The sequence below is a fragment of the Columba livia genome, chromosome 1, assembly GCF_036013475.1.
Source record: "Columba livia isolate bColLiv1 breed racing homer chromosome 1, bColLiv1.pat.W.v2, whole genome shotgun sequence".
Classification (NCBI taxonomy): Eukaryota; Metazoa; Chordata; class Aves; order Columbiformes; family Columbidae; genus Columba; species Columba livia.
Window position 1 is genome coordinate 107,247,016 of NC_088602.1, and position 288,358 is coordinate 107,535,373.

Below are 288,358 nucleotides of genomic sequence, written 5' to 3' on the forward strand. Positions count from 1 at the left end.
TGAGAACAAGATTCAAACCAAGATACAAGATTCTTAAAGTGGTTGTCTAAAAGATGCCATTTATTTGCTGCTAGGCACTCAAATAACTGCTTTAATTTTCTAAAGCACTAAGTACCTATCAGCTGAAACTAAGCAAATAGCATCAATTTGGTTTCTAAAATGCCAGTAAGTGTTTTGCAAAGGAGATCTCTTTGGAATTGTCTGACTACAGGCTTAGAAGTTTGTCTACAAACTTACATATTTTTCATCTCAATCAGTCCATACTTTTGTAATGGAGACAATTACAGGTGTGTTGTGTAGATGTGCAGTTAAATGAGAAGACTGTACACTTTGAAAAAAAAAAGAGTTTGTAATCTTAAACTCTCAAACTCATGCATGCCGACTGTTATATTACGCTGAGTATATGAGTGTTTATATATGACGGCTATATGAGACTGATTTTGTGAGTATATATATATGACTGTTACATGAGACTGTTATATAATATATGTCTGTTTTGTGAGATTTATATGACACTGAATTAAGCAGTTACTATCTCCAATGTAATTCCAAGGACCCTAGTATACCAACAAAATCAATTATCTCTTAGAAGTGTCTTTTCTTTCCAGAGACTTCCTCAGCAATTACAGTTCTAAATAACTTTATTTTCCTCCTCAGTGATTAAAAAGTATCACTAACTGTATAAAACATACCTTTTAGCTATAATTATTTAAACATTGAACCAATCTCATTCCTGACTCACTCAGTAATTTCTGTCCCTTGAAAATACAATACCAAAATATATATGTGCCATACTCCTTCACTGTCTCCAGAGATCTGGGCAAGGACTTGGATTTCAACAGACCAATAGGGTCTTCACGCTGAGGTTAGATAGTAAGGCTTCGTGAACATCAAGTGAATATTTTTATTGTAATGCAGATAAGGATTAGAGTTAAAGTTGCTATGGAAACCCTGGATCCAATTTTTCTGAGTTTGCAAAATTTAAACGAAGGCACCTGAAAACGTGGGGGAAAGGGTATGTCCAAAGTAAAGGGAAAATCATGGGAACAAGCTATAATCAAATAGACTGGGGGCAATTATTTAAAGTGGCTAGGGAGGATGAGGGAAACCTGTGGAGAACATAAAACTCAGTATGTTTGGCCTGTGCACAAAGTATGAATGTGATGCTACAGTGCTCCCTTACTGGTCCCTTAGTGGAAGGCTGTCACACCATGACTGCCCTCCAGAGATATCTGGATCCCACCACACTACGGCCATGTAAGAAAGGGCATTACAAAAGAGCAACACAAATATATTATGGTCCCTTTCCTCTTCGGTAGAGGAAAACAGTTCGATCTGCATGAGGTGGCACCACAACATAAATGTTTCTGATGGAGCTGTACAGCTGGAGTGGCTTTTTCAGTGTCCAGCTGGATCCAGAGGCTTCATGGGCTTCATTTCCTGTTTTAGTGCTGCTACAGTTTTCTTCCTCCGTGTATTGTAAAAGGCTTGAGACAGGAGCATGTGAGGGACTGCAACCTTTCCTCCTGAAGGGTGACTTGCTTCCTTCATTCTGTTGTGCTCATTAACAAGTTCTGACAACTTAGTCTCTTTGCAGTGTCGTATTTGTGTGAAGCCAACCAGTGGATTCAAATAGAGGAAGAGAGAAGGTACACATGGGAGGGTGCATACTCACTGGATAGCGAGTACAATCTCAGAAACTTCTTTTCCTTAAGCATCTGCAGGTTAATGTCAGTCAGACAAACTTGGGTCTCCTTTTCCCTTCTCTGACAGTTCAAAGAAAGGGACCCCAGGCTGCTTCATACTGGTGCCTGCAGCTTTGCACCACATGCTCATCCTGCTCAGACAGGGGTGAGAGAAGAGCCATGGGCAGGTGAGTGGTGTTCACAAACCCTCTGCGCAGTGCTCAGCAGTGGAACCTGAAAATTAGATAAAATGACCCTGACTCAGAGATGTCTTCCAGTCTGAAATCCCAAAGAGGCAGATCTGTCCTGTGTGTTTCCATATAAAATCTGTGAGAGAAAAATGTTAGATCCTGAGCATGCCAGGATACTTATTTTGGATTGGGATCTTTCCTTTTATCCTTATAGGCAACTCTTCTTAACTCTGCTTTATCATTATGATTTCCCTCCTTTCCTCAGATAACTTTTTTGTGTGGAATATTTTTTTTTCTACTATACAAAGATTATTTTCTTTCTCCTTCCAGCTTCTGTCTGTAGCAGGTGGCAAAACATGTAATTCCTAAAAGCCCTTTCTGCACATTAAGCACAGTTTTAAAAGTCGTATCTGTTTTGATTTTAAAAAGATGTTGCTTCTAGACTGCATATGTGCAAGATCCATCCTTCTCCTTACACCTGTCCTTGGCATCTCCATCTCCACCTGCCTGGTTTGCAAGTACAAGAGAAGGCTGAAATCCCTTTCAGATGATGAGAGTAAGCCTGCATATCAGAAGAACTCTCCTTTGGAGGCAATTCATTACTTGGGTTTTGAGAGAGACAACAAAACATGGTTTATTAACCAAAAGTCTCATTTTACCCAGTCAGAGGAAAATATGGGCCAAGAAAATCACATTAACATAGTCACACACAAGCTGAGAGTTAGGTGAGATGTGACCAGAGAATCCTTTAGGTAATGTGTGACGCAGCTCTTGCAATGTCAGTGTTTCATTGAAGCTGCATCTCCTGGAGGCCTCTGGTTTACAGTACTCTCACTTTTTAAAGTAGGTTTCTAGTTCACAGATTTCTGGGGAAAAGCTTAAAGACATAACCCAATTCAATGATATAACCTCAGAAAACAAGTAAACCTCTTTACTTTTTATTCTGATTTCAAGTATACAGTGGCCTTTTGTTATATGTCCCCATGGTATAATTCCCAGTCCCAGTCAGCCCACATGTGAGTAGCCGTAAAGGAATAAATGGATGTTTGAACTGGGGAGACAAAGGTGGACAAGCAGGAATTTCACCTGCCTCCCCCTTGTGCCACTAGTTTTGTAGACCTGACAGGGGGACAGCCAGCTGAGAAGAGGCTATGTAATCCAACAGACAGTTGCCCAACACTTGAGGAAGGAGCAGCACTTGTATCATAAAAAATGCTTCGGTGCAAGGACAACATGAACAGTACTGTAGACAGTATAGTTCTTTCAAAACAATCCATATTTAATATTTATAATTGCAATACTGTTTGAATTAGATCTGGTCTAAATTTACTTTCTCCATTACTTCACCTCTTTCAGTGGAATTTTTCCATTAATGTCATAATCCAGGAGAAAAAAAAATGTTTTGTGAGGATTTATACAAGTTCCTGTAATATATGATGAATTCAGCAAAAATGAATATTTTTCTCTTTAAAAAATAGAAGATTTCAAGGGAAGTCTGTATCAAAATGCTTCAGACCTTTCCCACATGAAACTTTAAAACACAGTTCCACTCACTGAACTGCAGGATTCTCATTTATGGCCTTCACTGTGAAAATGAGAAGAACAGCTTGCCTACAATTAATCGTAAACTGTACCAAAGACAAAAAGTGTGCATGTACATGTGTATGCTTCTTTCCATACTAAAGAACTTATATGCAGAAATCGCAGAATCGCAGAATCACAGAATGTTAGGGACTGGAAGGGACAAAATTGGAGAAAGAAGGCTTTTCCCTTTGGAGTTTGCAACTTGGATAAGGAAAACCTCTTGAGCCAAACAATTCTGCATTTATTTTTTTTGTTATTCTTTGTTCTTCAGAACAAACCAAAAAAAGCCACAGGACAACAACTTGCCATCAGGACTAACAGTCAGAACCACAACAACTTTCCCCTTTCTCCTTCTTTTCATGTCCTGCCCTCACCCCTCCCCTCCATCTCCTCCCAGCACCAACAGGTCTCTCCACACACTTGCTGGCTTCTCAGCTATCCCTGTGCCATCTGCTGGGCCGCTCCCCTCGCCACCACCCCCCACCTGGTGCTGAACCTTTTGCTAGGAAATAGAAACTTTCTCCTCTTCCTCACCCTCCTCCTCTTGCTTCTCCTCCTCCTCCTCCTCCTCACCCTCCTCTTTCTCCTCCCTGGCTGTGGTCAGGTGTCCTGGTTTTGTTAAAAATAAGACCAGTTCTCTTTTAGTGAATTTACCTTTCAGCTAAGTTCTTCTAAGTACCTTCTAAATAACGGCATGTTTTTTGAAAAACTGCGCCCTGGAGCTGATAAGGGTGACCAATGGAATGCAGAAGCAGACCCGTGTTTAGATTTATTGCTATAACAACCAAGGATTCCAATAATGGGACATATTTGCAAGGAGGGGCAGACAGAACAGGTGACTGAAACTGACCATTCCATCCCATACATGTCATACATCCTATGAAAGTGGGAGACCACGAGAGTCTCGCTCTCTTCGACCAGCTGGCATCTGAAGAGGACCCTGCCTGTCATGCCTGTGATCCGAGGCCTGGTTCCAGACCCTGCATCCCTGAATCCAGTTTTGGCTTACTGTGAAGTCCAGCCCAGGACTTCTGGGTGCCTGCCCTGGAGCCGCTGGAGCCACACCACCTCCATCCACCGCGGGAAGAGGGAACCCTGTTTTACCCCGGGATATTCAAGATTGGTTTTGTATATATTGTATTATTTTCTCTATTTGTTAATAACATTAGTAAAGCCTTTAAAACTGTTCCAACTTGAAAGCTTCTCTTCCTTTTCTTCCTACCTTTCCTTAGTGGGGAGGGTGAGGGGTAAACAGAGAGCATCTGCCACGGTTTATTGTCCCCTTGCAATAAACATTGACATCAGGCTGTTACTGTTAAGAACTGCAACATCTCCTGTAGCTCTACCCAAGGTTCTGCACCTGCCACCCAAGCCACGTGCCCAAGGAAAGTTGAAATTACTATGAGTTTATGCGGGCAAAGGAACAATGATTTAAAGGCTGCAGCCTTGTTGCTGATGTCTCACAGTAGAAAATCATATCTCATTAGCTGCCCACTAATTTTAACTTCTCCTTTGTCATTACTGCTGCAAAACATAGGTCTCCTCTTGCACTGAATATCCTTGTTTATGATTACTTTTGCTCAGACACATTAGCATTCCTGTTGCAAAACTGAATTTAATTTTGTTACATTCTGCAGTATTTTGAGACCACGGCAGTCCTCTGCAGCAGTGTTTGACTTACTACCTTCTGAGAATTTAATTATCTCACTATTTACCAATGTCTTTGCTTGAGATGCCTGGAATAATCCACACGTGGAATAACTGAATATTTTTGTTTGTCCATCTCACTGATCATGGAGGGTTTAATCAGGCCATGCATCACCTCCAGTAATGACAGTTACACAGAGGGGAATGGTCATGAGAGAGCTGGGTGGCAACAGTGCCACAGTGATCTGGACAGAGACCCATCTACTGCCTTGTGCTGGGGCTGTGAAATCTCTAGGGAGAAAGAAAAATTGGGGAAATTGGTAGGTGGTGTGCTCTGTTGCAGGTCAAATTGCCCTTCTCCTTATCCACATTATCATAGCTTATCAGCCCTTTGATACAGCTATCACATTTATCAATAAAATATCGATAAGGAATACGACATGAGTAAGTGTTAACCTAACCTTTGATTAAATGTTCAACATGAATCATAGGAATGATATTTTATTTGGATTATTTACAAGAGGGGATATTGCAAGACATGGCCTTGATATTTTCTGGTTTTCTCATTTTCTGATAGATTTTGCATACAGTATACACATTCTTTCATAGTCAATGCACCAGTGCTCAGAAATGACAAGCAAAAGCTCACATCAGGGAGGAGTTTGGGAATGGAGCTTTTGAAAGAGCAATGTATTTTTGTAATGAAACACAAAGTAGAAAAGAGAAGAGCAGGGCTTCAAGGCAAAAGAGAGCTAGTGTGTTTATGACCTAGTTACAATGTGGTACCTTTCTCTTCTGCTAAGTGCATTGATTTCTTGGTCACACTCTTGTAACGTAAATAGGACAGCTGAAGATAAACTATTCACCTTCTCAGTTACAAAATCAAGAAGAAGAAAGAAAATTCAATTCACATGTAGGCAGTCTACGGGTTCACTTGTTTGTTTGGGTTTTCCCTGCCCTCTCCAAAAGAAGCTCTTGTATGCCTCTAAGTTTAATAGGATATTTGAACACAAAATTCAGGGCAGTAATTTTCATGGATTGTAGTTTTCTTTTACACATTGAGTTCCATTTTTTAAAAAAAGCATATAAACATGGGAGCCCTAGTATTTATTACTTCTGGAAGGCAAAGGATGCTTAGCTGCTGTTGACACATTCGTATACAAAGCAGAACCTGCAGGAAGATGGCTTCTTTATGAAATTCAGCTTTATCAAAGCAGACAGCTGTCATCTTCTTACCCACAGCACACATGAGGAGGTCTGCCTCAGCCCCCTCATTCTGCACTAGGGATTATCCCAGGGTTGTTGGCTGCTGTCTGTCCTTCCCTCCCATGAAGCAGAAACAGGAGGCGCAGATGGCAAAGGCCCCTCCACCGCTTCTTAAGGCACAGCCAGCCTCTGCAGAGCAGGGGCTGTCCCCTGTCCTCGCCCCTCAAGTCGCTCCTTGCTCTTGGCTTCACTGCTCAGAGGCTTTTGTGCATCAGAGACCTGTGGGACCTGTGGGGTGCAGGGGCCCATCGGTACCTTCAGGATGGGGCTCAGCCTCCAGCCCACCCTGGGGGTCTCCACAGACAGAGCACATCAGCTGCGGTACTTTGGCTCCAGCTGATGGGAAAAGAAGTGAAGGTAGCAGTGACTATGCCAGCCCCTCAGCAGGTATCCTGGGCCCTTGTCCCCCCAAGCACAGTGCAGATTCCTGGGTCCAAGTATAGCTGAACCACTGCTGTTCTCCTCACCCCTAGCACAGAGGAAGCTGCTCGACGTAGTCCTTGCTGTCTGAAATATGGCCATAAGTGTAGGAGAGATTCAAGACTAGGCTGTCTCATGGCAATGGAATGGCATCAAAGTGGTTCATGGTAAAATAGATGGCCATGGCAATAGGTGTAGGATAAACCTCAGAGGGCAAACCTGCCTAGCTGGAACTCAGGCTTTCATAGAAGTCATTGATCCCATAGGTCCTCTGTTTCTTTCCTTTCTGGACTAAAGGAACCTGCGTTTTGGTATGAAAAAAAAAAAAAAAAGAAAAAAAGAGGTTTGTTGTTGTTGTTGTTTGTAGGAGGTTTTTTTGTTTGTTTTGGTTTTGTTCTTGTTGTTGTGGGTATTTTGATTGGTTGGTTGGTTGGTTTTGTTTGTTTCTTGTTGGTTTTTCCTGTTATTTCTCCCGCACTACCCCCTTTTCTGCCTACAGCCTTCTCTATCCCTCAGAGATCCCACTATGGTGAGACTGAACTGTTAATAAACTGTCTTCCAAAGTGTAGCCTGAAAGTGGCCAGACTATTGACAAACCAGGCTTCCCCTAGGACTGACTGTGTTGTCTGCTCGTCTTCCCCTATGAACACCAAGGACAGCATGTAGGCTCTCTCCCACTGCTTAGAATTCACAGGCACAATTCAAACACCACAACCACAATCTGCACTGGGCACCGGCTTGATAAAACAAGGGAGAGCCATGAGACAGCAGTTTCACTTCCCCCGTGCTTTGCTGCTTCTTCTGCACATGATATTTAAAGAGCATTATGGGATTCTGTGCACTTAATAACCGCTGCCTCAGAAGGATTTGGTTGCTGAATACAAATAAGTAGCCAGGTGATTAGATTGCATGCATTTTGGTATATTTTATTACATTTTTGACTACAGTTTGTTTTGTTATTTTTTTTTCCCCTAAGAAAAAGAAGAATACAAGCAGGGAAGAAATGCTCTCTCTGCCAGTAATCTTACTGCCAACCTCATATCTTGCAAACTCACAGAATAATGTTTGTCCCTCAAGATGTGTGGTTGATTTTTAAATTGCAAGGAGTTGTATTTCAGAATTGGAGTAATGTTTGAGGAAGCCTGCCACCATCATCTCCAGTTATCTCAGGCTGAAAAGTCAGATGTCTAAGCAGATACTGGCCACAGAGATGTTGGTAGTGTTGAATTTCTGCCTACAGCTGGGAGGAGAAATCTGTCACTCTTTAACCCCCAGCTCTGTTCCCTAACCTGACAGCCTCCCTTCCATCCAAACTGTTTGCTCCCTCAGCTTCTTCTCTTCTCCACCCAGTCTCCTGCTCTCACTTGTCCTCCCATGCCACCTTTTCTCCATTGGTCACATGGAGGCTTTTCTATCTTCACTGTTATCTGCTTTCCATCCTGCTGTGTTCCCAGTAGACTCTATCTCATGTCCCACTCTTTGTCTTATTCCGTCTCTCCTCTGCACTCTCCAGACCCATTGCCACTCTCCTGCCCTTGCTCATCTTTCTGACTTACCCCTACCTTTACCCACACCTGCTCTCCTGCCCCAGTTGCCCTTCTACTGCCACCCCCATGCTCTTCCTGGCCTCATTGCCTTCCACTTCTCTTCTGGCTGATCCGTGGTTTGAGGAAGACATCACCATGACAGTATAGTCACCTTGGAAGTGAGCGTACATTTCTGCTGCAGAGGATCTGCCTGCATAGCAAACATACTACATCTCAGGCGTGGGTGCTTCATATCTATCAGTACATCTGCAGGCTGAAATTAGAAATCTGAAATCTTAATTATATGCTTGGTAATGGGGCCAAACTGTTGCCATGGTAAAATAACAAGAGGAAGGATCAATGATAAGACATTGAAAAATGAGATTTCACCTGAGCATAAGGTCCCCCATGAAAAAAAGCTCAGACTCGCCCTGTACTATTGTGTCCCTTATTTTGAACAGAATAAAGGAGTTTTTGTTCCCACGTCATCAAATTAGCTTCAGCATTTGGGACTGAGGTGATCTAGAATAGGAGCATCTGCAGTGTTTTTCACTGATCTAGAGAGCTTTGTGCCCCTGTGATATGTTTTATACGCACTCCATGCTCAGCACTCCTCCTGACAGCAAGTCTGTGAAAGGCTCAGCACTGACAGCTGCCATAGGGCCTGGCAGCTCTATCCAGACCAAATTGTTCTTCATGTCTTCTGGGACTGCGACTGAAAGTAATGGCCTAAAATTACAGAAAGGACAGTTTTGGCTGCTACCTAGGAAAAACTCTACAGCATTAGGGTTGCTGAAGCAAAGCAGTCGATTGCCGGGGAATGCCAAAAAGACCTCACCATGGGAGGGCTTTAGGAAGAAGTCGAACTGACATCTTAGAACAGGTTTTGGCAGAGATCCTGCCCTGGGGTAAAGGATGCTCTGGGTGACCTCCAGAGCCCTGACAAGCCCATTTTCTGTGGTTCTGCTGGAGGATTTTCTTGTGGCCATTTCTGTGACTGCACAAAATGTCAAGAGGAGTTTCCTTCTGCTTGTCTTTGCATAGCTCTCTACCCCCATTTAAATGCATATGTATTACAATGTGACTGTGTATGTTTTCCAAAGTGTGTAGTTTTATTTGCAAAATATTTATTTAAAACTCTTAAAGCTCTCTTGATTCCATATCTAGACCTTTTATGTCTAATCAAGAAGATGGAAATTTTCTGTCATCCCTCCCACAAAGCTGGATTTTGCATGGAACCTCAGAAATGCATTAATTTCACTATAATTCTTTAAATTTTTAGTGTTCTAGTCAGCCTGTCTGCCTGATAGCTTAATTACTCCTTCATTCTTCCCGACAGGCTGCAACGGAGTGCAGCTTCTCACTATTTCCTGACCTTTCATTTTTTCTAATTCATCCCAGTTAAGCAGGGATGTTTTTCTGGAATTTTATACCACATGTAAATGGACATTTCCAGAGTTTTTTTTTATTATGTTTTTTAGTTCTGATTATATTTTACAACACACTTTTTTTTTTTTTCTTTTCCTTTTTAGGGGGTAGATATATTTTTTAGGCTTTTGCTCAAAAGATATTCCAGTGCCTTTCAGCAGAAGCACTATGGCACTCTACTCCATTGAGAGCCGGAAAGCTGAGCTTTTACTTGTGGATATACTCAATATCAAACTATGTTAGCTATAGAAAAATTGAGAGATGTTTTCCTTCACATTCTAGTCTATGCTGTTGCAGGTTGGATTCCCTCACTGGGCCATAAGGTCCTTTAGGGTCAGGCAAGTGTATTGGGTACATCACCCATGCCAGGTATATGGGAGAAAAAAGGACTATAAAGGGATGATGTATAAGGAAAGCCCTGTCTCCAACCCATCCTGCGTGTTACTAGCTGATATATGCAGAAAAAATAAACTGAGTCACCACCAGTGGCCAAGAAAACACCTCCCTTTCTGCAGCAAGGTCAGGGTTGTGAGGCTGCAGGTAAACCTGTGTCATGACAGAATATCAGCCCAAGGGCAGTGCTGCAGTAATGTCACTCTTGGGTTGCATCTTTGGACCGTAGGGTACTGAGTGTGGCATCCACAGGCTTCATCACTCTGTTTTCTTTGTCACTTTTCTGGCACTGCAAAGCTGAGTTGCAATTTCCTTGGACTGGTGTGATACACCAGACATTTTTGGTCCTGTGCTGTCCTTCTGGTGGGCTGCCAAGACTGGGACACTCACAGCATGGGGTCAGCAATGCCAAATCCTCTGGTCTGCTGCCTCACTGGTGGCCCATGTGGCATGGTACAGCCTGGCTGGGACTGGCACTTCCACCATCATGCCCAGCACATTTGCACACACACATCTGAGTGCAGGTATGCTCTTGAAGTGTCCATTTGTAAAGTCCTTTTAGTGCAGAATAAGTTGGTAGGAAGGAGCTAGAGGGTTTTCACAATGACGAACAATTTCGTACTTGTCTAATCTCCTTCCTTGATGGACTAACAGGCCAAACCAAAGTTCAAATGTTGTATTGAAGTTGTTAAAGCTTTTTGACTGTCTGGCACAGTATTTTCAGAAGATTCTTGGAAAATATGGTCAAGATAATGGTGTTTTAAAATGGATACAGGATTAGTTGAAAAATCCTCCTGTAAGAGTAGTTACAGATGGATGTTCCACTGTCAATATGGGAGGGCATTTTCAGTGGTGTGAGTCGTGAATATGAGTCTACGAAATATTTTCAGTGACAGCATGCATGATAAAATAGGTTGTATGCTTACAAAATCTGAGCATGCTACCAAGCTAGCAGGGGTTGTAAGCACTTCAAAAGACAGGCTAAGAATTCGAAATGATCTTGATAAATTGAAGGAGCTGAAATCAATAAGATGAAATTCAATAAAGACAAGTGCAAAGTGATACACTTAGCAAGGAGAAATCAAATGCACAAATACAAAATGAAAAATAACTGGTGAAGCAGCAACTCTGCCAGAAGAGGCCCCAGGGGCATTGTATACCCTGAGCTGAATATAGATTAGCAATGTGATCCTGCCTTAAAAATGGCTGATGAAATTCCCAGATTTATTAAAATAAGTTATTACACGAAGTAGTTGCTTTTATTTACTTGGTACTGGTTACATCACTGACGGACTACTGCCTCCTGCTCTGGACACCAAATTTAGCAAAAGAGCAAAACAGCCCAGAAGAAATAAACCATAAAGATTAGAGAACTGCAGATTGTAACCTATAAAATAAGATTGAAAAAGATCTTCAGTTTTTAGTGAGAACAAAGACCATTTTCAAATATATAAAAAAGTCCTTTGCAAAAACACTATCAAATGAATTGTCTTGCCCGTTGAAGAAGTCAGAAAAAGTTGCTGTTGGCTTTGCAGAAAGAGAGTATCAAATTTGATATTAATAGAAATGAAGGAACAGTATTTCAGCACTGTATTGTAGAATATCCTCATTGGAGTAGGTGGTATTTTAGGAAGGTTTCAAGACTAATTGAAGAATTGACTTCTAGTGTTGGCCTTGGTATACCTATCATACTTTACAGTAGGAAAATTCATTGAATAACGTCTTTTATTTTTTAATACTATTCAAGGCAGCACTGTAGAACTCTAACTCCATTTTCAATCCTTGCTCTAGTAGTTGTCTTGCTTTGCTGTTAATTTCAAGAAAAATCCCAGACATAAGGGGTGGACTGAAAGTGCCCTTTCTAGAATTACATTGATAAGATGCTGACATGAGGGTCAGTTGCTTTCTGAGCAAACATTGCAGTACCAGACAGAGAGTAAAGCCGTAATTTCTAACCCATGGACCTACAGTTAAAGGTGAGGATAGGAAGCAACAGATCACAAAAAGAGGTTCTGAGAAGAAAGGAGATGCTGGTACACTAAAGGGTTAATGTGGACTTACAAAGACAAGGACGCTCCTGTTAATGCATCAGGATGGGAAAATCAGATGTACAGCATTCTTCTGAATGGATGAGAGTTAGAAAGACTTCTTTTGCTTTAGATGTGAGGTGACAGCTTAGACCCTGGACAAGAATTTCAGTTGCACGGATGGACAAGAAAGGCTATATCTTTGACAAGTTGCATGGAAGAGTCTCGCATAGTCTTGATGTGAGAACTTCAGAGAGAATTCAGGTAAAATCCAGGTAACAAGGCTAAGTGACAGGCACGATAATGGAATTGTTGAAAGCAAGGGAGAAAGCAGCAATATAAAGGAGTTAGGAAAGGACCTAAGAAATTTTCTTTTAAAAAATTGAGCTTGGATCGGCAGTGGAAAGTTCAAAACTGGATTCCAGGAAGGCAAGCCAGTTCTGGGACAGAGAATCACATTTCTTGGTGGTATGCCCTAACCTCTCTAATACATAAGCCTTTCCGCCCATCTATGCAACCAAGACAATGCTCCATCTGCAGAGTTGGAGAGTGTGATGCGGAGGAACACTGTACACAGTTGCTGGAAGGAACACAAAACAATCCCCTGGAAAGCAGAGAGAAATAGTAATAGGAAAAGGAGAGGAAAGGTTCAAAGGAGCCAGATGAAACCAAGAAGGATATCACAAGATACATGACAAGTGAGGTTAGCTACAACTCAGTACTATTTCTTAGTAGGGGCAAAAAGGAGACAGTTCTCTTACAAGAAGCTGAACCCATAACTTCTAGGACCATGAACTTCTTGTCATCAAAACTGAACAAGTACATTTCAGATTTTCTTCTCAAGGCTAGAGAAGGCTTTATAAATCTTTAAGTGGCCATCTGTTACTGAATGCTACAATTTTTGCACATCTTACTCAGGTCTGTACATAGACTCTTTTCACACTTGACCAGTGCATAAACTCTGTAATGCATTTCTGGTACTTCTCGACACATAATAAATTATGTTTGCCCAGTGATGTCAGCTCCTATACTCTAGGACTACCTCACTATCCAAAATCACCACCTAGCACTGAGCACACCCCTCTTCTGTAGCTGTTGAGTGAGCTCTGGGACATGAACTACATGCAAAGCCCCAGTGCTCGAGTCTCAGCAAGGCCTCTTGCTCCTACGTGAGAAGATGTCCATGTTGTTCAGTGGTGGATACGTCTAGGTTCTGTGTAATCTTGTGTGATCAGGTGGGAACGACAAGAAGATACTCAACCATGAAGCTCCTTATCTGAGCAGGTAAAATGCTAATGAAGGCAAGAAGACTGGCTGAGACAGAACCTCCAGAGACATGACGAAATTAAGCACAGGTCATTTGGGTTACATGACTTTTTTTTTTAACTGCCTTTATTATTTTCAGAGTACTACTTAACATTTCCTGAGGGAAAGGCTAATATTTATTAGGTGAAGTATTATGAAATTATCCTAATTTTATGGCTTGAGTGATAAAGATGTACAATGAGTAACATTTATTCTCTCAGAGAGACCTGTAAAATAACTGTTATCTTTCTCCATTATTAATAGACTGCTGTTATCCCTAATCTTTTTAAGTTTATCTGATATTTTTCAGAGAAAATCTACTTTTTCTCTGTTTCTTTTGGTAACCTTGGATGCCTCTTGCTATGAATACTGAAAAATTAAGCAGTGCTATTGCAGTAAGAGGACACTTAGAGCAAGAAGATAAGCTGAGTCACAGGGAGTGCAGGGCCTTTTTCCTCTGTCGTGCCTTCCACAAGGCCTCCCAGCATCACCAGCCTTGGCTCTGCTCCACAGAGAATAGCGCAGCATAGCAACTGCCTACATGCAGATAGCAATCTTACAAGGTACAAGGTCACTCCTTTTCATACCAGGAAAGTAATTCTACTTTTAAAGTTCCCTATATGCTTTAAAAAAAAATAAAATTAATGATCTCGCCATCTATACTAAAATGCTGCTATGAATTTTATAAATTGATGTCTAAGCCATGAAATGAGATGACTACTGGAAAGGGAATCAAGAACTGCTTGTTCCAGCTTCAGAGTCTCTTTTCTAGGTGTAATTTTCTCTAATTCATTACTTATCATTCGAAGATCATAAAATATCTTTTCATGACCCTTCTGTAATGTGCTCCAATGCACTGAATTTCAAAACTGAGATTACAAGCACAGAATAAGGAGAAAGAGAGAGACGCAATTTCAGCTCTAGTGAACAGGCTTTATTTCCTCTCACTTCTTGCAGCTTTTATATGCCAGTCTAGTTCCAATGACACTGGAGATTTATATCTGCAGCCATGGCAGAAGAATTGGGCAGGCACTGAGGGAGATGAATGCTTCAGAAACAATGGATAAATAGTTCAAAAAACCTTAGCACCATTTCTTTCTCCATAGCTGTAGAGGGTTTGCATTCCCTTCATGAACAAACTGCATGGAAATATACCTAATATATATTTGAGAAATATCAGCAAATATCATCCAAGAAGTTTCAGAGTAAACTGAAAAAAAGCTTCATGTTCTCAGCCCTGGAAAAATATCACCAGAGCTTTAAACACAGTGTTAGATTACCTGCCTCTTTATGTTTTGGGCTAGAATTAATTTAAGGATCGCCCACAGCTTTCCATCAGTGCATTTCTCAGAGAAAAAATGCACTGGCCTCTCCTTTTTCTGTACTATTGTTGCATCCCTGGGAAGTAAACAAAGGCAGACTGGTTGTGTATCACAACAGCCAGGGCATGGGCTCTGTCACAGGATGCTCCTTGTCATCTGGGGACTTTCACATTTAAATGATTCAAGCTTGTTGAAGTTCGACTTGTTGCTACATTTTTCCCATTTCTCACTCCATGGACAAATTTAGGGTCCCAGGTCTAAGCAGGCTTGCACTACATTGAAAAAGGATGAAAAGCAGAAGGAGCCAAAGCCATCATGGTGGGGTCAGAGCATCCTGGAGGTAGCACAGCAGCAAATACCTTGGTACCCATCAGAAGTGACAAGGCTTGCAGCAGCAGCAGCCTCCATGGGGCAACTCTCCTTGTGGAAAGGGTAGATCCCAAGACAAGCCAGGGGGGCACATCAGCCCCCCACACCTGCAGTTTGGTTTGCACCTTGCTGGCTGCTCGAAGGGTGTTGCCTGCCATCAGCCACCCCAAAAAAGTACAGCAGTTAGGATCCCCTGAGTGCTTTTTTATTCCTGATCTCAGGTGGGAGTGAGACAGAATACGTAAAATTTGAAGGAAATGAGGTGCAATTCATTAATCACAGTGCTGGGTTACTAAGCAAATTGTCATTAACTGCCTGTGCTAGGAGAGAATTAGAATCATGACCTTTGAGTCATTTTACAGATGAGGCCAGAAAACACTCTACATTTATATTTATTCCGGAGTTTTTTAAAAAAACTTCAAGGTGCAAGGCATTTTTTTCCCTATTATTCAAATTTCCAAGACTTGTAGTAAAAATCTGTCTGGTACAATTTTATCATGGGTACAAAATTATCAAGAACATTTTCAAAAATCCTACTTTTATAGCCAGGAATCTATAAGTTCTTTAATGATATTCACTTTTAAAGTAAGTACATGACACTACAGGGCAAGCATTAATGAAATAAACATCAGTAAGATGTTAAATGCTAAGGTAACATTGACTTTGGAAAAAAATACGAGATTGAAAGATAAATTAATCACTGGAAATCAGAATGCTGTTGTGTGGGATGCTGCATGCATAAAAACATAGCTGCATACTGTTCATATACAAGGGAGATAGAGTTTGCACTGAGACATGTAGATAAATCCTATACACACATTTTGTAACAAGGATACTTTGCAGAGAGCTCTTTCTCTTACTATAATATTTGAACATCATCAAATTGCACAAACATCCACAACTGAAATAAAAAGGAGTATTTTTGACCACTCTTGTCATTCTTAAAGGAGGTTCCTCTTACTTTTTTTGACTACATGGAGTCCAGATTTAAAAAAAAATGTATATTCTCAATATTTTTTCTCTGTTCATAAATACACAATTATTGAAGAATTAAAATCCAGCCAGAATGTGTTCCTGAACCTGTTAAGCAAGAAAACAAGCACAGAAATAGAAATCAAAGATCTCGGTTGTTACCCTGGCACATTTCTAGGCTGCTCCCAGCCTCCTGTTTCCATGGCTATCAGAAGCTGCAAGTGCTGCTGTGGTGCTTTGCATCTCCTAAGAGTGTCTTCAGAGAGATAAAAACAGTCATAATCTTTCCATATTGAAAATAGGTCAAAAATGGGATCAGAACTTGCGGAGAGTGGATAACTTTAATAACTATACGCTTTCCTGGCCTTGACCTCGGGAGGGGTGAGGTAAACAGCAGAACCAGATTTTCTCGTTCAGATCCAGTGGAAAACATGGATTTAGCTTGTCAGATTTTCTTCAGTGACAAATCCAGAACTTAAACCCTTAATTTACCATTTGGCTTTAACGTCACTTTTAACCAAAATCTAGACCTAATGGATGTGCATCTATCCTCTTGTTCAGCTGTGGGGTTACAGCCTCAAAATGTGAAAGAACATTCATGGGCACAAAAGGAAGGCCCCAAAATTCCCCCAGGCAACAAACTAACTTCAACCTTTTACACTGAAAGGAAAACAACCTTTATTTCAATGAGGCAGCAGGGAGATAATACCAGGTTAATGTTCCTACTGGCAGCCATACACCCGAATTTCTGACTCTTCACTTTGGGGACTTCATCCCCAGAGTCAAATGTCAGCCAATGGCTGGCAGGGACTGCGCTGCTCTTTCCTGCTGATGAAGGCTCTGGCCACACCATGTCCTGGGCTACCTCCCTGTTTGATAAGGGCCATAGCCCCTGTGCCGAGGCTCTTCTCTCCCCATACCCCCTCTGAGCTAGGACATGGGGAGCATTTGTGCAACACAAAAACCACTTTACACAACTTGGGTGAACCGCATTTTCTCAAACAGACCGTCATGCCTAATGTGAGCTGAACAGGGAAAGGGGCTCTTCATAACTTGACATGAATGGCAAATGGTTAGCTATTGAAAGTGAGCAAACAAGGAAATGTGAGTGAAAAACAAATGAAAACAAAACACCTTTTTAGTAGTACCATTTGCTTTGGGGATTCCATGGCTTGGCAGCTTCTCTGGTAATAGGTTCCAGATGCTTTTTTAGAAATATTTCCCTACTATTTGTAAATGGTCAGAAGATAGTTGTCAGGCTTATGGAAGTGTTTATTTCTCTTAAATGAAACATCTACCCTGTGAGCATTTACCTCTGAGCTGGTTGGCTGGACCTCTTTATGGTCCATAGAGAGTGATAGGCATGCTGAAGGTCACATTCCTCTCATCCTAAGGTAGCGGTTCTGAAATCCATCATGTGGATCCTGCAGCAGAAGTTCCAATTTCTTTTTTACTGACTCTAATGGAAGATCTACACAGTGAGGCTGGATTAGTGTCTTACAATGCAGACATCTCTGTTCATACAGATAAATTCTCCATCAAGAAAAATGTTGGGTTTTTTCTGTTGTAACAAATTTGATTCTTTTATCCCATCTCTCTCTTGAAAAAACAACAACAAACCAAACAGCTTGTCAAAGTAAAGGTTAAGCTAGAAGGTAAAAACACAGGCGGATATTACTCCAGTACAAGGATTAATTTGACTTTAAGATAGCAGCATAAAATTAGTCCTTGCAGCATACCACTAGGCACAGTATTTTTCATATGCGTCTGAAATATGCTAGCGATTTTGCTGATGACTACCATAGATTTTGGCTGGATTTTCTGTTTCATAATCACAACTCCTTGACTTTTTTTATGTTCTGCCGTCGCTCAGATATTAATGCAACCCTAGTGGCAAGTGTTCAGTAGCCCAGATGAGATGCCAAAGGTTAGTAATGACTTCTGAACAAACACTGCTGAAGTGGCAGCTCATACTTGAAAAGCCACAATTTTTCCCAGCAGTTCAATATTGTATTTTAACTTTGTACACAGTTAGCCTGTGGGTGTCTTTTTCATTTGTCAACAGTACACAACAGAGCACTGCCATTTTGCACTTTGGTGGGAAAGTGTTACTTCAACCTAATTGACTCTTTGCTGCATGGAAATTATTTACCTAGGAATACTACAGTAGAGGGCCAAATTGCTTTCAATAAAAGAATCCAACCATTTGGATTTTTTTACAGGATGGAGAAATTGCATTGTGGCAGTAGTTACCTCTATTGTTAAGGCTAAAATGATGTTGTACTGAACAGACTCTTCGTAGGCTGTTACTTTCTCTGAGTTTTTGAGTTTGTAGGCCAAGACAAGAGGTCTGTTCACCAACAGAGAAGGAAAGTGAAGGTTAGTCAAATATTGGTCCATTTAGCTGTATTTGGATTATTTTACAATCAAATGGGCTGAGGAATAAAAACAGCACAAGTATTGAAATTCTTTTGAATTCTTTTTGAATTCTTTTGAGTTTATTTTGTACATTGTCTTGACCTTGAAAAGCGAAAGGGAAGGCTGAGGCTGTGATACACTTACTATAATTCATTCTGCTTTTAGAAATACATAGGAGGACAGATCAGGTACTACATGACCATAGAAAAGAAGAAACTAGGACTTAGCTCTAAACCAGGAGAAAAAGAGGAGGACTGAGAAGTTTCACAGACAAACCAGTTTAATGTAAATTCCCAGAAATATGGTGATACAAATCATCAGTCAAATTGTTTGCAAAGAACTAGGAAATAGCAAGGACATAAACAATGATCAGCATGGATTTGTGAGGAACAAATTAAGCAATGAAATTTTCTTCCATGGTAGTACCGCACGTTTTGTGGTTAGAATTGAAAAACATACAGGATTTAAATTTTGGCTTTCACTGCCCTTTTTACTCTTTCAGATGACAGTTTTGTAACCAAGCTTGGGGAACTTGGAAATGATGGAACCACAATAAGCAACAAAACTGGTTGGAAAACAATACTGTAGAAACAGTTGTTGGCAGCTCAAGTCAAACCAGAGGGTATGTGGAGATGAGATTGGCAGTGTCCTGTCTGGAGCCTGGTGCTGCATGGAATTCATGTGCAGGAAGAGGGAATAAAAACCCCTGCTTGTGGAACTCAAAGACAATAGGGAGCTCAGAGGGGCTGCTGAGCAGAAACAGAGAAGTGTTTTATGTGGGATGGTGGTGAGGCATCATAAACAGGAGTGTTGAATAGAAGGCACATAAATAAACTCTCCACTTTTTCCAACACCCATCCCATGAAGCTTCAGCAGGGGTACTACTCCCAGAAAACTCCATGCTTCAAGACAAATCTAGAAGAAAGCACACTTAGGAAAATCTGAGAAGCGTATTATAAAGCCTTTTTACTTTTGTAGTGGCTGGATGCTACTAGGAGGGGAATAAATAGTTCCCCACACTGACCCATGGGGGGCATGAGGTAGCAGTGAACTAAAATTGCAACAAAAATTTAGATTAAATAGGAAAGCTTCCCAGAAGGAAAAAGAAAGTAGAATCTATGTCATGGGATGCTTTAAAAAAACAAGTTACACAAATATTTGTCAGGAATGAGTTAACGAAGCGGAAGTTGTCTTAAAGCAAAGAACTTGTCAGATATCTTTCAGCTGCTTTCTATTTATTTCACTATTTTTTTGTTATTTCTATATGTCTCTATAGCAAAATCTACACTCCTCTGAGAGAGAAAATGAGCTGGAATATTCAAAATGAACAATAAGGAATATAATTTTAGCTCTTAATGAACCTAGTCCTCTAAAACAGTGTGGGCAAAACACTAATGTAACTCGCAGGCTGTGACAGAACCAAATGATATAGGGAATGAATTTATGATCTCAGTTTCTAAACATAATAGGCCTTATTGCATCCTCACATGTGTGCAATCTGCAACAGTTCATTGAATTTATGAAAATGGATAGCTGAGGATGTAGAGCCTGGTCTATTTGTTGTTTGTGCTCTGTAATTACATACTGCTAAATGAAAGGAGGCCAAAGAGGAGTGTTGGATCTCTGCTTCTCCACTCACTCTCTGGCTTTTCCCAAAGGCTACCAGATGGGTCTCTCACCCAAGCACAGTCTAGCCAAGAGGTCACTTAGACCTCCCTCAAAGGGCAGCGTGTGTGTGACTGTGGCCAGCTTGGCTCTCTGCCAGAGTCCTTTCCCAAGAGTCCCTCTTCAGCCTTTGCACTCTCAAGAACCTCCTCCCATCTCTCCTGAAGAAATGCCACATGTGGCTCACTGTCCCGTGATATAGAAACCCCTGTGTTGGGTCACACCACAGCTTTCAGTGTCCCAGAGACTCCAAACTAGAAGAATGTACAGAAAGGAAACAGAAACGTCACCAGAGCTGAAAGGGCTCTGACGACACCACCTAGAGCCAAGGGCTATATCAGCTCATCTGCTCAGGCTTAAGGAGCTTGCTCTACAACACATGGAGGTGAACAGTGATCAGTACCTGCCTGTCTTCTATTTAGCAGTGTGACCATGCTATCTCTCCAAGTTACCTTCCACAGAAGTATGATTAATTCTACAGGTTCATTTGTATCTTTTGAGTGGAAATGCCTGAAAACCAGTAATTTTATACGTAAGACAGGATACCTAAAACCCGTTCCTCATTTCCTATACATGATCTGAAGACACTGGTTTTTGACTTCATACCTACAATGTCGACTTAATAGTTCATACTCATCATGTGATGGATACATTTAAAAAAGTATTTTTCTCTCCCTAAACTTCTTCCATTAATTATTTTGTGTGCTAATAAAAGTTGGAAATAGTTAAACAAATGAAGGTCAAGCACTTTCTCAATCCTAATCTGAAACCTATAAGTTTTTGGAAGATATTGCAATTAATGGTCGAAAAAACGGTGTCCCTTCTAACAGTCATTTCTGACGGAGACATCAGTGAAAGTTCCTTTGTTGTTATCAGCAGCCACTCCAGCAAACAACCAGAATTGCTTTCAAGTTTTAACTGGCAAGCAACTACTTCTGAAAACTTTCTGACTTTTTTTAATGAGCAAGAGATATGCAGCTAATAATTACTGGTATTTAATGTTTTTAATGCATCACTAGCAGCAAATTAATGTTGCTGCCAAGTATTTTAAGTTTGTGTAGAAATCAAAGAATTCTGGTGTTTTGTGAAAATGATGAGGTATCAGAAATATTCTTCACAAATATGAGAAGTAGAGTTTTCACGAAAAACAGTGGAAAAAGAAATGAAGTTTCAAAGCAAGCGGGGTGGAGGACTGAGTGCAAGTTCTTGATAAACTTGCTTGAAACATCCAATGGATATTATCAGGATACCAGCTCTCTTCAGCAGAAATTCTATCCTCAAGCAACAAAAATTTTGTCATACCTGATACATATCTGTAAAACGTTTTCATTTCAACAAACCAGAGTATTTTGAAGAAAATGAATTATAGAGCATTCCAAATCTATATAAGGCTAGAACACCTACACATAACAGTTGCTAATTTATAGCACATTCTATTTTGAAAATAGTGTGGAGAATGAAAGCTGAATTTCCCCATTTTGTGTCTGGGTAAGCTTCATGACAATTATACTTCATTCTTTCAGTGCATTGCATACTCCGTTGTCCTCAATTACAATTTTCTTTCATATTTACAATTTATTTATAAGTCCATATAGTGCATGTCCTTTTCTGGCCCATAAATGCCATTATTCTAAGTTCATTTTAGTGCCATATTCTTTTTACTCACCAAATGGCAATTGTTCAAAATATTATGGGCTAACATAATTCCTGATCTAACTCCATTGACCTCTTTGCACTTAAGGAATAACACGTGGCCTCTTCTGGTTCTACCAGCTATTTGCATGATTATAGAAAATAACGAGCATAAATGCACCTGGATTTGCCCTGATGCTTATGTAATGCACACTTCCCCTGCAGCTTTTTATTGCATTAATTCCCATGGGCTCATGTCCCCGTGTTAACAATCCCAACTGTGAACTGGGAATCCTCCAGCTGCTCATCCTATGAGCTGCTGATGACAGGAGCAAATGTGTCTGTTTTTTGGGGCTAGTTGAAACCTGATGAGTTGCTTTCCTCTCATTCCATAAGGAGCAGACAGCACATTTTAATTGCTTCATACCCTTAAGAATTTGTGCTCACAGGGTGTATGAAGGTCAATGAAGAAGACACCTAGCAAAAATATAGAGCTCAGCATGTGCATGGGGGGAGTACTCTTCCTCTGCATGGAGTACTGGTCCCATGGGAAGGGCAGCAGGATGTTTTTGTGCATCTCCTCTGTTCATAATGTACTGGACCCTAATCAAAACCACACAGCACAGTGGGTCATGCCATGTATCTGCTTCATTTAAGGATGATTCTCAACCCTATGAGTGTGAACACTGCTTGCATGGCAGGTAGCTGAGTAAGTTTCTTGTTCACTGTCATTACCTTGGGTGACATTTATGACTAGGTCTTTGTCTTTTGTGGGCACAATGCTGTGCCACCCTCCAGGTGAACTGAGTCTTTCTGTAAAGCACTCAAGAATCTAAACAGTGTGGTCCAAAATGGTTTTAGTGGTTTTTGAAAGAACCTTTTTAAATTAAAACAGAACAGATTCATCAAAATGGAAGTGCTTTCTAGGACTGCTATGAATTCTAAAAAAGTTTTCCTTGTTATTTGGTGGAATTGCATATATGTATACAGCGACTATGCAAATGCTTGAAGTTAAGGGAATAGCTGTTTGAGAGTCGCAATAAATAACTGACAATTTGAAATCCTCTGCTTTATTTTGAATAAGGTAGGATTCAGATGTAAATCTGCACATATACGCATATACCTGCTTTATCATAAAAGCGTATGAGCATAGAAAACATTTTGTGCATTCTCATCAGTGTCTTTGATTGACAGAGGGATACAAGTGGAACCAACAAGGAATTGAACTGATATTTTATTGCAGTTCATCTGTAATATTGAGCAAGCTAAAATCATCACTTCTTTCAATATTAATATGGTGTCTGAGTTCACAGTCTGATACCAGGAGTGTGCTCAGAAGGAGTCCTAAAATAGGATGTTCTTTTCTTCCTTGCTTGAGATTGTAAACACTTCTTGTAAAATAAACTAGGATTGTGTAGCCTTTACTTTTGTTCTTTACTCTCTAAAGGATTTGACTTATTCCAGAAATATAAAATGCATTTGACAGTTTTTGACAAAATTTGATGGTATATAGTGTTCCTCCATAAAGAGAGGACTAAGAACTGTCCCATGTATAGCTGAAACTAAACTTCAGTCTTATACGAACCCTTGGCAAGAGGAAAGGCCAGGGTTCAGATACCGTAAGGGCTTATGGCATTCTCCCAGGTAATTTGTAACACAGGAGACAGTGACACAAGATCCAAGTGTCTTTTCAGCTGCCTTGATATCATTTTCTATACCTCTCTGCTGAGTAGTCATAAATCAGCTCCTTCAACCTGGAGCTCCTTTTCTCAGACTGAAGCAACACTTCAGCCTGCCTCTGAAATCTTGGAGCTAATGGCCTTGAAACTAACCTCTGTTTTTCAACCTGCCACTCTCTCCTGTAGACAACCTCTCTGCTGTGATGACAACATCACCTCTCCTCCTGGTGTCTGACTAAACAGCTCTCTCATTCTACCATACTCCCAGCCATTTCCTAATCTTGCTCTCTTTTTCTTTCCCAGTGAATTTCCAGCTGTTTTCCTCCATCTCAGAACAAAAAATCTCAGGGCCCTTTCTCAATCAGCTCCATTTTTGATCACTGCAATTTCCTTTTCTATAGTTTCCTTGACAATCAACTCCCTGTCCTATACAGACTTTTTCCTCCAAAACTGATTAGACTGTTTCCACCTCAGACAACCCTGTCCTGCAATTTTTAACTGTTTACCCTTGTGTCTACAACTCTTTGCCTAACTGTATGACTGAGGGAAGGCAGGAGAATTTCAAGCCTGTACAAGTAGGTGGATAAAACAGCCATCTCTATCAGGGAAGCCATTGACTAATGCTAGAATGGTATTCTGCCTGTGCTAAAGGCAGAGTCACCTTACATTCATTTATACATATCACCCTGGTAATGAATCTCAGAGTTCATAAGCTTTTGCATCCACCTGCATCTGTCGATATGGACACATGCTTAGTTTTACCCCACTGCTGCTTTTCTCAGTCAGGTGTGTCTTGATAGAGTAATTTATCCATCTGAGTGACTCAAGCAGACACAGGCCAAGAAAGAAGTTTAAATATACCTATTATGTTACAGGGTGAGTAATAGAACATAGCTTATGCTTCATTTGTCAGTCAGATTTCTGGAAATCCTGCCTGCTCCAGAAAGTTAGACGTGAATCCAGCTGCAGCAGGTGGAGTTTCAGTTTACATGCTAGTAACTGGCGTCACAAGAAGGATTTAGTAGGAGTAAATGCCATCATACAGAAGTGGCACATAAGTTCCTCTGTGTTGCTAACAAATGTTCACCTTTTGTTCAAAGATATTTCATTGAATTGCCATCAGTGAGGAACTAAACCTAACTTTCCCCCAAGGGGTAATGATTCAAAGTGCTTCATAAAACAAAATGTGAAGCCTGAAATAAAAATATTAGACAATATACTCTGTTCCTGTGAAATGCATAAAAAGGAATTACTCCTCAAAGTAATACTACCCCATCTCTGCATGAAACTCAATACTCCTGTTGATCTATTTCATCTGGAGAAGGTGTTTCCCTCTTTTAGGCTCTATTATGCAGATTTGCTGTGGAATTGAGACAGTTTTCTTCTGAGTCTCTCTTTAATACAAGCATTTTCTGTGGCCTTTTACAGCAGTCACGTGCCCTCAGGCTTGCAAGAATATCTACTGCATTTTGTAAAGGAAATTACAATTATGCTACATTTCTGGTTAAAAAAAAAATGAAAGAAAATATAAAGAAGAAAAAGTAAAAAGAAACTAGGGGCATCAGACTGAATGTGAAAAGAGGTCTGGCATGTTAAATGAAAACACTTTTTTGCAAGAAAATAAAATTAAGGGACAATACCTCCTTGAAGACCACAAGCCTTCTGTCAGCAACAGTTTAATCTTCCATAGCTTGTGACACCTGCCACCCAGGAAGCTATTATGCATATGCATGTTCCATATTTTCTGGTCTTCTTTTGTGTTTCAGCTTCATCTCCACAGAAAAGTGCTCCTGCTCTGGCAGGAGGATTGGACCAATCCCTAACATTCTGAATTCTGAATGAAAAAAAAATTCAAAGCCTGTGGCTGGTATGTAAACATGAAAAGCAAAAGCTGATGACCCAAGTAGTAAAGATTTCTTTTTATGCAAGTGTCCTTCATAATTAACAGCAGAGCATGAGATATAGATATTTTTTATGAAAAGTACTTACATAATTGGTCTTTATACTCTCTGTTTTCCAAACATATTTATGAGACACCAGCAGGTAGGAAAAAGCCCTCTCTAAAATCTGGTCTGATATATTCTCACTATGACTGATAGTAACTGTTCATAGTTTTTGTTATAGCTAGAGTGGCAGCTTAAAGTCTTGCGACTTTAGACAACTGGAGGAAGACAAGCTTTCAAATATTGTTTAAACAAAGTGTGTTAGATACAAGTTACTATGGTGTTGAGATATAAAAGTGCCTCCCGTACAGCTTAGTTTAAATGCAGCAAAACAGCCTAGCAGAGAGAAGTCAACAGGAGGAGACCCACAGCATGTGGATTTCTCCTACTAGCTCTGCTATCAGCCAACTGAGAAAATCACTGTCTCCTACCGTGCAACTGTCATAATGTCATTTAGCTATATTCTGAAACGATCTGAGGTAAATCCACACACAACTACTACGTGTAATTACAGGCCTGTCCTGTTTTTTTCAATTGGACAGTATTGAACTTCATATATAAGTGAAGGACGTACACCAAAACTGTGAACATTGCAATACAAACTGGTTTTGGATTAGTATGTTTTACCACAAACAATTCATCAGTAATTCAAGCACTCCGACAAAGTGCTGTAATTTTCTTATCCTAAAAGAAGTTTACAGTTGCCAGTATCTGAGGTGGAAAAGTGGAAGAGAAGGGATCTCTATCATCAACACTACAAGAGTAGAGCCAGCAGATTTTATGCCCAATTGGGCACATTTTCATAACAGCAAATTTTCACTGGTTACCAAGCTTCAGCTTCTCCAATTCAGTTCCCAAACCACAGCTTATTTATGGCCTGCTTGCAGTAATTCTTTTGGATTTACATAAACTTGTGACTGTTGTTATCTAGTTTTAGAGTTTCTCTGCTATTCTGTTACTTGAGGGTAATTTTAGCTACACTTTTGTACCAGACTTGTTTAGTCCTCTTAAAACATAGAGAGTTTCAGAGTAATATCTATAATTTTTCAAATCCCTTGCACTGCATATATCTTCCGTATCAACAACTACACTTAGTACACAAGTTGCTGTTAGCATCAGTGAGCTATGGGCATAGAAATTTGCTAGTCTCATGTTCTCCTCATAAGTCTAAATAATAAACATGAAGTAATATCCCCATAATCTGTAATTATTTCCAAAAGGTACCTGTTCACATGCAGCTAACGCCATGGTTTGCAGGCAGCTATCAGAATACAAAAACAAAGCAAAAAAACCATTTTGCATGTACTTTGCCTCTCTAGCCCATCATTTCCTCTGCACCTTCTTGCTACTCTTCCAACTACCCAAATGAGGAAATTCAGTGTACAGTTCGCATAGATTTTAAATTGAAAATAATTTTCTTGAGGAAGGAACAGGCTGCATTTCTTAACTTAAGCAAGGTGGAAAAACATTTGGACTGGAACACTTGATGCAATGTATCTCTAGACATTGCTGCAAAAAGTTCCATAGCTTAAGGTCAACTACTTCTAATGTCCGCACTTTGAATATTTCTCCTCTGTTGTCGATGCCATTTTTTTCCAGAAGTTACTCCATGCAATCCAACTTTGCTTCCTATCCTTACTTCAAAGAGAATCGTGGGTTTGCATAAAAATTGTATTATAGAATCACAGAGTCGCCGAATCAGAGAATGGTTGAGATTGGAAGCGACCTCTGGAGGTCATCTGGTCCAACTCCCCTGCTCAAGAAGGCCACCTACAACCAGTTGCCCAGGACCATGGCCAGAAACTCTTTGAATATCTTCAAGGATGGAGATTCCACAGCTGGGCAACCTGTGCCAGGGCTTGGTCAACCTCACAGTGAAAAAGTGTTTCCTAACTTTCAGACGGAACCTTCTGTGTTTTGGTTTGTGATCATTACCTCTTATCCTGCCACTGGGCACTGCTGAAAAGAGCCTGGCTTTCTCCTCTTTGCATCCTCCTTTCAGGTATGTATATACATTGATGAGATCCCCCCTGGGCCTTCTTTAGGCTAAACTCAGCCTTTTGTTATAGGAGAGATGCCCCAGTTCTGTCATCATCTTCACCTCGTGATTCTCTCCTGTATGTCCATGTCTCTCTTGTACTGGGAAGCCCAGAGCTGGACCCAGCTCTACAGGCGTGGCCTCACCAGTGCTGAGTAGAGGGGATGGATCACCTTGGCGTGCTGGGAATGCTTTGCCTAACAGCACAAATCATTGCTATTGACCAGAATGCTTCAAAGACATATTTGGTAGATGTTGCTGACACCTACCAAAGATCTCTTTGATCCTTCATCAGATCTGATGCTATAGTTCCTTAATCATGAGCTGTTTTCCACTTGATTGCTGTTGACTATTATTTCACAGATAGAAATCAAGTGACTTAGTATTCATTTACGAGTTTTGTAAGCAAAGTCACAAGCACATGTAAATGAGATATAGCATTGAGCTGCCTTCATACAATCCAGAAAAGGTTTGAGTAATCCAGTCAAAGAAAAAGTATGCCAACGGTGGCTCAGATTTTAAGGAGATGATAATTTTAAGAAAATGTATTTGCCTTTACAGCTCAAATGCAGGATAAGACTCCAACTGAAAAAAAAAATCATATTGAGAGGCACATTTCTTCTTCTAAGCCAAAAAATCCAATCCACTTTTTTTCTTATTAGCCAGCCAAATATTCTTCCCATTCTAAAGTATGGGAAAGCAGATTTTGCAACAATGGTGTCTGTGGCTTGCCAACTATTTAGGGTTTTTTTCTCTTTGTGCAGCTCCTAGTGCAAGACGATTCCTCATCCACTGCCATAAATCTTGCTTATCCAGCATACATATATAAGAGTTTCTTTAAACACCTCAAACTGAAAAACATTGGCTTCAGCCTACGTACTTTCCTAACACTGGGAGCATTGTTGCTAGCAAGAAGCCTTGATTTTAAAGGCAGGAGTAGCACAAACATCTGGAAGTTTACCTGACGAAGTATAAGGTCATGTAAGACATTACGCTGAACCTTTGGGCTCCCAAATGGGAAATTACAGAGTCCTAGATGTACTAGGTGACCACAAATAACTATGAGGTAAACAACCAACAAAAAGTAAAAATCAACCTGGAGGCATAACACAAATGGTGTTTCCAGTGGAAATAGGAAAATATCAAGACTGCTCTAAAAAGGTAGAGATCTCCCCTAGAAGTCTATATCAAATTGTGGCCAGTCAAGTCCAAGAAAGAGTTAAGAAATCTAACACTACAAGTATGTTCAGGGGTATGGAAAGACAGGAGAATATGTCAGAAGAAATTAATTTCTTTATGTCAGCAAACTGAAGGAGGAGAGGGCATGCAATTTCTGTTTTTTAATACATATGGAAGAAGAGAGAGGGAGCCTGCAGGAATGAAAAAAAAAAAAAAAGAAAAAAAAGAAAGAAAATAAAAGCTTTAGAATATTTTTGGAGCACTGGCACACGAACAAATTGCTGGAAAATAGAAATAAGATTCTAATGCCAAAGGTATTAGAGCAATCTTCTAGTGATAGCAAAAGAAGTACTTCAGTTTCTGAACGTAAACTCTTAAGTACACAGAAGGATCAAAGTAGCTCTCCATAACAGCAAATGATCCAGATGTCTCTTCCAGGTCTGTGTCCCCCATAGCTACACCTAAATTCCAGAACTGCCCTGGATGAGCAACCACATAAAGGCTGATATAGCTCATGAAGGTCTAGATGAGATCTGTCTGTAACAATTACACAGAATCACAGAATGTTAGGGATTGGAAGGGACCTCAAGAGATCACCTAGTCCAATTCCCCTGCCGGAGCAGGAACACCTAGATGAATGCATCCAGGTGGGTTTTGAATGTCTCCAGAGAAGGACACTCCACAACTCCCCAGGGCAGCCTGTTCCAGTGCTCTGTTGCCCTCACTGAAAAGAAGTTTCTTCTCAAATTTAAATGGAACCACTTGTGTTCCATTTTGAATACATTACCCCTTGTCCTACCATTGGTTGTCACCGAGAAGTGCCTGGTTCCATCCTGGTGACACTCACCCTTATTTGTAAACATTAATGAGATCACCCCTCAGTCTCCTCCAAGCTAAAGAGCCCCAGCTCCCTCAGCCTTTCCTCATAAGGGAGATGCTCCACTCCCTTAATCATCTTTGTTGCCCTACACTGGACCCTTTCCAGCAGTTCCCTGTCCTTCTGGAACTGAGGGGCCCAGAACTGGACACAATATTCCAGGTGGGGTCTCACCAGGGCAGAGTAGAGGCGGAGGAGAACCTCTCTTGACCTACTAACCACCCCAATTCTAATACACCCCAGGATGCCATTGGCCTTCTTGGCCACAAGGGCACAGTGCTGGCTCATGGTCATCCTGCTGTCCACCAGGACCCCCAGGTCCCTTTCCCCTGCACCACTCTCTAATAGGTCATTCCCCAACTTGTACTGGAGCCTGGGGTTGTTCTTGCCCAGATGCAAGACTCTACACTTGCCCTTGTTATATTTCCTTAAAGTTTTCCCCGCCCAACTCTCCAGCCTGTCCAGGTCTCGCTGGATGGCAGCACAGCCTTCTGGCGTGTCAGCCACTCCTCCAATTCCTCCTAAGCTGGTAGAAGTTCCATTCTTAGCATGAATAGATTTTTATTTCTGGACTGCAAGTGTTTCAACTAGCTAGATAGCTGCTAACTAAGTTCTAAGTGCCAACAGCATCTCAGCTTAACCAGAGTGAGCAAATGGGTGTCAGTACTTGCAGCCAGTAATTCCAGCCAATTCCCACCACCCTGCCTTGGAGATGAGCAGCTGCTGACAAAAAGGAATCAACAGGCACAAGCCAAAAGAAGGTTACACTTCCAAAATGCTTGAGAAGTACCACTCTGCAAAGACAGTTTGAAAGAAGATGTTAACTAACTTATTCTCACCACTTGAGTGCCTAGTGGCATAAACTCCATACCTGACACTACAAGCAAACAGCAGGGAGAAACACCAACTCATAGAGCGGAAGAATTCTTTCAGAGGTTTTCAGCACATTCATGTTTCAGCTTGCAGCTCTGATAACAGCACTGTCCCTGCCTTTGCTTAAATGAAGCTTGAGCAAGAAATGAAGAACTTGTATTCTGTGCTCAGTGCCCTCATAAGTTACAATTACATTTCCAAACACTCCATTCAGAGATATGCTGTGCCCATACATTTTCTCCTCTTATCTGGCAGTACTTTTTAAAGATAGCAATTTTTTGACTGCTGTTCTAACAGCTATGTTCTTCACATCTTGCACCATGGCTGATTTCATTGTCAAGCTACATTTAGTCTGGCATATATCTGTGTGTGGTTTAACCATAGGTTTATTGAAGCGATCATGGTCATTATCTCTTATTTTTCTTGAATGTGTATCATCTCACACAGAGCTCTACTATTATCCTTAATAGGAGCATAACTGAGCAGGGTCATTTTAAAGACTAATTCAAAATACCACATAATATTTCCTCTAATGGCACAAGACTGATTTACAGTTTTGCAGGAAAGGTATTTGCACTGTTATAGAGCACGGTTAATAGCTGAGGTCCATAAAGACTGCAATCAAGACATTCCATCATGTTTTATATCTGGCTGCCTTCTATTGATATGTTTTTCCTCTGCTATATATGTCCTTTTACATGAAATATCTCTTCATTTGTAGTGAGTTAATTCACCCTATCTATATTGTTATAGCTACTAGTGGATCTTTCACATGCTTAAGATAGGGTGGTGTAATTCTTCCAAACACCACTTTTCCTTCCTTTTTTACATAAATGTGGAATTCTTAAATACGTATCTGCTTTAACATTAAACTAAAGTAAATAAATGAGATTTGACAAGATGGAGATCACAGTCTTAAGCCATGCCATCTGGAAACAGTGGGATTTGTTTACTCTTTGGTTTCTTCCTCCAAATCCTACTGTGTTCTAGCATGTAAAGATCTGTTAAGGAGCAGTGCCATCCGTAAAACATGCTGGATACCTTTGTGTGGCCAGAAGAATTGGCTGCAGGAGTGTTTAAAAAACTACAGTCAGTTTACAAGCTCTCAGAGACCCCAGAGTTGGAATTGTCATAACTACCATTGATTCTGCACCCTTTTTATGTGACAGCAAAATCAATTGAAGAGTGGCACACTTTTTGTCTCAAAATCCAAAACTTCAGAAAATCTCGAAACTTCTTGCAGTCCTGCAATACAAAAGGACTCAGGTCTGACTTCAGTTTGTATGTTTCCTTTAAAGGAAGAAGAAGATGTGCGTAAGCAGGGAGAGCATGTGGAAGAACAAGCTGTGAGTGACAGCACACAAGGCAGGGGTCAACTCATGGCTCAGGAACTGATTACCGATGCTGCACAAACCATTTGACTTCCCAATGTACAGAAGGGATGATAATTCTTCCTGGGGTGCAGACAGCTTTTTAAAGCAGGTCTTGTCTTTCTCTTCTTGTATATACGTAGCCTAGCAACAAGGGGCCATGACTTTGGTGGGGACATCTGCATGCTCCCAGAAGGAGAAAGTATTTGCATGGAATTTGCTTTGAAATGAAATAATATCCTAAAAGCTTTTTTTCCTGTCATTCTGCTTTTTCTTAAGGTATAACAAAGCTCTGAATTTCCTTTCAGTCTTTGAAAAGCTTCTCATTTAATTATTTAATTTATATCATTTATATAATGCTTATGATCTTGGCAGTTGGATGCTTTGCACGAAAGTAAGAAATTAACATTACATAAGCCACCCACAACAGGTAACAGAAGTTAAATTGCTGTTATTGAAAAACTTGACAGTCAAATTAACTAGAATTAAAAAAATAATAATAATAAAAATCCAAAATAAAAACCACATCCATCAAAAGCTAAACAAACCTCATCAAATTTGCATTGTACTCTCCACACCACAGAACTCAGAGACTGCCTGAATCAGAGTGACGAACTGGAAACTCCTTCTGCGGAATAAATCTCTGTCCCATTCTGTTTGCTCCTAGGACCAGACTGGCTGGCAGAGAACCCTCACTGCCAGACAGCAGGGTTAACAGATATAGACCTGTCTCCCAGTTTTCTTGGCTATTTGCTTTTGAACTGCAGAAGTATTTTCCTTCTCTGGAATGTGAAATTAATGTTGCTACCAGACAGCCATTTCAAGGAAGAAGGGGGTAAGGTTCAGTGTCCCCAGAAAGAGGGACAGAAGTCACCAGGAGCTATGAGCTTGCACTAAGTGAGGATATGGTATCCCTACTCATGTGTGAGATGCACACACTCCCTTACTCAGTTTCACATGGATCACGTGGCTTTATGGTTCCTGAAACCTAGTTTTATGTAATTAGAAAAACCTCTGGGATGTAAGGGATTTTCGGCTCTTGTGCGTGCACAGGGAACAGTATGTTAATTGATTTGACTAAGCTTGTGTTCATAACTCTTCAGGAAAATAAAATCTTGTTTTGAGAAGTAATGTGATCCTACAAATTAACATTGGAATGAGAAGCAGTTCATTCCATAAACTGTTACTGAAATGTAACTGGCCCACATTGTCAAAATCAGGAACTTTAACAAGATGCAACCTGCTGCCCCTACCAAAAGCACCCCCCGCAATTAATCAGCTAGGCGGGTGGCCTGATCTTCAGAGGTGCTGAGCACCTGCAACTTGTACTGACTTTCACATCTAAACAGCAAAATCAGTGGGCGGTATGAATTATTATTTCTGAAAATCAAGGCATTTGGGTAAAAAGCTAGCAATTTCATGATCTTTATTTTTTTACATTCTGGCTGCATTATGCTTTTTTTTTTTTTTCCCATTTCAGAAATCATAACAGTTTTACCGACTTAATACAGACATAGTGTTTGTGACCTAGGAAAGCACTAAATAAATGCCAGATCTTATTAATTTCTCATTAGTTCTGCAATGAACATGTTTCTGACAGCTGCTGGCTCCAGAAGGCACCAAGAGAGTTTGGCTTCCCAGGCTGCTATGAGGGCAGAGATTCCCAACCTGCTGCCAGGTACCACTGTCAACTGGCAGAGCCGCACTTCAGCCCGAGGGCGGTGCAGCACTACCCCAAGCAAAGAGATGGCTCCAAAACATTCAAGATCCTATGCACGCTAAACCCAAATATTACAGGCAGTGATTGCAGAAGCCCACAAGTCTGGCAGTAATTTCATAAATAATTGAGTTTAGGAGTTCAATCTGCATGACAGACATGGAGCTAAAATGTAAGAATATCATGAATACAGAGATCGAACCATTTTTTGGTGAATGTTGCAGAAGTGGTTGTGTAGCCATGATGACCTAAGAGCAGAAGTAAAGCAAAGTTTGTGGGAGAAGGGAAATGTTTCATTAGACCAGTTTGTTAAAGCTGGAAAAAACAGACAAGTGATTGGACACGCAAGCCCCTCTTCAGGTCTGAAATAGAAACAGCAGCTGCAAAAGCTGAAATTAACCTATCAGGCTGTCTGAAACAAACAATCAAACAAACAAAAAATAGTAAGTACCTGTGGAGACAATAAGCTTGTCAAATAGTCTGAAAAAAAAAAAAAGTGAGAAATATATTTATCCTTCTTCAAGGATAGAGAGGTTAGTTTGGGGTGGAGGGTGTTAAATGAGAACACATCTCAAAAGAGGTTTTAATATCTTAGTATTTGTAAGAGAGATATTTTCTAGTATTTTACTCCTGTTTTGCAGGTGTCTCATTGTGTCTCTGTGTGAATAACATCAAAAATCTCAGAGATGGTGCAGCTGCATTGAAAGAATTCTCTCCCACTGAAGATGTTTCTGTCCATCACTGACTGTGTGAGTGTCGATGGCCTTGGTTGCGGGGTGACAATAAAACCCTGGCAGATGTATTGTTAACCTCCTCTCCCCCGCTTCCCCCTTTTGCCCATCCCTCTCCCTGCTTCCCACTAAGCACAGACAATCGGGAGGGAAAGAAGGACAGAGAGAAGAGAGTTGGAAAAATTTAAAATGTCTTACTAATGCTACTAATAAAAATAAAGAAAATAATACAAAATATACAAAACCAATCTTGAAAGTCTCAGCAACTGCAGAGCCGGCACACGAAGTCCTGGGTTGGACTCTGGAGCTGGATTCAGGCTGTCACTAGGCCTCAGTTCGCAGGGATGACTAGCAAGGTCCTCTCCTAATGTCAGCCATAAACAGAAGGGAAAAGAAGGGACGAGATCCTCATGATGTCCCACTTTTATATGAAGTATTCACGTGAATGGAATGTTATACACAGTTGGTCAGTTTCTTGGTCACCTGTTTCTCGTTGCCCCTCTCGCGAGATGTCCACCCATGCTTATCAATAACTTTGCATTCCATTGCTATGTTTACCAAAACATGTATCTGGTTCTCCAGGAAAATGCAGCTAATATGAACTTTTAGCTGACAGGCAAAATTCACTAAAAGAGAAACTTGGTTTTTAACAAAACCAGGACAGTGAGCTCATTCTGATGCATCACAGTTGTTTAGTCTTAGCTTTTGTGTCCAGGAGGGCATGTGGCCCAGTGAATGGGCTGCAGAAATGTCATGTAAAGACTCCAAGGATGATTGTTTTTGTGAGAAGATATTACAAATTCAATGTTTCCTGCTTAGATGCAGTTTCAGTCTTTTTGATACACACTAGCCCTGAGTATTTGTTTCTGGGGCTGGAGCTATCTGAAAGGTAGGACTTCTGGTTCTGACAAAATTTCTTTCGGTTTAGGATACCGTATGTTGTCAATGATTGTTTTTATAGGTCCCATATTAGGCTAGTAACATAGTGCTTGACAGTATTTTTGGTCCTTTTAATTCACAGGTGCCATCCAGCTGCCCAGGAGAGGACACCTATGCACTAAAGATATCTAGGAATTAAAGTGATCTCCATGAGTGATCTCTTCAGAACAAATAGGTCTCAAAAACCCTGATCTTTTGAATGGTGGCTGATTTTCTTCAGACAAGCATATTTATCTTTCACAATTGGTAAACTGCAGTTTAATACTGATCAGGTTATCTAAGGTGATTTCAGTGCAGTGATGTTCAAGAGAGTTTGATGGAGGGACACCTGCTATTGAATTTGATAAAAATCAATTAGGAGATTCATATTTCACTGTAAGTGATAAAGCTTTCACTTAATCATATAAGATAGAGCACAGGCTTAGTGATATAAAAACTTGGAATAAAATTCTATTTTTCTTTGCATTTCCCTATTTTTTTTGAGGTAGTTCATGATAAAGTCAAAATATCATATACTTATGTTTATGCTTATGCTATACCCATTGTCTGAAGAACATTGACTTAAATGAAGCTGCACAGGGTGAGGATGAGCTAGATGACTTTTTGATTTGTTTGAGCTGGAGCACAGGAGGTTGGACACAGTGGACAGGCTGAGGACATTCCCAGTGGACATGACGGTAATATAGTGGGGAGGTAGCTATGGTCAATAAGTGGTTCATAGTGGAGAATACATGTTTTCTGCACAGAGTCTTCCTTAACTTCCTTAGTCATACTGTCACTAGTTGCATGTTTGTACTACTTGTGATTTAGGATAGAATTTCTTTGTGAGACAGGAAAAAACTGAATAACAACTGGTTTGTTGTTTCTCTTCTGGCTCTTTTCCTGAAGTAGTCAATATAGTGGTCCAAGAGGGCTTTTGTCTTAGGACTTCAAATCCAACATGTTTCCTTGTCTTCTTCCTGAAGCTACCATAGAAAGAGTGGAACTGGAATTAACTTCAGGCTCGTTAAGGGAGAAGTATAAAGAAAAGAGTCAGCAAAGTCATTCTAATTCCCTGCGTACAAATATGTCATCTGATTGTTCCTCCAGGGAGACATTTGGGCTTTTGGAGCAGACAGTTCACATTAGGTTAGCAGATTTTTCTTCGACTGAAGGTGTTTGAATGCCTCTTTTGTCAGGTAGAGGCTGAGGCAGCTGTTGTTGTGTTAGTCGGTTCTTGTGTTCAGCGCCTGTCATGGTTATTTTTACAGCATTTTAGAGTCTTGCAAAACAGTTGGGAAAACTTCAGAGGCACTTCATTTTAGTCTTCTTCCCATTTTCGTTCATCATGTTGGAGTGGTTAGATAAAGGAAATTATTTTCCAGGTTTTTCTAGAACTCTAATACACAACTCCTACAGCATACTTGGAGTGGTGATTCTTAATCAAATGGTTACTGATGGTTCCACCCTCTAGGAGGCTACTATGCACCTGGAATAACCTCAGAAAGTAGAGCTAACAATTTATTATTGTTATTTATTATTTATTTATTTATATTTTTATTGTTACATTGTTATTTTATTTATTGTTATTTTATTTATTGTGATTTATTAATTATTTTTTGAGCTAACAATTTAGCACCTCTCCCTCTGCTAGCACACTGTCTCTGTTTCGAAGATACCAGCTGCCTTTTCTTTTTGGTAATCTAACTTGCTAACATAAAGAAATTAAGTTCAGAGTAATTGCTCTCTACCTACATTTATCTTTGAAGTTTGCAGCTTTCATTTCAGACCTCCACAAGGTCTTGCACTCCTGAAAGCTATCTATTTCCTCCAACCACAGCAATTGGTGCAATAAAAAAATATTACCTCTGCTTACAAACCTTGTTTTGCCCTAAGCCACCACAGCTTCTGCTTGAAGTGCGACCCCACGCTTCCAGGTTCTTAGCTGAGACAGAAGGTCAAAAGGATTATAAACAATTAAAAACATCTTAATCCTGATTAAATGGCGGTGAGTCACTGAGGAATGCCCAGGACAGATCAAAAGCTGTTGCAAGGAGTCAAGATGACAAGGGGAGGCTTTGTGGGAACACCCAGAAGGAAGTGGTTCTTCCAAGGTCCCTCACACAAGGGGCAGATGGGCACCTTAAAAATGGCCATGATTTTTTTTGGCTTTCAAAAGGTATTTTTTACCAGTAGTGATTTTGCTCTGAAAAACAAGACTTTAAAGAGACTGCCTACTAGTTGCATTATTCACTACCCTTGTCCTCACTGGGACTGGAACTTCAGGCTGGAGTGCATACATCTTCAAGCATACAGAAGATCCCGCAGTTAATAGCTAGGAACTACAAGCCAAGAACAACAGCTTCATGTAGTCATGTCCCAGGTCATGCCTGCATGTGGGAAAGTGCACAGTAAGTGTCTGAGTCAGAAAACGGCTGAGACCTGGGGAAAGAGGAAGAGAAAACTATTTACAAAGTTGGTTAACTCAAGGATAATTTTCATACGTCAGCTATGATAAGGTCTATGTGCATTTAGTAGTATCGATGTTTCTAGAATTTAAAAAGATTTTAAAGAGGTACTGATGTGTTTCTGCATCATGAAAACATCCATAACTCTCTTATTCGGGACACATCAAAACATGAGTGCTTTCACAGTACTGTTGCCCTGATATGCCATCCCACAAGCTAGACTTATCCGTTAGGCAAAAATCTTCTGAAACTCTCAAGGGTGGATTGTTTCTCAATTGCGCAATCACCTTTTTAAGTTTCCTTAGAGCACTTGATAGCTAGCTATTGCCAGACAAAAGATGTTAAGAGTAGCTAGCCTGTTGTTTTAATATGAGAAGAAATCTTCCAGACCCCAGAATCTATGATTGCCTGAAAGAAATGAGAACATAATGCCCTCAAAATGGTTAGCAAATGAAGTGAGGAAAACCATTGCTTCAAATTGAAACTTTAGTCTACAATTCTGTCATGAGTAGGTATAAAAGAACATATTTTATTCTGCCTATGGCTATCATAAAATCAAATTATTTTTGTGTTGTCCAAGCTTTGTTTCATGTAAAGTAATAAAGGAAGAAACACTGGGGTTGGGGAAGAACTGATGCATCTTTTCCAAGCTCTCAGATGAATCATAGTCACACACATCTGAGTAATCAATTTCACGAGTACATTTCCCAAACTCCCCAGCTGTAACTACAACAAAGCAGCTAGATATTGAAAATGTCTTGAAAAAAATAAAATAACTTAATTCACTCAGGTCCTTCACACCCTGTTAAGAGTAACTAAGTGCCTTTTAATCAAGGTAGCAGTAGATAACCTTCTAGTACTGCTGTGGCTCCCGCAAAGTAGACATGAGGCCACAGGGGCAAGCCACATGTTCTGTCTCCAGCCTGTTGCTTCATAGTAATTCTATAATTAATGAATGCTGTCAAAAATTACATGTTATGGTGTAATTAAAGACAGTACTATGGCATAAATACAAACATATATATGAGCGTACAGATGGGTGGATAGCATGCTTATGTACACATAAGATAGCTAACCCTCCTGGCAAAGAATACCTTAATTCTGGCACTTCCTCATTTTGCAGTGCTTGGCTTTACAACGGTTAGTGTTTTGCTTGCATTTTATTTATGTAATGCGAGGGAGACCACCAGGTTGCAGCTGGACTGTGTGCCCTGAGCAATAGGTGATGTGAGAGGACAGTGCAGAGCTGACAGCCAGGAAATTTTACTCTGCTGCTGACTCCACCACCACTTTCTGCTGTGACTTTGGGTCATGTCACTTGTCTCCCAGTGAATCCACCTCTAAAACAAGGCTGGCACAGGTTGAGTCTAGCTGAGCTTATGTCAACCAGCTGTGTCACTTTGGCCTTGGAGGGTGACACTCTCATTCAGATGTATACCTGGTGTCCTCTGTTAATTTGGGAAGAGTTGTCTAAGCCTGATAAGTGAATAATGTAGTCTGGAAATGGGAAACAGAAAATGAGGCAGTAAAATACTCAGTTTTGAATTATAAGAGGGGAAAAGCAGCAGAGAACTTAGTTTGCATTCATACATAAATAAGTCTAGAAAAAATAGAATCATAATGGTTAGACTCGATGATCCTAAGGGTCTCTTCGAACCAAAATGATTCTATGATTCTATAATTCTATAGAATCATTTCGGTTGGAAGACACCCCCAAGATCATAGATCCCCGCCGTTGACCTAACACTGTCTCTGAGAACTTCATCTATGTATCTTTTAAACCCCTTCAGAGATGGTAAAATATCTATGTTAGGCTGAATATATTGAAGTATACCACCTGTGTTTATTAGTTTCTGCTGTTTGCCAGAAGGTACCCATAGCTGCTGAGGACAGCTAATGGCTGTTACTTAACATCTTCTGCCAGACAGGGAGCCATGGGAGCCAAGCTAATGTGGGCACTAAACAGACCTGATTTTTTGTGACTGTCACTTGTGCTCTCCTGAATCACTTAACTGTGTATCTCAAATAAAACACCAAAGTCACATTAAACATATGAAGCAGAAAGCTGATTAAAGGCTTACCAGTACCAAACTGACATTTTGCTACAGCAACAAATTATTTTACACATTGCTACCTTTGGGTCAGGAGAATTTCAAATTTATGCAGTTATTAACCAATTTATTTTTTCCGTTTTCCTGTTTCTCCTGAGTATAAATTCACTATTGTAGCAACTAACACCCACCGATGTTTTCTGTTGTATTCTTCAAGAATTTTGGTACAAGAATCCTTACAGAATCTAGGTTTATTTGCAAAAAATAAATCCTTCCCTAAAAAGATGTAGCTTCTTCCTTCTCCAGTAAATAACAGGTAAAAATAAAATGTTTCTGTATGTCCAAACTTTTTGAAGTTATACTCACCAGTTAAAATCTCTTCTAAGGTGATTTTGTATGAATCTGAAATGAATATATTGACCCCATGAATTCTTTTGGAGAATGTAAGTTACATTAGGAAAGGGACCATTTCAGCCAAAAGGTACATCTAGAAATGCAGTAGCACTTGAATGAATTTCTCTCACTTTTAACTGTAGCTATATTTTCCTGCTCCCCCGAACAGATACGGAGAGGGATCATTAACTTAGTGTGCTCAGAGGAAGGAACACAGCGTGTGTTTGTGTGGGTGCATCTATGTGCCCCTCTTCACAGGCCTCTGTCCAAACTGTCTGTACCAGAACAGAACAGAGTAGACTGAAGCACGATAGGTAGCAGAATTCATCTCTTGATATTGTCTTCTATTGCTAATTATGTCAGGTAATAACTTTCATAACAAGAATATAATTGTTTTCAGAAGAGGAAAAAGAGAACCTATTCTTTCACACAGGAAGTCCTCTCATCTACTACTCTGGCAGAAAGACGTTTTGCACAATGCTTTTTTCACTCAATTTTTTTAAATGGGAGACACGTCTTTTTTTATAGAGCTCTATAAAGGATGTGTTCAAAGCCCACAAAAGCCAGGGAAAGTTAGCAACTGCTTAGGATGGTTTTGCGTCAAGATTATATTTAAAATACTGAATTCTATCTTAATTTTCTTTGCCTTTTATAAACCTTTTCTGTGACAGATACAGGGACAAAGGGACACTGTGATGGAGCCATTGTAAACTCCACATAGATCAAGAAAAGATAAAGAATAAAAAAGAAGAAGAATAGCCTACTTCGGAAAGAGAGATATCATGTTAGATACACAATGCACTATTCTCATTATCACTGTTATTCATAAGGATGACTCACACCAACAAATGATGTGTGTTTATTTGAAATCTTTTTCAATTTATTGTTCTCTACAGAATCTGAGGTGATGAGGTGACAGTATGTCTGCTTTCTTTTATACATTGATTAAAAAAGGAAAAAAATCTGCCTTATTTCTGTGAGCAACTAAGCATAAAATGCTTGCCTGTGTTTCTTATGTATTAAAGAATCCACACAAGGTCATGAGCAGTCAGCATTTATGCAAGCCCACTGACACATGGGTATTTCCAGGAAAATTGCCATTAACTTCACGGTAAAGTATAGACAAATCTTTCAGCACGCTCAATAGAAGATTAGGCACCTATTGTCAAAGAAGAGTGAACAAAACTTTGACCAAACCATACCAGACATAGACTTTACTTGGTTGTACTTTAAAAGGATATTCTGTTCAATAAACCAAAATCACTCTTACTTCTACACATTGGGAAGATCTGAGCTTGTTTGTTCCTCACTTCAGATTACAACAACTGAAGACTCATTCAGCTAATAGCATAGTATCAGAAAGGGAAAGAAATTCTACCATTTTTTCATCTGTTATTCAGAAGTGCTCTGATATATTTTGTTACTTAAATTGTAAGCAGTCATTTTATGGATGCTTCCTTGTCATAGATGAGGAATTTCCATATAGATCTGGGACCTTGCATGTGCATTCACCCTTCATTAACAGAGATTTTTACTTCAGGTGGTAGTGGAGGTCTGATTCAGGTGGAAGAGATTTTTTTTCTGTTAATTCTGCTGAAGAAGATCAAAGGTCAGGTCCCAGATTCCTACACACATGTTAGACTTACCTAGAAATTGTTCCAGATTCCTAAATATGTTTTGAACTTACCTAGAAATTACATCTCTTCTATGCATCTGACAGGTTTGATTGAATTTTTTTCCTAATGCACTGTCAATCTGGCAATCCAATCCATCTTGTAAGAAGCTGGCATTGCATCATGGTATTTCCCTGAAAATGAAAAAGAGGTAAAGCATACAAGCTGAATGACAATTAAGTTAATCAATATTAGAGGGAAATTGAAGCCCTGGTCTAGCACAGACAGCTCCATCTTCAACTCAACTGCTTTTCAGAAAGCCATTTCTTGCCTTTCTGAATGCACTATAAAGGGAACATAAACTTAGGGTTCTGGACACCATACTGAGAGCTGGACATGGAAAAGGACTATGCTAGCATGTTTGCACTACATTGGCCAAATACATGATGGGATCTAGCTCTTGAATTGATTATTTACACACAGATTTGCAAACAAGGTGGTAGAAAGAAATGTGACTGTGAAAGACCATGGAATGAAGTTTGTAGCATTTTGAATTATGTTGACCAAAAGTGTGTATATGGACACGTAACAGGGCTCCAGTGATGCAGAGTAACCTGTTATACTGAATTAAATCCTACACCTGAGCCCTAAAAAAGGATTAAAACAGACAGAATTAAAATAGGTCACTAAATCAGTGAGGTACTACGGAGTTAGTCATCGCTTAGTCCAGTCACTGGGCAGACATGACAGGAAAATGAATCTGTTCAAGTCCTAAAGGAAGGTTGAAAACTAATGGGTTGCTTTTTAATGAAAAACAATTGGTTCTTATAAAATATAACTATTACTTTTCAGGCCCAGTTTGAAAACTCTGTGTCAGGCAATGAAATTAGCTGCATCATCAGAATATCTTACTTTTGAAATAAAGTTATTCTGTACTCAAAAGCCACAGTCTGCAAGGTATTTATCATTCAGCTGTTATCTGTGGTGGCCAATCTGCTCTCTTCTTCCCATCTACCACCCTGAACACAGATGGGACCTCAGCAGAAACATTGAAATAAGACACAACACTTGGGTAGTGGCCCAGCCTCTCTGGAGTCTTTCAGAAAGTAGAACAAACCATTCAATAATTTTGCAGGACAGGGTTTAGGGTCAATCTAGTTTTTGTGCACTATTCTCCTGATACATTTTCACGTGCTTTCATATGCTCGTGCATAGATGCACACATTTTTTTCACACTCTACAATAATAAAAGTATGTTACAACTCTGTTGGAATACAAAGCTAAAATATGAAAGACAAGGTTCTTTGAAGGGTTTGAATTCCTTAACACTTTTTGATCCCTATTTTGTAGGGTTTAGGAATGGACCTCTGCAATCAAATGATAAATTCACAGCAAAACTCAGTGTTGTAAGCCAGCAGGTATCTGTAAATGCTGGAAAGCTGCAAATGCTAGCATGAATTACATTTTTATTGTGAATCCTACTCTCAGAGGGAGTCAGTTCCTGGATCTTAGGATCTTACTATTTCTTAGATAGTTTGCTGAGCTGAAAGGCAAGGCCCATATCCTTCCCCTCACCTATGGCAAATTTTGAGCCTACTCAATCTCAAAGGAGCTCTCTTTCTGGTTAGTTGGTAAAGCAGATGTATATTGATATACATCCTCAGCATATCAAGTCTCCCTGTGAGTACCTTCAAGATAGCATTAATTTAGGAAATCCCCACCTAAAGTTCTAGCATTTTCTTAAATACCAGCTATTATATATAATCTGAACACAAAACACTAAGAATTTTAAGTGATTGTGGATTTCTAGACAATGATAGTCATGCATCCATCAGCTTCTTAAACCATATTTCACATCTCAGGATAAAAACAAATGTCACATTTTTACCTTTTCAAACTGAGTTGAACAATGTAGCACAAGCTAACTGAGTAGAAGGTCATAGGTTTATCCTTTCAGTAAATCACAGCACAAAGGTACTTTTTAACTTTAGTGTAAAATTGAAGTCTATTGTGAAACTGAACTCTATCCTAGGCCTGCATTTTCATGTAAACTTTTTCTTCCACGAAGTCAGCTTGAAGTCACAGACCTCTTCAGTATCAGCAATTGCTTCACCATCATGTGAAGACACTGTTCATTCAATGAGTGATTTATCCGGGAACTAGAACAAAAAAACTGAAGGTCCGCAGTGGTTTATATTTATAAATAACTATGCTATAAATACACAAGGGTACATAACACAGCAGTTCAGAAAATTCTCTTGATGTTGAAACAGCAAGCACTTAGCCTCATAGGCATCTGGTTGTTATTTGAAGACTGTGATGAGCTACAGCCATGTTAGAATACTACCTACAATAATTTTTTACCACATCTAAATTTAGATATTCAAAGTATTTATCTGCACTAGCTATGACATGAGTAATATCTTCCCAGAAGTTTTCTGAGACAGATTTTCTTTAAGGTCTATAGGTGTGGTGCGGATTTTGAGACAAGTAGAGTCTAGCATGAGAAAACAACAGTAGAATCAGTGGTTATATATTTAAGAAGTTATCTAATGATATGTTTTCTCAAGTCAGAGGACGAAGTAGTAAGTCATTGTTAGATAGGATGCTAAGTGTGGTATATCAGTTCCCTAATTTACAGGTAATTTTGGCTGGGAAGCAGAGCACATACTATAGATTCACTGTGATTTTCTCTTCCATTCATCCACTTCTATCCTCCTTGCTCTGGGCTAGACACAACTCCTAAAATGCATCTTCTTTCCCTACAATTGGAGTTGCATTATAAATACATGCCCCCATCCATGGATATGCAAAGAAATGTGTGCACTTTCATGAAAAGCCTCTCCATGTAAACTGCTTCCTTTTCTTTGAATTGCCACTGACTGCCTCCAGCACTGATTAATTTGATTACTCATAGAAGCTTGCTGTTACATTTTCTGTGGCACTCTTTTCTCATCATTGAGAGCAAGAATTGCCCATGTATAGTAAGGAGACAATCTGGATTGTACAGCCTTGTACTTGTAAGGATGTACTAAGCCCCAGTCTGATTCCCTGCTTGAATTCCCAGAGCTGGCAACTAGAACTTAAAAGGAAAAATAAGTGAAAATAAGCATAATTTCTAGGAAAAAAAAAAAACAAACAAACCAACTATTCTGTGTAAGTTCTTTTCCTACCCTTATCAATATCAAAACAGAGCATCTTTCAGTATGTTAAAAAAAAATATTCATACCTGTCACTTGTGGTTCCATTTTCCTCTGAAGGTAGACAGTAAACATCAAATCCCACAGTACCAGCTTTTTAGTTACTTCCAAGGGCAGCAGCTTATTTTTTAAACAGTCATTCAAGTCCCTACTGTATGCATTGTTTGGAGTATCAACAAATACCAATCACAGGTCAACCACACTGAAAATGTAACATAATTAATTCTATTTAATTATTGGTGGAAAGAGTGTGACTTCTTAGCATTCAAAGTACCTGAGCCTCTTTTAAGTTTTTCAAACATAATTTAACTTTAGTCATCTGTGCTGAAACATCCTAAGCTCCATATCTACTTCAGGCTGGTTTTATGGGCATGTAGTTTTGAAATTTCAGCCAAAACCACATTCATCCATTTCTGAGAATCAGACTAGGGAAAAATGCATTGCCTAGCTTTGCCAGAAACACATTGCTTTCCTGTGCCATGGAGAAGTTTTTTTTGACAACTTCCTACAATCTTGAGGCAAACACCTCAGACTTGGCATAAAACACAGCTCACAAAAGCAGTCCAGCTGTTTCCTCAGTTGACATCCTCTTCTTCCTCCACCCCTCTGTATACAATTAGGGCTCATCTCCTTAGATACTGGACTAGTTTGATTTTATCTCTTAGTCACCTGTGTATTTTATCAGTCACTCACATCTGACATGCAAAAGGACTGCAACCCATGCTTAAGCTGAACCTGGCTTATTGGTTTCCTGAGACTGATGCCTGTTCACTATCAGCACTTGTCCGAATTAAAATCATCATCTGTATAGTGCTGCTTTCATGAGCAGGCTTTCATGTTTGTTACAACTGTGTTTAACATCACACTGCATCACTGCAGAGACTTGCTCTATCTCTGTTTTTCCCCAGGTGACCTCTGTCTATCACCACTAGAGAAGCTTTGCAGCAACATCTTGACAGCTGCTGTCATAAGTGGCCAGTTTAAATCACTCCAAATAGCTGCAATAGCCTCTGGATTTACAGAACGACGCTGCCCAGTGTGAAGGAAAGAGTGAGAGCGGGTGGGTGGGGGAAGGAGTGTGTGTAGGAGAAGATAAATAGAAGTGAAGCCTCACAGTCAAGTCATATGTTCCAGCATAACAATATCTGTTGTGGTTTTACTTAATTACAAAAACACTTTATCATACCAATTTGATTTTTAGTGGCACTCCATCTTCTGTAAGTATAGAATATGTTACCACTTTATATGTTTGCTGAACTTAATTCAAATAATGAAGCACACAGCTTTTGTTGACAAGAATAACCTAAAATAGATTCCTTCTCAATTTTAGATTTAGCATGAAAACTGAAGAAAAAATTTACATCTATATCAGGGGTGTCAAACTCAGAACTTTACATACAGAACTACTGTAACTACTCCTACATTTATACAGTCCTGAAATTACAATCAGACCTTTGAAGACAACTGCGAGGCTGATGTGGCCCCCAGTGAAAATGAGTTTGACAGCCCTGATCCGTATGTTGATGTCCGTAGACATTTGGCTCAACAAATACTTCAGGCTCTCTCCTGTTAAAGTTCAAATAGAGTTCTCATTACCTTCAAAAAGCCTAGTCCCACCAGAAACAGGTATATATCCAGTTTTGATCTCCTCATTTCCTAATGTGAATACATTAAATTGTGCACCATGATTTCTTTCTATATCTTTATCTACTCTTAAATAAGGTTTGAATATTAGTAAAAAGTGCACATATTTGTAAAGTGTTAAAAGCTTGGCTACTTGTCTTTTCAAATATGCCATAACTACACAATATAAATAAAGAAACTAAAAAAGAGAGAAGAAAAATAATTATTAGACAATATGGGGAAGACTTACTAGTTATTTGCAAACCTGAAATTTCCCCTTTGACTTGGGTTCCCATTACATGATGATGGACATACTACAAGAAAATGTATTGCACAAACCAGGATTATTAGGTGTGACATGTAGCAATTTATTAATCTTCTGCCTTTCACTACCTCAGTCTGTCTGTGTCCTTGATTGACTAATCAATATTTTTTAAAGGTTCTTTATTACCATGGCTGCAGGGAAATCACCATTACATTTGTTTGTAATATGAGGTAAAAAACAATTGCTAGTTTTCAGACACAGTATTAAAAAAAAAAAAAAAAGTAATTTCCTCCCTGTTTTTTTCAGCCTGTGTCCTTCAACAACATGCAAGTGAAGTGATCTGATCTGTTATGATGGCACACTATTACAGTCCTTACCTGCCCCTGCTCCTCTCTCCTTATCCCATGTTTTTGTGAGTCATTTCAGGCTCTGGAACTTTCAGAATCAGCGCTGACACCCAATTTCTTCATTCTGTTTCCAAGAAAAATGCAGACCTTCAGATAATCTATTTTTTAATCAATTAAAAGCACAAGAATTTTCAACAGTGGAACAGCCTCACCTGAGGGCAAAGTTTCAAACTGAAGGCATTTTCCATTCACATACTGACTTATCTTTTTACAAAGACACAATGAAAGAAAAAGAAAAGGAAAATATAAAAATTAAAAAAAAAAAAAAAAAAAGGAATAAGGAGAAGAAAGAAATATCTTGTATCTTGTTTGGCTACAATCCTCCAAAATAAAAAAAATACTTTGAGATACATGACTCATATGCATTGCATCAGAAGCTCTGCATGTTCTGTGCGCTAAAAGTGGGAATACTTGAACTATGCTCAACCTGAACAACCACTCAAACTGGAAAGAGGGGGACTGGGGCTTCTTGGAAAAACTAATAAAGAAAAAGCCCATGTTTCATCGACTATGACGAACACAATCTTGAAGGTTGTTTGATCAGCAAAAGAAGAGCCACGCTAAGGCTTTAAAATAACTGATGCTGCAACTGAGGTCAGTCTAAATCTGCTACAGCTTCACCTGAAATGCAGTCATGTTATCAGTGCACCAGAAATCTGTTGAGGAGCAAGGGATGTTTTAGAATGCTTTTGTGATGTTTCAAAAACATTTAGTCAAAACAGTTTGCCCTAAGGCTTGCCTCCTTTGGGAAACCATGGGAATGACAGTGGGGGTGAGGCATTGAAAATGTCAGTCCTTTTGCAGACCGACATTCAGCTACTGGTTTGAGAAATACTGTCCTAAAGGCTAAGACAGGTGGCAGGGCTGTACACAGGCCTGCATGGGAACCTGGCCTGTGCACTTTCTAGCTCATTTTTTGCCTCCCATTACCGGGGTGATAGCTGTGAGCAGATATGGTCACCCTGCAGGAACCTTTCAGGGCTTGACTGACTCATTGCTTTGCTCAGCATGGCTGCTGGTGCATAACATGTTGAAGCAACTCACCTCCAGGTGCTAACAAAAGCCTCCAGCAAATAAATAATTTAAAAAATGGTGCAATTGTTTCTGACAAAACTGTTGTCCATATCTGTGCTGCATTATTAGGCAACTAATGCTTTTGTGTGCAGGAGGTGTTAGAAATCAAGGGGAACCCTTTGTACATGATTTGCCACATAGCAGTGATGCTAGAGAAAAGGAGAGCAAGCTCTGTTCAAAGACTGTTGCTGTTAAAGATGATAAGTTGATCAGTTTTGTCTTCAGTGAAAAAAAGAAATGTAAAAACAACCAACCAAACAAAAAAGCCCTCTGCTGCTGAAGAGGCTTTAGCAAAGTCAAAAAGCTTACACTGTTTTGAGCCAAAGGAGAGTTTGGCAACTGTTCAAATGTCAAATAATTTGTTAAAATGCCCACTCAAAATCAAAAATCTCGTCGTTATCCATGCAATACATCTTCAAAACCTTGACAAGAAGGTTGTGTGCATTTAACTCAATGCACAGTAGCTTAGCTGTGCAGCCGTCGTTCAGCATTTTATTCTTAATGACTACTATCATGCCAAACATTCAAACAGCTCCCCAGATTGCAGTTGATTTTAAATGACTTCAGGTCACGCTCCATGTCTAGTAAGACCAAAATACACAGGGCTTCTTTGGGCTAATCTAAAGAAACATACAAGAGGAGTTAGAGAATGACAAATCTGAATCTTTCAGCAAAGATTAATCTTTCTTATAGAGAAGGTGAGAAAGGGCAATATTGCAGAAGACAGTTTGGATAAGCAGCCCCAAATCCCCATGGCATGTGTTTCTGAATGCTGTTTGAGGGTGATGTGGTGTACTCCTATTAAAATGCTTCAAAGTGTTTGCATTTTTATTGCCTACTTTGTTTTAATCTATAGCAATTTCAGCCACATTCTAATCTGTCAACTTCATAATATATTTGTGAACACTCTACTGAAGTGGCTCCAGTATGGAGCTGAAGTGCAGTCTTGTTGAGAGGCTCTTGAAATCAGCTTAATTATTAAATTCCCTTCAAACATTCTTTACATTCACAACAGTTAATGTAACCAACACTGTGAATCTAATTTTCCTTAAATGACATATAGAAAAAGGTATCTCCTTGTGCAAAAGGCACACACGTCTTTCTGCTTCAGAGCATGACACAACCTCATTTTGCTACAAAAAGCAAAATAAGGTGTGATTGTAGCATGCAGCATGTTTAGGCTTAGGCAACATACACCTTAGCAGTGGGCAGCAGATTAAGGTAAAAATCATCTTAAACACAGGAGAAAGAGCTCCTCTGTTTTTTATGAGTTGACACAGCTCCAAGTTGAGCCTAAAGGGCAGCACCAACAGCACCACATATCACTTGAGCAGGCAACTCCCCAGGCACACCAGTAAGAGAGAGCCCTTTCATGAGTCCATGTTTTTCCTCCACCAGGAGAAAACTAAGCAGCAGCAAGCAGATGAGAGGAAGAGCAGGGAGAGGAAGCTGGTCATGTCCCAATTCTCCTTCCAGTCAGCAGTGCCAGTTATTTCAGCCACACTGGTACAGGCAGTCAGCAAGGCTCCCAGGACAAAACTGCTTCACTGTCTGTACTCTGAAACTCTGTGGAGTGACTGCTGACTTTTTCTCAAAATGCAGAGCAGCACTAGCTGCTGGTTGCATCTTGGAAACATTCCCTAGATATTTTGCATGTGCCCATCACTAAAATATCTGAACGCTTACAAAATTGTGCAGAACTTGCAAAATTGCTGATGCAGGAGGGAGAAATAGCTTGGGTTTTACTTATTCTATAAGGTATTCTTATCCTAGGGGACAACAGGTGTTAGGGAGTGGCTTAAAGATAAAGGACATGAATCTATGGAGCAGTTGCACGATCAGAGTTTGTTCTAATAAGAGTTGTGTTCTAATTTTTGTTCTAATAAGAGTTGTGTTCTGATAAGTTAATGGTTTGACATGTTTTAGGAGCTTAGCATAACCAGGCCTCAATGCCTCAATAGGCCTCAGCAGAGACTGCTGATCATGAGGGCACAGCAAGGACACTGTGACCTTGACAAGTCTTGTAAACAACTCCAGGGAGGGGGGAGTTGAAAAGGCGGCAAACTCAGGCAGCCAGCTAGCCGCAGGTAGGAGGGTCAAGGCAAATGTAACCCTTGGATCTAAGCCAATCAGCAGGTGACACGTATGCATAATTACTGTAACCTGTATAAATATGTGTCCTTAATGGCAATAAAGTTGAACAATGCGTTATCGCTCACATTGAGTTGGCCTAGCTTGTTCCTCCGCAGCTCGCAAACAGGAATAACAGGATAACAGAAATTCCACCACAGTAATCTTTAATGTAGGAAAGGAGACCATAATTTGGCACTGGGAGACGTGATGACATTTTTCACACTTGAAGTCTTCAACCTATTAGAGGATGCCTTTCTAAAAGATATGCTTTAGCTTAGCTTGCTGTTACCTGACCTGGCAAAGGACTGCAAGGCTGTGTTCTGTAGCTTATGCTGTTTCAGAGTTCACACAGCTGAATGGCTGGTTATTGTGGTCCCTCTCCCCCAAAATATTTTATCTATTCTCAACATTCCAATGCATAACACACAAATTGTCTGAGCTCAAGAAAAGAAATCTGTTATTTCACTGGAATTTGCTGCGGCGAAGTTAAAAAAGCAGCAGTGCAGAAAGTTGTTATTCAGCTGGCTGTCCTAGATAAGAAACTAACACAACTGCCATCCTTTGAATATCAGCCAAAAAGTTGAAATCTTGATGAAGATTTCAATTTGACAAATTGGAGATGCCCAGAGGAGGTGACACTTATTATGGAGAACAGTTTCTGGGAGGTAAAAGGTATTCAAATGAAAATAAAGCTTGGAGGACTCAGAAACAGCCATGCCATTTGTCTCTGTATCTCAAGCTTTTGCACGCCCATGCACTTTCTATGCACATAACTGCATTTTCCAAAAGACTAGTGATTTTTGGCACTCAATTTCAAAGGCATGCCAATGCGGTTTTGTTTTTAGATATAAGTATATTTTTTGTTTTGAGGCAGAGAAGACATGGAGTGTTATGTTTCTACGTAAAACACCCATACAGCCTTAGATTTTGTCGTAAGGCCAAAAGTTTAGTAGCTGTGGAGGCTGAGCCATCTGGTAAAGAAGTCTGTCTGTCTCTAACTATGCAGTTACATGTAGCAGGGCCCCTGTTTGACCAGTGTCAATGTGGTATCTCAGTGCACCTAGTGAAAAATAGAAATAACTAAATCTTTTTCATGGCCTAACTCTTTCTTTCCTGTTACCGAGAAGAATATATATTTTGTTACAGGATTTTTAAAATTTCTGATGTGTGTGTGTGTGTGTGTGTGTGTGTGTGTGTGTGTTAAAGGGGGGATATTAAAGGAATGCCCTTTGTATTGGTCATTTCTGTGGTCAGTGACATTCTCTGTGAGAATCTGTAAGCTAGATCTATATACTCGGTAAGAATCTATAGACTAGACCAGCTCCAGGAGAAATCATATTCCATTCACACGCTTCCTTCCTTTTGGTCCACAAAATGTTTGTCAAAAACTTTAGTCAGAGAAATCAAATACCAAGAAAATTTTTGTAAAATATTTGTAGTTTGAAGGCCCTTACTTTTTAACATGCCGTCTATGTATGCATGAGTATCCAAAAAGTTTCTACTAAATGGCTTTCATTTGTGACCTGCACAGGACACAGGACCCACTGGGTTTTACTAGTTTTAGCAGAAGTTCAAAAAGATATTTCTGCTAAATCTTTGGCATGAATGTAGCTTTTGCCATTCAACTGAGATCAAAAGCTAGGAGAGATGTGACACAATAAGCTGCAAAAAGAAATTCAAATATTAGCCTGGAATATTTGCAGCACACTTACTCTACTCTCACTGGGTATCCCAGAACACGCAGTAGAAAACCTGGCTTTTTACAATATTCCCAAGATCTACATACACAGGGTTACAACATGCATCTGCTTATACATCAGTAATGGGATATTACTCTCAATTCCCTGCCAGGCTAAATCTTAGAATGAGAAAGGCTTTACTTCACCTATCTCCTCCCCAAAAATATTATAGCCATTTATTGGGAAATATATTAGGAAGAGCATTTATAGAAGCTGTGAGTTTGCCAGAGATTCCCACATCATCTTCAACAATACTCTGGTATGAAAGTTCAGGTTCCATACTTTCCTTCACATGAAGCACAATTACTTTCGCTGAGATACATAGCTGTTTAAAATTAAATATATTCTGATCATTATACCCCATACACATAAATATACAAAGTTAAATTTCATTATCAGTTATTTAATTTTGAAGCCTAAATACGTGTCAACAGTAATAAAAATATACATAACAGATCTTTTGCTGCTGAAATTCAGTACTATAGCCAAATTATGAAATTAGGAGTAAGGGAATACCACAGTAGCAGGGTCCTTTACCTGAGTTAACGTTGCCTGCTTTTCAGCAGAACTCATTAGCCTTGATGGAGCTCTCAACTAACATAGTTACACAGCAGCTGGTACCCAGGCTAATTTGTTTAGAGCTGGTTTGGGTAACCCTGCACCACACATACTCTTTCCATGTAGACTTACCACACAAGGAACATTTCAATTGAATTTACAAGGAAAAATTATATGACTTGTGCATCCAAAAGGTCAGATTATCTCATCATAAGAGTCCTTCTGACTATCTTATCTGTGACTAAAATTATCATTTATATTTCACTTGCTTTTCATGAAATACCAAAGGACTGGGAAAAAGTGCTTGTTGAGTAAATCTCTTTCATTTTAAAAAGGTTTAAAGTTCCACAAAGACAACAGGAACACTTTAACATGAGTTTGTAGTATACATTTTCTGACTTTTTGGATGATGCCGTCACTGGACTTTTTTATTTTCCGTTATCCTAAATCTTTTATAGTAAATTATGCAAAGTAGATGTAATATGTTACAACTCTTACCAGAAATAATTTAATTTTGCTTGCTGAAAATCACTGACAGAAAGGGAGAACATATAGGGATCTGTAATTCCGTGGTTTAATTTATAGTTGGGATGACATTTAGAAATATTTGAAATCTTATAAAAAACAGGAGACTAAGAATATTTGCTAGAGCTAGGCAGAACATGTTTCTCACGTTATTCTACCAGCTCTGCTCCTGTAAATCTGTGTCATGTCAGCATCAAGCCCTTCTCAAGCAGATGAACATTTGTGCTGGTTATGTATTTGGGAGAAAAAGATGCACTTGGGATGATAGCAGGTGGTCACAGTTGTGTTGCTTATACATACAAAAAGAGTAAGATTTCTGAAACCAAACGATTAGAGGCTTAATATTATTCTTCACATTTCCTGCCAGGTAAGATAGTTTTGTAAAGTTCAATCAGATAAAAGGCTGTAGGAAGGCAATGTTGTGTGTAAGAACTAACATCAGAGGCTTGGTCCCCAAGCTCGACTGAGACACTCTAAAATATACTGGCTTAAAGCTCCTCCTAATTTAGGCCCACCTATACTGATTCCTAAGGTTTTTCCTGGATGAAAATAAAAACTGCCTGAACATGGTTTTGGACAACTTGGGTGGCCCTTCTTGAACAGGGATTTGGACCAGATTAGCTCCAGAGATCCCTTCCAGTCTCAACTGTTCTGTACTGTCGGCAAGTTTGCTGATGACAGGAAGCTGGGAGGAGTGGCTGACACACCAGAAGGCTGTGCTGCCATCCAGTGAGACCTGGACAGGCTGGAGAGTTGGGCAGGGAAAAATTTAATGAAATATAACAAGGGCAAGTGTAGAGTCTTGCATCTGGACAAGAACAACCCCAGGTTCCAGTATAAGTTGAGGAATGACCTAATAGAGAGCAGTGCAGGGGAAAGGGACCTGGGGGTCCTGGTGGACAGCAGGATGACCATGAGCCAGCACTGTGCCCTTGTGGCCAGGGAGGCCAATGGCATCCTGGCGTGGATTAGAAGGGAGGTGGTTCAAGAGAGGTAGAGAGAGGTTCTCCTTCCCCTCTACTCTGCCCTGGTGAGACCACATCTGGAATATTGTGTCCAGTTCTGGGCCCCTCAGTTCCAGAAGGACAGGGAACTGCTGGAGAGAGTCCAGCGCAGAGCCACAAAGATGATTAAGGAGTGGAGCATCTCCCTTATGAGGAAAGGCTGAGGGAGCTGGGTCTCTTTAGCTTGGAGAAGAGGAGACTGAGAGGTGACCTTATTAATGTTTACAAATGTATAAAGGGTGAGTGTCACCAGGATGGAGCCAGGCTCTTCTCAGTGACAACCAACAGTAGGACAAGGGGCAATGGGTACAAACTGGAACACAGGAGGTTCCACTTCAATATGAGAAGAAACTTTTTCACAGTGAGGGTGACAGAGCACTGGAACAGGCTGTTCAGGGACGTTATGGAGTCTCCTTCTCTGGAGACATTCAAAACCCGCCTGGACACATTCCTGTGTAACCTCATCTAGGTGGTCCTGCTCTGGAAGGGGAATTGGACTAGATGATCTCTTGAGGTCCCTTCCAGTCCCTAACATTCTGTGATTCTGTGCTTCTGCAATTTGGTGATACCATATGACAAAAGAATATACAGCTTGGGTGGGATATACCACAGAATTACGTTGATATGTCTCAATTTATGTTGTTTTCCATGTCACGAGAGAATGAGGGAAGAATACAGAAAGATTTACATATATTTATCTCCAAAATCCTTCAGTAGCTCTCTTTTTAGTTCAAGCTTTGAGTGAAGATTCCAGAACAAAGTAGACAACAGAAAGCCTTCAAAAGTAGAGAAACCAAATATATGCAAAGTTTAGTTCAGTAAGATTACCTTTCAGTCTTCTCACTCATTAAGATCCCTTCTCAAAACTCTCCCTTTCTACAACAATAACTGAGAATTAAAAAACTGCATTCATTCCCTTTTATAGCCTATTAACAGAGCACTGAATTAAGACTTAAGAGATCTGACTTCTTTTCCAAATACTGTTCTATTGCAAGTTCTTGAAAGACTAGATTGTTTTTCTTCCCCCTGCTTCTTTCTCCACCTGTATTACAGGGGTAATAGTTCTGATTTCATTTGTATTACAGCTGGAATTTACTAATATAAAATACTGTGTGGACTCCATCCTTACATGTATGTCAAAACCAAGGCACTTTGCTGGCAGTATGTACGCACATTATGTGCAGTAGTCTTACTGCTTGTACTAATCAAGTCCTGTTCTTTACTTATTCTAATTATCCCCAGATGTGGAAACACCTGAAACACGTGTGTACACTATCGCTGTGCTCTTTTCTCTCTCTCTAGACTGGAGGCAGACTGTGAAGAGTAGTGATGAACACTGAAGACTTATCTTTCTACGAATTTGGGCTAAGAGAATGAGTCTGTCTGCTGTGGTCTGCATGAGGTGCCTTTTAGACCTCTGAAACAGAATGTTGTCCTGAGTCATTATTGTAATCTGTAACTGCAGTGTAATGGCTGCTGATGTTCTATATCATAGCTATATGTCTGCAAACAGGTCTGTATTTAGACATAATCAGGTACGAATTTGTATCCTGTAGCTCCAAGAGACATTTCTGGTCATGCAATAGAGAAGTTGCTCTGATGTTCCTCCCTGGCAATGCCATGGCCGTCTCCAGCATTGTTATCAGGCTTATTCCAGGAGCCTGGTTCACATTTCAAAGCAAAGCAGATTTTTGAAATAAACTCTCAGATCTCTGACTTTGCATCCACTTCATTGTGCTTTTTTACCATATGAGAAATTCATTTTTTCCCTTGAGTGGAGCATGTTGAACTTTCCCTCTTACAGAAGTAAGAAGAGCCCTCCTGTGAACTTGCTATGCTGTATGGGTGAATTTGACCCATGCTTCTTAAATGATAAGCCCTCTGTTCTTGAGCCATCTGGATTTGCTTTGATTCCTGATGGGTAGACAGCATTGCTGAAAGGAAGCATGTGTTAAAACAGGGCAAATGTCACCAGTCACCAGTGTGGAGCTTTAAACAGAGAGACTAAATGTAAGACACTGCAGGCTGCAAAGTTCCTCCTTTTTCTGGATAATGAAGGATTTCTATCATTTTTCAAAGACAGATCTTTTCACAATAAAACAAACTTACACCAAATGTTCCTTTTAACAATTTCATGTAACAGCCAGACATTTTTCAGCACAACAGTATGACCATCTATCTTTATTACAGCAAAAACTGTCAAGGGAAACAGAGCAGTAGCCCTTTGATCTTTTATCATGTCACTAATAAGGAAGGAGTTTAAAGCGAATTGATGTTGGCCTTTCTATGAATTGAATGTTTCTACCCCACCATTCATTCAGTAAAAACAGACTTTATTTTGATCCTAGAGAAATGTACACATTAGTTAATCAACCCAAAACATCTCCCAAAACTCAAAAACTCTGAGATTTGTGACCTTTTAGATGTGGACACAGCATCCGTAAGACAAGCACATCTTTAAACATGGTTTTCTTATGTGGCTATTTTAGAGGGGATGTGAGCCATACAAGCCCCCAGTGCGCTTTACCACCAGGACACCACAGCAAAGCCCAAAAGATGTGCAGTGTCATTTCACAGTAGTCATTGATTCAATACTGGAAAAGTTTCTTCACATCCTTTGTGAAAGAAATCTCTGTTTGCAGCTGGATATACAGAGCAGCTTACACTGCACACATAGCAATACAAGCAACGGCAAGAAGGGCTACAAAGCTACACACCTGTAACCTGCACATAGCCAGATATTGACCCCTCACATTCAGCCATGGCAGGTGACTGTTTGACATACTGGAAGGTGATTTGATGAAGGACGGCCTCCTAAGCCATATACTACAGCTGACTAATTGGATGCAAAGAGAAGCTGATATAACTTCAATGTGGGAACTTTGTGTTATTCAAACAGACACTTCTGTTCATAAATTGCACATCTGAAATTATAGACACAGTTGAAAGACAAGTTTTGGATTGTAAACAAATAACCTACTAAGTTACAGTGTCCTGGTTTGGCTTTCTCAGAATTTGTCTTTGTTCTTACATGGTGTAACATTTTTATTGATGACTCAGTATCAAAGTGTTAATGATGAAGCTTGTGGGTGTACAGATACCAGAGGAACTTCAAATAAAGGAGGGAATAGATCATGTACGAAAGGTTGGTAAAAAAAGGTGAAGGTGCAACTTATGCAATTTAAAAAGGCCTAATGTAGAAACAGGACAAGGCAGATGTCATTTTTTTAGGATAGGAAACTGCATTTTGGAAAATGATAATTCTGAAATCAACTCACAACTCACAGTGGATAATCTGTTGAATATGAACCACAATAAAATGTTATGGCCAAGAGCGGTAACACACTGGGGAAGCTCTATCACCTGCATAATTGGCACTGGAACACAGTCCATTGCTGGTATCCACATTTTGACAAGGAATCAGAGCAGAACATTGAGAAACATTAAGGAATTGGAAAACACATCCTACAATGAGTGACTCAAAGACTTGAAGTGATTAAGCTTATCAGAACAAGCACTAAGACCTGAGCTGAACACAGTCTTTAATACAATTAAAAAGGAAAATAAGTAGATAATGGAGAGGCATCTGAACCAACAGACAAAGGTTTGGAAAGATGCTACATCTGGAAGCTCAAACTCAAGCTGTTCAGGAAAAAAATGTCAGGTGCATATTTTTAACACCTTTAACTAAACTTTGGGTAGTTCTTCAAAAGGTGTGGTCTAGTTCTTGAATGAATTAACCTAGCAAAGTTCCATGTCCTTCCCGTAGAGGAGCTCACAGGTGATCACAGTGTTTCTCTCTGGCTGCAAATTGTAAGCGGTACAGGAAGAATTAAGCATGTCTAGAATAAAAAATATTCAGTTAAAAATCTGCAGAGCAGTTCATTGGAAGAGCAAAATGTCAATGAGCAGATGGAATATGATCTGTACATTACAGAGGGGTTATCTTTCCTCATTTAATTGCCAGAAGGTAACCTGAACTAGCTGGCTCATCCAGGTTTCTCTATTTTCTCTTTAAAAAAAGAGAAATGTCTCCAGAGGAGCATTCATCTCATCTATCTCTTCCCTTGATTATACTGTAAGAATAGACAACTAGATAACTACTTTTAAGCACAGAAAGTAAGAAAAAAAAGTCCCACCATAAAAACAAAGCAACAATAGGTCACTTGTGAATTATTCTTATTTTCTGTTAAATTTACTTTCACAAAACTACATTGCATGAAATAATTCATAAAGGCCAAAATAACTGAACAGGTTAAAAATAGTTTTCTTAGGCTGAGAATTTTTAAAGTGACCATTTGCCATTAATTATGTCATTCTTTTATGTTCATGTTATCAAACACTGCTGAAGCAGTGTCCACAAGACTTTGACACCACTCAAAATTTCTTTCTAAAAAAGTGTTTGAAAGATTTTGTAATTTAGTCTAAGTTCTGTCACAAGGAACAATAGCAATGTGCATTGTTATGGCAACAGCAGTCTTTGCTAACATCCTATAACTTTACTTACGTAAGTGGTTTTACACTAAGCCTATGGGTCAAGCCTTTGGGTGAGATAAAGCAGCAAAGCTCTCCTGAAATCACTGCTGTTTCATGCAAGATCATATGATGATGAATAAAATTTAAAACTAACTAATAGAGTTTCAACTGCATATTTATTTTATTTATATATATTTATACAATCATAATTTTAAACAAAAATGCTTTCTCACATCAAAATTACTTCAGATAAGTATGACACTAATTCAGTAAAAACGGTTTACTATGATATTTCCATGTGTTTTCCATGGATATCAAGTTGTGCCAGGGAAGGTTTAGATTGGATATTAGGAAAAATTTCTTCATGGGAAGTGGTGTGAATCTCTGGAATACTGCCCAGGGAAATCGTTGGGTCACCATCCCTGGAGGTGTTTAAAAGATACATAGATGAAGTTCTTAGGGATGTGGTTTAGTGCTAGAGTTAGGTTATGTTTGGACTCAACAATCTTAAAGGTCTCTTCCAACCAAAATGATTCTATGATTTTATTTTCATTTTTGATAGTGCCAAGTCAAGGCCAAACCCCAAGTCTGAAGGACTTGCAGAACACAAACAGTAATGGGCAAAGAGCCAGACTTGCAGGAGTTTTCAGCTGCAAAGTAGGGACTATTAGGAGTTATCAGCTATAATACCTGTGTCATTAATAGTCAATGAGCTATTTCAAGGAATACACGTTCTAACACAGAGCCAGATCTGCCCTTATCACTACTCATGCTGCTGTTCCCAATACCTGCCACTCCCACTGCTATGGTTTTATCCAATTAAAATTGTTTGTAAATCTCTGCTTTAAATTATTTAGACTGTATTTGTTACAAACAGATTGTGTGTGGGAACTAAATGGTTTCCTGCTTCAGGGACAAACACAGCCTTGTCCAGAAGCGGTCATAAATCAGGGATACCCCAGCTTCACTGGCATGGACACTGATGTTCAGAGCCCCAAAAGGCCACTATAGCAAATTAAGGTAGCTGAAGGTCCCCAAACCACCAAGTATTTCCATGCACCATAGGTTTCCTTCTGCAGAAAGAGTCATCGGGGAGCTGCATCTCGTGATTTTCCTTCCGACTTGTACTGGCAGAGCAGTTCAAATCAGCCATAAAGTAGCGTTTGGCACCAGATCCAATTACTCAGCTCTTTGACAAAGTTTGGATCTGAATCCCAGTTACATTACCCAGGCTCATTTCTACCTTTAAAATCATGTTCTAGTTAAATGAGCCTTTTCTACAAACCTAGGAGAGGAAGTGTAATTTAGGAGAGTGGAAAGTATTATTTTTAAGGTTGATTAATTGAGTATTCACCATGCTGAACACCACTTCCAGAGGCAAGGGGTACACTGTGTTACCAAATTATTATTTAATGACTCATAATCCCTGTGCGTGAGATGTCACTCCTGAGGAATTAGTTTTAAATGGGGTAGTAATGTCTACTCAAGATGTGTAGTCTGATGTCAAATCATCGCAATAGCTACATTTTTGCATCAGCCAACATCAAATTTCAGCAGTTTGTAGCTCAAACGCACTCATGCACACACCCATCATTGGACTGATTCATGACTGCAGAGTAAGGAAAATAATTTTTAAAAAGCCTTTGGTGTCAAGTATTCCACTTCGATAAATTAAACTTTGAACCAAAATATTTGCATTTCTGCTTTTGAATATCCAGTTCAATTTAGCTCTTGCCAATTGAGTTGGCTAGCTGCCCTTCTGTTAATTGTTATCCAATCACTACCTGTGTATCAAACATATGCAGTATCGCACGACAGAATATTGTTCATAGGTTTTACCAAAAACGTGAAAAAATGGAAGAGGTCCAGAAGCAGCAAATTTTGTATGCCAGATTTGCAGGATTCATCATTTCATCTGCCTTCAACAACACATTTTACAGACAATTTAATGCAGACTTTTATAGAAAAAAAAAAAAAAAAGAAGAAAAGTTTTTCTTCTAAGAAAACTAGACATTGAACTGTTTTGTATTTACTAAAAAATTGTAGAGCATTGATAAGACACGCAGATGGTTTTTCACTGTCCTGTTTTAGAAAAGTACCTGCAAATATATGAATAGGTGTGCTGGGTCAGATCAAAAGTCCAGCTAGACCCAGTTTCATCTTTCTGACAGATGCTAACAAAGTTGCCAATAAATGTGTTCAATTTAACTTAATGATGAGTTTAAAATAAACACTACTAAACAGAAACGGGGTGAGCTTCTGAAATAGGGCTTACTTCTGAGATCATAAATATGCTGCCTATCATTATGCTGCCATGGAGAACCAAAATAATCACAGATTAATATATAGAAATCTTAGTAATTTAGTTATCTTGATTTAAAGTGGCAGTCGATGGACAAAGGAAAAACCCACCATTTCTGAGGAAAGCATTTTTCACATCTTAAATTAACAAATTAAGTAATATTCAACACTTATGTAAAACTGACTGAATAATGCATATAGAATGGTACAAATTGTTTGGTGAACATATGAGAAGAATAAAATGTATTATCTCTAGCCACTGATAGATCCTTTTTTATATCTAGTACACAGAAATACTGATTTGTATGTGCTAATGAATTAGGATACTGAAATCTAAATCTTTGAGACCACTATGAGCTCCACAAAGTCTCTGAGATCAGTACCTTGTGATATTATTTTACTTAGTTTTAACAATCCAGAAATAGGCATCTGTTTGTTTTTTTTTTAATGGAAAGACACAGGCACTTACAGAGAGTGAGTCCAGTGTTTAAGGCAGGTGGTGTATATTGTTCATTTGAGCCATTTTTCACCTTTGCTTCCACTGGCTCTAAGGGCAATTTGGACTAGACTCCTGTTTTTTAAACTGCTGAGATTAACTAAAATAAACACCACCTCAATGTCTGATCTATGAAAGAAGTAAAACCAACAGATTTTCGGTTTCCTTTTTAACCATGGATTAAAGTTTATCTCTTCTATCTCTAATCTGAAGAATCACAGTGCTTATTATTTCCAGAGTACAAATCATCTATACTAGTTACAATTAGATTATTTAAGATAGTGTGGACAAAATATTTCCAAATGTTAACTGACAAACAAAACAGATAAACTCAGAAGAGCTGAAGGAAATGTTTCTACAGAGAGAAAAAGAAAAGGGGGTTGTTAAATAAAGATGTTCCAAGTTAATTGAAGTCGTGGAGGAAAAAAGCATAAAAGGCAAACAGTTAATCCTTTCTTGTTATTGACATTTAAAGAACAAAAGGTATTTTACATCAGTCAGCAAATGCATTTAAATATGCTAATGACAACTAATGTGTATATTTACCTGATGAACAGCAGTGTATCCTGACTATTTATGTTCAGCTAAGCGTGATCAGGAAGGTTCTTCAAAAATATATACATGGTTTTGCTAATTTCATCCCACAGTTTCTTTGAATAACATATTATACATGCTCCTTTCATGTGAATCATTTCCACAGCATGTGGTTTTCACTGTCTCCTTTTTAATCAGATTTATCATTTCTATGATAAATGTTAGTGGTTGTGTTATTGCATTATCATTCATAAAGGCAGGTGGAGGACTGCTTCATGAGCACTGATAAGCTCTGCTTTATTTCTCATGGTATATGGAGGGGTTAAAACAAGTGGCTAGCAAGGCTTGCTTTCTAGAATTTGGGTCAAACATGGGTGCATGCCACATCTAAACAACTAAAGAAGCAGAATGATCTTTCAAGATGCTGAGCTGCCTTCATTCCTGCTGACTTCAATGATTGCTGAAGAAATTGTTTTGAACAGAACTAGCAAGGCACGAGACCACAGGCACACACTGTTGTGCCATCAGATGGCTGAGATCAGACAGCTCTTTCCATTTGTTATTTCTTACAGCTGTTAATTAGACAAGCCATTTTGGATAAATTTGTGATGTGTTCATCACTCAGCATCTAATGAACTATACAGAATGTAGATTTTAAGAGGTTTGTAACAAACCGCTTTAAAGATGTATTCTCAGTTGTTCAGATTAAAGAACTAAATATAAAAAGTTAATTAGGCAAGATGATGTGCAGTGTCTTCACTCTTTCTTTCAGTATAACAAATCTGTGAGGAGTGTACTCTGAAAAAACAAATTAGGCACCAAATGTGTTAGACAGGGAGTGGAGAAAGATACCTAAAAATGAAAATCAAAGTAGGATTCGGACAAAAATCCTAACCAATGGAGTTCAGTGAAAATCTGTCCTTCCCCTGGTCAAGGATATATATTTGCAACTTTAAGATGTAAAACTTGACACTGACCTGAAAAATATTAGTCTAAACTGAGATGCATTACATGTCCATTTCAGGAGACTTCCTAAAGTGATGGTGACTCCCTTCTGAGTGGGTAGTGACCTACTGGTTGAACCACTTACGTGGTATTTGTAAAACTTAGGTCTGATTAGTCTTCAGATTAAGGACATTCAAATCCACAGATCTTGTAGAGTAATCCAAACAGAAAAACACCTTTAAAACCTTCTTTGAAGGTTTGCATTCAATAGTGCAAAATTCATTAAACTAGGAGACCAAGAGGGAGTCTAACTCATTAGCTGAATGTACCCTGAGCAGCAGGGACCAGAATCTGTACCTCTCACTCTCTGGGTACTTGTGCCCTGACACTAATAGGCAGCAAGTCTTCATTCCTGGGACATGAGTTTTGAGTGGTCAATGCCATTTTCTTTGGGGGTGGAGGGGAGATGGGTCACATCACAGGTTAGGAGGTCAGGATGCTGAGAGGGCTTAAGGATACTTACAGTTTGCAAGTCCCACCTGGGATTCCCATGGAAGTCAATGGATGAGGTGCAAGGACAGTAGCAGAGCCGCATGTTCTTCTGAGACTGAAAGTTCTCTGAAACCTAAGTTGTTTAGACCTTTATTTTTTTTTTTTTTGTGAATTATGGTGTTTATTTAGACACCTAAATTCCACCTCAGTTGTTCAGAAATGCTTTTTTTGGACCTCACCCTGTGTTCCCAAATAGTCAGCCAGGAATCAAGAGTACAAATGGTGCTGTTTGAGAGAGCAGGGATAAATCAAATGTTAGAAAAGCAAAAGGACCCCATTAAGCAATATGTGGCCTGCTTTTACTGGTTTTGCTGTACAAATTTGTTAAAACGAAATACCCAGTCCTCCATACATTGAGACCATTGCTTAGTGCATCAAATCTTTCCCATATGAATTACACCCTTAGCTCTACAGTGCAGTTCAATGTCCATCACCAACACAAAACAGAATCTCCTTTCTCTCAAAAAATGCTTGTCAGTTGGTCTGTATCTAGGTCATTCCTCTTGGGTACAGCTCTCTATCTCATCAGATTAGAAACAACCTACCAGTATACCAGAAAGAATTCAGCTGGCATTATTATTCCAAATATTCTGTATGTGTTTTGTTGTTTCCTAACTGTGTGCCAAAAGCACTCTCGGAATAAAACCAAGCCGGACCAATGAGCAGGTTTCAGAGCTGACCTCTGAATATTAGCTATGTGCCTTAAAAGCAAAGTCTCAGAAAGATTGTCCTCCCTTTAATCCTTTAGATTTGTATTGTGAAATATAGGCCTCATAACAACAAATTACTCTTATTTATAATCTTGTATGTAGTTTTAGGATCTTGAGATACCCAATATTTAAGTGGAAGAAGCTAAAGGGTCAAATTAGGCTGCAGAAATAATAATAATATCTATTATTATTAATAAGAACAACGATGATGATTATTATGAGGAATATTATTATTAATAATAATATCTATTATTATTAATAAGAACAACGATGATGATTATAATAAACAAACAGATTGTGCATAGAGTTTTCCACTCATAAATCGCAAAAGCTTAAGTATCATTAGAGTCATTTGAAGAGACGAAAGTAAGAAGAGAGATGACTTGCCTGAGGTGACCAAACAAGTTATACTGTTCAGTCACTTTTGGTGGCATCTTACAGCAGCATCTCTGATCTGGCTTTGCATAGCAGCATGCGAGGTCACTAGATGCTCTCAGTTCTGGACCTTAACATTAAGCTGGTTCTGTGGGCATGAAATCCTGGAAAGAAGCCATAGGTATCCAAGGAAATGTGTATGTAAGAGAGAAAAGGGAGACAGAAAATATATAGTGATTTTTTATTTATTTATTTAGAAAGTGTCACTATGACATGGAGGAAGAAAGGAATAAACAACTGAGAACCTAAGCATATATTTTCCAGAATGTAAATGTAGGGAAAAGGAGAAAAAAGATGGAAAAAAGCATAAAGTCCACAGGTTTCAGAAGAAATAAGTGTAAATAGAAAGTGAGAGAAAAGAAGAGCAACAAATGGAGAAATGACAGAACTTTCTTCATGAGAATCATAGAATGTCCTGAGTTGGAAGGGACCCACAAGGGTCATTGAGTCCAACTCCTGTCCCTGCATATGACAACCCCACAGTTCACACCATGTGTCTGAGGGTGTTGTCCAGTCTCTTCTTGAACACTGCCAGTCTTGGGGCTGTGACACCTCCTTGGGGAGCCTGTTCCAGTGCTCCACCACCCTCTGGGGGACCCTTTCTTTTGGGAGGAGTCAAGCTATCCACAGGCACAGAGATGAAAGGAACCTGACGAAGAATCTTTGTCAGCTGCAACTTCAGGTTGTCACCTATGAGCCACCCACCTACGGACTGCTCTGACATACTGACAAACCACATCTTGTTCAATAGTATGGGCCATAGGGTGTTCAGCAGCGCCTGGGTTCTCTGAGCCATGGGGGTGGTCACTGGGAAGCAAAGGCACCCAGTGTGACTCCCAGTCTGAAGACAGCTGGGGGGACTTCTCAGTAGGTATGTGATGCTGGAAACAGATTATTTCTTCATCATATTGGAAGAAAGTAGTAAATCAGCTAGAAGGCAACCTGTTTTCCTTCAAATATCCATACACTCTTTTGAAAATGTTAATAAAAGACAAAAAAAAGTAGTCAGGCATTTTTTTAGCTGTTTTAAGACCCTGGGGAAATGATGACTCAGCTTGTACTTTATTTGCCAGTTCTAGTACTGAGAAAGTAAGTGGCATATGGAATACAGATCTGGGAATATGCCTACAAAACTCAGCAAAGGAAACAAAAACAGACAAGGTTAAAATGTGTCTCAAGCGGGAAGAAACAGTCATTTCCAATGCAGGGCGCTTGTGGATGAGTAAAATGAAATTGATTTACCTTGGCTGACTTACCTTTTGAGTGACAAACAGGTTAAAAGTTTCACCTGTGAATCACTGGCAGAGGTCAGCAACTGGCCCAGCCCACATTACACTACTCAAGTTACCAATACACTGTATAAATATCCATTTAACTCCAAAGTGGCTGAATTTAAAATTACTAAAGCTTCCAAATGGAAAGGTTTTCCGGGATTCTTCAGAAAAACAATGAAACAAACAAAATCCAACCAAGCTGAGCTATAGTTGACAGTAAAATAGTATTTGATGAATACCAAGCATGACACTTCTGCTAATTGATAATGTCCTTTATGTGACTCCAAGAGGCTGGAAGATCACAAAGTCACTGACAGAAATTTCCACTGTGCTTTTGTCAATTTTTTTTCAGCACAAATTTCTAGGCACATACATGCATTTCACACAGTACAAGACATCTAATACTGGTTGTCTGTTTCTGTTTATTTTCCCCTCTTTATATTTCTTCTTAAATAATGTGAAATTTAAATGCCAAAATTTTCTGCAGTTCAAGAGTAAGATTGTTCTAAATATTCAAAAGTTAGATGATTTGGCTCACCCTCTTAAGCATATGTGCACATGGTATGAGCCTGATTTTACATTTAATGAGTCATTGAGAAATTAAAATTTCAGTCTGCACAAATATGATTCTGAAGCTCAGATTTCCTCAAAACACAGAATTTCATTGAAGTCAATGGGAATTTTATCAGTATAATATACATGTAGATGTTAAAATCTGAGATAAAATTTATGTTTGGAAGTATCTCTCAGATGCTTTCATGAAATTGTGTCAAGCACAGAGGATGGGTAATCTAAGTATATCTTGGAAGAGACCAAAAGAACGGCCATAAATAATTCATCCTTCACATCCTACATATTGTTTTTGAGTACTTGAGAAAGTATTTCACCATAAGTATATACTAGGGCATAAACTGAAGACTTTGCAAGTTTAATATAAAAATCAAAACAGAATAGTCCTTACTTTAATTTGAGCCATTCTTCTATTCATAATAATTCCTGTCCCTGAGAAAGTTCAAAATGACAGTCTTGTCTGATTTTGGATGCATCTGGAAGAATCTTTTCTTCAAGGTAATCATCATCCTTCCAGGTTGGATCTGTTCTAGAAAGTTCACAATAGACAAGGCAGGGAGCCTGCATTCATCCCATAAGTGAGGACCCAGATGTCTTCCTTAGCCACTGCCAGCGTTCTTAAAACACCTTCTGCTGCCTCATTGTCAGTCCTCTTCAATTGCTAGATTACTTAGCACAGAGATCCATATTTCATACATTTCTCACATATCTGTTGTCCTCTTCTGGCTTCCAGGACTGGACAGAAGAATCACATAATCCTTTAATACTAAAAATATTTATTGATGTGTACAGTCTTTGGTTGCAGGTAAGTAATCTTAAAATTACACAAGGAAGTGGAGCACAAGACCTTTTTCTCCTTTTCAGTCTACCAGAGAGGTCTGATCCAACCTTTGAGTTTGACTCAAAATAAAGTTTGACATCTGCTGAAGTTGTTTATGGCAGTTGCAGTGCACCCCAGGAAGCACAAATTCTTGTCTCAACTCACAGGTTGGTGTAGTGATCTGTAGTTTTGTGATGTTGACTGTCAAATCTACAGATCAAGAACATCTGTTCTCGCCAGCACTGTTAGGTTCTCAGCTCAAAAGAATAAAAGATACTGGCGTAGGATTTGGCTATAATTTGCTTAACTGGAAGAGATTTTTCCATATTGGTTGATGATCCCCAACTGTTTACTGTGGGCAGTAACTATTTTTTTACAGGTGTCACCAGCCAGGTCACATGGAAGATCTAAAGACCTGACATGCAAATCTGTTAAGGGCTTCTTACATCCTATGCGTCTGAGCATTCATTGCTACTTGATATTTTTCAACCAATAGTTTATTTGGCACAATCATCTTTCAAGGAAACATCAGCATAATAAGATATTCCGCTGCACATTGTGGATAGTTGTCCTCTACCTATTAGCTCTTCTTTCTTCATTTTGTTCCAGGATTGTTTCTTCAAGTTGTTTTGCTCTAATCCTTATTAGTATCAATCAAACAACAGTCAACTGCAAAACTTGCTCACAGCCCAGGAAATTATTTACAATCGCTTAGTTGCTCACCACAGCATCCTTTACATGTGTTGCTCCTCCATCCTTTTCTTGTCATGCTCACCACTCACAACTTCTCATTAGAATGCAAGTTTGTTATTTTTTATATGCCTGCACCTCATCCAGCATCACAAGGTCTCAAAATTAATGGTTCTTTGCAGCACAAGTGGAATGTAGATAAGGTAAGTTAGTGTTGTCTCAGCATCCTTGTTTGTGATGGTTTTGTATGGAGAAAGGCTGATGTACAACAGAGATTCAAGGCCACACTCCTGGGAATGACTAATCACACATGATTTTTTTCTTTTTCATCAAAGTATGCAATATAAATATAATAGAACTGCCAAGTGGCTGTGTACGCATACATGTAGCTTTTTAGGTGTCTCCATAATGAACGAGTTAAATGAATGTAATAATATGTGGTTTGCCACTGAAGACTTTCTCTGTGTGCGCCTTGCACTCTTCCCAAAGTCTGATATTCTTCTTCAGCTGAAATGGTCTTCTCAGGATGGTGTACAGAGGAATTCTGTGGATTTGCCTGAGTATAAAACAGCATGAACTGTTTTCTTGAATAGATGCACTGGATGGCACCTGAACCCTAGTTCTGGGACAACCAATACAAACTTCAAATACATACTACTTTCCCCTCCTCAGATGTCTCACAGAAGAATACTGCAGTGATTAATAAGAAAGTTACACTGACTGGAATTAGACAAGATATTTGCACTAGCCTTCAAAGAAAGAAAAACTGCTTTTCATTCACTTGCTTAAGAAGAACAATTGAAGTAAAATTAAGGTTTCCAAATAACTTCACATTCATATGAATCATTATAAACCAGCCCCATGCCAAAAATATGGGAAAAAAGGCGTTTTAAGCCCAGATGTAATAGCAGGCTCAGACACAGAAGTAGAAGACATTCACTCATCTTTTTTCCACAAAGAGTGCTCTTCTGCTACTTTAGGAGCAACATGATTTATACCATGAAGTTCATAGCTAACCAGTTCATCACTATTTTGCTTGTGAATCATTTTTCATCCAACAAAGTGAAATATTTCTACACGTAATCAATTTACTTAACTCTTCATTAGTGTTGCTTGTCTAATTATTTATAATGAAGTAAGTAACAAGGCCCCGAGGAATGCGTAAGTGATAAAGATGTAAAGCTTTGTAGATCATCTGACTGTTAAATGAAGGTACTCTCATCACTGGAATGTATAAGAAATACAACCAGTGAAAGGATGTTGTAGTTTGATCTCCGACCCATGGACTCTACACCACTACCTTGAATGTTTTCCTTCTATCATTCTAATAGCTTTGCACATTCCTGAACATGCAATGTTATACTATCTGTTACTACTTGTTGTGAAATATCCCTTTGTAGACAATGTATTTCAGTAGGCTTCTTTTGTAACAACAAATCCCCAATGCTGGAATTTTAGTTGATAAGCATCAATGCCCATTAGAAGCAAAAGTGCTCCTTGCGTTGATTTTCCAACCCAGCTACTCATTACTAAATCCTTCCGTTTGATTACAAACCTAAATAGAAATATGGATGTATTTTAATCCTGTTTCTTCTACTTCCAGTAAATTTTCTTTTTTGACTGTTTGGGATCAGTGCTAAGTAAAATCTTGGATCCACTTAATTTACTAGGAATTTTGCTCATGATCTAATGGATCCAAGACAGTATCTTTCCATCAGTGTGGATAGTGCCAAAACTACTGTAAGTAAAATCAACAAATATTATTTTACATTGGTTTTAATGCATTTTTTTCTTTATGTTATTCTTGTAATGTTTTATGGGTATGAATCCCTAGATGTTGTTATTACATCTAATAATAATCTGCATTTACTATGGTAGTATCAACACTTCTTCATTAGACCTGGTAGACAAAAATTGAATAAAGTTGATTTTTACAGGTAGAGAATTGAAAACCAATACTCTTTCAAGACAGAAAGGGAAATAACAAGAAAAGTGACGATGTCATGGCAGGAAGATTTCATTCACTTACGATATCATATGAAAAGAACAGAATGAAACCGTGGTGGCAAGTTCTCTTTAAATGGAAGCTGACCAGAATGTAACTATCTTAAGAAATGAAGATACACTATGGTAGCTTTTGTACAGATACAGGAAAGCATCTGGCTTTTTCCTAGAACACCAAAAGGCCTTCAGAAACTCCTTCATACATATGGGCTTTGCATATGCAGTCCCAGTATAATGCCTCCCAAAGTAGCCTCCCCTACCTACCTCGGTGACTGACCTCTTTTATTTCCCCTGCTGTCTACCCTCTGAAGTCCCCCAAAGGGAACCATAAGAATGGTTCCAAGAGCAATAGAAGGAAGTTCAGATTCATCATGGACTTTCTTGGTCCTCTAGCAACCCTTCTGCTCTGCACTTTCAGCAGCCTCCATTTGCCATCATGTCCGCAAGTACAGGTGGTGCGTCACAGTCACGCGTCCACTTTACACTGCTAAGTAGCACAGCATGCCTCTTTAAAAACCTCGTGCAGGAATACAGTCCTCTCACTTATATCATGGCTCCATCACACATCCACCAAACTTGAGCCTATTATCAGAGGACAATATGAAGTCAAGCACCATTCCCATGCACACTTCCATGAAATCCCTGTTACAGAACCATAATTTTGGAACCATAACAGCTACATCTGGGCAAAGATGAGCACAGGGCAAACTGAAGGACCTTGAGTTCTGACTCAAGGACAGAAAAGCTGAAGAACATTTGCAGCAAGAACAAACACCTCAGGTACAGAGAACCAGCCTTGATAGAAATGTAATGTGAAGGGTTATTGATGCAGAACATCACTTTGCCTCCCTTGAGTCACCTAAAGATTCAGAGGCTAACAGAGATGCCTCACGCAAACAAGAAAAGTCTTTGTCAAGGAAGCAGACATCCTTAGATGAAACTAAGTGGATTCTGTGGTCAATGGGAAGCAGTTCCACACTCACTTGTTCATATACTTTTAAGAAATGCAGTTTACAGACTACAAATGCCTGAAACACTGTACAGGCCTAACACCTGTGCATACTGAGGAAGGAAAGAGATTCCATGCCTTCTCTTTAGTTGCATTGGTCTTAATATACCTATGAAGTATTCAAAATATTCTCCTGAAGCTGGAAACATTCAGTAAAATGCCATGCCTCTTATCTAATCTTAACGTAATTTCTAACATGCCAAAATTCTTCAGGACCAAAAGTATCCTTAAGTTTCAGATTTGCAACAACCTCTGACTCAGAGTCTTAACACAACTACAATATGGGTAAGAATTATTCCTTTCTGGTGCTGCAGATTTCAGTTCTAAATTCCACCTCAAAACCACACACAAGTATGAAATTACCCTGAAAATTCTGCTTACATACACATCTCCTTTACAGTGCAGCTCTTCCAGATAGATTTTTTTTCCTTACTGATTTTTGAATAGCACTTCTTTGACAGCAGCCCTAGCCTTATTCAATACAAGGGTTTTGTTTGTTTGATTTTCATTATTTTCTATTCCAGAATAGTGGTAGGAAAAAATATTTTGGCATTTGAGACCCATTTCCTTTGCCTCCCAGCTTGCACATAAACATTTAAAAACAATATTCTGGCAGCAGTATTTTTTTTTTTACTAGCATCTTGGTTACTGACATATCTCATCGTTCTGTGTGTGTGATTTGTTGCAGGATAACATTCACACAAAGTTCAGTTAGGGATTTTTTTTGGTGCACTCTTAGACTGTTGCAATTGCAAACACAAAATCAATTAGGCTTGTCAGGGTTCGTGCTGAACCTAAAACAGAAGCACTGAGAGGTAAAGACAAAACTTTTCAGCTGTTCACAAAGAGGGTTTCCAGAGAAGTTAGACAAATCTGGAGTCTTACCATTGGTAAGCTTGCTCACAATCTTGTTACTGGAAAGTGTTTTAAACGTATCTCACATGACATCTACATCATCATTTCACTTTGCAAACATCTAACGCCTGCCTACCAAGGAAAAACAAACTCCCTGAGTAAAACAGGGACAGAAACACTAACCAGCCCTCCTGGTCAATGCACCCCATGAATCCTCCAGGATTTTGGAACTTCATCTAAAAGGCTAGTGAGGAGTAGTTTAAAGTAAAGCACATTCTTATTTGTAATGCAACAGCCTACAAATGTTCCTGTTTTAAGTAATTTATCATTGACTGTTATTGTCTGAAAATTGCTCAGATATTATGGTGACAACATGAAAGCATAGGCAAATTTAGCAGAGCCAAAACACCAAGTTGCAAATAGAAGCATAAATCCTCTAATTACAGAAGGAGTTGGTTCATTGAGAATATACCTTAGCCACAAGTGTATTTGATAAATATTTTAGAAGTAAGTTGATATGTCTGAGCTTGTCATCAGCTGTTGGATCAGTTATCTTCCATAAATTGTTTCTAAAGTAATGCACAGTCCAGCAAACAATGCAGCACTGCATATGGCTGCTGTTTGGAGTCCTAATCTAGCTGTGAACTATTACAAATACAGTCTCCATGGACAATGAGTAATACATTTAGCCTTTGGATTCCTCAGCTGCATATGAAGAACAGTATAGTTGTACAAATATTTACGGCCGCCTTTGGTATGTGTTAAGGACATAAAACCTGCACAGCCACCACAGCATGGAGAACATCTGCTATTATGGTAATTCAGATAATAAATTACAATATGCTTTATAGTTAAATCTATATAAAATTTGCATCTTTTAATGATAACTATAAAAAAATACTCTAATACATTTTAGAAAGCAATGTAAATGCTAAGATGTTGCAGCAAAACATTCGAGCCTCTGTCCTGGGCACCTTCCAATTTCATGCCTCAGACCTTGCTCATGCTGTACATAGGATTCTCACCTCACCAAGCCCTAGATAACGGCTGAGGATATGTCTCCTTTACTGCCCTCTTACAATGAAATATGGTGGAGTTCTTTTTTAACTGCCTCTGATAAAGACTAGGGAGGAGAACCACTGGCCTTTTAGATAATGGCCAGTCTGACAGTAATCCCTGAAGCCCTTGGATATTCAAACTGCCTTTTGTTCCAAGTCCAGTGACACATCCATGTGATGCTCCCACTTAAATTAAGGTTCCTAGAAGAGAAGGCCCTGCACCCTCATTCCATTGCATTAATGAAGTCCATGACTTTCAGGACTGGAAGAAAACTGTTGCTTGCTTGTTCACTTTACTTTCAGTTGGTCAAAGCTCACTTTGTTCAAATTCATTACCTTCCACAGTACTTATTGAGGAACCACAGTGCTGGGCAATGCTACACATCTCCACGTATTTTTATGGGGCAGAGGAATGTCTTCTACATGGTGACTTTGAGGAAGACCACAGACCACAGAAGGTTCCCAAAGTTTAGCCTCTAATCTTACTGAAATCAGAGTCTTTGACTAAACCAAAGAACTAGGCAGTTCTGATGATTACTTTGATTTAGATCCTACTTGACACTTAACCACAACTCCCTGTACATAACAGCACATAAGGAAATTCTTCATTCAAACTCAAGTTCAGCAACAGAGTATGCAATTAGATCTCGGCAGAAATTAAGAGAAGTAGGCCAGTCTAATACTGTTAATACGCTATTGTCTCATCATTTTACTAATCTAAATTTTTAGAAATGCAGTAAAATACACTTGAAAATAAACCCAGAGAAAATATAAGCCTGTAGTACAAACCAGAGCATAATATTTTCTAGCTTATCTTTGACATAGACTTAATTTCCTGCATACAGGTATTTTTATGTTTTAAACTGTGTCTCCCACTGGTGGAATTTCAAGCAGTCCTATGAGGAGATGTTTTCCAATAGGAGATATCATCTTCATATTTTATAGCCTTCACCATCTCTGCTCAGTGTCCCTTGTGCCATCTACCTAGGACCATACATACTCTATTTTTGGCTGTTTCTGCTTTAAGACAGCAGATCTCTTGATATCCTTTACAAATAACAGAGTCCGTGTGTCATCAGATACCCTATGCATGGAGTGGTATTTGACCATATGTGTTTTATCGTGACTGGGCTAGGCTTACAGGTCTATCATGTAACAGGCAGATCATGTACTGGCACAAGGAGATGCAGGGTCAGTCCTGCCTCATCCCAGCATCACAGACCATTACATCACCCTCTGCATTTTGACATGGCTTGCTATCCTCATAAGACTGCAGGGGCTTGTATGTAGGAGACAAGGAGAGAACGTACAGAAAACCTTGATGAATTTCCCTGCTATTTCTGGAAGGCAGCACAGTGAATCTGTGATCTCCCCCACACAGAAATAGGGCCTGCTTCCCAACTGGTAGGATGAACGTGTTTCAGCTGAAACCTCGTGAAGAGCAGTTGCAAAGAAGAAGCACTAAATAATGCCTAGCTTTTCTTTAATTGTTATATTTACCAGAAATGTAACAAAAAGTATATTTCATAACCTAATATGTAACAAGATAACTTGTGCAATATCAGCATGCAGGGGCCAGCCTCCCTGTTAAAGCTGTATTCAGATTTAGACTCTCTCGACTAGTCCTGCTTAATCTTGTCATCAGCTGCCATTGTGTCAAGACAAGTCAGCCTTAAAAATGAAATATCTTAAGGAAATGGTGCCTTGCAAGGAATAATGCTGAATTTGGATATAGTAGGAAGATAATGATTTATCTTCTGTTGAAGAACCATCTTAGCAACTATTACTAGTTCCCAAACGCACTCTTTGTTTCTAGCAGCTGCTCAGGAACTTCTTATTTTTAAGGTGTTTTACCTAAAATATTTAACCTAAATTGTGCTTCAAGACAAAAATAAATAAATAAATAAATAAATAAATAAATAAATTAATAGGTGTAATGATGAGCCAGCAGAGGTAATTGACTTGCAGCTGAATATCCTGAGGTCTGGGAGCTGATTGCAAATGAAACACAAGCTTGCATTTGAAAGTCTACTCTCTTGGACTTATAATCAATTGTATCAGACAAACTTGATCTACAACTGACTTACAATGCAAGGATTGGTATGCTGGAGTCATCACTTGTTAGCAGTGCTGACTGTCATGGTAATCGCACTCTTATAATTATACTGGTTATGAAAATAGGCATAATTTCAAATAATTGGTGCAAGCTGATTGCCATACATAAAAACAGTGCTCCCATAGAACTGTGAGAATGTTTTCATTCTACTTTGGAGAGCTATTGCTGAACAATTGTTCATTTGAAAGTAAAGCTAAATAAATGTTAACAGAATCTGTAAGGTGAAATCATGAAACCAACCCCACCAATCTCATCAGCCCCTGCATTACAACCACACCAAAGAGAAAGGACTTTGCTTTTCTGTAAATCAAGTTTATTGCTCCTGAAAGACAAAGAACTGGAACAGTGATGTTAATATTTTTGGGGGATCTTTGGTGTATAGATGCTCAGAACTACCAAATGCCGCCTTTACATTACCATCGGGAACTAGGGAATTCCAGGTTGAAGAGAAGAGATGGTGAAGGCTCTGACTTATTATTATATAGTCCCATAATCCTTTCTCTGCCTATTTAGTGAAACACTACAAAACATCTTTCATTCCATTCCCTCATTTTATTTACTAAACCAGCTAAAAACTAATACAATTCTTCTAGGAACTCTACACCTCTTTTCAGAAAAAAAGGTATGTGGTATTTTACCTGTCTTAAATCGCCTTTCTCTCCATTAAGTGTTTTATTCATTAAATGTTTAGTTCCGTAAGACGAAAGAAAAAGTTTGCCTCATAAATCCTCTGAACTTCTGTGCATCTCTATGCAAAAGAAGCAGATGGCTGTGTCCTAGCCACCAGCTCTCCAGGATTGCAGTAGGTGAATCACCTTCAATCTCAGAGTTCTTTAGGTACATAGTACGTGATTGTCCATGCTACAAAGTCTCGCCTCTCATGTTAGTCAGCATATTGGTCTGACATATCCAAGTTGCATGACTCCAATCTCAGAAGAAAATAATCTCTCATCAGATGCTTCATAATTTATAGGATCATGTACAAATATGGAAGGAAATACAGAAAGGTTTTAGCCAGTTTGTTCCTTGAATTGGTTATTTTCTCATTAAAAATTAAAAAAAAAAAATAAAAAAAGAAAAACTGTTAAAGTGAAGGACAATATATCTTCAACCTTTTGAATTTCAATCCACCATTTTTAATTTGGGAGAGAAACTTGAGTGCGGTCCTAGTTTTCAGTTAACTAATTCACACAAAGTTGGAACATAGTACACAGGGGAATTTTCTTACATAGGTACAGAGTATTTTGACCAAGAAGGCAGAAGATGGCATCAAAAACAGATCTGAGTGAGTTAGAAAACATGAGTGACAATTTAGAAATAAATGGGGGACCAAAGGGAAGAAAAGGTTTATCCTGCATAAATATAAGGAAAACTTAAAAAAGAAAAAAAAACGTGTTTTTTTTTTTCCCCTATCAGTAGGCCGTTGTTACCTATATTTTCTTATTGTGGCTTTCCTAACAGATTAAAAATGTTCTCTGACTTGAATGTTGGTAGTTTATATGACTGCTCGGTAATCGGAACTGCAACAGGAAAAACTTAGCAATATTGTCTATAATATGCCTCTATATATATTCTTTCAGCTGCTTTATGTCTGACAATTAATCACCTGCTGTAATTGTTATCAGGCACAGAACACACTGCAGGTAGTATTCAGCACACAAGATTGATGTGCACCATGGTAGGAAATTCAATTAGGTATCAGATAATTTGTTCCAAGATAATTTGCTTACTGTATCTTGCTTGAACTCCTGGGGTATTTTGCTAAAGATCTTAAATGTTACAGACTTTTTCTGCACACATCACAAATCTGATTATCTGTTTCTGTGCCCTTTGTACAGACATAGTCTCTCTCTCCAGTCCCATGTGTATAAAAATCATGAGTCAGCCCTAAGACATCAAATAATGAGTTTGGATGGAGGAAGGAAACCACAGTATTTTAAAAGAATAAGTGTAGAGGTTCTTGTCTTGTTTCTGATAAGATCTGTTTTATAACATCAAGATAACAATTAGATAAAACAAATGCTTTATTTAGTTTTGTGTCAGAATTATTTGAAAAAAAGAATAAATAAGTTATATAATGCAGTCACAGCTGCAAAGAAGTATGGATACCGAGATATGCAGGGCCCATCAGATCACACCAACAGCTGTCAGATGGAGGAAGGAGAAAGGAAAGATTTATATTGCAGTCTTGTCATCATATCGTTCAGCCTAAACGTTATCAAAAGGAACCTTCCTAATTACCCCAAAACAGGTTGGAGTGCAGCTAAACACAGACAGGAATAAATAACAATAATAACAGCAACAACAAAGCTAAACAGGCTGTAAACTCCCATAATTGAATTCATAAATCTGAATCTTGTAGAAGGTTAGCACTAGGGCTGATGCGGCTTGACCCAGAGTGATTGTTGATGCTGCACCCATTATAAGCCTCCTACCAGCGATCAGTGAGGGGGGAAATAAATAAATAAACCAACGAGACTCTCAGGAGCACTTTAGGAATAACGCTTTCTGTCTGCCTTGGTTATCATTCAGCCTGCAGCATCTCAGCGCTTGCTGGCTGGAGACAGCAATCTAATCATCGCACTGCAGCAAGCCGGGAAAACACCACCACAGCTGCTGAAATAGGGGATATACTTCACAGACAGCGGGCAGCTGATAATTGCTGATGTCAAACAAGCTTATTGAATGGAAGGATTTCATCCCCTCCACCGCACGCCCCCAGCAGTGGCACCCTGTTCAGCAATGTGACAGTCGTGCCCTGCAGGGATCTGAGACACCACAGCTCACGATGCTGTCACCAGCCTGAGGCTGGATCCTGCAAAGCACCCTAAGACTCTCACCCTCACCAGCCTCAGCTGCTGTTCACCATCCTGCTCCCTCAGAGACCACTTGCAGTAATAAAGCTTGCCTTGGGAATGGTCGGTATCATGTGAGCCCTTCCTTGTTCTGCAGAGCACTTTCCACAGAGCAATCACACCCTGCTCTATTTGCCTTTATTTTGTTCTTCCCTGTATTATTCTTAGGGGATATAATACACTGCATTGTTCTTAAATGTATCTTCAGGGCATAATCTTTCTGAAAGTTATATTGCTTTTTAACAGCAGCTCCCTGACAAAAAGTAGCACATTATGTGGTCTCTACAAATAACACCAACAATAATAATAATAATAACAATAGCATTTTGATGGCTTTATTACCATATAGTCATCTAGCAGCTTGCAAAATATTCATGTAGCACCTTTGAATCTCTGTAGCTTGACAGTGCATGGTCTCCTTTGATGGCAAATAGCCTGAGTTTGGGTGATCATCTATCACGCCACTGAAACATCATATCCATGAAATTAAAACAAGCAGGTGAAAATTAGTCTGACTCTCAACATTTCTCAGCTTTAGCCATGATTCTTCATGTTATGGCTCAAGTATACTTCCAGAGGTCTGGGCTAGAACCAGCACTGAGAGGACCCACATACAGATCTAAGAGCATCTCTGGATTGCTTCCTTTCTTACAGCCATAATGTTGGAAAACATCAACTCTAGTTCCTCTCAGCCAAGGACAATATGATCTGGACAGCACCCGTTTTCTGTGCTCTACCTTCCAACAATTCTTTGAATTTCCAATAAACCTTTCAGGTTAAGTAGTTTATAGTTCAGGGTGCTAGACAGAAGATGGTTTTGTAAACAGTGTGGTATTATACAATCCTGTTAATGTCTTTAGCTTGTGAAGACAGTTTTCAGCACGAATACAAGATTGAAAAAAAGGAAATACCCATTTTTCTCCTCATTCCTCAATAGACAATTGAAATCTATTTAATGTGTCTTTTTAATCAGATCAGAGTATACTTTATAGGTAAAAATAAACTTTCAAAGCCTTAGTAGAAATTCAGTTTACACACACTTCCATGGGGAAAAAAAGAAGAAAAAAAAAAAAGCTTAAGAATTGTTTAATAGTTCATTGCAGGAGATTCTCCACAGAAGATACAGGATACTTTTTTTACCCGTTTCCTGTGTCAACACCTAACGCAAATTTAGTATAGTATTTACTAAAAGTATTAAATGGCATTTCCTAATACTGGTAACATTTCTAGTCAGTTCCACAACACTTCAGTATTCATTGGTTGGATATGTTTTTTTCTTATATCAATACTCTGATTGCAGTCTATCACCCTCATACATTTTTGAATCAATTTCTTACACAATCCTCATAAAATTATTTCCAGACTTACCAAATTCTCTTTCTTAATGAAATTTTTTATTGCCTAATTAATATACTGTATTAATTTATATTAATTTGTACACCAAAGTTTGGTTTAGGATTTTTTTTAACCTCTCACTTGGAAAGCTCTCAATTTTAGTGCATTGAAGTCCTGAGTTACCTCCTGGATAGTGTTTTTTTACTGAGCTACTGTTACATCAGTTTTGCTTTTGTCTTTGTTTATTCCTGGAAATGCTTAGTACAACAAATTTTAATCCAAGCACCCTAAACTCCAGAGACAAGACAAAATGCAAAGCTGTCATGACTTTGGGAATCATGCAAAACTTGCATGATTAATAAAATCATACAAGAAAAAGAGAAATAAGATAGGAAGTACAAGAATGTTCTAAAAGCAGCTTTCTTCTCATTAGTAGGAGGGCAAATATTCATGTCTCCTTGCAGAATCATCACTACTAAGCACTAGAGACAAAGGGTACAAATTATATTTATGTTATGTGTTATATAAAATGTTTATAATAAAGGTATTGTTTAAAAGATGCAGAAAATGCCAAAACGCCTCAGCTATTACCAACTCAACCTTGACATACTTGCATGAATCCTCATACTCAGACTCAAAACTTCCCCCAACTTACGTATTTAATCTACACTGAACAACTTGTGCAAGTCTAGTACCTGTGACTGAATCAATCAATACTGGACAAGACAGGATGGCAAATGCCACTCTAGCTCATCAGTGTCAGCTTTTAGAAAGTTCTTAGTCAATATTTTCCTTTAACACTAAGCTACAGTGTCTGACTTGATTGCATACACCTTGGGCTCACAAACATGTTAGAAGGCTCTTGTTCCTTTCTCCAAATAAGAGGTACCTGTAGATGTTTCTCCACAGACATAACTGAGGTGGAAGTGCTGCCAGCAGTAATAAAAGAATCTCTACAATAAACTTACCAGAAATAAGCTGTGTCTTTGTTACATGAGTAATATGTCAGTATGCCAAAGATGGTGTCATCACAAACTTTATTGCGGGTAACACTGGAGCTGATTTTGACACATGGGGAGGAGACCCATTTTTAGTCCCCATGGAAATGTTTCAGCCTACAAATAGTTTATAGAGGAGAGGATGTCATGCACTGAATGTTAGTTTATTTCTGAAATCTCAGGGACCTTTTTTGCCTTTTTTTGCCTTTTTCTTTTTCCCCTCCTTTTAGTTACAGTACCCTCAAACTCATTTAAAGCATCAGGCAAATTAAATTATTATTTTAATTTAGAACTATAAAAATCTTACTACTGAGTTATTCATCACTGAAAAATTGACTGTTCGAATTTACTTGTCTGACATTTATAGGTACCATGTATCCTCTAGAAACCATGAAGCTGTCAATCCATTATTTATGGAAACAAGAGACCAGAAATAGGTGCATATGGTTTCAGACAAATCTAGTAGCTTCTGCAAACACTCGTTTCCTCCCTCAGTCTGTTTAAAATCTCTCTATTATTGAAAAATTGATGCTTATTGCATTGAATACTACTTAATGATGCAAAATTATTATATTTCAAAGGTTGGGAAATTAATACTTTAAGACAGATAGAATGCTAATGTTGACATTAAACCACCATATTTCATGCAAAGCAGCAATATTTCCTCTCATAGACGTCAGCATTTCTAAGAAGATCATAATACTTAAGTGATACCAAGACAGCTACTGTATCTTCTTTTCAATTAAACTTTTATTTAATTTTGCAAACTAGAAATTGCAGAGGCTTTCTTAATTTTCCTGGCTCTCAGAAGAGATGACAGAATAGTTTGCAACAGATGGCTCTTCAATGCATTCCCACTTCTTTCTTTCATTGCAGGTATACCTGTATGCAAAGGGTGTGATTTCTTCCCAAATGCATTTATCATAAGCCACCAATTAGGCAACAAATGCTTCCATAAATCATATCTATCAGCTGGGTGTTATCTGTAGGATTACACTATTCTGGGCCACAAATAAGTCAATAAGTAAGGCTGGGTCCACCATTGCCTGTGTGTGACACATAGTGGCACGTACCTTCATAGCCTGGATCTCAGTTTAGGTAAGACTCATTCTGCTCCCAAGGAGACTCATGCAGGTCCTTTGTGTCACACTCTGGTACAAAGCCAGCAGATATGGCTCTCTCAGGAGAGAAAGGATTCAAGATATGAATTAGCATTTTTGATACATGATTCCTAAGACCAGTGGAATCTGACCGAAAATGTCACTTATTGCCCTTAATAGAACTAGGGACATGAAAGGGAACATTATATCTTTATCTTTAGACAAGAGCATAAGAGCATCTTGCATGTTCTTGTCCCTTCTGGACACAGTAAAAACATCCTAGATGGAGCGAAAGTATGACCAACTCTCTGAAAAACCTTCTAAGTGTTACACTTACGCTGGCCTAGAATGAGTTTACCTATGTTGGAGTAAGTCTTTCAGCTATCGCTCCAGGATGGGAAAAGTCTGGGTTGTCTCCTCTGCCGCAGGGAAGCAAAATCTAATGGAGATGCACCAATAAACCAATACAAGTCATAAAAATACAAACTAGCCGAATGGGACCCCATCCACCCTACTCCTGACAACAGCCTGGGCAAAGTGCTTAGGTAACAAGTGTAAAGACAGAATAGATTCCTGCTCAGGGTGCAGCTAGAAGGCAGATTAAGCCAATATAAACCAGAACACCACCCTGTTCCCCAACCACATAGTCGTGCCCAGCGCTTTGTCCAGGCATTGGCACATACCGCTGTGATGAAACACTTCAGCATACAGAGATGACGGAAAAGTAACCCTACAACTGAGAGGTTATTGTCCTTTATTTCAGAGCTCTGAAACAGCTCGTCACAGCACCAGATGCATACCCACGCCAGCAAAACAGGGTTGCGGGGGGAAGGACACCTTTGGCTTTGGACCACAGCAGTACTGGTCGATGGAGTTATCCTGCTGTGGGACTGTGGGGTTTGCCTTTTCTCAGCCAGAGGCTGTAGCCACAGCTGCTGACTGGCATGGCTCCATACACCTGTTTTGCAATCACTATTTGAACCCATCTATACTTTTGGACTCAACAGATATCAGTGAGTTCCAAGAGTAATTTTGCCCTGAATGAAAATGTGCATGACTGAAAGCTGCTGCCTGACTCCACCTCTGTTCTCTCAACCCTCTTCCTTTCTACCTGATGCGCACCGGACTATTTAATCTTTCCTTATACAAGAGCTTTTCTATATCCTAGCAATCCTTACCACCTTATATAGGTAAGAGATACAGTATATATCTATCGAGAGAGAGCTATAACAGCTTTTATAGTTACAATACACTCTTTTTAAAATGCAGAGAGTGCTGCTCAGACATCCCCAAATGTACTCTGAGTGTAGAAAAACTATGACTATTCAGAGTGACATAGAAAGCAAAACAGTAAAAATCACTTTTTCCTCTGCTAATAGTTCCTAATATTCTGCCTGTTTTTTTGAACAGCGTGAAGCACTGAGCCAATGTATTTATAGAACAATCTCCAGTGACTCTGGGCTCTATCTGGCATGGCAAAGGAATGCTGATTTAGATTCTCTCACTGTGGGCATATAGCTAGGATAGGTTTTCCTGTGTGTTTTACTTTGCATTTTTAGATACAGAATACAAATTTCATGTCCTGTTCTCATCTGTATATTAAAATATAGATATGAGTATACATAAATATATATTATATGTGCACATACACATATTTTAATTCTATAATGTAGAATTATTTATTACTATAACAGTAAAGGTCTCAGCACAGATGTCTAAGAAACTTCATTGTCACTCTCCTCCCTTCTGAATTTTGACCATTTATTCTCTCTTTCCATTTCCTACCTTTTAAATAGTTATTAATATGCAGAGGAACTTCTCCCCTATCTTACCACCATGTAATTTCTTTAAGAGCCCTCAGAAAAGGCCTTGTCAAAAAGCTTTTTGGCAGAGTTATCAACTGGATTACTTCTTCTGTATATTTAGAGATGATCGAACAACTCTAATAAAATTGCAAGGTACTAACCCCCTTTAAAAACCTGTGTTGGTTCTTTCTCATTACATTGTACTTACCCTTGTGTCTGTTAGTTCTAGGATGGCTTCTAACAGTTCACACACTACCAAATTTATAGATTGTCTTAAGGTCTTAAGCTTTCTGAATTCCTCATTCCACTTAAATCCTTTTTAAAAGTTGAATTTATATTTGTCATTTCACTCTCATCTAGTACCACAACTGATTTAGTCAAGAGATGCCATAGCATAGTTGAAAGTTTCCATTTTCCTGTTTGTGTTCCCTTAGGGCGTCCAAGTGAAAAATTACCAAGTTCTGGTAATTTGTCTGCATTCACTTCATCTATTTCTTCTAAATCTTATTCTTTTGATACAGTTGCTTGAGAAAGTACTGTTTTAAACTCCGATACATGTAACACAAAGCCCTCTAGTTTAAATGTCTTCTCAGTGGTGATGCACACTGAAAAGAATTGGGTTAATTTTTTGGCATTTTTTCCCTGTGAGAACTCCTATTAAGCCATGATCATCTACTGGCCCCACAGACTTTCTGGCAGGCTTCCTTATAAGTTTGAATAAGTATATTTTTAATTTTTATGGCTTAAGAAAATTGTTCCCCAAAGTATTTTTTTTTTGTCCTTCCTTCTTAATTTTACATTTAAGTTGTTTGTGTTATTTTTTCCTTTTGAATGTGATGTTCATTTGAGGTTTTTTAACTTCTACCAATCTCTCTTACTCTGATGTTTAACTTTGAAGACTTATTTGTGGTGCTTTTCCAAGTTTTCTTTTTTCAATAACTGAAATACATTTATTCTGAGGTTCCAGTATACCATATTTAAGCAAACTCCACATTATGTGACAAATATTGCAGAATCACAGAATCACAGGATGTTAGGGCTTGAAAGTGACCTCAGAAGATCATCTAGTCCAATTCCCCTGCCGGACCAGGAACACCTACATCAGGCTACACAGGAACATGTCCAGGCAGGTTTTGAATGTCTCCAGAGACTCCACAACCTCCCTGGGCAGCCTGTTCCAGTGCTCTGTCACCCTCACTGAGAAGAAGTTTCTTCTCAAATTTAAGTGGAACCTCCTGTGTTCCAATTTGAACCCATTACCCCTTGTCCAACTGTTGGTTGTCACTGAGAAGAGCCTGGCTCCATTCTCGTGACGCTCACCCTTTATATATTTGTAAATTAATAAGGTCACCCCTCAGTCTCCTCTTCTCCAAGCTAAAGAGCCCCAGCTCCCTCAGCCTTTCCTCATGAGGGAGATGCTCCACTCCCTTAATCATCTTTGTTGCCCTGCGCTGGACTCACTCCAGCAGTTCCCTGTCCTTCTTGAACTGAGGGGCCCAGAACTGGACACAATATTCCAGGTGTAATATAATAATATATAATGTAATGTAATATAATAATAATATTTTGTAATGTAATATAATGTAATGAAATGTAATAACAATATTTTTTTCTTTTGGCTGTTCCTTTTGATTTCTTGGAAGCAGCTTCTTGATTTGGATGTAGTTCTGCATTACTGTGGGGAAAGGGCTAAATCTGAGTGTATTGTGATAATTATTGTATTGTGGTTATTTAGCAATAACATTCTGAACCCAGTCCTCGATCAGGATAATTCAGGACTTGTCTCTCCTGGTGCTTCAATGACTGCTTTAAGAAGCAACCATTTCCAGGCTTTAAAACCTATTCTCTGCAGCACACATCCCATCATGACATTCACCTTCACCTCTTGGAGCTGCACAGGATGCTGGTCTTTTCTGCAAGTGTGATCTCTATCATCTCCATGGGATCTCTTTGTCACTGTCATGAAACTGGACAAAATTCAGAGGAGAGTTTGTGTTACTTCTTGTTTACCTTATTTGATTATAAGTCATCTAGAGCCAGGAGTAAAACTCACATCTTCTAATATCAAGCTTTTTCTTTAGTCAGCATGTTTCTGTTTATATTAATTTATATCCCTAACAATTTGACTTTTAACAATGGTACACAGATGAATAATCAGCAGTACGAAATTCATGCTGAGCTGCAGAGGTTCCCTGCCAGTAAGTGGGATTTTAGAGGACAGAGAGAGCTTTACCAGTCTTGTGGCTACTTCCCTAGAAATGGCCCTGAAGCATCCTGTGTCAACAGAACCCTTGAAAAACAACAAAGCAGGCAAAACTTTACTGACATGAGCTTCAGCCACCATTTCAGTGCCAGTTTGAGGTCTTAGTCCTTCGGGCTGAAGGACCATGCAGATTAGACATTGAGATGATCATAGGATCATAGGATCATAGAAACATTTTGATTGGAAGAGACCCTTAAGATCAGTGAGTCCAACCCTAACCTAACTCTAGCACTAAACCACGCCCCTAGGAGCCTCATCCATACATCTTTTAAACACTTCCAGGGATGGTGTCACCATCACTTCCCCGGGCAGCCTGTTCCAATGCCTAACAACCCCTTCTGTGAAGAAATTTTTCCTATTATTCAATTTAAACCTTCCCTGACATACCTTGAGGCTATTTTCCCTTGTCCTATCAGTTGCTACTTGGGAGAAGAGACCAGCATCCTCCATGCAACAACCTCCTTTCAGGTAGTTGTAGATAGCAACATGGTCCCCCCTCAGCCTCCTTTTCTTCAGGCTAAACAACCCCAGTTCCCTCAGCTGCTCCTCATCAGACTTGTGCTCCAGACCCCTCACCAGCTTCGTTGCCCTTCTCTGAACTCTCTCCAGCACCTCAATGTGCTTCCTGTAGTGAGGGACCCAAAACTGAACACAGGATTCAAGGTGCAGCCTCACGAGTGCTGAGTTACAGGGGGACGATCACTTCTCTAGTCCTGCTGGCCACGCTATTGCTGATACAAGCCAGGATCGTGTTGGCCTTCTTGGCCACCTGGGCACACTGCTAGCTCATGTTCAGATGGCTGTCAACAAACACCTTGAGGTCCTTCCCCGCCGGGCAGCTTTCCATCCACTCTTCCCTGAGCCTGTAATGTTGCATGGAGTTGCTGTGACCCAAGTGCAGGACCCGGCACTTGGTCTTGTTGAACCTCATACATTTGGCCTCAGCCCAGTGATCCAGCCTGTCCAGATCCCTCTATATGGCCTTCCCACCCTCCAGCAAATCAACACTCCCACCCAACTTGGTGTCATTTACAAACTTTCTGAGGGTGCACTCAATCCCTTCGTGCAGATTGCTGATAAAGATACTAAACAGAAGTGGCCCCAGTACTGAGCCCTGTGGAACACCACTCATGACTGGCTGCCAGCTGGATTTGGCTCCATTCACCACAACTCTTTGTGCCCAGCCCTCCAGCCAGTTCTTTGTCCATCACAGAGTACACCCATCCAGGCCATGAGCTACCAGCTTCTCCAGGAGAATATTGTGGGGAACAGTGTCAAAGACCTTACTGAAGTCTAAGCACACAACATCCATAGCCTCTCCCTCATCCACCAAGTGGGTCACCTTGTCATAGAGGAGATCATGTTGGTCTAGCAGGACCTGCCTTGCATAAAGCCATGCTGACTGGGCCTGAACACTTGTTAGTCCTGTATGTGTCATGTGATAGCACTCAAAATGATCTGATCCATGACTTTCCCTGGCACCAAGTTCAGACTGACAGGCCTGTAATTTTCCAGATCCTCCTTCTGACCCTTTTTGTAGATGGGCATCACATTCACCAACTTTCAGTCAACTTGGACCTCCCTGGTTAGCCAGGACTGCTGATAAACAATTGAAAGTGATTTAGTGATCACCTCCACCAGCTCCCTCAGTATCCATGGATGGATGGCATCTGGTCCCATAGACTTATGCATGTCTAAGTAGCCTAGCAGGTCTCCAACCATTTCCCCTTGGATTATTGGGGCCACATTCTGCTCCCTGCCCCTGTCTTCCAGCTCAATGGGGTGCATACCTGAAGCACAGCTGTTCTATTAAAGACTGAGGCAATGCTCACCCCCTGCATCCACCAGAGGGTGGAGATTCTCCTTAGCCTTCCTTTTGTTGCTGATGTATTTATAGAAGCATTTTCTGATCCTTTTTATAGCAGTAGACAGACTCAGATTTAGTTGAGCTTTGGCCCTTTTAATTTCCTCCCTGCATAACTTCACAGCATCCTTGTAGTTCTCCTAAGCAGCCTGTCCCTCCTGCCAAATGTTATAAATTCACCTTTTATTCCTGAGTTTCAGCTGAAGCTCTCTAATCAGCCAGGTCGGTTTTATTCCCTGATGGTTTGTCTTTCAGTACATGGGGAGAGCCTGCTCCTGCACCTCTAAGATTTCCATCTTGAAGAGAGACCAAACTTCCTGGACTCCTTTGTCCTTCAGGACTGACTCCTTCCTAAACAGATTAAAATCTGCCATTTGAAAGTCCAAAGTAGCAATTCTGCTGACTGCCCTCCTTACTTCTCCAAGAATAGAAAACTTGATCATTTTGTGATTGCTATGCCAAAGCAGACCTCCAAGTGACAAGTTACCCATGAGTTCTTCTCTATTCACAAACAACAGGTCCAGTGGGATGCCTTCCCTAGTTGCCTCACTGACCAGCTGTGTCAGGTAGTTCTCTTCATACACTCCAGGAGCCTCCTAGGCTGTTTCCTCTATGAAGCTTTATAGTGTAAAGCTTAGTCTTTTCTTTTGGTCACAGCACAGTAAGGAAGCGTCTGACCTCGCTCTGTCCTGCTTTCATGTCTCGCCCACTGCAGGTCAGCCCTGCTGTATCAGCCCCCGGGTGCCTCCAAACACAGAGACCAGAGTTCTGACTCCTACTCCTGCCTCAAGGAAGGAAGGAAAGAAGGAAGTTTCGTTCTTTACTTTTTCAGACCTGAGAGGAAGCATGAGGCAGGGAGTCTGTCATCACTGCAAGAGCTGGCTCATCATTTTTGCACTGAAGAATAGCACTCAGAGAGCTGAGCCCACAGAAGGGGCCAGTTGTGTCTGGCACAAAGATTTCTAAAGGGTTAACACACAACTTTCTTTGCTGCTATTAGCTAAGCCACAATTTTTTCTTTTCCAAGAATGAATTGTGGGAGAAATTGCCTGTCCTTCTTGTTGTATGGGAAGCGGGGAATTACAGGAACCCAACATATGACTTGCAGCACCAACACAGATACAATTCACATCCACACAGTCTAATAAGCTGCACTAACTTGAGGCAAGATCAGTTGAGGTGATCCAGATTAACAGTTCAATGTCGAAGTACTAACACATATTAAGGTTAAGGCATTTTCTTTCTGTATAGGGTTTGAGTTATAAATGGAGCTAACATCACAGAGAAAATAAACCCTGGGCCACTTTCCTGTGAAACAATGAAAAATGTGAAAAATAATTACAAATAACAATTATTTTACTCTAGCACCTGCATAGCCATGCTATGCACTGAATGTTGCTGATTAATTAATGAAGTCCATCTGATGATGTCTCCCTGTGAAGGATGTACAATCTATATTTCAAATTCCTTTTGAAAATTTAATCATCAGAAATTAGAATCTGCTCATTAGTTAGTAATAATACATTAAATTCCTCTGTCTGTCCCCAAATAGGATGGAAAAAGACTAATTAATTAAAGGCATACCATGGAATATGCACTGCCTCCCTGGTGGCATAAAAAGTAGAAAAGGAAGCTATAAATCTGGGATATGTTAAATGGGAAGCAACGTGTTAGGGATGGACAGCCCATCACTAACACACATACTTTATAGAAAATAATGATAAATTAGTTCAAAACACACAGTCTAAATACAGATGTTCCTCATCCTAGCTTTGACATGAAATTTCCGTGATAGGTTTTTTCTAGAACAATATGTCAGATGAGTCTTTAAAACCTTTAAAAGAAATATTTCTGCTCTCACTCTGCAAACAGTTAAGGCAATTTTTACCCAATAATAGAAAAGTCTCATGAAAAGTACAACATATTCTGCATTGCCCACAAACATCTGTGGACATATCCTAACTGGAATCATCACTCTGACTGTAGCAATGACCATCTGTCCAGCAAATGTGCAAAGCACTTTCTCAGGAAGAGACTGAGGTATTAGGCCACAAACTGCAATAAGTTCTGTAGTCACAGTGTCCTGCAGGAGGGAATAAAAGTGTTCTGTCCCACCTGACTTCCCAGTTGTCCTGGTGGTGATGTCTACGTCCTTGACTCCTGAAGGAGTAGGAAATCAAGCCTGCCATATACAAATGCCCAGCTTGTTGAGAACAGGGTGCTGCCAGCCATCTCAGTAACTTGCTGCAAGGAACATGCACAGTCTTTGCAATCCTAAGCATAAGGACTGTCCCATCATAGAATGTGCAAGTCTCTGCTCCACTCTGCAGAAGGGTAAAGGCTAAACAATGATCCAGATTAACCTTAATTAACCTGCACTGAACACCAATGCTCTATGTATTTCATTTATGATGTCATAAAAGACATTTACATATCTTTGCTTAAAACTCCTCAATATAAATCCAGTTAGTATCACAGAAAAAAACATAATTTCCAACATTCCTGCTTTTTGAGATATTTGAAAGCAATCAAATTCAATTTGACTTTACAGCAATTCATACTTCGCAAACTTACAGGGCAGCATAATAAATTCAGATCACCATAGGAAATAGAACTAAATTCTAATATGAACCAATAACATTTTTGTGAATAGTTACAGTACATAAACTGGAAAATTAAAAGGCAATTTTTTTGCAATGTGACTTATTCTGTCACTTGAATATTGATTTCTATAGAATGTAATGAGGCTACAGATGCCTTATACTGAGCTTATTTTATTCACAGACCAGTATCATATATGTTAGTCCAAAGACAACAATTCTTACATTTTTCTTTTTACATTCATACTATGCCTCATTCCTCTTCAAAACCTACAACATTCATCTTTCTTCTTCATTTGTGCTCCTTACACATTTTCTGTCAGCCATACCAATCATAGAGAACAGTTTACCTTTTCTTCCCAGGCATATAACATAGGATTTTTAATCATCACTGATTCTCATTGTCATTCTTCTCTCCTGACACTAAACACATGTACCTTCATTTGCATATTAAAATCAATGTCACAGTCACTCATTAGATCTTTGATAAGCTCATATTAATTGACATAGGTATTTTTCTGCCTCTCAACTGCTTTGTAACACAAATGGTCTTATAAGCATCCTATTTGCTCCTTATAGCATAACCCCTTCCTGCAGAGCAATTTAACTGCATTTTAAGGAAGGAGGCCACCAAAAATATTGATTTCTTGGTCTGATTTCAGTGGAAATAACATTAATTTTCTTCCTAGTAGCTGGTATAGTGCTGTGGTTTGGATTTAGTATGAGAAGAATGTTGATAATACATTGATGTTTTGGTTGTCGTCAAGCAATGTTTATACCAATGAAGGACTTCATTGAGGAGACTGGAGATGCAGAAGATGGGAGACATCACAGCCAGGGCAGCTGACCCCAACCGGCCAAAGGGATATTCTATACTGTATCATGTCACGCTCAGTATATAAATTAGGGAAAGGTTAGCCAAGGGACTGCTGCTCAGGAGCTGGCTGGGTATCAGTTGACAGGTGGTGAGTAACTGCATTATGGATCACTTGTTTTATATATTCTTTTTTTTTATCCCTTTCTGTCCTATCGAATGGTCTTTATCTTAACGTATGAGGCTTACCCTTTTTCCAATTCTCTCCCTCACCCCAGTGAGGGCAGAAGGTGAGTGAACAGCTGTGTGTGGTGTTTAGCTGCTTGCCAGATTAAACCTCAGCATTTCCAAAGTAAGACAGAATGCACATCTAAAATGCATCTACAAGAGTAGGTGGATGTCAGTGAAGTCATGATAGTTCTCCCTGACTCCCACACAGCCCTGTGTCTTCTTTGCATTTCAAGGTCAAAGACAGCCGTATGTTGACTAATCTTCTCCTAGAGTTCAGTAATGAGTACTCATTTCTGATTCTCCATAATAATAATTTTTAACAAATGGGGTTTTCCCCCACCTCTTGGCTCTTAATACCAAAATAAATTTATAGAACACAGCAAGAGCGCAATCAAGTCCAGAAGCATCTTTAAATTCACAGGTCTCAAAAATCTTCAGACAGTCACGCTCACTTCACTAGTTCATTAAAACTCCTCCCTTTAGAAGTGCACTGCAATTTTAAAATATGCAGTTCTGTTACCATAATTTTCTGTTTTTCTGTGAAAACTCATCTGACTTTTTTTATTTGTCATCATCAAATACTGATCAGGTTTTTATTTGTGTGAACTTACATACTCACATCAACATTTCTTTCTAAAATCCTTCTGAAAACTGTTAGAATAAAAATGTTGATTTCCAAAATTATGAGAGAGATATCAACTTTCACTTCTTTTAGGGATTAGCCTTATATAGTGTCAGGTAAAGGGCATACAGCTTCAATCTCACTCTCAGAACTGCCCACATAAAAATCTTTTCAAGATCCACACAGACTTTCTACTAAGGTGAAATGATTTTAAATATAGGATAGAGATGATATCTGCAGGTATTCATTAGCTGACACTGATTCATCTCTTTGCAACTTCTACTGGCAGTTCCTACATTTTCTCATAGACTTGTGCTTGCTAACTAAATACCTGCTTTTTCTTGCCAGTACTCACTGCCCAAGAAACTACTCCTCTGTTTTGTGATTTTGCTCTTTCAGTCTCAAATGATGTATTTTTTTCACTTTCTAGCTGACTCTCTGGGCTGGAAAACTTGATCTTTTAAGCTGCCCTTATAACAAGACTGCTGCACACACCTCTCCTGACTCCTTTCTGAACTCATCAGTGTACTGTTAGACAACCAAGTATGAAAATTGTTAACTCACTCCCTAACAACATGCATGCAGTACTTCAAATACAAAGACTTTTCACTTACAAAACTGGGTTGCGTGATAACAAGCTCCACTACACTGGGGGAAACTATGCATTCAGGGAAACTGTCCCTTCAAGAAAACTATGTTTCATTGTGCAGTTGCAAGGTTAAATTTGCATGAACATTTACCAGAACTGGGCAGGATGAGTTCTGTAGTTTGGCTTGATTCCCCTGTAACTTAATTCTTCCAGTGAACAAGCTTTCCTCTGCTCACTTCTACCATAGCACAATCTACTGTTACTCTCTTGCCTGCCCACTAAAAAAAAAAGAAAGGTAAAAAATAATTGCCTTTTTTCTTCTTCTTAAAAAAAATAAAAAATAAAAAATAAAATAAAATAAAATAAAGCCACATAATGGAAAATTAATTGTAAGATCCATTTCTTTTAATAAAATTACTTTCAGGAACACTAACACAATCACCCCATCTTACCTAGCATGGCCTATTATCAGTATTCATACTGTTACTGTTCTAAATTAAATAGTAAATTTTGTAGAGCAGAAATTTTTCCTTCTTATGTAACTACATGAATAAATATCACATACTTCTGCTATACTGTGGGCTAGCTGGTGCTTGGCTCCTACAAACAGCTGAAGAGAGAATGATACAAGGTCAGTCTGCTATCTTGCGTCTCCAAATTCCATGTGAAATATTTTGCATTGGGGTCTTCCTGGCATGGTACAAGCTCCTAAGTAAAAGGAAAGACAAAGCAAATTACCATGTGGCTTAGAGGAATACTCAATGCCGTGTAATGAGATATCAGTTTTCAGTGTTCGTGTAATCAGGTGATTTTGTGAGGCAAGAGCTGACAGAGTGAGTGTAAGACCCTTCAGTCCCACAAAGACCAAATTATTTTTCAGCATTTTCAAAATGCAGATGATCACAAAGCTATTATATTTACACAATGTTTTCATAAAAATAAGAACTAAGAAAAAATACAGCCACAATTTAAAATAACAAAATGAAACAGCAGAGAAACTGATTTACCTTACATGCAGCATGGGCCACATGCTTATCCGTGCAGGTTACCTTATTGCTTTCATTGTAACTGTGCTGACTGTTACGCTGGGGATTTGGTGTGAGCTGGCTGGCTCATGGGGGTTTTATCAAGGAGCTGCAGAGTCCTGCTTGGCTGCACAGAGAACACAGATACTAAAGATTCCAAAAGGTGCTAAATGCCCATTTTCCAAAACTGACTGGAAGGATTGCCTCACCTATCTCAGTCGTGATTCCATTCTCAGGCTGACCAAGCAGGTATGACACCATTCCTGGTGGCCTCAACATTTTGATGGGTACTTGACTCTCCAAGTCCATGGAAGGCAGGAAATACAGAAAAATAGCTTTCTACAACTTCTCTTTCATTTCTCCTTATGTGGAGGTGCCTAGTATTTACCTTGCAATGCAAAATGTCCATCTTCTGCAAATAGCATGGGGGAGGGGTGTGGGTTTCCTTTCCTTTCCTTTCCTTTCCTTTCCTTTCCTTTCCTTTCCTTTCCTTTCCTTTCCTTTCCTTTCCTTTCCTTTCCTTTCCTTTCCTTTCCTTTCCTTTCCTTTCCTTTCCTTTCCTTTCCTTTCCTTTCCTTTCCTTTCCTTTCCTTTCCTTTCCTTTCCTTTCCTTTCCTTTCCTTTCCTTTCCTTTCCTTTCCTTTCCTTTCCTTTCCTTTCCTTTCCTTTCCTTTCCTTTCCTTTCCTTTCCTTTCCTTTCCTTTCCTTACAACCAATCAATACTTCTCTTGGAACTGAAAATCTTTCTGCCGTCAGTTCTATTTTTAAATTCTTATACAGTTTTCAGAAATGGGGTTTATCTTCCTAGGGCAGTAATTTACTTTTGAAAACTACCTGAGATCAAGAGAATACACCCAGCTAGCCACTTCTCTGATACCGACAAATTAACATACACATGAAAGAAGAAAATGTGGTAAGGCAATACTCTTTTCCCCCTGTTTCCGTGCTTGCTAAAGCACTTGAAGTAAAACATCTATTAATCTTTAAAAAACATTTAATTTAATTACCCTGACTAATGTTAGCTTGTACCAAATGTTACAGATATGTTTTTCTTCATACAGTACATAATGTTCTTCTAATTTTAAGTTTGTGTAACTAAACTCCAGTCCTTTGAGCAACTTCATAGCTAATTTCTGCTGTCAATTGGCATTAAAGCATTTTTTCTACAGTCATCCAATCACTTAGTTCACTTTTCTTCACCCAAACAAGTGTATGAAATGCAGTAGTTTGATGTTTGTCTTTTAAAGTCCTACAGAAGTACAGAGTAATTAGTATCAGTTTCCATGAGATCATTATATTTTTTATGAGAAACTTCACAAAATGTGCCTTCGCTCACTAACAGTCGTGTACCTGACTTGCCTCTAATTTTCAGGTGACCTACGTTGAATGGGGAAGGGCAGCAAAATGCAATACTTGTATTCTGATAAGGTGTTGAAGGGTTGAGCTGTAGACAACTTGAGGCCTCACATAAGGTAACAGGTTGTAGAAGGTGAAAAAGGATCATCATTGGTTTTACTTTGCCTCCAGCAGAGCTCCAGAAAGCCAGACTGACTGCTGTCTCTGCCATCAAGGGTCGACTGGTAAATACTGAGTAGCAACTACTCCTGAAAAGGTGCTTTGTACATCATTGCTCAGAAACAGCAGTTTCCATCCTAATCCTGCCTCTTCCTCTGTCAACAATGGCAAAATGAGCCTGGTCTCCCAGGGCTCTCCTGGGACCCTCCCATTCCCTCAAGTCACCATTGCACAGCAGTGTAAATCAGGCTGGACTGCAAAGCAAAACCAACAGTCATTTCCTGACAGAAGAAATAGAACAAAATATTTTCTACTATTTAAGCTCTCAAGCAAAAAGAAGCAGCATACATATATATATATACACACACACATACCTATTGCACTTGAATTTTATTATTACAAGGGGGTAAGAGAAGGAAAATTCAAAGCACATTTAAACCCAGCAGAGTACACACACACACACACACACACACACACACGCACATGCAGCTAAGCACAAATCTGTGAAACATTAAACTTTTTTGAAGTGGAGATGTAGGCAAAGTGGAAGGCATGAGGATTGTTGTTGCTTTGTATAATCTTAGCCCTATGGTACCAAGTCCAAGTGGGATTCCGAGGATGTCCTATGGAGGGCCGACACATTTTCTTCTCAAATAACATGAAAGTTCTTTTAAACCAGTGGTGAGATAAGGAATGAAAAATGTTAATTAAGTCCCTAGTTCATTAAACTTATCTTTGATCCAGTCTGAATTATGATTATTCTGTAACAACCATTGCAAACCACAAAACAGAAACAAAGTCAAATATTTCTGCTAGCTCTCTCTCCATACTAAGTGATTACTACTAGTCATTACAAAGATTATCCATGCTTCCAAGAAAAGTCTAAAATTCTTTATTCATTATCTCCTGGGCACTTACCTGTTTGCTAATGTACATCCATTAGCTCTTCTATTAGGAAGCAATAAGCTTCCTTGCCCGCTCAGTGAAGCAATGTAATTTTATAGTATTTCTATCTTCTATTTTGTGTTTGTTTCTTTTTAATGGACTCAATGGACCATTCTTAATTGCAGCTTAAAATTGTTGATTATGGCTCATCCACACTCTGAATGTAATACTAAACTGGCTCAGCACTGGTGAATCCAGGCACACAAACAGCGTGAAAAACAGTCACAGAAATGCGAGAAGATTCCCTTTCTCAAAAATGCCATGATAATCTGCCAGAACTATTATAGGTACAAATAAACCAAATAGACAATAAATACAGTTATAAAAGGCAGGAAAGATTAAGATTCAAACTTATTCATGCAAAATGCATGACAGCCACGAAGAGAGAGGAAAAAGCACATCTCCTCATTAGAATGAAGAGGAATCACTTTGTGTATGAATGAAAAATCTTTGTTCACAACTATGTACTATTTTCAGAAGCATACAGTAGAACAGGTACAGAGAAGGATGCAGAGAGATAAATACCACTCAAGACAGAAACAGCATCTGGACAAAAAAAACCAGTAAATAAACTAGAAGTCTTCAGCTTGGAAGACCAAAATCAAAGGAGGATGTGACAGAGGTCTACAAAATCATAATTTAAAAAGTAGAGTCATCAAGTAAAATGTCCAGAGGATAGGTCCAAGAAAAAGGAGGTAGATTTTTGAATTATATGTAGTTCAACTTCAGAACTCATTGTGTCTGGGTGTTGTGCACAGGAAGGTTTAGATGCATTCAATAAAATTTTAGACACATTTTTGGATGGAAAAAAAAGCCACAAAGGGTTACTAGGCACGAAAAGACACTCTAGCTCAAGAAATATCTAAGCCATAAGTACGTGGAAGCTCAGTGGACCTACCCAGGGGAATATGCTCTTTTTTTGCACTTTCTCTATTTTCTATTAGTTGCTGTTAAAGACAGGGGACTTGGCTAGGTGGACCTCTGGTCTGAGTCAGTATGGCCGTTCTTGCACTCAAATGCCTATCATGCTTCAAAGAACTAATATCTTACCTTGCTGCCTGTTGTTAAGACCTGAATACCGAGGACTTATTTTCTACGATTTTTATCATTGTATAACTGCCAAAATAGTGGATTAACACTATTTCCACATTATATGGATAAAAATGAATATTCAGCATTGAGTTTCATGAAGAGGAAGACTTAGTCACATAATTCAATATAGACATCAGCTAGCTTTTGAAAATTTAAATCCACTGGTGAAACAACTAAGATCCTTGGATTTCTAAAAATACACTTAGCTTCTTTGCTGGATTAGCAACTGAAGGATTTTCACATGTTGAGGAGACAGATTTCAGAGATTAATTAGTTGGCATGCAGGAAAAGGAGAAGATGATAAGTCCCAGCCATAGCTTGGATAAAGGACATGCAGACAAGATTCAGAAATGCTACACCACTACCACAGACATGGGAAGGATTTTGGATGCTATAAGCTCACTTCCATATAGGTGCAGCTCCAACCACACAGCAAGAAACTGCCTTGATAAAGAGGCTTCATGTTCCTTTCTCAGAGAGTGGGGCCGGTCAGATACATGGCAATGGCACAGAAGAATGCTGTACAAGAGCAAACCAACTGCACAGGCATGATACCTTAATATGCAATCAGTAGTTTTCTAACATCCAGGCAGCCTGAGCAGCTCAGCATCTAAGCAGATGACCAAAGTCGAGCTTGAGTGAAAAAATGTAACATTTCATATGCTTTTCACACAGGAAAATGTCATGCAATGTCATACTGCATAAGATACTTAGCAATGCTTTCACTGGCTGCTACTGGGGGTCCTCTCAACCTGGAGGCCTGACTGAAGCCCCTGCCTTGAGTATAGTATAGTATAGTATACCCATATCCGTACACACACGAGCACAATGTACTACCAACACATTGTCTCTGACAACATACTATTTAATGGCCGTGATGGAAATTCTGACTGCAGCCTGCATGAGTAAACAAGCAGGAAAATAATGTAGAAAAACCTGACGTTGCACAGAGACCTGTTAGCTTATGAAAGTCCAGTTCTCTTCTGAAAGTATCAAGAGAGGAGGAAAACAAAGAGAAAAATCTAAAATAACTAGAAAACTCTGAAATAATGGAGCAGAATTAGTGGAAATTTGAAATTTGGCACTTACAAAATAACAACAACATAAATATGGAAAAATAAAATTAAAAATGTAAAGTGGGCATTAAATATACAAAACCTGAAAAGAATGAACATGATCTGTCATTCTTTCCTCACCCAAAAGACGGCATGAAATTATTATACCAGACATCTTGAAATACTTAGCTTCTCACTGTTACATCTTTGCTTCTTTTCACATTTACATGGAAATATAAATATATTTCAGCATAAAGTAGTGTTTTAAATGACCACACTAGCTTGCTTGCCATTTACATTTACCACTCTTCATATCAATCAGTTACAGGCAGCCTGTTACTAGTTTCTTAGATTAAATGTAACAACTCAGTAATGTCAGGCACACACTGCGTTATGTGATAGTAATTGATTAGGCCTTAAAATGTACATTAGAAAGTTCCAGAATAATTTTCAGAAGAAATTATCAGTCTCCAGCATATTAAAGGACCTGGTTAGCAACTTTGGAGATAAACTTTGACATAAGCTTTTTCTGACTCTACAGAAAGTATATTTTTATTTTGATAATTTTGCTAAGAGACTTTTGTAAACTGCCTAAGCATCGCTGAGATTTTACCTCCCATTAGTTGCCACAAACTAGCCAAACTTTTTCTTCCCTCCAATGAAAATGAGGTTGGAGAGGGCCACATTCCCTTTTCTCATGCAAGTTCATAATGGTAGCAAACATGCCATAAGGGGTCACCAGGTTTCACCTCATGACTTAGTCCCAAACCTCAGACATTCTTAGGCTGCTGCCACACTCTGGGACCAGTGTCCCAGCAGCCCTAAAGCCCCATGTGAGCTCTAGGGAGACCCTGCCTGCGCCTCTCAATGAATGTTGCCTGAGCTCACTTGTGCCTTCCCTGTGGGTCAGAGGGATGCTCCTGCCCCTGTGCTCAGGGACCCTGACCTGCACAGCCACACACAGCCCCTCACACACATGTGAGCAGCAACACCATTAAAAGAGCCAGCAGTTACACACATGCAGCTTGCAATAAACATGTGAACAGCCTGCAGAGTGGCCTTTTCAGATAGGGGCATAAGCTGAAGCCAACTGACAACCAGTTTATTCAGTTATTAAATTAACTAAATAAAAACAACCACTACCTTGCAATAAGGATAATCCCAGAGACAGTGAGCTAAAAAATATTAATGGCAGCTTGCTGTTAACCAACCCACCCAACCTCTCTCACACTTTCTATAAAAATTTCCTGTGTCTTTCAGTTTATGCTTCATACTATGGGCTTCATCATGACAATGTGTTTCTTATTTTTTAAACAAATCATTGGAAGCTGAAAGAAAAATCCAAGAAGGCTTTTAAAGAACTCAGGAGCATTCAGTAATTCTGTCTTTAAAGTGCCTATGTTGAACAAAAATAATGTGCTTTAAATTGTCACATGAATGAAAGAAGTCCCTCCATTTACAAAAATAAATAGCTGTTGCAATACTTTTGGCTTTTTAGTTTGGGGAAATCAGCTGCTTTTAGTTCCTAAAGAAATCGACCTTCTTCATTGCTGGACACAATCATCCAAAATCATGCCCTCATAGAGCTGACTCAGAATAAGACCTCTGTCCTGGTTTTGCTAAAAACAAGTTTCTCTTTTAGTGAATTTGCCTGTCAGCTAAAGCCTTCATATTAACTGCGTTTTCCTGGAGAACCAGACACATGTTTTGGTAAACCTAGCAATGGAATGCAAACTTATTGATAAGCACGGATGGACATCTCGCAAGAGGGGCAACGAGAAGCAAGTGACCAAGAAACTGACCAACTGTGTATAACATCCCATTCACGTGAATACTTCATATAAAAGTGGGAGATCACGAGGATCTCGTCCCTTTGTCCCTTTTGCCCTTTTCCCTTCTGCTTATGGCCGACATTAGGAGAGGACCTTGCTAGTCGTCCCTGCAAACTGAGGCCTAGTGAGAGACTGCATCCAGCTCCAATTGGCTGCAGAGTCTAATCCAGGACTTTGGTTGCCGGCTCTGCAGTTGCTGAGACTTTCAAGATTGGTTTTGTATATTTTGTATTATTTTCTCTATTCTTATTAGTAGCATTAGTAAAACATCTTTAATTTTTTCCAACTCTCTTCTCTCTGTCCTTCTTTTCCTCCCAATCGCCTGTCCTGAGTGGAAAGGGGGAAGAGGGAGGGGGAAGTGGGGGGGGGGGGGGAGAGCGGGTTAACAATACATCTGCCAGGGTTTTATTGTCACCCCGCAATCTTAACCCTCGACAACCTCCCTCTAATTTAATAATGCAGTCTGTCAAACTTTTCCCGTAGTCGGGTACAAACAGAAGTTGGTTATGGTATGACCATGCTCCTTTTCTCATAGGAACATCCCGTGACATGTAAGCTGACAGCAGAACCATGTAAAGCTGCTCCATTAATTTTGTCACCAAGAAACTACTCTTTGGAAAGGGAATCACTGGTGGTCTGTTGAAGCGGTCATGTAGGTGCTTTACATCATTGGGCTGGTCATTGTAGGAAGAGTATTAAGGAAACCTAGTCAACAAAGGCTTACAGGGTTTTAAATCACTATAGGATGCCAACCTGCTCTGGGCTAACAGTGACCCTCCCCTGTCCAGGTGCAACTTTACTAGACAAGCTGAGAGGGCTGTAGATCCCTCCCTGTAAGTGCTGTTCAGAGAACATGGCATAAAAGCTGCCATTGCCCACAGCCACCCCCCTTCATCCTGATTGCAGCTGGCCATGTTGACCTTTGTCCCATCCACCCAGCTGCTGTCATCAATGCAATTTCAATTATTGCTACCAGTTGCTATTATATTTAAGTCTAAGATCCAAGGGTAAAGTCTAATGCAGGCAAGAATTAACAATCTTACAACATACCATAAGCAAATAATGAGTCCCTGAACTAATTTTTCTACCTTGCAGGATAGGGGGGGGGTGTTGTTTGACATACCAGGGGATCTATGTTCCCATTTCTTCTGTAGGAAAGAATTTGACTGGCATGCCATGGAACAGACAAGGAACTTGAGGTATGTCATGCAAATTTATGCAGAGCCAACTTAAAAGAATAGAAACAAAATTTCTATATATATGCATGCCAATTACACCGTATGATTCCATTTTTATTTCCTTTTCTGTGTCGCTCTCTCTTCGGTTGCCTTCTTATCATTTCACACAAGCACATACAGGGGTCTACACCTTCCACTTGCACAAACAAAACTAAACAAAAAAACTATTTTTAAGAATCTGTCAGCAAGTATTCATTCAAAACTGTTCAGAGCACTCATCTGAGGTTGCTAGGTGACAAACTATGTATTCACCTATCTCCTTTTTAGCGAAAACAGAGAATTTAGCAAGAAGTTGAAGGACATTCCTGATTTAAATACGGTTCATACAAAGTATGTCAAGGCTGCAGGTACTTGGGCTGTTAACTTGCTCATACTTCTGTGAAAATTTATCCTCCTCAGCTGCAGGGAAGTACAAGTGTCAATTAGACAGAAGCTCCATCACACTTCTGAAAATGTTTTTTCATTATCCTGATTTGGAGTCTAAATATTTGGTTTTAAGTGACACTGCTTAAATGAGAAGTGTCAGTTAATAATTTGCAGTTGCAAATATTTTTCTCTTTTCTTTTCTTCTCTTTTTTTTTCTTTTTCTATTTCTTTTTCTTTTTTTCTTTTCTCTCCTTTCCTCTCCCTTTCTCTTCCTTTTTTCTTTTTTTTTTTTTTTGGCAAATCAGTTGTTTCTACAAATACCTTGATCGTGAAAACACAAGTGAATGTGAGTGACTATAAGACTGGTAACCTGCAGGAAAGCAGCAGTTCTGTGTGCCATGGATCTATACATAAAGCACTCAGACAACTGCTAAGGAGACCCATATGCACTTCTGTATAGCAGATCTTACTGGACATTCAGCCATCTTAAACTTTGTGATAAGCATCCTACACATTTTGCAACTGTGCTATATCAACCCAGTTTGTTGTTTAATGTCCTAAAATATCTTGATAGCTAGCAAACAACCACAGGTGGTTTACTCCACTTTTATGAGATTTACTTTCAAGGTTGCAAGGTGCTACTACCAAATCACAGATGATCTGAGGATGGCTCTCTTAATAAGTAGAAAAGACAGGCAAAGTAATGAGCAAAAGGTAATGGAATTGTACAGCAGAACAGTCATCAGTCATCCGAAACTCTCATTGTACCCAGTGCAGAGTGAAATCACACAGTTAACTTCTCAACACCGAGCCTGTCACCTCAGCTGCTTTCTTTTTACACAGTGGAATGTGCACCGAGGTGTTGCACAAGGTACATTGCTGTATTCATGTACCTTCCTTTCTTCTAGACCTGTGTGATGCAAACTCTTTACTGAAATACCAAAGAACACAATGTGCAGTACATCATACTGTATGCAGACAAACTGAGTACACTCACACCACAGATATTTGTTGCTGGAATTAAAAAAGCTTGAAAAAGAACAACCCACATACCGCCCAAGCCATCGCTTTCCATATAAGGGCCCTGCAAAGCTCATACAAATTCAAGAACAGATTTGATGTGTTTGTTTCCAAACAACTGCAGGTCAGATGCTGTGGATGAACCGGGTAGGAGAGGAGTAACGGAAAAGAACTGTTCTTATTCTCACTGGGCTGCAGGTAATGGTTGCCTCTTCTTTTGGGGGTAACCAGCAACTTAAGGACAGTGGGAGGGGAAGGGATGTTGGTCTCCACCTCATCTGCCCAGGAGGGCACTGCTGCATCAATATCACATTGTAATTAAGTATGTGCTTCCATGCACTTCAGGGGTATATTTAGAGGCATTCTTCAAGTGTGGGTACTGGAAAATGATTCATCAGAAACAACATAAATGAATATTGGTCACCCTTTTCTCTCACTTCACCCCCTTCCTAAAACTAGGATTTTAAACCCATGTATGTAGTTACCCTGTGGATTGTGCTTCCACTCCTTTCACTCAATCTATGTAGTTTCACTTGAGCTCTTTAACAAGCTCTGGTTTAATAAATATATTATAAAAATAAGTAATATTCCCTGCTCTGCTCCTCCTCTTTCATGCAGGTTTCTGTGATAGCACTCCTTCACTTATCTTTTAAAGTCATGTCATTCAGAATTCCAAGTACTTCGTTGTTTGAGTCTTCTAAAATTAAACTGTGTTTAGGTTTGATTTGGTTTGGTTTTGTTTTCAGAAACCTCCCTGATTCCATGTCTCCTAATAGAGAATATTATTGGTCTCAGTCCATAGCCTGGCTGAATCAGAAAACTCAGTACAGAAAATGAAGCAAGCAAGATGTCAAAATGTTCAGCCTGAAAGAAAAACAGCAGCATCAACCACTGATCTTCATGTGTGTCATCTTCCTGCTCACTGACATATTCTGATTACAGGCTTACACGTATAAACCCAGAATGACTCCATTGACTCTGACAGAATAACTTCAAATTTACACAGCTGAAATCAAGATTTCAGTGCAAACCTAATTTTGTAGAAAATAGCTCAATATATAGCTTTCCCTAGATGGAAGTAGAATTTATAAGCACCACACACACACAAACAAAAAAACAACCAAACAAAAACAAACAAACAAACAAAAAAACCCACACCAGGAAGTAATACACTTTCAGACCTGTATCCACCCTTGTACAGTTCTTTTTCATAGCATCAGGGACAAATATGCCCCATCTCCTTGGCTGCAGTAACTCATGGTGTTATTTGACATCACTACATTTCTTTTTCTGTTTTCGTTCATGCCAACAAGACCACGAGTAGGCGTCATATAAGATAAATCTCACTAATTTTAAAAAAGAAAAGCTAGTGAACAGGAGGTGATAAATGCTGTGCTGCCTACTCAGGTTCTGTCACATAAGATGTCACTTCTTTATTTTAATTATATTTTCTGCCAACTCACAAAAGCAAGCGATTTGTTCTGCATGTGATCCTACCTTTTGCTATGGAATATTTCTGCACAGCCAATTGCAACATGCATCTACTTGTTTCTGTCCCAGTTTTTTCCCATATTCATTTTTATGGCTGCTTCCTGATGTTCTATAGAAACAGCCTCTTCAGGAAATGTTCATACATAAACAACAGCTTGTTCATTGCAAAATGACTCAGACTATTTGCACATGGAATTTGTTTTTTTCAAGCATTAAGAAAATACATAGGGAGCCTAAAAACTAATCTACATTTTAGATACAGTTTTGCTAATGGACACTCACAGCTAGCTAATTTTGACAAAAAATTCTACTGGATTAAAAAATTGAAAGCAAAAAAAACCTCTGGGATCTAGAATGCACTAACAGCAAAGCCTTGTCTGTTTGCATGGCAGCCAAGAATTCTTGTCATCCTGGAGGGTGAACTAAAATGATCTTCTAGCAACACCAGCTGCTTGATCGACTGCTAACATTGGCAGATGCTTTGAGCAGAAGTGTTACCTGTAGCAGAACTGGGCTGCTCAATGCATGTCACTGAAACAGCATCACGTGTAGACAGGCCACAGGCACAGTGATAAAATCCAACATTTCAACAAAATAAAATTCACGTTGCAAATGGGAACGTTTAAAAAAAGGCACTTGCTAAAATAAATGAAACCAAAACCTAAGGAGCACGAACTCAAGCATAACAACTATGTCCTGGAAAAGGTTTTAACATAAGGTTCACATAGAATTTAGTGCTCCTGTGGGTGAAGGAGGTGAAATAGCATCTTTGATCAATTTTATTTGAAGTAACACATCTCAAGAACTGTTTTCAGTCACATAATGAGAAGCAACAAAATAAATTGTTTATTATTATGATGCTAAACTGGAAATCATAAACAGGAATGAGAGAATGAACTATAGGATGGAATATACTCTAATTAAGAGTGAAAAAAGAAAGAACAGCACAAGATCAGGTGGCTTAACCATACACATGGGGGGCAATCAAATAACTGAATTATGCTGCAGACAACTTCAGATCCAAGCAAGTTCAACTAAACCACAATCAGTCAGACCACATTCCAAATGCAAAATTACATTTCTGAAGTAATCAATGTTGTGATTTTTGTATTATAATTGTCCAGTCAGATCAGTAGTATTTCTGATCATGTTCAACCTTGAACAAAGAACATACTGCCTTTTCATTTGATCATTTTTCATTAATTACAATAACTTTACTGTGCAAAAAAATAAGATGGAATTAGAGATGAAACATAAAATCAAATTAACATCTCCAGTAGAAATACATATCCCCCAATAGCTTTTCCTTGTCAAATGAAACAACCACCAATTCAATCATCTCTTCCCTGTGACGGGCCTTCTTGGGACCCTCTGCTCAAGTATAAGTGAAGCTCTCCACCTTTTAAGTGCCTCGAGCACTTCTCTGTAGAAATACTGCTCAACTCAAACTCCAGGTCTGCACAGCAGGGAAGCTTAAGGTATTCAAAACCACAGCTTGATTTATTTTCCTGAATCCATCTCTACTGCTAGATCCAGCAGAGTACTACCTGTATACCTGCTGAGACAAGTCTAACTTAGGAAAGAATTGCTAAGGAACCTCAGCATTTTCTTAGTATTTTCTTTCTTGACACCTCAAGCCTCTTCATGGGGAGGGAGCATCTATTTTACCTAACTATAAAGCCAGTCCTCTCTCCTTCCTTTAGAAAAAAATCTATTTGAACATCACTTAACTAACATAACTCTTAAAATAAAGTTTGCTTGTATTTAGAACAGACATTCTTACATCTTGTTTACATTTACACATGTAAAAATAATAAATATATCACCCATATTAACTGTGCAAAATCTACCTTTGCTGTAAGCATGTAAGCACAAAGTTATCAATATCTTCACAAATAATTTGTATTTCCAAGAAGAAAACTTGCTTTTTTACGGTGGACTTATGCTCAGTCTTTTCTCAGTATAAATAAACCTTCTCGGGCTGCAAGTTCTCTGTTTGCATAAGACAAACACTGGGACTACACATAACTGTGAGCTGTTTTGCAGATAAACCTTCTCACCAGAGGGGATCTGCTTTCTTTGTCCCCCAAGAGTCTCACATTTGGGGACGTACAGAGCCTTTATTTTCACCATTTTCTGTTTGGGTTTAGAAGCCCTTTCTCACCTCTTTGCCTCACATTGTTGCAAGCAGGGGTCTTGCTGGGGGGAATTTTCCTGATTTTACAGCTTTTGTGCTCACAATTCTGTACTATTATTCTTCACTATAAATGGCCTTTGAACGGTTCACACTGCCAGAATATTCTGCAAAGCTGTATATCACAGGGAATATGATGGCAACCTTTTTTTTTTTTTTAATTCTGAATGAGAAAAATTAAAGAAAAATGTTAATATTGCCCTGGAAATATGTATATATTTTAATCAATCAATTTAATTCAAATACATGGACCTATTTTTTTAAAAGATGGAAATATTTTTGTGATTTCATTCTCTCTATTCTGCAAAATAAATATTTTTACCACACATTTTAAAAATGAGTTTTCAATAATACAGCAACATTGAATGGGAACACTAATATTGAATATGTTGATATTCTAACTGGTAATCATTGTAGGAATGGGTCATTCCTAGTGATTTGGCAACTGCTGCTTGGTTCACTTATTGACACGTGGTATAGGAGCCAGTGGAATACAACTTTGGAACTCATAATTCATAGCTGGCATTTTTCTATTAATTGTTCTTTGGTTTGTACTAATAAAAATACAATATAATCATAAGAAATGCCATAGATAAAGCATTTTAGTTTTAGTTGAATTTGCCAAGGCAGTAAAGACACTTCAGTAAAACACTCTAAGTCTGTAAAATTTATTTTTTTCAACAGAAATTATGTACAATTTTTTTACATGCCATATCTATCTTACATAATGTATAAGTTACATGTTTTAAGTACGAGGAACAATGGATTTACACAAATCCAACAGAATTTCTGTAGAATTCTGTGGTACAAAACAGGGCCCAATGTCTTTAGCAGGAAATCTCAAAAAGACACTACCTGAAAATGAGTCAAATACCTGCTCCTTTTGAAGATAACGAGCAGAACCTTTGGACTGTGTTTTGAGGCAGGCTTCCTAGATGTACTGGAGACCTAGTTGGGGAACAAATCAAATGACTGTGAAAGTGTATAGATATTTGGACATTTATTTGTATCAGAGCTTGGAGTCAATAAAGACTTACTCGAGACATTGTTCACCATTTCGTTGTTCTCATCCCTCTGTTTGTTCTCATCCCTCTGTTCACTGTCTTGTCTATCTAACACCATCGTAAGCTGGCGACGTACAGCATATACCTAAAAGAGTTTTTCAAGATTGCTGCTTGTGTTTTTTTCTCCTGTTTTACCAATCTGCTAAAAAATTCTCATGTTGATAAGAGAAAAGTTAAACAGATTGAAATTTACTATATGGCATATGACATGAACGAATACATTTCCCAGCCCAACTGAAAATACCATTTCTAATAAAAAGACTGATATAGTTCTATTAAAAACAAGTCACTGTGACTGCAGATTTTTTTTCTATATGTTATTTAGGAGCAGATTATCTGTGTAGAGGTGGGTCTGTTAAGCTAGCTAGTGTAGGGAACAAATTCTTCTGATAACTAGGAGAAAGTAGCTAAAAGTGGTCCATGTCCTACTTCCAATCAGTTTCAGCAAGATTTATACCTAATTCTTCTTCAAATAAGCCACCTAGGATTTCTTGCCTCTTTTTCTATCTGGCATTCTAAAGGTCCTTTAGCAAGAAAATTTCCAAAAACCACATTTTCTTTTTATAATAAGATTCCTCCTTTAAAGAGAAACATTTGTCAGTAGTTTTGCAGGGTAATTGGGACTTGGACAATATGGTCCTGTTCCTGCTGCTCACTGGATGACTTTACACAAGTTGCAGCATGTTTCTGTTACCTCAGCTACCCTTTTTTGTCTTCTGAGATGGAACTGTGCTGTCATTGTGGCAAGGACTGTGACATACAGTCCATTTCTATGGTGCTTCACACAATGAGAGCTTCATCACAGCTGGGGTCTATAGACACAGCATGGCAACACAAATAATAGAAGAGACCTTGAGTACAGGGGAGGAGCAGCAGAGTAAACTGTCCCTAAATTCTTGGATATCTTGTTATAATTTCCCACTAGAAGCGCAATAGAAACAGACTTTGAAAAGTGTCAGAGTGCCTTTATTTCAACTCCAAGTAGTACTTTCTAAGCACGTGCCAGAGGTACTAAGAAATTTCTGCTGCATCTACAATGAATTCTCGGAGAAGGAAAAGAACGGTAAGATCTGAATTTGCATGGGAGAATCAGGTTCCTCCGGATAGCTGTTCCACTTATGCCAAGGACACAAGGAGGAATATCCGAAAACCAACTCTTAGAGATAGATAATATTTCACCCGAGTTGCCAAAGTCACCCGCTGATATCGATGCAAGCTGGAACAGAGCTATTGACAATTGTTGGTAGGGCCCCATGCATGGGACTTCAGCTGTCCAAGTGATCTCAAGAAGAGCATGAAGATGTACAAATATATACATGCAACAAGTTGGCAGCAAGGCAAAAGGAACCACAGAACATGCTGATAGAATCAATAGCAGCAAGGAAGAAAGTTCCCATGATTACTGCTTTTCTAAGAAACATTAGATAATACTACAGTATTGTAGAACATGTGAAACATTACAAGATACAGGAGGTCTCTTAGCGTACATCTAGTCCTGTTTATGGAATAAAGTGTCTAGTAGTCTCACTTCTGGCTCCCAGCATGCCTGAAATATCAGGAATGCAAAGTCTTTTTCCTTGTAACTTGTATTTAAATGGTTGTTCAAACTCATCAGGGGCTGTGCAGTCTTGACAGATATCAAAGTCAGCTTCAGCTGAAGTGAGATGACTAACATGTCAAGTAGACCCCACATTATACCACCACCAATAATATGCCCCTTTATGACTTGAATTGTCTTTTGACACATATAGCTAATGTATGTACTAGATGTCACATACCTGAAGTAAGTGACCCCTCTATTGTAGTTATCTTGGTTCAGCACATAAAAAAGAAAAAGCTTAGGAGCTGTGCAATAAAAGAGATTTAGAAATAATAATTTTCCCTTGTCACTATTTCCATTATTAGAAACAATTAAAGTCTCATATGTTCTTCTTATTTTATTTTTTTTTTCCACAAGTGAATCACCTCAGCCACTTCCAACTGTAGTGAGGTAGCAGGAGAGGAATAACAATACCACAACACAGACACGTGTTACAAAAAAAGCTGATCAGCTTTTCTGACGTGAACCTAAGATTCACATGCAGAAATGTACATGTGCTTCAGCATTTCTATTTCTGCACAAAACTACCACAGTTTTGCACCCACGAGTATTTCAGCTTCATGAGCCACAGGAGGCTTACTTTTATAATTATAGACTCACATGTCCTAATATGAATATATTTTCCACCAAAACCAGATCTGTTTCATTATAATTTGACTGCATAAACCATAGTAACATTATCCAGAGCTGAAAGTAAAGGTATTTCTCAGAAATTCATGGTTGTTTTTCAAATTTTCCTGCATTATACACTGTCATTTTGTATAAAGTAATTGCTAAAAATCATATAACAATGCATCAGTGTTTCATACATCAGTATTTCACTCCAACTATAAAGAGATAAGTCTTTGCTTTAGCTACTCATACTACATGTTTCCTAGCTGAAAAAATTACTGAAACCAAAGAAAATATAAACATCTTTGCCTAGAGATAAAGCTTCTAATTTTGTTGGCCACATAAACGGAAAAGCAGCCCAGCAACCCTGATAGTAATTGAATTTAAGGCCTTGCTTGTGAAGCAGTGAACACAAGCAACTTCTTTTCACACCTTTAGTTAATTGTGGTGTACTTAAAATATTTTTAAAACAATTCCGTATGTGTAACTGTTGGTAAACATATTTTTATTGAGAGGTCCCCCTTAAATGACAAAGTAACAGCAATTTGTTTTCATTTAATTGACAGCAAGATATCAGTGGCTTTAAATACACAATGGAAGATTTCCAATAATAAGACCTTTGAAAATAAGCTTTAGCAATCTGGAAAGAACAAGCTGGATCTGTCAGTACACAAGCCTGTACTGTTCCAACCACATGCAGTCCCATCTTACCATTCAGCTAGAATTAGGATCCAAAGAGGGAATGTACATCCCATCTGCGGCAAAAATAACCCTCCCAGAGACCTGGCCTTTCTTCGTTTCCTCACAGTGGAAGGGAAAAGACTCCTCTATCAGTACCAAGCTTTGCATGCAGCCCAGCAAAGTACTGCTGCCTACAGTTCCTTGCAAGAAGAAGATACAGGGACTGAATATTTTTTCCTGAGGGCATGCACACTATGGCCTCTTCACAAGGATTTCTCTCTGTATAGGTGTATGTATGCTCTCTCCAGTCTAATTCTCTCTCTGTCTCTGAACATGATGCTAAAATAAGTGAAGCTGAGCTTGAGAGTTCCTTTTGTAGAAAACAAATACATGATTTGTGATGGAGCAGATAATTTTAGTGGTTTTCTAGATGAGAAAATGGAGTCCAGTTTAGCATTACCAAATAACAGAACTCCAGCCTCTTGTACACCTCTTTTCCCCATCACTTAGGTAAAATGCACACCCATTACCACAAAGAAGGAGAGAGACAGTTAAGAGAAGGACACCAAAGAAGCACCTGCTCCTCCCCAGAGATGGTTCTAGTTGTTTGTCCACCAAGGAGTCCTTCCTTTTCACAAGGCTTGGAGATGTTTCCTGGCCACAACCCCACTGCATTTTGGGGCAAAGCCTCCAAGCATATCAGCTGCTTCTTCTCTGAACACCTGCTCCATACAACCCACCTGCCCATGTTTCCCTGTGGAGGAGAAACAATGACCCAGCTCACCTGGTCAGGCTGCCCATCTGGAGAGCAGAAGCCCCAGCACTGCACAGCTCACACTAGCACAGGCCCACTGACCCACTGCTGCCTGCTGTTTTCCTCTGCGCTGTCATGTGTTCCTCTTTTCCTATGCCACATAACTTGGTTTTAAGACTACCTGTTATATGCTGGCCAGTGAATCCTGATGGGATAAGCTGCAGACCAGTTAAAACAGCTGGTTTGACTTGCAGGGACTACTTACAAGTAGTGGAAATTACACAGACTTATGCAAAACAGGTAAAGGCACAAGAATTGTAACCTGAAAAGAGGTGTTGGAGAAGATCTGAAAAAGAACAGAGCTATCCATAGGTAGCAAGCACAGTTAAGATATTCTAATTTTGCATTTCTGACAGCTTAAATAAATTGGGCAGTTCCTTACTGAAATCAGAATAAACTAATTAAAATGTAATGGGAGCAATGACAGGAAGATAATACATTGCAGTCTTTGGTTTGGAAATGTAATCTTTGAGTGCATCACCTAAAATATCCCTCATGAATTTGAGTAACCATGCAAAAACAGCTAAAAAACAAAGCCTAACTTAGTCACCAAACCACAGCTTTTCAGCAGCCAGGAAGAGGCTTCTCTAAATTGGTATTTTGTATACATTTCAAGAAAGTTAGACACCCACGTGTCAGTATGTGTGCAAGAGGAGATGACAGCATTAAAATAACATCAAGTCAGCAATACTGTGAATCCAGGCAGAATAGGACTAATCCAGCCTCTGGCTGAATAATTCTGGGGGTCCTGCAGGTAACAGACTGAAGAACCACTACTAGGCATGCAAAGGCAGAGGTGAACATGGAGGTGAGAACTGTTGAACCATGAGGGGCACTGCGGTGGGTGATAAATTCAGCAGACTCAAAGACATTCACCCAGGCATCCCCCAAACCATTCTGTTTCTTTCTTTCTTTGACACTGGGAAGATAGGTGGCCCCATTCACTTTTAGGACATGTTTTTCCAGTGATGTTCAACATTAAGTTGGCAGTGACTTGACTTTACTCAGGTACAGTACCCTAAAGTGATTCCTTCCTAAAATATTAACAGCAGAAAAAGGGGTTAGAAAGCATAGCTAGCAACAGGGTTGTAGGTGAGCACACAGACATGCAGCTTTAAAAAAGCTAAGGAAACAAACAAACAAACAAAACAAAGCAAAAAAAACCCCTAACATCAACCAGCTTGATCTCCATAGAGCAACATTCCCCACAGACAAGCATTGCTTTAAACTCCTTCTGTCCCTGCTCACTGTCTCACACACCACTAGTGCTATCCAGTATCTTGCATCTGAAATAAGCTCCAGTAGTTTTCCACTTCAAGAAAAAAGCTAAGAAAGGGAACTCCATTCATACACCTTGTTGTTATAGAAACAAACTTTCCTCACAGTGCCCCTTCCACACTTAGCTCCAACTGCTGTTTCAAACAATAGAATAAAAATAAGAATAAAAAATACACAAAAGTTTACTAATCGGCAGCCACCTCATTATCAGGCCTCACTTTTATCATTTCCATCAGAGTGTGAGGAGAAAGCACTAATCACTGCAGTTGTAAAATATCCCTAATTTGCTTCTGTACCAGTAACAAAAAGTTTGCTATTGATCCATTTTGTTATGAGTTGCTAATTGACAGGCTGGTTTAATAGAAACAACAGAATGCAATACCCAGTGATGACAGGACCTTGTTTGTCCATGATAGTTTGCACTGCTGCAATCCTGAGCAGTGTATTATGGTGTTATTAATGTTTTCTTAAGTGGCAATTACTCTGCCTAGAAATGTGAAATACACACACTAGCATGTTAAAAATCCTTTCTCTCAGAGAGGTGGTAAAGGTAATCTACAAGCTAATAAGGATGCTGTACTAAAACATGTGATGGTCAGATCTGAGAAGCTGTTTATAAAGTTTAAATGCCAGCAGGGAAAAGTAAGAGCCTGCAACAAAGCAGGACGGGCAAATGAGTTTCATCATTTGGACAGTAACGAAGGAAGAACAGAGACTGCAGTGCTATGAACTGAGCTTCAGCATTGATATTACAGAAATAGTCCCTGGGTCATGGGAAACAAAAATGAGGAGATGAAATTGAAGGCAGCAGAAGCAGCACAGCATGGGATGTCATATAATTGCAAGATCTTCTAAGCAAAGTCCCATCTTCCTTCAAAGAAAAGACAATTTTTTTTCTGCTGACCTGTATTTGGAACTTCTATACCGTGTAACAGCAATTTTGTCATGGTGACCAACTAAACATATCAAATCTCATCTCACCCACTCCCTTACTCTCCTGACACAGGATAAATGTATCACGTACAGAGGAAACAGTTACCCCTAAAAATGGGCTCACTGAGGGAGCTCTTTACCAGGCAACATTCACTTCTGGGGTGCCACACAACACATCTTCCATTGCTTCAGATCCTCCTTACCCACTATCACTAATAGCAGACCAAAGTCAAGAGGAAGCTCTACTGCTAGCCAAAGACACAAGATTGAAGGGAAATAAAATAAAAAAAGACACCAAAGACCCTTCAAACCATCAAACAAAAGCAACCTGATGATATCACTGTATTAGATTACATCAGTGCTGCTGTCTCTTTTGGTATCTCATTTGTGCTCCTTCACTTGTTTGGGTTATAAACAGATATCTGCCATCCTACATCTACATACACAAGTAAGACTTGATTCTCCCCACAGGGCTGTCCCTCTCTCTTCCCACAGTAATTACGGAGGGAGACTGAGGCATCTCAGCTCAGAATGGAAGTGTCTCTGTCAAATTTCATGGTTTAGGAGGCATGAATGGTGTATTCTTGGGGCTATAAATGTTTTGGGTTTTTTTTTTTTTTATCTGCTTATGTGTGCATAGCCCTCACACAATTAAGGGCTTAACCCTTTTAGGGTCTACCATAGTATGAACAAAAGATGGCACTTTTAGAGTCAGCTCTCAGTTAGCTAGGACACAATTGATAATGTAGTTCAGGGTTAAATGTAACTGTAAACGTAAATGTAACTACTCCTACATTTATATAGTCATAAAATTATATTCAGCCCTTTGAAGGCAACCGTGAGACTGATGTGGCCTCCAGTGAAAATGAGTTTGACACCCCTGATGTAGGTTATGTGATACCTGGGCAGAGACTGTGGAGGTGGGTAATACTGTGTTACACTCTTTCTGGACCCAACCCAACCTTAAAGAAATCAAGCCATCCATATAAACCAGGAAGCTTGACCCCAGTTGTCATTCTCTGCATGACCTTGATCCACTACCATAAGATAATACAATCTCCATAGTAATATCCAAATAGAAACTAAATCTCATTTCAAAATTTTAGAAGAAACACAACTTTTTCATAACTCTTCTAACTGTAAAATCCTTTTGTTATTTCTTTCAAACTTCAATCATCTCAGTGATGGGTCACTACATTTTTTGAGGTTCTAATTGTTTATCAACAGGTCATACATATCAGGCAAGAAAACTTTTCCCTGGAAATATGTCCTCCAGTTCTCTGAGTCATTGCAGTTTTCCTTATATACTGCAGTGGTATGTAACCATTTCCAATCAGGAGTATTTTTCTGAATTGACTTTTCATCTGAAGAACATATTCTTGCCATCACATCATCTATGCAAGTGCTTATTGGCCTGGGAATAATAATGCACTTGTAAAAGCAGTTGTGCAGGTATTCCCACTAATCCATTACTTCACATTACAGCATTAATTAAGAGGATGTTCCTGAATCTTGACCCTAAAACGGTGGAATCTCATGTGAGAAAAATTTAGTTATTTGCAGGAAACTCATATTAACTCATCTACACCAATTACATATTCTTTCTCACACTATCCTACATCATTCTTTCCCATTAGAATCAAGGAAACACATATGTAGAACATACATTATCTTCAAGGATTAGTAGTCAGTTGGTATCTTCATCCAAGCTTAGAGGAAAAAAAAGTGCTTGATAGCATCTGGGGAAAAATTGAAATGCTTCTAAAAATCCAAGATCTGCTGCTGTTCTACTACTGAATGTATTCATGCACCTTAAAATAGACATGACACTCAGTTTTGACATGTGTCCATATCTCCCAGTCATCACATAGTGCTGTGAGAAGTCCACGTTATTTGTAGACATAGAAAGATTTTTGAATGTCAATCCTAACAGATCTGTAATTTTGCTGTATGGACACAGAGGATGTGAAGATATGATCACTAGCAACAAGATATGTCAGCATGTCTTCTTATGTCCTTTTTCTGCCAGGCATTTGGCACACAATAGCAAGACACTCACAAAGAGAGGTCATTAGACTGAGCTTTTCCTGTAGCAGTGTCCTGTAGTGAGCTGACACAATTACTAACATCATTCATATGACATGCAAATCCCTCACTGGCCGTTGATTTTCCCCCTATTCTGATTCTCTCCCAGTACACATTAAAGGCATCTCAGGCAGGAAGCCTGAGATCCAGATCTCAAGACTGCCAAGATCCACGGATGCTCAGGGCCACATGAATAAAGTAGCTTAGAAATAATTATCAAAGACTGATGCATTTTAAAAAATATCCACTTGAGTGTTTAAGAAAAATTGAAAATATTTGTAAGAACAATGGTATATCAAAAGAGAAAAAGAACCACAATAGAGAATGTAAGTCTTCTCACTGATTTCAATAAACTATGTATCAAGATTTGATGTTCAATTTCAATGGCCATCTTCACATACACTGTAGCCTACCTTGCTTCACTGGTAGTTTTATTTGATCTGGTGGAATTAGCACATACATATCTCTAATCCTGGATAAGGTCAGAAAATTGGCTGCTGTCCGAGGTGTTCCACAAGTCCTGATCTTCTTTTGTGACGCTAGCTCTCTTCACAAATTTGAAGCTGAACTCAGAAAGACTACTGCAGATTACCATGTTAGTAAGAGGAGGGACCACATCACATGCTGTAACCTAAGTTATACTAGCTACGAACTTCAAAAGTTTACCTGTCATGAATCTTATCAGAGAGCCTTCTTCTAGTAATCAAGTGCCTTTGCTTATTTTTATTTTAACTGCCTTTCCTTATTGCCAAAGCATTAATTTAAGATGGTCCTAGAAAGACTTTCCTTTAAAACGCAAATGAAAAATTTACTCTGCCTTGTGTTCTGAAGGTTATCTTATATGTCAATTACTGTACAGATGGGAGTTTAAATATTGTAGGGATTTAAACACAACAAACTCAAAGGTCATTGGATAAAGGCAGTTTATCACTGATCAAGCTAATACAGAATTAATTTATAATATTTTTCATAGGGTAAAAAGAGACAGAATAGAAGAGAAACAGATATGCTCAGCTGCATGGTAGGTGAAATATATTGAAGCTTTGCCAAAGTCACAGTATGCTAGCACAAAATAGTTGGGACAGCCAATAAAACTGAGTGCAGGAATCTCAGGAAGTTAACACTTCTAATTTTATATTTTATTAAGGGAGGTCTTTATTAAAAAAAAAAAAAAAAAGAAAGCTTATGGAGGTATGGAGGTAGACCAAATCCAAATCATTATAGTCACAGCTACAGCTCATAGCATGTCCTCTTTACTGATAAGCTTCTGCAAGAACAGAATTACCCTGAATTATGCAACAGAGTGCACAGCCACAATGTGTCTGCCTGGTGTTCTAATCCATCTGGGGGATGATAAATCTCACCAGCCACAAAAATGTTGTGATATTGCATCCATATTGTTCACATTCCTCTAGGTGCTGCAGCTTTGTTCAATGTTCGTACAGATCCTGAACCTGTTCCTTTGAACCGAATAGCAGTTTTACCATCATCTTGAGCAGAAGCAAGTACAGATTAAAGAAGAAACAGGCCAGTAAGTTCATTTGCTGATCTCATCACTTGTTAGGAAAAGAAGAAACTTATGTAAAGATTAAAAAATTTAAAAAAGAGAGATTGTGGATTAGGAAGTGCAAAAAAGCAAGACAACCTGTTCATTGATATTGCATTATCTCTTTAGAGTTAGCTACCATGGCTAGTTGACTCTATTTATTAGCAGCAACTAGTTTTTTAGAACTTAGCAAAACCCTAGGAAAAAAAGACAAAAAAGAGTCAAACATCATACTTTATCTAACGATAGGAAAACAGATGGAAAGGAAATATGATAACAAGCATCTTATAATTTCATTACAAAGAACAAACCCTCTGTTGCTTTAGTCACATGGACTCTCATGAGTCAAACGGGCTCAGGAACAGCAATTGAATGTCATCAAACCTTTCTTTTCTAATTCTCATAGATCATTCTTCAAAATCTCTTAAAATAAAGCTTTTGGTTCTCAGGAAAGTTCTTGGCGGTAATTTGGGCTGGTAATAAACAAGCCTACACTAATTACATTCAAGGACAGAAGAAGTCTTCACATCCTAAATTAGAAATGCCTAAATGGGATGAAGGAATATAGTAATAAGAAAAGAAAAAACCCAACCACTACACTATTTTTTTCTTAAAAATGGGTTACCAACAGACTTTGTATGTAGAAGCTTGTTGACCTTCTATATGGAAACTAGTAGGTGAGTCAGTTTTTTATTAGTTATGAAAGCATCATCAACAGTTGTGCTTAATTCCAGAAGAACCTATGTTGAACTGAATACACCCAGCTTGAGAAGAAACACCACAAACTTAATTTTTCCTCGACATCTCATTGCATTCACATCCATAATGGCAATAATCAGCACTCTGACTGCGCATGCCACTTGGAAAGAATTAATTTATCTGCTGTTCTGTGGAATTATTACTGGCAAAAGAAACACCAACGACAAAACAGTCTTCAAGAGATCTTAAATACACAAGACCATCCTGTAGCAGAAGGAAAAAACATGGATCACATGAAGAAATTCAGTTAACCTACAGGCTTGTTTGAAATCTCACCAGTGTGAAGTATTCATAGTCATAAAAATAGATTTTACTGGGATGTTTGACTTTCTATGATATTGCTGTATATCTAAAAAGAAGGGAAGCTGACACTACATATGGCAAATGAAACTGCTAAAGCAGCATAGCCTTGTTTTCATAGCTTAAAAAACCCAAAAGCTAAGTTTTTTCACCTAAGCAAACCACCATGAAAACAAGACAGGCAAGTTTTATGATGAGGTGAATCAACAAACAGTAACCCCACATAGAATACAAGTTGTGAGTCCTGTTTGCTTCCTGTGAGCAGCAGTTTGGAGCACATGAAAGAAGAGACAGATGAGACTCTGTTAACGCACTATTTCCCCCTTCAGACCAATAGCACATAAACTCTACCATGTTTTATTTTAGTCTTACTTGTCATGATCCATAAACTAAAACAGTTTGGTCAACCTTGGCCTTTCATCTTTAAAACCTCACAGAAATAGAGTCAAGTTATATTCACAAGGCTGTGACTTTGCTGCTGAAACTAGCAGAACCCAGCTGCATGATGCTCCTTACAGTTATATGTTATTTGTACTTATCAAGTAGGCATAAACAAGATTTTGAAACCAGCATTGAGATCTTGCAGCCCAGTTTCAAACATTGCATTCCACAAGGCAACACATTACCCATCTCCTGGAGAGAAAGCCATGGTGACCACATGCTTCCACTTCATGGTTATACAAAGTCCATCTGAGTCTTGTAAAATGACTGCTTAAAACATTTTAGGAGCCTCATTCCCAGCTTAACCTAGAACAGGCAAGCAAGGCCTTTGTTTATTCAGCAAATGCCCGAGCTAAGATGAAAAAGTATAACTAGAGAGAGAAAAGTTTCTGTAGGATTCAGAGGATGACATTCAGAGGATGAATATGTAGAGATATCTACTACTTATCACCACAGCTGTCAGTTTGGACACAGACTGAAGACAAAAAATGAAACAAAGACCCTCAGAGAAGCCACAGGGAGTAAAAGAGTTCATGCTCATCTCTTTGTCAGCATACCTTTTTTCACATTTACTGCTGACCTATTCTGTAGCAACTACCTTTTACTTGCATCAGTGCTCTGGCACCAAAATTGACACAAGAAAGCAAAAGGTTCACAGATTTCTGACACTTCTTTTGTACCTGCTCTTTGAATACAGTAGCGGAAATTCTGTATGCCTAAAACCAAGATTCAGATAGCTTGTGTGATTTATTCAAGTCACAATATGGTCCTCAAACAGTATTAAGTAGTCTCCAAAGCAGAGCTCCTTTATGTAAGTCATTTAAAATTGAATGAGACATATCACTGGAGAGCATATTGTAGAACAATCTTGTGTTCTGACTGGGTTGGGGAGGAAGGAAGGAAGGAAGGAAGGAAGGAAGAAAAATGTATGTCCCTTTAGCAAGAATGCACAATATTTTGCAGTTACAAATAAATTTGGCATTTCATGAACAAAAATAAGAAATACTCAGGGGAATGGAGGGGAGGCACAGATTCAAACAGTGCTCCAGTAGAGAGAAGGCAGTGTCTGTCACGCAACTTCCATGAAGGGCACACAATACTCCAGTGAATTACAGTGTAATGTGTTTTGTTTCTGCTCAGCACATTTCACATGCACTTCATGAAAACAAAAAATGCCTGCTCAGTCCACTACTGGAAGGTAATGAAAACGGGCAAAAGTTGAATCCTGTCATCCGTGTGGAGATGCATTATAACATCACAAGCATCCACAAGCAATAAATTCATAACGCAAAAAGGAATCATAATTCAAGGCCCAGCATATTTCAGGTTAGAGCTTGAAACTGTCAGAAAGTCAATGGTTCAAAGTTTTTCAACACAAAAAAAAACCCCAAGGATTTTGAAATGGGGTCATAGGTATAGACAGGGCTGAGATGATATGCTGCTTAGCTGTAGGCAGCACCTTTCACCACAAGTTTCAGAGGTGTAATGGGCATGGAAGATAAAGACCAAATGCAAGAAGATGGATCTGTGAATGAAAATAAAAAGAATTAATAAAGGTTAGTTGTGACTTCCTTCTCAGGTCAAGGCCTTATTCAAAGACAAAATAGTGTGGTGTTGAACAACGCGTTCTGGACTGAAAGGCAAAATATTGGCTGTGTTTTGCTCTGCAAGCATAATGCACAAACCTGCAGCTTCTTTTGATCAACAAACAGCTCATCTCAAGTGAAATTACTTTCAAAAGAAAATCAAAAAACATACAGAACACTTCCATAATTGTCTTTCTTATCCATAGGAAAACACTATCATCAGGAAGGGCATAAAGCACAATATGTAAAGTTCTTCAACATTTTGCAAAACCTTAAACATTTTTTCTGATCACAAACTAGTTCAAGAAAAAGTAAAAATTATAATGGCAATTTATGTGAAAAGAGGCATAGATACAAGCCCCTCCAATCTCCAATTAAACACTGGCCTAACAGCAAGGTCACTGAGGCATGTCCAATTGAATTGAAATTGGAGACTCATAAAAATGTCGTCACTAAAGTGATTACTAGTTTTAGAAAGATTCCCACTTTTAGCTCAGATAATATTTCGTAATAATTTAATGATTCTGTATAGAGTTCTTCAAGTGAACCAAATGATCTGATGACTTTTACTCTGCATGACTAGAAAATGCCCATTGTTTACAGATCTTTTGCACAAAAGAAAAACAAGGACCGCAGTGAAGCCGTGATCTCTTAAAGTTCATTTCCTCTGAAGAGATTCTAAGAACATCTTTATGGGTTTCTGTCACGAATCCTGATTTAGGATCCTGCTGACTATGTCAATTTACCATGAATGGGCAATTTACACCACTTTAAGAACCACTGTCAAAGGTATCAGCAAAAGTGATTTTATTGAAATATGATGTTATGAGTGTGACTTAAAAACATTCAATGGTTCATGCTGTACTTCACAAAGGACATAACAATGATTCAAAACTACCAAGACATAATCAAAGATACTAAGATAAAAGTCAAAGTTACCAAGACAAAATCTTAGTTCACTGTAATAGGAGTTTATGTGTGAGATTGGTCACTCACCAGAGATCTGCAGTTGGTAAGAAGTGTCTCTGCCTCAAGGAGCAACCAGCTCAAGGGCAGATCACTGCCTTGCAACCAGTTGCCTAGTAGGGATAGCTCAAAGAAGGCTCACTTAGGCTGTCACATTTATGGAATAAAGTGGTTGGCTTGTAGTGGGACTACATATGATTGAAAAGGTAAGCATGAGACTCCTTGTACCCACAACTTTCTTTGTTCCTTGATAAATGTGTCTTGGAAAAGCCACCTGCTATTAATTTGTTAATCGCATGATTGGTGTTCCAAGCTCATAAGCATCGATGCTCACTGTGTCACTCTGCTCTTTTGTGGGTTTTCAGAGAATAGATTTGCAGTAGAGAAGTTCTTGTCTCAGTTATGGCTTCAGCCTTTACCAGCTTTGAAACCTGTACCAAACTACCACTAGTTTGGTTAAGGAGTTACATTTCTCATAGTTTCTAGGCTTATTCTTTTAATACATTCCAGACTGGGTACAAACCTCTCCCTACAGAGTTCTTTAGGAGTTTCATTATTAAGTTCAGTCATGCAAAAACTTTAATGAAATCATATAGGAAGTAACATTCCCCAATTTTTGTATTTGATTTCTTGATTATTCAACCTGCCATCTGAAATAAGTTATTCCTAACATTTAATAAAAAGGAAAGTTCTATAATGTATTTCATTGTCATTCTGCTGACAATGGAAGAAGCAAAAAAGAGCCCAGTTAACTCTCACAGAGACTGGAGTGCTACAGAGTGTGAAGTAATAAAAACCTGAGGGTGTATGTGTGGGGGCAGGCAAGTGCAGGTTACACTATGTAGGTTCAATTTTGAAAGCCCATAAAAGTAATTTGTTGGGTAAAAAAGCAGTGATTTTTCACAAATGCTTTTTTTAGTAGATTATAAAAATACATTTTTTCCAGAACTCATGTGAAGTACAGCCATATTTGAGCATGGGGAAATATACTATATCTGTTAAAAACAATTCTCATAGCTACATTCAGAATGAATAATGCTCCTGTCCACTGCCCTGATGTTTGCTCCAGAGCTATTAGTGAACATGTAATTATTGAAGTAGTGTATATTTTAATACATATATTAATAAATCCCTACTACATATCTTTTTACTCACAGGTAGCAAAGTGTTTTTTTCATACTAGATGTGACCACCTTACCTTCCCTTTGCCCCAACCTATTGTTTCCCTACCTGCAGAGCACAGTAAAAGTGGTCAGCGTACTCTACCGGCACAGGAATCCTCTCCTTTTCTGACTTTTCTTGTCACCATCCTCCTTTCTCCCTAATGCCTCTCTCCTTTTTCATTATTCTTTTTTTTTTTTTTTCTTTTTTCCTAAGGGTTCATAGACCTTAAAGAAGATCTGAGAATGTAATTGTTAATATACAAATATGAAACAACCCTCCGTCACTTTTCTGATCCCAGAGAGCTCAGAATACAGCAGAGCTAAGAAGGACTCCTTTCAGGAGGCCCACCCATTACAAAGGAGTGAGTCTGCTGCCTCCTGCCTAAAGGAGAAGGCTGATACCAAGCAGGAAATTACCTGGAAAAGCCACAAACCTGAGGAGACATGAGGAACTGTGACGATGACCCTACATCGTGTGCCTGGCCAAGGGAGCTCCAGCCCTCTTAACAGCCCTGGTAAAACTGTACCCACAGGGTGACAGGAATAGCAGCATATACAGTTGTTCAGCAAATGGTACCAAGAAACCAAAATAGCAATATGAGGCAGCTGGGAAGGTTGTCTCCTCCAAAAAATGACTCCTTTTGAAGGATATTCTTGGATGCTGAAGAATGTTTTCCCCAACAGATTTCTGGCAGCCTTCAAAGCAAGACTATGTAAGTGCTGAAGTGCTCCAATGTCCTAGTAACTCTCAATGTCCTAGTAACTGCTAGAAGAGGCATGTGGGCAATGGGCAGCTGGATCTAACAAACAACAGATTGAGCCTTCACTCTTCTCTTGTACCCCAAAGAACCTGACTAAACCACCACTATCCTGTCATCCATCAGTCTGTCTATTATTATTCTCATAAAGGCACATCCCTTTTTCCTTTGAAATTATTCCTGTTTATGCCTGTGCCTTTCTTGATGATTTTCTTCAGCCGTAAGCCAGAGAAGTAAACTTTATTAAATCAGTCCTATCTCAGAAAAATACCAACAAAACTTCCCTGGAAAAAGCCCATTTAAGCAATAATAACAATATGAAAGTGCATGATTTAAAAGCTGTTAATGCACACTGTGAATGGACTGAAGCCTCCAAGCTAAAATATGAATGTGCTTATCTGCTGGAGGCAGGTATCAATTGTATTAAAAAATATGTCAAAACATCTCATATAAACCATATTATATTGTTTTAAACCTTAATTTGTTTCAGTCTTTTGAAAAACATCCTTTTTACTTCACTGAATTTTTCTATTTCTTTAACTTGTTATATGAGAAAATAGCAGGAAAAGCTGTGTCTTATTCCACTCAGCATGGACCACCTCCTCTTCAAGTTGGGAATCACCCAACTTATTAATCTTCACAGTCCAGAAGGTTTCTCTCCCACTTTGGCACAGGTGGTAAGTTTGCCCTCTTTCTTTTCTCCTGAGCTAGGTATTATACCACATACCTGGGGTTTCGAAGGCAAAGTCACACAGAGGGGACAGCAGATTTCCTGGTATGTCCTAGATTGACTGTATCTCTGAAACTGCCTTGGGGTGTTCTATGAAGAAAAAGCATTGTCATTATTGTTGTCTTGAATCATTCCCACTGTGAAAATATTTTCTTCTTACAAAATGTTCCTTAGAGAAATGACGACAATTTACAATGAATTAGATCCTATAGCCACCTAAATGCAGAACTGCTGCAGTAAAAAGCCTTCAAAACAAATAAGTTCCAGGAGTTGCACTGTGACAGTGATGTACATCATCTGTTCACCAGCCAAAAGTGTAAAAGTAAATTGTGGAGGCAAGTCTTCTGCAAATTGCCATCCTCTGCTCCTCCTCCAGAGACTTTCACCCACAAGAATGAGAAACTGAACATGCTGGCATCAGAGGCCTTCATGCAGTACTTCAGGTCAGCCAGCTTAACAAAACCCATTTCCCCTCTGCTCTCGAAAACAAGCTTATGTTATGCCTATGGAATTGAAAGGCATGCAACAGAACTAAAAGAAAATAAAGTCACTGTTAATTTTACACAATTTTAAATTTTCCTGCTCTGATATAGTACAAAGCATGAGTCATTACTTTACATGAGACAGAAAATAAATTGTAAGCAAATAAGGAATGCAGCAAGAAGAGAAAGAAAACCATTCCACAACAATTAAGCCACACAGACAGATAAATTTTCATTGCATCATTGATCAAGCTGGCTGAGGTCTTAGAACTTTTGAGAGTTTGACGCAGGACTTGTGACCTAGTTTAGGGCATAAAGGAGGATCTAGAAGGATCCAGAATCAGAGACACTGTTTCACGTTAGCATTGCTGCATCTAAGGGCATAATACCAACAAGGAGAAGAGGATGATCCTGTGGCTAAAATACAATACTAGGAGTGAAAAACATTGAAACATCCCAGCTCTGATGCAAACTTAGTAATGTGGCTTACAGGCAGAGAATATAGTCTCCATGGTCTCACTTTCTGCTTCTATGAAAATACTTTAGGATTAGTTATTATAATGACATTCATGCTCAGAACGAACACTATGTGTTTGTAGATGCTACTGCCTCCATGCTACCTGGTATAATGCCTTCACAGTGAAGTGTCATGCAAACCCCGGCATTGCATAGCAAAGCACCACTTCTGAGAAAGAGGTATGAGGAAGACAGAGGAAAGAGGTGGTTAACTTTCCAGCAGGTTAACCCACAGAGAGCCTATTGCCACCAATACAACTGCACATGGCAGCCTGGAAATGTTAAACAGCTTCAAGTCTCAGTCTCGTCTTAGGCTGAAACTTGGCAGCTCCAGACAGAAATCAGGACATGGCCAGATGGGAAGAGAGGTGAGAGAGAGACAAGAGTCCAGAGAGAGGGGAGCTGGCAATCAGGAAACAAAACCTTGGTTTAGCTACATAAATATCATTCTGTAATATTTCCATCTGTCTTCCTCACTATTTTGTAATTTTTCCACATTAATCATTCCACCCAGAACAGGGCAACACTGTACCTCAGAGCTGGACTCTGGTGGAAAACCAAAGGAAAAGAGCTGGGGGGGGAGGTGGTGAATTGGGCACGGTTTAGGAACAGTAGAAAAATCACAGCTTAATTCAGTTGTACTCCCTGGAGGAAAAAAAAAATCCACTTCTGCACCCTAGTGTTCTGTTCCTTCTTGTTTCATGTATTTCAGTTTGCTCCCAAGCTTGTTCTGGAGTGAGCTTATTAGACCTCTCCAAGTTGCAGTCCAGTGTTGGTTCACTCTAGCCAGGGGCCACTGTGGCTGGACAGTATGCATAGTATTTTGTAACAGTTTGGTTCACCAACAGGCACTACATGCCTATGAAAGCACCAGTATGGGAGTCAGTCAGCCTATCAGAGTACTTAAGGGAATTTGAACTGGATGGTAAAAATTCTTGTCTTAAGACCATCTAGCCATTCTGTGCTGGCCGGAAGAAAATCCAGCTATGCCCAATGCTATGAAAAGGGGCCTATAAAAAATCTGTCAGAAGGATTGTGGGTGCAATCTATTCTACTTCCCCCTTTTTATCAGTACAGATACAGTCATGGACACGTTAGTCAAGCTCCTGTTACCAGTTGTCACTTGGATGAACCTCCCACTCTGCTGATTGATTATAAAGGGAGTTTAAGGAGACCAGTCTCATAACTTAATGACCTGAATGAACTGCTGAAGAAGAATGCAGTGAATACTTCCTCTGTGTGTCTAAACTCATGAAATTTATTCCAATTGAAATGAAACAGACAGGATTTTGCACTGGAATGTAACCAGGACATTACCCACAAGAACAGCTGAAAAAAAACAAAACAAACAAAAAAAAAACCTAATGTAGAATTGCAGTATCTTTATGTTGGACATCACTAACCATAAGCTTCATTCAGGATTTTCCACTTTAGAATCTACCAGTGCTTATGAAATAAAACCTTTGAACACTTGGTGCACATCAAGCCAAAGATCACAAAGCAGATTTCAGGTTATGCTGACAGTGAGCCCTAATTGTCCAGATTTCCACGTGTGCTGTTTGGGTATGAAGCCTAGTTTCTCTCTACTGGGCAAAACCAATGTGAAATGTGAAAAAGATAATATATGCTTTTCTGTCTATCAAAAGATTCACGGGTAAATGAAGAGCATTTAACACACAACTTTTGCAGGAAAAACAAGCTTCCTGGTAAATTACTTTTTAAAAGTATCATACCTTGGCTTAATCCAGGTTATATTAGGAGAACATGTCTAGCAAATTTCAACAGTCACTTAGCCAGTTCCGAAAATATTTCTGACTAACAGATTTTTTTTTTTTTTTTTTTTTTTCAAAAAACCTCTACATTCTGTTGAATGGCATTAACTGTTTTAGTGGTAATTAGACAAAATGTGTTTAGTTTAACATAGGAAAATTGGAAAAAAGAAACAAAACACCACCATAGTTTAGTGAATATAGCAGCATACATAGTTTACACTTTACCCTGGGGAGATCTGACAGCATATAGACTTCATAAGTGTCACTGTTAAACCAAAACATTATGATCAGTTATCTCAAGAACAGTGTTGAACAGAGTTTCTGGGAGCAGAGAGTGTAAGAAAGGCTAAGTAGAGGCAAGACACTGGGAGAGAATTAAGGCACAACAGAACCACAAGAACATGATGTTCTGGAAAGATCCAAATCTGGCAGATAGTCATCAGAACTGAAATAACATGTAGCTTTACAGAACTTGATGGAAAGACAGGAATAAAACTCTGAAACAAAAACTAAGGGAAAAGGGCTATTTCAGAAGAGTGCAAGTATTCTGAAACAGATGGTCCTTGGAAAGGGAGAGAAGACTAGGAAAGAAGAGGATGAGCAGATGTTATCGATGCTTCGTCTGAATGATTGCTAGTACTAAATTCAACACCAAAACTAGGACCCATGAGAAAAATTACATCATTGCCAAGGAAAAGTATGCATCATTACCAGAGCGCACTCGCATGTCTAGACATGCGCTTGGATAGGCAGAGCAAAAGACAAATTTGGAAGTCAGATGGAATGCAGAGGAGTCAAAATAAATGAAGCAGAACCAGCCATATGAAACCAGATGGTTCGAGATGCTGCTGGTCAGACTTGACTCCTGCCTCAATGTCATTGCAACAGTAGTGCCATGGGGATGCAGAAGGTGACTAATTAGAACACTTCTCTGCAGGCAGATTTTTTGACCTTCCTTGATGCTTCATTTCCAGTGAGAACAGTAAATCTTAAGCACACGGTAGAGGTTCACTGTGAGGAGTTTTCAAGAAAAGGAGCCACTTTAGTCTGTTTCATTTCAAACTGACACACACACAGTGAAATCTTAATTCTGCCAGGGCATAGACACAGAGAATTCCCTCCTCCTTTATTTTATTTTTCAGTGTCCTTCTCTCCTCAGTTCCCTCCTTTCCAGAGGCCTGACTGCTCTGAAAGCTTTAGTGACTGATTCAGCACTGAATTAGCTACTATTGAAAGTTCAACTGTGAACACATCCAGTGCTCTTGATGTGACAAACACAAGTGGGACTGTCAGAAACTATCATGCCTGGAACTCCCCTACTCTTTTTATGCTTAACGAGCTGCACTTTCACAAACGAATTACTGACTGAACTCCCTGACCTCCAGCCATTACAATCCTTCTGCCCCTGAAGAACAGCATGTGAAGCGTATGCAGACTTGCAGTCCATTAAAATTCCATAAGAAAACCTGTAGTAGTGGAATCAGCCTCCTTTGTCTGATTTGAGTTCAGGCCACAACCATGAGCATGGAAACACACATGTTCTCTTAATTCCAGTTCTCTGCAACAAGCCTGTTATCTCTGTACCAAGGACATAATTGGTTACAGCAGAAAATATCTTTAATTATTCCAGAAAATCTCCCAATTATTTAGTCCCTGAAAGCAACACACTTCTCATATTAATCTTTTGTTAATTAAGGAAAAATGTCAATATGACTCCAAAAGGTACACAACAATAGCTTCCACCCACACTAGAATTTTTTCACAACCTGTGATCTTGCTTGTTTAATTTGAATCCTGTGCACAGAAGTCTAGAATTGCTAGGGCCCTTGGGAAATAACAGCTACAGGCACTGTCTGGATTTTTTAGGCTGTAACAGGATTCATCACAGTATCACAGTATGTTTGCGATTGGAAGGGACCTCAAAAGATCATCTAGTCCAATGCCCCTGCTGGAGCAGGAACGCCTAGGTGAGGTCGCACAGGAACATGTCCAGGCGGGTTTTGAATGTCTCCAGAGAAGGAGACTCCACAACCTCCCTGGGCAGCCCGTTCCAGTGCTCTGTCACCCTCACCAAGAAGAAGTTTTTTCTCAAATTTAAGCGGAACCTCTTGTGTTCCAGCTTGATCCCATTACCCCTTGTCCTATCATTGTTTGCCACCGAGAAGAGCCTGGCTCCATCCTCATGGCACTCACCCTTTATATATTTATAAACATTAATGAGGTGCCCCCTTAGTCTCCTCTTCTCCAAACTAAAGAGACCCAGCTCCCTCAGCCTTTCTTCATAAGGGAGGTGCTCCACTCCCTTAATCATCTTCATTGCCCTATGCTGGACCCCCTCCAGCAGTTCCCTGTCCTTCTGGAACTGAGGGGCCCAGAACTGGACACAATATTCCAGATGTGGTCTCACCAGGGTGGAGTAGAGGGGAAGGAGAACCTCTCTCGATCTACTAACCACCCCCCTTGTAATACACCCCAGGATGCCATTGGCCTTCCTGGCCACAAGGGCACAGTGCTGGCTCATGGTCATCCTGCTGTACACCAGGACCCCCAGGTCCCTTTCCTCTACACTGCTCTCTAATATGTAATTTCCCAACCTATACTGGAACCTGGGGTTGTTCCTGCCCAGATGCAGGACTCTACACTTTCCCTTGTTAAATTTCATCAGGTTATTCCCCGCCCAACTCTCCAGCCTGTCCAGGTCCCGCTGGATGGCAGCACAGCCTTCTGGTGTGTCAGCCACCCCTCCCAGCTTAGTGTCATCAGCAAACTTGCTGATAGTACACTCTATTCCCTCGTCTAAATCGTTAATGAATATATTGAATAATATTGGCCCCAATACTGACCCCCTGAGGCACTCCACTAGATACTGGCCTCCAACTAGACTCCGCACCATTGACTACCACTCTCTGGCTTCTCTCCTTAAGCCAGTTTGCAACCCACCTCACTACTCTATTGTCTAGACCACAATAGCTTCATAGTAAGCTAGAGAGCAGCTTTAAACTTTAAAGATAATTTCTGCCAACCACTTCTTTTTTTCTCAGAGCCTTATCTCAAGGATCTATCGCCCACAGCAGCTCTCTTTATTTGCCAAGAATCTTCGCTGCAGGACCAGGATATCATCTCGTGACTACGCACTATTCAGACCTTCCCTCCAAGTCCCCACTACTCTATAGCAAAAAGATCTGCAAGGAAGAGCAAGGCAGTAGCCCTGTTATGAGAGACCACTGTACCAAACCCCAAGGCACATCACATGGCTGGTCCTAATCTCAGTATCTTGTGACAGAGGAAAGCAAATACAAATGACTGGTGGTTAGAGTGGGTGAGTACAGCAGAGGACCATATACACTGCTCTGCATGTTGTTAGCAGTCATATCACTGTTTCAATTGAACTAACATTTTTTAAGAGACAAATTACTGTTTGACTAGCTATTACTCACAACAGGCTGCAAAGAGAGCCAGAAGGCTGTGCTGGCATTCAGCGAGACCTGGACAGGCTGGAGAGTTGGGCAGGGAAAAATTTAATGAAATATAACAAAGGAAAGTGTAGACTCTCGCATCTGGACAAGAACAACTCCAGGTTCCAGTATAAGTTGGGGAATGACCTATTAGAGAGCAGCACAGGGGAAAGGGACCTGGGGGTCCTGGTGGACAGCAGGATGACCATGAGCCAGCACTGTGCCCTTGTGGCCAGGAAGGCCAATGGCATCCTGGCGTGGATTAGAAGGGAGGTGGTTCAAGAGAGGTAGAGAGAGGTTCTCCTTCCCCTCTACTCTGCCCTGGTGAGACCACATCTGGAATATTGTGTCCAGTTCTGGGCCCCTCAGTTCAAGAAGGACAGGGAACTGATGGAGAGAGTCCAGCGCAGGGCAACAAAGATGATTAAGGGAGTGGAGCACCTCCCTTATGAAGAAAGGCTGAGGGAGCTGGGGCTCTTTAGCTTGGAGGAGACTGAGGGGTGACCTCATTAATGTTTACGAATATATAAAGGGTGAGTGTCACGAGGATGGAGCCAGGCTCTTCTCGGTGACAACCAACGATAGGACAAGGAGTAATGGGTTCAAACTGGGACACAAGAGGTTCCATTTAAGTTTGAGAAGAAACTTCTTCTCAGTGAGGCTAACAAAACACTGGAACAGGCTGCCCAGGGAGGTTGTGGAGTCTCCTACTCTGGAGACATTCAAAACCCGCCTGGACACATTCCTGTATAACTTCATCTAGGTGTTCCTGATCCAGCAGGTGGATTGGACTAGATGATCTTTTGAGGTCCCTTCCAGTCCCTAACATTGATTCTGTGATTCTGTGCTCAACACTCACTGTGAGTTAAAAAGCCCTCTCAGATTCTGCTTGTGGTAGAGCTGGAACATCAACACTTGCCTCACCAGAACTGAATCATTCCTAGACCATTTTCTAGTCCCGTGGTACATTTTTAAGGACTGTTATGTTCTCCTACTTGAAAATATCAGAAAGAGAGTAAATTATTTCAAATGCTTAGAGCGGTATCTTAGCTCAGCTAAAGGCAATAGGACTTTTCAGTGGCCTTCAAATAAGAGCAGGTTTTCATCTTGAAAGTGTTTTCATTCTTTATGCCAACTGGGAGAAGAGGAAAACAACAGTCAGCTTAGAAACCTGAATTATCCAAGCGTATGAAGTTGTCTGTCTCTGCCACAGGGAATCTTGGCTTTTGTAGTTCGTTGATAGGGAGACATTTACTGCTTGAAATGAAAGTCAGGGAACAGTAAAAAGAGCCCAGCCTCTCAATCAAATACAGAGGCTTCCCAAGCTGGTTTCCTCAGGTGTTTTATCTAAGGTCCAAGAGAGTACTAATTGTGTTAAACTTCTGCATATTCCTTCAGAACCTTTACTTTAGACAGAAATGATTGGTATGAAATTTACTTTTGATGATAAACACATGGTAAGAATGAATAGCCCAGGAAAACAGTTTTAAGCAAGGGAAATGCAGCAGCTGTGAGAAAACAAGTTATGCATCCTCCCAGGTGATCTCCCTTCCTTTCCACACATACACAGAGAGAGACCATAAATCACAAATATGTAGCACTTCCATGGCAGTGCAAAACACAGTCTCTTTAAAAAAAGCAGGAGGGTGCAGTAAAAGGAAGACAATAATTATTTGGGCTTTCTAAAGATGGGAGGGGAGGGGAGGGGAGGGGAGGAGACCTGAAGCTGAGAAGAGGAAGAGGAAGAGGAAGAGGAAGAGGAAGAGGAAGAGGAAGAGGAGACCTGAAGCTGAGTTTTTGAGAAGAGGTTAAAAAAATGGTGATGTCATTTCACATTGAATTTCAGTGAGAAGTGTCTCTGTAACTCTCTTACACTCTACTGCAAGTCCAGTCTGAAAAAAGAAACTCCTAAACATTAACTAATGGTTTCTATTTTTATCTAAGTCTAAGAAATCTTTAAATTCTATAGAGGCAGAAATAGGACTCTTCTCTCCTCCTCATCTCTTCCCGGCTGTATTACTCTGAGAATTTGCATGTTAATGTTTAGAAGACTGTTTCACTCACAGTTTGAGAGGGCAGCATGAAAAAATAGATGTATGCCTATTTTTAACCACTTTCTTAATGTTGAAATGTTAAGATTTTGAAAAATTTTAATGCTTGGGAAGAGCTTTATCTGTTTTGTTAGATTGAGACAGCCTTCCTCTGTGTTCTCCTGTAGACCAGCAGCACTATCTGAGGAAAAACTAAATAGCCCTTCTGAAAAAATGTTATTTTTTAAGTATCTTCATATGACTGCAAATGAAATTCTTCCAGTATGTCTGAGCTTCTCTAAATTCAGAGCTATAATAGTTTTATAGTCCTGATAGCAGAGTAGTCAGCTGCAAGGACCTGTGAAAACAGATGGACAGGCTAGACAACAACTGAAATGGGATTTTGCTCTCATGTGTAAAACTCTCCCATCTCTGTTCTTATATGGGAAGCAGTAAGATTGTCTTGGCTTGAGGCATCAGACCTAAAGCATTGAACTAACAACAGCTCTGAAAACTCTTCCTGGAAAGTCACAAAGGGATGAAAGGCAAAATCATGTTTTAAACTGGATGAGAAAACAGAAGTCTGCATACAGGCACAAATCCAGAGATCAAAAAACAAAACAAAGCAAACAAACAAACAAAAACAAAACACATTATACGGCATACTACCTGAATGACAAACTTGCAAACTTATTTGCCATAACACTGCCAGAATTACACACATTAAAGCAGTTGGACTTTTGAATTAACTGGTATTAATGTGACCTGACTTACACTATGGAGTGACACAACTCAAAATAAAAGGTTTAACCTTTTAGCATAGATCACTTATACTTCATGTGCAAAAAAAATGTGGGGAGAGACAAATATAATTGATAAACTATCAGTTGAAAAGTCTGATGACTCATTAAAGAGTTAGCTACTTGGATGTTGGTCAGGAAAGAGGAACAAATTTCATTGGGGTTTTTTTGTTTGGCTTTTTTAAATGAGAGAAGAAAGTCATCCAAGGACAGGACTTTGGTTATGAGTTTCAGCTTGCTTAATATGTACTGGGAAAGCTTTCAAGGATGAAGCAGAAATAATCCCAAGTGTCAGAATACTGAGTAGGAGGCAAGTGGCAATTTGAAGCTAAAATAACCCATTTTTCAGACACAGTAGGCATATTTCATTGTGGTTCCAAAAAAGAGCTATTGTTGAATACCGAATTTACTGAGTTGATAGAAGACTTGCTCTTTATCTGAAAGTACAGCATTTTAATGCCATACTGGAGGCCACTTAGTCTCCCTGGCTTAGAAAAAAATGACTTAAAATGGGTGCAACTTCTCTGAGACGAGACTAAGTATACAGACAACTTTTTTCTTTACAACCAAAAAAATGAGTATTTTAGAAATACGAGAATATATGAAACAATGGTAAAAGCTGAAGTGTTTTTCCACATGAATTGTTACAGAGGATGTTAACAACCTATCCAAATATGGGCATATTTACTTATACTTTGAGTCTCCAGGGTGGCCAGACCCAGATAATTTTGCATTTCTACAAGATCTGAATGTCAGATTTCAGAATGTCACATTTTATCACAACAAATGTCAGACACAAGCCCTAGTTTTGGCCAGTCAGACCTCTTCTCCCTGACTGTCAGCAAAGCTTGGTAAGAAGACAGAAAGAAATGGTCTTGTTCCAATATTTATTGAACAGCAGAATTGACCATCATGACTCAGAGTCAGACAGGTAAAAGGGGCTTATTAAGGTGTCGTGGCATTATATTGTTACAGCATTGGATGCCTAACACAAAGACACGGAGGCTGGTTCACAATTCAGGCATCTTACTCTGTTGAAAATTATTGTCATACTGACTGGGAAAGGCTCAGAACTAGAAAAACAGATGAGAACACAGGAGATAGGTTGGGAATCCAGTCCCTCCCTCAGAGCCTTGTACCTTACTAGCCCCATTGTTAATACCTTTCAGTATCCATCAAAGGGTAGCAACACCCAACTTAGAAACACTGACATCCCCTTTTCCCCTCCTCAGTGCCTCACCTTAAGAGTTCATAGAATCATAGAATGTCCTGAGTTGGAAGGGACCCACAAGGATCATCAAGTCCAACTCCTGTCCCTTCACAGGACAACCCCACAGTTCACACCATGTGTCTGAGGGTGTTGTCCAGTCTCTTCTTGAACACTGCCAGGCTTGGGGCCATGACACCTCCCTGGGAAGCCTGTTCCAGTGCTCCACCACCCTCTGGGGGAAGAACCTTTTCCTCATGTCCAACCTAAACCTCCCCTGGCGCACCTTCTTGCCACTCCCTGGGGTCCTGTCATGGGTCACTAAAGAGAAGAGACTGGTGCCTGCCCCTCGTCCTCCCCTTGTGAGGAAGCTGTAGCCATCATGAGGTCTCCCCTCAATCTCCTCTTCTCCAGTCCAAACAAATCAAGCAACTTTAGCCGCTCCTCTCACAGCTTGCCCTCCAAACCCTTCACCAACTTTGTAGCCCTCTTCTGAACACTCTCCAGTAGTTTTATATCCTTTTTATGCTGTGACGCCCAGAACTGCACACAGTGCTCCAGGTGAGGCGGCACCAGTGCAGAGTAGAGCAGGATAATCACCTCCCTTGAGTGGCTGGCTTGCTTCAGAACCTAACACCACTAGTGGTTAGAACCTTTTTCTGTCTCAATTTTTTCAGGCCAGTTTTGCACCCATTTGTTATTGTGCCAAGATCTGGATTAAATCTTTTATTATCTTTGGCACTGTGACATTGCAAGCTTCAGCCATAAGTAGAACCACTTTGACGGAAACCTCAGCTGCCAACCTCCAACTCACCCACCTCAGCAAGAAAGCAGTAGAGCCTGACAGAACTCCAGCATCTGCTGTGGACTTCCTATTTCCTACAGCACTCGACACTGCCTACCCTGAGCATCACTAGACTGCAATACTACCCTTCCATGCTGTGCAGTTTTTGGTTTTAACCTTTCAAACACTGAGGACTTTTGGGTTGGCTTGCTTACTTCCTTTTTCAGTAAGTACAGAAATAGAAGGCTGTCATGCCCTTGGATCCATCACCTCCTCCAATTTCCATACATTTTGTGCTATCTCTTTATTCCAATTTGACATTCTGTCCTGGACATCAGAGGACACAGGAGTTCAGGGCAAAGTAGGGTAAGAGAAACTTTTGGTTCAAGGCACAGAATGTTATGGGATTCATTAGGCTGAAATTATGTAGTGTAGGCTCCTCAGTTTAAGGCAGGAAACCTGGCAATGTTAATTAATTATGAAATAATTGGATAGTTTTGCACGGTACACTAAAAATTTACATGCAAACTAAAAAGTGATGCAAATAGTAATAAATTGTATTTCTTTTGCAAGAACAGCACAGTACACTCCTAGGGTTAGGAGTATTCCATTGAGATCACAGGGATGGGGCAGATGTCTTCAAGCATGTAATAGTAATAAAGAACTTGAAAGATGTAAGGTTTATACAAAGAGGTAGCTGCCCTGCTGTGGTCCAGTGCCCTGGAGAACCTCTTCTTGTCAATAATCCTTCCCATCCTTCATCCACAGTCATGTCTACCCCTCCAGCTAACACCGTGAACACAGTACTGTTGGCCACCCATGATTCTGCTATTGCCAGGACCTTGAACAAAGGCTTTCTCAAGGCCTCCCACTCTGAATTTTTAAAGGTAACAAGATTGTGTGAAGGAAACCCACTGAACCTCCTCTTGAGAAACATGTAGGGGCGGGGGGGGGGGAAAGAAGACAAAAAAAAAAAACCCATGCCCGTGGGTTTACACGGCCCAATGGCATCTGGACCAAACACAATGTGACCAGGCTGTTCAGGAATTTCCAGACAGATCCTTCCTACTACTGGTACACCAGGGAGAGAACTGAAAGCCTGAACACAGCAAGGACAGAGACCATTTGCCAGAACTATAAAATATGAGCTGCATTAACCCCATTTTAACATCACAAAGGATACATGCCAGTTATCAGGTACCCTGCACAATCTCAAATATCCTGGCTTGTGCAAAGTTTTTCTGTCAGCTGTGTATTTTGAGCATCCTAGTTTGATATAAATATAGGAGTGATCAAGCCCAGCACCATTTCTGTGCTTTCACTTTCTCACAACCTCTACCTAAACATGTAGGCAAAAACATTATGCCAACAAGTCCAGACTAGGAGCAAGATTAATGGCATGGATGGGGACAAAGGGGAAAGTTTTTATACATTTTAATTTCATGAAATGAGAAGAAAAATCATGTTATCTTTAAAAGCTGTTATTATTATGATGTCTGGAAGCTTCAGGGATAAGCCAAAACTGCTTTTTGCAGGTCACCATAAAGCTACTTTAAAAAGGTTACTATAAAATAAGTTATGTTCCCTCTTTTCTACTTTACCTTTCTGGCCACTGTCAGTGTTAGAATACTAGGGACAATGGCAAAATAGTCTGATCCACCATGGAAAATCTTACGTTTCAGCTTCCCAGAGTTCATTACTTAAAGTTTACATTTAAAGGAAAAGCTCCCTGCTTTTAAAATTTGACAACAGATAAACAATAAATAGAAATGCCATTTACTGTCTCCAAATTAAAAACACTAAGCTGCTTAGACCTCATCTTTTTGCAGGTTCTGCGCAATTTTGCCTAAATATCACTGTGTTCTGGATTTAATGTGTGATGTATTCTGCAATGGGCTGCACTAACCCACATGATACACCACCAGAAGACATATTCAGGTCAAAGCTAAGAAAGAAGGTGCAAAGAGATTCATACAACTAACAGCCTTGCAAGTAATGTCCTCAACAGGCAAATTTCCATAACGCTGTCAACAAATCAGGAAGTCAGATCTTTCTTTTTTACACAGGCAACTTTTGCACGAGCAATGCTGTAAACCTGCTTCAGTTTTCTCTTGACACGGATCACTAATAGCAGGGAAAACTCTAAAGTGAAAAGGACCTGACAGAGGTAAATAATGTTAGTTTAGCTTACTAGATGAGCAAAAGGAAAAACACAAGCAGAAAAAGCTAAAGGAGAATTCATCACAGGAGAAATGCAAGCCATTCAGCAAAGCCTGCTGTTTCACTAAGAGCAGTGCCAGAGCCTTGGGGATTCCTGATATTCAGCAGAGATGAGGCAATCTGTAAATGCTAGTCAGTTTTGTTTTCCCATTATTCAAACATCCCATTGAAAAATAGCTAGAGAAATTAGCCATGGCAGCAAATTAGATTGAGGTAGGCAGTGATTTTCTGTGGTCCCTTCTGAACTATTGGCATAAATCCTACTCTCCCTCAAAGGAATGGCTACCCTTCTGACAAATCTGAAGTCCTGGAAATGATAGTTCAACACCACAGCAGCTGACAGCTCAGTGGAGAGTGATAAGAGGACTGAGAACAACCAGAAATGACTCGCAAAGTGTAACTGTTCCCGTTCCAACCTGCCACTCTGCATTTAGATTTGTATGGCCCTTAACATAAAAATAAAACCTCTTAAAAGTTTTCCAAGTAGTGTTCTTTACTGTTACAAACTGTATAAAAAAGTCTTTTCCACTATCCAGCTGCTCCCCACTCACACAGCTAGGTTTAAAAATAAATTTTCCTTCTGAGAGGTTATATTATACAAGCTATTTGCAACTGCATGGAGGTGAACAGTTTTTCTCAACCTCCTTCAGCCTGAGAAATCACTGCCCATCTTCTGCCACAGCAACTCGCTGTAGTATTGCAATTGTTGCTTTATAATCAAGTAAAAATTAGAGCAAACTATGAGTGTTCATTCACTTCTTTTATTTCCTCTCACTGCTTTGTAGAGAAATGCACATTTATATTAAGAGAAGAACACAATTACTGTCATTTTGTGGACGACAATCTATGCCTCAAGGAGCATCTTTGGATGACCAGGTGGGAAGCACTGGTGGAGCAAATCATAAAAGCTATTTCTGAACCAGCAAGACAGCCTTATGGAAGCACTGTTCCCACAAAAGCATGGACTTTGTTTACGACCACAGTTAAACTGCTTCTGCTACTACTCTCTTAATTACAGCTAGCTTGCCTGTTTCTCCAGTGCAAGTATGCTGACAGAGACCATTAGCAGTGCTTCTTTCCACTAACACTAATGGGACATGCACAGCCGTAAAGTCAGATCAGATAAAGGTTAAAGCACACAACCCCTCTAGTGTGCTAGCCAAAAGGAAAACATTGTCATAGAACCATTTGGTTGAGAAAGACCTTTGAGATAATTGAGTCCAACTATTAACCTAGTACTGCCAGATCCACTGCTAAACCATATCTCTAAGCACAATATCTAAATATCTTTTAAACACCTCCAAGGATGGTGACTCAACCACTTCCCTGGGCAGCCTGTTCCAATGCATGGCAACCCTTTCCACAAAGAAGTTTTTGCTAATATCCAATCTAAACCTCCCCTGGTGCAACTTGAGGCCATTTCACACACAGAATCACAGAATGTTAGGGATTGGAAGGGTCCTTGAAAGATCATCTATTCCAACCCCCCACCTGGAGCAGTCCTAGGCTTGAGTTGGAACTGCTACCTGTAAAAATCAATCTGTTATCTTAGAGACTATGTCTTCCTATCTTCTTCAATGACACACATACATTTACATATTTATTGAAAGGGAATTTTACTCATCAATACACTTGCTCAGTCTGGCTTCATTAAGTCTGACTGAAGTATTGAGTAACAGTTTGACAAGTTTCATAACACACACATTCTCAATTCAGATGAAATACCCTCTTTAGCCAAGTCCTAAACACAGCTTTACTGTGTCAGTTTCTTTGAAAACTAAACGTTATTTGGCACTATATTTACTTGTTCCTGCATAAAATCAAGATAAGAAATTAAAGCCCTGTGTAAGAAAGAATACAGCAACCTTTGCTGAAGTTTGCCCTACAATGATTAATACTTAGGAACTCTGGATTGTTTCTGAGTGGAGGCGATCTGGCTAGTTCATATTTTTTTTTTCTCATGGAGACACAAAGGATCTTTCTCCTAAGAAGTTTTCTAGCACAGAAGACAAATAACAGAGATTAGTTTAATATTTTCAGGAATAATGGTAGATTGCTGTAGAAAAATTACTGGGCTGGAATTCTGACTAGAACTTGGTCAGGTTTGATTTAAACTAGAAAACATTTGATAGCTCCTCTCCAAACAACACTAGAAAGAAATGTTGATTCCTTCTCCAGCTAGATTTTTAATTTAAAAAACAAACAAACAAACAACAACAACACACCAAAAAAACCCTGTACTAGCTCTATACACACTAAACTGAGTTTTAAAATCTGTATTTATTTGGGAACTATGTAAAGTTACTAGAATATTTAGGTAATACAAATACACAATATCTGTAACTGGAGTATTTAATTTAGAATTAGATTTAGGATCTCAGTGTGTACTGCATGATACCATGAAACTTTACATCAAGATAGCCATCCTTAGGTTACCACTTGAACCACTTTCTAGCACATACATCAGTTCATAGGCCGGCCAGTAAGTATCAAGACTGCCTTCTGGACAGAAAAGTTTAAGAGAATATGTCCAAGACCAGGACATACTATACAGGAAACATTTCATTTCAGGTAATGGTTTAAATTTGAAAATAAATTAGAAAGTAGATTATTCATCAAAGCGATTGGCATAATTTCCTTTTAAAAAATCAACAGGAACTCTGCTCTGACAAAAGTGACTTACATGGCAGTCTTAATCACCTTTGTTGAAACTGCACAAATAATTAAACTGTAATGGGGGAAGGACTACCAGTCTGGTATCACCTATTGTCCCAGCTTCAGCCGAGTTAATTTTCTTTCTAGTTGCTGCGTTTTGGATTTAGTAGGAGAAGAATGTTGATAATACACTCATGTTTTGGTTGTTGCCAGGTAGTGAAGGATTTTTTGGCTTCCCATGCTCTACCAGGTGCACAAGAAGCTGGGAGGGAGCAAAGCCAGGACAGGTGACTCAAACTGGCCAGAGATGTGTTCCTTACCATATGACATCATGCTCAGTATATAAACTGGAGTTGGCCAGTGGACAAATACTACTACTCAGGAACAAACAGGTTATAAGTGCCACGGGCAGTGAGTAATTGTATTGTGCATCACTTGTTTTGTATATTCCATTATTATTATTTTCTCTTCCTTTGTTATCCTGTTAAACTCTTCTTATCCTAACCCATGAGTGTTTTCTTTTTCTCTTTCTGATTCTCTCCCCCATCCTATATGGGTTGGTGACAGAGTGTGAGTGGCTGTGTGGTCCTAGTTGCCAGCTGGGTTTAAATCATGGCACCTATGTGAGTTAAATGTCTTTGCTCCTAGCTACAGGGTCTTTCCGGTGGGGTTTACTGGTCTCTTTTATCAACACTGTTTCATATGGCCTCAAGACACCAAGCTAGATACCCCAGTCTGGTTTTTAGGGTGCTGTCCATGGAAAGGCAGACAGCTGAGTCCATTCCCAATTCAATTAATGTTTAGTTATGCAGACATGGTGGGAAAATTTCAGTAAAAGAAAATGAGTTTGTTCTTCTAGGATGCACAAAGTACTCACCACTCATCATTTACTCCGAAAAGAAAACCTGTTCATCTGAGCACAGAGGTCAGGCCCAGCTGTGTCCCAAACATATTCTGCTGAAACCTATCTACTCACATGGGACTTCTTTGAATAAGTTTAGGTAAAACTCTGAGGAAAACAATGCTGGATTATTTAAACTGAGCTCCAAATTGAGCATAGATTACTAATTCATTGCTACCAACAGCCACACATACTAATGTTTCCATGGTCCTGCTCCCAGGGCAGTATCAACATGAGAAACCTGTTTTGGAAGCAGCCTCACTCCAAACCTGGTGAACTGTCTCAGGCTGTTGGGGGGATGGAGAAGAAGATGCATCTGACAAGATAATCCAGTAGGGCTGCAAGGAGCACAAACAGCAGGCAACTTCACCTATAACAATCTGACAAATCCTAATTAATCAAAGGAAGAAAATCTAAGACACTAACAAGAGAGATAGAAATAACAACCAAAGACATGCAATCATGACAACAGTTGTTAAAAGGCATTGAATTTTAGATATATTGTCAATGTAACATCTTCTGCATTTTCGCTTGCTCAGAAAGCTGCCTAAGACAATACTGGGGCTGCTATACCACATGTTGCACAGGGACGCTGTAGTCTCAATCCATCCTTTACACTCAGCAGCTCATGCCCCTGGAAGATAGTAAACCCCATCTTTTCTTCCAAGCTAGAAATAAGTCTGACAACACTTTTAGACATTGCACTTGTGAAACCAAGTTGTAGATTGCCTTGCTAACACCGTTATTGATGCACTGGTCTTTGGAGACTCCTACTTGTGGGCATGGAAAGACACAGAGCTCCATTTTATGTGAACACCTGCTTTCAGGCACTTCAATTTGTGCAGAGATGTTCGGCTTCCCCCATATTGAAACAGAATCCTTCCATAAACCAGGCAAAATTGTTGTGTGGAATACAGTATTTCTATCTCATCTCAATGCATCACACTATGAGTGATGAATGCTACCATCTGTCTGACCCTGAACATGTCTTCTCAAATACTTGGACTTAATCTTTCACTTGAGATGCACTGGTGTTGATGCTAAAGAGATTCTTCATGTAGACAGGCCTCCACCAACTCCTATTGTCTTCCTCTGCACCCTTTTAGCTAAATTAGAAGGCAAATGAATGTGACTATAGTTAAGCATTTTACAAAAAATCATGGCAGACAAACCCAAATTCATTCTGCCCACAGACCATGCTGCCTACAGGCCAGTAAACATTTGCTTGAGCACAGCACACATTTGTAAAACTACATAGCTCCTGGACTACAGCAGTAGGAAAATGCTTGTTCTCATCTGCTTGTGGAGATTCTCTGGTGATGAAGAGGGGTCAGGGTGCAGTCTGATCCCAGTGCTCTGAATTCAGGTTTGCTTCTGCAAGCTGGCTCACTATGACAGGCTGGGCAGCGAAGGTGTGAGAGAGAGGCCTTGTAGCCTGCATTTATTTCTTGACAAAAGGATGCAGCAAGAAGTTGGCAAGAAGTTCCCATATAGCCGGACAAGGGATTCTCCACCACAGGGGAAAAATCACTGCTAAGCACCTACTGCTGCCTTCACTACCACAGCCATCTGCCACCTCCCCACTAAATGGCTCTTGAAGCTTTCTCCAGCCACTTATAACCCCTATCATCAACATTCACCAGCCAGAGAAGGCTCTGAGGAAGGGGTAAAGGAGGTCATGACTCTAAGCAACTGAAAGACAAGGCAAATAGCATGAAAGAAAGACACTATCTTCAGCAAGTAATAAAGCCTGTAGAGAGGCAGGACAGAAGAAGACTGGGGGCAAAACAGAACTGGTGATGAGGGTATATCCTCATCACCCAACTCTTCTTCTGCAGTTCTGGCAGCAAACACTTAGAATCTGTTAAAGCCAGCAATGTAAAACAGTGAACGTAACATTTTGGCAGTTGCTTTCACCATCACCCGCAAAAGCTAAGAGTCTGATAAGAAACAGAGTAAACGAATCGTTCCCACATGTGTATGGGTTCTTCAGCCTCTGCATTCTCCTGCCACATGCAGTGCTCCCAGAGCCACTGGGCTGGGAAAATCCAGTTTTCCTGTTCTTCCAGATCCAGGCAGATCCACTGAGAACCTCAGCAGAGCTGTCCAGAATTCACCCCTAAATTCAGCAAAAGCTTATTGAACTGGAGGTGCTCTGAAGGAAACACAGTCTTCTTTGTAAAGAAGACTTATTCTTCACACAATTTCTCCATCTTTAGTAATTTTCCTGTGTGGTACTGTCTGTTCTCAGACAAATAGCAAGAGTAGGAAGCAATAGTCTTTCTCTGAGAAATACGTGTTGCATTTCATGCTCATTTCTGTTCTCTTCCACATCCTCAATGAGGTTTTCTCTCAAGAAATGCTTTAAAACTGTTAAAACACATAACAGATCCTGAGGTCACCTGAGTGACCTTTTCCATTGTGTTAGCTCAAATAAAGTAGGGTAAGTTAGCAGAAGATCAGCTGTGCATTTTTTACTTTCCTAAGTGTCGATCAGCTGGAGATACAGCGTTCTGTATTCTAACTTCAACATTAAAAACTGTTTTGCTATATGACGAGTAATTTTTGTTGTTGGTAGTTTTCCTGACACTTCATATTTTAAAAGTTATTAAAGCTTAAGCCAATGCAATTACAATTTAATAATTATAGTTGGTACTAACAGCGTATCTGTTTGATTTGAAAAGGCTGGCTCTGCTTCAGAAAGGCTAGACATCCATTTTATAAACATCTTCAACACCACATAAAACATCTGATGACTAAAAAAGAAGCCATAGTTTCGTGATCACAGTTCAGCAGTCTCCCAGCTCACTCTTCATTGCTACCAGGAAGAATGTATGAAACATGAACCAAGCATGCAGCGTGTACAGCATTAAAAACAAAAAAAAAAAAAAAACAAAACCAATTCATTAGCTTTGATTTTCCAATTCATCAGACAGATTAATGAAGGGGAAGTTTCCCACTTAGTGATTCTCGTCCTCTGAACGCAATAAAGACTTCTTCTTTTAAGCCATTGGCGAAGCAGTTTAGGAATCCCCTGGGGTTTTGATGCCAGATCCTCCCCTGACATAAAGAGGAACTAATGGCTGCACTCACCTTGCCTACAGCAGCCTCAATGTCTTTAAAAGACAAGCTTCTGGATTTTTTAAGGATCAGTGAGATACTATTGACAAGGAAGCAACTTATTAACAAGGATGGGGGCCTCGGGAGTGGATTGATCTTTCCCATAACTGAAACACTCTTTGCAGTACATTTCATTTCAAATTCGTATTAGCAAAAACAATTACTGACACTCATATGCTAGAACTGATTAATTTCCTGTCCCCTCTGGCTGAAGCCTCACATCACAAAAGACTGCACAGCACTACACCACCAGCAAGTTAGAGTAGTATTTATTTCTGTAGTCTCTGGAAAATACAATTTATAAACCATTTCAGTGAGGACTGCATCTGTTTCGCTTTTTCCCTTCTCTTCAAAAACTAATGAGTGAATCATTCTTCCTAATTCTCACTTATGACGGGATCCTTCCTGGGATCTGTGCTTTTTGCATCACTTTAAGTCTTCAGACTCCTGAAACTGTCAAAGGACAGAGCACTCACTGAGGCACTGCAGAAGGGCTCTCTGGCCTTAGATCATCCTACCTAACTTTATACTTGTGATGAGAGTTCAGTTCCTCAAACTCTTTCTATATTCAGTGAAAGAGACAGGCATCTCCAAAAATGTATTTCAGACAAGATCATTGAGCCTGCCTGTTTCTCATAATTAATTATAAAGGAAACAAAATGAGTCCATAATTGTGTTCTGTACTACTAATCTAGTCTGTATAACCAGACAAGAATCTGCTTCCCAGCTTCCAAGGGCTGTTTATATGACTTGGTTGTCTCATGGTGGAAGTAGGGCTGACCACACATTAGCCCAGTTCTGCTCTCCATTTCATACTTTATCTTCCATGCAAAGGAAGCCCAGGAAAAGGTGGAAAGGAGTGGGGCATCATGCTACATGCCATGAGGTCCCCAGCACAATCCTTGGGGAGCACTTGCCTTGTTAAAATAATAGTTATGCAACAGGCTCATGTTCAACCAGCTTCTGTCTTTATTTTCTTTCTGTCATGGCATGATATGTTCCTGGTACAAACTGTTCATTTCTGTGTGGGAAAAGAGAGTCTGGACTGGCTGCATTCACCTGCTTGAAGATATGAGCACTGCAGGTTTCAGCAAGGGTGGAAGACAGCTTTGGACCTACATCCTGAAGCATCATTTAAACCAGTGACACAAAGCATGAATGGTATCTCATGTGGTCACAGGCATGACAGCAGCTCCTGGGGACAATCTCAAGATCTACCCCAGCAAGGTGTGGCCACTATAACATGGAGGTCAGCACAATATTAACTTACAACCTCCCCTGCTTGTGAGTTCAAAGCCAACACTCAATGGTATTCTGGCAGCACTGGGGCTGCTTATGTTAATGTTGGCTCAGGTGTGCCTTCACAAACTGTGTACACAGTGAAGACTACAGTGTACAGAGCTCCTAAGCAGAACAAGCTTTATTCTCTCTCTTTGTTCAAAGAGGAAGCAAAACCACCTAGTTCCTTGAAGCAAACTATGCTTTAACACTGCTCCAGTTTGAAGCAAACAAACCACAGTATTATTCAACTTGTTCATCACGAGTGCTGAGGTGCTCTTAACAAAAGCAGTTCCTTAAAACTGCATAAAAAGTAAGGGAAATATGCCCTGCAAAAGGGTTAAACATCATGTTAGCTTCCCATAGGCAGAGCTTCAGGAACACTGAACAGATTTTTTTTGAGCATGGAACCTTTTCCAAGATACTCTGAGGACAGTTCCAGAAAACAATTTTCAAGACAACATGATTAAGTTTAAATGGAGCTCACTTAAACTAAATGGGACTTATATAGATAATGATCTGCACACATTATTCCAGGGGATATAAAGCTAATTTCTAGACTGCTCCCATGAGGAGAAAAAGAATGTATACTCACAGCTATTGAGAAGCATGCTTGCAAATAACACAGAGGTGGGAAATACTGGATTTTTAATGGGTTTGAAAAGCTACATTATTTATAAATTCCATGGTGGGCAAAAGCACAAACGTAACTCTTTGTTTTTAAATACAGCCATATAAAACACTTTTCAAAGGATAAAGTCCAAACTATACATCAAGTCAGTCAATCAATATTCTGCAGCAGAGCCTGCATAGTTACTTTTTTCTGTGCTGTAATAGGGCTACATTGTGCTTTATGGCCGTCATTAATTATTAAGATAGTTTCCTGCATTAGCATGCATCCATACATAGCACTTGCTATCAGTCTTCTCAGGTCAGCGTCTTTCCCACTGACTTGTGTCTGTCTCGTGGCTATCCATCTAGGCCCTCCAGCATTCCCCTGGGATTGCAATCAAACACTGTGCAATGTTTCCCTGGCTTACTGGTTAATCTGCCTCCTAAGTCCTTGAGTCTTTTGCAACCAAAAGCAACCTGTCTACACTTTATTATAAAGAAATACCAGGGAGTTTCAGCCATGTTTCTGAATGAATACAGCTTTGCCTTCCTCCAGTTATATTAGGTTAGCTGCTGGTGCAGAGCTTTTAATGCAACAAAATGACAAGATAGACACAACTTGTCACCAGTGGGAGCTCACTCAAACCAGTCTATAGCAGTGGTTGCTCCACAAACAGGTATTTTTAACTATGGTTTAGCTGTTTACCGGGAATATTGTTGAGTCGCTTGAGACCTCTAGTATTTTGAGTTCTTAACACCCAAGACATACGAAAATCAATGTGGAAAACTGTCCTAAGGTAAGCAGTCCTTCATTTTCAGCTCTTACAAGACATGAATTCACTTTCCAAAGAATAGTATTTTGGCATATGGTTTTGCCTATTTTTTAAATGTAAACTCACATCTTTTGTCCTACATTCTTGTAACTGTTATACAAATTATCTTTCTGTTTTATTTTCTCCTTTTAAGTGCTTTCTCTTTTCAGCTGCATCCTGGCCTTGTCTTATGTACAATGAGAGAAACAGTGCCTGCTTTTAACATCTGTTTTTTCTCATATCTAGCTGGCTTCAATTTATTCATATTAGCTTGGTCATGATTCTTCATAAGAGTAAACACAAGAAGTGATCTACATTATTTTCTGGTATGGTTAATAAATAGCATCTAGATACTGACTTGTACACAGAAGGTGTAGACACACATCTGAAGCATTTCAATTTGTACTTACAGTTTTCTCAGTGTTTAATGCTACCTATCTTTAAGTGTCAACAGCATTTGAGAGAGAATTTCTGAAGAATTTGTAATTTTTTTTTTTTTAAAAGGCATTTTTAACAGTATTATTTTCATTATTTCACATTATTATTGTCAGGGTCATCTGTCCATATTAGATCCTAACTCTCCTTCTTTGCAGCACTGCATGTCATTGCAGCCAAAAAAAAAACCACAAAAAAACGACATAGGGATGGAATGACTTATTTTGACTTATTTGGTAGGTGACAGTCCTTGAACATACTCATTTAGTATTCAAAGCTGCATCACTTGTCCCTGTCCCTTTCTGACTCAACAGTTTTTATCCCAAAGGAAGAATTTCTGAAAAAGTAATAAGCTAGCAAAAGCAGGGCTCATTTTAGAATTACGGTTTTATTAGCCACCACTACTGATCTGCAGTTATCACTTCCACAGTTCCCCATGGGTGAAACATAAAAGGCACTTAAGAATACCTAGCAACAGTACACAACAGGTTAGGACAGAGAGTGAAGAACAAAAACTTCAATAGGAATTAATGTAGGTGGTAAATAACAGTCTCATTGATATTTAGTCATGAAACAGGGTTTAGCATTTCTACTCTCATGCAAAGCTCCAGAAAGCCTTTCTGTTGGAATGATAAAGGACTCAGCATTCCGATTCAACGTGAATCACGCAAAGCCATTTATTACAGAAACAAGCCTCCTTATATATGCAACTATATTCTAATCACGCGTCCACGCTCCAAGCATGGATGCGCTAAATGAGTATCATGGGCTGTCCATGTGCGGGAGTCTCACTTATGATACGTCCGATGATTCACGCCACGCCAGGACCCTGCTGATTGAGGAACGCTCCTCTTTCTCACAGCAGATTCTATTCTCAGCTTCTCGAAGCGGTCTTGAGACTCCTTTGAGCCTGACTAATTCAGCAACAAATCTTTATCTATCAAAACCCCTCCACATCTTTCAGCACCCTAATAAGCCTGTCATTAGGTTTTACACACTCGCACTCTGACTGCCACTTTGCTCAGGATGAACCCACTAATCCACTCATGGTTGCCCAGTTTACTTGAGGTCTCCATCACAAAGCAGTTAGGTGTGATTCTGCTTTAAAAAATCCCAGTTAGATCTCACTAGGGTGAACATGAAGGAGACCGATCACTTTCCAATGTAATGCTCTTGAAGAAATTGCATTCATTCCTTCACTAGGCACATCTAAAAAGAAAAATCAGAGCTCCTTTTTTTGCCTAAAGACCACATGGGTTTAAAGTTCAGTTGCACTGTGACACTGCAGGACACAGCCTGATTCTTCATGGCATCGCCCCTCATGGACAGTGGTTTGCAGCTGTGCAAAACTGAGAGCAGAACATCTGTGTATATTGGTCTGTGCTTTGGGCATGTTTTGTACTCCATAACGGACATCCTGAACTTTGTGGGAGCAGAAACAACTGCACAGGAAGAGCAAGATTATATAAGAATGTAACAACATATTCTTTCTCTTTTTTTCTTTTTTTTTTTTTTTTTAGTGTTAGTTTTGATTTAATTAGACTTCGTGGTTTCCTGAGATAGGTATGGGAAAGACCTCCTAAATACCACCCCTTTCCTCTGGGTATGCTAAAGACTTGGAAGTATCTGTGTGGAGGAAATTCATATATATAGCTAGCTCTAATTAAAGAGAGAATATTGAAAAAGATGAACCACTTGCATAACAATTTAAATAAGAGTGCAGTATGAAGCACAACCTTCAGTCAAATCAGTCTATCAACTACTTTCATGTGCTGTTTTGTAAGACAACTTACCGTGACTTTCTTATTGTTCAATGGGCACTAAGAAAAAAAAATCTAGTTTACCATAATTATCAGAGATTTTTTTAAATCTTCTTATTATTATTCTAATTATCCTGTTGATACTAACCAATTTAGGCTTTCCAACAATATTATCAAACTTCTAAGAAAATTACATAAAGATGCATAAAAAACTGCGGAATATATTTTTTAAATAATTTCTAGTCCCTCTTCAGGCTAAGTCAGCACCTGAAAATTCAGTCTAGGTCTGAGATTCTCCGTGCTGAGGAGTGTGCATACTTCAAAAACTTGGTATGTACATATTTCAAAAGCTCAGAACAGTTAGAGTCTAGAAAATTACAGTAAAACTGATCAGCTCAAATCCCATGATGCTGCAGTCAAAGACAGGAAGTATTCATTGGGTCAAATATTTATAAAAGCTGTAAAATAGCCTTCAGGTGACCATCCCTAAGTTACAGTGACAAAACTCCTCAAGTAAATGAGTTTAGGATATAGCAAAGATACTGTATATTTGCATAATTTTATTTCAGTTGCCATTAATTCACTTCAAATAACAAACTCATCAGTTTACAGATACAGGAAGTACTGTTTTATACAAAGATTAGTGTTAGTAAAGCTTCTTCCATTCTAAAACATGCTATGGTTTGTAAAACATTCTACATACTGAAAACAAGGAGTACAAGCTTCTTGAGCACAATCACTTATTTTTGCATATCGGCATATTGTGACACAAGTTTTTGTTTCCAGCCAGCATCTGCTACTGTCTCAGCATCTGCAGACTTGCTGGCTATATTATGATATTATATCTGATGATGATGGCATGACTGGCTGGGGAGATGAGGAAAGAGCAGTGGATGTTGTCTACCTTGACTTCAGCAAGGTTTTTGACACTGTCTCCCATAACATCCTCATAGGTAAGCTCAGAAAGTGCAGGCTGGATGAGTAGACAGTGAGATGGACTGAGAACTGGCTGGATAGCAGAGCTCAGAGGGTTGTGATTAATGGTGTAGAGTCTGGTTGGAGGCCTGTAGTTAGCGGGGTTCCACCAGGGTCAGTACTGGGTCCAGTCTTGTTCAGCCTCTTCAATGAGCTTGATGAAGAGACTGAGTCCACCCTCAGCTGATGACACCAAACTCGGAGAGGTGGCTGATGCACCAGAAGTCTGTCCTGCCATTCAGTGAGACCTGGATGGGCCAGAGAACTGGGTTGAGAGGAACCTGATGAAGTTCAACAAAGGCAAGTGTAGTGTCCTGCACCTAGGGAGGAATAACTCCATCCCCAGTACAGGTTAGGGGTTGACCTGCGAAAAAGCAGCTCTGTGGAGGATGTGGGAGTTAACCATGAACCAGCAATGTGCCTTTGTGGCCAAGAAAGCCAATGGTATCCTGGAGTGATAAAGAGGAGTTGTAACCAGCAGATCAAGGGAGGTTGTCCTGCCCCTCTACTCTGCCCTGGTGAGGCTGCATCTGGAGTACTGCGTCCAGTTCTGGACGACTGGAGAGAGTCAAATGGAGAGCTACAAAGGTAATTAGGGGACTGGGGCACCTTTCTTATGAGTAAAGGCTGAGAGAGCTGAGTCTGTTTAGCCTGGAGAAGAAAAGGCTGAGAGAGGATCTTGCCAATGATTATAAATATGTCAAGGCTAGGTGTCAAGAAGATGGGACCAGACTCTTTTCAGTGGTGCCCAGCAGCAGGATAAGGGGTAACAGGCACAAACTGAAACACAGGAAGTTCCATCTGAATATGAGGATAAATTTCTTTACTTCGAGGGTGCCAGAGCACTGGAACAGGCTGCCCAGAGAGGTTGTGGTTCCTCCTTCTCTGCGTATATTGAAAATCTATCTGGACATGATCTTTTGCAACCTGCTGTAGGTGAACCTGCTTTAGCATGGCGGTTAGCCTAGATGATCCCCTCAGGTCCCTTCCAACCCCAACCATTCTGCGATTATCAAACAGTAATGCAACTGTTTCTCTGAGTGTCAGGTTCTGCTTCCTTGTTGGGTGCCACAGTTTCTCTGTGAAGAGTAATATAACAGCATGTGTGAAACCAGAGGACACCAGAGCTGAATTATTGAGACTGAAATACTGGCACAATTCTGAAGGAAAAAATTAGTTTCCAGGAAATGCTCCTGTTTGTGCTCCATCATTACTGAGTGGGGTAGTGATAGCAGAAAGAGCTTTTGATTTCTCTGCCTACAGAAACTCTGTAGTACTGTATGTGCCCAATGATGATCCATGCACAGACTATGTAATTTGGTGAATACTGTGCGTAGTTCATGGAAATATTACACTGCAAAATAATAATAATAATTTCTTCTTTTGCAAAAGGAAGTTTTCTGAAAAAAACCTGCAAACTTATTTCAAAAATTCCCAGAGAATTAGAAGTTAAGAAACTAGTACAGAGTGATCACAAAGCCCCAAACATTAACTTCAGGTATACTAAACCTGCCTAATAACCCACATTCCCAACGTATCCCCAGGACACTCACAGTCTTCAGTGTACAGATCATGACAGCGTCTCTGAGAAAAGGTGAAGAATGAGTAACTCTTGTGCACACACACAGGCAACTTCAACCCTAAAAGGCAGGGTCACAGTTTTCTTAAAATGATTACCAATTTCGAATTCCTTGAGTAGTTTGTTTTCTCCACTTGAGAGATCCAAACAGTTTTGAGAGAGTGGTAAGCACCATCCCCTTGAAAGCTTGTGTAGTCCAAACCAGCTGATAACTTCAGAAAAATCTGGCATAACTTAAATTGTCCAAAATACCACAAGCCTTTGGGAAATCACATCTCCTACAGTTCAGGCGAGACATCTACTGACCAGACTGTCATTACCATTCACCTTGCTCTACACCTTCCTTGGAATGGCTATGCTGTCTGGAATTCAAGAACAGACCTCAATCTATAGGTAATGGAAAACGTGGATTCTGGAGACGTTTACGGTGTAGGTAGCAGTAAATCGTACTTGTATATAGTTTCCTTAGTCCTTCTCTCTCTTCCTTTCAAGCATTTTTACTATAGTTTGATCAGCATAGGTCAAGTTAAGGTCACATTGAAATTACAGCTGGTTGCCTAACATTTTCTCTGTGTATAATTCTTAAAAATTTCAAATATGTCAACACACAATAGCGTGACAGGAACTTATTAATAAATAAAATTAGTCAGAGAAAGGGCATCACCTGTTTTTGTTATTATAAAATGCCATCAGTTGTATGTGCTAAGTCCCCTGTATAGGATAATTTCTTCAGACATTTAAAGGCCATGTATTACTTATTTTACACAGTTACTACACAGCTGTCACATATTTGGATATTTTAAAGTAAGAGGTTAAGGAAAAAAAACAGTATTTCTTCAGTAAGCATCATTCTTTGGGTTTTTGTGGGTCCTTTTTAAGATGCTGAGGTTAGCCATGCTTTTCTGCCATTCTTATCAAATGAGCAGTTATCAGCGACACAGGAGGTGACAAAAGCCACACAGCTTATCTGAAGAGCAGCTTTCTGGAGGCGAACTGTCACCTGGACTGTGGCTCAAGGAACTTGAAATGTCTAGAAAATTATATTTAGAAGAAGTCCAGTGTTCCCTCCTGATCACTGGACATCCATAACAACACTTAAATGTAATCTCCAAAGACTGACACTGTTTTGACCTAAAAGCAGTACTGCAGAACTATAAGGAAATACAGCTTTGTCGTAATTTGAGTTAAAACACAGAAAAAAATGACAAATAGGATTTGGCTAACTTCTCGTTCCACTAACAAATGCTGGTGTTTTGAAATAAGTCAATCATTTTCTTAGTGTTTTTCAGGGTCTTCTTTTGGGGTAAAAAAATCACCATGACAGTATTCTGTGAAGCTCTAACTGTTGCTATCTAAACTCTGCTTGCGTGGTCCAAACTATGTTTTGAAATATTATGGCTAAAAACTACAGTTATTTTATAAATATATATGTATGGTTTTGGCTTAGCTAACAATACCTTCACTATATATTTCCTTCTATGGGTGTTACTAGGGCAGCAACAAAGCAATCTGTGCTGACAATCTCCACTCTCCTAAACCAACTTCAAATAGATTTCTCAAAGGCCACTCATTACTAGTGTGAAATTCTTATCTCCCTTCTAGTTGGCTGACACAAACAACTGTTCCATACTATCTCAGTTGCAAATTAATCAAGTTCCATCTTAAGACAGGGCAAGTCACTGCTACCCTTAACATCAGTGGCACCTGTTCCTCCACTCTTTACAAGGAGCTTTCAAAGCACAGAAGGACTCACAAGTGCACAGCTGTATAGTGAACTATACTGGACTAAGATACCTGTTGCATTACCTGAGGAGATGGCATCTGGATTGTGAAGGAAACATATGATAAGGTGTACAGCTGGTTTGGGAGACAACATTAAAAAATGTCTGGTTTGCTGTTGAGATTTTTTTCCTTTTTTTTTTTTTTTAAGTGCCATTATAGAAGGAATCTACTTCATTCTCCTTGTTCTGCCCCACCTTGGATATTAGGTCTCATCCAAATATAGCAGGAGATCTCCAAGAAAAGCAACTATTTGCAACAGCCCTGCTTCTAAAAGAAGGCATTTTGGAAGAAAGATTATTGAACAGATGTTTGATGTGTCAGCCGTCAGAGGTAGTGATTTAAACCTGGAGAGAAAGTACAACATTCTTCCTCCTTCCCCTGCAACTTTCCACATCTCCAGCTTGTCAATCGCACCTCCATTACCACTTTAATTGAATCAATGTAGTTCACTGTCTGCAAGTAGCCTTCCCAGGAGATTGATCTGTTAATGAAAAAAAACATTAAGGCATTTGAGGAGGTATTATGTTTTTAGAGAAGAACGGGATTGCTTTCTAAAACATAGTGGGAGGTTTCTTATATGTACCTGTGGTGTTAAAATGAAACATGCACTTGACTGAATATCTTAGGATGTCACAAGAAGGTGAAACCAACTATGTCAAAGTGCATATATAAAAGACAATTTTTATTTAAATATATCTCTACTTATATTAAGACATTTAAACTCTGATACAGAAAACTAATTGGAGAAAACATTTGCTCTTCAAAGATGAATTTTTGAAGCTGAAAATATTCTTCAAAATTCATCAAATGTAAACAGAAAACCATGCCAAACATTACTTATCATAGAATCTTAACTTTTTAATCTGACAATACACAACATTCCATCATCTACGCAAATTTTGGTACCATTTGACACATACAAATCTAAAGGCTAATGCTGGAATTGAGTGAAATACAATTATGTTTGAAAAGAATCATCAAACTAACAAACTTGATCATAGATTCAGTCTGTAACATGGAGAAGACAACTGATTCAGCACTAATAAACATAGAAAGTTGGAACAATATCAATTCTTGCTATTAGACTCGATAACCTCACTTATCCCAATGGAAGTACACTGTCATCAACACCTCTGGAGTTTCTCATTTCAGAAAACAAAAAATAAAACAAAGCAAACAAACAAACAAACAAAACCCCAACCAAAAAAAAAACGAACACAAAAAAAACCCACATTTTCAGCCTCACTTTTGAAACTCCATTTAAAAGACCATGGACTATTGGAACATTTGTGGAGTGCAGTTTGGAACTCAGGATATTAACTGAATTGGCATTACAGCAGACGCAGGTTTTTTAGACTTTTTTTTTTTTTTTGCCAGTAAGTCAGTCACTCTCCCTTCTCCAGCACTCTATTGTATATTCAAGTGAGTTTTTAGGACTTCATCTGCCAATGGCAAACAAAATCTTGCTACTTGAAGTTACTGCAGGACACAGCTCTGCCAGTCTACAGGGATCTGGGAAAGGACCAGACATGTTTGTTGTTCAGGCAACTGAGTGCATTCTCTCTAGCTCACAGACTATATATGTTGTTTACATTCCCCAACCTAAATATCAAATCAGACATCTGGAAAACATGTCTGAATAGTCTTGCTTTGTATTTGTCACAGAAAAATCTAGTATCGACAAAAAATTCTCAGTTTGAAGAGCTTTTTCATCTTTAAAGCTTTAAATATATTTAGTAATGTTTAAATATGGACCATCCAAACCTTTAACTAAAAATGCACCTGAAGTAAAGTGTATGGATTTACTTAGGTGCAGGCTGTACATTATTAAGGAATAAGCAATAAGATGATGAAATGGCCCAAGAGGTTCTCTCCCACTTGGAGACAGAAGTAAAGCAGAAAATGTTTCTATTTCTTTTCTGTTGACTTCTTTAGTTAACTATTCAGATAGGATTAACTAACACAGTAGTTTTTGTCCTAGTTATGATAGATAGAAAAGCTCTGGTTTTATGTAAAATTAGTTTTCTTAATAACAGAAAAATTAAGTTAAATGTAGCCTATGTGTGAAGAATTATTGACAGCCCCTATGTAGCTAGTAGCTACTACTTCAAAGCTCTCTGGTGGCAATATCTTACAAATATGCCAGATTTTAAACAATTCCTTATCCATTCAAAGTCTCGTTTTAACTTCCATTCTTTATTAAAAGCCAGATAGTGCACAATCTTTACGCAGGTACAGAAACAGGGGCAAAAACTTTGGTGCAAATCTGAGAAAATAACTTGACACATGACATATGAAGCAGCGGGAGAAAGCTCTCATTTGAAGTGGTCTGATAACTCTCAAAGCTTTTTCTACATGCAACTCCTAAACAAGTCATAGAATCATAGAATCATTAGGTCGGAAAAGATCTCTAAGATCATTGAGTCCAACTGTTACCCTAACACTGTCAAGTCCACCACTAAACCATGTCCCTAATTGCTACACCTACACATCTTCTAAACACCTCCAGGGATGATGACTCAACCACTTCTCTGGGCAGCCTGTTCCAGTGCTTCACAACCCTTTCTGTGAGCAAATTTTTCCTAATATCCAATCTAACCTTCCCCTGGCACAACTTTAGGCCATTTCTTCTTGTCCTATCAGTTGTTCCTTGGGAGAAGAGACCAACACCCTCCATACTACAACATCCTTTCAGGTAGTTGTAGACAGCAATAAGGTCTCCCCTCAGCCTCCTTTATTCTCCAGGCTAAACAGCCCCAGTTCCCTCAGCTGCTCCTCATCAGACTTGAGCTCCAGACCCCTCACCAGCTTCATTGCCCTTCTCTGACCTTTCTCCAGCACCTTTCTTGTTGTGAGGGCCCCAAAACCAAACACAGAATTCAAGATGCAGCCTCACCAGTGCCAAGTACAGGGGGACGATCACATGCCTAGTCCCGCTGGCTGCACTATTTCTGATACAAGCCAGGATGCTGTTGACCTTCTCGGCCACCTGGACACACTGCTGGCTCATGTTCAGCCAGCTGCCAACCAACACCTCAAGGTCCTACCCCACCAGGCAGCTTTCCAGCCACTCTTCCCCAAGCATGTAGCACTGCCTGGGGTTGTTGTGGCCCAAGTGAAGGACCCAGCACTTGACTTTGTTAAAGCTCATACAGCTGGCCTTGGCCCGTCGACCCAGCCTGACCAGATCTCTCTCTACAGCTTTCCTACCCTCAAGAAGATCAACACTCCCACTCAACTTGGTGTCATCTGCAAACTAACTGAGGGTGCACTCGATCCCCTAGTCCAGGTTGTTTATAAAGATATTAAACAGAACTGGCCCCGACGCTGAGCCCTGGGGAACACCACTTGTGACTGGCCACCAACTGGGTTTAACTCCATTCACCCCAACTGGCCATCCAGCCGGTTTCTTACCCAGCAAAGAGTACACCTGTCCAAGACATGAGTGGACAGTTTCTCCAGGAGAATGCTGTGGGAAACAGTGGCAAAGACTTCATTAAAGTCTGGGTAGACAACATCCATAGCCTTTCACTTATCCACTAAGCAGGTCACCTTGTCATAGAATACAAATACTTCAGCTCATACCTTTCTCAGTCTCTGTCAACTCATTCTCCTCCATCAACAGAATTCTCAGACAGTATTAGTATCAAGAAAGACAAGCAGAATTGCCAGTCTACCACTGAAGACCCCATGGCACCTCCTGCACCTTTGCCTTCTTTGAGGAACACAAAATAAGACAATGGGAGCCCCAAGAATGCATTATGGCTTTACTTTCCTACTCTTGCAGCCAAAAAAAAAAAGAGTCTCTGTGTCCCTGGGGTCAAGCAGGAACATGACTCCTGGAGTTACCTGTTGATCCTTTCCAGACAAAGCAGCTCCTCACACTTTTTTTTGCTCCTATCACACAATATAGCTCTGACCATCCATAGGAAATTACCTCTCTAGCACCTGCACTCCAGATACTTTGACTTATTTGGCCACCAGCTACTCTATGTTAACATTCTTTTTTCTCAATATAGAGAATTGTCTTTTGATCATCATCAAGGACACCTGGCTATGAAGGTGCTGCTAATGAATTTTTACTGAGCAGTGGCATCCATTATTTATTACCAAAACTGATGTGGGGTCTACAGCAGAAACTGACATCAGCAGTCAGTCCATATCCGTCTCTGATACCTGAAAATCCAAAAGAAAACCACTTTTGCTCTTCTTCTTATCTGTTGTTTATTTTGCCATTGGTATTTTGTTTGTTTGTTTGCTTGTTTTTTTGCTGGGCTTACTGTATTCTTAGTTTTAAAACTATTACTGGTTTCATTACAGAAAGAATGCTAATAGATTTGTTTTTGCAGTACACTGCATTTTGCACAATAACTAAACACAGCAATTGTATAATGGCATGTTACACATAGAAGACAGTTAAAGTATGTTGCTTTTGTTACACCTTGCTATCTGGCAGAAATTCTTATACACATTTTCCTATAGACTGTGGACAGTATGAATATGGATGGAATAAGAGCTAAGGAATATTGGGCTTTTGTGACAAGGTTTTGATAGCAGAAGGGGCTGAAAGGGTAACTTCTGCAAGAAGAAACCAGAAGCCGCCCTCATGTTGAGCAGAGCTAGTTCCAGCTGGCTCCAAGACAGACCGGCTGCTGGCCAAAGCAGCCAATCAGCAATGTTGGTAGTGCCTCTGTGATAACATATTTATAAAAGGGTAAAAAAGCTGTGCAACAGCAGCTGGGGAAGACGAGTGAGAATATTTGAGAGAAACAACTACGCAGGTATCAGGGTCAGTGAAGAAGGAGAGGCAGAAGGTGCTCCAGGTGCTGGAGCAGAGATTCCCTTGCAGTTCCTGGAGAAGATTGTAGTGAAGCAGGCTGTCCCCCTGTAGTGCATGGAGGACCACGGTGGAGCAGATATCTACCTGCAGCCCATGGAGAACCCACGTTGGAGAAGGCTCCTGGCAGGAACTGTGGCCTAAGAAGAGGAGCCCATAGTGAAGCATGTTTGCTGGTGAGGCGTGGAATGACCTTACAACCCTTGAGGTTATAAGGAAGGTATATAGTTATTTATGACGCCGGACACACAGGGAATCATTTCCCCTAATACGTGTGTAAAATTACAGTAGCTGTGAGCTTGGTTAAATGCAGTAAAGTGTTACATATTCATGAAAGTTTTAGGAACACCTATACATATTCATAACCTGTCCCTGAGAAGGCGGTTCTTATTACAATGAGTTCCGGGAGACCATTTCCATAGTCTGCATCTCTGGTTCCTCCTGGTTGCAGCTGCGCAGTGATCGTGAACCCGGGTCCTCCTTCTCTGTACATGGTCACCTTTGGTCCAGTGTGATGAGTTGGTTAGGTCTTAGACTGCTGAGTTGGTTAAAACTGGCATATCTCCTGTCCTGTTCCCAAGTTTCTGTAATCTAGTTCACCCAAGGATGCATCAAGGATGCACCCGATGATTATTATTTTTGCAAGGCATCAGTGAAGTGCTGTTTTTCGTACAATAAGTTACACAGAGTTAAGCAAGGCTAGGCAATAGTGATGTGGGTTAAAGGGTTAGCTCTCTAAGTGTCTTTAGTGATGTGGGGTAGGGTTAGTTCCTTAAGTGTCAAGGGTTAGTTTTTTAAGTGTTAATTAGGTAATTGTCAGTTCCCTGTATCACTGGCAGGACCTGTGACTCTGCATGTGACCCATGCTGGAGCAGTTCATTCCTGAAGGACTGCTCACCATGGGAAGGATCTGTGCTAGAGAAGTTGGTGAAGGACAGTATCCCATTGATGGGACACCACACTGGAGCAAGGGAAGAGCATGAGGAGGAAGGAGCAGCAGAGACAAAGTGTTGTGGATTGACTGCACCCACCATTAACCATCTCCTGAGATGTTCAGGGGGAAGGTGGTAGAGAAGCTGGGAGTAAAGCTGAGCCTAGGAAGAAGGGAGGGAGGGAGGGATGGAAGTAAAGTGTTTTTAGATTTATTCTTATTTCTTATTATCCTGCTCTGTTACTAATCAGCAATAAATTAAATTAATTTCCTCAAGCTAAGTCTGTTTTGCCTGTGATGGCAATTGTTGAGTGATCTCCCTGTCTTTATCTTGACCAATGAGTTTTCGTATTTTCTGCCCCTGTCCTGTTGAGGAGGGGGAGTGACAGAGCTGCTTGGTGGGCACCTGGTAGCCAGTCAAGGTCAACCTACCTTATGGTTAACCTTAAGGTTAACCATAAGAATAAAAAATGTCATTTTCTAGAGTATTCTTATCTCCTGGGTTGTTCAGGTAGATGCCTGGCACAGATATGTGACTGAATGCCATATGTACAAGATGACAGCCAGAGATATTCAAAGGGTCTTTGAACGCGAACTTCTCAATTGGGTGTTTTATTCTTCAGGACAGATGAAGAGAACCATAGGTATGGTATGCATATCCTATTTCTTGTTAAGTAAAATTAAGAAAAGGGAAATCACAGAATTACAGAATTATTAGGTTTGGAAGGGACCTCTGGAGATCATCTAGTCCAACTCACCTGCTAAAGCAGGATCACTTACAGCAGGTTGCACAGGATCATATCCGGATTGGTCTTGAGTGTCTCCAGAGAAGGAGACTCCTCAGCCTCTCTGGGCAGCCTGTTCCAGCGCTCTGGTACCCCCAAAGTAAAGAAGTTTCTCCTCATATTCAGATGGAACCTTCTATACTTGAGTCTGTGCCTGTTGCCCCTCATCCTATTATTGGATGCCACTGACCTCTTGACATCCACGCTTGAGATATTTATGAACATTGATAAGATCTTCTCTCAGACTTCTCCAGGCTGAACAGACCCTGAACAGCTCTCTCAGTGTCTCCTCATAAGAAAGGTGCTCTAGGCCTCTAATCATCTTCATAGCCTACCACTGGACTCCCTCCAGTAATTCCTTGTCCTTCTAAAACTGGGGAGCCCAGGAATGGACACAGTACTCCAGATGCAGCCTCACTAGGGCAGAGTAGAGGGGGAGGAGAATATCCCTCAACCTGCTGGTCACACCCTTCCTAATGAACCTCAGGATACCCTTGGCCTTCTTGGCCACAAAGGCACATTGCTGACTCATGGTTAACATGAGTTGACATGGTCAACATGGTTCACCAGAACTCCCAAGTCCTTCTCTGCAGTGCTGCTTTCCAGCAGGTCCTTACCAGTACTGGTGCCTGGGATTATTCCTCCTCAGGTGCAGGAGTCCACATTTGCCCTTGTTAAACTTCATTAGGTTCTTCCCTGCCCAGTCCTCCAGCCTGTCCAGATCTCACTGAATGGCAGCACAGTCTTCCGGTGTGTCAGCCCTTCCTCCTAGTTTGGTATCATCAGCAAACTTGCTGAGGGTGCTCTCAGTCTCTTCATCCAGGTCATCAATGAACAGATTGAACAGGACTGGACCTAACACTGACCCCTGGGGAACCCCACTAACTACAGGCCTCCAACAAGGCTTTGCACCATTGGTCACAACCCTCTGAGCACTGCCATCCAGCCAGTTCATGATCCCTCTCACCGTGTATTCATCCAGCCCGCACTTCCTGAGCTTGCCTATGAGCAGCTTATGAGAGACGGTGTCAAAAGCCTTGCTGAAGTCAAGGTAGACAATGTCCACTGCTCTTCCCTCATCTACCCAACCAGTCATACCATCATGGAAGGCTATCAGGTTGGTGAAACATGAGTTCTCTTTGGTGAACCCATGCTGACTACTCCTGATAACCTTCTTTTCCTCCACATGCTTGAAGATGACATCCAGAATGAGCTGTTCCATCACCTTTCCAGGGATGGAAGTGAGGCTGACTGGCTTGTAGTTTTCTGGGTCGTTCTTCTTGCCCTTTTTGAAGACTGGAGTGACATTTGCATTCTTCCAGTCCTCAGGCACCTCTCCTGTTGTCTAAGACCTTTCAAAGATGATGGAGAGTGACTTTGCAATAACATCTGCCAACTCTCTCAGCATTCATGGGTGCACCCCATTGGGGCCCATGGATTTGTGTTTGTCCAGTTTTTCTAAACAATCTTTAACCTGATCTTCCTAAACCAAGGGTAAGTCTTTCTCTTGCCAGATTTTCTCTTCTATCTGTAGGGTCTGGGATACCTGAGGGCCAGTTTTAGCAGTAAAGATGGAAGCAAAGAAGGCATTCAGTACCTCTGCCTCTCTGTATCATCCATTACCAGGGTATCCTCCTCAATCAGCAGTGGACCTACATTTTCCCTAACCTTTTTTTTGCTGCTGAAATCTTCATGTTCAGCTCTACCTGTGGCAGTTCAAGAAAATTCCAAACAGTTGAACAAAAAAATAAAGGCAATGAAGCATGAAATTGCTCCTTTTCCAAAACCAAATTTACTGTGTATGAGCTCTCCAATAATCTCCCACCCCCATTCACATGCATTCCAAGCTAAGGGTATTTTTTTTCTCTGGATGACATTTTAAGGACAGGCTGCCAAGCCCATCTGTCCCCTCATTTGCAGTTAATTCTTGTTTGCATGAGTTTTCCACATGCTGTTCAATTTTCTGGTGAGAACAGTTCGTTTTCTTTCTGCAATGGATTTCCTTTCTGAGAATATGTTGCCCTCCCACCACCTGGGGAGCTACAGCCTTCACAGAAAAGTATAGCTAATCTGTATTTCTGAGATATAACCAAAATGAATACCTAATACACTCAAACACTCAGCAACACAAGAAGTCATGTCTAGCATAATTCAAGTGGGCATCTTAAAATAGAAGCACCCAAAGTCAGAGGGCAGCTTTGGACTATGATCTTCCATAACATTATTAATGGAGTTTTGTCAACTGCCTAATGAATTCCACCACCACATTTGCAAACAACTCTTCTGCTGCATGTGATCTGAAAAAAATGCCTCAATCCCTAAATAGCTAGGTAAAAAATATGGCCATTTGAATAGTTCCAACCACAAGAAGTAGAGACCTCAGCACTCCAGATACTGTCTGGAGTCACTCTGCCACATAATTGCAGCTTTAATAACTTTGTTTTTAAAATCTTGTACTGCAACAAAATTCAGGTTTGTTTTTAACTGCACAAAAATTTAAAAAATGCAGACTAGTTTTACCTTTCTACTATCAGAAGAGCTGAGCTATATCTTTTTAAGGAAACCACAGGAGCAAAAAATCAGACATTATCATATTAGAAAGCCACTCTCATAGAGGAAAAGGATCACTCTCTCCTACAGATAGCAATAGCTGAAAAATGTCCTTTAGAATAACAACTAGAATTAATCTTTGTCATCAGATTTTGTAATATCTCATCATTGTCTTCACTGCAGTGGAATATGCTGCTGTCTTAGTATGTGAAATATCACCTAACCATTATAGATTACTAGATTCTCACAATGCATTTTCTTTGATAAGATTTATTAATAATCTATTCTATATGCAGAACAACTCATTGACAGAATTTCAGGAAATATTTCAGATTTATTGTTTTCTGTCCCTCTCCCTTTTCTTCTTTTTTTGATTTTTTCTTTTCATTCTTCTTTTTTTTTTTTCCCGTTAATCTATTGCTATTATACAACAAAAGACAAAGTAGAGTTTTATTATACAAAGATTGTGTATGTCAAGTTTCAACCCAGAAGGAATTCCTGTAGGCAAATTATGTGCATATTCAAGCTTTTATTTTCCAGCATGCTTAAATAGGGGTTTTGGAGAGAAGAGTGTTGGAATAAAAATATTTATTGAAATAAAAGAGAATTAGTTCCAGAACATACTAAAATGCACTACATAGACAAATTGCCCTGCATAGATATCAAAGATATCACTGCATAGATACCACCATAGCAGACTTTTAGATACTTCATGTTCATGAATTAACATTGACTAATGCACTTGTGGATTAAAGTGTAATTTTCTCCATTATCAGATAGATTTCTACTTTGCTAATTACCAAAGAACACAGAGTACTCTATCCACTTAATAAGATTCTTTCTGTAGCACACTAGAGATATGTCTTTATACATTTGTGTCTGTTTTGTAGAGTACCCAATGCACTTTGTCCACCTTCAACTCGATAGCTTCTTGGCAGAACCTTCCACATCTCTATTACTCTGTCTCCTTCTCATTCAGCATTTCACAGTTAATGATGCTTTTCCCTTGTTTGTATACACAAAATGACAAATTGCATTGGCTGTTTTTTAAGATTTCCTTGATATTCTGAAGTTTGGGTTATCATCTGTCAGGCTAAGCTGTCTGCCTTTTGGGAAGCAGTTATTTTCTAGTTTGCCTTCAGCATTCTACACTAAGTACCATAAAATCTGAAATAAATTTAATTTTCTTAACTAGAAACTATTTTCCTTTGCCTACTTAAAAGATGCGAATGACAGCTGCTTTCCCATATCCTAACCACTAAACACATGGAGAGGGCTAAGAGGCTTAAATTATATCAAATTAGATTAAGGTTAGACCTCTAGAAGAAAGTTTTTCTGGAAGACACCACTGAGAGAAAATGAAGTTGTTGCCATTAGGTGGTAACAAGCACCTTTAATGGAAGATTTTCAGGGAGAGGTTATATTTTTTTATTAGACTAAGTGATATAATTGCAAAAAACGGACATCTCTTGGGGCACATTAGCCCTTCTTTGGATATGATAATAGTACAACAAACATCAAATTAAGTGTTGTAAATATATCCATGCTTATAGCTACTCATTTCTGTTCTTTATCAACTGCCCACGTGAATGTATTCTGCTGCAGAGATGTTCATTTTCACTCACACTTTCCAAGAATGCAGTGAGGGAAACACACCACAACAAACACTCTTGGGCATGACACTGCAATGAAAACGTGTTTGTCACTTTTAAGAGGTCTGGTTTCATTTAGTGTTTGCTGGTCTACAGGAAGTTCATTTCTGGTGATGTGTTTGGCCAGGTTGGGAGGCTGGAAGGTGGGAGACAGAATCCAGGAAAATGCGTGGTTTTTTAAGTCTCATTTTCTTCTACATATATTGCTGATAACTTCTAAAAGATTTCAGTATAAGACATTGTCCAAGCTTCTCTTATATGTTTTGTGAAATGTTTCTTCTTGTACCCTATTGACAGGAAGTTGGCTTTCAAATATAAGATTTATTTGCCTAGAGGAATGGCTTTGATCTAAGCCCTCTTTGAGTTTCTGAGGCAGGTGATAGGATAATTTTTTCATGGGCAGGTGTGAGAAACACCCAGACTGTCAGATACAATCCGTGTCTTTGGGATGTTTTAGAGGGTTTCTGGTTTTGTGAAGAAAGGTGTTTGGGTCAAGAGGTTTTCTACATATAGTAGATTCTAAGTTGCAATTTTTATGATGCTAATGTAACTGAAAAAGTTGATGTTGTGGACTGCTACTCACAGGAGAGTTCCATAGCAGTTATTATTAATGAGATACTACAAAAACGATGAAAGTTCCCTATCAGGGTAAGCAAGGTCGTGAAGGTGATCTGTGTTAGATGCAGTAGTAGTTTAGTGATTCCAGTATCTAGAAAATCTTCCTAGCATTATACCCAAAACATGCCAATTAATTCAAGAACTATCTTCATGTCCCTAACCATGCCTAGAACCTAAAGAAAATGGTCACTTAACAGGCAAGAACCTGGACCTGGTGATCTGCCAAGTCCGCCTCCCCTTCATACATACAGTAAAAATGTAAAGGAAAATGCTCTGCAGTGTTGAGAAATAACTCTGGATTCACAAGGTGGATAGATTATCTAGGAACATGTGGCAAGCATACAAAATGAGAGATGGTACTCTTTACTATTAAGGAGAGTACAGGATGGCTTCTTTCTGAAACTGGGAAAGCATTTATGCAAATACATCTTTCAAAGCACAAGAAGACTAGTAATAATGAGGACACAGTGACAGATAAGATGGTCAAAACCAGAACTTGTTTGCACTGCCTTTTACATTTTGTCTTGGAAGAGGTATGAATTAAGGATGATTAATAAATTCAGCTTGATATGTTTTCTAACTAAAAAGGGGGTTATTTACGTTTAAGCTAATTAGAAGAGGAGCTGAGTATCTTTAGGTGCTCCAGACTTCAATCAAAGATTAAAATATTCACTATTGTCTGTATCCATGAAGAGCAGCTGCACCAACATTCTAGCAAATTTACAGAAAATAAAACATCTTTAATCAAATTCTGGTTCTTTATAGCACCACCTTTTTCAATGGAAAGTGGATGAGACTGTAAAAATGACACTGAAAATCACAGACCTTGAGGAACAAGTAATCTAAAGCTTATATGATTGGAACTTTTAACAAGATTTTAAAATACTCAATATCATTAATTGCATTGTCCAAACCAACAAAGCTAACATGGAAAAAGAAATAAGTGTTAACATTGCACAGTATTGCATCTTAGATTCCAGGAAACAATGAAGTTTGTGTATCTCTATAAGTTTGTCTATCTCTAAAATAGTTTTTCTTAGTCATCTTTCCCCCTTCAGTTTCTGGAGTTTTAATTTAGAGATTATATTATACTTACTATCTCCAAATGAAAATTATTCATCCTTCATTGCACAAAAGGTAACACTTTGTGCTGATGAAGGTCATTGTTTCCCTATTTTTAGAAATCAAAACTGTTTGCTTGTTTGTTTATTTTTGCTTTTAAAAGAGATAATTAAATTGCAGCACTATTAAGATGCACAGTAAAGATCTTGATTACTTTTAGGTTAAAAGCTCTCTGTTCATCCTACAATATCTGACTGCTTGGAAGGTGCACAGCAACTCTCGCTAACAAAAACAACAGCGCTATTCCACACAGAGTGATCAAGTAGCATGGAGGAGGAACAATACACTGTACAGTGCTCTGATGGGACATTGATCAGGTTTTAGCTATGAGGCTTACAGTTGTTGTCACACGGTTTGTCTATATGCTGTATGTTTAACAGCATGAAGTTCAGGGTATGTACATCCCCCTTCTAGGGTGCAAATCGTGTCCATGAAAATGTCTCCTCATTTCAAAAGCGCATAATCTTCAGATAAATAAATGTGAAAAATCACAAGTGTGAGGTGGAATGATGCAGTGTAACTGGGCAGAACCTACTGTTTACAAGTTAGCCAAATATATATTCAACCAATAACATGGACATAAATCCAGTATCAAACACCAAACTAGCTATTGGCATACTAGTAACCATTTACAGGAAAGGTGTTGGTCCACAGAGACTAGACTGGTGTGACCAGGATTATATGTCTGTATCTGAGGGACTAACCTAATCTCCTTTATTCCTAGGGACAGTGAAATTTCTGGAACACGATCCACTTCAGCTCAACATGGATATCTAATGGACATCAACATGAACCCTGCTCTCAAACTACCTGCTCATTTGCACTGACTACAAAGACAGACCAGAGTTCAGCCAGAGTTTTGACCCCGGGGCAAAGTTTAATGTTACAGATGTCTACGGTTGGATAAAACAAATACCGCACCACATGACTTCTGGAAGATGATTTGAAACAGGAACTTTTCTGTTTACTTATAAAGACACAACATCAAAGAAGAAACTCAAGCACAAAACTCACACTCAGGAGAATTTTATCCATCTTATCACACTCAGGTTACATTGCATTTACGGCAGTATTTAGGATACTAAATAATCATCATTTAGTAGAATATGTGTGCATGGGTCACACTGGCACTTTCTGTGGTAACATGATATAACTATAATTGCATACAAAGCTGATGTCAGCAGAGATGTTCAAACATAATTTGAAAATATGACATTCAACAATTTTTTAAAAACATTTGTGTGGAACTTAATGACACACATCTTAGACTAAACCCGAGGACCTATATCTCTGTTCCAGAAAAACTGCAAACTATTGTAGAGACTGTGAAATTCTGGATCACCTTTCATCTCTGTGAGTACAAGTGATGTCAACAGACACTTCTATCCAGATTAAGGGTAATACAGACAGCTCTGGCAAAGAGAGCTGCCATTTCAACTTTACCTTTAGCAACACTACAACACTGTTTCTTTTATTCTTCACAGTGTGGAGCAAAGCAGAGAAAAGACCTCTAACAGGAGCCAGGGATCTTCAGCCCAGCTCTCTCATTAGCATGAATTCTAATGCACAAGCCCTTCAGGGAGCAGCTGACACCTGCTGATTCATTCTGACAGATGCTATCAATTCACTGCACATTTTCAAGGAAAGTGATGCAGGAGTAGCTTTAGGCAAGCGGGAATCAGAAAAAGTCCTATGCTCAATGAAGCCAGGATAAGTTGCTCTCCCTTAAGTAATCCATTCTTGAATACTCCACTCCTGTAATTCTCTATCCTAGCCTTTATATTTATGTGTACATCCACCTCAAAAGACCAATTTGGCAAGTATTACTGTACTCTTCATGTGCAACCCCATCCCAGCATGTGCTGTAGAAAGTCAATCATTCTCTTTGATAATAGGTCAAGTATTAAGTAAACATAATAATACCATTTCTGTCTAAAGTCTGCAGCACAAGGAATGTCTCTCTAGAGATATAAAAAATTCTAAGGAAAGCCTGAGGGAACTTGAAGTTTTAAGAATAAAGCTGGATATAGCTATTGGATTTTAGAAGAAAGCTGTAGCTTTCTTGAATATTAAGAATAGAAAGACTTTCTCTTAAGACCAGCACAGGAAGAGAACGCAGCTCCTCTGCCAGTGACTGTGGAATGATATAGGTAGCAACAATTTAATCGCTGCATTCCATACCTCGTGCATAAAGCATATAAAAATAAGCATAAATATATAGTTCTTGCTAGTGGTGTGTAATGAGTTTTAGCCACCACACCTCATTTCCTTGTCATTTCCTCATGGCACTCATTTCCTCCTTATCTTTCCTTGACTGTGGAAGAGAAATGTCAGTACCCATAGTCAGAACTGATGCAGAGATCCTGCTTGATCACCTGTTTCACAAATAGTATTGCAAAAAACCCTCACCACAGTTTCTTATGTACTTGGAAAATACACTGAATTCCCAAGAGCTGGGCAAAGCGTGGATAAAACTGGTGTGCTCAAAGAATTGCAACACATGGAAGAAGGACAACCTAAGTTATTCAGGCTAGTTTAGTCAAAGCTTAGTCCAAAATACCAGTTCACAAACCATTGGAATAGACTGTAGCCCCTGCTGTAACGTCCAAAAAAAATCTAGACAGGCCTGGGCAGTGACCTTTTGTACCTGGCTCTACAAAAGTTCCACAGCAGCATCCAGCTGTGGCCACACAAGGCACAGCCCAGCTCAGTAGCAACTATCTGGCACATATCCTCTTCTACGCTGTAGTTAGACAGTGCCTGAGCCACTGTCTTCAAAACTAGCAAAAGTGTGTTTATACTGGATTTCCACTCACAGCTCTGCTTGCATTTCGTCTGTAGGATTAATCTATGTAACACCAAAGCAGTGAGGGAATCCTATGGCATTTAAACACTGAGTAAAACCGTGAAGAATATATATTAAGAATCCTACACCAGCTGGGGAGATGCTCTCAGGTACATACTATGATGTGACATCATTTCTTACGGTCCAATGATTTTTATGCCTGATTCAACAATAATAATAAATCTGTGATACCCTTTACCATTACGTGGGTATTCTGTGAAATATGGAAACATATTTTAAACAATTTTTTTAATACTTACAAAATTACGGAAGTAGTGTCGTTTCCAGTATAAATATATTATTCTATAATTCAGCGCTGGACCTGCATAGCAGAACATCGAAGTATTTTTATTGCTAATCCGACAGGTAATATATTTTAACTAAATGATCTACCTATACATATTACAAATTATTAGTTGTCAATTAGATATACTGGTAATACAGATAATTGTATGTTTCAAGTAACAGACTTGTACTTTGACATGCATTTACAGACTAATTAGCACTTCTGGTGAGGATCTAGAAATAGAGTATTCAAAGTAGCAGTAACAAAGTAGTTTTGATCCAGTTCTTTCTCTCACACAATGACTTCTTTATTCTCCACACATTTATGTTCCACCCCAAAGGGGACTATCTAGCCTTTCAGAAATACATATATAGTTCCTTATAGTGATTTCTGCAAATAGTTTCTTTTGCATCTTCAGAATAAAGCAAAACAATTCAAAATTTTCTCATCTGCATGAATTTGTTTTTTCAACATAACAATTCATCCTGTCTCAAAAGCCTGGACTGTAGGCCATCAGGCCATCAGGAAAAGGGCTTTGAGGCCAGTGCTGACCAAGAGAGAGCAACTAGTGGAATGTAAGAAACCTTCCTCCATTAAATGGTACTGACTGCAAACCAAAATGCAAAAATCATAATTATGTTTCCGAACAGCTCTGGAAGGTTTTGGTCATGTCCTAATAACAACATGCAGTAGAATGAAAACAAAATGCAAAACCTTGAAAGTCACTAAGAATGACTTGACCTCTGGAGAGCTCTATGGCAAAGATTAGCTTTTTTCTATGAGGCCAGTAACAAATGACAGAGTTTTAACACATGGTTAAGCATGTACAAGAATGATTTTTTGCCTATTTTTATAAATTCTAGAGAAATGCTTTCAGAGGTGTCCGTGGACAGTTGGGTAGAAGGAATGTTGTTCTCTGAAATCCTAAATGAAAGAGTTTTTAATGACCTGGCCGGTGAAGAAAATCCTAACACTCGCTGGTCTCTTAACACCTACAGCAACAGAGATAACAGAGGAAGTGGGGGTCTACAATGCATGAGAATTTATTAATGTCTGTGGTGCCTAATATTTTCTACAGTGTAAGGGGGTGGGAATGACTTGGATTTTTAAAAATTAGAAAACCATTCCTAAGAAAACACTTCCTGCCAATTGCAGACTTCATCCCAGTAGTGTAGTGTTCGCCAACAGATCCTTGTTTTGAGGTTTATGAATTAAGTTACCTGTTGGAAAGTAAAATGTGAGAAAGCAAGATGTGCAGTTCCAGACACCTGGATGATAAAGGAAGATCAATACTAACATGACCATCTCGACGGTCAAAGACATAATACTAACATAATAATATATAAAGGGCCTTGGACAGATTATTTTGAAGTACGTTTCCATAACTGTAAAAAGTTATAGCCCAGACTCACAAGAATGGTATCTCGGGCCAGATAACCGCCCCCAAGTGCATGGGATGTGTGAATGTCCTTGGGCCTGGTCTGTGAATGAGTGGAAAAACAAGTGAGACAAGCATCACATGAGTTTAGTGTGGTTTTAATAACAATTAGTGGAAAAACACCTTTTGTAAACATCTTAGTCCAGGCCTGTACCTGAAAATCCTATAAATTGTCAGTGGTGAATAAAGAAGGCGGCCTATGTCAGCTCTCTGCTTGGCCAGGCTCTGCGCTCCTTCCTGAAGAAGATCTCTGCCTCTGCGTGAATCTCTGTCTGCATCCTGGTATGCGTCGTTTCTAATTGCCACAGTTACCTAGATATATGTTAATATTATAATTTACGGTTTCCATATTTAATCTGACATGGCCTATCTACTTGAGGGACTACTAAATTAGTGTTGGAATGAAACATAAACCTTTCCAAAACAAGAAAGCTTACTAGAAGAGCTTCTTCCAACAATAAAATGCACTGTAACTGTTTCATATTTTGTGCTCTTTAATAAGACCATATAGAGTTTTATATTGAGATACAAGATGGATAAAGTCTCGTAGCATACACCCGAGTGATACAAGAGAAGGCTTTTTTCCCTCAAAGTTCTTTTCTAGCTGGGACATATAAAACTTAAACAAGGCTAGCTATTTTGTGCTCCTTTCTACAATGGATGCCCTTCTTCTGCACTGAAATGCTTTTCAGTAGGATAGTGCAAGCCAAACTGAATTACACAATTTGAATTAAATAAGATGTTTGTCACAAAGGCACGCCTACTGTACAGTAAGGACACCCCCAGCATGGCTTAGCCCAGAGAAACAATCTAATTTCTTATTGCTCACTCTTATCTTACTATGTCCTGCGCCAATATTCCATGAAAGCAAGCCAATAATTTTGCTAACCAGAAACTGAAAGGAAATCACAGCACTGTGCAAGTTATTTCTGTAAAAGTATCAGTGCTTGCTAAGTGTTTGTGAAGTTTTTGTGATGCCTTTTAGACGGTTGATAAGGGAGAAAACTGAAATAAATAAATAAATAAATAAATATATGTTGGAATCCACTATGCTTCATACAAAACTCCTTTAGGGATGCACCTGACTGTTCAAGAACACATTGTGACAGAAAGAGTGAGCAGAAATTCCAACTTAAGTTCACTCTAGGGCTTCTACTGTCATTATCAGTGACACCAACATTACTGCAATGGTGCCTGTATCAATAGAGGGTAATAAAAAGAGCCCTATGAAACTTCCAATTCTAATTTCAAAGTGTCCTTTCAGCAGCAGTTCCCAGAAGATAGTTTTGTTTCTGCTCTCAGAATGGGACTGTGGAACACTACTCACCACATACTTCACATGAAGTCGCAGTTTCACAAGATTACAGCCAAGAGCTGTCCAGGGGTAATAAAAAATCCGGAGGTGCCAGAGCAGCCAGGTGAATACCATCTATCCTTCATTACCCACTGAGTGTCAGCACTCTGGACTCTGATGAGGACAAAAAATTACATGTCTTCAGCCTGAAGAAGAGCAAGCTTCACATCTAAAATACAGTCGACACAGCAACCTCTCTATGTCAAAAGTTACTATGCATTTGATAGTATGTTAGACTCCCTTACATTATATTAAATGGGGATTTTGTGATCCCTTATCTAATATAACAAAACCGCCATTTAAGGCCATCCCAAAACAAACTATGGCTCCCCATTATATTTATCACTCTTCCCAACACAATTCAGTTCCAATTACTTGTCTTTTAGTCTATAATCCCCTAATTAGTAAGCTCCCAGAGGGAAACCTGCACAATGTATAAGTGAATTTTACAAAATCAATCACTTTTCACATACTTCAATTAACAAAACTTGTTAGTACAGCAAATAATCTGTTACTAATTAGCACAAAGTGCCTACATCACTAACTAAAACCAGGAAAACTGCACTCCTTTGCAAGTTCATCACTTCATATTACTTTTGCAGTATATCATTATCTCCTGTATTTTAGTTTAAGAATTCAGGTCTGCCCTTTGTGACCACAGCATATGCAGTGCAAGTCTTAACATTGTTTGGGGGTTTTTTTGCAAGGCACTGTAAATATATAGGTTCCAGGAAGCTTTAAGTTGTTAAACTGGAAAAAAAATATATACAATTACATAACAAATGCTGTAATGCTGTCCCATGAGTCTCCCCTTTCTCAGTGTGCTGTTTGATTTATCATAAATACTGTTGACTGCTCGAGTTCACAAACTTGATATTCATTTAGCAGTGTGTGTGTGTATTTGTTGGTTTATAATCTTCACGGTGTTTGTACTATACCATTTATACTGCAATATTCAATTATTTTCCCTAGCAACAAATCTTTTCTGAGAGAAGCAAGAAACACTAAGTTTAAACAGAAAATCCCTCTGCTGATCATCAAAGACAAGCTATAAACAGCCATCTTTGAGACCTTTCAAATAAAAGACTGCCATTATAATGGAAAACATGAACTGACATAAACACAAGGGAGACCATAAAATTTTCCTCTAATTCATATGGGTAAAACAGAGGCATTAATACATGCTCATGAGGGAGTTTGAAAATCTTGCATAAATGTTCTCCAGAATAAAAGCCCATAGTTTTCAGCCGTAGTCCCTCCCTTTCATCCTCTCCTAGGATACACAACCATGCATGCTAGATGAGAATGCTGGTCAGACTCTGGGTCACAAAAATTAAGAATCACTGAAATTGCTTAAAGGACAGCTACAGATTTGCTCAGATGTCCATTCCAAGTCTTGTTCTGCTCCTAATAGCACACTGTACCTTAAAGACAAAGCTAAACACCAAGATATTAGTTTTAACATGTATTAAAAATTGAATGGTTAGGAAAATAAAAGTATGGTCATACCGCAACTCAAGGTTTCTCCAACAAACAGCACAGGAGCAGTCTGCTCTTAATCCAGTCTCACTGATTTCAAGATTCAATCAAATCACAAAAGAGCAAAGCTTTTGCACAATCAAGACCTTGATACGTTTTATAATTTCGAAGGAATCATGATATTGTGTAAAGGTAAATTCGTGTTTGCTGAGAGGTTTTGGCTGCAGGACTTATTAGGAAATGGAAGAGCTAGGACCCTAATGCCTGGTGGCGGTGGGGAAAGAAGGAAATTTTTTAAAAAAGGTTTATTACTTACAGAAAAGGCAGGTTAAGGATACACACAACAAGAATTGACAAGCATAATCTTAACTTCAGAAAAGGGTCTTGACTAACTCTACCTGACTACTACCATTCATTTACTTAAAACTTCCCCTAGCACTTGTCCCTGTCTCTAACCATCTTACATATAAAATTCACATTTAAAATCTTGAATAATTCAGCTGTTCAATTAGTTAGGCAATCAATTATTCAGCTCTTGATCTGCCTCACAAGGAAAATAAAAGTTAAATGGATGGACAGTTTACCTTTCACAACCAGAAGAATCTGAGTTGCTGATTACAGCTTACATTTGGCCTTTGAACAGGCCAAATTCTCTGGGAGAAAAAGATATATAAAATAAAAGCCTATTTTTTTTTTTTGCCTTTGCATTTCTCAGATTAGCCCTGTTGTAGTTCCAGAAAATGAGAAATATCTGAAAGTTTCCAACTCTTTGCCACCACAAGTAACATTACAGGTGATGGTTATCTGCCTCACTTGTTTCTTGCTTAGGAAATTATTAGGGCTGAAACACTGCTTTGTGCTGGAGATAATGAAACACTCTCCTCTAAAAGCCATAATGGAATTTTTAAAACTCAGTTGCATTATTTTGCTTCTTGCTTTGCCTGTGATAGATGTAATTTTTTCATAAGGGAACCTTCCAAAAGGTTTTTCTTTCTTCTTATCAGCTCCTTATTTCTGATGTACATGTTTCTTTTTAAACCTCCTACCCATCAGTTCCTCTTCCTGCCTTTCTCAGTAACCATTAGGCTGAGAGACCATTTTTTTCAATGTCCTCTCACAAGACTGATACTGTAGATTTCTACAAGGACTGTGCTTGCTTCCAAATAGCTCCTTCAGTTAAGACACCGGTGTCCCAAAGCAGAAACCCTGTTAAACAACTCGGCCAACCAAGTTCATCACAGGGCACAGAGCTTATTCCTGCAGATATTCATTCCAACTTCTGTGCTGCTTAAATGCTGCCACTACCCGTCTCACATCCTCCTGTCAGGACAAAATGAGAAAATACAGCCAGACAGTTACTGACACACCAGCATAGCCTGACACGCTATCTTTTAAATCAAACCTGTTTTCTGCTGTCACAATCTCTAGCTTTTTATTTTATTTCATTTCTGGAAAGAAGAAAGGAGAGGATATCAGAAGTAAAAACAAAGGAGAATACCTTACCCGCTTTCCAGAAATGAAGACAGCTATTTTCAAAACACTTTTGGTGAAACACAAGTATCACAGGGGTGGTATTTTTATGAGAGTAAGACTGGTGAAGAACAGTGAGAGGAACAGCCCCAGAGGAACAGTCCCAGAACAGCCTCAGCTAGGAGTCCCTCTGCACACGGATGGTCACCCAGTACAGGTGCTAAACTAACCCAAAAGGGACAAGGTGCCTGGATCTCCTCCCAGAGCTCTCTGCAGAATTATGTTGTTCTTATCATACTTACCAATGCCCATCAGTTGAGCCCACACAACTTTGACCATTACTGGTTTTGTCATAAACTGACGAAAAGTCTGAGGAGGGAGGGGAGTGTTGTATAGTACACAACCACATACACCTGTAAGGGATTTTAGCTTCATCATAAGGTATTTTTCCCAATTGCAGTTACAGGAAACACAGTAGCCATTGCTTTGGATAAATGTAGTGAAGTGCTACTTACTCCACAATATAGACATACTATTAAATGTCTCCATCTTGAAAACAAGCTTTCAGTGCAGTGAAACATTTCTAATCAATAATTTGTAGCTTGCGATCATTTTAAATTGCAACAGCGCCTAGTCCAAGCACAAAAATCCAAACAATGGCACTTAAAACAAGAGAAAAGCACAGATTATCTAATTTTTGGTTTAATGTGTACCAAATCTATGCAAGCTTGTGCAGATAAATATTTTTCTAGTCAAGCACAAATATACAAATAATAAATCAATGCCATCAAATTATTGGGAAATATTCACTGAAGAGGAAAAAAAAATCAGTAGCTTTATATTAATGCTGATAGAACTTGAATCACAAAGCTGTCAAAGATAGCTTATTAGTCACTTTAAATAGGCATTCAGAAACTGAAGTACCCTGAGGAATAATTACAGGCTATATTACTATGACAGGAGTTTAAATTCATAAAGCAAAGAGTACATGCCATAAAGTGCCAAAGACACATTGAATGAGTCCAAATTTCTTTTGCATCTATTCCTACCCCCACATTTCTCCTCCCTCATATCTATGTAAAAAGGACAACCAAGTACATTCAATCGAAATCAAATGTTTTTTAGATATTTGGAAGAAAGTGAACACACACATATGACCTGAGAAAGAAGCACCAGTGAAACCTCCCTGAGAAACACACTACATTTGTGCCTTCACTAGAGTGAAACTGCCCAGAAATGCACCTGTGTGGCAAACAGACAGCAGATGAATAGAAGACGATGCTATATACACAGTCTCTCCTAACATATCAGTAATATCATGCTATTCATGATAAATTTCTGGAATGCTAGTGTTTCCCACAGCCTGTAAAATCTTGAGCACCATCTCTGAAAAATATATGTCCCATCACAACATCTCACCTGAAGACAGGCAGTTTTTCTCTCCTCCCTTTCTACCAGCTTAAACAAGACAATGGCATCAAAAGACATCAAAATCTCTGTAGAATAAGGGAAAAGAACTAGGCACAACATAGGGCACTTGGATGTCTCTGCTCTCACTAGTCTGGGGTTTCCCTCCTACGATGTCTCTTTTTCCACAGATTGTGAAGTCCACCTTCATATCTCGCAAACACTTCACACCAATGAGATGGCTAACAGCACTGTCCAGGCAGAGTTTGCCTGAATGTTCCCAAGATTCTTTTCAGCCATGTCTTTGCAGAGAGGTACAGGTCAACACTCCAGCAAGTGGAAATTGAACAACATCACATGAGATTTATTGCCATGAAAAAAATGTTTCTGAGGAATATATGAAAATCAGAAGCAGAAAAAGAAAATGCAATACATGATCAATGCTATTTAGTGGCAAATACCTAACTCCAGAATTCATTGCTGTGAGCAACCAAAGATTCTTTCTCCCTGCAGTGAAACAGACCAAATTTCACAGCAGTTACAACTGAAGTACATGATGGCAAATGGGAGAATATAATGGAAAAAAAATATGGTAACATGGAAATTATTTTAATTCACATAAAAACTAGCTACCACTTCCAGTGACTAAACATTAGATCTAACATGCATGAAAATAAAACTATGTAAGTAGAGGCTACCATTCCTGCATTTAGTGTCCTGAACAATTGGCTTGTTCCACAAGCAAGGAGCATCTTCAAGTCCACATAACATTTAGGATAATTTCAGAAGACTCTCAAAATCAGATTACTTCTATTTAGGATCTCACAAGCATATTTTTAGGCAGAAATGCAAGCCACCCAGCATGAACGTTTTGGCCTATGGATAAACTTGACAGTAAAATGCACCTACAAATAATCCACAGGATAGGGCAACAGCAGTGTTTTCCAGATCAATGTGACTGTAGTTGCTTTGATCTAAATGGTTTCAAAGAAGGCCATGCATCTTTTCAGAGTTATGTCTCTTTTATTTTCCTCTGGTATTCTGTATTTTATTTTCTCCACAGCTCCATGTTCCAGCTTATGACAGAAGTTGTGTTCTCAGTCTAATAACTAGTTGTATTAATCAGCTTAACAATTAGGTCTCACTGAAGTGAAACTTCTTTTTCTTCTTCCCTTGTCCTTTTGAGGAAGGCCAAGGTTTACATTTAAAATTAAACACTCCAAGCAAAATCACCATCACCTCTTAGTACTGTAGCACACTACTGTACTCAGAGTATACTATAGAGCTCAGTAACTACCTGAAATATTAGATATTTTCATCTCTATAATCGCCAAGTGGGGCTGACAAATACCTTCATTCAGCCTTACTATTTAGAGACATACTTAGCCTTGAAATATATTTATCTGCAAATAAAGCAAGATTTTTTTCCTCAGAAGTTCGACAGACAGTATATTGTAGCCATATTGAAATTACACTGATAATAATCATAATTTATTATGCTATGAGATACATCTGTAGTTTGCAAATACCGTTACTAGTTGCAGTGCAGGAAATACTTCAATCAAATCAAATATAATTGGATTATTACCACTGAAAAAATAAAATCTTTCTATACAGATTTCTGCATACAGAGTTCTCTACAAATGGTGATTTCTGTATTTTCATATCACTGTTAAATAGGGAGATCCCTGAGCTGCTTTGGGCAATATACATCAGAAAACAGGCTATGTGGAAAGCGTTCTGGATCAGAAAAGCCCTCTCTAAATCATGTCTCCTTCTGAGAAGTCTGAAACAAGTTATTTCCTCAAGCCTCCATGTGAACCAGGCATCAGAGAGAGTATTCCCTCCTGGGAAGATGCTACTAAACCCAGGCGTTAGGAGTACATCTGCAACTACTGAATTAAAAAAGCAATGTTCTACATGTTATCTTTGAAGTTTATCTCAAGGCCCAATGGGTATAAACATAAGCAATCGTTATAACTTCTCTCCTCAAAATTCCACCATAGCTACCTCAGGCAACCAACACTTGAGCACACAGGGACTCTCAAAATATCTTATTCAAGCCTAAGTGTACATGCAAACTGTAGGAAGTATATACTGACAAGCAACAAAACAGATTAACTCTGGAAGACCTTGAAGAGGAAAAAAAAGGCTTCTTTCTTTGGATAGAAACTTAAGCCACTGCTTCCTCAGTGAGTTTGATGTTTTCCTCCCACACTAGATTTATTTTTTTATTTCAATTCTTTCCTGTGGCACAGTCTGAAGTGCCTTCTACTGTGTGATTGGCAGCCACTCTTTCACTGTCCAGCTGCTTTCTCTTGCCATTGACGCTGGGATGCCTTTTCTATCAATGGTTAAAATTTACAAGCAAATTACAAGCAAAATTAAAGGCAGTCTTCCTGCTCGACCAGACCAGTATTGAATTATGATTTCCAGAGGAGTATCTTCCACAAACAATGTATGCAGTTTCTCATTTCCTCTTGGCAAGAATGGTATATCCAATCTCTGATAATCGCTTCCTGTAGACACGCTTCTAAATAAAGATGCGGATTATTTTAGGCAAATCCTTCTTAGTTTAAACTGTCTAGGGGGGAAATAACCTGAGACACAGCATAGCAGTAGAACCTTAATGTAATCCCTTTCCATTGAATGCAGCAGGACTTTTCAGATTCACCTCTGTATGACGCCAGGCATACATCAAAGTGCTCAAGACAATTTCCTGTTAGATCAACTTTGAAAATTACACCTAAGACATCTTTAATACCAGTTCATTTCCTAACCTAGAACTAAGTTAAGTGTCCTGGAGAAGACTCAGAGCTGTCCAGCATCAGCAATACTAATATGAGAGACTTTTCTCAGGTAGATATTTCAGCAATATTCAACTTGGCATGAAGCTGCAAAATTCAGACAGGAAGTAAACATGAGTAAATGTGCCCAACACTAGAGGACCACAGAAGCAGCTGATAAATCAGTCCACATTAAATGTGTCAATATTACCTAAACAAGTGGCGACTAGTGGATTAGGCACCTGAAAAAAGTCAGGATATTTAAGACCTACTACTGACTTTGGCCCTAACCTGTTAGATGATACCTGGAGAGTATAGCCTTCTCATACTTTCTATCCTTCCACCTATATCCTCCAGACTTTCTAGAGTGTTTCCAGTGTGAGGTTGTGTTAAAAACATCACATTTCTACATGTATATCCCAAAAGCTACCTGCAAAAAAAAATAAAAATTTACCAGCATGGATTGTGTGTATAATTGATATAAAGATTACCCAGGAGACCACCCTACATCCTGTCTTCCCACTCCTAAGTCCCCATAGCCTTCTTTCTCTTCCCAGTACATTCCTTGTCTCCGTCTCTCGTTATCTAAGGGATGCATTTCCAAGCACTACCTCTTTGTAAGCATGCAAACTGAACACATGAAAATACATGTGATTAACCAAACACCTGCCTGCAACAGTTGTACTTCTGTTTTTCATGAAGACATGAAGAATGGAACATCCCAACAGGGATCAATTCTGTTTTAAGTGCAGTAACATATGAAATAATGGTCCAAGTGACTAATGCTTCTCAGCACAGGGTGAGACAAATAGGTTCTCCCAAGGAAGTGTTCCTGCAATGTGTCTTCCAGGGCTGCTCCAGCTCAAATCACACTGGCCCCTAGATGTTTTATAACTAAGATATACACCTTCCCTACTTGCCACCTAATTCCCATAACACAAAGTAAAACAGGAGTAAATTCAGTCCAGCCTCTTTTTTATTAATGACTGATCTGAATAAAAATGTCAAGACTTGGGCAATGTGTGAGCTTTGGTAGTTTTGCCCATGCAAATGCACACAGACTATCAGGCCCAAGCTTAATATTAAATCAATTTTATGTTGGTTAGATAGTTAGAAGCTGATGGCATGAATGAGGAAAAATTACTTTTCAATGGGAGTGGTTCTCTTACAAAAAAAGGTCACTACAGAAACCTATGTGGTGACAAGCATCAAAAAACAAGATTAAAAAATTAGAGAAGCTGGAGACAAAAAGACACATCAGATACAAAAAGAGGGAGTGTTTTAAACCTGAAAGGCACTTAAATTGAAATATTGTCAGTTTAGAGACAACCTCTGGGAGGTTAACTTCTGTAATTCAGTTCTGCTTTAGGATGATGAGCCCCAGATAAACGCGCAGCTGACTTTTGACTGCATAGTGAATTTCACCACTTGCTTTCTTATTGCCATTCAGTTAGCTCTGCTTTTGATTCCTTAGTTTGTCACTTCCACAATGGCAGGAACTTTTTTAGTTATTGTTGTTTGTTTACTTGAATTCACTTGACAACAGCTACACTTTCCATTTTTTTCAGTGGAAAACACCAGTGAGGTTTAAGACTTTATTTTTAACAGGCATCCTTTTGAAAATTACTACTTATGAGGATGTAAGTTGTTACATACCAGTTACTTACTTTTGTGAAAATAAATTCAACTTGTTTTTGTAAGAGGAAAAAAAACACAATTCATTTAATACTTACAAATCCAATAAATTTGTGTAAGTTTGTTAATTTCTAGACCCAGTGGATTTTCACAATGCTTTGACCTCCAAACTCTTACAGATGTTTGCTGCATGATGAGCTATGGGGCTTACATAACAACATGTATCAAAAAATTTTAAAAGACCATATAGAATAATAGCCCATAATTTCAGAAATTGAAAATCACGAGAGCCCAAGTCTAATACTTTGCAATACCTTTCTATATTGTTTAACAGTGACTGAGAACAGTTAGAGTCTGATCTTACTTCCACAGACACTACAGGAACCTTGGCACTCATTTTAGTGAAATTACAAGCAAGCCTTTAATTATTTCTATATTTAGATTCTTATGTTGCAAGCCAGTGGATATAACAAAATGCCATGTTCAGTGACTTGAGTTCCATTCGACACCCATATACTTGAAAAGCATCTTATATTTTTTTTCCTGTATGGTTTCATTCAAATGCAGCAATTGCTAAGAATCTGAAGGGACAGACCACACACTACACATTAATCACACACACTACACATTAATCAAGGTGCTGTAAACAGAAACGACCCTTATTGTAAAAGATTTACGGTTAATACCATCTAAAGCACTCCAAACACTCAGCTTTTATGAATTCATTTAATAGGAGTGTCACTGCAATACACAGAGTGGGCTACCTCTGATTCATTCTAATCTTATGAAAGTCACGCATTTTGCTCTCACATATGGCTAGCAGCCTACAGTAATTGTTCCAACCCTCAGTGATTAGTTTATTTTATACTTTATTTTGCATATGAATACATAAATCCATTAGACCAATTCCAGACCACTGAATTTTCAAATCTTATAAAGCCACACAGCTGATGATCCAAGGCAGGATGTGATCAAACCAACACAGCAAACATCCAAAAAAATGACAATTAGGGAAACAGTCACCTGGAAGGGTAATATCACTTTGTCTTGCATTTTTCTGCGATACATTTCCAGTCTTCTTAGTGCCCAGCTATCTTCAAACAGCAACATAACCACACAAACTCTCATCCTGCACAATCTTTCAGAGTTAGTACATACCAACAAGTTTTGCAGATAGGGAAATATATTACAGAGGTTTAGACCTCCAGTCTTGGGAAAGGACAGGCTTAGATTATTATCTGTATTAAGACTTTCTGACATTGACGCAAGCATCTCCTGATTGTCTCAAGTTACTGAAGATATTAGACAGTAACTAACATAATTAACATGTTTAAAGTCAGTGAGGTTAGATATATGACACTTAAAAACGTTGAGGAAAAATATCTGGGACACTGTCTCAGGGAAGATTCTCCAATAGAACAAGCCACAAACTAAGAGGGAACCAGCACAGACCATGTCTTTGGATTCCAGAGTTCACAGAATCACGGACCAGCTGAGGCTGGAGGTCACCTCTGGAGAGCATCCAGTCCAACCCTCTGCTCAAAGTAGGGTCAGCTACAGCAGATTGTTCAGGGCTGTGTCCAATCCGGTTTTGAGTACCTTCGAGAACGGAGTGTCTACAGCTTATCTTGACAATCTCTGCCAGTGTTTGACCACCCTCACAGTAAAAAGTTTGTTTCTTATATTTACATGCAATTGCATGTATTTCAGTTTGTGCCTGTTGCTTCTCACTCTTCTGCCTGGAAGAGTCTGGCTCCACCTTCTTTACTCACCCCCATAAGGTATTTAGACACATTGATGACACTCAGCCTGAGCCTTCTCTTCACCAGGCTTAACAGTCCCAGCTCTCTCAGCCTCTCCTTGTATGACACATGCTCCAACTCCTTACTCACCTTTGCAGCCTTTTGCTGGACTTGCTCCAAAATGTGCATGTCTCTTTTGTACTGGGGAGCCCAGGACTGTACTAATACAACCCACGACACTATTGCCCTTTACAGCAAAGGCACACTGCTGTCTCCTGTTCAACTTCTTGACTACCTGGCCCATGAGACAGTTGTCCTCCAGGCTTTATTGACATATAGGGTTATTCCTTCTAAGATATGAGACTGCATTTATTTTTCTTGACCCTCATGAAATTCTTATCAGTCTATTTCTCTAGCCCATCCTGATCCCTCTGAATAGCAGCTGTGCTCTCAGTGTATTTGCCACTCGCCCCAAATTGGTGTCACTAGCAAACTGCTGAGAGTGCTTCTGTCCCGTCATACATCTCATCAGTGGAGATACTAAACAGGATAGGTCCCAGTAACAGATCCTTGAGGAGACCTACTAGTTAGTGTCCGCCAGCTGGACTTTGCATCAGTAAAAAAGACCCTTTAAACCCAACAGTCCAGTCAATTTCTGCCAATTTTATGGCCCACTTATCCAGCCCATCTCTCACTAATCTGGTGACAGACTGTGTCAAAGGTCTTGTTAAAGTCATAGTATACAAAATCCACTGCCCTCCTCTACACTGTAGGAACACTCCATCACAGAAAGCAATCAAGCTGGTCAGACATGATTTGCACTTTCTAAGTCCATGTTGGCTGCTCCACATCATCTTCCTGTCCTTGCTCCATAACCTACCCAGGATTTGAGGCAAGGCTGACCTGGATATTCTTACTTGCTCTTTGTTAAAATGGCCATGACGTTTGCTTTTGCATTCATCTGGATTCTCTCCCAACTCCCATGACCCTTCCAAGGACAGTAGTCTTTCTTGCAGCATCCCAAACAACAATCATAATACACTTTTTTCTTCTCTCTCTCTCTCTCTACTCTCTCTCTCTCTACTCTCTCTCTCTCTCTATATATATATATATATGTTTTTTGGGGGGGTTTTTTTGTTTGTTTGTTTTTTTTTTTTTTGGCCAAAAGGCCATTAGCAAAGATGTTGCCCACACTGGAAATATGTAATATGTTCTCATTGGCCAGTGAAGCCAGTGCCAGCTGCTGTTCTCCATGGCCATGGGTCTTGCTGACCTCAGGCTGTCCCATTTGAAGCCTGCTCCCTCCTTGCATTTCACCACCTCTCTCCACCAGAACAAAAAACCTCTTATATGGCTCTCTTTTGCACAGAAACCCACTATTGAGTCACCTCTTCCCCTCTTCCAGTCAATATTCTGTCTTTTCCAGTTATCGAGCACCACATCTCTTATGTGTTTTAACAGATTTATGTTAACTAAAGTGCAAACCCTTTTCTCTGAATTTTTACTTAATTTTAAAGTTTGTTGTTCCTGTTTCACTTCTGGAAGAACCAGTTTTTCCATGCATGTTAGTTGATCTGATAAAAGGTAATACCTTTACCTTGCCTATGGAATTAACACGGTAATTTCCACTCCATTGTTCACTCTGTGCACTACCCTTTTCTTCCATTTAGAAGGTAAACCATTTAGGAGAAGAGGTCTGTGCTGCTTCATGTTTCCTCACTGCCTGGCACAACTGGCATCTTCTATTTTTCTTTATGTATCACACTAAAAATAATTTGTAACAAAATAAGTCATTATTCGAGATGATTCAAATTATTTGAGAAAAAGCTAGAGGTGGGCTAACAATATAAAAATTATAAAGAAAACTACCTGGGTAACTCTACATCAATTAGTGCATTATTATCACAGGCAAAGTAGTAAAGACACTGACTCTGAATACAGTCACAATATAATGATAATCACTGTTTCATGGAAAACAGGCCTTAAATGTTGATTTGACTATATATTTGGTTAATTTCTGTTTCAGTTAACAGTAAGTATTCTAATAAAACTTCTTCAAAACCTGACAAACTATTTAATTGTGTCACATGATAAAGGAATAATAGCACAATGCGTAACTAAACAGAGTGAGGATTGGTTGATGGACAGTTCTCAACAACTTTAGATGTCAGACCACTGTGCTGTGAGAACCTTTTTGCCAAGACTGGCAGGGATTACTTCTGAACTGATGACGGGTCCTCATGTAAACCCATGTCTTTATGAATAACCCAGAAGAAAAGGTCCAAAACTTGCAGATGACAAAAGGGCAATGGAGTGCAAATGAACTGTGGCAACAGATCAGATTGATCTGAATGGCTTTGATGAAATACATTCATTCAAGTAACATCAGTTTTAATACAACCAAATACAAATCTAATTAAAAAGAACATATGGCAAAGCACATAATAGATGGAGGACACTAATCTCAAATTTAGAAGGATGTTGGGGATCATGGTAGATTACTGACTGAACTGAAGCTCCAAATGCAATGCTGTGACAAATGTAAGTGTCCACACTACAAGTGAAGAATTACAAGTGGCTTAGGAAAAAATGCCTAAGGACACAAGTTCAGACAACATGCAATTGTGACTAAGCAACTTAATCTGTCCAAAAGAATGTTTAATTAGCTCCCTTGATCAGAGTAGAGAAGTAGCACTAGGAAGACACTACTGATAGAAATCTCAGCATAATGAATATCAGAGAGAAATCTGGACTAGAAACAAGCAATGCCATTGCAACTGTAAGGGCAAAGAACTGCTGAGCAGAGTTTACTAGAAATGCATGCTACTATCCACTCTATGGAAATCAAGATACTTTTCAATACTGTATGTCAAGAAAAAAAATTACAGGCTTGGTGCAGGATTTAAGTGAGGTTTTGCATCCTGAATCATAGAGGAGGCCAAGGTATATGATCCCTTCTGCCCTTAAAAATCTGTGAATCTAAAGTCACACTTGAGGTCTGTGGTGGAATGAGCATTTTACCACAGTTCAAAAATTTATACCCAGACCAATCTTTTTTCTGAGTCAAGAAGTTATGTGATGCCTTCTGTTCACAGGAGGTGAACTGTTTTGACAGAGGTCAGGTTTTCACGTTTGTTTTCTTCCATTTAATATTTAGCCAACACTGAAATATCTGAGAGCATGTTCAGCACAGTCATTAACCTCACATGCACCCTGATTCTGCCTGGCTGCTGTAAGCAGTTCAGATCAGTCACACTCAGGTGTGACTCTGGAATTAGTATAATTGCCTTTAGACTCAGAACTTGATGCTATCGTTTTCTCAGCTCTTACTCTATTTTACTTTTTTTCTAAAGTGACACTGAACTGTGAAACATAAACAGCCCATATGACATTTTTAGTTCTAGCTCTCTTTAGCCTTGTTACTGAAAACAGTTTCTAATAGAGTATGTTCTGGGCCAATGCTCCAGCCAGCTTCTTGCTTATAGTTGGCAACACCAGGTACCCATAACAATTCTGCTGGTAGTGACACAAATCACTGTTACCGTATATATTCTTTCAGCAGTCAAGTTTGTGCAATTATTTTCCTTTTGCATCTGTAAGTATCATTAATATCTTGTAGCCATAAGTATCATAAGTATCATGATATGCCAGGCAGTCATTTCTCATGTGCTCTGTGGAAATTGTGGAATTTTGCAGTTCCACAATGCACAACCATTATGCTGCTATAAAAGTAATAGCTCCTTGGGATCTCTGATTAATATTTTCTGTACGAAGGGAGAGTGGTTGCACAGCCATAAATTTGAAAGAATCTTTATAATTACAAGTGTAGCCCTCATCTCCTCAGGTTTTTTTTTGTCTAGTCTGTTCACTGGTAGATTAGGACAGCTGAGACTTATTAGCAACCAACATAATTATTCGCTTGGAAAATTACTGCCAGTAAAATGGCATGACTTCTGGAACTGCCAAATACTGACCGTCCAGCAGAGCTGAACATTGAAACTCTTTGTCTAGTGATCATTTTTTCCCACGATGTGTGGGCAATTTTTGTTCAAACAATTTTTTAAATCTCACATAAGAAACTGCAAGTTATAATGTGCAATTGGAACTGCTGGACTGTATCCTTCTACTCTCGCCTGATGTTTTCTTCTTGTCTTAATTCACATGTGCTGTATCACCTACTTTACCCTGATACCTAACATCGTGTCTTAATATTTATTGTTCTCCCTGTGTTCTGCAGCAAATGTTGGAACTGGAACCAAGTTTGGAAGCTGCATGTAACACCACTAAGTTATTTGAACACAGACAACTCAGGAAATTATTGTCCAATACCACTTGCACCAAGAAAGTGATCTGCAGTCTCATTTATTACCATGATAAATAGACTTTCAGCCGCAGGGCTGAGTACTGTCTCTTACTGTTTGTTTCAGTCACTTAATAGAGAAGTGTTTTATAGCTGATTGTTCAGCTAGAAATCAAGACAGCATCATCTTCTTGCAGCATATGACTAGTCATTGAAAATCCTAGTGTATGCTCAGTTCTGTACCAATGGAGGACAAATCCTTTTCTCTGATATAACTGTAAGGAATAGTGAGCCATTTGGGAATAAGGTGATTCCAGGCACAAGAGTTAAATAGTTCTTAAACTGTCTGAATCTGGGTAATTCCAGGTGAATAACTGGAGAGCTGTATGACAAACATGTCATCTCATGTTAAGCTTCTATGTACTGTCAATGTAAAAATAATCATTCTAGACTTACTTTGCACACCAAGCCTATTTTAGGCAGCTCTGTGAGGTCAGCTACCACAAAAATCCCTACCAGGAAGTCCAGTTTCAATGAAAACAGGGCAAACTTTGAGCAACCAGATTTGCTTCCTTAGCAGAAATGTTATACATGCATAGCACGAGTAATTGCAAACCTCTGCTGAAGTGCATTCCTATCATCTACAATTATGTCCTTGAGTCAGAGAACTGCAAGTACAGTACATTCTGCTGCTTCTTTTGCTGCATCCATGCTGTTGATTCTCCAACCAGAAAAGTTTTCAAGAGCACCAAGCTGTTGTTATGACTCATAGTAAACACCAACGCAAAGCAAACAGCCCAATGTTCTTCTTCCCTTATTTCACTCACACACATTCAGTTAGAAGGGAGAAGGGGGAAAAAAAAAAAAAAAAGGAGAGAGAGGAGAAAATAACAAAGATTCAGTTCTTATAAGCTTGCAAGTCCATGGTGAGAAAAGAGAAAGCTGGAGAGGACTAGACAAGAGACGAACAAAAATACCATGGCAATTCAACACATGGTGAGGAGGTGGAGTGGGATAACAGTACAGAAATGAGTGTTTATGACTCTCGCATCACTGCCCCCAAAATAATCAGCCAAGAGAGATAATTCCCAGGTTTTACTTAGGTATATATGCATATATTTGTAGAAAGGAACAGAATGAAAGGAGCTGATCAAAACCTCCATCTCAAATGAGAGATGGGTTCAATCTATTATTTAGTAGCCAAACATAAGCTCTAGGTGAGATAAAAGTCTAAACTTGGGTCACAAGATTTCTGACAGTGGTGTCTGCTTTAACAACATGAATTGAGTGGGCTATGGCACAGTGACAAGATCAAAGCCCACAACTCTAAAATGGTTTATAAAAATAGTCAAATAGCACTTCTGAATGTGAAGGTTTAAGAGGTTCATCAAAACTCAAGCTTCACTCAATTTATGAGCTTTACATACTGGAAAGAGAGAGTCACAACCCTGGAACCAAGGGTTTTAGTTGGAGAATGCTAATGCTACCTCAGAAGTGAGGACAAATACCCAGGGCTCTCCATAATGCAAATCCATACCTGCTACCATATCTGCTCCTTCACGGGTCTTAAAACCATACAGATGACAAAATTTCTGGGAACAGCCAGTGCTAATCAACTTTGACAGTCAAACTAACTTTTTTTCTGAATCCATATTTAGGAAAGTAATTTGAGATCCTTGTATTTGGGTTGAATTTGAACTGTTTTGTGAAACTGAACACTTTCACATTTTCAAGATGTGAGCAAGTGAAAAATAAAATGCAAAGATAAATTAAATATCCTTGATACATATGAAAACTCTTGTTTATTTTCTGATTCCATGTCACAATCTGTTTGGAAAAACAAACAAACAAAGAAAAAGAGAAACAGAGATGTAGCTAAAGGAAGGCTGGCAAAGGTGTTCTGTAAACAAAACAAAAAATACAAATTCCCTCAAAAGGTTTATCTATTTCACAGTGATCATTGCTAATTTTAAATAAAGCAATGAGAGGATACAGGTATTCAAACATTATGTTTTATTTGAAACAATTTCTAAACCATAATGATCTCTCTTGTTCAGTTAAAGATCAACATTCAGGTAACACTGAAATGTTCATCATCACATTTGTCCTTAAGCAAATTCACCCTGGAGATTATTTTTAGAATGAAAGTTCCTTTAACAAATATGAAAGGCAATGTGGGTCACCTTTGTTTTTTTGAATTAAATACAGAAGCCCATATCATGATCTGCTTTTATAATAAGTTTTCATTTTGGCATTTTTTTAAAAAATTACTGTTATTCAAATTAAAATTTGCTCTTAACTCTCCACGTTGACATCATGATTCACTCCATGAGTGGGCCACCACCCCTTACAAAGCCAACAGGACCCCAACTGTACATCAGTTTCAGGATAGCTTTTAGAAAGGTCAACCATCTCTTCTCTATAAGGAATTGGAAAATAAGAAGGCATCTTGCCTATACTATCACAAAAATGCTGATGTACTGAATAAAGAATTCACCTGCAAGTCCAGTCTGGCAACTACTGACCCGCTGGTAAATTTCTATTCTGATTTTTCTCTAGCTCAAATTCAACTTCAATATTCACTTTCTAGAATACAAATTTTAATTTGGTAGAATTCAGAAACCATATTTGGCAATGCAAATTATTCCCCCAAAGAACAAGAGAAAAGATTGAATTCACTGCCCCGGAAACACATTTGAAAATTTCTGTGTTCAGAATATAAAGATTAAAGAATAAACTATATTTAATTGGGTTTAAAATTACATACTTGGAATGCATATCCTTTCTGTAAATAATTTTGGTTTTATCATTTTCTTCTCTGGAAACAGCCATTGAAAAAAGCCCCATTGCAAGTGTTCCCATTAGCAATAAGTTCCTTCTCAGTATAGTTGCAATCAATACCAAGGCTTTTCTGCACACTCAGCAACAGATTTAGGGACACAAAAAAGCAGTGGGTGGGCCACATGCAACTACTAAAAATGTCACTCTGTTAGTTAATGTTTGATAGCAAGCATTGAACTACACAGCAGGAATAACTATAACCACAGAGGACAATGGAGAAATGATTGACAACTTCCTCTAGCTTAAGGAAAGCATCAGGAGAAATTTCAAATTGAGAGGAAATGAAAATAGAAGAATAATAAAAAACAATTCATAAAACAGTCCTACTCAGAAAGACTAATGTTTAAAAAAATCTTGCTATTGGACTTATGGGAGCCATCTATCACAGATTTTGGGACCATGACCTGGAAGAACGCTACGAGTTTCTGTGTAGAAAAAGTGAGATTTAATGGGAGCTATCTTCAGTCAATAATTACTTCATTTCATTTCATTTCATTTCATTTCATTTCAGAATTGGTGTTCTTGAACAATTTAGGCAATTTTAGATTAATCCGTTTTAATGTATCTCCACCCACTACCTTGTCTGTGCTATTCTCTTGTCACCAAACCGCAAGAGAGAGAAGGTTCCAGAGTCTACAAGGTGATACAAGAAGAGAAAGGGCTCAGCAAAGCAAGGAGTGCCTACAGCCCAAGCAAAGAGGCTGCTGGGGGAAGTAGGGAGTTGACGCTATAGTCTCTGAAGTAACAGAAAATAAAATTTCCATAGATCAAAGAGGACTTTGCAGAATTTGCCACAAACTAGGAAGCTACTGAGCTGTCTGAAACCAGAAGAAAACAAGAATCCAACTGCAATGACACAGTGGCAGAAGGAAATTTAGTTATGGACCTTTATTCCATCTCTAGTCACCTTCAGCTTTCATAATTTAAGGAAAAAAAACTCCTAAGTATTCTAATTTGTATTCTCATGAAACCTGACATCTCTTCAATTTAAAATCTTGTGGTCTTCTCTGAGAGTTCACTGTAAGGAAAAGTTTTAAGCAAAACCCACCTCAAAGTTTTGGAGAAGTGGTCAACTTCTCCAGTTACACCGGACATGGCATTACCAAAAGGCTAGGTGAATTTTAGTTCCTTTGCTTTAATAAGCACTGGCTGTTGTGATGCACAACCAGACAGGTGTATCGCCTGCTCTGCCAGCCATTTAGATCAAGACAGACACTGGTTAAACACCAGTCAGAAAATATGAGTGGGAGGACACAACTCATACTAATTGTATAGGATTTCTATCAAGGCAAAATATCCTAGGCAGACATTCCTTCCTGTTGTATCACTCCAAGTAAGAAAAAAACCCACTATTTCAGTCAGTTTCACAGACAGCAATGCTATGAGTAGCTGTAGCAGCACCTTCTGGAAGGAAGGAAATTAGATAAAAGGGAGCCAGCAGGCAGAAAAGTTTAGAATCATACAGTAGCTAACTTGATTTAATCGATTGCTTTACCAGGCTAAGAAAGAGACCTGGCATGTGGCCTGCGCTGCAGAGACTGCAGTGGCATGCATCCCATTATATATACTTGGCATCTAAGTTTTTCTTCTCTCTACTCCTCATCCTGCAGCTAAATTTGTAATAGAGGATGATCCCTCTTTTTCCCATCTCATATACAAGCACAAGTGAGGGAAGGAGTCTACTGCACAGTTGAATGAGCTGGTACAGCTTTGAGAGTGCAAGATGGCACGCCTTTTGAAAATATTTGGCTGTTGGCCAAAGGTTAACATCTCTCTGCAGCTAACATCATTACAGGGCATTACAAGGTATTTCAGAGAAGAATAAACATCTCCAAATAACTCTTCTAACAAATAAATTAAGAAAGGAAAGGAAAAAAAAAAATAGGAAAAATAAAAGTGGGGAATCTGGAAAGAAGACAGATGTAAGTGGTGCCAGCTATGAAAATTAACTCCTGTGCCTATCAAATAGGTAGAAAACAAACAGGGTCTCATTACCCTTATTTTTTCTCAATGCCTATTTCAGCAGCTTTTGATATACGCACATATTAGCTGCTTAGCTAAAAGAAGGTACAGAAGAGTGTTATCCTCTAACTGCTGCCTCCTTAGATGACTGTGTCATTTGTTCTTCACACAAGAAACAGTTTGACAAAGCCCCACATGCAATCAAGTCCCACATACTTGTCTCTACTCAGTGCCACAAATGTGCAGGCCTAGCATGAGCTCCAGCTGGCTTCTGGCAGTGCCCACACAAAGAAGCACATGAATGCTATTAAAAGACACATGTATTATTCAGTGGGACACTGCCCAAACTTCACCCACTAAATTGAGCAAAACGAGTGCAGAAAACGCACAGGTCAGGCAAGAGCATTCTTATGGGTGATCATATACAAAGAGAAGCAAGCACTGCAGTTTATCGTATAAATAACCTTGTACATAAAGTGAGAAAGAGACCATGTTATACTATGCACTTACGGTACTTCTGTAATTCGGTGGCCCACTTAAAAAAGGTCCCATTAACTATCTGATCTTTCACTCCTGTACTTTTTCTCTCAAACAGTTTTTACTTTCTTTCTCTGGACCTTAGAGTCACAGATACCATTAAGAGAAATAGAACAGGAAGTTCAAACAAATCAGCCAGCTGAGATCTGAGGGGAAGCTAAAGGTTCTCGATGCCCATTTTCACTAAAAGGTCCTGCAAGTACCACATAGGGGCTTTCAGCGTCCTCTTATAGCACAGTACATAACTGTGCCGAGAGAAAAAACACCCCACTCTGCTCATAGGCTTCAACCATGTAGTACTCCAAGAGGGCTCTCTGAGCATGCTCTCAACACACTTTGCAGTGTGTAGAGTAGTAGGAGTAGAGCTAAGCATCTTTGCACAAACTGCCTCCTACACTGGCAGCGGTGCAGGCCACAACATGAAGTAAGCAACATACTCTGCAAACATCTGGCTGCACTCTCCCATCCTCAGCCTTGGTTTTAGTGTTTCAAATTGCTGTGGGTTTGAGCTGTTTCACAAGTTTTGAAGCTAACACATCCTTCACAAGTCAGATGTTGGGGACTGCTACTCTATAGGACCAGACAAGGGAACTGAGAAGTGCATAAAAACTAACCACTCCTGTGTCTGAAGTAGAAATCACAAACCTCATCTCAGCACCCCACCTCACTCAGCAAATAATGAACCCATGCGGCTTTCCAAGAAAATCAGTGCTTGCGCACAGCCACTTCCAAAAATCTGGTGCATATGTAGCATATATTTTTAAACTACCATAAGATATGCAAAGTGATTCATTTAATCTTTTTACTGAAAGCCAGACTTCTCAAAAATACATTTGGTTAAAACTGTTTTGCAGGATGATTTTCAAGAATAGGTCTGTGCAGTTCTCCGTAGTCCTTTGATCCACGCCTTCTTTGGAACTCAGCATCAGCATTCATAAACATTGTTCTCAATCTATATATTTTCTTCATCTATTTTCTTTCTTTGACACTGCTGAGTGTTGGCTATCAGCCACCTATTATAATCTTACTGTGTTCAGAACAAAACTGATGAAATGGTTTCATTATTGCATTCCCTGAAGCAGTTGCTTTTGCTTCTGATCTTCTACACACTTAGTTGTATTAACACTGTGTGATGGAAGACACCAGATGAACAGAGCTGGAAAAACCACATCCTTGCTTCAACAACACATGCCTTAGGTCCTCACCTCTCTTCCTCCCTATAGCAGCAAACACCATTACATTTCACAGAAAAAGTGTAAGAGGCATAGCATGTGGAATTTTCCCCATATTCTATAAGCAGACAATTACATCAGATCACAAAATGGTTTCCAAAATAAAGGTGTTGCATACTGCAAGCTGATACCAGTGGGATGAAGTCTCCTGCAAGTATGTCAGAGCTCTAAGTTTCTTTGGACTTGTACTCAGCAGCTGTCATTCCGCAACTGTTTAGACAGACATCTCTTGTGTTTATTACTTGTCAAAAGTTGAATGGTTTTGGTTTCTTCCATAGGAAAGGCATAAGTTTCAAGATTAAACTGTGAAAGCTTCTTGCTGATTTTGTCTGGATCTTGAAATGCAGGATAAGAATAGGGACTGAAACAAGAGATTCGTAACAGTCACAAATAAAATGAGCAATCTCCATATTCATGGAGGAAATTCCCTTTGCCCAGTATTCCATCCATTCTATGCCTTTTGGCACCACCAACTTTTTTTTCAGCTTGATGTACTCTAGTTTAAATGAATGAAACAGTGAAACAGTTCTGATATTTGGCTGACATGATTCCAGTGGGTTTTCCAAGCAGAGACGAGTAACAGTAGCAAAGTCATAGTACAGGTTAAAAATAAATAACCAACCAACCAAACAAACAAACAAATAATAAATAGATAGATAGATAGATAGATAGATTAAAAAAAAAAAAAATCAAAAAAACCCACTCAAACTAAAATCAGTTGCTGAAATCTGAATTTCTCTCAGGATTTCTTGCAACTGAGAACAAGGGACTTTCTTTTTCTCAGCTGTGAGCTAAAATACAGTATTTTCTGTTTAATAGTGCCCTCTAGTGAAAGAAAAATAATTTTCAAATAGAAGAGCAGAACATTTTCCAAGAGGTTAAAAAAGTGGAAGAATGTCTTCAAACCATCTGAGTCGATTTGTCAACAGTCTTATTGCCACCAGTGTTAATGTATGCTTCTGCTGCTGTTGTGGGAAAAAAGTAGCCTTATTGTGGCAGCTGCCCCTGAAATCCTAGCTGAAAATCACAGTTCGAGCCTAGGGTAGAGCATTTTAACGCAGGTTCACCTGAAGAGGATGAAAGGAGCATCCTGTAACTTAAATACACTTGTTGAAATCGAAGACTACTATCACTGCCATGGTAATTAAGTGTTTCTGATTCTGTCAGAGAAGGTAAGGACTAATACTGCATTGTACCCTAAATTCTTGCATCTTTCCTCAGGCAGCCTCCAGGCCTACAGAAAGGTGGGCATCCTCTACACTCCATGGTCAATACTGTAGCTTACAATAGGAGTCTAAAGTAATCATATAAAACCTATTTTTAATCAATCAAGTTAATAATTTCATATGATAGCCATAACAGCTAACATTTTTCTAATATTGTATTTTTTGAACTGTCATGAGAGAAATAAGCTAAAACGCCAAAAAGTAATGCAGATTAGCATGTGGAGGGTTTTTTATACACAGTTGAAAACATAATTCATTACTCTGGCTTTGCTGAAGTCTATAGTGGTAAGTTTGTCCATGATTTCTTATCTCATGCTTTGTCCTTTTACACATATAACTCAAGCACATGGAATAGTGCATAGAAGTGAAACAAAAGACTCATTTTAAAGCATCAGTTTTCTATACAGTTTTATATAAAAAAGAGGAGACTGTAGAAATTAGAGCAAATTAAAATGTGACCCTTATTTAAATTCCCTCCTTCCTGGTACTTTGGGCTACTCTGAAAGACAGACTTCTTACTGCTGCTAGTTCACTTCCAGCTGTGGCATACTAGAAAAAACAAACAAACACACACACATTTATTTTTATGATTATTCCTTGAAGTGAAAAGCCTCACCCTCCTTACCAAGTGGACTGACATTTTAAAGATTATTAATACTTAAACAATAAAAGAGAATTCCCATTTCTCCCTCTTTTAACTAACCCCCAATTGCCCAATTTCAGGTGATCCGCTGAAAAACTATGGGAAACCAGTACAAATGTCACTAACGTTAATAAAAAAACTCTTTGACAAGGTCAACCTGCCTGCACTCCACCACTCAGAAGACAGTCAGACGGACAGACAGACATCAGCAGGGTGCCCGCTGCAAAACCTCAGGGTGGTGACATCAGCTCTTTGCCAGTTCTTCCAGTAAAGGACAGTGGCATCCTGATTGCACTACCATCGGTGGCAGAACTCTCCTCCCTTGGACCAGTCTCAAAATTATGATGCAAACACATCCTGACTCCCATTTACTCACATTTACTGTCAGCTGGAGACATCAACATCAGGCACCTGCAAGCCCAGTTGCAGCAAAACACACATTAAGCATCTCCTGCTGAAGCAAATCCCTATTGAGACAGACAGCTCTGCCAGGGATCCTTCCACAGGCTCATCCCCATATTGAACCCACCACGTTTTTATGTGAGTACCCAGGTCAATGGGCCAGAACTGGTTTCCACTTCCTTGGCATTATCAATGCATATCCTCACTGAAACCGGTTTTGACAAGCAGAATTACCCTAAGATGACAATAAGTCACCTGGGGAGGGAGGATTTTCTAATGCTGTCATCATTTCCACCCAGCATGCTTTGAACTTTTTGTTTCCCCAAACTTGTGCAGAGGCTGTTTTCCCCATTTTTTGACTCATCTTTGCAAGCTGTGAGGAAATAAAACGAGTGGTTCACTTTTGGTTTATTAAAGAAAAACAAACAAAACAAAACCAAACCAAAAAAAAAAACAAAAACAAAACAAACCACCACCAAAAAACACCAGACTTTTAACTCAAGCACTGATCATCACCCCCCAAACAGCAAGGACAGAGCCCAGGTCTGGGTTTCTCTGGGTTTCTTGCAAAGTTCCCTGCTCCAAAGGCAGAAGAGGAATTGTTCTGGTTTACTCTGACTTGCTACCAGCAGTCTAGGAGCTTTTCCTGCCCAAAGTACAGCTGCGGCTCCACCCTGCACCAACACGCGGCCCCTGCCTCCAGTAAATGGCGGCCTTCGCAGCGGCCGTTTACCGGCCTGCCGGCGTGAGCCGCGGCAGCGCCACCTGCCGCCGCCAACGAGCGCCGCCGCCCAACCGCCGCGTCGCGGCGGGCGGGAAGCAGCGGCAGCCGCGGGCTGCCTGGAGGCGGGGACAGTACCCCCACGGGAGGCAGCCTCAGGCGAGACTGGCACAGGAACGCGTCCAGCCGGCGAGATCCGTGGCGTGATCAGAGGCGCGACGCTGCTCAGGGCGGCCCGGCAGGAGGCCCCGGAGGCTGCGGTGGAGGTGACACACTGAGAGCGCCGCACTGCCCACGGAGCGGGAACAGGCTCCCCCAGACGCCCGCCGTGGGTCAGATCCTGCTCCCCTGCGACCGAACCAAGCCGAGGCAGATGCGTGTGTCGCGAAGCCAAACCTCAACACCGCTCGCAGCTCCGCGGTCCCCGAGCGCCCTGCCCGCAGCCGAGGGGCTGGCGCAGGCCCGGGCAGCAGCGGGCCGTGGCAGCGGGCCAGCCTTGCGGAGCGCTCTGCGGCCCCCGGGCCCTCGCCAGCACCAGCCCCAGCAGGCAGCCTTTCCTCTGCAGTGCAGCCGCTGCAGCAGGAGACAGCGCTTATCTCCAGCGTCAGCTTCTGACACTGTTGCTGCCCTACACGCTTCCCTACTCTTTTTTTTTTTTTCCCCTGTCGGGAGTGAGAACGTGCAGCAAGGTGCACAGGGAATTAAGTGGAGAGTGACGGGGGTAAAAGTGAGCAGCTGCAGAGACAGCTGGGATGGGAAGGTCACAGGAGACCGTGTGTGCAAGGGCAGTGTGACAGCAGGAAGCAGAGATTGTCAGCACCACAGGGAAGGCAGGGAAGAGAAAACCCCACAGTCAGTCCTCTTATATCACATAGTCACAGAATGGTTGGGGTTGAAAGGGACCTCTGGAGATCATCCAGGTCAACCTACTGGCTAAAACAGGTTCACCCGGAGCAGATCACACAAGAATGTGTCCATGAGGTTTTCGAGTGTCTCCAAAGAAGGAGACTCCACAAGCTCTCTGGGCAGCCTGTTCCAGGGCTCTGGCACCCTCAAAGTAAAGAAGTTTCTCCTCATACTCAGATGGAACCTCCTGTGCTTCAGTCCATGCCCATTGCCGCTCATCCTGTTGTTGGGCATCACTGAAAAGAGTCTGGTCCCACCCTCTTGACATCCACCCTTGAGATATTTATAAACATTTATGAGATTCACTCTCAGCCTTCTCTGCTCCAGGCTGAACTGAAATCCAAACCTTCATCAGTCTGAATCTGAAACCCTTCAAAACCCCCATAGTTCACCTCTACCATTCTAACCTCTAAATCTCATTTTAGAGGGAATCTCTAATAACAATCTCCAGGAATCCCCCTGGAGATTATTATCCTTCCACCACAACACTAAGCTGAATATCTAGGTCTTCAATTCAGTACCCTACAGTTCCCTCACACATTTTCCGTCAGAGACCAGCCTACCTGGGGTGACTTTTTGCTGCTTGACTGACTTCTTCACAAATTGCTTTGCACAAAGGCTAGGAACACAATCTTGGCAAAGTGTTTTCTAAACCAAAGTGTCTTTCAGTTTTCCGGCGCTGTCTTTTAGGATTCACAGTCTAAGAGTTCTGAGGTGGGAGCTTGTGTACCTTTTGGCTTGATCTCTCCATTTCTGCAAGTCAAAGTTATGGTGTCTTCTCTGCCTCTTATTTCATATGTATAATCTTACACGTCTACAGATAGCTTCCCCTGCTCAAAGTGGTCATTTCATAAAATTCAGCCTTTGATCCTGTTTTGCTATGCAAAACATACCTGAGGTGGACTGATTGATCCTATGGGGTAGTTCTAAGTATCTTGAGTCTCTGTCCCTTCACAACTTCAGCATCATTCTCAAGTAATACATGGTCTAGTTCTATTGAACTGGCCCTGTCCAGGCCATGCCAGGTGGTTGGGTTTTTTTTCAACAGCCTTATTTGCCACAACAGACAAGAGACAACGGAAGAATAAATTAAAAAAAAAAAAAAAAAAGGAAACTGAAGTTATAAAAGAAAATGAAGTTCACCACTTGGGACTGACATACCATGTTTTGTTACCTATGGATTCGCTAAATTCCCAATGCTATGTGCATCGCAGTACCTGTTTGTCCCACATTCCTCCTTGCTGCACATATTTCATACAGCCAGGCTGATTTTTGCCATAACTCATCCAGCTTCTTCTATTTGTGCACTAACTATTGCTTCCCATGTAAATGAGTCTCATTTGAATAACAGAATGGATAAAGTCAGAGGATCCGGAAGAAGTCAAATAGAAGTCCCCTTCATCTTCAAGAAGAAAGTCCAGCAGTTGCCACACGTAGCAGATTAACAGCGTGATGTCTCATAGCTCTGCTAGGTAGACATGCGCTCAGCAGCATGTACAGGAGCCACCTTTCCCTATCCCACCCATCTGCATCCACTCAATGCAAGTGAGCACTAGATACTCGTTCTTGCTTGGTTTTTACTTTGCATTAATAATACAGGCTGTGTGCAATACAAAGACGGGATTCAGAACATCTGAGATTTGCTGCTATTTCCATTTGAAATGTAGTTACACAATAAAGGATTCAAGTTTAATCTTCTTGAAATGCTAGAGATGTTAAGTGATGAGAAGCTGGGAACAGTGATTTGGAAATGGCAGTTCAATTATGCAGCTTGGAGAAAAACAAACAGAGACTGAAATTGAAACTGAAATGCTTGTAATTCATCCTATTTTGAACCAAAATTTGGATAACATTCACTTACTGGTGAACAGCCAGACTCAGCTGCAAATAGTGCTTTCTAAAGAGCAGTCTGAAGGCCGTTAGCAAAGGATATAAGTACAGACTCACTGTGCTTCAGAGCCTTTGAGACAGCACAGGAAAAACACTCTCCTTCATGGGTTCTCCACATAGCTTTATCCAGATGAGCCAGTCCAAAGGCTCCCATGAAGCAGAGGTTAACTTTATATCTTTCTGTTTGTACAGGAAAGAGGCACACGTTAAGAGCCACAGACCATGAATAGTCATGATGAACAACCTCGTCAGATTAGCTCACTGTACACACTTGAGAGGACTAGAGTTCATAGAGTTTTTTTCCAAGCTGGTTTGTTCAGCTTTCAAGGATAAGCCTGAACAGTATAGACTTTTTGAGCTTTTCCAAGGCTGCCCTCAGGACCAGATTCCTCATCCACACAGGCAGTAAGCATCTGAGTGCAGGCCACCTGTGTACCCTGCCCATACTTTGATAGGACAGTGGGATATGCTTTCCCACAATGTACCCACACACCAATGGGATTGTGTCACCTTTTATCCCATGTCTTACCACCATCACCACCTCAGCTGTGAGTGAAGGCTGTCCCAAACTCCTAAACATATTCTAAAATGTTCTTTGTAAACAAGAAAAACATAATATTACAGACTTGTTTTCTTTATAATTATTGACAGCAAGTATTCAAAAATCTTGAGGGCTATTGAGATTTTCTTCCACCTGTCTCAGTTTACCTATATGCTTTTCAGCCTCTGTGTCTTACTGGGGCGGGGGGAGAATTGTTTACTGGGAAGAAGGAAGCTGAGATTTTTAAATCCACACCAGAGGTTTCTCTTCAGTTATCAGGGGCTACAAGCTTTTTAAAATTTTCATTAATGGGATTTCTTGTACTTTGATGTGGCCATAAGAAACATATTTATGTATAACTTTCATTTTGAAATATGGCTATGGCCGACACCAATTAAACCTGAAGAGCAGAGTGTTCAAGAGATTTCCCCTCCAACCAGCAATTTCTTGCAAAAATTAAGGTGGAAAAGAGATGGTCTGGGAAGTTATCCTGACAGGGCAGGAATATCTGAAGCCACAACTGTGCTCCTGTCTTTGAAGGCCAATGGTATCCTGGCCCGGCCTGCATTAGGAAGAGTGGTCCCAGCAGGTCAAGGGAGGTGATCCATCCCTTCTACTCAGCAATGGTGAGGCCACGCTTGGAGTGCTGGGTCCCAGGTCTGGGCTCCCCAGCACAAAGGAAGCACAGACATACTTGAGAGAGTCCAGCAAAGCACCACTGAGTGGATTAAGAGACTGGAACTGGTCTTTCATATGAAGACAGGCTGAGAGAGCTGGGACTGTTCAGTCTGGAGAAGGCTCATGGGGATCTGAGCAATGGATACAAATACATGAAAGATGGACAAAGAGGACAAAGAGGACAGAGCCAGGCTTTTTCCAGCAGTGCCCAGTGGCAGGACCAGAAGCAATGGGCACAGACATAGACGTAGAAGGTTCCCTCTGAACATTAGGAGACACCTTTTCACTGTGAGGGTGATCAAGCCCTGGCACAGGCTGTGGAGTCTCCATCCTTGGCAATATTCAAAAGCTACCTGGAGAATGTTTCTGGGTAACTGGTTGTAGGTGGCCCTGCTTGAGGAGGGAGCATGAACCAGATGACCTCCAGAGGTCGCTTCCAACCTCAGCCAGCCTGTGATTCTGTGAGAGACTGCCTTAATCTATACCTCATGAGCAGATCCAGTGGCCTATTTCTCCATTGCCTTTATAATTCTCATCAGTTACTGAAAGCTGTATCAAGACCATGCACACACACCAAAAAAACCCCACAATAACCACCAAATTCCAATATTGCAACATTTTACATCTGCTTTTTCTGATATAAATCAGTACCCTAAGATATTCTACAGTTTTCATATTTTATCCCATTTACAAACAAGTCAGCCACCTGCTCCCCAGGAAGAGTTTACCTCTCTAAATGTTAAATAGGAAAGTATTTTCCATTTCTTTCAAGATCGCCTAGAATAGCAGGGGTATTTGAACGCACTGAATTACAGTGCCTCAGAGCATGGAGAAGTACTTCAGTGGTTTGATGTAAGGAGCTGCCTACAAATGGGAACATTGCAATGACTAGCTGAGGTATTTCTAATACATCTATTACCTTGACACAACAGCAAATATAGATGTTCCTCATTTCACAGATGGAGAAACTGAAGCACAGAAAAACCCATTAGTAATGTGTAATCAATGAGTCAGAGTAAAGAAAAGGAAAGGAAGGATTATCAAGAAAATCTTTATGGCTGAAAAGAGTAAGAGAACAAAGAGCTATGAAAAGTTTGGCTGAAAGGCTTGCAGTGATCTTAATGTGTACTTACCCATTAAAATGCATAGGAATGACACACTTAGAACTGAAAAGTTTGGTACCTGCATTTTTAACTGACTAGAAACAAGTGATTCTGTTTTCTTTGACTCACTCATAAATTACCCTGTTTGGATATAGGGAAGAAAAAGAAGAAATAGCTCCAAAACACACAGAATATAAATATCTTGATATAGCATAGCATCTACAAAACCAGCTGTGCATGGTTCTCAGCTACATACACTGAGAATGGTCCTGATTTTTGTTTCAGTTTTTTTCTGTTCCTTCCTACATAATTTAACTTGCTCTAACTGCAATCAGATTTAACCATTGGAGTTCTACATGTGCTCCACAGTAACACAAGTCTAAGACCTCTGTTTGTACTGTCCTTGCGCATTTCAGATAAAATGTGCAAAATCAGTATCAGATCAGAATACTTATCCATGGGTACCAGTAGCAATGTCTAGCCATCATTTTACACAGAATGAAATGAGCCATAGAAAGTTACAGTGACATATAACACACTCAACAAGAAACAAATTGAAAGCTTGAAGCAGGAGGCCAAGAGTAGAGAAGAAACCAAACTGAAACCTCTTGGAATTTTTTTTTAAATGAGGGAGGTATAGGTCTTAAGACACAGGAGCACAAGCATATAATGAAATATTTTTGCACATAGACTGTGGAGCTAAAAAAACAAATGGTAAAGACAGAGACACAGTCAGTAAACCTGCATGAAAAATAGTGTTCCCCTCCTGTGAAAATGTCTAAGATTTTGCAGTTTCCCTTGCTAAATTGTGAGTATGTGGCTGAGGAAAACATGCAGGCCGACTCAATGTGAGTGATAAAGCATGATTCCACTTTATTGCCCAAGATAGCGTGCATTTATACCAAATACCATAATTATGCATACTTGTCTCTATCTGATAGGCTAAGCACTAAAAGGTTACATTTACTTACTCCACCTACTTGGGTTTAGCTAGCTATGCGCATCCCGCATTCTTCTGACTCTTATCTCTTCAAGGATATCCTGACCCTGCCTTAGTTAGTACTTTTCCGTTCCCCCTTTCCCACGGCCTAATAGACAAGCTAACTAAGGCCTGCTTATGTCAACTAAAATGGGCTCTGCTCGTACAGTTACTCGGTGGACTCATGTCCACACTCCTTGAGCCAATCCCTAACACTAAATCACAATAGTCAAAATCTCAAAAATATTTACAAGTGAAACATCTGCAAAAAGCATGGCTTAACAGAGAGGTCACACTACACCTTTTCTGGTTCAATCATTTTGAATGTCATGTTTTTAGAAGTGGCTTAGTTTTCCAAGGGAAAAATCAGATGGCAAAAAGAAACTGGATTTGTTTATTTTTCAGAAGGTCAAAGATGTCAACATTCACATACACAAAAAAAATTAGACTAAGCCTTTCCCACAAACAAGCTTCTTCTGAACAAAAACCAGATTTTTGAATGAGAAAAACAGCCACTGAAAATTCTGAAGCAGCTGGAGTAATCTAATGACCTCTTCCACACCTCAGACTATAGTAAGGAGCTGTTTGGAAACAGAGATGTATTTTTTCCAAGCGTTCTCTCTTTTCCCTTTTAACCACAACACATTTCTTGTGGCATGAAGGTATTCATGGACATTCATACACCTGAATGAGAGGAAAGAAGAGGTGGAATTTTCTGGTTTTTTTCCTTCCAAATCTGACATAAATGAAACAATACCTAGTAAAAAGCCATTGTAACTCCGACAAGAACTACAGTTCAGATTGCTGTAGACTACTGATTTTGGTGGCAAGAAAAGCTGACAACAAAGTGTAGTGTCAAAAGATCAAGTGGCACCATCTAGTACTTGAGAGACACCCTTTTACTGTCGGTTATCTATCCTTCTTATTTTCAACATGTCAACCATGGATCCCTGGCGTTACCCTACAGCTTGAATACATTCCACGTGTGAATAATGGTCTTGTAAAACAGTCCCATAAGCATCATGATGTCTTTGTTCTAGAGAATAAATAGTATTTAGAAGAAAACATTGTACTACTCATTAAGCATCTCTCAATATATCTCATGCTGTAATAATGCAATTCCTACAAGAAAAACATATTTATCTTAATTGAAAGTCTGCATCAGTGAGGAGCAGAAAGTAGCTGAAATGCAATTTGCAATAAAAGAATCAAAGTGGTTAATCAGGGTATACATCAACCCTTTAGTGAAATTAATAAAAAAGCATACAGAGCAATCTAATAACAAATCTGTAGGCTGATACATATAAGTCCTTGTTAAGTTTTATAGCTGTACAAGAAAGATAGGGAACTGTAATCAAAATTGTATTAGCAATTCAAACTCCAGTTACAAACTGTAGCCCAGCTGTCTACAAGAGGCAGGAAGGGTTTCAATTTGCATTGTCTGATTTTATGCAGACGACAGAATAGCATGAAGTGTGACCTTTCTCGGGATCATCAGAAATGGTCAACAGTTTAACAGATTGTTTATTCGGATCCTTAAGAGCAGCAGGCAATCTGAAAATGTAGTAGCAAGATGGCAATTCAAAGCCAGCAGGGTAGAGAATAAATTAGGATGACAGAAATGGAATAAAACATCTCATCTATAGCTGGCCTATTTATGGTCTAAAGCTAAATTGATGATTTGTTTAACTTGTAACTTTAACTTTAACATGTAACTTCCATAGCAAGGACTAATAAAATATTACTCTATAGGATCAGATGACAAAAAGAAACGTTATTCAGATATTTTGCCCAGAGCCCTTCAATTGTAGTGCATGATGTAACAAGCATTTACTGAAGGCAGTCCACAGATGCACCTGTTCTGCACAACATGTCACAAGCTGAAGGCAGTAGCAGAAGATCAAAAGTCAACTGCAACATGTCACAAGAAGAAAAGAGGCAAGCACTTTCAAAATAATTTCCCAGGTTGCCTTAGGATGTAAGTAACACCCTCCTGTTACCCAGGAAAGCATAAACCATGTTCAACAATCCGTGACCTTCTGACCTGAGGAAAACTTTCTCCTGCCTTCAGATCTAGTGATTAACTGAATCCTGACTCTGTAAATGCAGTACGTCAACCAGACACTTCCCAACATCCTGCCTTGTAACCACATCAGAAAGCTGAGCTACGTTTCCAGGGACAAGGAGGGGAGCCGTCTCCCTCCCCTGTCAGCAGTGCCCTGACATACTGGATTGCTGCGGTACAAGTGGAATGCAAACAAACAGCAACGCCGCGTCCTCCCAGAACATCTGAAAAATGCACTTCACCTGCTGCATCCTATAATTACAGTAGCCTCATATTGGTGACTCAGTGCTATTGTATGCTCAGGCAAGACATTCAGGCGTCTTTTTGCCACTTCTTACAAGTTTTACTTTACTGCAAAAGTTCCCACTGTAAGTCCTTAAGAGCATGACTTGGAACATTGCACAATCCCATTTCCATCCGTCTTCATAATGTTGTCTCTATTTTTATTATGCCAGGGGAAAGGGGCATCACTGCCGCTGGAGCCATGCTTTGACTGGCAAGAGCAATCAGCTTTAATCTTTGCAACATTCATGAGTAGAGACCTGTCCCATATTGCAGAGATGCTTGTGGGTATTGTGTCCCCTGGCACTTTCAGTCTTTCAAACCAACAGCTCCCTGCACACAACAAACAGCCGTAACTGGAGAGAAACCACAGAAAAGTGAAAATAAATTAGAAACAAGATTTTTATAGCAGCAATGGGATTAGTTATTTGGGGTTTTAATAATGATTACTTTGTGTCTATTCCTCATTAAATTTCCAAAAGCTGCAAAGGCAGAGCTTCTCAGACATGTGTGGAGGTGTTAAAATGAGACAAACTGTAGTAATTTTCTTTCACAGCATGGTGTATTGCCATCTTGTGGCTGGTTTATCTATACTGTGCTGACAATGTGAATAAAATAAGTGCACTTTTCTTTCTTAATCTTTTGTAAGCATAACCATTTAAGGAATGTGAGAGAGGTTGAACACAAGTGGATGATGATTATCTGAGCTTTTCTGAAACTGCACTTTGACTTAGTACCATTCCATCAAATTATTTCTCATTTATATGTGCAGGTGTTTTTTCCAAACAGTAACCTGTATATTGATTGCCTCACTGATGTCATTCTTTCTTATTTTTTCTTTTATGTTTAGTGAAATGCAATTCAGCGACATTTTTTTCTCACAGCATCTTTTTTTTTACTTTTTAAGATATTTTGCATTTGATTCTGAAAAGAAGAACTCCTCTAACCAGAATCTCTGAAATCATCAAAATAAATTTAGCAAGAACTTTGAAGTTACAAAGGAATAAAATAAATAGCTAAAAAGCACCAAGAAAATGTGAAGAAAAAAACTAGAGTGCAGCAGAAGTATCTTAGCTATATGTTTATATGTCCTAGTCAATAGAACATTTTTAATTTTTCTTAGGTATATCTCCAGTGTACACACACATAGTAAATGTCTACACAGAACATTAATTACAGTTATATGTTCTTTGGATTAACACTACTTAGTGTCCTGCAGTATCGTCCATATAAAATTAAATTTCTTTCACATCACCTTAATTCAGGAAGGGACCTCTACTCAGTAAAATATGTGACATGTTTTCCTGAGCAGGAGAAGACTTGGTCTGGCACTTTAATGCTTTCCTGGATTAACGCCTATAAAGAGATCTGTGTTGATTATGCAACTGTTCTACTTTGGTGACAAAATAATAAATCACAAAGTGATTCTTAGTGATTTCAGCATTGCTTTGATCTTGTTCTCTTTCATAAATATGTAAATCAGATATAAGAAAATCATCAGAAAAATCAGTGGAAGGAAATGAAGTTACATTGGCAGGAGACAAAGACAAGAAAATTGCTCTCAGTTACCACCTACCAATCTCCCTCAGAAAATCTTCCAGATTTTGAAACCTTTCACAGTCATGTTGCCTAGATTTGAACATTCAATATTTAAGAAACCCGTCTTAAGTCTGATGAAAGTTGCTGCTGTTGCCCAGGGCAGACATTGGCAATAGGATATAGTCAGTTATATTGTGCCTGGATTGTAAAGGAACAGAAACAGGCCTTTTGGCTACTGGGCATTCTTCAGTCCATAGAAATGAATGGAGGATTTTACCTGACCAAATATTATTCCATTCACTCTTGTCAATGAGTGAGTAAGAGCTAGGCCTGAAAAAACAGGCTTTTCTGACCTTGTCCTCTGCCAAATGAAGGCTGTTTTCAGCTTGCTTGTGACAACCTCACCCAACCTACTGCTTCTGAAGGTGCCTGAAGCAGCTTCCCTGCAAGACAGTTGTGCAAGTTGTGTACGACTGCATATCTTCAGTGTTTATGTGGGGATTTCTGGGGAAAAACAAAACAAAACAAAACAAAACAACACTTAGCATCTCTCCCTTTCTCCCTTTCCTGTGGTCCACTCCACAGTTGTGGCCAACTGTGTTACTCCTTCCCTAGCAGGGACAAAAAGGACCCCTGTTCACAGGCTTCCAGATGGGAAAGGTGAACAATCTGTATGGCAGAACATGGCTCTGGCCTCACGGCTGTTCCCCATTGCTAACCATTGATACCAACGTTATATGTTCTTCCTAGATCAGCTATTTGGCAGTCTTGCAGCTGCAGCACACACAAAGCTCACGCTAAGGAAATACTCATCTAGAAAAACAGTGCTGATCTTCACAGGAAGTAGAGATGAATCACTTCCTTTTTATAGTCCTCTGTCCCCCATTTTGCTTTCATGTGGGACTGGAGCAGAGAAATAATCCCAACTTTCATTTGCCGAGAAGCAGAAAAAAACATGGGACAGATTTCCAGCTATGGTTTCTCATTCAGCTATGTTGCTTCTAGAAGTTTAAACAATCCCTGGCCTCCTTCCTCACTCCCTCTTCTCCATCTCTGTTGTATAAATGCAAGAGTTTGTGCCCAGGACTCTAACAGAAAACCAATCTGTCTGAAAAATAACCTGCCAAAATGAAATGGCTATTTTCAGTCATACCAGATCCCTGATGCAATTCACTGCTTACCTACAAGAGCAGTAGAAGAGAGAGAAGTAGTAATGCTGGAGTGAGCAGCCACACAAAAAGAGAGTGGGTAGCAGAGAGAACATGTTTTCTTTCCCTGGAGCTGTAGACTTTGTGGCTCTTGGAACCCTAACCCTAACAGCAGCTTGCTTCTTGGACTCAGGTCCCCACATGCGTGGGTGGCCCAGATGAGAAAGAAATGCCTAATTTACTGTTTGCAAAACTCACCCAAAAATTCTCTCTCAGTTTTTTACCCCACAACTTAATTGTTCCTTCATCTGTTGTTAATTTTATCAATAAAATTTTGCCATCAAGCTCACTGAAAACCATTTTCAAGTGACAATACAGGTAATACAGTATTTTGTTTCATCTAGTATTTATTCAACAGATTCTGATTTCCATTTGCCAGGAAGCAGCTGTATCAGAAGACTGCTGCTTAATACGTAACAGTAAAGAGACATAAAAATAAAACTATTTATTTGGAGTAAGTCAAATAAAAATATTAATCATACTGGGAATAAATACCATTTCTCTTCATAAAGCAATTTTAGCTGCTTTTTAAACTTCATACCAGCCATCCCTTCTTGAAAGGTGTTACTTCATTATACATATTCCTCTTCTCCTCTATTTTCTGAGCTTGAGATCTTTGTTTGCTCTCCTTGGTTTTTTTGGTATGAATTCAGTTCCAGGTAGAAAGCTTCCTACTTATTTGTCCCATACATAGGGGAAAAATGCAAGAGTTATTTCCTAGGAAATCAGTCACAAAAAGCCGTGCAGGTAAGAAAACTGTTTTGTGCACAGTAGGGCAACTTGCATATCCTTTTCATGATGGAAATGCCTAGGAGTGCTGTGGTTAATGGTGGATTAGCAAGAGGCACTCAGAGTTGATCCAGCGATGACCTCTTCTCTAGGATGGCAGAGCTGGCAAGATGTCAAAGCCCATTACCCTCACTGGTAAACCAGAGGGAGATACCAAAGCAGACAGACAGTCCCCATAATGCGTTATCTAAACTGCATTATCGATCTCTGTCAAAATCCTCTCCTCTTCTCTATGTTGAGTCTGCATGAGGTGAGTGCATTGAGCAATCCAAGGCACTCAAATTACAAGAGCCATATTGATAAAAATAGCTGCTTTTGGCTTTTTACCCTAGCTATAGATATGATAGAGATCCCACAAGTTTGGCTGTGTAGATCGTGGACACAGACATTAAAATCAATAAATTCCTGTAAATGCAGGCAAATTTTCAAAAGCGGAGTCTGAACTGAGATACCTTTGCTTTTGCTCAGCCTGAGATTCCTATATCTAGGTCCTGATATTCTGCTTTTCTGAGCACATGCTGTTTCCATTGATCTCTCTCAGGGCTGGGATCCAGCAGCAGTTCTGGAAATCCAGCCTGTGGTGAAATTCTGTACCTGCTGTAGTTAAACAGAACTTTTCCCAGATTTCATCTGATGTAGCTAATTCCTAGTGAGGAAACTGGAGAAAACATTTAGTCACTTCTGTAAATATATTACGATCTGTGAAAAGCAGCATCTAGGTGATTAGGAAAAAAATATTTCCTTTTGCAGTATCAGTGAAATCTCCAAAAACTCAAAATAAGGTTTCCTAAAACTTGTTCTATTTGTCTTTGCTTTCATTTAGGTTTCAGGGTTTCAGTTACCTCCTTTGAAATAAAAAAGTTGTAATATCTTTTTCTTTTTCTTTTTCTTTTTCTTTTTCTTTTTCTTTTTCTTTTTCTTTTTCTTTTTCTTTTTCTTTTTCTTTTTCTTTTTCTTTTTCTTTTTCTTTTTCTTTTTCTTTTTCTTTTTATTTTTCTTTTTCTTTTTCTTTTTCTTTTTCTTTTTCTTTTTCTTTTTCTTTTTCTTTTTCTTTTTCTTTTTTTCTTTTCCTTTTTCTTTCTTTTTTCTTTTTTCTTTTTGTATTTACATAAATGAAAGGGGATGATACTGAGATTAGGAACCAAAGGTAGATCTGCAAGCTCTGTGCTCGTGTCCTCTGTAAATATGCATTAGTTTGGGTCATGTTCACGCCACAAAAATGTTGAATATGATTTTTTGTCGTGAATTTACATGGACTGACTACTACATACTTCCCTTCTATATAATGTAACCATACAGAAGTGATGTCTTTCAAGAGAAATAGTCAGCAATCTGGACAATGTTTACAAGGTGGACTCAAGAGGCTGACACCTGCCTCTCACTCCAATTAGCATCTCTTGATCTGAATGCCATTTGCACCACATTCAGGACTGGGAGATGTACAGCAGCAGAAAAAGCAGGACGGCTCAGGGTTTCCCCCCATGTCCCGCTGCCACCTGCAATCTGGTCAATGTCTTACACTTCTGTTTCCAAGCTCAGTATATGTGCTCACTGATGGGAGAGGACAGCAACACCGCTACAGCTGCTTCCCTGATGCAGGGAGTCATGCTGCAGCACTATCTGAAAAGTTGAGCATCACCACCAATTGCCAGGCCTTGCCATTGGCATGAGGCCATTTGTAACACACGGGCTGGCCCCTATGGCTTATGGCATGCACCATCTTCTGAAAGGGCTAAACCCCATACTGTTGAAAGAGCCATCTACTGAGATAATTTATTTATCATGTAAATTATATACTATTCATTATATATATAAAATATACACAATGCCAAAATTCAAGTTTGTAACTACAGGTCAGTTAACTTCCTAAGTTAAAAAATAATTATGGAGAAAGAAGATGCCCTGTGAACAACTCTTCTACATATCACAAGGGAATCAATTTCAGACAAGTATAAGAGAACTCCATTAACTTTTGTGCAGGTCCAAAACAGTTCCACAAGAATACAGCTCAATGAGATTTTCTGAATGAGTAGATAAACAATAGGGCTCTTGAGACACATCATTTGCATTCAATAATAACTAGAAAATTCCTTAGTAAAATGGGCAGCAGGAATCCAGGGATGGGAGCCTGCTCAGAAGACCGTGTTCTAGAGGTGGAGGTTGCACAGCCATGTCCTAATTTAAGGATCTGATTTAAGAAGAGATGAATTATACCCGAGAAATATCTGTTTTTTCTCCCATGATTGTAAAAGGGGCCGGAGGTGAGCACTCAGATGGGGACATCCACATTGTACCACTGGGCACAGATGAATCTTACCTTCAGACTGTTTCAGTGTATTATTGCAATCACCTGATTTTTCTTTACATACTGCATTACATTAGGTTAGTGTCATACTTCCTTATAGTATTAGTTACCAGGCATTTGGCAGGGCTTTATAATGAATTCTAGTGCCTTTTATCTCACAGCACTCATAGCTCTTGGGAGTATGTAAGTATGGGAGTATGTATGATTAAATCTCTCCCATTAGTCAGGTGGGAAAATGTACAGGATGTTTGTGTCAAGTGTTAGATTAATAATTAACAATTAGATAATTACATTAATGTTGCTCTGTCCTTTTCATCACTGAATATTCTTTAAAAATCCTTTGATGTCTTCTCTCTTGGTTCATGCTTTCTTTTGGGAGAATAGCTGCACTCCTTTGCCATTTCTGGGCATTATTCACCAGTCCTTGGCCAAGAGTTCCAAGCCAAGCACCACATCCAGGTGGTTTCTCTCTGGAGAGGACATGGATCTTCCAGGTGAAGATGTAGTGAAGAGGGTTTGTCTGGACCTTAGAAAAGTCCAGAATAAAAGCTTGTGTTGTTACCATCTCCAATATACTGTCATTTGTCCTAAGGTAAGCAGCAGTAGTCTCTATATACTATAGCTATCTTATTGCTTCGTTGCTCTCATTTCAGATGGTATTTGATCCAAGCTAGTCGGAAGATTGCTTTGAAGACTAATTGGAGATAAAAGAATTCTTTTTTTTAAGACTTTGTAGGCTGTGCTTCCTGAATATTTCCTTGAGATAGGAAAAAATATTTTTATAAGCCATGTTTTCAGAGTATTTCCTTTGCTTAAGGGTACTAACCAGTGCACATTAATTTGCAGTAACATTTTGAAGCTTTAGAACAAGCTGCTCCCTGGTTATTTGTGCCCTGGTGAATATTGCATAAAGGAAAATGAATTAGATTTTTTAGAAGATTTTTTGTACATTCTGAGTGCAGCACATTCCCTATATATTATTAGCTGTAAAACAGATCTCAGCTGTAACTTTACTGCCAAATGTTTCAAGATTATATTAGCTACCTCAGTGGACTGTTAGGAGAACATTACTTTTTTAGAAATGTAGCTTTTACCATTAACTTGTGGAGGTCTAAAAGCTCTAAGTGAACGATCCCCTGCCAGGCATGACCCTTGATTGCTGTGAAGGGTGATTTGGGATGGAAAGGATGGTGAGTAAGATAGGAAAGAGAAGCTGAAGTACGTATATCTGTTATAAACTTGTTCTTTCTGTGGAAGGCATGATGCTATAGAAATGATGCAAGGAAATGGGAAGATATTTCAAGTGCAAATAAATCTTTCCGAGGGAAGACCAGTCCTGTCAAAACTTTCTGATAATAACTGTGGTGGCATTACATTATTCTGGAGCTACAGTAATGCAGAAATGAGGAACAGGGCGTGTGAAATACTGTCTGTGCAGAGTTATGCCCACTCTGTTCCAGAAAGCTGCATCCAGCTGGACCAGATCCTGGCCACACTCAGGCCACTTGCTCTATGGCACACAGCGCCAAGGAATCTGCATTTTCCCTGGGTGGGAAATACTAAAGATGTTACTCTGTAGACTTCTGCTAAACCCAGTCCTTCCCCACTCCAGCTCTGAGGCCTTTAAATAATGTGGTTCTTGGATTTTCAGTTCACCAGAAAAATTTTGTGGTTGCATCCCAGTGATATCTGCACGGGATAAGCAGGATTCTTCTCACCTAATTTTTGATGTCTCTGCCTCTTATGTAGAAAATCTGCATCTGCTCCACTCACTGTAGATTCCCTTGAGTCAGTGAGGAGGAATAAACACTTTTAGGACATGAATCATCTGATGCATTTCAGACATTTACATTAGAGTTGGATCACTTCCACTGTAGCTCTGCCTATTTCCTCTCTATTATAGAGGGAATTTGGCTCAGAAATAGATGTCACCGTCTAAAGTTAGGTGAAAGAAATCCCACACAGACAGCCTACTGTAGACATGCTAACTGAATGGGAGATTCAGGCATATATTTTTTTTCACGATGTTCTGAGGGAGAAGTCTAGAAAAGGACTGGGAAGAGGGTGACGGCCGTGTTCTAGAGAAATCTATGTAAGGGACAGAGAATGGAAAATCCGAAGCTGGAAAGAGCTGGAAAAGGGGATAAATACTGCATTGAGATGATTTCATCTGATAACGAATCATTCAGAACAGTCTAATCTGAAGCTGACTGCAAAGAGCTGTAGCAGAATCCAAGTAACTGGATAATAAAATTACAAATGAAAATTAATGCTCATAACTGCAAAGTAATGCAAATGGAATAAAAATAACTGAAACTATTCATACATAATAACAGGTTCTAAATTAGCTATTACCATTCAGGAAATACATTTTTGAGTGACTGTGGGTAGATTTCTGGAAACATCAGCTTAGTGCTCAAGGGAGGTCAAAAGTATATATGAAACATTATGAATTATTGAGAAAGGGAAGGAGTAAAACCGGAAAATGTTCTTATGTCACTGCATAAATTCATGGTGCTCCCACAGCTTGAATGAATGTACTGTTCTTCCCCGGTGGCCTCAAGGCACGTATAAGAAAGCTAGGGATGAGATAGAGAAGGGCTGCAAGGTGATCAGAGTTATACAACAGCAAGACAGAATTCAGCTCTCCAGTTGGGAAAAGAGGTGGATGAGAAGGTAATATGATAAAAGCCTACAAAACTATAAATCATTTAAAGATAAATAAGGACTGATTACATGCAATTTTTTTGTCCTTGAGATCAAGGGACATCTAAAGAAATCATCAACAGCAAGTTTAAAAAAAAAAAAAAAATAGGAAGGACATTTCACACTGTTATCGTAGCACTCCTTTCATAAGAAGGCCAAATGGATAAAAAATAGATATTAGGTGAAATGAAATTTATCCCGTTTTGTGTATTAAACATTATGATCCAGTACAAATTCCTGAATAATCAGGTCCTGGACAGCTAACTACCAGAAAATAGCATCTATTTTATCACTGCACACTTCTGTTATATCACAGTGTACTTCTGTTTCTTAAACACTTTCCTGAAATACTGGCTAATGAGTGCTGTTGGGTCCATGTTCTGGGCTAAAGTGGCACTTAACCTGAAGCAGTGTGGCAGTTAATGTGTTCATAGGTGTAAAAGGTCTGACAAGTAGCCAGAGAGAAACACCTCAGGGGTGTCTACATCATGGAAGAAGAAGTCCGAGATGAGTAGGAGACACCCTTGGATAGAAACCTGGCATAATGGATGGCAGAGGCCTCCCTTTAAAGGACAGCAAAATATAATGTAAATTTCTGTCCTGAGAAAAGCTGTTACACTTTGGGCAACAGGTGTAATTAATTGTTATTTTTAGTTCAGCATTATTCTGAAGGAAGAGTTCTTTGGTTTAGCTGAAGTATGATCTGGGCAATGTGGCCCTGCTTAAGTATCATAACAAAAACACTGGACTTGGTTGGAATTGGTGGTACTTTGAGAACCAAGAGCTCTAAGCAATAGAAAATGCTTGGGGTGTAATGCAAAGCAACCAGAGGATTGCTTTGCAAGAAGTGCAAGATGGACTTTCCTCTCTCCTGCCACTGTCACTATGTATAGCTCTGGACATTTAAAGTCTGAAGTAAATACAGCAGACTCAGACTTATTCCTCTCCTAGAGGTTTGGTCTGTTAAAAACCAATGTAAGAAACAATAGAAATCTGAGGACAGTAATGTAAGTTTTCAATAGGATAACCAGGATGTGGATCTATGATAGGTTAGGGGAATTAAGCCATAACTATAACTTTTCTCCCTAATTGTGGAGGGAGACAGTGGAAAGGCAACAGATCTGACTGTGTCCCAAGTTGCTTATTCCACAAAAGTTGTTTACATCTTAATGATATAATTAGGACAGCTTAACAATACGATTAATTAAAACATCTTAATTCTTCTTTTGTTTAGATTTTTACCTAGCCAGGCACGGATTTTTCTTTGCCTGGTATTAGCATGCAGAGTTGGAACTAAGTCTTAGCCTCTTCTTACTGCATTCAGGGAATCAATTTGTTTTGCTAAAATGAAATGGACGTACCGTTTCAGGCAGCTGCATTTGAGTGTGGCTAGTAATAGTCATGACATTACCAAGGTGTCAAAAAGCGTTCTTGCTGGTTGCGTTATTCAGAAAGCAATAAAGTCATTTTAAAAGTGTCATACTAAGAGTACCGAATTGATGGCAGTCTTCAATAAGGATTGTACCCAAAGTGTCACTCTATGACAAAAAGATTAAAAAAATATATACAAAAAAGTGCCCTGATACGTAATCAAAGTTCAGAATCACTTCTGCAGTCTCCAGTGATTGCCATCCTTCCACAACAATTTGGTGCCCATCCCATCCCTCTTTCCCTCCTTTGACAAGGATGGGTGTTCTTCTGCATTACCCAGTGCCTATGGCCCTTTTAGCTCAATTTCTATTCCAAACCTTTCAAAACCTCTCTTCCAGATGGTGCAGCCAGCCACCTGAACTTTTAGAATCCTGGTGAGGTTTTCAGGACCGGATTTAAACAATTTTAATTTATAATGTATTTCAAAGTAGGGCAGATTTGGTTTGGCAGTCTGTGGGATGTGATAAACGTGGAATTCCAGCAGCAGTAAGTGTCATTTCAAGAAGCAGACAAATACTTTAAAGTTACCCTTTTATTTCTCAGTTTTGGTTTTCATAGATTAATAAGAGTTCTGCTCACAGTGAATGACCGTCAAGGCCATGTAACATGGTAGTTTTGTCTTGTTCAGTGGTAAGGTTACATCTGTTCTTTTGCAACCCTAACCTAAGAAAAGTGACAATCTTACTTCTACGCTGCAGCTAGAGCCATCAGACACATCAGCAGAGCAGGAACTGAGTCCCATCCATCATCTAGGCAGGACTGGTGGGATGAAGAACACGGAATATAAAATGAATGGAAGTGACACATCAACATTTTGGTGCAAAATCTTTGTGGGGATTAGCATGTTGTCAGTTCTTGCCTTCCAGTGTACCATAAGCAAATCTGCACCTGTTATGCAACCGTTTTATCGGTATAGCCTTAGCACAGAGTACACATCCAGAAAATGTTGAGAAAATAAGAACTTTTCTTTAGGGATACCAGAGAACTTTGTTAAAAGCAATACAGAGTTTTACAGTGGCCCTGCCAGACTTGATCTTGAGAAAGCACATTTCTGTTGACTCACCTAGGTTCTGACTTAAGCTCAAAACTCCAGAGCAAACCCTTAAACACTTTGATGCCTGTCTTCTGCTCTTCCTTATTTGACAAGCTTTATATATAAAATCTCCTGCTGCTTTTAGGATTTTCTTCTTGTCATGGCTGGGCTAACATTTCAGTAAGCTCAGAAAACCTCCACTAAATTCAGTGCTGTCACTGCAAGGGTGTTTCAGATACTCAGGTTAATCCACTTAAAATCAGTTTCTGTGTTTCCACAAAGTGCCATATAAAAATACAACATTACAAATGTCCATAAGTCTAAATTATTCTCACCTTTAAGGTTTTAACAATATTGCTGACACTGATACTCTCCGTTAATACCGATTCCAAAACAATGTTTTGCATGGGCTCTAGTTTGCTTTTAATTAAAACCTAGAGATTGCAACTTATGATCCCCCTCTTGTTTTTCAGTAGCTTTACCATTCAGTGATGATTTTGAAATAAGCCTCATATATATAGGTGCTTTTTCTGCAATTTTTCTTACATATTTCATCTCGCAGTCCATGTGGTTTGCATGTTGTCCAGGTGTGATTTCAGTCTGGATAATTTTCCAGAGACACTTTCAACACTGTCTTCTACAGGGGGTATGTACACAGCATTTTCCAGTGTGCTTAACTTCGTATATGCATCAGAAGTCATTACTAAACCCCACGTCTCCTTCTACCTGCCTCCCAAGAAGTAAAGTATTATCATTTCATTGCATTCCCTGATTGTCTTTCCCTGACTGCCAAGCACAGAGCAAACAGTTAACACTTTTAAAATAGGAAAGATGAAATGGGATGGTCTTGAAGAGATTGCAGCCTGGATAAATTGATTTACCACCTGCCAGATCAAATCAATAACCTCTTTTCCTTTCATATGGCTTAAAGTAAAGCAACAACAACAATGCTTAAGGGTTTAATTTATTAAAAAAAATGCGTTCATATTTTCAAGACATAGTACGTAATTTTTCACTCTCTGGACAGAAATCAGTAAATCCAGATGAAGACATACTTTATCCAATGGCTTGCCTTTAAAGTTCAGATTTTCCTTTGAATACTACCTTCTGCCATTGATGACAATTCCTGTATGTCCCAAGTCATTTCTACCTGGGCATCCTACAGATTCTGGAGAAAGACAGAGGACATCCCACCTGCAGTTATCTAGGGAAGCATGTTTGCTCTAAATATAAAGTTGAAATGCAGAAACTGAACAAGAACAAACCTCTGGGCACTTGCAGTCAACCTGTATTAAGAATGGCAGTGCTGACACTACCACTGTGTAGCCAGTTACTCTGCTACTACCTGTAGCTATCAGCTTCTAGGAAATGCCAAGCGTCATCATCTTGTACTAGAGCCTTAAATACGTAATGCCTCCCAGCACAACTCTTAGCTAAACTAAATGTACCTGCAGGCTCCAAGCCACACTTTCCAATTTTAACAGCTGATCCAGCTCACCGACTGGTTCAGATGTCACAGCGCAGTTGAAAAAAACATGAAGCATAGTTCAGCTCCGCATTTTGGAGGCTGCTGTTGTCTTTTTCATGCCTAGATCAGGGCCTTTCTATTTGCAGACATTCAAAAACTAAGTGAAGTTAGGATTTCAAGACCACCCTCTGCTGTGTGTTTTATCAATACCTGCAATCACAGGAGCACCTGAAACACGGGGTAGTTCATTCAGTCCAGCAGAATGTTTCACCTGCCTTTCTCCTCATCTGAAGTGCTGGAAGTGAAGTTTAATGGTTGTGTAACATAAACACAGCCTCCTGTGTGGGCCTGTAAGTGTCTGGTACTGCTACCTGCTGAATTAATTGCTTATCTAGGGAAAGCTGGCAATCCATCAGGACTTGTGCTTTTAGCACAGGAGGACCTGGATTTGCTCTGTTCAGGCAACAGAGCTAGTACCGTGGGAACTGTTACACAAGCACAGTTACACCTCAGAACAGACACTCAAATCCATTGGAGACAAGTGCCAAGGCACTTTTGAACTTCCTATTTGTGTAAATCTATTCTCTTTATTGCCAAAACTGCAGTACAAACACAGTCCTAATTGGCCTGAGCTCTCCAAGAGACAGCTTTCTGAATGCTGAATGCTTTCTGAAAACAGAACAGGGACTCTGTAGCTGACTCTATAGCCCACAGACACTGGGGCTGCAAAAGGTAAGGGGAGCACAGCACTGTGCCAACATTGTGCACTCTTGCAGGAGTGCTTTAAAGGCAATGGGAAGGAAAAGAATGGAGGCAAATCCTCCAAGAACAGAAACAGTAAATGAAGAAAAACAGGATCAGGTTTGGACAGCTAGGTCCAGATGCCCAATTAGACTGAAAGATACCGTGTTATCAGTGATGTGCTACCGTGATGCCCTTTTCTTCTCTCCCCTCTCTAGAACCTTTCACCCCTCATGTCTTGTGACATCCTCCAACCTCTCACTGTAATAATCCCCAGGTCTTTGTGACCTCTTTGTCCTGCTGTGACATTTTATTTGTTCCTGATATCCCTGGAAACCCTGGGAGCTGGAAATGCCTACCCCAGGCAGACCTGCTACTGCCCCAGTGAGACCCACACCTGTACCTACAGCTGCAGCTTCCCTGTCAGCCCATTTCTTCTGTGCTCTGCCCCATGCTCAGAACATCCTGTACAATAAGATGTGCTGCTCTGCTCAGCCACATTTTTCCTCACTGATCCACTTTCAAGCCCTCAAGAAAATTGCCAGAAATAAAGAAATCCTGCTTTTACAGTTTTCCTAAAAATCTTTTTCTTCCCTCTGTCCCCTGCTACGCAAGGCCTTTGCTAAGTAACTAGATGTTCTTCTGAAGATGGCTTTGTGCATCCTCAGTACATGTGTATGTAACAAAATTAATGTGTCCTTCCTCCCAAAATCTCGTTTTCTATTCTGGTTTGTTACCCATCCTCCTTCATGGCATTGCAACTAAGGTGAGTTATTTGGGGCAGGGATGCTGTGTTTTCTTTTCTACCACAGAAAGTTTACAAAGCTCTTTGTGACTATAAAATAATTATCCCGGCATTTATTGTTGGGGCAATGTTAGGAGACTCCAGGGAGGCCAGTCACTTTAACTCCTGTAAGCCCTGCTTCTGAACGTTGTTGTTCCACAAAGCATTTCATCAAAGGAGTTTTTGTGGCTGGATGCCAGAGTATTATGCAATGTCTTTAAAAATGTGAGGCACAGAATGGATTAGTACTTTGTCTGTGAGCTGAAAATCCAAGCTATTTCCATGTGCTGAGATAAAGGTGGTTCAAAGAAATTGTGAAGCTGCCACAAACATTCTGTTACCATTTGCCTGTTATGAGCTAATGCAGAAATAGCCACGGCAATGCTGTTGATGCCCCATCACTATGTAGGCAAAGAATCATTGCAGGAGACTCGAAAGTGGGGCACACAACACTGTCATACTCTGAGCCTCCTGCAGCCCACTTAAACCAAAGAAGTTGTGCAATTAGTTTAATTCAAAGTGATAATTGACCCCACTCATTACTATTGCTAGGATAAAAAGAGAAGGAAAGATGGTTTGGTGCTGTCTCAGCCACTTCAGGCTTTCTGGTTATCTTCTTTATATATTTAATTAAGTACATTTGAAGGACAAATGTAGAGGGTAATGAGCTTTTACAACTCCCACTGAAATTAAAAGCAGCTGCACAGGTTCCTGAGGTTTTGAAAGAACTATATTCATCCCATAAAAAATACATTAGGTGACCATTAAAGTTCTGAAACACGACAATAAAAGCAAATACGTTTATAATTAGGGCTGCCCCTCATTCGCTAGACACAGCCTGGCGTCTCCTTCACTACTCAATCAATGCTTTGCTCTTATTTTGTGCTTGCTTAATTTTGCCTTCATGTTTGTGTTCAGAGTTCTTCTAGATGAAACCTACTGTAAATAAGCAAGCTGCTATTACTGCCGACCACAGTCTGTTGCCTAGTCCTGAAAGCTTCTGTTTTCCTGGGTGTCAGACTGATATGAAAGGAACTGCTTACATGAGTGAGGAGCACTTGTCCTCATCCTAGCAAATTTCTCTAGAATAAATATAGGGATTTGAGCCAAACATTTCATCCTTTCTATTTAGGAACTCATAAATGCAAAAGTATTTCATGTCAAAGGCAGAGTATGATGGTATCAGATGACAGGACAAAGCCCAGTGGTACAGGACTGATTACTTCGGGAGACAAGGCTTTTTTTATATCAAATGGTAGATTATAAAAAACGTTGACAGTTCGTACCTGAATATACACTCTATTTCATGTGATTTGAATTCCAGTAAAGTAAACTAAAATCCGGTGATTAGATTGATAGGGGCACACAGATTAGATAAACATTATTTCAGCGGGCACAAAGGTCCATCATCTTGCAAACCTAGAAAAAGTACATCAGATCAGTATCGTTGATATGAATATTTCCTTATAAATAATGGTAAATAATGCTGCAACATAGCAGTTACACAAACCAACGTCTCTCTGCAGACCTTTAATAGAGTGATAGGATAAACTTGTTTGAACAAGCATATGTTTTAACACAGTCATAAACACTGAGAGTGGAATCTGAGGCATGCCCATAGGATGGAGAATGAAATCTTGGAAAGCATTTACACTATAAATATTGTAGAGGTCCCAACATATAATCAGCTAAATATGTGTTTCTTTGTACAGCAAACAGGAACTTCTGTTACTATAGCTAAGAGAGTAAATATCATAATTGTTTAAGTTCAAGGAAATTTCAGACTCCTGTACCTGCACATCAGAGACATTGGCAGATGGGATAACGCTCAAACAAAAAATTCAAGATGAGAAAATGTATTGCCTCTCCCAGTGAAGTTATATGCCATACTTTCACTCCATTGTGAACAGATTGAAGTGTCACCAAAGAACTGGAGGCTGAAGGAGATCATTGGTCTATAGGATTCCCTAATTTCCCATGACAGGCATTTAAGTGCCGTACTTCCTGTTGAAAACTGTAATGCAGGAGCACAGCCAAGAGGGCGGATCACTCAGAATTGGTTTCAGACTGCATGACTTTGTTGTCAGTATTTAGTCAGTATTTTAGTCAGCTACCACAGTGCCAGCACCAAGTGGCACGTGAGTTATCACCTTCTTGAATAGTGACTGAGAAGGCAACAAAATTACCACAGCTGGGCAGCTCTCAGTAAACAGCTTTGTTGCACCTAGTGGAGAAAAAGGAACACATGAAGGCGCATTCACACCAGCATCCATCCTTCCCTCCCTGCACTGAAAATCTTCCAGCAGAGACAAAGGAATGAGAGATAGAAATAGAAGGGAGACTGTGGAGTCCAACTTCATGGACAAAGGTGTTAGGGAGAGAAGGAGGGAGGAAGAACAGAGAAGTGAAATCATGAAGAATGCAAAAGGGCGGGGGAAAAAAATAAGAACAAACGGGCTTAACCAAAAAAATATCAGGAAGGATACCTCATACTGTAGAAGAGTTGCACTGTTAAAGTGCTATTAGCATAGGAAGAAGAGAAAAATTGCTTAAGCACTTAAAAGGGTGTGACTTCGATGGAGTCCATCATACTTTCCTCTCTCCTGCCCCTGTTAGTTCTAATAGGGGTCAGGAAGCAAGGAGGGACTGAGGATCGTAGCAAGAGAGCAGATATTCTTGGTTACCCTTGTGCTTCCTCTCCTCTCTTAGTCTCAGTTTATTCTTGTATTTCCTCTGCAAGTCTGAGACCTCGACTTGGTGTCTACTGTGGCATTACACAAGTCACCCATCTGGAAGCAGCCTGTTGTGCAGGCAAGGAAGAGATGCTGCTGCTTAGCAATTTAGATACATGTGAAAAAAAGAATAACTCAGACAGTGTGACTATGAAATATTGTCTGGTTTTATTATTTTTACATCTTTCTACCCCCATTTAATTGAAGAGATATGAAATATTTATGCTCTTATCTACTCTTATACCTTTGCAGTTACTCTGTAGGGGTGGTTTTAGCTCTGTCTTTCATGGAGTTGGATCTTTTTTGACTGATTTTTTACCCACTATCTCCTTTCACACAATGAGATTCTATTTGCAATACATACCAACATGTTTACTGTATTTATATGCATAGTAGTACAAGTAAGACATGGCTGAGAACACATTTTCTGCTTTTGTTTACTGTGTCTTTTCTGTTTGTTTATTCTGTCCCTCAAATTTGGTGCTATAGAATAATTTCCTTTAAGTGAGAGATGGGGTAAATTCTGCCCTCTTTCACCACAGTCATAAGCAGGACACTGATTTCTATAGCTCATTTTCCTTTACCTTCTGGCTTCTCAGCTTTCCTTCCGTCCTAAACCAAGCCCTGCATGGACACAATCATTTATCCATCCAAATGACTCTCCAACAAATACAGTATATCTTTTGTTGTCAACCCTTCTGGTTATTCCATGTACAAAACACTTGAGGAAAGACAAGGTGCCAGGAGTGGCTGCAAAGGAGATTTGCTTCTGGAAGAAATCACTACAGCTTCCCGCCTCCTGCAGTCAACAGCCCTGAAGATAAGTTAATAAGCAAAGGCAGAGGAGATAGTTCAGAGAGAGAAGCCAGTGCTAGAGGACACACCTGAATTGATTCTCACTACCTACATGGAGAGATTACCTACGCTCCTCATCGAAGTATTTAAGTTCAGTTTCTCAAATTATATGTCATATATTCTTGGAAATATCATTATTCTTGGAATCAGTGTTAGTGTCTCAGATTGTTGAGGGCTGTGCCATTACTCACTGAGATTGGCATTTCTGGCTTTGAAATTGAATCGTAGTCTCCTATTTGGCAGAGAGCTTGGAGAAACATTTCCAAATGATGGCTACACAGTGCAGCTGCCTGTCAGTGAGAAGGTACTATCCCAGGAGAGTTTCAAATCCTGACAGGCTGAGGATTCAGTTGACATTCTTCTGGCTTTTTAGTGTGTTTCAAAAGTTGGCTACTCTTAAAAAAAGACTTCCTTGGTCTACCACTTTTGGAGTCACTATATAGTAGTCAAGGTAAGAAATAGACACTATCAAAATTATGAAATACAAAAACATTCACAGAAAAGTTCAGTTTGGGTAACAATGCTTTAACAAATCACAGAAATAGCTCTTGACCACTTATCAACTCAAAGAAAAATTCAACTATTTGGAATTCAGAATACTTCTTTCACACTTGTCATTAGTGTAAGTCCCACCAAGACTGCTGAATTTATCATGTGCTCTGCGGGTAACTGAGATGATCAGGGTAACTCAGAATTCTCTCTAGTTGAATCAGTAGGCTATTAAAACATATTTCTTTAGAGTGATAGCTTATTTCAGGACAATTCCCCTGGAGACTTCCCTCACATCATGAATTCAATTTTCTGTTGGATGTAACTAAGGTGAAGCATGGTGACCTTCATTACCACAGTACATGCTCTGTGCATTTTTCAAAAGCCTGTTGGAGAAAATCTTTTATTGGACAAAGCAACTGCAGTATGTTCTGTGAGAAACATATCTTTTTTTGCTTTTTACTAGGGAAGTGAAACTATGCAATAGTGTACATTCAGTCACGTGCAAGATCCGTGGATAATGCTGAGCCAAGATCATTGCAAATATTAATATATTATGTCAGACACTTGGATCAATGGCTTTTCTCCATTGTTCAGAGGAGAATTTTCATTTTAAACTTTCAAATATTTTACCAAGGCTAGTGTGGTTTCAGAACCAGGGGTAACTTTTCCCTGCTCTAGTTCTCCAGCATTCAGATACCAAAACCAGGGAGTAAACTGAGTATGGGCATTGCTGTTCTTATCTGCATTTCCAGAGTGGGTGGCGGCTCTTTGTTTCACTTCTCTATGGGCTTGCTTAATTAGATAGTGGGTCTTTCATCAATACATGATTTTCACATGCATTGCAGACTACAGTTTGAGGAAGGTGTCTTCCTCTACTCATATCCATTCAATCCAAACTGCTTTCTTTTTCAGTTCAGTAGTCTTCTGTCTTATGACCATCTGGTTAATACTTATCTTCCTCCTTTGTAAAGGCACATTCTACCATGAGACTTCTTGTGTTTGGCACCAAATATTAGCTGACAAATATTACCCTACTGCTGAATTATTCAATATTATTCAGTATTAATTTATTCTTTATACCCACTCCAGCACATGCAAAGCCAATTATTTTTGTACCAAACCTATATCATCATCAAGATTAGGAGGTAATCCTTAATTTTCCTTATTGTCTGGCACTTGGTTTCCATGGACCTTGACAGTAGTCTAATAGAGAAAGAAGACAATGCTTTTCTCAATCAGTGTAGGTAGCAACAGTCACTTTGATTCAGTTGCACTGAAAAGTGAGATGTGCTATTCTGTAGAATCATAGAATCAAAGAATCGTAGAATCATTTTGGTTGGAAGAGACCCTTAAGATCAGTGAGTCCAACCATAACCTAAATCTAGCACTAAACCACATCCCTAAGAGCCTCATCTATGTGTCTTTCGGACACCTCCAGGGATGGTGACTCCACCACTTCCCTGGGTAGCTTGTTCCACTACTTCACAACCCTTTCCATGACGAAATTTTTCCTAATATCCAATGTGAACCTTCCCTGACATACCTTGGGGCTATTTCCGCTTGTCCTATCAGTTGCTACTCGGGAAAAGAGACCAACACCCTCCATGTAACAACCTCCTTTCAGGTAGTTGTAGGCAGCGATAAGGTCTCCCCTCAGCATCCTTTTCTTCAGGCTAAACAGCCCCAGTTTCCTCAGTTGGTCATCATGAGACTTGAGCTCCAGGCCCCTCACCAGCCTCGTTGCCCTTCTCTGAATTCACTGCAGCACTTCAATGTCTTTCTTATAATGAGGGGCCAAAAACTGAACACAATGTTCAAGGTGGGGCCTCACCAGTGCTGAGTACAAGTGGACGATCACTTCCCTAGTCCTACTGGCCACATACTCTCTATTAAAATTCTGACTTCAGTTTTTACTTCAGATAAAAGATACACTGTATTTTTTCCAAATAGATTCAATATCTGATCTTCATTCATACTGAAGCTCCTTGCAAGCTTCTATCTGAAATAAAGAAGCACCAGTGAGAAGGAAAATGTGCAGTACGACAAAAAAATGCTGGATGTTCCAGCATGCCAGCAACCAGTCTATTTATCATTTTGAATCTAGCTTGTTGACCCTTCTTCTTTCAGCCATCACTCCTTTCAAGCTGTTCAAAATATGAAAGCACGTCTCCTGAGACTGAATGTCTGCCATGAAAGACAAAGTGTAGTAATGGAAACAGTACAGGAATACATGCATATATGATGTGATGGCTGCTGTCTTTGGTGAGATGGGCAGAGGTGAAGTGAAACGGGAGGAAGAGGAATTTAAAAGGCATTAGAAACAGTGTACATGGAATATAAATGCTTCACTAGAATATATGAGCTGTACAGTAAGGAATCCACAGTCCAAAGGACCAGTCATATTTATAAGCATACAATTTGTGAAACATACATCTCTCACATGTTCTCTCAAATAATAAAATTATAACTGTTATCAGAGATGTATTATGGCAGGTCTCTGATTTCTTACATGTGTTTATTATCTTGATAGTCTTGAGCAATTTAAGAGCTCACAAGAGCATGCTTACCCATAAATGAATTCCTATACTACTGAACTCTCCATTCACTTCATTAATGGTTTGTTGGAAGTTCTAAGAATGGAACAAAAAAGTAAAATTATGAGAAGCAAACCTCTGTATCTTTGAGACAGAGATGTCTAATGACAAACATGCTTTGATCTTCAGAAAACCCACATAACAGCATAGTCAGAGAGCAACTTTCAAAACCTCTTGCCAAATGTAGGCAATGATAGTGTGAAATGACTGTTTCCAGAAAATGAAACATACTTTTCAAGTGGTTTATTTGGGCAGGAATTCCATAAAGTACCTTGTGCAATGTTAGTAGTTTCTAAGGTAATGTATATTTAAATCCATACCCTCAGTGAATACTGAGCAAAGGGAGATGGAAGCCACAAAAGCTTCTAATACAATGGCATTTCCAATCAAAATGTCACTCTGCTCTTTCAGAGCACCTATTTTTTTCTTCGATGGGCAACACTATCTATCTGCAAAGACTTGAGCTATGTCCAGGAGTCTTTCCTAGCAATCTCCAGCTTACTAAGGAATTTCAGCACTACAACAAGAATTTTTGAGGATATTTCTACAGAATTTATTTTTTTTTTCTGTTTCAGTGTACACTTTCTACCAGTGCAGCTTTGTTAGGTCATTATAAACTGACATGGATTTAAGGTAAGTTTTGTCTTAAATTAAGACCAAAGTTTTCTGGTCATTTTCTGAGATGTTAGCCCCTGACTGAGATCATTTATCACACAGTCCTTCTATAACAACTATCCTCCCAAATACTGATGTCACAGTTTATCAACACATTTATAGCAAACAACATTATTTCTGCCCTTTTAAAGCAGCACATTTGTCAGTGACCTTCTCCACATGAAGGTCAGAAAGCCAGAAAGAATAAAGAAATCAGAGCTGCAGTAAGAGGACACTGAGGCTTAAATTTACAGCCCATGTGGTCACTCAAACTCTATCATCATTGCTGAGCAAAAAGCAGGGATTGAGTCCCTCTGGGATCTGGCTACCAGACTCCTGTGCAAAAGCATTGGCACCACTTAAGTGTCTTCCACTCTGTACTTAATGTTATCAAACATTAAAGAAAATATTGCAAAAGGGAGAACTGACCAATACCCCAGTAAATGTTGTGAGCCAGCACACTTCCCACCAGCAGTGCTTCAGTGGAGCTTCTGCCTGGAGACAGGTTTCTCTCCACGTGCACCACAGAGCATTAGTTTACACTTACTATATGAAGTTTCCTGTACTGCAGAGTCCAAAATGATATTGCAATAATATAAACCCTGTACTAAATGTTATAATAAGACCCCTCAGGAAGGCTGTCGGACCCCTGCACCTGCCTCCATGAAGGCATGTGCGAGCAAACGGTCCCAGTGAGATAGAGTCATAGAATATTTTAGTTGGTAAAGACCATTAAATCATCGAGTCCAACCATTAACCTTGCATTGCCAAGTCCACCTCAAAGCATGTGCCTAAGAACCTCGTCTACGTGTCTTTTAAACACCTCCAGGGATGGTGACTCAACCACTTCCCTAGGCAGCCTGTTCCAATGCCTGACAGCCCTTTCCGTGAAGAAATATTTCCTAATTCCCAAACTAAACCTCCCCGGCACAATTTGAGGCTGTTTCCTCTCAACCTATCACTAGTTACCTTGGAAAATAGACTGACACCCACCTCACTCCAATTTCCTTTCAGGTAGCTGTCGAGAACAATAAGGTCTCCCCTCAGCCTCCTTTTCTCCAGGCTGAACAACCCAAGTTCCTTTAGCTGCTCCTCATAAGGCAGATGGAAAGCTTTATCCTGGGCAGCAGAAACTTAAGTGCCCCATGGGATGGCCAAACAACAACTCCCAGCAGCTGCCTTGGGGCAGCAGGCGGGACCATGAGGGTCCAGACAGCACGGGGACAAGCTGTGGGCCGAAGCCATGGAGGATGGCCAAGGACCACTGTCACTGAGGTCATGGGTGGAGGAGCAGATGTCAACATCTGGGGAAGCCAGGACTCGAGATCCCTTGGCGTTCCCAGTGAAAGGGTGTGAGGGGATGCATAGGCATCAACAGCATCGCCCTCCAATATTTTACACTCAAGTATCAACTGTAATACATTAAAAAAAAAAAAAATACACACCACAATACCACAATTAGGACAATTAGGAGAATCTGTTTAGCCTAGGTCACACAGTTGGGCGGGTTTTGTTGGTTTGGATTTTTTTTTTCCACTAAGATGATTTCACAACAAGAAAAGCAAAACTGCAGAATGAGAAATGCAAGAAGTGTTACTGAAGCCAGATGAAGTATTTGAGCTCAGTTCAATTACCCAGATATCTATAGCCTCTACTCTTTTTACTGAATGGATTAGGAGACCCACTGAGAGTGTACATGTTTCAGTGAGTCAGAAAATAATTGGAATATTCCAGTGCTTAGTATGTCTTCAGTTACCAGCATAAGCACCTCTTATCTCACATTGTTCTCCTATAAAATGTGATATCCTGCATAAAAAAATAAACCAAAACAAAAACCTTCAAGTTTTACACTTTGATCTCCAAGTTGTTCAGATAATCCAGAAAATTACTCTGATGTGCCATAGAGTGCCCACTCTGCTGAAGTACTAATTGCATCTATGTTCACCGATGCCTGTTATTTAAATCTTTTTCTGAAAAAGGAAGCTGCTGTCCATCACCAGTGCATGGCCAGCTTAAAGAACAGCAGTCGTAAAACAGAAGTTTCTGTCTGTGCAGATTGTGCTCCTGTTGTAAAAGAAAGTAGGTTTAGCAAATGGCACATCATTGAATCATTGAATGTCCCAAGCTGGAAAGGACTCCAAAGGATCATCGCGTCCAATTCATGTCCCTGCATAGGACAACCCTAAAATTCACACCATGTGTCTAAGGGCGTGGTCCAAACGCTTCTTGAATGTTGTCAGGAAAGGGCATGCTTGGTATTAATTTTGAACAAGACAAAATGCTCTACTGCAGTGGATGGTAATTACTGTTATTAACAACAATGGTTTAAAAAAGAAAACAAAAAAAAAAACACACCCAAACCAAATAAACAAACAAAAAAGAGTCCTGCAAATAAATGTTTTGCAGTAAAACAAGGAGTATGGGGGGGGGGAAACACAAGTCAAAATCATGTCTTGATATAATATTTGCATTGTGATGTCATTTTTTCAGCATTACAGTGAAGGAGTAAGGTTTTCTTCTGGCCCAATCAAATTCTTTTTGGGCTTCCTTCCTCCACCTCCACCACTATACCCAAGAGTGACACCCTATGATCCACCCACTTGGAGCTGGAAAACCAGAGCATCACACCCATTGAGCAGATGTGTCATTTCCAACGCATCCAAATGGACGCAACCCTCCTACGAGCGAGGCTTCTGGAGTCTGTGCTCAGTATGATGCTGCAATGACTACAGGGAAGCCTCTTCAGAACATATGATGTATTTGTTCCTGGCAACGTAGTGCAGAGCAAAAAGATGGAAATAATAAAATCTCTGCACTTATTATGCTACCCAGCTCCAGATTTTCGTCTAATTCTGACTAACTGGATATTTAAAATTATGTTTAAAGACTGGCATCCCTCTCCATCAGAAGTCTGTGAGAGACAGACTGTGCTGTTTTTGAGAGAGGCTGAACATCAGATCTTTTATTCATGCCAGGATATCATCTGTGGTAAGAACCTGAGCTACTGCACACGCTGAAGGTAATTTGCGTGTATCAACATTGTCGATTACACAGCATATCTTACCAATATTTTTCATTAAACATCAAGCAATTGAATTAGAGTTGTTGCCAGATTTCTGGATACAGCACACTCCAGGAAGCGTTAACTCCACAGTTCCACAAAAATCAGCAAGTCCATGACCTCCTAGAAGGTATCTAAAATGTCACAATTGTCAATTATCTATCTGTAAAAGCAAACCCTAATGTCATGTTTAAAGTGAGAGATAATGTCATTATTATCCTCTCTGCTCACAGATGTTAACATAGAAAAAGATGCTCTGTCCTCTAACGCTTTGCTTTGCAGATTTTTGAGATATCTCAGGATTTTCATACAGTTTACTAAAACTTTCCCCTACAATTTTGTGTCTCACATAGGAGATAATATGATAGGTCCATGAGGACAATGTACCCAGTAGATCTAGCATCTACAATAGACTTTTCACCACAGATTCCAAATATTTCAAGCAGTTGCAACACCTACAGGTCAGCTACTGACCTCAATTTAGCAGTAGCATGTATTATCACTAAAACGTGTGCCTCAAGATTCACCACATTCACTCACCAGCCTAAGCAAACCAATTAGTTACAGACATATATGTCAGTTTTTTGCTCTGATGTCTTTCACACTTGACTTACAGACAGATTTTGGCAAAGGCCAAAAATGCACATGTGACTTCTTACTCCTAAATTGTGCTGAATTCCTTGATGCGGTTTTGTTCACTAAGAACAGGAAATCCTGTATTTTCAGCAGATTATACAAAGAATTGGTTATTTGGCACCCTGTGATAATTAATTAACAGATCCCCTGAACTTTTTTCCCTCTCTTTTTCTAGACAATTTAAAAATGTTGGATGAAGATGCAATCCTGGTATGTTGAGGGGAGTTCATTCTGGCATAGGAATGAAAGGGAAATCATCCCCATTACTGTAGAAGAAGGTTCATCAAGGGATTGAATAAATGGAAGGAGGCAGGAAATGAAGGTGCTATCAAGTCAATACATGTGTACCAAAGAATGAGTGGGCATTACTCACATAGGTATGAATTACACATTTTGATGTCTATGCCATTTTGCATTAGCCCAGGATGTTTCACATGCACTCACGATTATGGAAATAGAAGCAGATTGTGAGTCAGAGAAAAAGTTGAGTCAGAATGAATATGTGAAGTGAGCAGAAAAGAATTATCATGGCTACTAACTTTGCCTGTGAAAGGCAGCAAGGTAAGACCAGTCAAAGAACCCAAGCAAAAGGGGTACCCAAGGGGCAACTGGGTAAAATTGCCAAGATGTATTGACATCCAAAATGACAGCTATTTCTATTAATATTATCCATAGCAGTTACATCTCCACATTGCAGAAGCTCAAATGGCAGTTTATGTAAATCTTTTGGGCACTTTTTGTTGACATTTCCCTCTGCACTTGTGTTCATTGTTTAAGACATGTTTGTACCTTCAATAAGCAAGGTAAAATATATCTGGTCCCCCTTGAACAATGTAGGAAGTCAATAGGAGTGATTTCACAGACTGTGTATATGAAGGAGACATAGATATTTGACTTCTTGATATCTGATTGATTTCACAGAGCTTGAAAGAGCTAGAATACTGCAGTTACAAATGCAACAAGCGAAATGTGACAGAGAAAGCTTCTGTAGGAAAATTAGACCAAAGAAAATTGGGCTTCCTCATAAGATATTCAGAGTTTTCTGTTTTGGCTAGTTCACAGATAGCATGAAACTAGAGTATATAGGGCATTTTAGTGTTGCAGATCTAATTTACTGAAGGTTGTGTTATGGGACAGAGAAACATTGACAAGATGTCAGTTTTATCAAATCATACATCATTTAGTGTCTTGCATTGGGTCAGTAATTCTCTGAACAAAGACTTTTGCTTCCCAACATGAACTAAACATCCTGAAACAGAAATCTTACTGACTCAAATAATTTACAAGTTCTAAAGTCAGGGAAGTTGTATTGTGCAAACATACTCATGAGTGTCAATAATTCAGCATGGTAGGGAAAAGTCACCCTACAATGACCCTAGAAAAATCATCCTAGAATTTTTTGTTATATGTGTATGTAAGCTTGGAATACATAAAAAAATTCAGAGCAGTTTAAATGAGTTAGTTAAAGATGCTGTCTTGTAGAAAAGACAAAGTTTGCAAAGACAGGCAATCTATTAGGTCAGCTTTCAGGCACACAAGTACTTGTTTAGGTCTGAAATGGCAGAATTGTTTTGAAAAGCTAAACAAAACTAGAGAACAAGACTGAGTTTAACTTGACTATTGAACAGTGAGACCTGAAATAAAAAGTTTCAGGCAGCAAAAGAGCAGTGGTAGTACAGATCATGAAGAGAAGTGGCAATTATCTCCTGTGCCTCAGAAAGTAAAAGAGGTAATCATGCTCTGATGAATATGTTTAGCTCATCATGACTATTACTACTTTACAATGGAAGGCATTGGTTTTTTTCTGATATTTCTATCATTATAAGGAAAAAAATGGCATCAACCTTGAACAGAAAGCCTAGGTTCAGCCAGGTTTTGCTGACCCAGGAAACATGATGAACTGAATTTTTTACTACTTTTTGAACCTGAACCCTCAAATGAATATATTTTTGATTTTACTTGTGAAGTTAGTCCCACCACCCACCTACACATTATTCCACAGTTAGGAAAATACTGAGTAAGCTCTTGGCCTTGCAGATGTGTATATCTCTAAGCATAAGAGTAGTCCTGTTGATATAACTGGATGAATTATATGTTTAGTATGTGTTGTAGTATTGCAAGTTTTGAAGACTATGTACAAATCTGTGACATTTTTAATTTCGGTAAGCTCAGAAAAGTTTAAAAGGTAATTTTAAATAAAAACTCATTAGAAGCTAAAAGGCCATGGTTGTCATAAAAATTGTAATCAAAAATTTTCTTTTAACATCATAGGCCACCGTATCTCAATTGATGCTGTTTGAAAAGCTTGTTGACCACACCAACAGAAAAGCCATGGACCACATCAACAAGAACTCACTGTCTGATCTTAAAACAGCTCCTTCCGTTTTTTTATTGAAGGTAAGAATGGCGGTGTGTGGACAAATCCAAACACTCTCCAGTCAAGATATGCAATTTCAGAGTGGGAATACTTCTCTAATTTCTACCACAGGAAATCCAGCAGACAGTCCAAGCCAAGCAGCCTGGCAGAGGTCTGCTCCGCAAGTGTTTTGGGTCTAGCTGCTCTGCACTACTGAACATATATACTACTCCACACAGTAATCAGTCCCAGCTGGCTCCCGGAAGAGGCCCTCAAACAGCTCCCCAGCGAAAAACAACAACAATAATCAAGCTATATTAATTTTTTTTTTCCAAATGCCAGTCCATGCCTTCAGTTTATGGTGTTTGCCATAGCATATGAAGCTCCATATGTTGTTTTTTATAACATCAGCTTTTGAATTCATCACTTCTTATTGCACCAAGTCTCTTTTCTTCTGTGTTTTGGATTTTGTAGTATCAACCACATCTGAGATTTTCTCCGTCTGTTGCCTCTCTTCTGAACAGTGCTGTGCGACATGAGCCTTTGCGCAACACAATCCAGGGCTTTGACTGCCTTCTCTGAGATCCTTGTAAACGTACAATGACTATCACCAATAAGTCTTACTCTGAACCAGGTATATTCTTTTGAGTAGTAATTGATAACAACTATACCTATTCCATGCTTTGCTCTCAATGCTGACCCAATTTCTTATTAGAGAACTTTTTTACCATCTGGGGTAAACACAATTTGGAGCCCCCAACCCAATTGCAAGATTGGCTTATCAGCTGCAAATCCGTCATTCCTGAAATCAGTAAAAACACCAAATGCACCAGAACCACCTACTTTTTCATCTTCTGATACCCCTTCTGGGGGGTATCTTTCTTTTCTTTTCATCCCAAGTACTCTTCAGAGACTCTAAGCAACCAGAGTTTTACTGCACCCATTTGTTTTTCTAATAGCATAACCACCTGTGGTATGAGATGTAGTTAATACCGTATGACTTTTCTAAGAGCATATTCAAGATACCTCATCTGAAAACTTGCTCTAAAAAAGCTGTCTTCAGCCTCCTTATAAGTTGTGGTTTGGCTTTGTTGGTTTTTGGTTTGGTTTGTTTTTTTTGTCTCTCTTGGTCTTACAAAACCTAGTCATTAACTTATCTTTCCAGACTTATGTGTGTTTTTGTCATATTTGAAAATCCAGGAAGGAAGAAGCCATTAAACAGGAAAATAAGCTTTTCTTTTTCATAAAAAAACCCCACCAAAATCTGTACATTTCTAATGAATTAGTATCAAGCAAAATGCAAAGTCTAAAATGAAATTTAACTAAAGAACCTCCCAACATTTTTTAGAAGTGGGATGCTCCTTTGTCATCAGCATCCCTACAGTCTTTGTGAGACTATCAGCTAATTCTGCATATGCTATGTTGTAAATAAAGTATCGCACAAATGCTTTTCTTTTGGTAGCAGAACCAAGTGATTAATGCAACTCTGCTGTGCTCTTCGCCCTTCACTTTAATGAGTCACACAGACTGGATAATGGTGGCCTCACATCTTTTTCAGTTAGGGTTTATTTGAATGCTTGTTAATTTTTCAGGGCCACTATAATCAGGATGTTATGTATTAAAGGAGGCGTGCGAGATTGCAGCTTTTGACACTCTCCCATCTTAAAAATAAATTTAGAAGTTATGATAAGATGAAATCATCTCCTGTTTTTCTGAGAAACAGGGAAAAGCTTTGTTTTTTAAAAAAAATAAAGAATAACAGGTCTCAAACTTACTCCATTAGGGGTTTTGGGACTGAGCAGTCAACAGAAGGATTCCTCACTCAAACGCTAATCTTCTCAGCCCATGAGCCGAATGCTCTGGAACTCTGTCTGGGGCAGGAAGGAGCACGCACTGGCAAGCAGGCAACCATTTTTGCACCCTGAGTGCCAAGGCAGCTCCCGCAGTCTTTCCACACCTACAACAGCATGTGTCACCCTTCCCCTGCGCCATGCCTGCAGCCAGGCATTTGCAAGGATAATCTCCCCTCAGACTTGATTCACATAGGTACTTGACTGAACTCAGTACTAAGGGTAAGAGGGCTGATCAAGACATTTGATACTTCACAGTCCTAGAAAAATAAGGAAACAGAAAACAAAAACTTAGTAGCTGTCCCAGTCCTTATGCACTTCTGCAAATCCTAGCAATTGCTAAACTGTGGTGGTAGCCTGGGGCATAGCAGGGATCTGAAAGTATCTGTACCCCTTATCACAACCCTTCGTTGCAATTCAGACCCTGGGAGCATCAAGCATCACTCATTGTTTTCTTTTGTAATTTGTGTGCTTAACTGAAATCCAACGCCCTTTGGGCACAGATCTAACCACTCCTGACAAGCAGAATGTACCTTGTCCTGCATAGACCCTCCTCCCCCTTCATGTCAGTAGCAAAAACAGGGACAAAGAAAGTCTATCTGTGACTTTGGTTTCCATGGTTGCCAAGGCTGGTACTCATCTCATCAAATGCAGATGTCTACATCTGCACAGGCCTGGGTGCTTCTAGAGCACAATTTCTTTCACGCTATGCAATGTGAATTACACAGAGTGTCTATTGCTTTAAAAGGGCCTTGGTAAGATCTGCTGGACTCAACTGCAGATATCTAATGTTTGAATCTCACTCAAACTGACCTCTCTGTACCTTAGTCAGGGTTTCCACATGGCCGTCCATCCGAAAATTAGGTTGCTCAGTTGGCCAGATGAGTGGCAGTCAGCCATAGCATAGCCATCAACAGATAAACTTAACAAGTTATCCAAATATACTTCAAGCAGAGCAGTGGTAGAAATTTGAAACAGTATTTTTGACAGAAATATTTGACATGATCAGATGCCAGAGGTCTTACTTGTAAGGACTCTTTTTATAGAATGAGACAGGATTTTATTTGTTACAGTATTTCTCCACTGAGAAAGAAACATGTTTGCTTTTTTATGTCTGCTGAAATGTTGGTTTATACCACTGCAGAATATGTTTCTGACATCTATTGCTATTAATTGTTCATTGAGAAAAATGTAGAATGAATGTTTGTAAAGAGGCTTCACAGACTTGTAAACAGACAATTATCTTGTTTTCTCTGTCTCGTCTGCCTAATTTAGGAAGAGGTTTGGGCCATGGACTGACTATGTGGTTTTGACTGTGTATTCAGCTGTTTTGAACAGTTCTGAGCAGAGACATTTTTCAGGTGAGATTTTGGCAAACATTTGATCTAGCTGTGAAGGTGGTCAAAACAGATACACACTTAGTAACTGCAATATCAGTGGGCTGGTTCTGTTTAGTGCCAGGATTTTGAGAAGCAAGCAACCAAAAACCTAACAATATGGCTAGAAAAACTGCAAAGAGCCTGCAGCAGAAGACTGCATGGGCTGCTCAATAGAAAGTCCCTACACTGGCTATTTATGGCTTCCTTTTATCCTGAATTCTGACTTTCAGCTAAAATGTGAAACTGCTAAAATTCACGAGGAGGTCGGCATGGTTGGTTTTAATCAATGCTATCTGAGAGACATACACCAAAAACATGAGAGGATATGTTTACATGCTGTAAAAAAGCATAACAGACAGATTTAGCCTAAATTACAATAACATAAGCAGAGCTAACTCTGGTAGTGTAGGTTGCCCCTGTGCTAGTCTAGAGCTGTGCTTGGGCTAATCAGCCCTGTGGAGAGCAGAGGTCTTTTCATGCAGACAGAGTATGTTTTGTCATCCAGGTGCTCCAGCATGGTTTTGCTTTAACTCCTATCCTTGCCACCAGGAACCTTCAGGTGATTAAATGACATGCTGTATTTGAGGTCAGAAGCTCCAGAAAGGACTGACTCATCTGAAAAACAGTGATTACAAGGACAAGATGCGCTTCTTCTCTTCCATACACACACATAAATTACCCAAAGTTAATCTGTTGTACACAGATTTGCATTTTCTAAACACTTTCCATAGCTTTTATCATTTGGAAACAAAAATCCCATGTAATAAAATAAATCTCTCATAAAGCACATTATTTAGGAGTACTTCACATTACTGCCAAAATCCCCGTCTCTGCTTTTGGATCATGGTTTTGCCTTCCTGTCCAACTGCAGCTCCTCATGCCCGCTGGAAATACTGGACAAATGGTTACACCTGACAATCTTAGAAGGAATTCAACTTGCAATTTACTGCCTTCAGAGCTCATGGAGAAGAGGTAATACAAGTTTCAACAGATCACATTCAGCAGACTCACCATAGTCCAGGTTGCGCTTACACGACTCCCTATGTCTACTAGTGTTCCAGCGGAGTGTTTCTCAAGTCCTCTCCTTCTCTAATTCTTGCAATCTACCTGCATGGGAGGAAGGGAACAGATCAAGCATGGAATGGGTATTTATTTCCTTTAGTCTGCACAGAAGGAAATGCACAGAGATTTCACGGAGAGTTGGAGGAAGTGTAAAGTTCTCCTTTTTCCTAGTCAACAACATGGGAGGAGCAGCATGAGGTGATTCTGATATTTACAAGTGAACTGAGCCGGGAAGACAGACGTAGCACAAGGGTTGCCCTGCCAAGCAAGGGACCCTGCAGACAGGCAGAGCAAACATATGTCCAGCTTCCTGCTTCCTAGAAAACAGAGAACAAAAAAAGTTGACATGACCAAAGTGAGAAAGGACACAAACTCTCAAGACAAGAGAAGCTGGAAACTCATTACTTCAGTCACCAGGAGGAAGGCTTTATTCCCACGTCTACTTGCAAGAGAAGAGGAACAAGTCCTGATGGGGGGAGGTTCAGGGCTGGACACCTCTATTTTCAAATTAGGGCAGACACTATCAGAATAATTTTTCAAGTGTTAGTGACCAGTGACCACCTTCTGTAGGAAGAAGCAGCACTTCTTTGCCAGCCAGACCTGTCATTCCAGAAGATTTGGTGCTGGAGCAGCTTTGCCTGGAGCTCAGATCCATGATAGTGTAGAGAGATTGCCAAGGCCCAGGCAGATGAGTGACTGCTGCTCTTTGTTGCACATCCACAGGGATACCAGTCACACAGACACAGAAATCCCTGAGCAGATTAAAGGTGACAAGTCCTCCTCAGGAGGAAGGGTAATGGGATGGGGAGCCCAAGTCTTGTTCTTGGTAATACTCACAGTCACAGGGGGAGGCCCTGCAAGGAGCAGGCACAACTGACAGACCAGTGTCTGACTGCACAGCCGCAATTGCTAGCAAGGATTCAGCTTCTTTCACCATGTTGTCTTCTCCGACTATGAGCAAGGACTGCTGAGAAGGGAGGGGACACATTGGACCAAGAGAGAGAGAGAACTTCATGGCCGTGTTTGTTGAACTGCTGCGATCTTTAAACTGCGTTCATCTGGAAGCAGGGGCTGAAGCCCAGAGATGAAAGAGAAGCTGCAAACAGAAGAGATATGCAAGGGAGAAGGCCCCCAGATGGACTTTTGCATTCCTGCTCAGAAGGGAAGTTCATTCAGAGGCTTTCTTCTGCTGCTTGTACAGAGCTCTTTTGCAAAGCCTGGACAATAGAAGGACTCACAAGTCCAGGCAGAGTGGCAGGGCTACAACAAGACTGGGATGGTGGCGACATGGTACGATGCTGCACCTGCAACTGAAGCATAGTTCTGGATGAGCACAAGCTGACCAGGGCAGGGAAGAACAGGAGAAGCAGTCAGACTGTGTGCTAAGGAGCTCTTTCACTTCACTTCACAGTATGAAACTGGAAGTGAGCCTCTAGCTCAGTACCACACAGGGTGGAGAGCACAGCGGAAGAACACTTGGGGTGCTGAAGTGGGATCTGTTACCATTTCCTTTAGAAACCAGACTGCTGTCCTGGGCTTGTCCTTCACAGCATCTCCCCAGGGAATCATGCCTGGTGATCCCTGAATAAGCCTCCATTTTCTCACCCAAAGCCTGGTCCCAGCTCTGCTCCTCACCCTCCAGCCTTCCTCTGCACCCTGACCTCCAGCATCTCATGGCTGTTGCAGGCAGGGCTGCCCTGAATTGCCAGCACTGCCACCAGTTCTTCTATTCTTGTTAGCAGCAACTGAGGCTGGCAAAGAGAAGGGTAAGGGACACTGTAAGGACAGCCTACTTGGAGGTTAATTGCAGAGATCATGACCACATTCCTTTTAGTATTATGAGATGCATAATATGACCAAGGGAAACAGACAGAATTTGATGGTCAGAGCAATCAAGTTGGGCATTTGGAAAAACTTGGTAGAAAGATAGTTCAGTACTGGGTCAGATGATCCAAAGAGGTGGTGATATCTCTGGCCTTCTTGACCAAGCTGTACAAAACCATAACAGAGTTAGTCTGGCACTAGCAACACTCCTGCTCTGAGCAGGAGGTTGGGCTAGGTGGCCCCAAGGGCTTCTTCCCATCCAACAGTTTTGCAGCTCCGCAATTCTTCTCCCCTTTTTTTGTTTTTCTGTCTGGGAAACTAAGCTGCTAGGTCAAGCTCTAGTCTTTAGGGTGCTTGAGAGAGGTTTTGCCAAAAAGTCACCATGCCAGGTTTGTCAGAGGATGATAATTTGCCATTGTCAGTGTTCTTAAGGAAGAGGGAAGAGTAATGATGCATTTAATTGTCTATCAAAGTATCCACTTGCCTAGCATTAACGTGCATGTCATGCATGTGTATAGACCATGAGAACTGTGCTTTAGGAAGTAGTAAACAGACTGTTCAGCACTTCGTTGACAGGCCTAACACATTCTGACCTTGTCAGAGCCATTTATTCATAGGCTTCAGTTAGAGTTTAAATTTTGCTGTGTTGTGATCTCTGGACACGTTGATCAACATGTTTCTTCAACAAGGCCACCTGCAATGTCCTGCACCTGGGTCAGGGCAAACCCCAGTATCAGTACAGACTGGAGAACAAATGGATTGAGATCAACCATATGGAAAAGGATTTGGGGGTACCGGCGGATGAAAAATCAGACCTGAGTTGGCAATGTGTGCCTGCAGCCCAGGAAGCCAATTGTATCCTGGGCTGCATCACAAGAAACATGGCCAGTAGGTGGAGGGAGGTGATTCTGCCCCTCTACTTTGCCCTCATGAGACCTCACTTGGGAGTGCTGCGTCCAGCTCTGTGGTCCCCAGTACAAAAAAGACCTGTTACAGTGGGTCCAGAGGAAGGCCATGGAAATGGTCAGAAGGCTGGAACATCTCTCCTATGAGGACAGGCTGAACGAGTTGGGTTTGTTCAGCCTGGAGAAGAGAAAGCTCCTGGGAGTCCTTATTGCAGCCTTTCAATAGATAAAGGGGGCTTATAAGACAGAAGGAGACAAGCTTTTTACAGAGGTCTGTAGTGACAGGACAAGGGGTAATGGTTTTAAACTGAGGGTAGATTTAGATTAAATATAAGGAAGAAGTTTTTTACGATGTGGGTGATGAAACACTGGAACAGGCTGTTCAGAGAAGTTGTGAATGCTCCATCCCTGGAAATATTCAAGACCAGGATGGATGGGGCTTTGAGAAACCTGGTCTAGTGGAAGGTGTCACTGCCCATGGCAGGGGTTTGGAACTAGGTGAGTTGTAAAGGTCACTTCTAACCCAAGTCATTCTATGATTCTGTGACTCTATGATTTCACAAGTGAGATCACAGCCTCTTAATAAGTGAGCAATGGTTTTTTCAATTGAACGTGTTTACAGCACAGGAATAAATGAAAGGCGAATAAACAAAGCAATTACCTTTTTCCTTTTATCAAGAAAAAAAAAAACATCTACCATGAGAGAAGTAAGAATCTTGGGCTCGTAAAAATGAGATTTCAGTCATGAAAAAGATCACCTTTTTTTATTTCAAACCAAACTGAGCTCTAAAGCCAGCAGTTGTCACAATAGATTCCCTCCTTCAAAAAATTGCTTTGTATGAATCCACATTTTCAGCTCAGGAAATACCATTTTGAACCTCTTATTTTGTAGAAAAACAAAGTGTATTTTCAAGTGATAATTTTTTCACTCTGAAATCTTTTTTCTCCAAAAATAACCCCAAACAGCAATCCACTGAAATCTGCATCAATTTAAGAAATATACATTTCACAGGCGCACTCTTCTTTCTAGAGACAGCTGTTTAACAAATGTTTTTGAACAGCTCATAGAATCTAGATGGGGAGTTACAAGGAGATATGTCTCATCATTATATTACAATAAGGACAGTTTAATTGTTTGAAAGCTTTAGTTACAACTTGTGTGCCATCTCCATCAGGAGACAGAAGCTGAGGTATCCTACCCTCTTTATGTGGTCACTAAAACAACATGAAAGTGGCCAAATTCAATTAGTGGAGATAGATCTTGTGCAATATGATAAAGCTTAGGACCAGAGCTCTTTTTTCTTTCCCAGACATACTCAGGAGCTATGCCCTAATCTTTTAAAACATATAAATGTATGGCTAATAAATGCACTGGTAACCACTTGCAACAGTAAATCTCCTTCTTTAATGCCCATCTTCCCCTTTTGTGTCAGTATGTGCCTGTCTCCTCAAGGAGAGGAATCTTTTTGGATAAAGTTCACCAAGACTTTTACAGGTCTAAAATTAAAAGCTATTTTAAAATAATATTTATTTTGCACCTTCTGTTTATGATCTTTTAGTTCTATACTGCACTCTGAGATCAAAATGCAATATAAGCAGAAATATTTACCACAGTCCTTTCCACCTCAGTGAAAGATGTCTGTCTCCCTTTTATTCCTTTTATTTTCCAGCCATTCCCATTTCAGCAGACTACCTTTATGGGAAAACATCCTGGATATTTCTGACATAGCTTTTTTTTTTCCCCTCCATCTCAAACAAGGGCTAAAGGCACACTCTGAGACTGAGTCATAGTGAGAGACATTTTTGTTACTATTTTAATAATTAATTTATTATTAATTAAATTTATTTTATTGTTTTAATTAATTAAATTAATTAATTTAATACAGTTTTTAATTAACGTGAGAAAGCTTAACTGATCCTAAATAGTGGTAGCAGTTGACAGATTACAAGAGAACTCCATGTCCACAGAAAAGCTAGTGTTTCAAGGAAAGTACAGGCAACCAACACCAGTTTGTAATCAGTTACATTTCAAAGAAACAGTTTTTCCGAGCGTCTTTGTGCATATGGAATTACTATCATCTCTGAAGTTTAAATCATTTTTAAGATCTGGCTAGAGGCAAATTAGATAAGAAGGTAGCTGTGCAATTAAATAAATACTTTGGAAAGTTCAAATGGTTATAAGATCCAAATATTTATCCTGATAAAATGCTGCCAACACTTTAAAGAGATGTACCGATTTATTTTTTTACCTATAAATTTTGTTGCTGACAGATTTGGCAGGCGCCTGATTCAGTGCTTAACACTGATAACATGATTCATCCATGTTTCTGAACAGTTGTCCAAGATGAAGGCCCAAGTGAAGACTCTAGTGCTGTCAGTCAACTTCCACAGGACTTGGCCACACTGGCAGCACAGTTTGGAGAGCCTTGCTAAGCCAAGGCTTGGTGCTGTTTTCCAGCTCAGCCCACTGAAACAGGGACCAGAAACATCTGTTTGAGATGGTGCCAGACACAGAGTCCCACGCACAATCACAAGACTCATTCCTGTTGTCCCCTTCACACCCACCAGCCAGGGTCTCCAGCAGCTGTGCCTGGTGTCCCTGGGCAGCGGGGGCTGCACCGCAGCTGTGGACAAGCACCACTCAGAGACAGATGCTCCAGCAACAGCTTCTCCCACGGCACATGGTTTCCCTGTGCCATCTTCATCACGTTGTCTGGCACGCTCATCACATGCCTTCATCACTTGACTAAATGCCTGCCCCTGTCACTGAGCCCAATACAGGCCTGCACAGGACTTTGCTAACTCAAGAGGTCTGTTGTGATGGACTGTCAGATCCTGTCTCTCCATCTACTTTTAGATTATGTGGGTTTGGCCTGTCAGTCGCTCTTACTGACAAATCAATTTTCTCCACAGAGCCAAGTGGTTTTGTAAAATGCATTCCGAATCATATCAACTAGATGCTTTTATAAAGCTGCATTTGTGACCAAGACTTGATAAAAGAAAGGGAGTTGTAAACTGTATCTTTAAACCTCTTGAAAAGTCAGCTAACTGTATGGAGCACAGTAGACAACTGAAAAGGGGGTTTTATTTCACCCTGTGTATATGAATCTTCATTTCAGTGAAAAACTCCAAAAAATGTAGTCTAATTTTTTAAGAGAGAAAAAAAGGAGGGGAAAAAAAAGAATCTCATCTGTGTTTGCAAAAAGGAGACAATGCTTCATGCAGACTCCTTTCACATAACCTTCAGGAGCTGAACCCCATTTGTTTGAGCAGCAAGCATTTAAAGTGATTCACTGTGATTCACTCCAAAAGAAGTTAGATACCTGTGTTCTTTTGAAAACCCTATTATGTGATAGTTTGCCTCTTTGGATGCCTGAATATTATTAGAAGTCTGCCCTGGTTTGTCTGTCATGTACACACAGTTAAAGTGAGGCATTACTGCCATTTTCTAGAAATAGAAATGAAGGTGCACAGAAATTGAATCGTTTACCCAAGCAAGCACACAGAAACAGTCCCACCAGGTTAGATCAAAGATCCACTTAACCCAGAAGACTGTCCTGAATGGTGTCAGCAGTGGAGACTTAGGACAAGACTGTAAGTAATGTGTCAAGTCCTATTTACTGTTTTGCCTTCAGAGTTCCAAGCAACTGTTAGATAGGGACTTTTTGAGACAGAGATGTGTATCCAGTGGACCATGTTGAACAGCCATCAACAGAGAAGCAAGCTGATGGCTGAGAATGGATCAGATCCAAATTTTTTGCCTCCCACATCGCAGGTGGGATCCTTATAAAGCAGGGATGTCAAACTCATTTTCACTGGGGGCCACATCAGCCTTGTGGTTGCCTTCAAAGGGTTGAATGTAATTTTAGGACTGTATAAATGTAACTAAATGTATAAACATGTAATTTGCCACTGTATAAATGTAACTACTCCTACATTACATTTGGCCCTTTGAAGGCAACAGTGAGGCTGATGTGGCCCCCAGTGAAAATGAGTTTGACATCCCTGTTGTAAATGAAAGCTGAAGCATGGAATCAAGTTCACCTTAAGACTGAAATCTCCTGAAGATTAAAGCATAAAACAATTTTGAAGCTGAAGAAGTTGGAGATGGAACTTAGCCTGGCTTCAGGAACACAAAGTTTTCACATGGACTCTGTCAGAGAATTTAAATTTTCCAACAGGAACCTGGATCTACCAAGGTTAACAGAAGTGTTGAAAAACCCCACAAAGCCAGCTGTGCAGTTAAGTTTGATATCTATGAGGCAGAGCAATGTGAATCACCTACTGCCATCATTATCTTCAACACGCTTCATAGGAGGAATCACTGAGAGCTTTCAAGAGCACTTCAAGGTTTGCTTTGCTGCAGTACATGTTGCGGAGGACTGCATTTTCCATTGTGATGTACTGCTTCAGAATTAATCCCAGCAAGGTAAAAATATCTCAAGCTGTTGTGGTATTACAATTTTAATAAATATTTTCCTTGCTGTTTACAAATGTCCCTAGTACTCTATGCAACCAAAGCAAGGAAGGAGTCACTGCAAGCGATGTCAACTAACAACTGAAAGAATCAGCAAATTCAACTGCCGAGCATCACTCACTCATCAGGTTGGCTTTCATTCACCTAAAACACCCACTAGTGATTAACAGTATGTTACCTGCACACTAAAAAGAGAAAGCACACTTCTGAGAAATTAGCTGTATTATGCATGGTAGGATGTTTGTGGCAGAGGGAGGGGTAGGTTTTGCAGCTAATTCCAAGAAAACCAATGCCCTAGCTTAAAGAAGAAAGTCAGCAAAGCACTGGGTGAGAAACAGGACAAGTGGGAATGACACTGCAGCAGCACAGCTCCTTGAAAGGCGGACAAGGTTATCGGAGCACCTCTGGTTTAGCAAGTCAATGCTACAGTGTTAAGCATCTCCGTTCCTGCTGGAGTTAATAGACAGCCAAAATCCTGAAGGAGAAGAACTATTTCTAAACCAAAAGCTCTTTTACTCAGCTCCTTCTTTTTGCTGAAGCAAAAAATCACTGAGTTCAAAATCAGTGAAAAGCTTATCCAAGAGCTTATGCAAGTGAGTTTCTTGCCAAAAGAAGGAGTGCTGGAACAAATGAATAACTTCAGGAAAGATGGGAATAGAGTGGTAACCTAAAATGATTTAACAATGTGACTGAGCCCATTAAAAATACAATATTTTTACTAAAGAATTGAAACATGTATTTGTATTTCAAAATAAAAAGTGAAACCTAAATGTCATCTTGGTTACATTTATTTCAAAAGAAACAAAAAAATAAAGCTTATATTTATATAGCACAATGCAGTATCGTGTACAGATGCCCAGACTAGCCCTTAACAAGAGCTTCTGGATGGCACTCTCCCTTCCTAAGCAGTAGCAGATTATATTTGCATCGATAGTCTCCTTGCTTCTGGATGGCACTGCCCTTTGTTGTGTAATCCCAAAGAAGGGTATGTTCACCCAGACATTTTCTCTAAACCTCTTCTTGGTTTATAGAGGGTTTTGAGAAGTCTTGTAGATACTGTGTTTGGTTTTCCCTCTTTGCCATTATGTTCCTCCATATACTTTATACAACATTGAAGTGAGACAAGCTCATGTAATGCAACTGATGCCTGTCCAAGCTAAAAAACTTTGGGTATTTCAAAAACAAATAAATAGAAAAAGTATCAAGTAAGTGTATTTAGGCTCTTGTGACAACCCATGCCCCTCATAAACTGTGTGTCTGCAGTCCCTGTGGGGGTACTGGGCAGAAAGCCAACTCCATTTTGGCTATGCAGACCTTCACCTTGACAGACATCCTTTCATCTCTATCTTCAACATAAATTCCTATGGGCTGCTAGCAGAAACCTAAAAAAGAGATACTTGCTAAGTGAACTGTCTCCTTCATAAAAACATAAACATCTTGGACAACACAACAGAAGGAGATTGATTTGGCAGATTACTTTGCAGCTCTGCTTGGCCACGAAGCTACCTGGACAGGGTCTCCATCACTTGACAAGCCTGATCAGGACGTTGCAGACCAGTCACACTGCGCTGAGATCTGCTGTAAGATGCTTAGGAGCAAAAGAAGAGTTTAACAGAGAAAACTAAGCTGCTTGAGACAAGGGACTGTACAAGAAGTAGAAACAGGTGGACAACCTACAGAAAAACAAAAAGATTAATTTGACATGCATGTACATACTTTTTTAAACACAATTTTTAGGATATTTATGTGAAAGGCAGCAATCATTTTTCAATACAGTCTGTAACTGGTCTTTGCACAGAGCTTTGTCTCTTTTTGCTCTTTCTCCAGTTAGGTGTCTGTTATCTTCCTACTAAGATCCTGACAAGCAAAAAGACTAGTTTTTATAATCTCATCTCTTTCTCCACTATGCTTCCACATGCCTCAGCCCCAAAAACTAAAGCCCCAAGATAATTTGGGAGGAGGCTGGAGGAGAAGCAAAGATCACGGTAAAACTCAAATCTAATTCTCCTGATGAGACCAACATATTTCCCCTCCTGCTGGTCTTGAGGTCCTCTGAAACCTACCATGCCTATGTAGAAAACCTCACCAACAGCCTCCTTGTGCAATAGTCCTACCTCCTTTTCGCAGGCATAACCACAGGCAAACAGCTAACATCGAACTACAAAGTTTTGCTAGCATCTAACTTCAAGATATTTGAAAAATAGAGAAAAGTGATTTAGGTATATTTTATTTGCACAATAAATAAATAAACAATTTATCTAGATATACAGGACTTACGTTATTAAGTCTGACCAAAAGCCACCTTGTTCACTGTCTCCAAAGCATAAGGATGCATTTCCTTTTGGAAGTGTTGTAGAAATACTGCTTAGGCAGCTTCTTCCTTTTCTCACTTTGCACAGTTAACCTCGTTCATAACCAGCAATACTAATTTCCTCTTTGGAGGCGGCAGTTAGTGTAATTGCTGGAAAAAATAAAAACAGCACTGAAAAGAATGGCCTGAGGAGCCAACAACATTGAAAGCCACAGACATGACAGAAAGGTAGGCAAGTCATGGTTTTAGGAGGAAAGTCAAAAATAAGTGGATTTTCATGAATTGTGGAAAGCAGCTACATACCTACCAGCTGAGAGCATGTTGTATGGTAGGGAGTAATCAATAATAACATGCCAGCTGTGTCTGTCCTCCAAGTAATATTTCCTTCTGTGCCCTTTCCTTCTGTTTGCAGCAGTGTGCAGACTGCTACAGGCTACGTGAATGTTTTTTTCTTGCATCTTCCTATTTCTGTAAGATCATTTCAGTGACGGCATTTCCACTCTCAGCAAAAGCAAACCGTTCCTGTTTGTACCAGGCAAACCAGATGGAGAAAACAAATCATTAATTTATGACTTAGAAGACACGTTTTTATGACAGGATTTTGTAACACCCAGCACTTCTTTTTTTAATTCATTTTTTCATGACATTTACAAACAGATAGGAAAATAAAATTAGAAGAGGAGATTCCTCACAGCAGCAGTGTGCTGTCCTCAATCCTCAGGCTGCAAATACAGATCCTCTCCTGCCAGTAGCAGCCCCAGGTAAAGCTGTTCCTGCTCCCTTGTACTCTCAGCTGGTGGGTGTAAGGATCAGGGCTGTCTGGTGGGGAAGGAGAGACAGGGATGGGCATTTGGGCACTCAAGGACAACACCACTTTTACTCAGCTGAGCAGCTGCAGAGTCACATCCCTGGGCACAGCCTTGGCCAGTAAGATCAGTCTGTTCCAGAAATCTCATCTCCTCTTTGGTTCAGGATGGCATCTGACAGTAGGTGACCTTTCCTTCCCTGTGCTCCTCTGCCAGCCTCAGTGGAGAGGCACGAGGTTTCTTAGCCTGATGAACACATGCCAGCTGCCTCCAGCATTTGGCAACACTTGAGAAGGGAGCCAAGACTTCCACCCTCCTGTGTTTAGTGCTTCACATGGGTGTGAGGTTCTTAGGGACATGGTTTAGCGCCAGTGTTAGGTTAACGGTTAGACTAGATTATTTTGAGTGCCTCTTCCAACCAAAATGATTCTATGACTGATATACTCACATTGTCCTGCACCCTTTTGCTAGCAGGAGCACAGGAGTGAGGATTTAGGGTGACTGCCAAGCACCCTGGGCTGTGGGAGGGGTCCCATTAGCCTGCGACAATTCCACAGGTGTAGGATCTCTCCCTTGCAAATAGCCCAGGATCTTACACTTGCAAGATTTCCAAGAGGTCAGGGGAGAAAAGGCCTGATAAGAAATATCGTTTTGTCCTACTTTGACAAGGCAGAGGGTCCCTCCATCTCTGCTGTTGAATAATTCCCACAGCTAAAGATAGTACATGGTCTCTCTTTCCGCTCCCACAACTCCTCTGATAGCTTCATGGAGTAAATTATTTGTATATTTGCTTTGGATAGCCTTTCTTGGCTTTTTTGTGGACCTCTGTGCATCACAGTTATTAATCACCTGATTCATTGATAATACTGACACAGAAACAAGGTTATGATAGTATGCATGCTTTGGAAACTGATCTGATTATTGGTTTTGTTTGTAAAGCTGCTCAGATTGTGGGAACAGTGATAGGCTCTACAAGAGCAATTTAATTTTTAAAGTCAGATGAAGCGGCTGCTGCTTTTAGTTAATTGCCAACTCTATTTTTCAGTACTCAACAGGAAACAATTTCTCTTCTATTCCCCATAATGAGCCAGTTCCAATTAGGGTAATTACCATGGGATAATTGTAGACTACCTATGGTTAATTAGGGCTCCACTGTGTGTTTACAACACTCCAGGGGTGTAAATATTTCATGATAACCACAGCTTCATACATTGTTACCACTTAATTTAATATATTACATCATTGTTACTGGGAGGGTGGGAGAGAAAACAGGCAAAACCTTGAAACACGATCACAAAAGCTGCAACAGACTCTTTCCGCAGTAGTAAGCAACCCCGCCTGATAATGTCATTATGCTGAAAGATGACCTTTTTTTTAGGTCATCTTATGTTCACTCAGGAGGAAAAACTAATGCACCATCATCAGTGCTGGGCTTTGAACTTCTCTGAGCTTGATTGCAAGCAGAAAAGCAAAGGAATCGAGGAGATGGTGCTGAGCCCAATCCTCCCTGGGCAGCCCCCTCTCTCTGGGGCACCGTGCTGGTGGGACCATGGGCACCCACTGAAAAACACTTTGCGAAACACAAATGGTCTTATCGAAATGAAACAGAGAAAGAATGATAACTATCTGCAAGTTTTACTTGGTATGAAATGTTGTTGGCCAGTCTCCTTGGAAATGTCAGTGTTTCTCATTTAGTCATTATTTCATTGGAAATGTGACATCATGAGTGGAAAGAGAGAGAAAAGTGAGCATCCAGCTTCTGGAGAAATGCACAAGAAATTCCACCTGCAATCAGAACAGAAACTGGGAGTTTAAAACTTCCAGAAATCCCTCGGTTTGCTAACTGGCTCCTCAGAAAATTGTCCTACGTGCAGAAATTAGCATTTAATAGAACAAAGAAGGTTCCCCAAAGCATGTCCATTTGTGAGGTATAAGCACATGATTTAGTTTGCCAATTGTGTAGTGTAACTCTTGATCTGTTAAGGCCTTTCCTTAAACATACAGAAGTTCACAATCCCCATCCCAGATAACAGGGAAATCTTTAAAAAAATCACTTCATTCCTCTTCACTATACAAGAATATACCTGGTTTTGGTGAGAGATTTCATAGTAGGTTCCAGATTTATCAGTATTTTATGATACAATCATCTCATTTATCTGTAAAGAAAAAGTTTCGTCAAAATATCAGTATATAACCTTCTCAAAAAACAAGCCCTAACCACAGCAGCCAAGTTAATAACTCATTGCCAGTCTCCTTCAAGGTAACCTTCCATTCAAGAGACAACCTAAGCAACTGCTGATTTTCTTCTCCACTTAAATTCTTCTATTCTCTGAATAATACTATCTCTAATTTGGAAATGTGCTGCTCAAATATCTCTGGTATCCTTCAGAAGGTACACTATGTTGCAGCACAACTGGTGCAAGCATCTTTGTATGCCATGCCAATACTAATGGGCATTTTTGCTGCCGATTGACTCTGTTGACTTCCAGCCAGGACAATAAATCAGACACATATTATTAAATCCCTCAGTATAACTCAGCAGTTAGATGGAATGATGAGAAATACAGATATCCATAAGAATTATAATGTTATATTCACACTATTCATCTGACCACAGGACTGTACAAACAGAGGAATTAAATGTGCTTCATCCATCCCATTTTCTGTGGAAGCAGGAAAAGAGTGGGAGCACTGTCAGCAATTCATATCTCCTCTGGAGATGGCCCCAGTACACTTCTTGACCCATAAGTATGGCAGTGATTCCAGGTCTCCTATTTAGACATAGCCTCTGGGTCTACCCAAATATGAATCACTGTTGGTGACAAAATCACAAGTCTGTGTGCACTCCCTGGCTCGTTACCACCCTCTTATCCCTCATGAAGGATTGTTTCAGAATCGTTTCACAATTTCTAAATACAGTATAATCACACTTACAATTTCGGTGGTTATGAAGAAATCTTCAAAAGCACAGAATCTTTTAAAGTGCCACTGTCCCAGCTGCCCGCATCTGCAGTCAGTCCGAAGCAGCACTATTGCCAGCTTTGTGGTGCTTGATTCATCTTAGAAACACCAAATGATGATAATTTATGGGAAAGCTTTTTTGTTACCTTCTAGTTATTGATGTTAATAAAGTTGGAACTAATTTGCATTTCTGCTCATTTTCAAAAAAACCCTCCCATATCAAACATCTTAGATGCTTTCTAGCCAGCTGCCAAAAACTGCAGCTCACCTCTGGCAACTTCATCAACTAAGTTAGGACTGTCTTCAAGAGAATTTAAGATTGAAATTGTAGAACGGGATTAAAAACAAATCATGGACTATACCGTATTTTTAAATTACTGTTTTAAATTAATGTTTTCAGCATTCAAACCATGACACAGTATCCACTGTGCAAGTTGTACTATTGTCCTGGTTTGTATTTAATTAAAAAAAAAAAGTTTTAAAAAACGCAGCTAATGTTTCTGCCAGATTTCTATTGCTCTTAATACAGAGATCTTACAGGTGATTACAATCTCATTTGCTTCCAGGACTTGAATGAAGGCCAGCTGAGACAGTCGTGTTCTCGGTTACCTGCGTACTGGCAAGAGACAAGGGCAAAGAAACTGCAGTAATTTAAGACACTTTTCCAAAGGTGGACAGGGGAGGAGTTAAGCAGGGTTAAGTGTCTGTGCTTTGTGGAAAGAGCACACTGCAGGAGAGGTCAGGCAGAGGGGATCACAACTGAGGCATCTGAGAAACTGGGGAGTGAGAGGGAGCCCCAAATTCCTGCAACTCTCTCTCTCCTTCCTTGAGCATCACCAGAACCTGACACATTGTCAGGAACGTGCTGCTCTTCCTGCCTCATCCAGCAGCTCAGCAAACAGCCTCCCTTGTTTCTTTCTGTTTCCTTGTGGGTTTACACCTTGCACAAAATGTGGATCTGAACTTCAGCTTTTGAAGGTATTTCATTAAACTCGCTGCAAACTGTAGAAACCGTGTGAAAAGTGGTTTATTTTGAATGCCAAAAAAAATGAACAGCTGCGTTAAACACTTACAGCTCCAGCTTGAATAAGATTAACTGAAGTTACCTGACAGTCATAGTTTCCATTTCCACTCCTCATTAAAACTTCAGCATTACTTGTTTGCCAAAAGTAAAGTCTTATTTAAATATACAAGTGATAAGTGATTTATTTCAAAGCTAAAACTAACAATTCTTACAAGAAAGCTGGAAGCTCATAAAGATAAATCCACCTGATCTAATCACATTTCCCTTTTTTGAACCTATCCTATTTTTTTAATAGCTTAAATCAACTGTGAAGGAGAAAAATAATAAAACCAAACAGGTGTTTGGAGCAAAGCAGAATTATTTTTAGATTGCATTTTGTGGCCAAAGCTATAACATACTCTTATGCTCTGAGAAAGCACTCCATAAACGTGGCATCACACAGGTCTGCTTCAGTGACTTTATCAGCTGAAAGAGCAGGAATAATCACAATGAATTAAAATTTTGAAGAGTATACTTCCTTTAAAAATTGTTTTATGGCTGTACCAAAGACAAAAGCCAGTAAACAGCTGAGAAGGTATTCATAATCTCAGGAGGATAATTGTTGTACACAGCCTTTTAAAAAGCAGGAGGAGGTAGATAATGGAATAACTGCCATGTGGGTGTACTTTTGAAGGACTTCAAAAAATACTGAAAAAAAAATCTCAGGAAGGGGAAGGAAATCTTTTATACATAGTAAAGAAATGCTACACAAGAGATTTGGAAAACAGACAGCTGACATTACTAAGAAGCTATTAGATCTTAAGCCTAGGCAAATTCCTCTATAAAAGTGGGTCACAGGTGAAGAGATCTCACTTATTTAGAACATATAAAGGAGCAGGGGAGACAAGGAGAGGAAAAATACAAGTCTGATCCTGGTTTATTCCGTCTCTGTGCTCAGAGTAATACTAGAATATAAATGCAGGGGGCAATATGGCTTTAAGGTAGCTCCTACTTCTATTTAAAGGCAACTTTGAAAATAATGTAAAATGACAGATGCCAACAGAAACTCAGCAAAATGCGAATCCCGTAGCCTGTGCTCTCCTGATCTGTGTAAGCCAAGCAGGTGGCTGTACCAATCCAACAGCACCATGCACTATCACCCTTTCCTCAAAAACACCCTGCTCAGCCTGCGGTTCCTTTGATGTGGCCAGGAGCAGCCAGTTCTCCACAGTTTCCCTTTCATATCTGTCTCCCTTTAGAACCATTTTCAGCCACCTTTGACAGCCATACTCTGAAGGCATTAAACTTCCTCTGATCTCTTCTCTTAAGGGAAGCCAAGTCTATAAAATATGTGCCTTTCACCCCCAGAAAAGGCTGTGGGAGAACAGTATTGAGCATAGCAGGGCAAGGCAATTATAGATAAAGTTGAAAATATGGTCTGTAGTGGACTTCATATACAAACTGTGCTGACCCATTTTAATGAAAATGGGAGATAGTTGATGAATTACATAATCTCTATACCTCCTACTGCCTGCATGGCTTAACTTGCCAAGTACTTGGAGCTGTTGAGCTATTGTTTTCAGAAGAAAGGGTGTGGGTGAGTTTTATGCTGCTTCATGCCGAGTGAAACATTCCCTTCACTCTTCCCTTCGAGTCATAATGTGCTCTGGCTATATTGTCAGATGGAGTGAAAACTTTTTGTTATCCAAGGATCTTCCTATTTATGTGTCTTCCTAAACTTTACAAATGCTTTATTGAATTCCAGAGCAGATGCCAGCATGGACCTCTATAAGCATCACTTAATCATTTCTCAGTTACACAAACCATATTTCTGAAATTGCTTGTTTAACTTTATTATATCCATGACTTTTTTAAAAGGGCTTTTAATTATATCCCCTGCTGTCTTATGTATCCAGCCTTTTAATAGGAAGCAAATTCATAAAATTAATTTCACAACAGGCTACAGCAGTAGTTCTATTTCTCAAAAGACTGAAAAGAACAGGATGTTTTTGCCTATGCAGTAACACAGCTTCAATAGAGAAATGCAAGACATCAACATGTCAAACTGTGACCATGGTAGGCATTGCAATCATTCTTTTATTTTGAAAGGAAAAACTTAAATTAGCTTTTTAAAAAAATCAGTTTAGTTCATTGGTGTTTTGATGACTGTTCTATACCATTCAAAACCAGAAGAAAGATTGGGCAAGTGAATAACTCATATCAAGAAGTATATTCACATAATCTAACCACCTACTGGACAAGAAAGGTTTTTCTAAGACAAAGGCTCAAGAAAACACAATTTCCATGAAATCACATTAATGAGCTGCAGTAGAGCCACAGTAGACTTTATAATACACAACCTTGCTTACACAGACCTTATTAATAAATAAACAAACAAACAAAGAAACAAACAAATAATATTTTTTTTTTTTAAATGCCTTTTCTATCACAAAGATGATGGATGGTGCAACAGCAAATAATCCACCTTAAAAGTTAAAGGTGAAGTGATTTCAAATCTGTTACTCCTGAAGCAAAATAGGAGTTTTGTTGATTATTTGCCACTGGTGTACTATTCTTGAGCTAAGGATCCCCTTTTGCTAGTCATGATGGAACATGTCACTGTGAACTTAAACTTGCAGAGAAAAGACCTTAATAACAACCAGGCAGATCATAAAGAGATTGCATGATTCACTTGCACAAAGCAAAATAGAAAGAGGAGTGATTTGTACTTGGGCCTTGCTGAAGAGATATACTATGAAAAGAATTATTATCGTGTAATATAACTATAGGTCATATGGATCTGTTTATGAAACCGCTAACCTCTAACCCCAAAAGCAGGGAATATTGTGTAGCTACAGATGCTGGGCCACGTTACAACAAATGTGTGAACTATTTTCACCCTGTTATATAGCACGATGCAGTCAGGACCCGAAGCATCATACACTGAGCTGTACTTCAAGTTGATGTAGTTGTGTAAACCCATCTTTTAAAAACATGATGCACTTAGCCAGATGCACTGCACCTTCAGAGATGAAGTTTTCCAGACATGTAAGAGTCTTGGACCTAGAATATGACAACTGGATCTTTTCACCATGTACATCATGTATATTTTCACTTGTGTATCATATCAGACTCATAGTCTTGTGTCACTTTCCTTTATTTCAGACATTTTGTCCTGAAGTTCCTTTCATATGTCATCAAGATCAGCTTTCCATTATGCAACAACCCACTCCTCAGTCAATCACCTGAATATTTGTATTACTTGCTACTAGCAATGCAGTGCTGGAAACTATGAACTATGTGTGTAGTGATTTGGGAAATCTACTTTGTGTCCCAATTATATTACGCTATTGTTAGCCTTAAAACTGAAGGATTGTGGAAGATTGCTATGTGAATGTATATTTATTTTTGTGGTCTGTAGATTAGTGCTTTTTTTTCAGGAATGGTAACATCCTATGAAAAGGGTTAAAGTGAAGCCAGCAAAACCACTTTTCTCCTTTCATACAAAAAGAGAATGTAGTCTAGAACAAAGGAGAAAACCAGTACCCAGGGAAAAAGCCAAGCATTGGAAAGGGAGGTTCACAAAACTACATTAAAATCTTGTACACTGTATATACTGTATTCTGCAGCATTGGGGACTGTCTGTTCCAAATAATTTGTTAGCACATCAAGGACACTCTTACTGAATTTACAGCTTCTGATGTAATCAGAAAATATTTATTTTTGTAACACTGATTACTGTCTATACACAGGTATGTATCTGCCTATTTTTATAGACCATTCGGTACCATATAGGACTAACTTAATTCATATCATTTACAATAGCCTGTCCATTTAAAAAAAAATAATTAAAAAAAAAAAGTACAGGTAAGATTTCCCCATAAAAGAGAACCCTTGAATAAACTCAGTTTGATTACTTGTCAGAATCACACAATAGTATCAGTATGTTTGCCCATAGTTTTAAGGGGAAGAGAGACCTTCTTCCTGTCATTTTTAAATTTGGGGTTGGGTTTGGGAGAACCTTATATGATGCCATTATGAAAGTTGTAGGTATTTTCCAAGTAGCTGGGATACTGTAGAAAATAAATAATTGAAGAGGCCAAATAAGATATATTAGACAATCTTGGTTTATTGCATTTCATCTTTGATAATCCGGTGATATATATAAATATATCTGCTGTCATTGCTATAAAAAGATTTCAACACTATCAATTTGCTGCAAATCCCCTGTTGGAGTGATGTTTTTATTGCCAACACGCCCAACTGATTGATCAGCTGACAGCTAACAGCTGACAAACTCAGGTTTCATTAAATGAGGGGATAGAAGGCAAATCATGGGATTAGCTTTAGATGATTTTTCTGGTGTTCCTATGTGAGTATTTGCCAAGCGTATATTTGTGCTGCTGAGGCTGAGCCACTTGAATCAAATTAATCTGCTGTTTCTCCTGTGTTCCTGCAAGGATAAGTGCAGACCTCCACTCTGACATGAAATATGTAAGAAAAACTCCCTGATCTCAGTAGTGGGAGGCATGAGATTGACAGAAAGGAGTGAGCTGAACTACCTGAGCTCTAGTGTAATGCCCAGGGGGGTGTCAATAATGAACTGGATAGTCTAGCTGAAGGCAACTTGGCGTGGATTTAATTACCCTCTGTTTCAACCTTTTCTGTAGTTCCTAAGTCCTACCCTGCAAAGCAGCAAACGAGACTGGAAAAAACAATTAGATTAGATGCAACTTGATTTTATCTATAGCCGTACAGCTGAAATTGCTGCAGCAACAGAGCAGCTTAGGATGTCCCAATGTGCCCTGTTCTCAAAAAACAGAATAAAATTTGAGACTGACTTCCGGGACTAAAAGGCATCAACACTAGAAGTACCTGATGTCTATTAGCAAAAGGGATAAAATATCCGAGAGGGCAAAATTTGAAAGCAGTAAAAGAGACAGACATTCTCTCTGTGTAACACTTCAGGCAGGCAATAGCAACTCTACAGGTCTCGTCAAACTACACTATAAAATGGCATTGAATTTCAGGTACCCGGTTGCACAGATTAGCAGAATTAATATGATGAAAGATAGACATGTAGACAGACTGATAGGCAAATGGAGGAAAAATAAGAAATAAAAATAAACTTACGGAGAGCTGAGATAAAATATAGCAACAAGTAAAGGGGCTACATTCCAGGGAGGGAACGTAGTTAAGCTAAATCGTACCTAGAAATATGCTTAAAATGCTATGTGAAAAAGCATACTCGGATTTTAAATTAGTCTAGTTTGTAACAGTCGAATTTTTTATTCTTATAAACCATTGTCCAAAAAAGTGCTAAACAGATTTTTCAAAACTTATTAAACAAAAAGTATTTTGGTGCTCCTGAAAAAAATGTTTGTAGAGTTTCATTAACATGCAGGTAAAACTGATGACCAAAGAGGATCAGTCATTGCTAATTCACCCAGTTCTGTTATATAACACTGAAGCAGTATCTAACTATAACATCCCGTACATTTTATACAAGTCTGACATCATGCGATAAATACTACAAGAAACAAAATGAATGGATCAATTAGCCAACCATGGCTCCCTATTATCTGCGTGCATTTTCAGCTTTTAGAACAACATGAAAGCCACAAAAATGCCAAGGCCATTTTATAGATATTTATGGGTAGATGGCCGGCCCATCTAGAGAAAGAACTGCTTCCTGCCATCTAGGGTAACATGGCTTACATTTAGCAAAACCTACAGTTTATATTTTTTACTTTATATAGAAATACTACAAACATAGTGTGCCTCATCAGTAGTAAGGCGTTTTTTGGTAGATGTTACAGCTTTATAAATAAAGTATATATTTTATATTTCATATATATACATATATATGAGTATGTATATGTACACCTGAATTAAGTACTATTACAAATTTCATTTGTAATTCCTGAGACAGGAGCCTTTTATGGTGTCCAAGTCAGAATTGAGCCATGTCATACTTTTTCTATGCTTCCTGTAAAGTGTATTTCTTAATGGTTAAATAAATAATTCTCTAATCTGAGTCATTATTTAAACAACATCTCACTGTGGACAGCTGATTCGTTCTCTTTGTTTTTGTGAATTTATTGATTAGAGACTGGGGGGACAAGGGGAATGCAGTGGAGGTAGCGTTAGGGAACAATAATCGTGTGTTGATCCCAAGCAAGCTACGCTAATCCTGGGTTCCTTGCTCACACTAAGTTGATGATGCCTGAAAACCAGCAAGCAAACAGCATGTTGTTTCATCTGTATTCTGCACTTTGAGAGACTTTCATAAAAATGAATAGAAGATCCAAGCAAGGATGAACAGCTGTTAAAGTGCAGAGGGAAAGGGGCTGAGTAAGCAAGTCCCCTTCACACAGACCTCAGTACAATCCTCAGAGGTTACTGATTCAATCTACAGCAAGAAAATTAGCTTCTTGACCAGGAAGAATAGTCCTTTTGCCATCTTTTGTCCTTTATGTCTCCCAATTAAATCAAGAATCTATCTATAATCAGTATAAATTCTCAGAGTCTCTTATATACATTCTTACCATACACAAGGCATTGGCAAGAACAGTTGAAGTGCCAAGAGGAAAACTGACTGAAGAAGTCCCCAAATTAATATTAAGAAAATGTAAAACTACAGCAGCATCTGCCTCCTTGAGCTGTCTCTTATTTTCTACCAGAGAGGTACCTGAGGAGTCCCAAGGGCTTAAATTGGTGGACTTGGCTCCTCTGCCTTCTCTGACAGCTGATTATTTTGCAGTCATTGCAACAGTTGACGTTTTTAAAACTGACAGGTTGCATTAGAAAACAGATGGGTATTTTATGCTTCCAGTTTGCTTTCACTGCAGTGTAACTTACTGTATAATTTCCCAAACTGGAAATGATTATTGATTATGGCTGGGGGAAGAGAGGAGTTGGAAGGCTCTCGGAAGTGCTGTGGGTTCAGCAGCAAAAGCAATGAGCAGTTTAAAAAGATAATAAACAGAAATGACCACAAAATATCAGTTGTATGATTGCCATCTCTCACAGGAACCCTGATAAGGAAAACTGTTTAGAAAGCACTTTTAAATCTTCCCATGGTAGCACAAACTGTTATTACTATTATAATTACCCGCCCGTGAGTTGGGTTGTTTTGTCACTGGAAGTCAAAATGAGTCACTGAATGCGCACGTGTTTGTGCCTGATTGCAGGCATGGAGAAACCTCAGAGATCCCTGGCTACAGTGAGGAAACTGAGGAAGGAACTGGTGTGCTGGTGTGCAACAGACCCCTGGAGCAAAGCATGTGGCCTCAATATCTGGTCTGGCAAAGCTTAGTGGCTTTGTTTCAACCATTGCATGCCCAAGAGGGCTGAGCTCAAGCACCTGGAAGAGAGGAAACCCAAAGCTGGGCCTCTCCCAGGACAGGTTCTCCAGCACTTGGGCCAGGCTGAGTTCTAAGATCCAAACAGTCTCATTCTGGTTGCAGGCGTTGGACTCAACATAGAAAGCCATTAGAGGATGGCTCAGCCAGCCTGTGACAAACAGACATTAGAAATAAGCTCAAATGATCCTTCGCATGGCTCTTCCAACCATCTCATTGTCATTTTTCCCATTTAAGAGGCACCCTGCACAGGGGTGCAGTTGCTGCCATCCCTGTGCCAGCTTGTATGCAGTCCTTTCTCCAAGTCAGCATTGCTCCCGCTGGGAAAAGCAGGTCAGGATGTGCTAGCTAAAGGCCAGGTACAGAGGGTGGCCTGAAGAAATTAAATGACTAGTACATATTTTGTGAGACGATGAGAGACTTTGTGCTGAGAGGTAATTCAGGTCCAACATCTGTACCCAGGCATTCGCAAGTGTAACCCTTGGCAGCTGTTAGACAAAGCTGGCCAATACACTGAGTGACTGCATTAATAAAATATGCCCTGCTATTGCTAGCAATGATGTCAGCAAGTTATTGTTCTTTAGATGCTGCAATAACATTCATGCGTGAGGAGCACAACACGGAACAGAGGTTTCACCCTTGGCCAGGCTTACCCTTGCACTGACTACCCTGATGAAAGAGGACATAAGCAAGCCTTAATTGTGCCTGGTATGTCCAAGTGCCTTGGCCATGAATGAAATTGCTTTCTTTGATGGGACGAGGAATGTGACTTACATAAGAACACGAGAAGGACATACCCTCTTGCAAACTTGTAAGTACACTGTGTGCTGAGACAAAAGCTGCAGAAAGAGGAGGCAGTGACCTTGGCCATGCTTCTAACGTCCTTGACCATGCTTTCACATGCCTGTATAAGCTAAACACATCTGAAGAAATCTGCAGCTGCAAGGATGAGTGAAGCACAGCAACACTGGAGGAGCGGAGCACGGCTCTGACAGGGTTGTCCTGAGGGTACCCTGAGGTTGGAGGATCCAATGTCCTGGCTCCCTGTATGAACCATCTGGGTGTGAGGACTGCATGGGAGTTTGAGCTCACCTTCAGCAGTGCAGAGGGTGTACTCACAGGCCAGCTCTGCTCCCATCCCCATGAACAGATAGAGATTGGGAGGGAAAGAAAACATTAAAACTCCTCTGCAGAGGAGGAAGGGAGGATGCACAGTCCCGTGGGTGTAAATGGGCTTTTCTGCAGGATTCTTACAAGAGACCCGTAAAAGTGACCATCATCTGCAGTTTTTTCTCATGAGAGCATTAATCCCAACAATGGAATAAGCAGAAGACACCTTACTTTGCATTTTTCAAAGCAGGAATAACATGCCAAGAATATGAGCATGAATAATCGTTTGAGAAAAAATACAGGAAGCTTTGCCAAATGCTACACATCAGGAAGCACTTTAATCCACATGACCAAAAAGTTTTGCATTCATTAGTACTTTCATGATAACAGGCTTTCCTATGCTTGAGCAGCTGAAATACATTGTTATATCTACAAAAGGATTGGTGACAGTTGTTTTGCAGTGTATTTCCTACACTTGGCCTGACAGATCATTTCTCACAAAGGTGCTTGAGCTGATCTGGGCATTTATGTATACATATGAGATGATAGTAATTCAATATTGCAAAGTGAATTCTGCCTCCCATAATTACCTATATAGTTTGAAAATTAAATGGGTTTGAGGATGAGGAATGTAACTCACACTGTATTATGGTTCTTCAGACACCAAGTTGATGTAAATCTTTATCAGCTTTCCTTTAAGCAACAAAAGAACATAAAACTGCCACTGAGAAGCAGTGCCTACGTTTTTCCTTACTTGATTGGCGAGCTGTTGAAAGAAAATAAAATTCACCAGAAATTAAAATATTAAAGCTTTAAAATATTGAAACAAGAGAAGGATAGGAAAAGAAAAAAAATCCTTGCAGATACTTCTCAAAAGCAAATGCACATTTAGTGTCTTGTGTGGGGTAATATGTTCTGAAGGAAATTTGCAATGTAATTTACTTCTAGGTCACATCTGTACCAACCAAAAGGGTTAACCAAAAGTCTTTCTGATCTAAAAAGCCATATGTTTGGGACATCAGTGTTCTCATGCAGAAGAGAGGAAGGACATCCTGAGGTAGGATTCATGAAGAGGGCTACCTAACAGAAATCCCTCCCCATGTTTGGTCACTCTCAGGCTTCACAACCAGAGAAACGGGGAGCAATGTGGCAGCTGTGACAGCTGCCCCATTTCTGCCAAGCCCAGGAAAAGGTCGCAGCAGGGTGGGTTCACATGTGTTGTCAATGGCCATGCAGTACTTCTGCTCCCCAGATAGGATGCATACAGTGACGTTGTCTTTTCGACTACCAGAGGCAGGGAGTCCCCAGGGAGGGTCCATATGTCACTATGGGGAACCCAGTGACTTTAAAGTACATTTCTGGCAAATGCCATCACCACCACTGCCAACATGGTGGTACCTGCAGAAGACACCTATGAGACCTTCCCTGGTGAAGAGGGGCCTTGGAAGAGACCTGTGGTGAGTCTGATAAGAGAAACAGTTGCCTATTTTTTACTCTTTTGAGACTTCCTTACGGAGGGAATTAAGGGAAAACAGCTTTAAAATTGTAATTGCAGACATTTCTATACTGGTATGGCAAGCGTAAATACAAGCAACAGTGACTTTCTTCCTCTTTCAGCCTTTGCCATCACAATGAAACTACAAAAAGTACCTGCCCTACAGAACACTAAACAGCTTCTTACATAGGGTGATTTAGTGTTGTTGCATAAGGCACATGGAGATAGTAATTAAAGCCCATATGCTGCTATACAACTTATATACCCTCCCCAAGGCCATAATTAACAAAATTAACCAAATCCACATTTGTGGGGAGATGGGTGGGCTTTTCATGACACTGTTGTAACTTTGCAGTGAGTGGGGTGGTCTCCAGCAGCATCCCCATCTGCAGTTTCTTGGCTTTGCTGTCAGACGTGATGGGAGGGCAAGGAAGGACCGCCAGCACTGAATGATGGGAAGCTCAATTCCTGTCACTTGCCAAAATTCCCAAGCCTGAATGCAGGCTGGCCTGCACAGGGACACTCGGCCAGGGCTAGAAAAGCATGCAGAAGGAGAGACAGAGCGGATGGGTGGAAGGAATTAGGACAATAAGAAGCAAAGTGTCCCATCCCCCTGGGGTGCTGGCAGGGGGACAGCTCTGCCAAGGGCATGGGCATGGAGGTGAGGTTCCCCTGGGCTCAGGGAGGGGGGCAAAGCAGCCCCGAGGGCTCTACAGGCTGCCCCTGCCCACCCTGCACCCGGGAGGCTTCGCTGGGGACTAGGAAAAATGCCACTTTTCTGCTGGGTTTGTTCTGCTGAGGAGGAAAAGAGTGTGTGTGGTCTCCTGGCTTATGAAATGCTCAGCATTTTATTGCTCCTTAGCTTTAGCCTAAGTGAATTGCAGCAGTTTGTCTGCCATCCGGGCCAAGCGTGCCTCAACTTGCATAAAAGGAAATTAACACTGAGATTTTGGAACTAAGACCATTTCTATACTAGGGTAAAAATGAAGCGTTTTGACACTCTCAGCTAATTTGTGCTGTAATCTCAACAGTGGGAAGGAACTCCCTCATGTTAACCCACGAGCAGCTATTAATAATATCCACTACAACTTCCATTTCTTCCTCCATAGAAGAGACTGAATCTTTCCTCCTTAAAATTTTCCCACTGGCACCAAGAGACCAGGATCCCTGAGGATTTCAGCACATGATCATTCATAGTCACAAAACATCATTTTTCCCTAGTGGGGACAGGACATCAGCTAGGCTGAAGCATTAATGAATGGTAAATCTGGAGGGAGCGTGAGAGATTTGCTTTGATAAACCACTGCAGCTGGGCTGCCTGAGCTGTGCTAAGCATTAATCAGCTTTATTTAATTTATATCTTTATTTTAGGAAGGATTAATGAGTTTCACCTATAGTAAAAACTATAGGAATGAGCTATCTTCACTAAGCAAATCCATTAAGCATTCAGAGGGGTTTAAAGGTATGAAACTATAACATCACTGACAGAATATAACCCAAAGGGCAGGCTGCATTTTCATCTTTAAGGTATTGATTGTCTGTTACCGTTCCTAGAAAAACAGTCAAATGCCAGTAAAAAGCCAAACTGCATTATAGTTTTACAACTAAATTATCAAAATGATCATACACAATGATATTATTTACCAATAATGAGCTAATGAACTAATTATTTTGTGACAACACCACATACAAATCTAAACCTACTGATTTCAAGGAACCACGTTTGAACAGCGAAGGAAAGGTCACGCAATTATACATAATGTGTTTCTGTGAAAAATTATATTATTATATTATTATATTACAATCATATCTTACTACATGGGATGAGGAAAGACTCTCTCTTCGGCTGCCCCATGAAAGATGAGTAAGCTTGTGCTTTCTATATACCATCTCAAGTACAGTACTAGCATGGGTGCAAGTTTTCTGTGAGGCATGTCTATGTCTGTCTTGCAGCTCCTGAAGGTTTCAGCTGCAAGTCAGAAGATTGCGCTGCCAGTGCTCGATGTTTAAACAATGTAGTACAGAGGGAGACTGAAGAGTTAGAGCCCGGATCCTGTGACTGGCCCACTAAGACACTGAGCTCCTGCACACAGAACAGCCTGTCTCCTGACAAGTGGCTCAATGGCACCAATACAGGTAGAGAGCTAGAGTTTCCTGGGGGATCCAGCGACTTTGGCCAACAATTACAATCTGCTAACTGATCAGAGAGGTCTTTCAGCCAGAGAAGTGTCACACAAACTCTCACCAGTGGGGTTTGCTGTAAGATCCCCACAGCATTCAGGCCATGATTGACTACTAGAAAGAAATATTGAATCCTTAGAAGAAAGTAATTATTTCTACTAACAAACAGAGATGTCACCGTGGTGGGTTAGCGTCTCTCTGAAGCTGTGAAGTGTCTTTCAAATACCCACTCCTTGCTGCTTCGAAATTCCTTCCCAGCTGATCAGTGTTAGTGTTTTGACATCTGGCTCCACTAAACACATCTCTGGGTGCAAGTGTGTGCTGGCTGATTTGGCTTTACTGCCTCCTGAAAGACAGTATAAACCAAACCTCCTGGCTTTCCTCTGGACTTGCTGCTTTGCAGATGATAGTAGCAGGGGCTATTCTGGAAGGGCCAAAGGTTGATGTCCTCATTGCAAACTGGAGATGATGTTCCCAGAGGCAGAGTGGAGCAATGAAGCCTGGTTCTAAGCTGGCTCGGTGTGCCTGAGTCCAACCATGAATGCTGACCTTGCCTAGCTTTGCCAATATAGCTCTTTGAATTTTCCTTCCTCAGTGCCAAGGAGGTATTCAGGCTTTACGTGGAAATTATTGTCTTTAACATTCAAGGTTGCTTTTGATGTTGATCTTGGAGCTACTGGCTCCTTCTACCACTTCCCTAATTCAGATGAGAAATTACTCGTGCACATCATGATCAGCTCCCAGACACCTGTCCAGATACAGGTGAAGTATTCATGGCTTATCTTGGGTTGAGGGGTTATCTCAACTATTCAAAGCGCTTCCTTGTTGTTACAACATTCACAGGTCTGATCCTGTATGTTACTAGTTACATTTTAGTTGTGCATACTCCTACTATGTGTCATTAAACAATCTCTACCGTTACTTTGTCTTTTCGTAGAGATTACACATGATACATAGATACTGCAGGTGACGGACGTTGTAAATGGGCTTTTAGTCCAAGCAGCTTCTACTCCACCCCACCAAGGCACAAGACACTATGGTGCCATGCTGACTGCTTCAGAGATGAGGAGATGATACCCCTGAAAGCCACAAGTCTGACGTCTGCTAACACTGATCTTCTTCTTTGATAACTGCTCTGTGGTTGCTGAGGCTGATGCTGTCTGAATGTATTCAAAACAGAAAGGAATTACTTCTTCTCCCATGTTTAAAAGCCACAAGAACACTCAGCTCATAATAGATTTTCAGCAGAATAAAATGCTAATCCACAGAGGCCTGAGCACACGAGCCTAATTACTTTACAGGGCTGTTTTTCCAAGATTATGAAGCGCAAAAAGCAGTCATGCTGCTTGACTCCAATTCTAAGCTAAACTACTGCAGTAAATACTGCTTCGTGATTCTGAATCTGCTGGCATATTTATATTGTTTACTGTGTGATTTCCTATGTCTTTTTTAAGTAAGTTGAGAAAACTAACACACACAGAGCTGGAACTAAAAATACTCTCGTATTTTACATTTAAAATGTGAGGATACTGAGAGGATAAAGAAGAGTTTGTGAGACATTTTACTTTCTAAAGTTTATCTATGAAATCTTGGCTTCCTGAAGTGGAACTGTTTGAGGCTGCTGGGAAGGCACAAGGGATGGGCAGGGCACCCTGGAGCCAGAGGAACAAAGAGGACTGTGCTGCTCAGCTGTACTCCTGCATCCCAAGCAGCATGAGTGCTCTGCACCCCACACTGACCCATTGTTGCATTCACAGTATCACAGTATCACAGTATGTTTGGGATTGGAAGGGACCTCAGGAGATCATCTAGTCCAATCCCCCTGCCAGAGCAGGAATGCCTAGGTGAGGTTGCACAGGAACATGTCCAGGTGGGTTTTGAATGTCTCCAGAGAAGGAGACTCCACAACACCCCTGGGCAGCCTGCTCCAGTGCTCCATCAACCTCACTGAGAAGAAGTTTCTTCTCAAATTTAAGTGGAACCTCTTGTGTTCCAGCTTGATCCCATTACCCCTTGTCCTATCATTGTTTGCCACTAAGAAGAGCCTGCCTCCATCCTCATGGCACTTACCTTTTATATACTTATAGACATTAACAAGGTCCCCCCTTAGCCTCCTCCAAACTAAAGAGACCCAGCTCCCTCAGCCTTTCCTCATAAGGGAGATGCTCCACTCCCTTCATCATCTTTGTTGCCCTACACTGGACTCTCTCCAGCAGTTCCCTGTCTGAGGGGCCCAGAACTGGACTCAATACTCCAGATGGGGTCTCACCAGGGCAGAATAAGGATTGCTTCGGTCACGCTTTACCAGAAGGTATAGCCCTTGTTAAGTCACTTCCTTTGGCATTTTAGGCCCTCTCCATGATGGCTGGAAACCAAGACTAGCTTCAGGATAGATGCAGCCAGCAGGCATGTGCCAGGGTACCAAACCCACCAGCACCCAACTGCTGGCTTCGCTCCAGGCTCTGCAACCCCACAGACTGTGAGCACAACTGTCACAGAGTTATACCTGTTATGCCTTTAGTGATAACACTGATGGCAATTTGCATTAACTTTGAGGTTTGAGGGGTGCAAGGAACAACAGTCTTAGTAGGCCATAGGTTAGGATGCAACTTCTTCACCAGTCCTCTAATATCTCTATTAATATTAAATCTGTTTAACATCTGCAATTTGGTGTGGGATGTTCATAAAATCTATTGGTGACTATATATTTTGTGAACTCAGTCCAAAACTAAAGTCTTGCTTTACTTGGCATTTATTTTTATAATTCTCATTTCCTTTTTCTATGTATGTGACTATAGCATGTCCCAGTTCATACTTTCAAAAAGCTGTGCTGTATCTCCTAGGAACTCTGACAAAGAGAGCTACATTGATTTGATGTGTATTAAGGAGGTAAATGCATAAAAGGAAGAAGTATTTGGCTCTTGAGGTATTGTGAGATGTGGTCTTCCCACCTGCCAGGCCTGGCTGCTGAGCAGAGCATTCGGGGCATTTGTGTGACAGAGTCATAAACCAGAGCTCTTAGGCAGAACTGCGGTACTTTCACCAATGTAGCCACAAAAAATACAACCCCTCCCCAAGAAAAAAGGAACAAACTTAATTTATTTGTCTGCAGCTTCATCTACTAGTAACTATGTGGTGCTATCACCGAGAACTGTTCCCAGTTTTTAAAAATTACTGAATAACTTTCATAGTCTGTAAAATTTTCAGCACTTCAGAAAGGCCCTAGGTTATGCCATCTTCATTTTCATCGTCTTCAGAAGCTAGCCCAGTCACTGAGATGGCAATCTACAGGGAAACCGCTGTTTCTCTGAGACACTGCATTCAATGTGAGGGTGTGAATGTGATTTTTTGAGGGCTCTCGGTAGGAAAAAGGACAAGGATAATGTTCCGGATATAAAAAAATCAGGGAGCCTCTTTAAAGTACGTCAAGTACATGCGAAGAAGGAAAGGACTGTTGAAGCCCAGACCGAGCAAATGCTGACATTATGGTGAAAAAAGCAAAATCAACAGAGATAAAATCAAGAAGCCAGAACAAGAAAGATAAAAAAATGCTTGCATGCATTTAAAAAAAAAAAATAAAAAAAGAAAAAAGCAGACACTTGAGATCAACACTACAATGAAAACTGTTTGAAGATTGTCAGATTTGCTGCCTACTGGCACTGGCCCTTTTACGAATCACCAATTGCAGAAGTTGAGAAATATTTTTAAAATAAGCTGAAAACCTTTTTTCTTTTTTTCTTTTTTTCTAGTTTCCTACTGGGACACTTGCTTGTTTTTCAACATGATACTGCAACAGGTAAACTGAAAACCTCCCTTACACAGTGACTGGTTTTGATATGTATTAGTTACTCTAAAACTATTCTCCTGTCAGCTCAAGAATTGTGTGTGCAGGTTACAAAATGAAATTCATTCATGAAATGTCCCTGTCACTCACTGATCTGGAGTTTCTCAAAGAGATTACCCATGAAAACAAAAAGAACATAGATCCGTGCAGAGATACTGTTCAGTTCCATAGCAACTATGTGCCAAAAAAAAGGTAAGGACTGTCAATGGGAAACACTTCTCTTCTTTAAAAGTTAAAGTCATCATAAATGGACAATGGAAGCAGCAACGTTGCTCATTATCTTCGTCAAAGTCTCCTAATGAGACATCTCCTACCTCATAGGATCCCTGCACTGATAATAAGAATAGTCCTTCAGAACCGGACCAAAGCCATCTAGTCAAGTATTTGATGGTGAACCAAAGCAGAGATAAGAGAGGTTATAAAAGCAGGACAAGCATACGAAGAAGCTCTCCCAGAATACTTGCCCATCCAAGGCAATGCAATAAACAATCATTTCCCGGGCCAGAGGTGCATGTTTAATCTCAGCATTAAACAGGCTTTAGTGTTTTGTTCTGGTTTGGTTTTGTTTGTTTGTTGTGGTTTGGTTTGCTTTGGGTTGGGTTGGGTTGGGTTTTTTATGGATTTGTCTAGTCACTTTTTGTATCAATGTAAAGTTTTAGTACCTAGAATATCCCCAGGCCTGGGTTCTACAGCTGAGCTGCTGTCTGGTGATTTTCTTGGATGCTCTCTCTTATTTCAGAAGAGCAAAACGATCCTTTCTCATTGATCTCCATCACATACATGATTGTATAGCTCTCTTTCATATCTCCTCTGAGGCAATTTTTTTCATAGCTAGAGTCCTTGTACATTCAATTTTTTGTACTGAGCCTATTTCATACATATGATTGTCCTTATCACTCTACCATGCTCCTTTTTTGGTCCTTTTTTTAAATATATATGTAGTGATATGAGGGATAAAAATGCCCACAGTATTCAAGATATTTTAGCCTAATATTGTTTTATGGGTTGTTCTCCGTTCCCTAGTAATTTGCTCCATATTGACTGCTGTTCAGCACTATGCTGATGTTCCTACAGAACTTGCTATTATAACTTCAGAATCTTTGTACTAGTTTATAATAGCTTTTTCAGAGTCTGTAATTGCATATATTAAATTAGGATTTCTCTTGTGAACTCGTTATATTTTCATACATTCTCTTCCCCCGCCCTGCCATCTTACTCAGTATCACAAGACATAGCAACTCTAACACTTTGCTAGCTTTTGCTTTTTCCACCAGGAAAAGTTCAGAACAGTCACTGAACTTTGTCACTTCATTTTTCACCCCTTTTCCATTCATTTATGAATGTGATGAAGAGCAGGGCTCCTCAGATAAGTCCCTGTGGGACCACAGTGGTAAGCTCCCTCTGGTGAGAGTAGCTACTTATTCTTTTAATCAGTTGCATATCCATGTCAGCACTGTCCCTCTCATCCCAATCCTAATTTCTTTAAGACCCCTTGGGGAATGATCTTGTCAAGTGCCTTTCAGGAATCTAAGAAGACCATATCAGCTGTATCTCCTGTAGCAACATGCCTGTTCGTTCCTTCAGAGAACTCTGACAGATTTATGAGGAATAAATTCCCTTTATGAAACCATAAAGAATCTTGCCTGACATATCATATTTACCTACATATCCAATAATTCTGCTATTTTATTAATGCCTGACACTGGCATGTAATCTTCTGAAATCCCTGCAACTCCTTTCAACAACAAGCATCATCATTTGCTACATTTCCATTCTTCTGATCTCTCACATACATCCAATAACCTGGAGACAAGTGACTGAACACTACAACCAGTAGTTCAGCTATTTCACATCTGCGACTCTTTAGAGCTCCCAGGTGAAAAATATGGTCCTGCTGGTAACTCTGTTAACTCTCCATGTGGTGGTCACTTACAATCTGTCTTTTCATGGGTTTGCAATTGCCAAGGCTCATTCATCCAAAACGACTTCAGGTTCAGGACATTCTGAAGTCATTCTTTATTCCTAGGAAAGTGACTGAAATGAGAGCTGTGAAAAGGCCAGGAGAGGAAAAAACATAACAACCTGTCACTGGAAGACCATGTCAGAATGCTCCTTTCAAAGGCTGGATATTTAAAACCCCCTTATTTAACTTCCCATGGCATTCCTTGAAAAGCTCTGTGGATCAGCAGAAGAGAAAATCAAGAGCCCAGCCTCTTTTTCGATTCAGTTGTGTTTCTTTTTCTGTCTACACTCTCCCGGTTCATAGGGAATGAACAAACAAAAGATCATGGTATGCAGGCATGCTTTTTTTAAGTACGATGAGCCCTCATGAAATAGAAGTTTCTGTAACAAAGGCTTTTAGACACTGGAGCTTTTTATACCTTGCTCACATATAATTTAGTAATGAGTAGTTAGTGATGTAGTTAGGCAGTTGTGGACCTACTTATCCAATTACTTCAACTGACTGCACAGAAAAAATTGTACAGCAAACATGCTCGTGTACTTTGTGTTCATGTTTTTGTAAGGCTGGCATTACCCTTTCAGTGCTACACCAAAGCGGAGATAGTTCACTCTGTTTATTATCACCTCTGTCCTTGAGGATGTTCTAGCGCATATTCTGGGGAGAAAACTTTCTGGCTTTTTACAAAAGCAGCTAACGGTAGAATTACCATGAGATAGCCGGCAAGCAGGAATATTATTTCTCTCAAACTCAGCTGACATTGAAGTTAAATTTGCTGGCTTCTCTGAGCTTCGTATTCTCAAAATTCTCTTTTGTGATAAGATAATTCTATTCCTCATGGGTGCTGAAAAGTCATAGCAGCCTCATCAACCAGAAATTTGCATGCAACTGAAATAAATCCACAGTGAAAACTGAATTTTATGCTATGTCTTAATGGAATATTAGAGTTCAGTGCATGCCACAAAACACAAACCCAGACCTAACTCACAACAAATTTCAGCTTTCTTCATGTTATTTCACTTGCGACCTGGGTTTGGCTTGAGGAGAGGTGGATCTGTCAAGTCCATGTCTGTGCAACAGCAGTGTAAAGAACTAGGCAAATTTTTCTTCAAGACTCAAGTTCATGTGCAAAGTTAAATAATCAGAGTAGATTGTATGGGAAGTTGCAAATAAATCACATCAAAATTTCATGACAAGCGAGAGTAGGGTACGTATTCTTCCCCAAACTGAAGTAATGTGTTTCCCTTCACACACACTTCTGACTGTGAATTGTTGTGTAGGAAGTATAATGGCTTGGTACAATAACTGAATAAAATGGTACTGCAGGAAAGGAGACATTTGCTACAAAGGATGTAGCAAAGGTAAAATCACAAATTGTTCTAAATTGCTTGCATAGAACGTATCTTATAAGCACAAAATACATGAGTATTTTTGCCTTGATACAGCAATATTCTTACAGTGTTAATCTTTTTCCTATTAATCTCCTGCATTCCCACAGCACATAGCTCTCTTCCATTTGTGCCTTATCCTAAAAAGCAGTCGATCAAACTCCAGGACCATGTTTATCTTGCTGGCGGCAATTAGTTAGGACCAGCTGTCAAAGCCACAGCCAGTTCCTAGCACACGTGTGTTTAGCTTGTCAGCATGCACAAGTAGCATGATATGCTTTCCAGAAGATAATGGTACTGATCTTAAACTGGAATTGGGTTATATTTGGTAGAACAACACATGGAGAACCAGATTACACCATAACCAAATACGATATTTCAATAAATGATTCAACTTCAGGCCTATTTTTGGTTTTGTAGACTATTAGCAGAGCAGCTGCTTTTAATATAAGCTCCAGTTTATCTACACCCTCCCAGTATTTAGATATTTGAATACTCTTTTTGAATTTAGTCCCACATCTATTTTTAAAAGCTCATTTACCAGATAAGTGCAGCTGAAAGACCAAGAAAGCTCTAGGCTTTGAATGGATGGATTAGATTAAAGTGTTGGGCATAAGAAGTGAACATTATATTCAATTATACAACTTCCCCTGCACATCAGTTTTTTCAACACTTTGTCATATTTAGAATCTGTTTAGCTGCAATGTTATTAGAAACACTAGTTAAGTGTTACTTATGAAAGAAAAACAAAATAATGTTACCAATTTGTGAGCCAGAAATGTCTACTTCCTACTGAATGAGAACTGTCAAATAATAAAGAGCTCTTTGAAACCTATAAAAAGACTCCTGTAACTAAGTATGTTCTACATCAAACCTCTGTAATTCTCAACAAATTCAAAATGTAAAATCAATAAAGAACAAATGAAGACTAAGCTCAAAGCAATTGCTACGTACAGATCAGAGATGGGAACATTTCATTCCAGGAGTGGCTTCTCAAGATAGAGAAACTCTGTATTTGGGTCGAGATGCATTTCTAAGGATGAGCTTTATTCCCTCGCACCCCCAAATATGCCGCCTCCCTCTGAGAGGCTGCAACAGCCCCAGAAAGGAACTGCAAAGGTCAGAGGCTTTTCTGCGCAAGTGCCTTTAGGAAGAGAAAGTGTTGCCAGGCCTGACGAGGCTGGAGGAGCTAATTGGGAAACTGAGACAACCATCTGCAGGAAGGGAAGTTCAAACCCAATGTGGTGATCTCTTCTGAAACTGGGAAGTAGAAAAAGAGCGGCCACAAACTCCCGAAGCTTGAGTCACTGGTAACTGCACTGCCTTGCAATAAACAGGGAGCTTATTAAGAGCAGACATGTTAATGTCTTGGAAAGGAGCAAGACAAGGAAGGCTTTCCCTTTTCTGAAGCATAGGTGTTTCAAGCTGGATTTGGATGTGCGGATGTGCTCACTGCCTGCACATAATTTTGACTGTTAACTTTGACATTTAAGCCAATGCACAACTCCTGAGCAGCAGAAGAATTTGATTTTTTTTTACTGGCTTTTGAATTTCTCAGTTCTAGACTATGGAGGTGATAGCCTTTTTAATGGTGTCCCTTTCTTTAGAGAAGGGAAATGGAGCTGGAAATTCACAAGAGGGGTAGTTTTGAAACCCCACACTAAAACTATTGCAGGAGGAGAGTCAAGGTCACAGCAACCTCTTTCCCTTTTGGACAGCACTCTGTGAAGTGCAAGCCAGAGGAGAAGAAGGGCAAAAGGAGACATGGGAGATGGGAAAGGTAAATTATGAGCAGATTTTGAAAATGATCCACCTAATGTCTTAAATTAAAGTAATCCTTGACTATGAATGCTGCAAGTAGATGGGCCTTTTGAGTAGAAAATTCTTCTTACTGATCAGAAAGAGAAACTGTACAAGCAATCTAAAAGGAGAATAACGGTATTAGTCACTCCTCATGCTCTGAGATTAACTCCTTTCAAAACACTGATTACAGCTCTAAGTACAGTCCAAAACTGGAATTTTCAAATCAGGTGAGAAAATGGCATTTTAGCAGTTCAGTCTCAGATCCTAGTAATTCTCTTCCTACATAATCAAGAGCAGCTTTTATAAGCTCATGAGACTCCACTGTAAATAGTTGTTCATCCTATATAGTGAGTTTTGCCTAAAACTACTGTGATGCTTCAGCCAATTTGACAGCTTACTGCCTAGGACTGAAAGTTGTGTGATGTATGGCAGCCCAATGAACAGCCCCAACTACTGCAGACCTCTGTGAAATGTCTCTCTCTTTGGCTTTTACATCTCATCAGGCGTCTGCATACAGAGGTCAGGCTGAAAACGTAATTTTGAATGTGGGTCTCTTTTGCCTCCTCTGCTCTTTGGCCTCCCAGTTGACACAGAATCCATGTGAGGAGACAAGGACAGTTCTTGCGTTGAACACAGGGTAAGCAGGGATAACAAAACCTGACCAGTCATTTTAATGTGTCACTCTTGGATATCTTTGGCTATTGCCTGGGTCATTCAGCTCTGAATGCCTGAGGTCAGTGATAACTAAGTAAAAAATTATGTTATGAGAATATGCTGACCCCCTGACAAAGACAGATGGAGAGAATAACACTGAAGACCCATTTTGGGAAGAAGACAGGAGGAAGAAAGAAGCAGGTACAAAGAAGGTTGTCAGGCCATAGACACTCTTCAGTCAGAGGATGCCGATTTTTTAAGACCTATAGCCTGAAAATGTCAGCACAACAACTCTGAAGTAGAAAACCTCCATGGATTCTTATTTAACAAGCCTGCTTGTTCTCTGGATCCTCAAGGAATGAAGTAGCAGAATCGGTTTCTTCCTGGTTCACCTCCAAACATCTGGAGGTTGCACATCGCAGGTGCCCAGAGTCATTTGCAGGCTCCTAGGAAGATGACTTTGTCTCAGAAAAGCTTCTCGCCTCTCTTTTTGCCTTTTCTCCCTTGTGCATAAATATGTGTGGTGAATCACAACAACCCTCAGCATGAGTTGGAGAAGGGATATGTTTGTCCAGCAGAATTCGCGTAACTTTAAACATACACTTAAGCTCTTACCCGAATGAAAGCCTCAACTGCTGCTTAGCTCAACCCTGCCAAATGAAGTCCACAAGGACTAATAACACTAGTGCTCAATGATTATGAAGCTGTGTGGTCAGAATAACAAAGCAAGTGCTTGTCCTGTACTGCATCTGAAAGAAGCAGATTGAAAGTTTGTTAACATGGATGATGTTGCTGGAAAATATCCTAATATAATTTTAGGCTTAAAAAATTAGGAGACTGAAACTCTATAATAACTACATTTCGTTATCACAGAATCACAAAATGTTAGGGATTGGAAGGGACCTTGAAAGATCATATAGTTCAATAACCCCCACTGGAGCAGGAACACTTAGATGAGGTTACACAGGAACATGTCCAGGCGGGTTTTGAATGTCTCCAGAGAAGGAGACTCAACAAGCCCGCTGGGCAGCCTGCTCCAGTGCTCTGTCACCCTCACTGTGAAGAAGTTTCTTCTCAAATTTAAGTGGAACCTCTTGTGTTCCAATTTGTGCCCATTGCCCCTTGTCCTATCATTGGTTGTCACCAAGAAGAGGCTGGCTCCATCCTCGTGACACTCACCCTTTACATATTTATAAACATGAATGAGGTCACCCCTTTCCAAGATAAAGAGCCCCAGCTCCCTCAGCCTTTCCTCATAAGGGAGATGCTCCACTCCCTTAATCATCTTTGTTGCCCTGCACTGGACTCTCTCCAGCAGTTCCGTGTCCTTCTGGAACTGAGGGGCCCAGAACTGGACACAATATTCCAGATGTGGTCTCACCAGGGCAGAATAGAGGGGGAGGAGAACCTCACTCAACCTACTAACCACCCCCTTCTAATACACCCCAGGCTGCCATTATAGGCATTCAGAATGTACAGCTGGTAACCGAGGTTCAAGCTAATTGATCTCAGCGTATACATTGACACTGTATCTTCTGTATGTTCATTAAAAGCACATACATTTAAAGAACGTGTAAATTGCCTAAGCACAGCAAGACAGAAAATAGTAATGCTAAGGTTATGCATTCAGTCTTAAAACAGTCCCTTTCACTGTTTCTTAACTGGTAATATAACATTTATCCCTATTTTTCTATTTCTTTCAGTGTATCAAGACATTTATTTTATATCTTCACCTAGCCCTAGAGCCAGTCATTTTTCCTTTAATTGTTCCTCAAAGCAGTTATTAGTGTGTCAATAGGTGTCCAAATATTAATATCAAACAGAAATTTTTAAAAAGGAACAAGTATCATTGCTTCTTTTATAATATCTCCTTTTTCTTTTTAAATTATAATTTCACTATTCACTTCCTAAATTAAATGCGTTTCTTTGAAATATGCGTAGCTGAATTAGGGTCCAGTTCTGTTTGTGTTCAAACCAAGTAGCAAAATTCCCAATGATGCAAAAGAAAGGGAAAATGAGACTCAGTTGTATCTCTCACTAACAGCCTTAGCTTCCCTTTTTCTCTTCCTTCTTAGATTCACTATACATTAAGCTTGGTTTCTGAATGAGATGGGGCTCATCTGACCATATTGTCTGCCTGCCCACCTTCACTTTTGAACCCTCTGGCTAAACCTATCTTAACTTGAGAGAGCTACTGATCTCCAAGAGATTACATTTCTACACATTCTGAGGAAATAGCAGAGAAGATACAACCAAATCGGTCACCCCTCTAGGAGAAAGATGACAGTATGAGATAGGTAGTTACTCCCTCTCTTTCACCATTCTGCTCTCCCTCTTGCTAAGGCGGTACTTGGGAAGCATGGAGAGCAAGGTTGGTAGCCAGGTATTAAAAATACAGAGAAAGATGAGCTGAGATGAGTGGGATGGGATGGGAGTCTTAGGCAGATTGGATGCCAGACTGTGGAAATTAATATTCAAAAGCGACAACTCATAAGCTCAATGGTCTGTAAATTGGGGGTGGGGGGGGCGGCGAGGAAGGAATCCGTTTGATCACAACTTACAGTCCTTGTGCAGATCTAAGTTTTGAAGAGAAATCCAACTGAGTCAAATGAGCATTTGGCTGAGCTAAAACTGAGCACAAACTTTAGGACTCGGCACACAGATGGTAAGAGCTCACTTCCTCACAGCAGTTCCTCTCCAGATGTCAAACGAGTATTTCACCAGAGTACCAGCTTATGTCACCCAGGAAAGCTGTGAAAGCTCATATCAAGTCCAGATTCTGAAAGCAACATTTCACCAGCTGTTAGATTCTTCCCTCTTCCCCCAGTGATAAATTCAGCAAAACTTTCTATTTTGTTTCAGAAATATGATACACCAAACTCCAGTTCTTAGAAATGAAGGCTGCTGTATGTAACGTCTTATAAACATAAAAGTAGGACAAGAAATATGAAACTTAAATCCCATGGCTCACTCAGTTTTGGGAATTTCTTTCATTATTATAGCCAATACAGCTAATGTAGCTCAGTTACAGCTAAAATCGTTCACAAGAATGTTCCATTTTCTTCTGCACAGCTCCCTTGCTATTTAAAAAACCTCAATTTAAAAATGTTTTCTACATATAGTGGTCCCACATCACATTGGCCAGGTAAATGCTACCCAACCCCATGGTTTTGAGTACATCCAACTTCTTTCAGGTATCTAACTTGCTTATCCCTTCCTCGCTGAGGTAGGGCTGCCTCTCTCCATCCCAAATCATGCCAGTACCAGAGCAGCCTTTGCTTATGAAGACTGAGGCAAAAAGAAATAATTTAATAGTTAAGCCTTTTTTGCTCCATTGTAACTAGGATTTCTTCTCTACCTGTTGATGGGTCTGTGCTTTTCCTGAACTTACTCTGAAATTAGCATTCTCACAGAGTTTGTCCTGTTCCCCTCAGTGCACCTCAGCAGTCTCAGCTCCAGCTGGGCTTTGTCTTTCCTGATTTCGACACTAAGTACCTAACACTGCTTTATACTGCCTGTCCTTTTTTCTACCTCTTCTCCACTCCCTTCTTGTGTGCTAGCTCAATTAGAAGCTCCCTTTCTAGCTATGCAGACCTTCTTCTGAAATTCTCAGTTTTTCCACATGACAAGATGGTTCATTCCTCAGCTCTCAGTAAGTTGCCTTTAGAGACAAGACAGCTGTCCTGGGCACCTTTCCCCTTCATGGCAGCTCCCCAGGGGATCATGCCAGGCAATCCCTGAACAAGCCTCTATTTGCTCCCCCAAAGCCCAGGGTCCTCTGCTCACCTTCCAGCCTTCCTAGGAACTCCATACTTCATCATCTTGTGGTTGCTACAGCCAGGGCTGCCCTGTGTGACCAGAGCTGCCATCAGCTCTGAGCCATCAGCAGGTTGAATCAATCCCTGACCCTATTCACTCATCTGACATTTCCATGAGGACCTGTCACCTATGGAGACCAGGAGCCTCCTGGGTTTCCTGCCAGCTCCTGTGTTGTCCTCCCAGAAGGTGTCTGGTTGGTTGAACCCACCACCCTGATGATGAGAACCTGCAAGCAGGAGCCTGCTGCTAGTCAGAAGCTTGTGCTAGTTCTTGAGGAGCAAGCACCTTTCTGCCATGGTGAAGCGTTGCCTGTATGGACCACCAGGCATTGCCAGCCATGGCTGCTATTGAATGTGATAAGACTTTCCATAATAATTTGCCGTTGAAAAGGCTAGCTGGTCTTCTATTTTTAGATCAGTGAGAGCATTTCTATCAATTACAGTGAGACTTAATACAATGAAAATGATCATTTTTAAAAATCTGGACCTTTGAACTCCTTTCTGAAAATAACAGCAACATCGACCCAAATTACTGCTTATCAGTTGTTGGTGTAATTGGAAGGTGGTTTACATGCAATACAGCATTCCAATTTGTTTTCATTTTTAATTCTTTTCTGGCATGGCACCCATATATCTTACCCTACACCAGTCAAAGACTTCTTTTTTTAATTTTGATACTCCATCTGGGTCTTGAGAGGGAATGCTGGTGATTAAAAAGAACAAATAGTATTGTACAGAGATTTTTTTTCAGAGTTAAATAAGAAAATGGCTATGTCTGTACTGTGACACTTCTATTAAGCTCAACTACACTTTGTTCAATCTGTGATTGCGAAACCACTGTTTAGTAAAAGCTAAGATGTATTTGAATGCATTGTGGGGGCAGGGAAGAGTTTTCAGCATAGTGGTAATGGAGTCTTATGTCCCTGACAACAATAGCATGTCTGAGAAATCTCACCCTGGGATAAAAATGGTATAATTATGGGGGAAAAAAAGATATATTGGCTTGGCAGTGGCAGCAGTTTGTCAGGCTGGGTGGCTAAACCAGTGCAGTCTGCATCAGTGAGACATGGCCTTAATACTATATTGCACTGCATTAACATTTTTATAGCATCCAGAATCTTCACTGCTGAAATTCAGATCCAAAAATGCAGAACCTGATGGAAGAGTGTTTACCTTTGAGGCACTTCTCATCTGAAAGACTTTAAGACTCACAGAATCCCAGAATCACAGAATGTTAGGGATTGGAAGGGACCTCGAAAGATCATCTAGTCCAATCGTCCTGCCGGAGCAGGAACACATAGATGAGGTTACACAGGAAGGCGTCCAGGCAGGTCTTGAATGCTTCCAGGGTAGGAGACTCCACAACCTCCCCGGGCAGCCTGTTCTAGTGTTCTCTCACCCTCACTGAGAAGAGGTTTCTTCTCAAATTTAAGTGGAACCTTTTGTGTTCCAGTTTGTACCCATTACCCCTTGTCCTATCATTGGTTGTCACTGAGAAGAGCCTGGCTCCATCCTCGTGACATTCACCCTTTATATATCCATAAACATTAATGAAGTCACCCCTCAGTCTCCTCTTCTCCAAGCTAAAGAGCCCCAGCTTCCTCAGCCTTTCCTCATAAGGAAGATGCTCCACTCCCTTCATCATCTTTGTTGCCCTGCGCTGCACTCGCTCCAGCAGTTCCCTGTCCTTCTGGAACTGAGGGGCCCAGAACTGGACACAATATTCCAGATGTGGTCTCACCAGGGCAGAGTAGAGGGGAAGGAGAACCTCTCTGGACCTACTGACCACCCTCCTTCTAATCCACCCCAGGATGCCTTTGGCCTTCCTGGCCACAAGGGCACAGTGCTGGCTCATGGTCATCCTGCTGTCCACCAGGACCCCCAGGTCCCTTTCCCCTACACTGCTCTCTATTAGGTCACTGCCCAACTTATACTGGAACCTGGGGAACTTCTTCTTCCACAGGGAAAAAACAAAAATCCCTGTACTAATCCTACAGAGCTGCTGAGTCTGGTACAAGTGTTTTAAGTAGTTTTAGTCCATGGAGTCAAAAAAAAAAGAAGTGGACAATGTTGGGTTTTGTTGGATCAAATAAAGGACCTAGCACTCCGATTCAATGTGAATCATGCAAAGCCATTTATTACAGAAACAAGCCTCCTTATATATGCAGTTATTTCCTGATCATGTTTCCGCGCACCAAGCATGCATCAATTGATTCGATGTCATCTATGTTCACGAGCTGTCCACACACTGGAGTCTCACTGCTGACAGGTCTGTTGATTTACATCATGTTGCTGCCGCAGAACTGCTTCACTCCCATAGCAGGTCCTGTTTTCAGCTTTCTGAGGTGGCCTTGAAATTCCTTTGGGCTTGGCTAGTTCAATAACAAATCTCCATCTAATAGAAACCCATCCACAGGTTTTAATGTTAACATCTATTTTTTTTCCTTTCTATACCATTCTTTTTGACCCCTGAGGATCACACTCTGCAGATTTTCACTACCCAAGACTCTAATTTTAGCCTCAGAGATCCTAAAATGAGCTCTCTGTTCCTGGGGATGAACAATACACTGAAGTGAAGATGATATAGAAATGCCATTAGTTCTCAGAAATAACTATAATAGAGATTTTAAAATGGACAACTCTGGGCCATCTAGTCCAGCATACCCTATTCCAGTCATGAGGATTAGCCACCAGTAAGGTTTTCTTTCAGAGCACAGAAGTTGTGTGGTGCTTTGCTGTCTTGGTTGCAGTAGAGTGCAGGTTCGGAGTCCTTGATTAGTTTAAGTTCTAAGGAACATGCAGAAATGAAAATACTTTTTCCCCTAATTTCTTACTCCTTTGCTTTCAAGGTTCTAGGTGAATGGTGTTTGCGATGCCACCTCTATAACATAATCTCTGTTTACAATGCATTATTTTTTATTCCCTACCTTACCCTTGCTGTCTTCATCTAATCATGTTTGTGTGTTGCCTAAATACCTAAATACCTAAATACCAGCAGGAATTTGATTCTGGTATCTGCAGGGGCATATTGTCTTCTAAATAATTACCCACTCTCTCACAGCAAGCCACTAATATTTCAATTTTAGCTTAGCTTTAGTTTTACCTGTAATTGACACTGGCTGTGTGTGCCCAAATAGAAAGGTTAAAGACTGACCCAGGAGCAATGGATTGGGTGGAATTTCCTGGTGTATCAAGTTCTACCTATCTGCTATTACAGGCAAGCAACCCTTGTCATCCTTTTTATACTCCTGCCACATTCTGTTTTAAAACTACATAGTTTCTCTTCTCTCTTATTTTCACTGTTTTAAAACAACCAAAACTTGATTGCTCTGATGGCTATAAACCCTCCTAGCTTTCAATCTACATTTATTCATAGCCAATTTACACTCATTCATTCCTGTGCCAGTATTGTTCTTTAGCATAAATAGCTCCCTACCTTCCAGGTGTTTTACCTGTTTTGCATTCACAAAGTAACCATGACCTCCCTCAGCCTTTGCTTTTCTAAGCTGAGCAAGCTGTCTTCTCTAAAACGCTTTTCATTGCAGTCATCATTTCTCTGCACCTGTTTCAGTCTGAATTCCCTCTCCCTCAGTCATTGATGCTCAGAAGCACACACAATCCAGACAAGGTTTTGGCAGAGTCACAAACACCTGCATGAATATGTCTAATTTTTTTCTACAGCTACCTCAGTTGATACATTTAAGCACTGTGCTTCAAGGAAGCTTCTCTTTAGTGGCTCATAGTCAGATCCTGGTAAGTTATTATACCCCAAAGCACTTTGTCCCCTCCGTCATTCCCACCTGGCACTCCCACAACATTTTTCCCAGGATGTTTCTGCAGGGAATGGTTGCATTCATACAGTTTTAGCCATCTAAATGTTAGTGGCCAGGCTCACCAACTTTAAAGTATCTGTCTAATGTAATTTAGGCAGATAAATCCTACACTGTGCTTCATCCTATCTATCTCCAGTAAATCCCTGGTACTAACTTGATGTCTAAAGCCAAAGGTCATGCAGACTCTGGGACATGTAAGCCATATTCCCATGTAAGTATCCAGCCCTTGCTCAGGACCTTGGGGCCAGTTCTCTGTCTCACACTAGCCCTATAAGTCCCATTTCTGTCCACCGTTTCTCCAGTTCTCTCTGAGCTTCCATCATCTCTAGCCAACCCAAACATGTGAAAACCCAATCTCCCACACTGTGAATCAGGTTCACCCACTCTATGTGAGCACTGATGCCCTCAACCTTGAATTACCCAGCACTGAAGAAATACAGGAGATGTGTTTTCACAAAAACGATTTAGACTAAGTTACTCCAGATGTTAAGTTGGTATAGAAAAGGAGGGACTGGGAGACAGCAACAGGGCTTGGAAGGGATATTAGGACGAAGATAAGGACTAGACTACTGTTCACTTTCCTGGTTCTGGAACAAATGGATGGACAGATCTAGACCTGAGACAGCTTTGAAGTTTGGTGAACTGCTCTGGGGAATCCTTGAGAGCACAGACTATGGGACAGCTTGGGCCATAGCTGCAGGAGCTGCTGAGGGAAACACTTTCTTCTAGATGCCAAAGAAACAATAAATACTCACTACCATGACTTTCCTCACTCAGAAACTTTAAAGAGGAAACGATACATAGGCATTTCTTTACTATCTGAGCACACACTTTTTTCTTCCAGGATCATTTCTCTGATGGTTCCTGAGTGTGGGCATGGGAAGGCCAAGCAGGGCTAGAGAAATGGTGGCAAAACAGTCTTTGACTGCACCTCCATGCTCTTTCTCATTGTTTGAAATGGGCAAAGCCAGGACAGATGTGGGACAACCCCACATTATCTATGGAAAAGCTGTTGTCACTATCTAAAAGAAAATCATGGTTAGAAGTTAAACTGAGTGATTTCCTGCATGAAAATCCCAGGTTAAAGAGCCCAGCAGTCATGTCTTATCAGACAAGGCAGGTGAACAAGATAGGTCTAGGTCTGTCCATCCATTCCAGGATCAGGAAGGTAGATACTGTGACTTTCTCTGAACCTGCTTATTTGAGCAACTCCCTGGTTGGTGTAGTTTGCCCAGCTGGCCCTCCTCCGAGTTTTGCCATCAGGCCCACTCCCAGGCTTTGCCCTGGCCACAACCCTCCTGCTCTTATAATTGCAGGTATTTTGGCACTTTGAAGCTCTGGAACTCACTTTTTTTGTCTGTTTGGTTTAGAGGTTGTTTGTTTTTTTAACATTTAAGCCCAAAGAGTGAAGGCTCACCAGCACACTGCTGCCTGCCCACCACTGTCAGCCAGCACTCAGGGGCTTCCCGTGCAATACTCTGAAAGATACATCATATTTAGGTGCATCCACCTGCCTGCTTCTTGATCTGATTTGGTTGGAACCCCCTTGTACCACTCAGCTTTGAGGCTGCAGTGAAATCTGTCCAGATACTCAAGGCTGTGTCTAAGATGTGACGGGATGGAGGACAGATGGGCATCTCCTGCCATGCCACCTGATATATGACTGAGAGCAGAAAGGAGGGGCACTATTGCTTTCTGGGCAAAAATAGCGTCCAAAATTAGGGGCAGAGCTGTGTGGCACTGAGTGGAAGGATTTCCACCATGTCCTTAAAATGACTGGATAATTGTTTTATACACCACTGATCTCATGCAAGAGAAGAGACTTCTCTCTTTCTCATATCTGCATGCACCTAGTGAATTTAGGGTGGTGAGAAAGGTCTGTATGTTTAAGTAGAAGCCTGGGAAATGGGCCCTGCCAGTGGCTCCCCAAGGGGCTGAGAAGCTTGGTAGAGGCCTGTCCATGATAAATGCAACCGTTTGTTGTCCCACTTGAGAAAATACTGTCTGAGTACAGAAGGTCTCTTCCAGATAAAATGTTAAGGTTGATTTCAAACAACTAACATTTTTTGCTTCACTTTTTCAAATTTATCTTCAGGCAGTGACCCAATATACAAGCACACATAAACTAAATGTTTATCTGTCTTTCTATTGTGTACAGGTTTCAAAAACCATTAAAAGTTAACAGCACATATCTCAAAATAACAAAATTGTCAATGATAAATGCTACATTCTACTTTACAATTTTCAGACAGTGATGTTTAGCTGCATTGCCATCAAAGTGTGCTGAAATCAAGCTAGAAAAAACCAGCACTCCTCAACCTTAATTAACCTGCCTCTCCATCCTAGAGAAAAATTGTTGAAAGTATGTTGTTTCAATGCCTCTGAAAAAAGGGCATTAGATATCTTTAAAAAACAATACAAATGTCTGAAGCTGGGGTAGCTCTGTGTTTTTTATTCTGTTATAGTCCATGCATCCACCTGGCACTTATTACATCATAAGTGCTATAATAAGCATGTCGATGCATGCATCTATTTAATTTTGGCATGTCCTTGATTGCATCCTTTTGTATGGAGGCAGTTCCTGGTTCTGAAGAATTGCAGCTAGGAATTGTGACAGACAGTAAATCTAACTGATTTTGAGTTGGGAACAATATCTGTAATGAAGATTTGCATTTTTAAAGGCATGTAATTAACACCAGTATTAGCTTCTTTCTCCAGCTAAAAAGTCAAGCTGAACTACCTTTTGCTGAACTTGTGTTGGGTTTTCTAATTATTTTACTTTGCTTACACGTAGAAAGCATGCAGGTCAGCTGCTGCCCAGGTACTATTTTGAATATTGCTCATACAAATGGTTAACTTATGAGAAAGAAGCAACAGGACAAATCAGCAGATGTTCAGGAACCAATGAATGAAACAAATACACAGCTTATCTCAGGGCCTGATCTGAGACATTACTTTTAGAATACCTGGACTTTACTCTGTTTTGTAAGCAAAATCACACAGTACATAAGGCAAGAAAAATTTTCCTTCCATAGTTTCTTCACTTCTGTTGCATTTTGTATGCACATTTAGCTAATGTACACAGTATCAAACATAAAAATGGCTTAAGTGGCCTTTATGCTCCTCCAGCCTTTAGGTGCAGAAATTCAGTGAGTTTGAACACACCCCTGTGAAGGCATGAGACTCAATACAGTTATTACAACTTTTTAAACTTCACCAAATACAAAACAGAACAATATGATGGTACACAAAATACTATGCTTATAGTATGGTTTTGAACAACTTAAAAACCGTCAAGAAGGCTGAGTTCCTAATTCTTGTAATTCTGTTTACTTATTATTTCTAACATTTTTTTATTTTCCAGATATTCTTTCTTTAGCTGAAATCTCCTTCAGCTTGTTTACCAAGCTCAGTAACTGCCAATAGTAACAGTGAAGAATGACTTGAGCTTTCTCTGGACCAAATCCCGAGGTTTCTACTTAAAGTTTATTTGGTTCTTTGTCAGACAAAACTTCCATGAGCTTTCAGTGGTCTTTGCGTTTCAAAAGAGGAGTATAAGCCGTTTTACGGGATGCAGGGTAGTCTATGTAAAGAATTCACCAAACTGTTTGCAGAGTTGAAAAGCGAGGCTAAGCATGAAAATTTTAGATGCCACTAGGGGACAGAAGATGAAGTCTCTCCTAGTCTTGTTTATGACATACAGCCCTTGATGCACGGAAATTTTGGTTGTCTAAGTTCAAGTCCTTTACCAATGCACAAGCAAAATTAAGTATTGATTAATCTTCACTAACCATCACAGGCTGGAAAAGAAATACTTGGATGTTTCCACAGAAACTGTGTGTATTGGTGTAATCCACTTAAGCCAGAGACAATATCTAAGCCATCACTGTAAACTCTCCTCATCCTGCATTCATCCTAACTTAAACCTAGAGGGATTCCTAAATAAGGATTAAATTATACTACCAGAGTCAGCAGGATTAGGATGAAAGCCTTTTCCACACCGTTCTAAAAACACCCACAGAGCCAGCACCTGATGCTGAGCCAATGTCTTTTAAATGCATGATGTTAGACCAGGCAGCTGTTTTGACAGCTCCTAAGTTGAAGGATGCTAGACAGTGATTCTCTACATCTAAAAGAATTTCGCCATTTTAAAATAAAAGTGTAAAAGTTAGAGTGAGTTCTTCCCCTGTAGGTATTTGATTTATATCTATGGTTTCAATGGGAAAAGAATTGTATTCATTGTTTTAATGTACCAGTACATTAATTTCCCATGTACCCCGTATTTAAATGAAATGTTGCCATCAGTTTTTACATTCTGTTTATAAGAAGATACATTCTACAATTTAAATTAATCCCTGGAGGAGGAGCTATAAAAGAGTATTGTTAATATTGTTGTGACATCAATTTCTAGAATTCATTGTTTTTTTCCTACAGAAATACACAGTTCTATCATTAAAATACACACACGATTAAAAGTCTGAAAAATAAAAATTGATTCATTGAGTCCATGAGAGTTTAGAAATATGTCAGCATGTTTTTCTCCTGTGTGCTAACAAAACGGTAAAAAATCAGGAAAGAATAGCTCCCAACCTAAACTCTAGAAGGAGGAACTAAAAACAAACAAGCTAAAGGCAGAAAATAATGTTAGATCTGATATTAAATAGCTTCTAAGGATTACAGAAAAATAAATTGAAACTAAGGCAAGGCTACTTAAACATCCTGAGGAAAACCACACAACTGAAACAATCTGTATCCTTTTTCTTATTATTATTTCTTTTGTGTGTTCTTCCTTGCTCTAAATATTTAGAGCCATTCATCGCATTCAAATAAGCCTTATCTTCTGATTATGGACACAACTTCACTTTGCTTAGGTGAGTCAGTGGCAGCCAGAGCTTTAAGTCCCCAGAAGATGCAGATTAGTTAAAAAATCTAGAGCTTCTTTCATCTTGTGCCAGCAGAGGATCTGGCCGTGGGTACTTAAATACAGGACAGCCAAAAAAAGTACACTGTCAGGAAAAAGTCTCCATTTGCTGCTTCTTTGCCAGTCCAAACTAAACTGCAACCTTTTTTTTTTTTTTTCATAAAATATGTCATGTGGACATCAAAAATATTCTTTGTGGGCAAGAGAAATTCTGCCCAACCTCACAGATACATGGAAAACAAAGGATAATGAAACAGACAAAAGAGGGGTCCATTTGCACACTCATTTCCCACAAGACATCTTCACTTCAGCTTGCAGAGACATTAGGTGGCAGGCCAAGAAAGTAAAATAAAAGCATCTGAGCAATGGATCTGCAGCCAAACCATTGCTTGCTGACACCAGCGCTACTGCGTCAGCTGCTGAGGCTGAGGTTAAGGTAACAACAACTCATCCACCCCAGACAACCAAGAGCTCGACCACTGCTGCAGCCTCGTATGAAAGAAGAAAACTATTCAGTAGGGCAACTTTGTGAAAATCTTATCTCTTCCTGCTTTAGACAACATCTTCTCTAAGATAACAAAGTGCAGAGCTATTTCAGACTCTTCATTTCCCTTTTCCTTCATGAATAGGAGTACCTGCACCTGCTACAAAGGAGGGGGGATATTTAAAGCTCCAAACTCACGGCCAAATAGTAAGTACTTTACTTCAGACTTAACAAGTGAGTCAGCAGTCAGATTCTATTTCCTCTGCTGAAGTCAGAAAACAAATTAAGCTGACAGCAGGCATCTAATGGTGATGACATCACTTGGAGTGGAGTTATTTTCAGTCTCCACAGCACTGGTAAAGGAGAAGCATAAAAGAGACAAAGGGAAGCCTAACTTTTTCTCATGCCTACTCCTAATATATTTCCTTTGCACCCACTCCCTCAAATTAGGTATTTTTTCCAATTGTCACCCCATGCTTGAAAGTATATATGCATTTTTCAAAGGCCTGTAACTGAATAGATTTTTTCTCTCTTTCTCTAGGGAACACCAACACCTAAGTTTAACAGCAATTTTAGCCTTGTATTAAGTGTGAACAAGTCCTCCAAATACTTTAGAATTGCACCTAAATAAAATACAGAAGAGTTTAAACCATTTGCCAAAATGTTCAAAAGTGACCTTACATGGAGTCTGTCAGTCTTTAGATGCCCAACCTATGAGCCCTGGAGAACAGTATAGAATGTAGCTCTACATCTGCAAAAATACCCCTCTCTCAAGTGCACTCCGTACTTTTAAAGAGCAGGTGAAAAAGCTTCTGCTTTTTGACAGCGCAAAGGATGTACTTTGAAGAGTTTTAAAACTTGGAAAAAATACACTTTCTAGGACAGCAGCTGAGAGACACTATTAAGGTGGATACAAGAAGACTCAAGGGGATACAGGGAAGAGCAGGGCTTTCTGCCTGAGAAGCCTGAAGAACAAAGTGACATAAAAAATGCATGAGGCTGAGAAGCAGTAAGAAAGAAGATACAGAATGATAGGGCACCATGAATAAGGCAAAGACTAAAATGGGACAAGTGAAATAATCCAGGACAGAGTTCTGCTGAGCCACAAAGCTAAACCCAAGCAAGAAGCAGAAAGAATTGAAGGTGCAGAAATGCCAAGAGAGATGGGAGCAGTTTGGCTTTGTCGGTGAGTGATGAGACGTGAGGTTATGCAAATGTTGCAGCAACAAGACTGCAACTCCTGGCAATGGCAACAACAGGAAATGCTGAATTGCAAATACGCAACTCCTGAAGGTACATGATTTAATGAGAAGTTGATGACTTGACAAGGAGGATTTGAGAGGTTTCTTGCACAGCAAATGGGAAGGTATTAAGAGAAAGGGTTTAGGTGTAAAAAGGGGAAGGAAAGTTTTGGATGTGCCACATGCAATGCGAAGATATGTAAAAGCAAGGATGTCTGGGCAAGAAAGAGAAGGTGTGCTCAATAAGAAAATAGATGTACACAAGGTTGGTGACCACCTCAGATACACTGGATGTATTGCAGGGAGAGCAGGCAACCTGCTTCTTCTGCCAAGTGCCAACTTGGACCTGTGTCAAAAGGAGGAAGAACACCTTGAAAGAAACACAAGAACAAAGTTAAGAGAACCAGGCCTGTCTTCAGAAGATAAAATGGAGAAGAAGAAATGTACAGAGAATTAAGAGGACTGAGAAAAGGCAGTCAGAGCTGGCTGGAAGGAAATTAGTGACAGATTTCCTGCTTGTCTCCAAGCAAAAATAAACCCAGTGTGGAATGTAACCCTTTAAACAAAAGCATTGGTGCATCACTAATGTAAAAGGGGTTTCCGTGGACTGAAGTGGACAAATTTTGTCATATAGATGACTGGTGCTTTACGGAGCTCACAAAGGATCTCTTTGTCCTGAGACACTAATAAACCAAAAAAATCTGCAGCAATGAAATTAATAATTAAAGAATCCTTGCAACAGACCAATACAGCACTCTCTGGAGATGGCCATCTTATTGTAATTTACACTCTCTCTTAACCAACGTCATTAGTAGTGGTTCTAGAAAGCACAAAGGAATGAGACACTGAAATACTGCAGGAACACTGTCAACACTGATCAAAGCCCTCATCGTAGCTTTTGTTCAACTAGGGCAAGCAGCTCATTTGTGCACAGCAGAGGAGCATTCATTCTGGTGAAGCAGGCAAAATAACGTCATTCCTTCCTGAAAATTGTGATTTTTAAAATAGCTTCTTTGAAGTCAGACAAAGTTTCAGTTTTGCTGAAAGTGGATCAGTAGAGGAGGAACATAATCCTGGCAACTTGTTTAATCCTTTCTTCTGTCTGAAGTGATGTAATACCAAAGACTCTATTAACTTGTGGGCCCACTCATGAGCTGAAAATTTGATTCTAACTGCAAACATTTAGCTGAAGCCATTGGAAATTTTATCTGGTTGCAACTGATGGAAGGAGACACTGAATGGCTGTTTGTTTCATTAATCTTGTATCAGTGACTCCAAAAAAGAAAAATATTGGCAGATGTCTAAAACTGCTTAGAGCATGTCTATGGTTTATCACTATTAACACATCAGCCTCTCCAATTCCTTGTGATTCACTAAACATTGACACAAAAATTATTATACAGGATTAATTGGCTATTCATTTCCAAGGCACAACTGCTCTTTATATGCTCTTTAGAATTGTTTTGCTCTTTCTCTTCTTCCTTCTTTAAATAGACATCTCCTCAACCTCCCCTTTCTGTTTCCTACCAAAATCTTATACTACCTTCCTTTTCACTTAATGCAGAATGACCAAGAAGCCTAAAATCTTCCATGACCTGCCCTTCTCCACCTTAGGGGTCCGAAGCATCTTTCTTATGAGGAGAGACTGGGAGAGCTGGGTCTGTTCAGCCTGGAGAAGGGAAGCCTGAGAGGGGATCTCATAAATGTTTTTAAATATCTCACATGTGGGTATCAAGAGGATGGGACCAGACTCTTTCCAGTGGTGCCCAGCGACAGGATGAGGGGCAACACGCACAGACTGAAGCACAGGAGATTCCATCTAAACTTGAGGAGAAACTTCTTTACTTTGAGGGTGACAGGACACTGGAACAGGCTGCCCAGAGAGGCTGTGGAGTCTCCTTCTCTGCAGACATTCAAAACCCACCTGGAGACATTCTTGTGTGATCTGCTCTGGTGAACCTGCTTTAGCAGGTGGGTTGGACTAGATGATCTCCAGAGGTGCCTTCCAACCCCAACCATTCTGTGATTCTGTGTAAGGTATCTTGTCTGATCTAGTAGCAGGTCAAGTCTATACCACTTATTACCTTAAGTACACCATAGCTGAGAACCTTTCACAGCTCAGACAGCACAGATTTTATACTTTCTGACTCACCTGTCACATACAGACCTTTTTGCAACACCAAAGCTCGAAATAAGGGACTATGTCTTCACACAGCCTTCAGCTGCTCTGCCATACTGGATAAATATTCCTGCCTCCTCATCTTGCTACTCCTTTTGGCAAGGTTGTGACTCTGAAGTAAGGCTTTGAGGATGTCTTTGCTCCATCAAATAGGACAAAGTGGGTCAACACAGCAGGGACAGAGCATGGTACCCATGAGGGGGACCAAGTTGTTTCAGCTAACATATTTCTCTTCACTCCTTCTAGATAATGAGCTGGTTTCCATCACATTCATGCCTCCATTTAGAAAGCACTGACTTTGCGTGACGGAAACGAGCACTCACTGTGGAACTCTGGCATCATATGGTCCTGGAATGATTGCTGGGGATCTAAAATACCCATATCCAGAGTAGGCACCTTTTCACCAGTAAATCACCCACGGAACACAAGGAAGGGTGCCAGTATGCTTTGGATTTTGCCAAGT

At 39.8% G+C, this 288,358-nt stretch overlaps 1 long non-coding RNA gene across 2 annotated transcripts; it reads right to left on the reverse strand.

The window, feature by feature from the left end:
• Nucleotides 1-30,947: 30,947 nt before the first annotated feature.
• On the reverse strand, nucleotides 30,948-237,337 carry LOC110359672 (uncharacterized). 2 transcript variants are annotated; one of them, XR_010474212.1, is made up of 5 exons: nucleotides 235,283-237,337; nucleotides 47,166-47,259; nucleotides 44,930-45,102; nucleotides 41,775-41,894; nucleotides 30,948-37,617 (listed from the first exon to the last, which is right to left on the reverse strand). It is a non-coding gene; the product is annotated as an uncharacterized LOC110359672 (long non-coding RNA). The 2 variants fall into 2 exon arrangements; XR_010474211.1 differs by lacking the exons at nucleotides 30,948-37,617; nucleotides 41,775-41,894; nucleotides 44,930-45,102; nucleotides 47,166-47,259 and adding exons at nucleotides 148,623-152,894; nucleotides 168,014-168,075; nucleotides 170,805-170,945 and having other exon boundaries at nucleotides 235,283-236,459.
• Nucleotides 237,338-288,358: the final 51,021 nt, after the last annotated feature.